The following is a 286,287-nucleotide window of genomic DNA, read 5'->3' on the forward strand; positions in this document are numbered from 1 at the left end:
TAACTGAATTATAAAACAATATCATAGGTAATTATTTAGAAACAAAAAGGACTCTGGGGATCATTTGGTGTACTTTTCTTAAGGTATGGTTCACAGACCTTATTCCATGAATGACTGTAGGAGATATAAGACATTTGAATGTCTGTGGGGATGTTTTCTACAGAACAGGCCAAAGCTTTCACTATATTCTTAAAGAGATAAATGTGCTAAAAACCTGTGAGAACCTGTGATCAAGTTCCATTCTCTCATTTGACACACAAGAAAATTGAGGCAAAAGTTAGGTAACTTTTAGAAAAATCATGATAATAGAGACTCTTCATAGACCTATTCCATAACATTACATTGCTGGGGTTTCATGCTTGCTTATTTGTTGATTTCTTAAATAATATACTGAATTACATTTGTTCTATTTTTAGTGTACTCGACTTTTTTTCCTTTTAATTATATCCATTGCTGGTGAGGATATGTTAAAATCAGCACACCCCTGGTACTGGTGGCAATGTAACTTGACATAGTTTTTTTTTTTTTTGGAAAATAATATGAAGATAATATATTCATATCCTTTTGGTTCAGTTATTTATTTGTTTGTTTGTTTATTTATGGTACTGGGGATTGAACTCAGGGACCCTCAACTACTGAGCCACATCCTTAGCCCTATTTTTTGTATTTTATTTAGAGACGGGGTCTCACCTTAGTTGCTTAGCACCTTGCTTTTGCTGAACTGGCTTTGAACTCGTGATTGTCTTGCCTCAGCCTCCGGAGCTGCTGGGTTGGTTTAGTAATTTTTATATTAAGAAAAATTCTGAAAATTGGAGAAAGCCACATACACAAAATATTCATCAAAGTATTCATTGCATTAATGGAATTTATTCATTAATAGGGAACTAGATACATCATGGTATTTCTACTCCATCAATTATTGTGTAGACAACTAAAATTGAACTTTTATAAGATGTTAATAGGAAGAAATACTTACAACATACCATTAGGTGAAAAAAAGGGATACAAAACCTAATTATTTTATGATTATAGCCTTGTAAAAAGTGTGCGAAGGAGAAAAACTAGAAATAAATACAAGAAATGATAATTGGCCATTTTATTTCCTTTCTTGATACCAAATCTCAGATAATACAATTAAGGTCATACTTAAGTAAGCAAAAACAATACTATCATTGCCTCCAAATACAATGAATTTTAATAAGCATATTTCCCACAGGTTGATCATCTTAAAAACAGTCACAGACTTTCCTTTTTTAAGTACAATTTTGTAAGTATTAAAATGCTATCTTCAGAATTTCATTTAAGAGTATCAGTTACAGTTTGGTTGATTGTACTCATAAGTCAGTTGGCCAAATAGCTACTCAAATCCATAGACAAAGTTGGAAGTTGGTCTTTTTAATTGTTGCTTTCAAGAGGCTAGAATTGGTTTCTACATTTACCTGATAAAAATCATCATTTTATAATCACATGTTACATATGAAATCAGGAAGATATTTGCCTAGCAGCAGGGTTTTCTTTTTAATTTTTCTAGGTCCCCCCCGCCTCCCCGCCCTTAGTGTGTGTGTGTATATGTGGTGTGGGGAGGGTTACTGGGAATTACCCAAGAGCAGTTTCCCACTGAGTTACATCCACAACCCTTTTTTATTTTTGAGACTGGGTCTTTCTAAGTTACCCAAACTGGCCTCAAACTTAAGATCCTCCTACCTTAGCTTCCCGAATAGCTGGGATTACAAGTGTGTGCCACTACATCAGGCAATTAACGTTCTGATACTTAAATTCATTAAACTTTTAAAATTCATTAAATTATTTAAAGTTCACTATTGAAACATTTCTTAGCAAATAGTCGCTGTAGGATCTTGTCTATCCAATGTATTTCTTATTCCAATGTATTTATTAGCGTCATCAAATGAAAACAAGTATGTGTTTGTCTAAAATAAGTTCATTTCCAGTTTCTACACACACACACACACACTTTTGTTTCTTTCCTTCCCGGTAGATAATCATTTATAAACTTTTTTTTTTCCCCCAAGCTTGCACACGAGCTAAACCAGCAGGGGGCGAAATACAATAGGAATAAATTTGACAAGCCATATAGATTTTTCTCACTTTGGTGACTGAGCAATAACAAAAAATCCAGCGTAACCACAAAGCAATTGGTACTCCAATTTAGAGTGATGCAGTCTCTGTATATCTTAGAGCAATGGAGTTGTAAAGAGACAAATGTGGGTCTGTTTCAGCGCGCCAAGTTAATTTGTCTATAACATTGCAGAGGCGGGATAAACCTTGATGAACTGCTATTGTCCTTATCTTTCCCCTGATTTGTATAATTCCTCTATTCAAAGGGGTGGACACTTCTCTGTGACTGAAGGGTGTTTCCCATCCTTGTTTCTCTGCGTAGCTGTGAGCTTTGCTGTTTTGGAACTATTTTAAATTATTCAAATTACTGATGCAGAGGTTTTGCAAATGTGGGCAGAACGAGGACCCGACAGGGCTTGTAATTTGTGGGGTAGAACCCTGTACAATAATAATCCGAGAGCCCTATAGTCTGATTTTACAGTGGCAGGTGTTCGAAGAGGTATCAGGCTAACGGAAGGGGAAAGGTTACAAGAACGCAAAGGATCAACTGCTCAGGATCGGTGATGGAAACAATCGGTTATGACCTCTGTTACAGAAATGCGTTTAAATGCATAAATTGATTTGAAGGATCTATGAAAAACGACCATCATCTATACCTGTTAGCAAAATTCCGGATTATTATTATTTTGTCGAAGACGATCTGTTAGTTCGGCGGCTGGTTTCTCATCTTAAATTTGATTTATAACAATCACTTCTTTATTATTTATTAAATAACAGCTTCCTCTTCTGTTGTCTAACATAAAAAAGAGGAAACAATTTAGACTGAACAAAAAAGTCGCTTTCGGAAGCGAAAGGGACAAGCGGATAAATGCTGTCTAGAGGTTTCTGGTAGAGAAGATCTGGTTCTGTATTTCCAAACCTTTGCAATTTTATTTGGAGAGCGAGAGACTTAACTCTCGTGAGCTGAACATTAACGTTAACCGGCTGAGAGGAACGCCAGTCCCCCGCCTGCAGCGCCGCCCCAGCGGGCGGCGGAGGGCTGAGGATGTCTATCCCCCACACTTCGATGACTCGCAAAGGAAGTAAAGGAAAGGGCAATTTGCCCGCACCCAAAATGGCGGCCGGCGGTCAGCGCATCGGCGCCTGCGCAAGGGTAAGCTTTCTGTGACACTAATTCCCCCAGAGTATCTTCCCCCACCCCCAGCACCCACTAGCGCCTGGCCCCGACCTAGCCACCTGCGCCCGGAAGTGACGTGTCAGCGGCAGCGGTTCCCCCGCTGCATGATGGGAGAGTGTGTGGAGTGGGCGGGGGGTCTCCGCGGAGGAGGAGGTGGAGGCGGCGGCGGCGGCGGCGGCGGCGGAAGAGGGCGGAGGGTAGTGGGATGGGGGTCCCGCGGCAGCGCTGAAACTCCGGGTGGGCGTCCATGGCGCTGCTGCACTGACAGGGCTGGGAGCAGCCTGCCTTCCGCTCTCACCAGCTCCGAATAGCCAGTCCTTCCCCGGGGAGCCAGTTCCTCCCCGGGCCCCTGAGCCATGCCCATCGCGGCCGCCCCGGACGAGCCAGGTAAGCGCTGCCGCGAGGATTCCCCGGCCGCACCGAGGGATAGGGTGAGGGGGCCCGGCCCGGCCCACCGGCCGGCCCCTCGCCCAGGACCGAAGCACCTGCTCGCCGCCGAGCCGGGGCTGTGGGGACGGAGCCGGCTCTGAGGGCCTGCGGGTTTCGGGCTCCGGCTCTGCTCCCTTCCGCGGCTGGTGCGGGGATGCCGCTGGCGGCGCCCGAAGCGCACCGCACCCTCCTTGCCACCCCGGGCACGAGCCGGGGGTGTGTGAGCCGTTCCCTCCCTGGCCGTCGCTGTCCCGCCCTGCCTCTTGGTTTCCACCTGCCTGCAGCTCCGCGCCGGCCGCTCCCTCCCGAGAGCTGTTTGAGAAGTTTGGGGCTTCGCTCGGGCTTCCTCCTTCTCCCTCCCCCTCCCTCGTGACAGGTGTAAACATGCCGGCTTCGCGGAGGCCTGTGGCCGGCAGCGACCGAAGTGTGCTGCTTCCGAGAGTCTCTAAAACACGCCGATTTCTAATCCTCCAGCAGGCAGAAAGAGACCCCTAAAGCTCAAGCTTTCTTTTCAGAGAGGACCTTTTCTGCTTTCTTCTTGCACTACTCAAGAAATAATCTGCGTCTTCTGTCCAGATTGCGTTCGAAAAGTTGGACCATTATTCTTCAAGCGCCCGGCTTTGCAGGCATTGCGTCTTGCTTGGGGCGGGGGACAGAGGGTGAACAGCGGTGGGGTGGTTCTTCCATTAGGAAAGTAGTGAGAATACTTTGTTGTTGTTGTGGGTGATGATGGTGGGGGTGGTTTATTCAAGTTATATAGCTTGATTTCCCACTGAGTTTTCTACTGGGGCTGATGGAAGAACTGACTCATACATGTAAAAATTTTTACTGGAGTTGGGGGTAGGGAGAGCGTGAAACAGAAGCAGTTCCGTTTCAAAGTTCTCACTTGAGGACAAGTAAAGTATAACTATACTTATAAACTTTTTCTAAGGCATAAATCTTCTCTTCCGCACAAATTCCCTCAGAGGGATTTTGTTGGGAGGGGTGGGGTAGAGTTTTTCCTTGACGTTACATTTGTTACTTTCAGTTTAACCTCTTGGAATTAGAAATATAGGCTGAACTATAGGGGAAACAAATGTTTCAGTTCTGTTCTGTTGGTGTCATTAGCATAGTTTACCTCCTTTTAATGTGGCTCGAGATTAAGTGTTGGTTTTTGTAGTCGTCATTTTTAGCACTTTGCAGAAGTGCATTTGTTTAGTAGCCTTCTAAATTTTGTCCATAGAGATATTTCACATGAATTAAAAGATGGATCGTGAATAAAAACTTCTAGCCCAGCAAATGGCATCTACTAGATGCTCATTAGGTCTAGTTGTTCCTCTGTGTATGTATCAAATTAGGTGTGTCAATTGGTCTACAAAGCACAGATGTATTTTTAAGTCATCAAAAAGCTCTTGAAAGAAATTCATTGGGAGTCAGATAATATATAGGGCCCTTGAGTTGTGATGTATTCTGATCTTTTGACTTAGAGACTATACTAAAAATAATTCCGTGTCAAAACAAAGATAATGTGTCCATAATTGCATTAATAAATTTTGTAGAATCTAATTGTCATTATGAAAAATCATATTATCTAGGTCAATCCTATTATAAAACATCATTTTAAATTTAAATTAGTTTTGCTTACAGTTAGTAAAGAGCTAAATGAGAAGAGCAGTGAAATTTGAGTGCCAGATAATGTTTTACTTTGTGTAGATTTTTTTTTTTTTTAACCTCAGCAGGCAAAAAAAATTCTTTGAATAGCATCTTGTTGAGGAGTTGCCCCTTCTTTCCCAACCCTCTACCCAAATCTCATAAAAAGAGGCTATTTAGATATTTTTAAATCATTATGAATTCAGATCAAATATTTATATTCTGATTTAATGTTATCTACCATTTATAATTTTTTAAAGTTATTTTGCTCTTTTTTCTTAGCACTTTCAATTCCTCCTTATGTAGGCTAGTGAACTTTTCCAGAATGAACTTAGTACTTTTGGTTTTAATCCACTTTTGAAACTATCTGACAGTATGGGTTTTATGTATGTCATTTGGTAGTTAATCTGTCCTCAAGCAGTAAATGTTTGTGTGTATAGTTACACACAATGACAGATTCTTTTGCAGCTTTGTGTGATAATTACTAACACTGATGTACACTGCTTCCTATGAGCAAGGTACTTTTCTTTCTTTCCATCTTTTTTTGTAATTGTTTTTCTTCATAGTCCAGGGGTGTGAACCCAGAGCATGATGGCAAGTGCTTAGCCACTGTGCTATACCCCCAGCCCAGAAAGATACTTTAAAAAACACTTGTGAGGATTAATTTGTTTAATCCTCACAACAATTATATAAGGTAGTAGATAGTGCTATCCCCATTTTTCAGAGAGGTTGCGAAGACACAGAGATAGTAAGGAACTTGCCTAATGTCAAATGATTGGTAAGTGACACAGGACCAGGATATGAACCATATATTTACTGTAAATTGAGGAGTATGTAACAAAAGTCTAAAATCTCATGGAAATGATAAACTTTGTCATGATAAAAGTTAAAAGGGTTAAAAGGTCTCGGAGGGGTTCAGGAATTTTCAAACATATCTTGACTATCTTCAGTCTGAAGCAGATTTGGTAAGAGATTAAGATTTAACACAGCTGCTTGGTGGGTACTTGATCATTTGTTTTCTCCCTGAGTTTCACTATAGGCTTGAAATCCTTTGTAATTAAAACATAAAATAGCAGTCTGTCAGCATTGTATATTTTAAAAAGGGAACAGGGAAGGAGTTGGTGTTATTTCTAACTTAACAAACATTTGAATTAAGAATTGTTAGCTTTTCTGGATTCCTCAGCATTGACTTCACTTGCCGGGGCTTTCCTCTAAGTGCTGCCAATTCTTACAGCTTTGTATCACACTCCAAGTTCTATTTCTGGCCTTACCCTAGGGTGGGGGCTCCTAGGTATATGAATTAGACCTCTTCCCTGGGAAATAGAAAAGTTCAGGAACTATTCAGTGGGGAGGAAAACTGGAGATGGGGAATCATTCATTGCTTATTGGTGCAGGAGAAAAGATGAAGAAAGCAAATTTAAGACTCCATCCTATCCTTGTCACCCCTGTTCCAAATAACTAAATTAAAAGAAAGGCTTTCAGAAATAAATTGCTAATAAATTAAGGTTGTTCACATGCTCAAAGCTTAATTTACAGCACTATATTAGTGAATAATTCCCAGAGGAATATTACATAGTAAATCAGATTTATAATACTGTAAATTTATTTATGTAAATACTTAAAGTAAGTCATAAAACATTTCAACTAAGTATCTGCTAACACCATTATATTTTCTTCCCTTCATTCTTACACAGATATTTATTGAGCACCTGTTATATGTCAGGCCCTATTCTAGGTGCTAGGGATACTGAAATGAAAAAAAAAAAAAGAATAAAAATCTGACCTCTTAAAGTTTTGTTTTCTTTGTGTGCATGTGCAAGTGCACACTCATACATGCATATTTGTGTTTGGGACAAATATAAGAGCAATAAGATGGCAGGTGATGTTAAATATCATGTAGAAAAAGAGTTAATTGAGGGGGATTAGGTGAGGATTGTTACGATTTTCTTTTTTATATAGAGTAGTATTAGAGAGGGCTTAAGACCTGAAGGAAGTGAAGAGAATAAGGGGAAGAGTGGTAGAGGCAGATGTATGCCTAGAATATTCAAAGACCTGTGACAGGAAAGTCCAGTGTGGCTAGAATAGAGCCAAGAAGAGTGGGGGCTCAGTGTGGGAGACTCTTTTTAGAAATTTTAGTGACTTTGTCTTTTTACTATGTGAGATGGGAAGTTATTGCAGGATTTTTGAGTAAAGACATGAGATAAATCATGCTTTAAAAGGATCTGCTGGGGCTAGAAGTGTAGCTCAGTGGGAGAGTATGTGTCTAGCTAGCATGGGTGAGGCCCTGGATTCCATGCCTAGAGGGCCCCCCTCCCAATAAAAGAATATCTCTGACAGCTGTATTGAAAATAAATCATAGAAATACAAAAAGAGAGGCAGAAAGATCCGTTAGGAGTTGGTTACAGTGGTAGAGCTTTAGGATTATAAGGACTTGAATCAAGGTAATAGTAGTAAAGATGATAAAGAAGTGATAGAACAAGCTGGGTGCAGCAGTACATGTTTATAATTCCAGCAGTTTGGGAGGCTGAGGCAACAAGATCACAAGTTTGAGGCTAGTCTGGGCAATTTAGCAAGACCCTGTCTCAAACTAAAGGATAAAAAGGGTATAACTCAGTGATAGAGCACAACTGGATTCAGTCCCTTGTCCTGCCAAAAAAAAAAAAAAAAAAAAAAAAGAAGAAGAAGAAGAAGAAAGAAATTAAAAATCTTTATCAGAAGCAGAATTGACATGACAAGATTTGACTTTTAGCGGGGCATGGTGGTGCAGGTCTGTAATCCCAGCAAAGTGGGAGGCTGACGGAGGTTGCAAGTTCAAGGCCAGTCTCAGCAGCTTAGCTGAAAAGAGCTACAAATATTCCAGAATTGGGGAATTTATGAGGTAAATTCCCCTTTAAATTTCTGGCTTGGTAACTGGGTGATGGTGGGATGGGGGGTATTGAGTCAGAGGATCCTGGAAGAGGCCAAAGATATAATAAGGAAGGAGAGTTTGAGCTCTGTTTCTTTTGCTCTTTTTTTTTGGGGGGGGGGGTTGCACAGCCAGGGTCTCTTGTATGGTTTTCTATCATAGAGCTACATCCCCAGACTCCTGAGCTTTGTTCTTATTAAATTCAGTTTGAGGTCTTTGAGGAATTCAAGTGGAGGGAAGTCTAGTAGCGAATGGCTTGGCTAGACTATAGAGATAAAATCTGGTAGTCCTAGAATGTGGTAATTATAAACTTTAGGTAGATGAAATTGTTTGAAGTTTTTGGGGTATGTTGTGTAAGAAGATAGACTAGATGAAACCTAGAAAAATTTATATACTTATCCTTCAGTATCCATAGAGAATTAATTCCAGGGTACACACCCATATGAAAATCTATGGATACTCAACATCCCTCATATAAAATGGTGTAGTATTTGTGTATAGACTATGCACTCCTCCCAAATGTTCTGAATCATCCCTAGATTACTTGTAATACGTATCAAAGTATAAATGCTATTCAAATAATTATATACTATATTGTTTAGGAAATAATAATAAGTCTGTACATGTTCAGTACAGACACATTTTATTACCAAGTATTTTCAATCTGCAGTTTCAATTTGTAGATATGGAAATTATGGATATGAAGAGCAGACTGTACTACTAATTTGAGTGTGTTTAATACTAATGAGAATTTTTAAGTTTATTTTGAAGACTATTTGTGTGAAAGTGAAAGTAAGGAGTAAGATTAAGTAAGTTAACTAACATGCTACTTGATTTGTATAATCAAGTAATCTTATATAATGCTTATTTGATAATTTGGAAACATTTACCTTTTTCTTGCAGCAGAAAATTAGATGGGCTTCCTAACTAACAGGCTGAGGGCAGTTACAAATAGGTACTGGTATTTTTGCTACATTAATAGACCTAAGGAAAAATTATGTAATTATCTCCATAAATACTGAAAAGGCATTTTAAAAACCAAGTCTAATTTTTTTCTTAGTACCTGATTTTTTTCTAACAAAGCAACTTAAATGAGAATTACAGGATAATTCTCAAATAGAACAAAATTTACATCAACCCAGAAGTCAGTATCTTCACAAAGACAGAACAGTAGATGTCTCTCATTACTATTAATATGAAACCTGGTATTAGTATAGCCAACACAAAGAGTAAGGAAAAGCAGAGACATGAGAATTGGAAAGGAAAAGGTTACTCTATTCCACTTTGCTTGTGATGTGATAGTATACTATATAACTTCCAGGATCTTTTATTTATGTAAACAGTATTTGTTAGTTATGATGGAAGTGCAGGCTCCCATTTGTATCAGCAGATAAAAAGATGAAATACTTAATAAGAAACTTAGCAATAAATGTGAAGACCCTGCATTGCTAACAGATTTTACTAATGAACTTAAGAGATAATTTAACTCATAACTTTTTATTTTACTTTTTTATTTTATTAATGACTTTATTTATTTTGTGGTTCTGGAGATTGAACCCAGGGATATTCTACCACTGAGCTACACCCCAGCCTGTTAATGTGTTTATTTTTTTTAATTTTGAGACGGGATCTTGCTAAGATGTCCGGGCTGGCCTCAAACCTGCTATTCTTCTGCCTCAGTTTCCCAAGTAGCCAGGATTACAGGCTTGTGCCACAGTGCCCAACATACTTTTTACTATTTTTAATAGTATCTTTGTTCCTTGGAAAAAATATATTACCAAGTTTTTCAGGTATCATACTCAACTCTTTAATGATTATTTGAATATTCATTACTTTTTACTTCTAGTTAAGTCACCATTCCTTGTACTTTTTTCCATATTCAGGTTCATTTTCCCATATCATAATGGAACAGCAGATGATAGCTGTCTCTTATTAGGTTTCAGAAGTTTACTTGAAGCACAGTGCAAGTGTTACATGGAAATAAAAAGCTCAGATTTCAATCAGATTACCAATGAGTTTGGTTTCTGGAAACAGAAAAGTATTTGTTGTTGCTACAGTTCGTGTATTCATATCTTAAGGTTCATTCGCAGAGGAAATATTAATTTTTTAAACGTGGTTTTATTTTTCTAAGAATCCTATGTATTTAAATTATATTCATAATTAGAAGTGGAGCTTCAAAAAGGAATATATTATGTCATAAGCATGGTTAGTAGAAGTAGTAATTAAACATTTCTGAAATGAAATGCCCCCAAACTATGGATGTCTGAAATATCGTATTCAAGGATTGTTACAATAATTAAATTTAATCCTGTAAGTAAATTTTCTAAGTTTCATTTTTAAGAAAAATATTGAAAATTTAATATTGGGAACTCCTTAGTTTTGAAATCTTGATAACGTTTAATTTTTTAATGATATTCTCACATAAATGTGTACAGCACAATGATTTCAGCATTTCAGTTTGAGAAATATTTTTATCATCCCTTAGAACTTACTACAATGACTCTCAACTTTGGCTAACCATTGGTACCACCTTTGAAACTTTGTAAAAATTCAGATGTTACAGTTCATCCATTATAATTAAAAAAAAAAAAAAAAAAAAAAAGCAAGCAAGCAAGCTAAGGTTGAGAACCATTAGTTTAGTAGCCTAAGAGGGGAGAAAAACATGGAAACAAACGTGACTCATTTAAAGTAATAAAAGAAGGATTAATTAAGACAGGCAACCTAATAACAGAATGAAAAGAACACTGGTTTTAATATTAGAACCCCACTTTGTATAAGAATAGATTATTCAGTCTCATTGACCCTGTTGCTTCATTATAAGTGATCTTACTTCTCAGACTTTACAGAAAACTTTATTCCTGGGTTCTGAAGGCTTAATAAATGGTTTTTGGTTGTTTTTTATTTTTGTTTTTGTTTTTGTTTTTTTGAGTAGAAGTTGATTTCAGTTTGCAAATGGAGACTATAAGATATCCCTAGGACATCCAGGTAAATATTTTTTAAAAATACATTTGGGTAGGCAGATCTGGAGGTCAGGTAGCTATCAGATAGAGGTGTGGGTATTATGAACACATAAAAACAAAGAGTATAGAAGATTTTGCTAGGATAAGAATTTTGCCAAGATAAGGCCTCCAACGTATTTAATAGTTATAGGGTGAACAGAAGAAATAGATCCATTGTACGAGAAAGGATTAGATAGTAGGAAAATCAAAAGAGAAATGTCTTTCAAAAAGGTGCTTTCTCTTAAAAGTACTTTTTAAGATTTTTTCCCATTAGTAGAATAGTTTTATCTTTTTTTTAAATTGCTGTACCTTTTTTTACTCTCTCACTTATTGATACATTGTTTTAGATGCTTTTTTAAAAAAATTAAACCACACTGAAATAAATACGTTTTTCATACTTGCATGAAATATCTTTGCACAACTTTTATGAATGGGACACATCATTGCAGATGAAATTGCTTAGTTTAAGAATGCACATTAAAAATTTTGATGTATTACTAAATTGCTGTAGGATGTATAAACCAATATATACTCCCACCAGTAGCATCTTTTACATTGTAGATATGACACACAAAAAAAATTTTTTAATATTAGCAGACCTAAACAACGAAATCATTAGAATTTGCCAAAATGTTCATATTTTGTGTAACATGTTTTTTAAAAAGCTCCATCCTTTAAGCATCTTGCTTTAGATTGAGGGTAGTATGAATTTGAAGGAAGAGAAATAGTGAATTACTACTTTTATGCAAAGAGAAAGAGCACTTAAATTTCATCAGATTGGTTTGTTCATTAAAATAGTGTAATTTAAGAATGCATTTTTTTCTTGTTAAGTACCAGAGGAAGGAGGACTTCTTTGTTTTAAAAAGAAACCCCAGTACCACCAAAAGAGAGAGAGACACGAAGCCATATTCTCCTCTATTTGTGTGCTAGACGAAATAGTAGCAATAATTAGATTTGGAATACTTGGATCAGAAGGAAAGAGATTACTTTTATAAACTTTGTACTAAGAACTATTTCTGGTTTATAATATCAATTTAGGGGGATCATGATCAGTGTTGAAGAAAAAATGAAATAGAACTAAAAAACAGTGAATACTGTTTGGTGAAACTTTTTTTTTTTTTTTAATGTACATTAGATCATAATGGAAGATGTGTTTCTCCTGTGTATCACAAAGAGGGTAATGTGTGAAAAATAATGCTTTCTATGACAATTGAATTCTAAAATTATTTCTAATCAAAGGTATTTGGTATGTTGCAAATAATGAATGTTATCTATTTTTTCCTTTAATTTCCTTTCAAGAAAAAGTAAAACTTTAAGCCAAGCAAAAAACACCATTAAAAGGTCAACCATGCATGTAATCCCAGCAACTCAGGAAGCTGAGGCAAGAGATTGCAAGTTTGAGGCCAGCCTCAGAAACTAAGTGATGCCCTAAGCAACTGAGTGAGACCCTTTCTCAAAATAAAAAATGAAAAGAGCTGGGGATGTGGCTCTGTGGTTAAGTGCCCTGGGCTCAGTTCCTTCTATAGTTTTCATGTGGTTATCAGTACAGGTTGACCCACTCATGACATTATCTACAGACAGTCATGAACATTGTTTTGGCAAAGTTTTGTTTTATGATAATCCCCTTCAAGAATGTTGTTATGAGGTTTTTTGTTTGTTTGTTTGTTTGTTTGTTTGTTTGTTTTGTGGATCATGTAAGATTCTATTTAAGCATGGTTTATTTTCTGGTTTCCTTCTGTCTCTTCGTATGCCTCTAGGTCACCTTTTTTTCTTAATTGATGGGTGGTCGGAGAACAAATTAAAGTAAAATTAACAGTATCTGGCAAAAACTTAATTTGTAACATAAATCTGCTGTTCCCTAGGTCATATTTTAAGGCCTTGTTTGTGAGTCATAGTATCTAGGATATTGCCTGTTAACTCAGGTAGTTGTAATTGCATTCGATTGCAGTTTTATAACCTTTTAGTAGTTGCTTCTGAGAAAGTTGCTCTCATGGTAGGTACTTATAATTGCATGAAGAGCAGCACTGTCAAATAAAGGGTACTGCCAAGAATTTGCCAAGATGTGCATCTTCTAGTTACAGACTAGACTGATGACTTTAGTTTTGAAAGTCCACAAAGTGGTTTGTGATTTGAATTTGGGAGTTGGTTTGTTTATTTTTATTTCTCAGAATATCCTGAGCTCTTGAAGTTTAACTCATCATGCTTATCTAGAATGCTAATTTAAACTGTACAGCAAGAAATATCTTTCAGATCATGTCAGCTATTCATGTCAGCTGACTGCAGAACCTTCTGTGGGAAATTTTTCATGAAGTGCTAAGGAAAGTTGCTGGGAAGACAGAAAAAGAAGGCATGGGAAAATCAGTTGGACTTCTAGAGTAGGACCACACTCTTGTGACACTAGCTGACACCTCTACTTATGCAGAGAAATTATCCCAAACCAAAGCAAATATTCATGTTAGCAGGTCTGTTAACACACCAACAAAATTTTGTCCTTTAAGCAATGTTTTTCATAGCTTATACGTAAAGTATTGCAGCACAAATGATTGCATTTTTTTTCTTTCACACTCATCACTTTTTACACCACTCCCCCTCAGAACACACTTATTTTTGATGAAATTACATATTTCCTAACTTAATTTTGGTCGAGCACTGAAAGACCAGAGGTAGGGTTATTGAAATCTAGTTAGGGTGGGGGCTTATTCAAGAGCAGTCAGTGGAATTAATGCCCCAGCAAGAACTATAATAATGTATTCAGTCCCTGCTGTGAGCCAGGCCCTGAGGATGCAGTGGAAACTCAACAGAGGCCTCTGCCCACTAACACTGTCTTTTGAGCTCAAGTAACTTGTGGGAGCAGTTTCAGTAGAGTGCTAGGATGAAAGCCAGAGTGTGCAATGTTGAGGATTGAGTGGGAGGTTAGGAAGTAGAGATAGTGAACAGATAGGTCCCTTTTAAGAAGGTCTGTAGTGAGAACTAGAAAGTACACAGAAAGGAGGGCTTTTGTTTTGAGAATAGAAGAGTCTTGAACATTTATGAGCTGAGAAGAAAGCATCAGTGGTGATAGAGAAATTCAGATAGCCCCTGAGCAGCAAGTGAGAAGAAAAGTAGGTGGTCCAGGGATTATCTGATCAAGATTGTGGATGTAAGCAAAATTTTAGTGAAGAGGCCTGAAATCTAAGTAGTTCTTGCATTCTAGATTTTATTTGCATTGTAAAGTTTCAGGGATATGAGTGTGGAAAATTTAGAGTGGTTAATTTATTCTGCTGCTATACAATTGGAGCAGAGCATACTAGGGAAAAAATTATTTTGCGAAGGCTGATGCATATACATTCTCAATGCTGCTAGTTTTGGTGTCCTTTTATCAATAGTTAGCCAATTTATCTAATCAATTTCAAGTAGCTTTCAGGGAAAAGAGCTAGTAAATTCTCAAATAAGGTCAGTGTATATGACAGGTTGAAGGTAAAACAGTTTCCAGTGTAAGCATTCTGGCTTTCTTTGGGTGATCAACTTAGGTGTAAAGATATTTTCCTGCTTATTTTTTTATTTGCTCATATTTGATACTATGTGCATTACACAAGATATTTGCTTCTTGACATTTTTGTTGATTATACTTCCTTCATCTTATAAAAATCTTCTTTCTCCTTCCAAATTACTGTGGAAGCTTCAAAAACCCTTTTCTGAACAATTCCAAAATATTTTGGGGGCAATTCTTACAATTTTAATATTTTATTTTAGTCATTTCTGCAGTATTTTAAGTCACTTATAAAATATTTGATTAGCTCATGATTAACAGACCACTTACTAGTTACACTACCTTTGAAAGATTACTTACCTTTAAGCTTTTATTTTTATGAGGCAGGAGGATGGTGAATTCAAAGCCAGCCTCAGCAATTTAGCAAGGCCCTAAAACTCAGTGAGACCCTGTCTCTAAATAAAATATAAAAAGGACTGAGGATGTAGCTCCATGGTTGAGTACCCCTGAGTTTAATCCTCTGGGTGTGCGCGCGCGCGCACACACACACACACACACACACACCAAAAAAAAAAAAAAAAGACGAGGAGGAGTACAAGGACTATGTTAGATAATTCATATTTGCTTTTCACATGATATTGGAACCTAACAAGCACTCAGTAAATAACTTGATATTGTGTATAAGCAGGGGATTGAAAATACATCAAAGATAACTTGTTTAACAAACACCTTAAATAATACTGTGTATTATGTAGTTGATGACACAGACATACAGACCATGTCTATGATATCTTTTTCTTTTAAGTTGGCAAGTTAATTATGACATTAAAAAAAATATACATTCAGCTATGAGCTGGGCATGGTGGCAGTCCATAATCCCAGCCACTCCAGAGGCAGAGGCAGAGGCAAGAATATTGCAAGTTCAAGGCCAACCTAAGCAACTTAGTGAGATCCTGCCTCAAAATTTAAAATAAGTGATATAAAAGCCTGGGGATATAACTCTTTGTTAGAGTACCTCTGAGTTCAATCCTCATTACCACCAAGAAAAAGAAAATCAGCTTTGAAATTGTGGAAGGTACATTAAGTAGCTTCAAAGTTTGCAGCCTGTATTGAAAAGAGAAGAGGATGGTAGTCCTAAAAACTAACAACAATAAAGACCTTTCTCAGTTCTTTAAGAGCATTTACTTTCAGGGGCTCTCTGTGTATTTGTTAGCCCCTATAGAGCTAATAGTCAAGAAGCCATGAAAATCTTCGTGACAGTGATATCATGGTCTTTTTAATATATGTTAAAAACTAAAAAGTGAATTAGATCCCTGTCTTCATGTGGCTCAGAGGGAAGGCTTTTATGTGGTGGTTTTGTTTTGTTTTAATGATTCTTAAGCAAAGCAGGAATGTAGGCTGGGTGGGAAGATTCATTGATAGTACATTTTGACATTATCTTCAAATTCCCATAAGGATGTTACAGAAAAGATTTTGAAGAATTTGAGCTATTGCAACATTTGTAATACAAATCAATGTTATTGCTTATATGACATTTTAATTAATTTTTCTAAAATACAGATTTTCTTTCATTGATGCTGGGGGTTGAACCCCAGGGACCTCTACCACCAAGCTTCATCCCCAACCCTCTTTTAGTTTTTGAGATAGGATTTTAGTAAGTTTCCCAGGATGGCCTCAAACTTTGGATCTTCCTGCCTCAGCCTCCTGAATCACTGGGATTACAGGAGTGAGCCACACTACACCCAGCTTCTTTCTCTTTCTTCTTCCTCTTTTTCTTTTTTAAACTTACTCAGATGATTTAACAAGTGACTAATTATAAATCTCAGGCATCCTCTGGCAAAAATGTAGTGATTTGTTTGTGTGTGTGATCCATTACCTAATAGTTTGTACTAACAGAGTCAGTCATATAACTTCAAATAAAGTTGTCTTTCTTTTCCCATTTCTTAATCACCATTCTTCTTAATTTTGATCCCCAGTCCCACCTCAGTCCCTATACAAATAAATTTGGAGTAAGCAGTACTGGTTGTAAGCTTTTAGCTTATCTCTGTGTTTGATTCTGGGAGATTTTTAGAGGGCCTCTTAGAGGCCATACCACCACCACCATATGAGACTCCAAAGACCTTTACAGTAGATAATACTGTATGTGGATAAGAGGGTAGAAAGGGCAAGGGCTAATTCTCTTTGAGGAATATGCAGATAATACCCTATTATTTCCTACATACAAAAATCATTTCCACTCCACCCTTCTTATAAGCCTTTATTCTTGTGGTCTTTCCTCTATCTGTATAGGAGTTATAGACAGTTTATTTCGAGACACTTATAAGAACTTTTAAGTTGGGTCTGGGGTTGTGGGTCAGCAGTAGAGCACTCATCTTGAATGTGCAAGGCCCTGGGTTCAATCCTCAGCACCACATAAAAATAAATAAATAAAATAAAGGTATTAAAAAAAAAAAAGAACTTCTAAGTTGAATATATCTATTCCTCTTCCCATATTAACAAACTCTTATTGGCCTTAGAGATTATGGTCTTGGTCATTCAATCTTGGGCTTCAGATTTGTTTTGTCTTTAGGCCCACTCAAGCCTATGAAATTGTAGTACGCATGTAAGTTGCTTATTTTCTAGAGATTGTTTATAAAAATTACTCTTTAGTGTATCTTCAGTTATAACTATTTTTCTTAAAGGGTTTTCTTCAATGATCTTTTAAAATCTAGAGAGCCAATTAAACAAGTATTGACTTAAATTTTTTTTTCTTAGTTGTAGATGGACAGCGTGTGTTTAAGTGGTGCTAAGGATCAAACCCAGTGCCTCACACATGCTAGGCAAGTGCCCTGCCACTGAGCTATAACCCCCAGCCCCTTGGCTTACATTTTTTAATGGCTTACATTTGTTTGAGGCATAGACTTAGAGTTAAAATGGGATGATTACTGAATTATTGAATGCACAAAATATGCCACATGTTCTTTTAGTAGATATTGTCAAATAGTTTCCAAAATGCATAGAACAGTTTATCAATAAAGTATGAGAATTCTAGTTGCACCTTGCCAAAGTGGCTATGGTTAGAATAACTTTGTTTTAATTTTAGCCATTCTAGTATGTGTGTAGTGGTGTCTTGTGATCTTAATGTGCATTCCCCTGTTGACTTTGCATATGCTTATCAGCCATTTTGGATATCCTCTTTTGTGAAATACCTGTTCAAATATTTTGGCCATTTTTCTATTGGATTGTTTTTCATTGTTTTATAGAAATTCTTTGTATATTCTGGATATGAGTTAGTTGACAATTACATGTATTGCAAATAGCCAGACAGTGGTTTTTTTTGCCATTTTAGTCTATTAATGATGTTCTTTTGATGAAATTTTAAATTTTAATATAGTCCAATTTATCAGTCTTTTTTTTTTTTTTTTCCAGTTAGCGCTTTCTATATCTTGTTTAAAGCATTTTTGCTTTCCCTAGGGTGGTGAAAATAATCTTATCTCCTGAAAGGTTGATTTCTTTACCTTTATTGTTTGGGTCTTTGATCTATCTAGGTTTATTTTTACGTAAGATAGAGTCAAAGGTATTTATTTTTATGTTAGGTGGAATCAAAGACTTTCCCCGTGTGTGGATAAGCAGCTAATCTAGGGTCACTTGTTGAAAAGTCCATTCTTTCCCTACCTCACAGCAGTGACATTTTTGTTATCATGTGACTATGGGGCTTTAAACCAAGACTTAATATCTGGCAGTTTGTGCTCCACTTTTGTTTTTGAGAAAACTATTTTTAAATCATCAAATAGTGTCAAATAATGGTTGACTCTTTCCTTCTTTCCTCTGCCTTCCTAAGCCCCTTTTACCTCTTGAATCCAGAGCTCTCAGCCAACAGACTCACTGTCTCTTCTTTTCCATGATCATTTCATTTTTGAAGCCAGCAGTCCTTATGTGCATCTTCTTTCTGATTGAAGATTAATACTGATCCCCTTCACCCACTGTGTGCTCTGCCACCCTGGCTACTAATCTGATTTAGGACTCAAGTCTGTTGCTGATTATTGCTGTTCTGACCTTATATTAGACCTTCTACACCAGAATTCTCAGATCCCAAACCCTTTGATAATCACAGTTTATCAACCTGAAGGTCTGCTTTGGCCTGCATTTTTAAATAGTTATTCACCTGTATTGTCTCCTAGTCATTTTATAAGGATATGATGTCCCATGGATAAATCTCCAAAGTACAGCAAGCCTCCCCGATTCTGTCTTCCTTCTCTAACTCCTTTTAGTTCACTATGTAATTATAAGACCCTTGTATGAACTATTTGTGTTTTCTGTGGCTTGAATGTTCCCTACTGCCAAGGCAATAGCCTTGTTTACTCCCCTCTAATAGGTCTTGCAATAAACAGACATAAAAATAGCAAGTTGAACCATAACCCTTACACATACATACATACACACCTACTTGTTCAGGTTATAAAGAAATTCAATGACTAATTGGGACATCTTGTGTGGATTAAGTAGTCCATTAGAAAGGATGAAGAAACAGTTATTGAGTTTGCTTTGTGCCAGACACAGTATTAAACTAACTCATCCATCCTTTTTTCCCCCTGTTAAATAGAAGTTGCTATTTAAAACCCATCTTTTCTGTGTTTAAAAAAGTAGATTATCTAAGTCAAACTTAATTTGTAAATTCATTATACAAGTAATACTTCAATTAACATAAAGCTTCTTTTAAGTAGAGTTGGCCTGGACACAGAGGAATTTTCTGGAAAGCCTCGAGCCTCCTCCACACTGTATAGTTGACTGAAGCTTATAAAGACTGGCATTCTCTTAGGTTTCTGAAGGTGAGTTGGGCCAGAGCCAAGACCTGCTCTGAGGAATACACAGCACCCCAAGTTCTTCTTATCAGTAGATGACTCAGTATTAAAAAATACAAATGTCTGTAGTCTGGAAGGCTGATAGAGCCTGTGTCACCTAGAAGGGGAAATAGAGTACCTTGCCAAGGTACATGGGGAGGAGAAACTACTTCCTGTGTTGTTGCCTTGGTTACAAGTTTTCTGATTCAGATTTCATATTTGCATTAGCAACTGATTTTGAAATAAGCCTTGAACCAATAAATTATTCCATTTTTCAAACGAAGCAGTGTTTTGGAAAAAGCTGTAGTTTTACCATGAACAGATTCTGCTAAAAAGAAACATCACACATGGTTCTTTAAAAATAAGGTATTGTAGGAATGTAAGATGGTACACACACACTGGAAAATAATTTGGCAGCTTTTTATAAAATTAAACATGCACTTACCATTAGTGCCCCGCAGTCACAATCATCATTTATCTCAGCAAAATGACAACTTATGTTTACACAAAAACCTGAACATGAATGTTATTAGCTTTTGTATTATATATAGTATTTTTAATAAAATACTGGTAACAACCCCAGTGTCCTTCAATGGGTAAATGGTTGGATGAACTAGTACATCTGGATAGCAAAACAATACTCAGCAGTAAAAAGGACTGACCAATTGATACATGCAACAACCAAGATAGACCTCAAGAATATTGTGCTACTTGGGCCTGGGGTTGTGGCTCAAGTGGTAGAGTACTTGTACCTGTGAGGCACTAGGTTTGATCCTCAGCACCACATAAAAATATTATATCCACTTAAAACTAAAAAATAAATATATTTTTTTTTTTTAAAAAAAAGAGCATTGTGCTGGGTGAAAAAAGTCAACCTCACAGATTACATAACTCTCTTGAAGTGACAAAACTGTGGAGCTAGAGAACAGATTGGTGGTTGCCAGTTGACAAGGACGGAGAACAGGTAGGGGCAGTTCTGTGTCTTGACAATGGTGATTAGTTTTGCAATCTGTAGGGAATGAAGTTGAACAGAACTAATCTAAACACAAATAAATGCAAGTTCTTTTGTAAAAAAGATAAAAATTAGATATATTAACAGTAATGTTAATATTAATATACCAACTCTGTTAGTTTCTGGTTTTGCTACTGTGCTTTTTTTTGTTAATTTTGTTAATTTTTTTCTTAATTGTCACCAAAAGACAAAAACTGCATAGAGGAGGAAAAGTTTATTTAGCGCTCACAGTTTCAGTGGTTTCAATCCACAAATAGCCAACTTCATTGCTGTTGGAACAAAGTGAGGCAGAACATTGTGGCAGAAGGGCATGCAGAGAAAGCGAAAGCACATGTTCCACTCACCAGGAACAAAATTTAAACCCCAAAGGTAATTCCCTGATGATCCTCCTGCAACTGCACCATACCTGCCTACAATTAATCCATATCAGTGGATTTAATCTACTGATTATGTTATAGTTCTCATAATCTAATTGTTTCACCTCTGAACATTCTTGCATTGTCTTACACATGTGTTTTTTGAGGGCACACCTCATATCTAAACCATAATAGTAAACCATAATAGTAGCTATATAATAGAACACCATTTCTGGGAACTGGTTTAAGGGTTACACAGGACTTTATGCTCTTTTTTGTAATGTTATTTCAAAATAAAAAGGTTTTAAAATAAGACATATTGTACACCGATGTTCATGATAGCATTATTCACAATACCATAAAGTATAAGCAACCTGAGTATCCTTTGATGAATAAACACGTTAGGGTAATACATATAATAGAGTATTATTCACCCATAAAAAGGAGTGCAGATCTGAGATATGCTACAAAACAGATGAACTTTGAAGATTTTATGTAAAGTGAAATAAGCCTGGGGAGTAATTGTTTAATGAGTATAGAAGACATTTTGATATTTTTGAAGATAAAATGATACATTTCTAGAGACAGATGGTGGTGATGGTTGTACAATATGAAAAGTACTTAATGTCACTGAAGTATACACTTAAAAGTGGCAGATATTATGTTATCTATCTGGCCACATTATTTTTTTAAATTAAGTATTATTTGCATAAGTAAATAATACATTTATCTCAAAGTACATTTATTTTAAAGTATACATACCTAAATGCAGGTACACAACTCTCCCTGAATGTTTTTAAATATATTTTTAATTTTCTTATTCTGAATCAGTCACAAACTTATAAAAAGTTGCAAGTTCAATACAAATAACATTTTTTTCTGGAACAGTTTGAGAGTAGATCTCCAGACTAAAGTCCCTATCACTCCCAAATATTTTAGTGTATGTTTCCTATGAACTAAGGTGTTCTCTTATATAACCACAAATTCATCAAAATCAAGAAATTAATATTGCTTCTATGTAATCCTTGGACTTCAAGTTTCACAATCATCGCAGTGACCTTTTATAGAAAGGGATCTAGTTGAGAATCAAATATTGCATTCACTGTTGTCTCTTTAATCTTCAGTCTGAAACAGTTCTTCAGTCTTTCTTTCCTTGACTTTCATAACCTTATACTTTTAAAGATTACAGGCCAACTTGTTTGTAAAGTGCCTCCCATTTTAGGTTTGTTTCTCATTAATTCAGTTTATATATTTTTGATAAGAATATTTCAGATATGGTCCTGTCTTATTCTCATCACATCTCATCAGGTGCTACATGAGTTCAGTATTCACCTTGCTCACTGGGAGTGTCAGGCTTCACTGCTGTAAAGTTATACTTTTTCCCTTTGTAATTAATTATATTGTAGGGGATTACTTTGAAACTATTCAACTATCTTGTTCTTCATCTAACATTTGATTTATTCATTGTTATGCTTATATTTGGGAGAACTCAGATTGTTATTTTATTCAGTATGTTATAATTTATTTGTCTTTATTTTAATACTAAATTGTCCCTGATTTTTACTAGTAGGACCTCCCCCCTCCCCCAGTTTGGCTTTTGTGTCCTTTTGACATGTCCTTATCATTATTAATTCTTTTAAATTTTAGAAAAAGGAATCATGCAGTTAATGGCTGCATAATAAGTTTTGTTTTTGATTTCGGAGTTTGCATAGTATAGTCATATTGCCTTCTGTAAGCCTTTAAGCTATTCACGGTCCCAACAGCAGTATGTATGTTGCAGGAGTCCCTTTTCCTATACTCCCAATGACATTGGCAGCATATGTTTAAATAATAGAAATTTCCTAATTAGGGAGAAATTGTTAAAGATCAAATTACCTTGGACACTGAGTATGAGAAAAGTTATCAAAATGTTAGACAAGAGAAGAAAATAGTACTTATCTGTACCTTTTATTGCTTTATCCTTTTCAAATCAGCAGCAGAACAGTATCTCAGAGCTAAAGCAGTTATTTATTTATGGTGCTAATTTCATAAGGAAGATAATTTAAAGTAGGAATATTACAATTTTGTCTTTTACTTTTTTCTGGCTTGCATATTTCATTCAGAATAACTCAGTGACTGGACCCATCACTGATCTCAAAGGTCCTCCTTTTCAAAATTCCAAAGCCATTCTCCACTAAGCAGATATATGAACTTTGGGAAAGTTACCACCAATAAGCCTTATTTTCCTCATCTCATGAATTACATTATGTGATTTTTAAGTACCATGGCTCTAAAACCGGGGAAATTTAAGAACTGGGAAAAAGTAATTTTCTCTAGCTTGCAAAATTGGTTATATTTTATAGCAGATATTTTCCTCATATATCTAACTTAGCGACTGTGAGTTTCAAGAAGTATCAGTTTATTATGTATGGGATAGTTTTATTCTAGGACTTTGGTTGGTTGTCCTTCCATTGCTTCTAATGTCGTCTGACTTGTATCCTTAGTATAGAGGAACAGAATAGCCCTGACAGATTGCATTTAAGAATTAAACATATGAAAAAGGAGACATCCTAAATTAATGAGTATGGGGAGTATTATTCAACAAATGGGGTTATGATTATTGCTTGATTATTTAGGGGAAAAAATCAGATCCCCTACACCAAAATAAGTTCTAATGTATTAAAAAATAAATTTTAAAACATACAGGCAAATAAGAGTGAATATTTATGAATTCTTGCACTTATATACTAGTAAAACAATGAAGAAAATCACAAATAAAAAGATCAGTTGACTTGACTTCATTAAATCAACTTGGGAAAACAGATTGGCAGTTTTGGAGAAATGAAAACTTATTTTCACATAATAATTGTATGTATGTTCATAGAAGCCTTATTTGCACTATACAAATATTGAAACAACTCAGATGTCCTCTATAAAGTGAATGGATAGACGACCTGTGGTACAATTATATAATGGATGACTACTTAGCAATAAAAAGAATGAACTATTAATACGTACAGCAACATGTGTGGCCCTCAAGAGCATTAGGCTGAATGAAAAAAGCCAGCTTCAAAGGTTTACATATTACATAATTTCATTTACCTAACACTCTTGATATAGCAAAATTATAATGAAAGAGAATAGATCAGTGATTGTCAAGGATTAAACTCTAAGCAAAGGTATAACTTTTTCCCATATTTTTTATTGACTCATTATAATTACAACCAGTAATGGTGGGATTCATTATTACATATTTGTACATGCACACAATATGACAGTGTTTTTGGCCAGTGTCATTTCCCAGTTATTGCTCCTTTCAATCCTTCCCTTCTTTCTTCCCTGGTTCCTTTCTTCTGCCTTACTGATTTCCCTTGGATGTTCACGAGATCACCACCCCCAAAGATAGATGTGACTATTAAGGGGCAACATGAGGGAGTTTCTTTGTGTTCATTGAACTTATCCCAGTTGTAGTGATAACTAATTGATACACATGATTAACATTTCATAAAACTACACATGGACCAAAAAAAGAAAAAAACAGGTGAAGTCCAAACAAGGCCTGTACCTAAGCTAATAGAATTGTACTGGTGTCTGTTTCCTGGTTTGACCAGGTTCAGACAATCCTCAGTTTATGATGGTTTGACTTACAATTTTCAACTTTATGATGATGGTGAAAGCAGTATGAATTTAGTAGAAGCTATAATTGGAATTTGGAATTTTGATCTTTTCCTGGTCTAGCAATATGCAATAGGATACTTTCTGAAGAGCAACAGCAAGCCATATGTGTTGCTCTACAGTGCACTGTGTTGCTAAGCTGTGATGTTCAGTAGGTTGGGTGTATTAAATGCATTTTTGCTTTATGATAATTTCAACTTATGATGGGTTTTTGGAGATGTATACCTATAATAAGTCAAGGAGCATCTGATGATGATAGTTTATTAACATTGAGAGAAGCTGGTAGAATATACAAGAGCTCGACTATTTTTGCAAGTTCTTGTGAGCCTTAAACTAACTTCAAAATTCAGGTATTAAAAAGTTAACCTGGGTTGAGAAATGAACATTGAAAAGCAAACTGAAGGAATTATTTGTAGCAATTTGAGGATTTTCGTGTCTTAATATATAGAGTGTTCATACAAATCCATAAGGCAAACACTGAGTCCCCAGTGAATTTGAAAGAGAATTTAACAGAATAAGCAAGTGCCTGAGAGAAAACTTTGTAGGTGTACTTTTAAAGATGTCTATTCAAATTTTTTTGGAGTCCCATATTTCTTTAATGTACTCCCAAAGACATTGGTAACATGCTAAAAGAGAAAAGAAATATATTTTGCCACTATGTTGTAACTGTGTAATCTCACTTAAGAGAAATATATTTTAAAAGATACAAAATAGAGGGCTAGGGTTGTAGCTCAGTGGTAGAGCACTTGCCTAGCACATATAAGGCACTGGGTTTGATCTTCAGCACTATGTAAAAATAAATAAATAAAATTAAAGGTATTGTGTCCATCTACAACTAAAAAATATTTTTTTTAAAAAAAAGATACAAAATAGAGCAGTGTAAATTTGCATTGCTTTAAGGTAGCTTTGAGAAAATTTTGAAAGACTTTATTATATATAATTCTTCCCTCAAAAACTTTTTTTTTTTAACAGGTATAAATTAATCCTTAGAAAGCAACTGAACAATGGAGCCAGACATCATTCGAATGTACTCTTCATCCCCACCACCACTAGACAATGGAGCAGAGGAGGAGGATGATGATGAATTTGGGGAATTTGGTGGATTTTCAGAAGTCAGCCCTTCTGGCATAGGGTTTGTCGATTTTGATACACCAGATTATACTCGTCCTAAGGAAGAGTTTGTATCTTCAAACCATTTTATGCCAATTCATGATTTCTCAGAAAATGTAGATAGCCTTACAAGCTTTAAGTCCATTAAAAATGGTAATGATAAGGACATCACTGCTGAACTTTGTACTCCCATGAAAGGTCAGTCTGATGTTTTACTTTGTACCACCAGCAAAGAAATTATTTCATCTAAAACTTTAGTAGATACTTCTACTGATGGCATGGAAAGTCCAGGAGACTTAAACAAAGTAATAGAGCAGAGACAGAATGTTGGAACACCTGAAAGTTTCACTCCAGGAGATTTTAGAACTGATATGAACATTGTTCATCAAAACAAGCAGTTAGAGAGCTGCAATGGTGAAAAGCCTCCTTGTCTGGAGATTCTAACAAATGGGTTTGCAGGGTTGGAAACTGTAAGTCCTCAGGGAACAGATGATCTAGACAATGTAGATGATTCAAAGGGACAAAAGCCTCTGAGCACTCATAGCACTGAGTATAATTTAGACTTTGCACCTAGTCCTGCTGAGGAATTTGCAGATTTTGCCACATTTTCCCAAAAGGAAAGGATACAACTAGAAGAAATAAGATGTGCAGTTTTAAATGAGAGAGATGCGCTAACCATTCAGGAAAACAACAAAATTAACAGAGTCAATGAACTGAATTCTGTAAAAGAAGTGTCTTTGGTTAAAAGTTTTGATGAAAAAGGAGACACTGATGGAGAGGATCAGGTTTGTGTTTCAGAAATAAGCATAGCATCTAACAGAAGTTTTGGTGTTGAAAAACAAGGCCTTCCAATGCTGCAACAGGATGAATTTTTAAATTCAAATAATCAATCAAAGGCTTGGAATTTGGTAGATTCGACTGATAATTCAGAAGCCACTAGGAAAGAACAATGTAAAACTGAGGAAAAACTACATTTAGTTACTTCAAAATGTGCTGACCTATGCATGGATTCTATTAAAACTTTTGATGCTGATGAAGAACTTGGTTCTTCCAAAGAAGAAAGTAGAAAGTTTACTAATTCCCAAATCCCAAACATTGGTCCGACAGAAGAAAATGTTTTGGATGATTCTGTAAGTGTAAAAAATGGTGATAGTAGTAATGATTTTGTGACTTGCAATGATCCCAATGAGGATGATTTTGGTGACTTTGGCACAGCCAGTGGCACCACTCCACCTTTTGTCACTGGTACTCAAGATTCAATGAGTGATGTCACTTTTGAAGAGTCCTCAGAGCACTTTCCACATTTTAGTGAACCAAATGATGACTTTGGAGAATTTGGGGATACAAATACTGCTTCTTACCCGGAGGAAATGATATTTACTGATTCAGACCTGAAACAGACTTCTGATAGTTTATCAGAGGAATGTCAATTGACAAGAAAGTCTAGTGGAACAGGCACTGAACCTGTTTCAGAACTGAAAAATGGGCAAGACAGTGAGTTTGGAGATTTTGATTCAGTGCCAAATATTCAAGATGACTGCAGTGCTTTTCAAGACTCTGATGACTTTGCGGACTTCAGTTCAGCTGGTCCTAGCCAAGTTGTAGATTGGAATGCTTTTGGGGATGAACAAAAAGATGGTTGTTCCTGGGCTGCTTTTGGAGATCAGCAAGCCACTGAAGCTCATCATCGAAAGGAAGTCTGGCAGTCACATAGGACAGATGAAAATGTTGATATTCCAGGAACCCCCAAGATGCACAGTATCCCTTTAGCAACTCCCAAAGGAGCAGTTGCTAGTGGCCATTTACAGGAATCAGCCACTTCCATTCAGGTATTTACTAATATTCTCTATTTTTTATGACATATTAATTTCTGTGAAGACTTCCAATTCAGCTTTTTAAAAAATATTATTTCAATTGAGTACCTGTTAAAGGAGTTTCTTTATGATATGTAATGCTTGCCTGCTTTGTAGATTAGTTACGTTTTTACAACCCTTTGAGAAATTATAAATAGTCCAGTTCTAAAACTTGATATTTATCCCAGTGAGTTTTCTTAAGAGTTATAGAAATTTGCCGATTTTTCCAGGTGTAGTGGCATACCCATAATCCTACGGACTCAGGGAGGCTGAAGCAAGAGGATCACCAGGTCAAGGGCAGCCTCAGCAACTTAGGGAGACCTGCCTCAAAATAAAAAATTAAAAGGCTTGGGGGATGTAGCTCAGTGGTAGAACCCCTCTGGGTTCTATCTCAAGTACTGCAAAAATAAAAAAAAATGTTAAGATGTGAATAATAGTTACAGAAATGTGCCCATTTGATTTTTTTAAAAGATACTATGGGTAAATTCGCAATCTACAAACTTTATTTCTCTGGTTATCTTTTGCTGAGAAACCAATTTTCAACTGGAAGTATTTCCAAAGTATGTAAATTGAAATGGTTATACATCATTGCTTTGATACCTTTGACACATTAAGTATAACTAAAAAGAACCAATTAACAAAAAGATATTAGGGAAATTATGGTATTACCAGTTGATGTACACAGCTAATCATTTTTCAGTTGGCTTTGGGTGCCTGAATTGTCTACTTTGCTAGTTCAGTTATTACATGGTTTGACTAATGTTTATTATTCCTGTTAGGTAATTTATTATTGAGGCAGAACCTTGGAATTGTAAACAGGAAGTGAACTAATTATAATGCAAAATGAAGACTGTTGGGTTTTGACCTAACCCTTTGCAAACTATTTAGTTTCATCTTACTAGCATATAGGATGACATTGGTATTGAATGATCTTTAATTTATAGCCCTAGAACTTTTAACATCATCAGATAGTGAATTTTTTAAACTATGATCCCTTCAAATAGGAAATTTTGGCATCACATAAGTTGATTGAAATTACTTATTTATAATTTGATAACTGGATATAAGAGATAATAAAGCATGAAATGGGCTTCATGGAATCTGATAGAGCTGAGTTTGAATCTTGATTCAGCTTCTTAAAAGCTTTATGGTTTTGGATAATAAGTGAAAACATAGAAAATAAAAATTTTGTAGCATGATTATATTTGGTAAAAATTAAACAAAAGCTACATATATTTGGCAAGATGCATTAAGACTTTCCAAGATTTGTTTGACTCAGGCCTTAGACTTTTTTTTTTCTTTTCTTTTCTTGTTTTTTTTTTTTTTTTAATTTTTAGTTGTAGGTGAACATAGTATCTTTATTTTATATATTTATTTAATATTTTTTAGTTATACATGGACACAGTATCTATTGTGTTTATTTTTATGTGGTGCTGAGGATCAAACCCAGTGCCTCACACATGCTAGGCAAGTACTCTACCACTGAGCTACAACCTCAGCCCTAGACTTTTGTTTTTTGCTGAATGGGTTATACAGAATGACAGAATTTGGAGATGGATGTTGGAGAGGAAAAACTCTGGAAGGAACTGGAGGAAGTTTGGGAAGAAAGTTGAGGTAGGGAAATAGGTATACCCTGCTAAGTTACTGAGTCAGTAGTGGATAAAGATTAAACAGTGACCTTGATTCTTATCCTGCTATTGTAAAGGAGAATCATAGCCTGTACTTTCTTCTTGGCTTTCAGATTCTGATGTTTAAATAACATTGTAATTATCTTAGTTTTTAAACCTTAGAACTGAAGACCAGAACATCAAATGCATACTCAAATGGTATGTCTTACCATTTGACAAGACCAGATATAATTATTGAAACTTTATTTATGGTACATTAATCTAGTCCTTGGAAGGGATTGGGTTTACTAACAGTTTTCTCTAAATGCTTCTTTTAGTTGCTGCAATGTCCAGGACAGAATAGAAATCCTCACATATTAATGACAGTAAACATTAGGTCTTTTAATGGCAAAATTGAAATGATTTATTCTCCTCTTAAATCTTACCTACATACAATTAGTGGCCCAAAGAGAATGCTGTCAAGTGATTTTGTCCAAATTGTGCTTAGCAGAAGGTTGTAAGGGTCTTTTAGAGTATTTTAGAATTCATAGCTCAATTAATTCAGTTAAAACAGGGGTGGAAGGCAGTTCTTTGTTTTGTAAAATCAGACAAATATAGGTGTCATTTCAGGTTTTTTCCCTCTTTTCACTATATTTGGTATGTAACATCCAGGTCCATATTTTTTAGCACCTTTTTTTTTTAAAGTCTACTATGAACTTAAACTACCATAAATAAAGTTTCAATAAATATATCTTTCTCAGACTTATTGCAATTATTTGTTACTTAGGTGGGGAAAATTCAATCAAGAAATTTTTCAAATTCAAAAAATGTTCTCAGTCAAATTAATTGTCAGCCGATGGTCCAGCATACCTCATTACTGAGAAAAAAGATATTATCCTTTTAGTGAATAATTTTTTTCTGAGAACTCAGAATCTGATATATTTCATTCTCTTTTAACATTCTTATGAATGACAAGTAGTAGACTGGGGGAACTGGAAAAAGACAAGTAGTAGACTAGAGGTGTAGCTCAGTGGCAGAGCACTTGCATAGCATGCTCGAGCCCCTGGATCCAATCCCCAGCACTGCAAAAAAAAAAAAAAAAAAAATCTCCATTTTACAAATCACAAAGAGGTCAAAACTTTTCTTTACTTTTTTTTTTTTAAACATCAATGGACTTTTATTTTATTCATATATTTGTATGTGGGGCTGAGAATCGAACCCAGTGCCTCTCACATGCTAGGCAAGTGCTCTATCATGAGCCACAACCCCAGCCCTATTGTTAATTTTTGGGCTAAGATTTAAAACAAAACAAAAATAACAAGCACAGCAAATCCTCCTTATCTTTTGTTTTCCCTCAAAAGAAAATTATAATGTTAAAACATTTTCTATTTTTTTGGTCTTTTAATGTTTTAGAAAGGAATTTTGATTAAAATAGCCAAGATGCCTTTTTCTTAGATGTATGGTGAAAGAGATAATGTCATAAGCATTACATTGCACTCTGAACTTTTATAAGTTTTTAAAATATCACTTTGAATGTTACTTGAGAATTTAGGTAATTGTTAAATAATCTTTATATTAAAAATTCCTCTAGAAAGAGAGGCTATAAATCATTTTTTGTTATTAGCCATCTAATTTGTAGTACTACTGGGAAAAGGAAGAAATGAAAGGTTTAAGAACTATGAATGTCACAAAAAAGGAAAAGAAGAAAATCGCTAATTCTTTGATTTGTGCTATTTTGAGGTTAAATTTCTGGGTTTTTTTTTTTCCACCAGAAAGTCCACATTCTCCAATGGAATGTAACCAATTCTACATTTTCAACTTGATTTGTTTAATCATTTACCCAAGATTGTGTGCCAGTTTTCTCTTCTGTGGGTGAACATTTGGACTTATGATTGAAATAGAAGCAAGCAACAAAGAAACTAAGACTTTAAGATTTTGGCCTTTAAGGATCTTTGCTTTCCTTATTTGGATAGCATTTCCTTTTGCTATTTTTCCCTCAGAAAATTTGACATTCTGGTCTTTAGTTCTAAAATAGATAGAAATACTCTTATTAGATTTATCCAGAAATTGTGCAAAAAGAGCAGATCATCTTTTTTGAACTTGGTAAATTGGTCCCTCTTTTTAGATAGCTTGAAATTAGGAATTGGTAAATATACAGGTGGATTGTACTTGATATCTTACTTAATTTTTAATAGTGGTAAGACATAAGATATCGTCTTAAATGGAAGATTAAATTACTCAGTGGATTTTATGTTTCTTCTAAAGGTCCACTTAAGTGCAAGACCTAATGCTATCAATATCGAAACTATTGGCATTAATCAACTTCTGTTCCTAAGCAAGAAAGGAAAACTAACTGGAAATACGAAGGAATTTTAACAGTTATCTTAAATATGTACTTTAAAGGAGATAGGCATTTGAGTTGCCTAAGAAGCAGAATCTAGATAGACTCCTAAGATGCTGGATTTTATGTACCCCTCTGGAAAGGTGAATTAGATTTGTAGTATAATTTATCATTTTATACCCCAATTTAGTCATTTATAAAATTGAGATGTATTTGGTTCTCCAGAGAAAGAGAACCAATAAATGGGATTGGCGGGGGGGGGGGGGGGTGTTAGTGGAAGGAAGGAGGAAGGAGAGGGAGGGAAGGAAGGAAGAAATAAATTGATTGATTGGAGAGTGAGAAGTCCCAAAAGAGAGTCAGGAAGCTGGAGACTTGAGAGCTGATACAGTTCCATTCTGATGTGAGGGCCTGAGAACTAGTAGAGCCAAAGGTGTGGAGATGCACACCTGTAATCTCAGTGACTCAGGAGGCTGAGTCAGGCGGCAGCTGGGCAACTTAGCTAGGCTTTAAGCAACTAAGCAAACTCTGCGTCAAAAATAAAAAGGCTAGGAATGTGGCTCAGTGGTTAAATCCCCAGTACCCACACCTATTCACCCCCAAAAAAGAGAAGAACCAATTTTTCACTTAAGTCCAAAGGCAGGAAAAGATTGATGTCTCTATTCAGAAAGTCAGGTAGGACTAGTTCCCTCTTACTCAGTGTTTTTGTTCTATTCAGGTCTTTGATAGGACAAGGGCCACTCATGTTAGAGAGGACAGTCTGCTTTATTCAGTCTTCCAGTCTAAATCCAAATGTTGATCACATCCAGAAACACACTCACATATTTGATCAAACGTCTGGACACCCCATGGGTGAGTCAAGTTGATGAATAAAATTATCATCCCAAGAGGGAATGCCATATATCCATATATTGCTTCAGGATTTTGGAAAACCTGTAACCTGTTTGTGACTAAAACATACCATTTGAGTATGCATTAGATAATACAGCTTATTTGCACCAATAGATGAAATGACTGCTTATATACCATAGGACTTTCTTCTCTATCCCCAGACATAGAAAGATGACAGAACTGGGAATGAGTAAAAGTGAATTTATGTATAATGTTTTGCACTCTTTGATTAATTATTCCATTGGGTGATTGGGTGCTATGGCACACATCTGTAATCCCAGCTAGTCGAGTGGCTGAGGTAGCGTGTGTACCTTTGGAGCTGTGGTATAGCCAAGGGTTGCATGACGACTTTCATAAACTTCTCCATAAAAGATTTTTCAAATTATATTTTATGACTTTAAGTAAATATGATTATTATTAATATTAAATACTAAAGCATTTTTGTGGGCCCCTAAAAGTGTCGTGGACCCTAGGTATATGGCATAGTGATTAAAAGAAGGTTCTGTAGTCATGCTGTTAGTTCCAGGGATTTGGAGTAACTTACATGAGCAACTTCCCTGAGCCTCAAGATTTACAGAATAATACTATCAGCAATGGGTGAGCTCCATAATAGAGTGCTTGCCTAGCATTTATGAGTTCTTGTGTTCAATGCCTAGCTTGAATGGGGGAGGGGGGCATACAAGAATATTATTGTACTGACTTTAAAACTTTTGTTATGAGGATAAATGAAATTATGCCTGTAAAGATGCTTAGCACAGCACTTTGTACATAGTGCTCAGTGTATGTTAACTGTTACTGAATAACTGTTACTGAATAACCTCAGAAACAAACTTCTTGAGAAATGGTTCTCAAAGGTACAGGAAATAGTGTTGCTAACTATATTGTTGGTTAACCATGGAAAGAGAGAGAGAGAGACAAATCAAAATTTGTGGAGCAGTACCTCTAGTTCTGGCTCCTGGCAACATACTCACCTTTCAAGCTATTTTGAGAGAAAAAGCTCCTGCTTTGGGCTAGTTCTCATTTTCAGAATGGTTTTGACAGATAAGAATGCATATGAATCTAAGTGCACTTTTGTGCAACAGCAGACTTCCTGGACTAATTGGTTTCATAGCATTGAATACTAAGGAAAAATAAAAGGGAAGTCTGGCACCTGCCTTGAAGAGCATTTGATTTTTCAACCCTACATTTAACAGAGTCCCATTTCTTAAAGTGTTTAATAGCCAGATGTGCTCCTGTTTGTCAGACTTAGAATTTGGTACATGTGTACGTGGAATGACATGATTTATATAAACTGGTATTCAGCTAACCCGTCACCAGTTTCCTTATTCCATGGAGTTAAGGGAGAATCAATGACGTTTTCTCTTTTTTATACTTTGGAGTTAAAGGTATTTAAAATGCAGGTAATTTGTGTGAATGTTTTTGTACTTAGTGTGCCATTTAGTTAATACTGTGGCCTCAGCTAAATATTTAGACTGCTAAGTGTGTGTGCACTTATTACCTTCATATTCATTTAGAATGCAACACTGACTCTTTAGTAAATGTTTACAACTGTTAGATGAAATTGTTTGCTTTTTTAAATACGATCATCATCACAGTACTTAACAAGGGATCCATTGTCTAATGGCTGGAAATGTTTGAAAGATCACAAAATTTAAGTAAAAGCATGATTTGGTGAAAGGAATGTAGGCCTTGGAGTCAGACTTTGGGTCAAATTCTTGCTATGCACAATACCAGTACTAAAACTCTGATTAATTAAAGTTCCCTGAGTTTCAGTTTTTTTATCTGTAACGTAGAGACAGTAATACTTATCTGAGGTGTTTCTTTTAGAAGATTCCTCAAGTGTTATATGTACAGCATTAAGCATAGTAAATCACATAGAAAGCATTAGACTATTGTTATCAATACATTATAATTATATAAATATATTCTACCTACCTACAAGAATGATTTAGAGCTGGGGACAGTGGTGCATGCCTGTAATCCCAGCAGCTCAGGAGGCTGAGGCAGGAGGATGGCAAATTCACAGAGACCTTTGTTTCTAAATAAAATACAAAATAGGGTTGGGGATGTGGCTCAATGGTGGAGTGCCCCTGAGTTCAATCCCCGGTACTCAATAAAATAAAATGATGATTTAGATGACTTATAATAAGATATACTTTCATAAATAGAACTATGATGCCCTTAACAATCCTAAACAAAAATGCTCCCCCCCCCAAAGCACTTTGATTTAGTTAGGATTCCTATATTAACAGTAGGCAGAAACCTCAATACTAGAAACTCAAGAATAAGACATAGTTCATTCCCTTAACCCTCCTGTAATTTTCAGAAATTAAACCTAGAACTGCTTTGATAACAACATATTATAGTGGTTTAAGAGCACCTACTCTGAGACTATGCCTCCTGATTTAGGATTCACCTTCCCCATTTAATATGCACGTGACCAGAAGCAAGTTAATTTAACTTCTCCCTGCTCCATTTTTCTCATCCAAAAAATGGGAATAATAATATTACTTTCCTCGTATGGTTCTTATGAAACTTCAATGAGCTGGTATTTTTAAGGAATTTAGAATAATGCCTGGCTCATGGGAAGCACTATGTAAACATTAAACCAAAACTATAGTGCACCAAATAAGGCTTTTACAGCTTGAGTATGTTCAAGAACATCTTTCGATCTTTTGTTGAATTTAGTTTCTCACTTTCCTGAAATGGGTTATACTGATTTTGTTTGCTTTATATTTGCTGCCTTATCTGCGTAAGGAAAGCAGAGATCAGCTAGTCAGACTTGATCACTAATTCTAAATAATAAGATATAATTTTTTGGAATTATACATCTAATACATTCTTTATATACTGGAATATATTAATAAATGACACTATTCGATGTAACCTTTTTCTGAGTAATTCAGCTACAAACTTAAAAAAAAAATGAGGGCTGAGTTATAACTATGGTTCAGTTGGTATAGTGCTTGCCTCACATGCACAAGGCCCCGAGTTTAACCCCCAGCACCACCACCAAAAAAAATGAACAGTGCTATCATTGAATCAAAACCAGGAGTAAACCTCTGTGTAGAGAAACAGAAGTAATATAAACAAAATTCCTTTTTATTCATAAATGTTAGAACAAATCCAAGTACAATATTTTACTTTATTGACTAGTTTGGTAAGAGATACTCAATATTTTGCTCAAACTAACAATTTTTTTGTTTGTTTTTTATTTTCTTAATTAGTGTCTATTTACAGTTTCTTGGAAAATCTGTCTTGAAAGACACAAATGACTCTTTTTTATGGTAGATTAGTTTCTCTTTTTCTGAGTATCATATGTGTTGTATTCTTATAACCTGTTCTACTTACCAAGTTATTGGGACTATGTTCCATTATATTTTTGAACTTTTAAATTTATTGTGCTTTGGGGGAAGCAAATTACTCTTAAATGCATCTACTGTATGCTTTGTACACTTTGTGTTTCATAATATAATTGAGACTTAACTCACAAATGCCAATCACCAATATCCAAAGTTTAAAATCTGCAAGAGAAGCAGTTACAGATTCTCTTTCAATAAGAGGCTCTTTGAAGAACAGATACTTGAAAACTAGGTGTTTTCTCCCCCATCCATATATACTCAACAGGAAGATCTTGGAAAGGAAACAAAGTATGTAGATTTAATTTTTTTATTACATCCTAATATGGTAGAAATTAATTGACTGAGTTTCATTAGAGAAACTTTCTTAGTGAGCTTTGAGTCTAGTGTGTGCTTGGTTGGTTGGTTTTCTGTGTATGTGTGTGTTGAGGACTGAACTCTGGGTAATCACACATACTAAGCAAACGCTGTACACAGAGCTACATTCCAGCACCTTGAGCCTAGTTTTAACTCTGTTTTATTCCCGAGTAGGCTGCCGTTAAAGTATCATCTGTATAAGGGGAGTAGAAATGATCAAAGTTGCCACCTCAACACACACTGGTAGACCTAGATATCTCCAGGTTATAAGTGAATCATAAGCCTCTGGGTCTGTAGCCTTCTGTCAAAGTGTTGTAATTATATCATGCATTTACTTACTGGAATTAACTAGTAATAAATTAAATTTGGCATCATTTGTTGCCATGAACAAGAGAGTAGTAAAAATTATTTTTATAGGATGCCCTTACCATCAAATTGGTCTCATGGAGAGCTGGAAGTTGATACACTTTAAAAAGTAAAAATGCCAGAACAAATTTAAATTTATCAAAACCTTTGTTAATTCTGTTAACTGCTTTCTTGGTGATGCTGTTAGTGGATTCTGGTTATTTGATATTTACTTATTGCTTTACTTCAGGGGTTGGCAAAGTATGACCCAGGGGACAAATCTGTCCTGCCTGTTTTTGCAAATAAAGTTTCACTGGAACATACCCACATTTGTTTATGAATGGACTGCAAAACCCAAAATGTTTATTCTTTGACTTTATATTGAAAAGATTGCCAGCTCTAACTCTATCTTATTCAACAAAAGATCTGAAGCAGTCAAATTTTAGATCTAACCCTAAAGATATATGAAACGATCTTTAAAAATGTTCATGTAATTTATATCTTTTGTGGGAAAAGGTTGTAGAAGAAGTAAATTAAGGTGATTAATGTGTTTCTTTTCCTCAAGTACTTTCCACTCCTTTGAGAATTTCTTCATAGTTACGCTTTATATGTAATAATGCCCAGCTGATTTAGTATGTTTTAGGGTCATTTCTTTCTCCAGGTGGTAAGCTTCCTACTCTGCCCTTTAAAAAGATAACAGAGAAGATACAAGAAAGATTTAATTTACAGAGAAATAAAATTTGGCCATATGTTAGTTTTTTATTTACCTTTCATGTCCAGGAGGAGCCAGTGCTTATCAGGTTTCCAATTAGGAAGTTATCTGATCCCTTTAAAAGTAATATCTGTCCATTCCCTCTGTTGAAGCAAGTAAGTGCTGGGTCCCCTTGACGCACTCAAGTTTCAGAAGCCTTGGGATCTTGAGTCTACCCTTTACTTTAGGGTTCATAATTGAGAGTGAGAACCTTTTCCCATCACACAATGAATATAATGAAGGTGTCAGAGTAACTTTTGTAGAGTTAGCAGGAGAGTGCCTTGAGACTAATTATTCAGTGTTAAATTTTTTTGTTCTGGTTCAGCTTCCTAAAGAGAAACTTCGGTTTGGAAAATGTGTTTATGAAATTTTTTCAGGCTTCTGACTATACTAGACAACAAAAATCAAGCATTATTATTATTTTTTTTTAATGATTTGGCAGGGGGGAACTACCATGATGTGGCATTTTAAAATATATATATATTTGGCATCAACTCAATAGTACATTTAATCTTCCAGCAGGTTTTAATTCATTAACATTTTGTATTCCGCTTTGATGTTTAAATAGTGAATTGGGCTGAGTTTGAAAATATCTTGCTTATATCTGTGGTATAGTTACGAAAATAGGAAAAAACGTTTATATAGGTTATACATGTGCAATAAACCTGGTGTTCTCCCCCACTCCCCCCCCAAAAAATAAAAAGTTAATGTAAATCCAGTAAGTCTGAACTAATAAGAATACTTCAAAGAACTTTTTCTGTTTTAGGTGAAAATAGGAATAGTCAAGCTTTACTTGCAAGATAGTTTTAAAATGTACATACACATGCAACAAAGGAGTAGAGAAATAGAATTTCTAGAAGATAGTGCAGGTCATCAAAATGATAAACTGTTTTTAAATTTCTAATCAGTTAAAATTGAGACTTTTTTCTACTTTGGTTTGTACTTATTAACAGCAGAAATATTTCAAAAAGGATTTTATAGTTCAAGTGTTTATTTTTAAAAAAAGGTCCTGATCAGCTATAATAGCATAATACTTTCACAAGCATACAATCTCATTGTCCCTAAGTCTGGAGTACATTAGTAGTGGTGGAAAGAATATGAATGCTATCTGGGTTTTCTTTGTTTGTTTTTGGTTTGGCTTTGGGTACATTATTCAAACTTTGATATTACTTTTCACTGAACAGTAGAGTAATAATACCTTCTTTATATAGACTCTTGTAATGAATTAAATAATATAACAAATGTAAAGAACCCAGTTATATGGTGTTTGGTGTGTAGGTACATTTGTCACCTACTGTATCATCATCATGATTACTTCAGGTAATCCTTTAGAATGATTGCTCTATGAGTAATTATGTGCTTTCCACTTAGTGTTTTTTGTACCTGAGTGGTGGATTTCCCTCACTCATTTACAGTAAGGGACAAGGTGTATGCATGTGTGTTTTAATGATAGTACTAAGACATTATTACAATTGGAGAAGTGTAAATAAACTTTCGGGGGTATTTTGATACAGACAGCTTTACTAAACCGCCTGGAACGAATTTTCGAAGCATGTTTTCCTTCCATATTTGTCCCTGATGCTGAAGAGGAAGTTACTTCCCTGAAGCACTTGCTGGAAACAAGTACCTTACCAATAAAAACAAGAGAGGCCTTAGCTGAAAGCGGGTAAGTAGCAGACAGTTTTTAGATACCATGTGGTTTTGTGGGTTCTAATTTATATAAAGTTTTCTGATAGCATTAAGTATCTAAAAGGTTACTGTGTTGAAATTTAGTCGTGTTCTGTTAAAAGACTGACAGTGAAGGGCTAGGGATGTAACTCAGCAATAGAGTACTTGCCTAGCATGTGTGAGGCCCTGGGTTCAATCCCTAGCAAACCGTGCCCCAGCTCTAAAAAAGACATAATGAAAAAATTCCCTACTTTTTTCTTTTCGTTTTGGTACCAGGGATTGAACCCAGGGGTGCTTAACCTCTGAGCCACATCCTTTTTATTTTTTATTTCAAGATAGGGCCTAAGTTGCTTAGGGTCTTGCTAAGTTCCTAGGGCTTACCTCAAACTTGTGTCCCTCCTGCCTCAGCCCCCCTAACCACTGGGGTTACAGGTGTGTGCCACTGAGCCTGGCTTCTCTATTTTGAACTATTTCTTTTGATGTTTCTAAGTCAGTACTTTAATCAGTCAATGGCATGTATTATATTTTGATTTCCTAATACAATAAATAAGCCTTTAGATCTTATCTCTGCTATTCTGCCTTCATCTTCCTGATATACTTACGTTCTTGGTTATTTTTCTAATTTGGTATTTTCAATATTATAATTATTATGATGGTCAAGTAAATTTTGTTCACTGCTAAGCCCCTGTTTTCTTTATCTAACTTTCTCTTGGACTTTGAGCATCCCTAATCTGAAAGTCCAAAATCTGAAATACTCTAAAATTCTGTCTGGACACAAAAGTGGCTCATGCTAGTCCCTGCTACTTAGGAAGCTAAAGCAGGAGGATCACTTGAGCCCTCCGCATTTGTAATATAGGATTTATACACATTCAGGGCCAGCTGGTCAATGCATAGTGTTCCCATCTCAAAAAAAGAAAAAGTTTCCAGTTTTGGAACATTTCAGATTAGGGATACACAATTGATACAGTCTAGGCAAATCTATAAAATCTGAAACATTTATGGTCCCAGCCATTTCTCATAAGGAATATTCCAGCTGTAATTGCCTGTCTTTCTCATTTACTGAGTTTTTCCCTATCCTCCAGCAGCCTGTTAGTATAATTTTAATTGTAAGCAAACCTATCAGGTTGTCCTTCCTTTCTTTTTTTTTTTTTTTTTTCCTGAAGCACAAAGAGCTCTTCCTCCTCCCTGTTATCTTTCTCATATCTAAAATGATTTCTGTCTAGGTCTCTTACCCATGTGTTCTCTTGAGACTTCCTTTTGCTTATATCCCATTTTGGTGGAGCACATTTTCTAATAACCTCCTGAGGGGAAAAACTACATGGGAGACAAAATTTTATTTTATTCTACTTTCACATTGAATTTATAGTTTAAAATCTTCTTTTTGCTGCTGACCTTCTGAAATTTCACAACAAAGTGTCTTAATAAGAATTGGTTTTCATTTATGAGGTAGGATCATTCAATCTAAAGGCTTCTGTTATTGAGTATTGAGCATTTCTTTTATATTATTACCTCAACAATTGCCTTCCTTCCATTACCTATTTTCTCTTCTGGGAATTCCTGTTAATTATTGGATCTTAAAGGGTCTAGATTGATTTTTCTCATTTTAATTTTAAAGTTATTTTTATTTCTGGGCTGTACTTTTGCATTTTATCATTCTCTGCCTCTTAAAAGGAGTGACCTGCAGGAAGGGAGGATACTTAAAGGATACTTGGCTAAGTCAGTTATTGCTTCTTCATCCCTCTGTGACCTCAGTATCTATAATATAGAATTTAGGTATCCCTCAATTTTATTGAAGATTGAGATTGTGTTTTGCTGCTTGGTTTTTTGTTTTGGGATAATTTCTGAGAAAAGAAGGGGGAAAAAAAGATTTATATTGAGCTGTTTTAAAAATATTTAGTTGTATATATTTTTAATGTGCTATTTATACAAATAATTCATATTCTTGGATTCAGTCTTTTCTCTCCAAGTGACTCATTCTAAGGAAGTAGTACAACTTACAATAACACATACACCATAAGATACAGGGAGAGAGTCATGACCTTACTAAGAGCTGAACAGTAAGAACATGAGCCTGGCATGGTGGTACACACTTTGATTACAGTAACTCAGGAGGCTGAGGCAGGAGGATTGCAAGTAGGACAGCCTTGGCAACTTAGCAAGACCCTGTCTCAAAGTAAAAAAATAAATGAAAGGGCTGGGGTATAGAGCGCCCCTGGATTCAATCCCTATAACCACCAAAAAAACTTAAGAACTGTAGGGTTGTAGCTGAATAAATGATGGTGCATCAATCTAATAGAACATTACACAACCATTGGGAAAGTCCATCCTTACCACAGGGGATATGTTCCAAAACTCCATGGATGCCTGAAACTTCAAATAGTACTACATTTTTCCTTACACATTCATACCATTTATAAAGGTTTATTTATAAGTTAGGTATTAAAAGAGATTTAAAATAATAATAAAATAGAACAACTATAACAATGTATTATAATAAAATCTATGCAGATTTATTTATCAAAATATTGTATCCAGTTCACCTTCTGTAATGATGTGAGATGATACAGTAACTATATGATGAAATGAAGTGACATAAATGCTCAGGACAGCACCTAATATAAAATTTATGAATTCTTTATTTCTAGAATTTCCCCTTTAATAATTTCAGACCATAGTTGACCATGGATAGCTGAAACCTCAAAGTGAAACCACAGTTAAGGAGGAACTATTTTACATTTGTAAACAAGGAAATGCTTAAAATGTAAAAAATACAAAAGTATAGACATGCTATAATTGCAACTCTGTAGATCAAGATTCAAGGAGAAAACACAAATATTAAATAGCTATATTAAGGTAGTGAAATGCTAAGTGATTTCCTTTAATTTTCTTTTATAATAAAAGGCTACATTTCTACTCATTACTGGCATTGTTTCATATGAATTAGTTACTTTTCTAATAAGTATGGCTCTTGATTTCATTCACATAACCATTGTACACCGATGTTAGACATAAGATAATTGGAATGTGTAACGTGTCATGGTCATATTAAAAGTGAAGTTCATAATGAAAACTGTTTCATTCATAATGAAACCTGTTGTTGGTGGCTTTATTATGGTCTTTGCAGAGAACTGCTGGATGTGTGGACCGAACTACAGGATATCCATGATGCACATGGCTTGAGATATCAGTGGGGCGGCTCCCATAGCAACAAGAAGCTTTTGTGCTCCTTAGGAATAGACACACGAAACATTGTGAGTTTGTTAGTACTTTGAAAAATTCTTTCAAATGCTTTTTGAATTTTATACTTCTGTTAAACCGTAACAAGCCTATTCCTCAGAAAAGTAAATGTTTGTTTTAAGTATGCCAACTTTTAAATATCAATCTACCTAAATGTTTCTCCAAGCAATATTTCCCATTTTTTAAAAAAGTCATTTTTAGTGTTTTCCCTTAACTATAAAAAGAGAGAATTGGAACTAGGAGAATTGGAAAAAAAAAAAAAAAAAACAACTCCATATGGGCAATTTAACAATTAATTCATCCATTCACAATGTATGTAATAAAGCATTGTAAGCATATTTTGGAGACTAAATATGTTCTTTATTTCTAACATATGTTTATAGCTCTTCACGGGCAATAAGAAGCAGCCTGTTATAGTGCCCATGTATGCAGCAGGATTGGTAAGTACAGAAGTGTCTGTGCATGTATTTGTCATTACTGCATTTATTCTGTAAAATCATCTTACATAGAATGACAAGTGTATGTTGACAATTAGGGTCGAAATCTTAGTGATACACACACAAAAATGCCCTTTTTGATATCGTAAGCCCCTTTAGTCTCTCTCAGGACATTTTTCAATATTTTATTAATTATATACTTTTTAAATTTTGTTTTGGTTTAGATATACATGACAGCAGGGTGTATTTTGACATATTATACATACATGGGGTATGTAATGGGTACAACCCATTACAGTTTTGATCCCATTCTTGTGGTTGAACATGATGTGGAATTATACTGGTCATGTTCATATGAGCATAGTATAGAAGTTGATTGGATTAGACAACGGGGAATGAAGGAAAGGGAGGCGGGATAGGAATAAAAAAGACAGTAGAATGAGTTGAATATAATTTCCTATACTGTTTTTAAATTGAAAATTATTTTTAGTAATATTAGTGCTTATAACTTTAAAATGCACCTGTGAAGAACTCTCTTCTAAACTTGATTTTGAAAGAAACTGAAGTATCTGAAAACTCAAAGGTGTTTTTTTTTTTAATCCAAATTGTTATTAATTTTAAATAATGCAAAATTGAGACAATGGATGTACATAAAAGCTTGGAAATACCAAATTATAGTAAACAATAATGAACTAGGACCCATAATTGTTCCTTAGTTTCTCCATTGTTTTAAATGTATTAATTTTTGTTTTTTCAGATATGCCAAGTAGTCTCAGAAAACTAAGGCATTTTCGTTTGGTTCCTTATATAACCTCAGTCACATTTTAAAGTTTGATGTTTGTGTTTTTGGTGAATAAAAATATCCTACCATACTAAAAATTTTCAAGTTATGGGAGCCAATAACTTGTAAAATAAGGAAAAAGATACTGTGTTTAAGAATAGAAAAAATACAATTGATAGGAATTTAAATTTTACCACCCACATGCACTTGTGAAAGTGAATTTGCTATGGAACTTGACCTTTTTAGAACCTATAACTTTTTCCATGAATAAACACTAATTGTTATTGAATTAAAACATTTCAGGTTTTTTCTGTTTTGTGAGATTTGTTTTTTTCTGTGCTTGAGCTTTCTTGCCAATTTCTGCCCCTTTGTAAATAGTTATCTTATACTTTAAAGTTACCTGCACTACATTCTTTTTTACTGTAGGTCATTTTTTACAGTATTTTTACTGTAAATACTGTAGAATATTTAACTTTTTGGTTATTTGGATTTCCCACCACTAAAAGAATCACACTCCAGAGGTGGTTGCTGTTAGATTGTCATATCTGAGCAGGAACTAGGAATTTCATTTGTAGGAGCTTCTATTCATTATGCTGAAGGCAGTAACCTCTTGCTTATGTGTAGCCTCACCACATTAGCCAGTTCTTTGAGGTTTGAGAGGAGTTGGAGCTAACATTTATGTTTTATTTTTTCTACCTTATCACCTTTATTATTGATAATTTTCTTAATCCCAAAGTTTGTTTAGTGCATATAAATGTATCTTCTCTCTATCTTTGTGATGGCATTCATTTTGAAACATATTCTAATATCAAATTTTAATTATGTGAATTTTTCCTCATGGTACATTTCACATGCATAGGTCAATAATCTTTGAATTGCATTTGGAGGAATAGTACCTGAAATCATTATTTTGGTGGTGGGGGATGCTGGGGATTGAACTCAAGGGCACTTGACCACTGAGCCACATCCCCAGCCCTATTTTATATTTTATTTAGAGACAAGGTCTCACTGAGTTGCTTAGTGCCTTGCTTTTTGCTGATCCTGGCTTTGAACTCGTGATCCTCCTGCCTCAGCCTCCCCAGCTGCAGAAATTGCAGGCGTGCACTGCCACGCCCAGCTGAAATCATCATTGAATTCACTGTTTCTCAAACTTTAATGTATATCAGAATCATTTGAGAGACTTGTTAAAACATAGATTGTTGGGTACCACTTCCTGTTTCTTTCTTAAGAGTTTTAAAGTATGGGACTTGAGATTTTACACATCTGACAATTTCCCATGTGACACACAAACTGCTGATTTTGGAGACTACAGTTTGAGAACCCATTGGCTTAAGTGATGGGTTTAAAATAGAAGCCTTGGGTGACACTAGTAATTGTTTGGCATATGTATATTCTTGCATCAGAGCACTTTAGAGAGCCTATATAATATATAGGGTATTGAGTTAGACCTTGAAATTATTTTCATTTTTCTAGCCACTAGATTAAGACCTTTCACGTATACTGTTATAAAGAATTGAATCTGTTATAAAGAATTGAATCTGTGAGTTGCTTTCGTTAGCTTAGTCCCTGTTTTACAGGGAGTGAGGTTTTTCTGAAAGCATGTTTTTAGAAATTTACAGATTCTAGCATTACTGACTTGTCAACTTTGATTTTTTTTTTTTCCCCCTCAGTTAAGGATGGCTTTTGTCTGGAATTTAACCTTTAATTGATAAATAGTCAGGAACTTATCAAATATTATTTCTAAATATGTAAAGCTTCACTCTTTTTAGGTCAGTAGCCTGGATTATCCATTTTTTGTTTTGTTGATACAAAATGTTGATCCCCCACCCCCCATTTCTATACCCATCCAGAATGTCTTTCTTCAGAAGCCATTGGAACATATAAGATGGTTTACCCTCTGAAATGGCAGTGTCTCTACCATGCCAGTCTAAGAAACTAAATACTAACTCAAGTGCCTTAGTGGAGGAGGTGAAGCTCAGTGGTAGAATGTTTGCTTCGCATACACAATGTCCACAGTTCTAACACCAACACCACATACACAAAATAAAACCAAATACCTCATTGGAGTCCAAGATCAAACACTAAGTTGATACTAAAGGATGTAGACATCACAAAATAGAATCAGCTCTCACTTCTCCAAGCATACAAAAGTGGCCCTTTCCTACAACTTCATTCTTAATCATCATTGCCAGGTGTGGTGGTGCACACCTGTAATTCCAGTGGCTCGGGAAGCTGAGGCAGGAGGATCACAAGTTCAAATCCAGTCTCAGCAACTTAGGCCCATAGCAACTCAGCAAGACCCTGACTCTAATAAAGTTTTAAAAAGGGCTCAGGATGTAGCTCAGTGGTTAAGCACCTCTAGGTTCAATCCCCAGTACCCCCCGAAAAAAAAGATGTGTTAGATTCTTTCCACATCCTCATCCCAAGTTGCATGTATGCTTTTGTGTGACAGTAATAAATATGCTCTTTAAAATGTCTGATTTAAAATATAAGATCTGGGGCTGGGGTTGTGGCTCAGTGGTAGAGTGCTTGCCTAGCATGTGTGAGGCGCTGGGTTCGATTCTCAGCACTACATAAAAATAAAAAAATAAAATAAATGACCATCAACAACTAAAAAAAAAAATTTTTAAATAAAATATAAGATCTGGCTTCAAAAACACTTGGTTATAAAGTTATGATTATAAAATAGTTTCTATTACAATGCTACAAGATTTTCTGTAATTAAAATATCTTTAGTAATTTCCAAGTAAGCTTCATTTGTTTTCAGCTTATTTCAGTGCACAATTTTATGCCAATTTTTTTTCTTCAAAAAAGGAGGATGTGACCATTATTATGTGAAGCTTTTTCTTAAAAAAAAAAAAAAGAAGAAGAAGAAGAATAGTACTGGTATTACTAAACTGTCTTTGGTGCAAGATTAGGATGCACAGCATACTCATGAATATATATTAAAATTGAGTGTCTAAATCAATACACATAATGGTGGGATTCATTGTTATATATTCATACATGCACATGATATAATGATATAATTTGATCAATATCATTCCCTGGTATTTCTCCTTATCTCCCCCACCCCCCGTCCCTTTCCTTTATTGATCGCCTTTCAGTTTTCATGAGATTCCTCTCACACACACACACACACACACACACACACATACCAACACACCAACCACACCTATACACCTTTTCCTCTTTAGCTTCTACATATGACTTTGAGTTTGGCTTATTGTGCTTAACATAATGTTCTCAAATTCTATCCATTTTCCTACAATGACAATTTAATTCCTCTTTATGGCTGAATAAAACCCCATTGTGCACATATACCATATTTTATTTTATCCATTCATCCACTGACCAGACACCTAAGCTGGTTTCATAGTTTGGCTGTTGTGAATTGGATGTACACCATTTCATCATAACAGTTTAGCAAACATTTTTCTGGTCTGGAAAATAAAAGATTAACACGTTGATTTATGTATTATAGTTGAAATATTACACTTGAGAAATTTATTACAGTGTTGCAAAGTATAAACTACAAAATGTAATCTTCTGTATTGAAAGATTCTGGCTTCTATCATTGGTTTCATTTTTATGCCCTCCTTGATGCCACTCTTATGTTTACCATTCGTACTGCAACTCTTAAAACAAACCACACGAGTGAGCTTTGGAAATATACAGACTGTGGTGCACTGAGAATTCTAGGCTCCCAGCTCACAGTGCAGGAGATGAATGTGCATTCATATGAATAAATTGCTGTTCTGTTTACTTTTTAAGCAGGAAGTCAAATTAATTATATCATATGGTAATTATACAGTGAAAGGTTATAAACCAATTTTTGGACTGAAAAAACAGGGTGGTGATGATAATTCAGTGAAATACAGTAATTTTTTTAAAAAGTTTATGGGTTGATTTCCCCCCACCCATCCATTAATGTCTAATATACCTTTTTCAGGGCATGTTAGAGCCCACCAAGGAACCATTGAAACCACTCTCTGCCGCAGAAAAAATTGCTTCCATTGGTCAGACAACCACCTTGACACCAGAGATGAACACATGTACATCTGATCAATTCCAGGTAAAAATATCCATATTTATACAGATGTGTTTTGCATATATTCACACATGTCCACATGTACTTTTTCCTTACTATATTACTTTGTTTTGATGATGGACATAGTATTGATTGTTAATAACATTCCTTGGAATACAATGAGCAAATTATCTCTACTTTTCAAAAACAGAAAGGCATAATATGAAAACAGGGTAATTGTGGGTAAGTTTTTAAACCAGCACATGCCTTAGTCTCTTGACTTATAAAATGAAGAGTTTGAAGAAGGGATCTCAAAAGTATATTGCAGTTTGAATATTATATGATCATAATTACCGACTCAAATCTGGTAAGTGCCAAAATTAAAAAAAAAATGGGAAAAAAATGCATTTATACCAACTCTTCAGTTCTATTATAGTATATTTTTCCTGAAATCCTTTAAAAATTTAGAAAGCAACAAAAGCTGTCTTACCTTTCTTACGCTTTACTTCTTTGGCACATTTAAGCACAAGTTCAGTATGCTTATATTAAAGTCTGCCCTCTCACTTTGTATCTGGAGAAAATAGGCCTTTTGGCTTGCTTACTCTTCTCACATCAAATTAGAAACTGACTCAGTGCTGGTTAAACATTGTTTTGTTAGTGAACACTAACATTTCTAAACCATGTTCTTGCCATGTGTGTCATTTCTTAAGCTTAAATACCATCTTCAATAGTATCTAATACAAAAATGTACATTTGAATAGCTTTGCCCAAAATGTGTATTCCATTGAACACAAATCCCCAGCAATGGTCTACTAAAATAAGGTTCCAGGGTAAAATAATTGGGAAATAATTCTTATACCTCCAAATCCACCCTTGAAGACTAGCAACACACACAGTAAAGATTCTGAGGAGTCATGTAGTAAATAATCCTATTTAATTCTAACTCATTTCTCAAATTTACTTGGCCCCAAGACCCTTTTGCAGGGGCAGGGGAGAAAAGCACTCCTGTAGAATCAGTATTTTTAAGAACATTAGAAAATGATGCATAGGTCCACGTCTCATTTGTGTTTCAAGAAACATCTAATGTTACTGCTGCATACCACGGTGGTTATTCTTGGGCATCAATTTGAAGCCATTGAATTACTGGCACAAAATTAGTGGACAAGGTAATCTGACGTCTACAGTGCTTGGCTTTACTGATGGTTGGGCAAGCAGACAAGGTGGCTTCAGCAAAATATCTCATTAGGTAGAATCTTAGTTAACTTTCCTTTCATTGCCTTCTGGCTATCAACTGCTATCACAACCCTGCCTATCTGTGAATATTCCAAAATTATCTCTCCCATAGTACATTTCCACTTCTACTCTGTCAACATTCTTATTTCTAGTATAAGGTATTAGGAAAGTAACTACTTGGGACATTTACTGAAAATAAAGCTTTCTTACTGAAACATTTATTGCTAAGTTTTGCTTGCCTTCTTCCTCTCTTCAGCCAACTACTTCCACATGTTCAGCCCCATAAGCTATTGCATATTTTATTGGAGTTAGCTGTTGCCTGTCATTTTTGCCCCTTGTTGATTTGATCTTACACATTCATTTTATGCATACCTCACAGCTTGTCATCTTTTATATAGTTTGATTTTGACTTGATTAAAAGCATATTCCACATGATATAATAGAGAACATGTGTTAATTTAGAATTCTGTAAGATGTCTGACCTCCACCACTGAATTTTATGACCCTTGCTTGGCTCCATCTCTGATTCAGGTTAAAATAGTTAACATCTGAAGTGCATTGTAAAGATTCTCCTTATATAAAATGATATTTCCACTAGTCTTTGGCATGCCATATAATTTAGTTTTTATTTTTGGTCATGCAGTAATACTGTTAACATCTTCCCAGTAGTCATATTTTCCAAATGAAATAGCTCTATCCCATAGTACTAGAAGCTTACTAAAATGTGTCAAGAAAAATCTGTGTTCAGTACCTAATTTTTTCTTTCCCACCCCTCCAACCAGCAATGTTGTATAATTCCCATTATGACAGTGCTTTTGGATCTTCGCGTTCTGTCCCAGTTTTGATACCCATTGAATTTGGTTGTGTTGGATTTTTTTATTTTCAGACTGGCTTAGATTTCTTGTAACCATTGTATCTCTTCTTAAGGAATTAAAATACTTATTAATAATTGTTAATGGTATTTTTCTGAGATACTTTTACCTGAAAAGACAGCTCATGTGTAATACTGATAGCTTTTGTTTTTATTCACTGTCTTTTTTTTCTTTTTTTGGTGGGCGGAGTGCAAGGGATTGAACCCAGGGGTGCTTAACACTGAGCTACCCTCCCAGCCCTTGTTCACATTTTACTGAGGCAGGGTCTCACTGAATTGCTAAGGCTGGCTTTGAATTCACGATCCTCCTGCCTCATCCTCCCCAAGCTACTGTGATTACAGGCAAATACCACCACACCCAGCTCTACACTGAATTTAAAGGTCACATTATTCGCAGTGCCATTACTGCTTGCCCCCTCAATAAATACTTAAACCACACATTATTCACCGCAATACAGCAATATTTCTGACAAGCAGTAATAAAATTAGTCCCCACTAGCAACTTCTCATGGGCTGCTTGATGTGACTTTTTTAGTTGTGAATCAGAATTTTAAAACTAGAAGAAGAAAATATCTAATACCATAATCCATTTTTTTCAGAAAGAGAATATTTGGAAAAACTGAATGACTTGCCCCAAATCATACATTAGTGGTACCACTAGGACTAAAATCCAAATCTGTTTCCATTCTGCATATTTGTTCTTTTTGTTATGACCTTGTTTTCAAAGTGCTTTTGTCTCTGCATTAATCATTTTAATCATAGAATCATTTATACCACATTATTTCAAGTTGTTTTAAAATGCTTCATCCCAGTGCTTTCTCTTTGAGTTTCCTTACCTGTAAATGTCAGTAGCCAATTTTTGCTTACCTATTGTTTTTCATCTTCATTCCTGCTAAATGTTGATTTATGTTCATACCCATTCTTATAATTTTGGTTGTGTCCTCAAAATGCCATATACCTGTATAGAGAGCTAATATTCCAACAAACCACTGAGATATTTCTTAGTACCCACCTCCTTGACATTATTTAGATAGAACATATTACAGAGTTTGCTTCATTCATCCAGAAAATTTGTTATTGCACAAATCTAGGTTTTGTCCATCCATTCATTGAATATAAGTAAAAGGTCTTATTGATCCAAAAGTGGAATAAGTTGAATCTGCTGGACTGCTTAGTTTTGTTTTCTGGGATGAGTTCAAAAAAGGTCTTTTCTAAATGTTTATTAATATTGCCAAGACAGATTTTAAACTAAACTTTTACCAGCATTTTAAAAACTTATTTGAAATAATTATAGATTCATAGAATGTTGCAAAGATAACACAGAGAAATCCCCTATTTCCCAAGATACATCTTACATAATTAAGGTACAGAATAAAAACCAGGAATATGATATTGGTATAATATGTGTATGTCATTCTGTATTACATGTAGAATTAGGTAACTACCACTGTGATAAACATATAGAACTCTTTCATTACCAAAAAGAACTCCCTTAATAGTCACATTCCACTCTCCCCAACTGTCTTTTATCCATAGAACCTCTAATATCAATGTTTTACTTGGTTTTTATTCTCTTAATGTCCAAGCTGGACCAAATTTTTGGAAATTAAACACTTAATTTTGCCTATCAATAGTATCCCAGTTATATCAACACAATTATAATATCATGGGATTAGACTTTCCAAAATTTCACATTTCCAGAATTCAGGCTTCTGTCCACAGTGTCTTTACCTACCCAGGAATATTTTTTTTTAAAGGAAAAGATGACATGTTGATATTAAAATTCTAAAAAAAAAAAAAAAACACAAAAACACAGGTTGTTCCTAAAAGTCGCCCACAGCATTCCAAAACTAGAAAAACCAAATTTTTTTTTTCCTTTTAAGAATATTCTTAAAATGAAATGAATATTCATTTTTAAAATGTTTTTAAACTACCTTCCATTTTATATAAACATTTGCTTATTTTACCTATATATTTGGCAGTTATGAAATTTTGAAACCTAGAATAGTCAAATAAGTTCTGAAAATTCTTTTTAGTGCTTTATTTTAAAAATTAAATTCTGTTATAATTGATAAGTCAGAGAAGTTTTTTTTTAAATGTAAGTCCCATCTATTGGCTCATAATTTCTTTTTGGAAAATCATAAACTTAGAGACCTTGGACTTTAAACCTTCTCATTTTATAGGGAGATCACTAAATTAACTGTATTATACAAAGGTCATACAACAGTTACTTTCTGGTTACTTAATGTTGAACAACCCAAATCTCATTTTCAGTATGGTACTTTCTCTAATATGCTATATTTTATCTGTTAAGAAAGTTTAAATGACCAGTCATTTAAAATAAATTTAATCACTTCTTAGTGAAAAAAGTCCATGAGTTTTTAAAATATTTTCTTATTGATCAAGCTAATAGTTTGACAGAATCAGTTCATAAATTTGTTTGAAAATGTAAAGATAATCCCATTTCTGAGGTGAAGTTTTTTTTTAATGTCAGTAAGCTGTACTGTTTATAAATTTTGCAATTTCAGTTTGTGTTATATTTGTAGGTAACCTTCTGAAATTGTAAATTATCCCAATTTTTGTCTTTAGGTACTTTGTTGCCTAGTAGTCTTATTGTAATAGTTTTTTATTTTGCTTTGTTTATTAAGGATTCTTTACGTTGCTACAACCTGTACTGATTAATTTTGATTTTTTGGTTTTCAACTCTAGGAGTCTCTACCACCCGTCCAGTTTGACTGGAGTAGCAGTGGCCTTACTAACCCTTTAGATGGTACGTCTCTCCGTAGAGCCTCTAGCACCAGAGCTAGAGTTAAGAAAGCTACAAAGTTCAGACAAACTTCTCTCTGCTGATTTCCCTTTTTGTTTGAACATAACTTATCTTTGGAAATTCAGGCTTTCTTTCTAAATAGTAATTGCTCAAGAAACCAGCTGTTACTATTATTAACAGTATTTATGGTAGTAGCAAGGTACAATTTTAGCTTCTTAGGTCAAAAATAAGCTTATTTTTTACAGATATCTAGATAGCTTAAATGATATTTTAGCTAGGACTGATTTATTTCAAATTTTTTTCTGTAGTTTTAATTTACGGAATTTTCTTGAATGCAAAGTCTTAACGGCTAGAGGCTGCTTCAAAGCACAATTATTTAACCAAAAACAATGTGCGAATCCATATTTATTGACTCAAAGTAGTTTTCAGATTTACTATTTTATAGAGCACTTATATGCAAATGTAAAATGAATGATTTTCATGATCCTTTTCTAAAATTTATCTCCAAATGCTAGTAAGTAGTTCCAGAAAACGTTGATTTTGCTTATAGCTTTAAAAGAAAAATCTGAAAATGGAGTAACTTATTCTAGTAATGTGGGGTCTTTAAAATAACACACAATACTAGTTTCTAGTGTTCACACCACAGGTTTTCAGTGGACCCTGAGATACAATTGTTCCTACTCCTTGTGCTGCTTAAGTTTGAGCCTTTGTCTAGAATATCTTTCATTATCATCTCAATGGCAGTTGTCATTGCCATTGTCTAAAACACCATCAGTTTTGCCTTATAGCGTAGGTCCTAGGATATCTGGAAAGCATCCAATTGAATAACAGTGCTGAAGGAAAGCCTGGATGCACCTTTTGCTGTTGTCTGGTGTCTTTAGTCAAATCATCATGCTTTTTATTAACAACTTCTTTAAAAATGTATACTATTTCTGATTACTGTTTCAGAGTTAAAGGGGAACAGTACAGCTTGAGGTTGCACATCAGGGTAGGGCAGTTATGACATTCCTTATGATTTTATTTTAAACTAAGTTAATGTATGGTGCGTGTCCTGAAACTGACAATTTTGTCATTTTTTTAAAACACCATTAATTAGAAACCAGTATTACTAACGTGAAAGATTGATTTGGGCATGTATAGTGAGTGATTTAATGTTGGGTTGAGATTAAAGTATTGTTTCCCTTTAACGGGTACGCTTTCCCCTCGATCTTTCTGGTATGGCTTCCAGTTTTGATTGAAAGAACTGAACTCCTAACTAAAACCTTACTAAGTGTTACGTTCTTTACATTGTACATGAGAAAATGTACATTGAATTAAATTGTTACTTTAGAAATGTCCTTAGTAATGAAAAACTAATACTGTACACGTTGTTTTAATGTTGATTTTTTAAAATGTGTAATGACTACTAATTATAACCTGCATGTTCAAGTGTGTGTCTTACCCCTTTTTACACATAACCCCTCCTCCCTTGGCTTACCTTCTGTGTGGCTGCCTACCAACACGGTCACTGAATTTCAAGCTAGTGGAGGTTCCACTCTTCTGAACCTTGATTTCTTTGGGCCCGTGGATGACAGTAGCTCTAGCAGCAGCACCACAATCCCAGGTCAGCAGAGTGTTAAAACCACAATTCTAGTTAATTTACTAAAAGCATGACCACAACACTTGACTTTCCTATAAACAAGGAAACAAGTAGACTGCATTCTCCATAATATCTTTTTAATACTTTTCTTTCATCTATCTGTTGTTATTTTCTGTTATCTGACTATAAGTGACTTCTATGAGATATTTTTAGGAAAAACTTTTTTAGAGTGTAATAGAGGTAGTTTCTAGCAATAATATAGTCCTAATGTCCTTAGACTGTTTGTTAAAGGCAAGATTTTTCCCCCCATAAGTAGATAATGTGAGGTTTTTATATGCTTATTTTTTAAAGCATATTCTATAAAGCCACTTGAAAAAATAGACTTGGGATATAAGAATATTTTAGTACACATAGAAACTTTACATTGTAGTACTTCTGATAACATAACTTTGAAATTCTAGCATTTTAGTTTATTAGTGCTGCTAAATATATATTTAGGTTCCAGAATGCTGGAGTTAGCACACAGTCCTACATAGAACTATTATTGTTTTTATGTAGCTCTTAAATCAAAAGTATACTGTTAGTTTTCCATGGAGAAAAAAAAAATGTTAACAAATTTAATAGTAGAAAAAATTGCTATGAGATACTAAAAGTAAGAAATTAAAACTTACTAGAGTGCCTGTTGATATTTAGTCCTGCAAAGTTCAGTTCATTGACCAAAGAACTAATGTACTTTGTCATTTATAACTGAATAAAGGATTAAAATTTTAATGGCATTTTTATGTTTATATTTGTTTAGTATGATTTTAGTGAATCCCTGTCATTCCTAATTGTGATCTGGTACTCATGCCACATTGATCAACAGGCAGCCGCTGGGGTGCTATATAGATGCCACTACTTAAAATGCATAGTGAGGATCCCTTTCTGTGACTACTAGTGAACAGTTTCACAGCCAGCCTGGTTCCTGAGATTTTGCTGGTTTTGTTTTGTTCCATCAGATAACCCACCCAACCCACTTCCAACAGTTTAGGAACATGATGGGATATGGAGGTTATGACAGTCAACTAAAGGTGAACCTGGAACACAGGATGCCCTTTTTTAAAAATCTGATAGGGTAATCTGATCCTGTTACTGGGAAGTTCCAAAGCCCTCTGGTTCAGAATGACAGGATTCCTCAAATCTAAGTTCCTGGATATCATTTTTGTTGTTAATTTTGCAAGCATACCAAAAAAACCAATCTGTGTCTGGTTTTGACTTAAAACTGATATTTTACTGTTTACTTAAATTAATACTAAATATATCTGATCTACGGAATGACCTGGGTTAGCTAAAGTTGCCTGACATTTTATAATACTTAAGGGGGGAGGGGGAGCAACCAAAAACTTGTATATCACTTTCCTTATTTCTATGTTCCCAAGAATTAATCATCAGGGTCCCATGTTAAATTTATTCTCAAGTTTGTTTTGTCACTAAGTATTACAGTTTAAATGAGGTCACTTTGCTTTTGGGGATGCCTAAAATCCTGATTTAGTTTTAATTTTTGCTTACATTTCAAACTCATTTAAAAAAATTCATAGAAGCACAAATAAACTGGCCATATAAAGAAGTATAGAAATGGCCTAATAATCAGCCTCAGTGTTCACAGCTGCAAGAAGAGTAAGCCATTTCAGAAGCTGAGTGCTATAGTAGAAGTGAAATCAAAGTGGTCAAATGCAATCCTCATTACTTGAGAACCTTTTAAATATTTCTGTTCACTATTTTCATTAATATGCTCTAGCTGCTGTTTAAATTGGTTATAATAAATTTGCTTTGGCTTCTTTTTATTGCTATTGGGTTTTGTACATCAAGCTACAGGTACCAACACTTTAGTATTCCATGTTACCACTTGCTTGCACTTTTTCTGACTTGTTTCTGGGAAAGTCATTTTGTCTTAGCTTGCAATTAATTATTTTGTGTGTGATTCTTAGGAGGTTGGCATAGAATTTGGTTGGCTAGCTTTAATTATGTAAATAAACTATGCCTCATTAAGGTTGTGTTTAAAAAAACTTGCATTAAAAAAATTACTCTCCAATTACTAGTGTACAATAGGAAGTTGTCTTGTTTCTTTTAAAAAACATTGGTGGTTGTGGATTTGGGGTGGGGGTTTTTTTTGCGGGGGGGGTTGGGGGGGGAAGGTGTTTGGGGCTGGAAAAAGGGATGATTTGTCATTTTTTTAAATTTTCATCTGCCACTTTATTATTTGACAGCCAAGTATCCAGTATTTTATAAAACCAACTAAGTTTTAGTGGCACTTTTCTGTTGCCAGTCAGAATGCACTTTTTTATTCTGTATTATACTTGGATATCAGCTTAAATTTTGTGGTTGATTGAAAAGTAACCTTTACCAGCAGAGGAGGGAAGTGCACTGAGTTCATTTTGTCCCTTTACAGATAATTTCCAGGTTTTACATTGTAACTGCAATCCATATACTTACTATAAAAAATAAATGTCCTTTTTAGACACACTTTGAAATGTACCTTAATGAAATATTGAGAACTTGGGAGAGTCAACCTACATTTTCTATAGCCTTCCTCCCTTGTTGGATTTGGTAACTGTGGAAGCTGCTTTTGCTTAATTTCTGTAAACATCTGAGATCTGTTTAAATTTGGTGGTCATCTACAGAACCGGTTAATAGAAGCCAATTCCTGATTCTTTTTCCTTAACCTTGAAATATCCTGAAAGGAGGGAACTTACAAATATATGCATTATAATTTTGTCTGATCTTGGAGGCCTGTTTAAAGAAATAAGTAAAAATTAGACACAATAGTATGTACCTGTAGCCCAGCTACTCACAAGACTGAGATAGGAGAATCACTTTAGCCCAGCAGTTCAAGGCAGCCTAAATAAAAAAATAAAGAAGGAAGGAAAAATGAAAATTTAAGCTATAAAACATTTCTTTTTACTATCTGTTTTTCTGTTATACCCTGAAACTCCTGAAGTTTCTGTTCACGTAATTTGCTGATAATAGGGAGAAAGTTTACCTTGGGTATAAAATAGTTAACTTTTCAGTAGTAATTATTTAATAATATAAATCTATTACATAGGAAATATAAAAAAAATCATAAACTTTAAATTTTAGTGAATGTAGATGGGGGAAGGTTTTAGGTAGATTTTTACAGTAAATCTAAACCTCTTTAATTCATATTCCTTTTGACTTACTATAGATTTTTGAACTATTGGCTACCAAAGATGAGAATACAGAAATACAATAAACCCTGGAGAACTTTTTCATTTTAAAAAGTTGTGTTTTTATTTGCTTTTTCTGAAAATTTTTTATTCTTCCCACCTTTTAACCTAAAGAAAGAATAATGTGGTATATATTTAGTAATTTGATGCTTTGAATAATAATAGTTCTTGTGTGTGTGTGTATGTATGTATGTATGTGTGTGTATATATGTGTGTGTGTGTGTGTGTGTGTGTATATACATACATATATATATACACTTTTTTTTTTTAAATCAGGGATTGAACCCAGGGGTGCTTAACCACTGAGTGACATCTCCAACCTTTTTTTTATTTTTCATTTTAAGACAGGGTCTTGCTATGTTGTTAAGGCTGGCTTTGAACTTGGTGATCTTCCTGCCTCAGCCTCCCAAGCACTGGGATCATTGTCATGCACCACCATGCCCAGCAGATAGTCTGAACTAACCAAATCAATTATCATGTTTGAAAGTTTATATTAACTTCCAAATCTTTTGCTGTGGAAGAAAATAATGAAAAAAAAAAAAAAAAACTTGTTAGGAGGTTGGGAGAAAAGAGGGTTTTAAAATTAAGTTAATAAGCCAATTTGAAAATTGGGAATGTCGCATTATATAATAAGTCATATGCATTCTGTTTATAAAAGAGACTTTTGCTGATGCAACGGTGCACATCTATAATCCCAGCTGAAGCAGGAGAATTGCACATTTAAGGCTAGTTTCTGAAACTTAATGAGACCCTCTCTTATAAAGGGCTGACGATGGCTCAGTGTTAGAGCATCCCTGGGTTCAAACCCCAGTACAAAGTAACAGGAGTGGGGGTTGTATTTTACAAATTCTCCAAAAAGTAAAATTTCTAATTTAAAAAATAAGCACAGTATTGCAGTGTTTTAAAGCTATATTGTGCTTGTAAAAGGCTCAGATGTTTACAGAATACTACTCTTGCATCTTGGATTGTGACTAATTAAGTAACCTCTGCAGCTTGCCATCACTGACTGTCATTTTATACTATAAGGTGTGGATCCAGAGTTGTATGAATTAACAACTTCTAAGCTGGAAATCTCCACCTCAAGCCTCAAAGTGACTGATGCATTTGCAAGACTCATGTCCACAGTAGAGAAGACAAGCACATCTACCAGGTAAAAAGTTAGGGTCAATTAAACCCTCATTGTGAATTCTGAGTTAAAATAGTCCAAAGGGAAAAGCACGTAAGTTGGCAGTCTTTCAATATATTGTCTTAAAATTCACTTTATAAAAGCCAATAGATGTCTAAATCCAGCATAGTATCAAATTATGCTTAATCATTAACTTTTTTAGAGAAGAGTTATTTCATAAGAAAGGACTAACAGATATGATTTTATTTATCTCCCCCCACCCCACTTTGTAGAGAATCTTTCTCACTGAAGCCATTGTAGAAACATTTATAATTCATAATTACTGAGAACACCATCTTAGGATCACCTAGATTGATCTTTTTTCTTCCAGGCTAAGACAGAGAATAGCCACTTGTATTTTCCAAAAGCTTGCTGATCTGCATCTATGATTTGGGACATGAAACCTTTCTTTACCAAGCTTCTTTGGACCCTCTTTAAGGGCATAGTCTTTAGAAAAGCTATATCCCAGAGTTGGAACCAAAACCAAGGATTATCACTTGGGCCTTATGTTGAGAATTTAGAAAACCCTTAGTTTTATATAATTAAATGTTGGAATAATGCATTGCTTTGACATATTAATCACAAGAACAAGCCAGTTCCTAATAGAAATGTAATTATGAGCCAGGAAATCACTAGCCTAAGAGCAATACTGGTTGGTTGGCAGGCCAGCTCTGCTTCCCAAATCCATAATTCATCCGCATTTTAAAAAGAAATAGTTACCTGCTATTTGCCTACTTTGAGAGACGTTTTAGTGTCATCATGTTAAATTCAGAGTTACCCATTAAAGTTAGTTCTTTTATAGAAAATTGATTATTTCCCTTTTTGATGTATGAAATACTGTCTTAAAATGTAAGCTTGAATGACCATTGCCTTTTAAACTTTATTGTGTGTTTATATCCATTCATTCAACAGGTATTACTAAATATAATTTTAAAAACTGTTATTTTATGAGTACCCTTAACTTTTCCCTAGAATAGGTTTGTAACATAAGTCCTTTTTTTAAAAATATTTTTAGTTGTAGATGGACACAATACCTTTATTTTGTTTAGTTTTTTTTAATGTGGTGCTGGGTATCGAATCCAGTTCCTCATGCATGCTAGGCAAGCCTTCTACCACTGAGCCACAACCCCGCCCATATAGGTTCTATTTTTAAAGTCCACAGAGTCTTTCCATTGTTCTTATTGCCCCTTGTCATTGTAGTATGCCCCCTGGCACTGCCAAAGCTGCCTTTTAAATGAAAATACTTGTAAATTGCAGTTCCTGTGGACTTTAGGCTTCTTTTTTTCTCTTTCTAAACAAACCATTTCTTCAAGTTGAAACTTGTCACACAGATTTCTGATTGATTTTGTTTTCTGTGTAATCTAAAAGGAAATGTACATTTGACTTTAAAAACAACAGAAGCCTACTGCCTTTGTTGTCTGGCCTTTTCCCTGCTATTTCTGGGACAACCCTACTGTTTGCTCAGTTTTTCCCCCTGCAGTCTCACTAACTAAACTGCAATAGTTTTGGAAATCCCAATGTTGAGAATTCATTTTTTGTACCATTAGGAGGAGCTCTAAACCACTTTGCTGGCTTGCTCTCCTAATTTTTAAAACTTATCCTGCAAACTACACTAGGGAACATTTCTGACACCTATCGTTTTTAAGAAGTTATTCTCCTTTTATGTAAGGGTATTCTGAACTAGAAGAAAGCACGAAAACTACAGTGTACATCCTGGAGGTAGTAGTACAGCTGGATTGCATTACTTTCTAGTTCTTGTCCAGCTTTGTATTTAAAACAAAATAATAAGTAGCCAACTTTGTATTTTGTTTCAAGGAATGTATATTGTTTAAAAATAAATAAGTACATGCCATTTGCACCTGAGAAATGCAAATATCAATTCTTAGTATTAGAATTTAAGGTCTTATACTATAACATATCTCCATGAGTGACTTTTAATTGTGCAAAAAAGAGGCAGGTGGCATATATAATTTCAGAAATTTTAATTTTCAATATTTTGGTTGTTTTTAGGTTTCATTTCATTTTTCTTTTTGTTTTGAACAAAATATAGAAAGTAAAGCTCACCAAGATTGTCTCACATATTGACAAAACAGAAGAGTGAATAAGCTTTGTGAGGGCCTGTCACATAAGAAAGGGTTAAACAAATAGTGGTTAAACCAGACATAGCATGCCCATAATCCCATCTACTTGGGAAACTGAGGCAGGAGGAAAGAAAGTTCAAGGCCAACTTAGGTAACTTAGCAAGACCCTGTCTCAAAAAAGTAGGAGGACTGGAGATATAGCTCCGTGGTAGAGTGCCCCTGGGTTCAGTATCCAATACCACAAAAGAGAGAGGAGAGAAGGAAAGAAACAATGATTGAGGTAAAGGAAATTTGACATGGAACAAACAGCATCCTACTCTTCTCTAACTTTTTTTTAAATTATTTTTAGATGTTGATGGACCTTTGTTTTATTCATTTATTTATATATGGTGCTGAGAATCAAACCCAGTGCCTCACATATGCTAGGCAAACACTGTACCACTGAGCCACAACCCCCGCCCTCTAAGTATCTTTGAATAACTAAACACACACACATGTTCCTCTCTTTTCAGTACATAGGTTGTGAATGTAACTTCTCACTAAGAATGCAAGTTCTTAGCTTTAAAATAGTTGCATCTTCTTTTCCTTCCTAAAATAGATAAAATCATTTAACTTACATCAATGGATGACCAGCTGGTTAGTCTAATTGATGTTTCTACAAACCGAAGGACTAGTTATAAAAGGGAGACTTTTTGTCTTTTTATTGATGTAATTCATATACCACAAAATCTACCTTTAAGATATATAATTCAGTAGGATTTCATATATTCACAATGTTGTACAACTATCTAATTCTAGAACATTTTTATCATATCCTCTCCCCAAAAAATGCCCTGTACCCATTAGCAGACACTTCCTATACCTTTCTCCCTCTATTCCTTAGCAATCTCTACTCTGCTTTCTATCTGTGGATTTGCCTACTCTGTTTCCTATAAATTGAATCCTATAACATGGCCTTATATGTCTGGCTTCTTTGCAGTTTTAAGTTCGTTCGTGTTGTGGCATATGTCCATATTTAATTCCTTTTTATGACTACATGGCTGTATAATATTCTCTGGTATGGAAAAACGTGTTTTGTTTATTAATAGGTTATTTTGCTATTTTTAGTATATGTGCTGCTAGAGCGAGCATCATTTTCACTTTTTGAATGTTAGGAGTAATGCTGCTATGAACATTTGTATACAAGGATGAATGTTTTAGATTCTCTTGCAAGTGGATTTGCTCCGTCATATGGTAATTTTATAATTAATCCTTTGAAGAACTGCCAAAGTTTTCCAAAGTTGATGGCACTGTTTTATATTCTCAACAATAGTATATGAGCATTTCAATTTCTCCATTCTCACCAGTACTTGTTATTTTGGATATAGCTACCCCAGACTGTGTGAAGTGGTATCCCATTGTTGTTTTATTTATGGTACTGGGGATTTAATCCAGGAACACTGTATCACTGAGCCACATCCTCAGCCATCCTTTTTCATTTTTTAAATTTTGAGACAGGGTCTCACGAAGTTGCTAAAGCAAGCTCAAGGCCACCTAGCCTCCTGCCTCATTCTTATAAATAGCTAGGTGGAATTTCAGACTTGAGCCACTTAGTCCTCCATTATCATTTCATTTGAATTTCCTGAGAAATATTTGCCTATTTTTTATAATTTATAACAGTTCTTTGTTGCAAGTGCTAGACTTTTATCAAATATATACATTGCAAATATTGTCTCCCATTCTGTAGGTTGTCTTCACTTTTTTATAGTATCCTCTGAAGCACAGATGTTTCTAAATTGTGATGAAATTGAATTTTTATGTATAGTATTTCTTTTATTTATGCTTTAGGTCTAAGAAACCATTGCCTAATTCAAGGTCAGGAAGATTTACATCTAGGTTTTTTTGGAGTTTTATAATTCCATCTCTTAAGTCCTTGATCAACTGAATTAATTTCTCTCTATGGCATGAGGTGGGGGGACCACAATTTTTTTTTGCATATGGCTATTCACTTGTCCTAACACATTTATTTTGAAAAGACTACTCTTTCCCCCATTGAAAGATCTTGGCATGCTTGTTTTAAAAAAAAAAAAAAATTATTGTTACAGGTGTTTATTTCTGGAATCTTAATTGTATTCTGTTGACAAAAAGGGCAGATCTTAGTTAGAAAAGACATAGATAAAAATTGAGTTATGGCATGTAACTTTTGTTTTTCAAGTCTTCCTAAAGCATTTCTTTTTTCTTATATCCTAAGAAGACTAGCTCATGTAAGTGTACAGTGATTAAAACGAACGCTCAAACTATAAATTATGTGAGCTTTTTAAAATTTTAAAATACAACTTCATATTGCCTCTGAAATAAAACAATTGATACAAACCTGAGAAGTAATCTTTACCAAAACTTTGTTAAAAAATTTCTGTGCTCTCCTTTCCCACACCCCAGCTGCACTCTACAAATGGAGAAGTTCAATTGGGTACAATTTGTTATGTTTTAAATAGCCTTTTTTACTACAGAAGCAGTAAAGGATATTCTAGGAAGTTATTCTTTCAAGTCTTTTCATGCAAATATGCATGCATGTCTTTTTTAAACCAAAAATTATATTTTGTATAGTGATATGGGGGTCAAACTCAGGGCTTTCTGCATGCTAGGTAAGAGTGAGCTATATTCCCAGCTCCCAAAAGAGATTTTATAATCCATCCTGAATGGAATCATGGAATCAATCTTTATAATCAATGATATATATTTGCCAATTTCAGTGAGTTTTTATTTCACGAAATACCCAGACTGTATTCATGTTTTTCCAAAAATATCCTGCTTTATACAAACCAATATTCAGTTCAGAATAATTATATCTAGACATTATGTCTCTTATGTCCCTTATAACCTAGCATATCTCCCCTTTTGTTTTGTTTTTTGTTAATATTAGCTTGTTAAAAAGACCAGTCCAGTGGACCTACAGAATGTTCTAAGCTTTGGAGTTGTCCATTTGCTTCCTTAAAGTAGTATTTATTAAATTCTGTATTCTCCCAATTTCCTATGAATTGGAAATTACGTCTAAAGGGCAGACATGATGTATGGAGTACATCATAGGTGTTATGTCACAAAAGATACCTGACATTTGACTGACTGCATTGTTGATGATGATAATGTTCATTAGTGAAAAGCTGGTCTTTTCCATTCTAGATTGTTTTTCACATTGAGACTGGAAAGTAATGTAAGCAGTTGAACATTGGAATGATGCAAATATTCACTTCTTCAAAAATCCATTGAATAGTTATGCCACCATTTAAGTGCAATGAAAAAATGTATATTTTAATCAGAAACAATGTTAGATTGCTATTCTGTTCTTCTAAAAAACCCTAGAAGTTAGTTCAGTGGTTGTTCTACTGATATGCCTCAAGCTATTGAACTAAAAGTCTGTTATTAGGGGCTGGGGTTATGGATCAACGGTAGAGCGCTCGCCTAGCAGGTGCGAGGCTCTGGGTTCGATTCTCAGCACCACATAAACAAAATAAAGGTTGTGTCCAACTACAACTAAAAAATAAATATTCTTTTAAAAAGTCTGTTAGATATTTCATTCATTCTATAAAGTCTTATTTCAGCCTTTTCAGAATTAGTAACAACAGAAAAGTCTAGGTATTAAGTGAAGTCCTGCATCTAATCTTTTTTTTAATTTCACCACTAACTTCCTGCTCACTGTCCAAATACAAAATATTTAGATGAAAGAAACAACTTGTGTCATATCTAATAGAGTACTAATTGTCCTTTTCCAGAAAAGAAAATTGGGCTTTCTAGAATCCATTTAAAATCATCTTTGGTCTAAAATTAATAATCTATATGACTATAACTATTCCTTCAATATATTGGACATCCTAGGAAAAAATGCAATTTGGATTCAATCATGTGCTCCATTTGGGCTACGTACACTAGGACAACCTGACTCTCCAGGAGTTCTTCACATCTGTTCTAGGTGCCAAAGTGGTCACTTCTCATGGGAGTTGGAGTGGTATCGTAAAATAGACTTCATCTACAAGACCCATAAGATTAGAAATGGCCTCCCCTGGGTTCCTTCCTGCAGCCAGTCTTCATGCTGCTTGCATCTCAGCTGGCTGAAGGCTCTCTTTCCTGGAATTTCCCACTGGGGATAAAGAAAGCCTGAGGTTAAAATGACAAGCTTTGTGCCACACACATTTTATGTGAAGGTAATTTTGGAAGTTTCACAGGGGGCAGTTTGGAATCCAGTCAGGCCAAATGTTTTTAGGGCTTTGTAACTAATATTTCAGTGGAGTAGCATGTTAAAATTTTGACTGGGTAGATGCTTTTAGCCTTAAGCTGTGAGCTGTACACATGTACATGTGAATATCCACAAGCACATGCATTGCTTTAATAAACATACAAAAACAGGCCATGTGTTTCTGTTCACGGAAGAGTTGGCATCTGGCACAGGAAGCATAGAATGCAGAAGTACAACCTTCAGGATCTAGCAGAAGAAAAGATGGTCAAATACCTGAAAGTTTAGTTAGAGCTCTCTGGGGGGTGTAGTGAGGGCTCTATGAGGTGTTACAAGGGCTGCTTACCTAGAAAGGAGATGTTTTAGTTAATTTTTTCACTGCTGCAACTGAAAGACCCCACCAGAACAATGATAGAGAAGGAAGGATTTATTTAGGGCCTCACGGGTTTCAGAAGTCTCAGTCCCTAAGTGGCTGGCCGAATTCCTAGGGGTTCAACATGAGGCAGGACATCATGGTAGAAAAGTGTGGCAAAGGGAAGCAGCTCACATGATAATCAGGCAACAGAGAGACTTCCACTCACCAGATACAAACATATACCCCAAAGCCATGCCCCCGATTCCCACCACCTCTGGCCACACCGTACCACTTCAGTTTATACTCAGTTAATCCCTATCAGGGGATTAAATCACTGATTGGGTTAAGACTCTTACAACCCAGTCATTTCTCCTCTAAACCTTCTTGCACTGTTTTTCACATGTGAGCTTTTGGGAGACACCTCATATCCAAACCATAAGAATGGATTTCCTCTCATTTGACCTATTGCAAAGTCCCATTAACGTACTTTCTTTCTCATTTGTTGATAGGAAACCGAAAAGAGAAGAGCACTTGAGTGAAGAAGCTATCAAGGTGATTGCCAGCCTTCCTGACTTGACATTCATGCATGCCAAGGTGTTGATGTTCCCAGCCACATTAACACCTTCCACCAGCTCCCAGGATCAAGCAGACTGATAACTGATGTGAACTGGACAGTTTCAAATGCTTTCTCTCCTCCTCCCTTCCCTACCATCAAAAGCATACCTGCTTTAATTAAAGAAAATTCAAGTTCAGCTGATTTGTTGGTAAGCCGCACTAGAAAGGTATACATAGTAATGTATATTTATTTACATACTGAAGTCCTAAATTTATATTAGAAAACATGTAAATAATCGGGGGTGAACATTTTTGAAGATTTATTCTTTTTGTGTTGCTGGGGTGTATACATTTATGTCTTTGTGAAATACACTGGTGGTGTCCTTCTTACAAAACTTTTGAAATAAAAAAATTAAAAACTTAAAGCTCCACTGTCTGAAATCCCCTTCAGTCTTTTCAGATTGCATTGAATGTCCTCTTCATTTTTCATATCATATGTTGAATCACTTTTGCTGTCATAAATAAGCTCCAAAGTCCCTATTTAATTTTTTTATTTGTGTGTGATGGGTTTGTTTCAGATCTGGCTTTTGTTATCAATTTTGGGCTCTTTTTTAATCTTTTCAATCTGGCATATTGCTGTTTGACCTTTTGCAAGTACTTCATCAAAAGCTCTTTTGTTATAGGGTATAGATCATTGTCAGAACTTGATTGGAGGGGTTTAAAAAGATTGTGTCTGTTTTAAATCAGTTTGATTTGGAGAAGGACCAAATTATATGAATGTCTTACAATGAAATTTACTTGTTACTGATTTTTTTTTTTTTTTTTTGGTTCTATCGTACCACTAGTTTTTGAGGATTTTTGCACAGTGTAAAATGACATAATCATAGATTGCTATGGTTTAGGCTGTATATACAGTAAAACTATGGGTTTTAAGTGTTTGGGGAAATTCCTATGGAAAAAAAAAAAGAGACATGTAGAAGAACCTCTAACAAGGTTAATGTGCATGCCCAAGGTCTTTTGAGATTTCAGTGTGTAAATTTCCTTTTAGCTTACACAAAAATAAAATAATTTAAAAGAAATTTTAGCCTGGTGTCTGTGTAACTTTTATATAAGGAAACATTTAATGTGTTTGAATATGAGATTTTATCCAATATTAATGTATTTCAATCCAAAGAAAATCATTTGATGGACTTCCGCTTTGTTGAAATAAGAATTAGAGTCTGGCTTATGAGAATTGGATCAGTACTTTTAGTAACTTAGCTATTTTTATATATACACCATGGAATTCTGGAAAAAAAAATCCTATCATTATAACATGTCATCACAATATTGGCAAAATTAAATAAGAATTTATAGGAAATTTTTTTTCTTCTCCAAGAATATGTACAATGAAATTAAGGTGAGCAGATTTTTAGAAATTAATTTTAGATTATTAGATGTTAAATCAGCAAAAAAGTCACATGACCTATCATAAGCTACAGGCAGCCAAGAGTAGCCCACCTTACTCACACTGAAAATGTTACAACAGAACTCTTGCATTTCAATCATCAGAGATTTCCTGGTTACCAGGTTATTGCCTGAAGTGACAAGATTCTACTTTCAGCCATTTCCCTTACTTCCTCCCACCAATCCTTTTCATAGAAGGCTTTTCTTCAGAAGTCATATTTCCAATGCCTGAAGAAACTTTCAAATGAAAGAAGATAAAATATTCCTCAGCAGAATTTTACATGTGTCAGTAATTGAAGCTTAAAGAACTGCTTTTATAGTCTCTGACAACTAAATTGTAATGAACCCACTTACTAGCTGCAATATTGTAAGAAAGTTAATCAACTTCTGAGCCTGAATTATATTAATTCTAAACATGAGAATGATACTACCTACCTCATGGAGTCGATATATTAAATAAAAGACATAAGACACTTATCACATGTATAGACATGGTAGCCACAGCATAACAGCAGCAAACCCTGTGAAGACTCCTAGAGCCTGATATATTTGAGTAGTCACAGGAGAAGGGATCAATTAAGTGATAATACAGTAACTTACTTTAAAACAATCAGAGACTGACAGGAGTGTTTATAAGATGAATATGCATACTAAATAAATCAGGCTTCCTTTTGTTTGTCATATTGATCATTGCTGCCTTTGTCACAACAGGTACATCAATACTGGATTGTCTTAGGTTAAAGGCAGTGCTTTAGTACTGAGGCCCAAAACTGTTCTCCCTGTTTGAAATTTTTCCAATAGCACTCAGCAGTTGGCTCTGGAAGGGTCTCAAGCACTTCTGGCATCTCTCAAAGGGAGAGCCTGTCATCTGCCCACTTACTTGGTCATCAGCTACTTCTGGCAGCAGCTACTCACTGCCTTATAGTCAACCAGAAAGACCCTGCAGAATTGGGGAAGGAAAGAAGTCTAGGAGTAGAAGCCCCAGTAGGCCAAATCACACATTAGTTTAGCAATCAACTTCATGTCCCAGGTGCATTAAAACCAACTCATACAGAGGGTCTCATTTCATTTACTGGCCAAATCCAAATAGCCATATATAATTTCCCAGATTAATCCAAAACAGATTGGGAAGCATAGGAGAAGACTTTCCTAAATTGAGCCACATCACTCCTGATTTATGAGTCATTTCTTACAGAGAAACTTCTTTCTTCTTCATGATTATGATGTTTCTTATTTAGAACTTGTCATGTTTTTGAATCAAGATTAGGCTTGGCTGAAACAAAAAGCCAAAATACTGCTTTGCATGTAATAAGTCTCATCCTTTTGTCACATTTTAATTTCTTTGAAATTGGAATGTGTCATACAGTTGGAAGGAGTGTCTATTTAAATGACAGTGGTTTCTTAGTGATGTATAAAATAATGCTGCCTTGTAATCAATGACAGAGCTGATGAAAATAGTAATGGTGGGCTGAAGTGGTAGAAGTTTCCATCCTGTAAAACACTGGAGGAAATCTGCCCTGGGGACTTCATAGGGTCAGAGACTGGAGCACTTAACATCTTGTGTATCCCATCCTCAACATATGGTTTCTACCTTGTGGTCGGACATGATTGTTCAGGATCTGGTCATCATGGAAGAAAGGGTGAAGAAGGGATTCTCTCTCCTGTTAAGGAAACTTTCCCTAAGGGAGACAGCATTTCCAATCAGAATCTATTGACCAGAACTTAGTAGCCACAAGAGCCTAATAAATACCTTTATTCTGGATCTTTTCTCTAGGTTTTGGCTCTCTTAAAGCAGATGGATTCTGGTAGTAAGGAAGAAGAGAACAGATAATATAGATCAAGCAGAAGTCTGGGCTGCACCTTTCACTTTTCAACCCATATAAATAGTATTTCATTGAAAATGATTTATAGAGAAGTGAATTCCAGGATCATTGCCTCAGAGTAGATCTTTTGCCTTCCTGGTGCTTTTTCCAAGGAGGAAAATAATCTATCAAAGGCAGTCCAGGATTTACTGGGACCTTAGAGTAAGGTAAATCATGGGTAGAAGTAGGCAGATAAGGTAGAAGGAGCACTGAATTAGATAGGAGTTATGTGTTAAATACGGTTCTCCCACTAACCAGGTAAAAGATCTTGGATAAATCCCTTTTCCAAGTTTCAAATACTCAAAAGCTAAGGCAGGGACTGAGGGTGTAGCTCAGTGGTAGGACACATGTTGAATGTGCACAGTGCCCAGAGTTCAATCTCCAGTACACACACAAACTAAGCTGGGAAGAAACTTCAGAGGGCTGGAGAATCAACTGGTCCAGGGCTTTTCAAACCACTCCAGGAGCTCTACAGCCTAGGCACCCTCAGCAAAGGGGTGTCCTATAGTAACACAACGAGCTAATATGGGTGGCTGGGGGTAGGGGAGAGGTAATAGAAAATTCCATTTGATTAAAGTGTTCCATTGCAACCAAAAGATCCAAAGATGATTCAGAACTCATACCTGAAGAAATTGAAGCCTAAATAAAGAAATCAACTTATACAACAATCTCACCTATAAAGAGGCAGGACCCAATCCCAGTTTTCTCACTCTTGGCCTTTTTGTTTACACCCTCCTATGCCTCCCCTCTGATGAGTTCAGCCTTTGCCTAAACATTTATCGGGACTCCTCCGGGCTCAGGACTTTGCAAGGCACTACCCATACCCATGCTTCGTTGGCAGCACTCATCACTAGGACTTTGCATGGAAACCTGGTTCCCAATAACCTCTTCTTAGTTCCAGTTATTGCCTCTCAAGCTGCTTGGGATAAGCCTATAAACCCTTTTCCATGAATATCTGAAGATCACTTTCCTGTTCTCCCTTCCACCAGGCCTTTCCCCATACACATCATTCTTCTCTGGACACTGTCCCTATTGCCAAATTGCTCTTAAAATGTGCTCCCCAGCCAGGCATGGTATTGCATGCCTATAATCCCAGCAACTTGAAGGCAGAAGAATTCCAAGTTCAAGGCCAGCCTCAACAACTTAGCAAAACTCTCAATAACTTAGCAAGACCCTGTCTCTCAAAAAAGCCTGGGGCCAGGCGCAGTGGCGTATACCTACGATCCCAGCTGCCCAGGAGGCCGAGGCAGGAGGATTGCGAATTCAAAGTTGGCCTCAGCAATGGTGAGGTGCTAAGCAACTCGTGAGGCCCTTTCTCTAAATAAAACACAAAACAGGTCTGGGGATGTGGTTTAGTGGTGAGTCCCCCTGAGTTCAATCCCTGGTAAAATCACCCCTCCTCCCATGTTCCCCAGCCAAAAAAAGAAAAAGATTGGGGATAGCTTAGTGGTAGAGCATCCCTGGGTTCAATCTGTAGTACCAAAAAAAAAAAAAAAAAAAAGATGCTTCCCATACTTGACCAGATATCACCTCTGGCATGGGATTCATATTTACTTTATCTCAGACACTTCTTTTATTGTGCCTAAAATTGCATTACTATTTATAGCAATAATGTTGGCTCTTTACCTCATATAGGCAGACTTTTCCCCCTAATTGCTGTCAAGCCACATTTTCTCTGCCATCTACTTGTCATTGAGCTTTGGTTTGGGGTATTTTGTTTTGTTTTGTTTTGTTGGCACTGAGGATTGAACCCAGGGGCACTTTACTACTGAGATACATTCCTGCCCTTTTATTTTGGAAAGAGACTCCCACTAAGTTTCAGAGGCTAGCCTCAAACTTGCAATTCTCCTGCATCAGCCTCCCAAGTTGCTGGGAGTTATAGTGATTAACCCTTCACTATACTATCTAGTGTACAGATTCCTGCTTAGCTTTGTAATTTGCAGATTGATAAATACCTTCCATGATCCAAATCACCAACAAATGTGGGCCATTAAAAATCTGCCTGCCCAGTGTGCCCAGAGTACTCTGAGCCCTATGGCTTCTCAACACGATGACACCTGCTAAGAGCCACAGCCAATTAATATGATGCATGGCATTTTTGATTGAAAGGTGATGCCAGCTAGCCATTGAGATGATATGATTATGTTAAAAATTACATTCATATGGATACTGGACTCCTGCTGTTTACCTCGGCCTGCTGCGGGACTCCTGGAGAGTTCCCGTTGGTTGGGAAAGTGCAGTAGGAGGGAATTCCGGGGGAAGAGCTTGCGCTGGGGTTCCGGGAGAGGACCGGTGGAACGCCGCGTGGGTGGATCGGGAATCTTCCCGGGCAGGAACGTGGTATTGGCGGTTATTTCAAAAATAAAGTTTGTTCCTGTTTGAGTGGCTCGTGATCTTGTGCCCAGCCAGACTGCGGCAGACACCTACATTTCTTCATCTTTCCAACAGATCACAAGAACAGGAAAATGCTTCCTGTCATACTTTATCTGTGACATCTCATGGGCTATCCTGAGCATTTCCGCAGATGATCTCAAAAAATACATGTAGCTTAAAATTTTCCATGACCTCATGATCAAAAAGATTATAAGGGTAATGAGACAAATAGAAGATAAAATGATGAAATGGATGAATGGAAATGAAAGGATGGGAGCAGGGATAGGAATAGGAAAGACAGTAGAATAAATCTAACATAATTTTCTTATGTACACATATGAAAATACCTAAGTGAATCCCACCATCATGCCCACCCACAAGAATGGGGTCCTAATTAGAATAAGATATGCTTGTATAATTTTATAAAAATGGATTTTACTGCCATGTATAACTAAGAAGAACCAATTTAAAAAATTGGCATGAAAACAGACACAGACTAACTGAAGACAGAGAAAAACTACACAACTGTAGTCATATGATCCTTGACAAAGGTGCCAAAAACATACAGTGGAGAAACAATAGCTTCTATAACAAATTGTGCTGGGAAAACTGGTTATCCATATGTAGAAGAGTGAAACTGACCCTTATCTTTCACATTGCACAAAAATCAACTCAAAGTGGATCAAAGGCCAGAAACTATGCAACTCTTAGAAGAAAACAGGATTAACACCCCAACATATAGGCAATGACTTTCTCAATAGTACTCCTAAAGCTCAGGAAATAATGCCAAGAGTTAATAAATAAGATGGTATCGAATTTAAAAACTTTTGCATAGCAAAGGAAACAAGAACGTGAAGAGAGAACCTATGGAATGGGAGAAAATCTTTGCAAGCTACTCTTCTGACAGTATTAATATCTAGAATATATAAAGAACTCATAACTTTAACACTGAAAAAACAAATAATTCAATAAATGGGAAATGAGTTAGATACTTCTCAAAAGAAATACAAATGACCAAAAAATATATGAAAAAATGTTCAACATCATTAGCAATTAAGGAAATACAAATCAAAACTGCACTGGGATTTCATCTCATAGCAGTGAGAATGGTAGCCATCAAGACTACAAACAATATGGCGCACGCCTGTACTTCCAGCAACTCAGGAGGCTGAGGTAGGAGGATTGTGAGTTCAAAGGCAGCCTCAGTAATAGTGAGGCACTAAGCAACTCAGACTCTGTCTAAAATACAAAACAGGTCTGGAGATGTAGCTTAGTGGTCGAGTGCCCCTGAGTTCAATCCCTGGTATCCAAAAAAAAAAAAAAGAAGAATACAAACAATAATAAATGCTGGAGAGGATGCAAAGAAAAAGTATCACTTTTATGCTATTTGTAACTTAGTACAACCACTATGGAAATCTGTATGTGGAGGTTCCTCAAAAGACAGGCATGGGCTGGGCGTGGTGGTGCATGCCTGTATCCCAGAAGCTCAGGAGGCTAAGGCAGGAGGATCTCAAGTCCAAAGCTGGTCTCAGCAACTTAGCAAGGCCCTAAGTAACTTAGCAAGACTGTCTCGAAATAAAACACAAAAATGGCCAGGAATGTGGCTCAGTGGTTAAGTGCCCCTGGTTCAATCCCTGGTACCAAAAATAAAAATAAAAAGACTAGGCATAGGGGCTGGGGTTGTGGCTCAGTGGTAGTGCGCTTGCCTAGCATGAGTGTCGTACTGGGTTCGATTCTCAGCACCACATACAAATAAATAAAATAAAGGTACGTCAACAACTAAAAAAATTAAAAAAAAAAAAAAAGACTAGGCATGAAACAACTACATGAACCAGTTCTATCACTCCTCTGCATTGATCCTAAAGAGGTAAAGTCATCATACTATGGTGACTTGTGCCTAAGCATGTCTATAGTAGCACAATTCATAATAGCCAAACTACAGAGCCAGCCTAGGTGTCCATCAACAGATGAATGGATAAAGAAAATGTGGAATATATACACAATGGAATTTTACTCAGCCATCAAGAAAAATGAAATTGTTTCATTTGCAGGAAAATGGATGGGACCTGGGACCATTATGTTAAAATAAGATACACTCAAAAGGTCAAGGGTCATTATGTTTTCTCTCACATGTGGAAACTAGAGAGGAAAAAGGAAAGCACAGGGATATCATGAAAAGCTAAGGATGATCAGAGGAATAGAGGAAGTGGATGGGGGTGGAGAGAGGCGAGAGGGGGGAACTGCCAGGGAGGGATATGAGCCAAATTATATTGTTATACTGTATATATGTACAAATATGCAACAACAAATCCAACCATATGAACATCTATAATGCATCAGGAAAAATGTGGAGAGAAAAAAAAATCCTACTCCTTTTATTCAGCTTTTAAAACCAGAATTTAGTGTATAAAATGGTGGTCACCCTACTTAACCTCTCTGAATGACATTGTCCACGGATGTCCTTTGGCCCTCAGTCTCTGGACTTGTCTCTTGATGGGAACTCATGATCCTCTCTCACCTCACTGTCTCTCTCCTGTCAGTGACATGGGTCATGAAAGATCAAAAGGGCCAAGGAGTGAGAAGGACGAGATCTCACATCTCCATCTTGTGTCCACCTGAGAAAGAGGGCTGCTCTCAGCTTTGACGCGGTGTTTCCTCTACAGAATCCTTGAACTAAACAGTTAACAAAGGTTCATGATGGAGACCCACATCCTCGCCTCTCCTGTGAGCGGCCGCTCTTCGCTGACTCCTGGTCACTCCTAGACATCCAGGAGAATCCCAAGGTTGAGCACATCCTCCATTCCCCATCTGCACCCTGGCATCGGTAGGCCCATTCTTCCTGGCCCACACCCCACATTCACACTTTTTCCATTCCCCTTCCTCACCCCTAATCCTGTCAATCCCTCCTAAATATTTTTTTCCTCTATTCAGGCCCATTCATCTCTTAACTACTGACCAGCCTCCCCATGACCTTCCTTACCCTTCTCCCCCCCAGTAGAATCATCCGCTACATCAACAGAATGTTCTTTTCTTGGTAAAAGTCCTCATGGCCCCCTTTATGCTCCAGACAAAGTCTTACTTCTTGGTCTGCTGCCAGGTATGGGGTCAGCCTCCTCCCTGCAGTGTGGACTCATTGCTGGTTACCAGAAACCCTGTGAGGACTGGCTCAATCTAGTCCCTCTCCCAGAAAAACCCATCCTCACCTTCTTGCCATTGTCATTTCCTCCAGGAGTCTTTATGATCTGAATCGCTCCCACTGGACAGAGGGGACCCTACAGCTCCCAGAGTGCTTTACAAGCTTCTCTGCCCAAATTAGCTTACAGGAAGAGAGTTACCGAATACCAGATACTAGACACCTCATATTCTCAGTCCTGATAATTATCCTAAAAGGCACCTGCACTGTACTTATCCCTGTCTTCCTGGTGAGGAAACGAAGACTAGGAATGTTCTAGAACTTTCCCAAGGTTACAGAACCAGAAAGTAGGAGAGCCTTGCCCCCAGGTCTAGATGACCACAGAGCCTGATGCTTGACCACAGGGTAGCAGCCTCTCTGCAGGTGCTGCTGTCATATCACCTTGTCACCTCGCTTCCTAATCTCCACTTTGCTTTCTCCCTCAGACTGTGAGCTTCTTGGGAACAGGAATGTGTCTGGCTCACATTGTCCCTGCACAGTGCCCGTCACACAGGCAGACTTTCACCTTGATGCTTCCTTAACCCGTTTATGCATGAAATCTTCAGGAATTCAGTTCTGTGCTTTGCCTTTGCCTGCAGATACTGTAAACCCCTCAAGTCCTGTCCAAATCCCACTCCCCACCAAAAAAAAAAAAAAACTATCAATCTCAGACTCAATTCCCTGAGCTCTGAAGCAGCCCCCCAACTCCAAGAATTTCCATTTTTCCAAATGCTTTATTTTTGCTTTATGCCCTACATTGTCCAGATATCAGGTAAGTACTAGATACAGGGTGATCTTATGATCTTAGTTAGCCACTCCTGGGGTTCTGGAGCCCACACCACCAGGTGGCCCTGGTGGAAAAGTACACAGGCCTATAGGAGAGACTCCCAAACCTGGAACACACCCTCACCGTCCCTCAGAGATGCCGGGTGGGTGGTTACAGGAAGTCAGTAAGGGTGCCTCTTGGTCCCAAGCAGGTCTCAGAGGGACTTGGGCGGCCACATTTTGGGGTCCTCAGACAAATCTTGAAACTGAAAGGAATGTGAGAAAGCAAGAGACGGGCGAGCAAGAAATGAAGGACAGAGACCAGGCAGAGATCCACACGAGGGTTTATTTGTCAAAGCCGATAAATAAAGGCCATCTCTCTGTAGGAAAGAGGCCCCAAGATGTTCAGGTGTCAAGCTTTTATGGGGCAGAGGTTTGGAGGTGTAGCTGTGGTGCTGTGGGATAGGCTGGCGTCAGATCGATGCGGGTGGGAATAGCATGGGTTGGTTTAGGTCGATGGTACCCTGGGGCTTTCCAGAGTAAAGGGGTCGAGTCCTTCTGGGATTGGCTTAGGGTTATGGTACCATGGGGTAGATCACTAATGAGGGTAGGGGGAGTTCAGGTAAGAGGAAGTATAGGAAAGCAAACCTTCTCTCATAAGGTGGCAGTTAACATTCAAGATGGCTGCTTCAATGTTAAATCAACACCCTATATTCCTCCCTTTGTTTGTTATTGGGCCCCTTAAGGGACAGGGGTATAGATCAATCTTCTGTAGCTTCTTCCTGCTGGGAAGGGGCAGCATCTGGACCCTTGTTAGGGGCACTGGAGGTCATTGAGGTAATGGTGAGGGTCAGGAGGTGGTGATGATGCTGGCTCCAGATGGTCCAATTTTGGTGAGGGATTGGCAGTCCTGTAACCAAAGCCGGTTCATGGTTTGGTTAGAGATTTTTTTGAATCTGGTCTTGAACCAGATTCAATCTAATGACGCAGAGGGCAAGCATTAGCAAAAGGCTATGACAAGGAGAGAGGTCAGGAAAGGAAGTGCCCACTGAAGAAGGGGGTTACTTAGCTGCCATCCTCCAACAGAGGAGAGCTGTTGTTTCCAATGTTCAAGGTCCTGTTCCAGTTGTTTTATCTTGTCTTTGGCTATACCAGATTGACTGACATAAAAATAGCATTCCTTCTGTAGGTGTAGACAAAGTCCGCCTTTTTTCAGCCATAAGAAAATCGAGGCCCCTTGGATTCTGCAAAACCACAACAGCTAAAGAATCAAGCTGGGATTGTGTGGTTAGTATGGCTTGAGCAAGTTGCTGTAAGTCCTCTAGAAATTGAAATGATAACTCCTAATATTATATAGAGGTGGCTATACCATCTGCACCCATGTCAATGCCAGCCGTGATCCATCTTCTGTTTATAGGTCCAGTCCACGGTGGTTTTGTAGGAGCACAGAAGCTGAGGAGTCCAGTTGATGCTGGAGGGTTAGTATAGACTCAGCTACTTGTTGGATATTCCCTATCCGCTGATTGGAGAGCTGATGAAAATAGGGAGGCCTGTGGCTACCTGTAGCTAGGCCTGCCATAACCCCAGGGGTGGCTAATGGGGAAATTTGTGTCAAGGGCTCATATGATCAGGGACTTACCGATGAGCTGTTTGGGCCTAAAAGACTTGCTATTAAATGAGAGAAGCCAATGATCTCTCACCAGGAGGTATAAGGGCTGAGACGTTGTCCCCTTAACAAGGTTGGAGAGGACAAGGCCTTTATTTGGGAATAGACATCTTTAACATAGCCAGACTTATCAAGAATGTAAACATAACATGAAATTTTTAATATTACAGGTGTCCATCCCCATAAGATCTAGTTAAGCTACTTAATGTCAATTGATCTTATAAAACCTTTCTACTGGTATGACCTCTGTGTCTAGAAGAGAACCCTTTATTTCTGTTAGTTAGGGCTGGATAATCATACTAGCGAACATCAAGCCTACCTATGTAGGTTAGGAGTATCTGCAGGCCTGAAACTGACTAAAAACTTCTGGCTTTGGCTGTTTCTCTTGATCCTTATCAGGCATTCTTGCCTAAGAATCTCTTTCATAGCCTCCAGTCTTACATATTTTGGGGGACAAACACAAATGTATATCCTAAGTTACATTTAACTATTATTATGTTTTTAAATGTCCAGGAATGGCTGTGTTTTGGTTCTGTTTTTGCTCGGTGTTTAAGATGAAGCAGGGGGTTACTTAGCTGGCAACCTCCAACAGAGGAGAGCTGTTGTCAGACTGACTTTTGTTTCTATCTGCTGTTAAAAGTCAACTGAGTTTCCATTTAGAAGTCACTCTTGGGGAACTTGAGAGGAGATGTTTAACTCTGCTAAGGTCATTTGCACTAGGGTGGGTCCAGGTCTTGCTGACCTTGTGGCTTCCCTTGGAAGCATCAGGGATGTCTCCCTTCTCCAATGACCCTCCTCTTTATGGCAAGTGCACCGATTGGCTTTCTGTTCTCCAGTGGCCTCATTGATCTCCCCATCAGCAGGTTATGTGGCCCAGAGTAGTAAAGCTCTTAGAGGAGTTCCCTGTTCCCTGGATTCAGACTGACTTGGAGGGCAAAGCCAAATATTGGTTTTCTTGGCCCTTTTAACTTTAATTTTTAAGTCTTGATCTTAAACAACTAGCAAATCAATCTCACCAGTCTTAAATTAAGAGTACTTGGCTTTAACTTTAATGTCTGTAACCTTACAGTCATTTACCCTTTTTATTAATTGGGGTCTATATTATACTATCTGTCCTGTAGGTGATGGCTTATTATCTTAAATTAACCCAGGTTGTGTGTTCTTGAAGTAATACCTCTGCAAAACATTAACAGGCAGCATTTAGACAGTTCATAAGGAAAATACAAAATAAAATTAACAAGAGTAAAAACATATTACAATATTCCAAAATAACAGATGTTTTTAAACCGCAGTTGTATAGTCCTTTAATTGCTTCAAGATTACTTGCTCAAAAAAACAAAACTTAATAAACACAGTGTTATAGGTAAATTAATGTTTTAAGAAATCCTTGTCCTTTTAACACAGATTAAACTTTGGTTTATGTCAGTACTTAACATTTGACCCTAGGGGAAAAAAAAAGTTTAAATAGCTTTGACTGATTGTTTCATATACATATATAACCAACTTACATGGACCTTCTTTATCACTTATTTAAGCCCTCTTATTTACTTCATCACATACTTTCTTATGCAGAAACACTTTCTTTTCCTATTAAATATTGTTTCCTTACCTAGAACCTTCTAATTTTTTTCCCATCTCTTAACCCCCTTTTCTGTTCATATTCTGAAACAATCTTTATAAATTTCTAAATTTAGATAAAGTATTTATTTTTATTAAAATGAAATACTTTATGTTATTTACAGTACTCTTAATTAGAACAGTTGAAACTTTGAGGCCTTTGTATATAGAAATCTTCTATAAACCTTTGTATATGGAATCACATCTGTATCATTTCATGAAAACAAAAAATGTTCAAGTATATAGAATTATACCTGTTGGGACTTTAAATTTTTAGTAACCTTTTTTTTAGTGATGACAAAGCAACTTTAAACCCTTTTTTCATTTACCAATTTATGAAAACATCAATCATGTTACACAATGGAATTCAAGGAGTTAAGAGTACTTGATGGTATATTTAACAGTTAGCATTTTAACCTTGTGAATTAATAAGATGTCTAACAAACACATTTATGAGTAATCCCAGGTCAAGTCTATTTTACTTATTTTTTCCAAGATATCAGACAAGTGTATTGAACAGTATTAGCCATTTCTTCCATGTTGAAGAAAAGTTCTAGAAACAATGGATATTAGATATTTTTATAGATATCAACATTTTACTAGTTCTTTGACCACATAAAGAGACTTGTAAGTTTAATTTTAAAGAAATCTTTACTTTCATCTGTTTGCCCAATTTAAATTGAACCATTTTAAATCACATGAATTAAAAGTTTTTGGATCCATTTTTTTAAATTTGAGTGCTCATTTTCAATCTGTCAATTTTGATATCATGTACATGACATATGGACACACATATGGATAGACAACACAACACACAGTGTGCATACATACAAAAGTAAAGGCCTTGTATCTTTCAGCAGGTGAATCTCCATTGCAATGTTACAGATGTTTAAAAACTCCGTAGTTGAATAAAAGAATAGGACTGATCAGAAAAACATTAACTTAGGTGCATAGGACCAAACATGAGCTCAAAAAATATAGAATTTAAGGGGGAAAAAAAGATAAGAGTCCTAGAAAAAAATGACCTGCTGGTAATTAGTAAAGTACTATACAATTTACTTTTTGGTTTAGTACAGTATGAGGCTTCTTCCTGATACAGCTGGGGAAGACTGCTGCTTCCTAACCCTGCTCCCAATTTTTCCTCAGGTAAGGGTTGTTGGATAGGATCATGGAAAGTTAAATCCTATTATTTGGTTAGGTACTGGAATTCCTTAATGTGCCCTGAAGGATTGGAGGTGAAGGACCCTAGCCTCCTTTTAATTTGGGAGAGGTCACTAGGGAGAAAGGGATGTGTATCTGGACAGCTTCCTCACAAACCCTGCTACTTCACAAAAGGGGAGCAGAGGTGCAGGCTGGGTAGAGGGGGCCATGGGAGAGTGAGAACAAGTCGCAGGTGGACTGAAAGTGGGTGAGGGAGGATCCAGAGTAGTCGGAGCAGAAGGTGGAGAACAGTAGGGAGGGGGTTCGTCAGCGGGGTCGAAGTCTGGGGTTTCAGGAGGGTCCTGAAGTTGAGAAGAGAGGGTTTAAAGCCAGCAGGACCTGGGCTGGAGAACAGGAAGAGCCGAGGGATGATTTGGAATGAAGGAAAGAAAAGGCATGAGGATGGGGATCGCTTTTCATTTTCCCAAATGTTCACAGTAGTTGAAAAGATCCCTGATAGTATTGGGATCTAGAGTGCTGTTAAGCGGCCATTTAGAGTCATTATCCCAAGGATATTGAGGCCAGATCTGATTGCACAAGCAGATGAGTCCGGGGTGAGAGAAAGAGACCCTAGGTTAGCCAGGAGGCAGCCTAGGGGACCATGGGAGGGAATGGACAAGGAGGTGAGTTTAGAGGTGGGGTGTCCCCCAGTCTCTAGGATCACCCAGTCAAGAGAATGGTTACATTCAGGGAGTCGTCACCACCGCTGGGTAAGTGTCAGGAGCAGGGACTGTAGAGGCACTTGGGTGCCCGGCTGGGACTACGTAGGGGCAGAAGCTGTAGAGATTAACCCAAGGCCGAGAGGTCTCACCAGGAACAACTCCCAATCATCCTCGGTGGTTTTTCCTCAAAACCCAGGACCCAAATAAAAGACCACCTATAGACCCTGTCGACAGTGGGGTTCAGCCTGAGCTGTGAAAGCTGTGGCTGGGGTGCCCCTGACCACACACAGTAGCCCTGAGAGTGCCAGAGGATCAACGGTCACTTCCTGGTCCAACCTGAAATGTCTGGTGGAGGGTGTTCTGCAGAATGGAGGGCCTGGTCCCATGATGGAATCCGGATCAGGGCCTGGGGACATTCAGTGACCCTCAAAGAAGGGAGCAGGCACACTGGGGACCCCGATGCCTGGTTTGATAATGGTTTGATAATAAGCACCGAAATGAACGGAAAATGAGGACGGAAAATGAGGAAGTGAGAGACGGCGAGCAAGAAATGAAGGACGGAGACCAGGCAGAGATCCACACAAGCGTTTGATGTCAAAGCTGATAAATAAAGTCCATCCCTCTCTAGGAGAGAGAGACCCCAAGATGTTTGGGTGTCAAGCTTTTGTGGGGCCAGGGTTTGGATGTGTAGCTGTGGTGCTGTGGGACAGGCTCCGGTGCTTGTGTCAGAGCGAGGCTGGTGGGAGTAGCATGGGTTGGCTTAGGTCGATGGCACCCTGGGGCTTTCCAGAGTTAAAGGGTCATGCCCTTCTGGGATTGGCTGAGGGTTATGGTACTCTGGGGTAGGTCATTAATGAGGGTGAGGGGAGTTCAGGTAAGAGGAAGTACAGAAAAGCGAACCTTATCTCCTAAGGTCATGTTAACATATAAGATGGCTGCTCCAATGTTAAATCAATACCCTTTGATGACATTAGACATTACCACAAAGTCATTAACCTAGTTGACACTAGTTTACCCTGGGCACCTCGAGGCCTGCTCTGTTGAAACCTGACCAGCCACCCATCAGCTTTCCACAGCCTCTTCATCTTGTGCTTCTTTTTCTGTTTTTCAAAGCAAGAGCTGTGTCTTGGGCTGGCAGAGGCACAGGCAGGGGAGGAAGGCTGCTCCCAACTGTGGCTCTGGGGCCAGGCCCCTGTACTGGCCACAGGACACCAAATCCAGCAGGATTACTGCCAAAGCAAGCTATATCGGGACTCTCCTTTCATTATCAATTCAAGCCTTGGCTAACAGGGGTCCCTCAGCTGAAAGGAGACATTTCCCTCAAGTCAGTATTTTTACCTGGTCAAGGAGAGAAGTGTTCCAAAGACTGTCCACCTCCTCACTTCATGCTTCGGTCACAGGAAGCATCAGTTGGAGTACTGAGCGGTGTTACAATTGGCTTCATTTTTGCTGAGTTGCCTTAACATCCTAAACTTTGACCTGGTGGAAATCATTAATTCATCGACTCAAGAGAATGGCCCAGACCAGCATTCAACACCCTGTCAGAATAAAATGCTCTTGCTGTGCATGGTAGCACATGCCTATAACCCCAGCTGCTTGGGAGTCTGAGGCAGGAGGATTGAGAGTTCAAAGCTAGCTTCAGAAAAAGCAAGGCACTAAGCAACTCAGTGAGACCCTGTCTCTAAGTAAAATACAAAATAGGGCAGGGAATGTGGTTCAGTGGTTAAGTGCCCCTGGGTTCAATCTCCAGTACGAAAAAAAAAATGTTCTCCCTTGGCCCAAAGAGGTCTGAACCTTTTCCCCATTAACCTAACATTCATCTTGGTGCCCCTATTTCAGGTGAGCCCCGTCTTCTCACCTCTCTGAGATACCAACACCCTGGCTGCACAGCCTCAGCTCCAGCCCAAAAAACAGGCACTGCTTCCTTCAGCTACTATCTTGTTCCGCCCTCTTAATTTACAATCTGTTTGCTGTTTCAGATGTTTGGAAAGAAAACCCCTTAGTCAGCAACCCTGGAAAGCTTCGTTTTCATTGAAATCTGGACCCTTCTTTCCCACCCCAGGTTTTTTTGGTTTTGTGGCTAGAACCTAACATCTGTGAAGCAGACAGACCCTCATGGGCCCTGTGTCACCAGACACCTGTTGAAAGGATGCATTCGGGGGTGGAAAATCTGGGCAGAGCCCACTGGTGACAGCTGGTATTTATCTAATACTAGCCTCCACTGACAGGGAAAGGGACAGGGTGCAACCCAGCACTGAGAGGAGCCAAGACAAGAAAAGGTGACAGGTTCTAAGGCAGATGTTGGGGGGACCGGTTACAGGTCCCTAATGACTGACGAGAAAGCCAAACCCTTTTCTCCACTGAAGGGTGTGACTACCACTATGGTATCACCTCCAAGGGTGACCTCTAGCCAGGCACAGTGGTGCGTGCCTGTGATCCCAGCAACTCAGGAGGTTGAGGCAGGAAGATTGCAAGTTTGAGGCCAATCTCAGCAACGGAGAGAGACCCTGTCAGGTGTTTCTCAATGGTTAGAGGCCCCCTGGGTTCAATCCCTAGTACCAAAGGGATCGAGAGGAAAGCATTCTCCAAGATACTTCCATAAAGATGACACTTGCCAGTCTGCCCGAGTTTTCATTGTCTAGTTGTGTGCTTCTGAAGGATTGTGAAAGAAAGGACACAAGCTATGATTTTAGAAAATCATTTCAACATGGGGCCTGGTAGAGAACCAAGAACCCAAATGGAGTCGGGTTTCCTGCCTGAGGCAGCACTCAGGCCCTGGTGGCTCAAGGCTCTTCTAGGCCCCTATCCTCAAGTGTGCACCAGCCCCAGGACCAAAAGGATCCTGAGTCTTTTCAGGGCCACAGAAGGTGTGGCTTGAGCGTTGCTCCCAGAAGAGGAGGCTTGAGGCAGCAGAGCTTGAACCCTGGTGCTGTCCCTTCCTAGTTGTGAGACGGCAGACCAGTACATAAAATGGGGATAGAAAGGGGAATAACAAATGCCAAAATAGGCACCTAATCCCAGCAGCTGGGGAGGCTGAGGCAGGAGGATCACAAGTTCAAAGCCAGCCTCAGCAATTTAGCGAGACTGTCTCAAAATAAAACAATAAAAAGGGCTGGGGAGGTGACTCAGTGCTAAAGCACCCCTGGGTTCAATCCCCAGTACCAAATAAATAAATAGATGCCAAAAATATTCTCCTTAGGAAAGTTAAAGGGATAACTCCTCGTCTTAGTCCATTTGAGCTGCTAAAACAAAATTCCTCAGACTGGGTAATTTTTAAACAACAGAAATGTGTGTTGCTCATGGTTCTGGGGATGAAGAAGCTCAAGGTCGAGGCGCCAGCCTCTTGAGAAGGCTCACTCTCTGCTGCACAGATGCTGGCTGCTTGCTGGGAACTCACATGCAGCGAGGGCAAAGCTCCCTCAGGCCTCTTTTATGAGGGTTCTACTCTCATGACCTCATCACCCCCCAGATGCCTCCACTTCTAACACCGCCACCTGGGGATTAGGTCTCCACGTGTGAATTTGAGGGGGAACACCAACATTCAGACCACAGCACTCCTGTTAAACATTTACCTGACTCTTGGAAACAGCAAGAACTTGACAAATATTAGGTATTATTATTATTATTCAGGATGTCAAGTTCTTATTGAGCAATTACAATGTATCTTGTTGACTTGGGAGAGTTTCAGGGCATAAGATTCAACACCTGATTGAATGAAATGAGGAGGAGGCACCAACCAACAGGCCAGCTGTCTGTGATCAAGCCATTATGAGCAATCCACCCTCAACCCGACCAATGAGGCTACTGAAGTCATTAAGCTACACGAGGTGGCCCTGCCAGGAGGTACTGCAGAGGTGCATGCTGGGGAGACAGCAGTGTTACCTGGAATCACCCAGGGAGACCTCAGAGGGCCATCCCCAGCACTTTCATTTATGTGAAGGTGACCCTTGACAATTTGCCTTCATTTTTAACTGTCCTGTGCATGATGGAGCTATGTTTTTAGAAGCCTTGTCGAAGACTTAAAGGCAGGTGGGATGCAAACATATAAGAAAGAGGATTGGGCTAGAAATCATCCTGGGAAGTGAACTCCAATAAAGACAACCCATCCATCCATTCATCGAACTTTTATTAGGCACCTACTATGTGCCAAGTGCTGGGGGCACATTCCCTTGGGACCACACAGAAAGTGCACACCCCCGGGGTTTGCCAAGCACTCAATGTCTTGCCAAGTCCAGGAAGGCTGCCGTGCCTCTTGGAGCGTCTCATTCTTCTCCCTGGAGTCATCCCTAGCCTCACGGATCCTAGATTTTATTTACTTATTTACTTTGCTGAAATTTTTCAGTATAAATCATGCACATCATCACATGTCACCGTCCACACCAACATCATATCCAAAACAAGGGGATATTCACTCACCTGACCTCAATCCCATCCTCACAATTAAGAAAGTTAATAATTTCTGAATGTCATTTGAAGTCTGGATATGTTGGAGTTCCCTGAAGTGTGCCAAAAATGTCTTTTATTGCTGCTTGTTCAAACCAGGGGCTACTCAAAGAGGACATATTCCAGTAGTTTCTCTTTCTTTCTTTCTTTCTCTCTCTCTCTCTCTCTCTCTCTCTCTCTCTCTCTCTCTCTCTTTCTTTCTTTCTTTCTTTCTTTCCTTCTCTTTCTTTCTTTCTTTCTTTCTTTCTACCAGGGATTGAACCCAGGGGTGCTTAACCACTGAGACACATCTTCAGCCTTTTTTTTTATGTATTATTTTAAGTTTTTTAGGGCCTCACTAAGTTCCTGAGGCCAGCCTTGAACTTGCAATCCTCCTGCCTCGGCCTCCACTATGCCTGGCTTGTATGTTTCTTTTAATCTAGAATGATCTCCCCTCCTTCTATTTTCTTCATTACATTGCTTTTTTTTTTTTTTTGTAATAGATAAGGCCAGTTGTCTTATAGAATGATAGAATATCCCACATTCTGGATTTATTTGATTGTCTATTCCTGGTGTCATTTAGCTTGTCCTTCTGTCCCCTATATTTCCTCCAACAGTATAGCCTGTAAGTAAGGGGACATTCTGAAGCTTTGTCATCCAAAGAGCCCCTGCAGTGGGAACTGGCTCAGCTGGTCATCATTCTTGCTGACTATCCCAACAACCAGGCTGGCCACCTTAGAGGGCTCTCCTTCTTGACTGGACCTTCCTCAGAACCTGGCATGGCTCCCTCCCTCCCCCTCTGGGCTCTCCTAAAGAAGCCTTTCCTGCCCACTAGCTGAGACAGTTCCCCAGGTCTCTCTGGAACCCTGGCTTGCTGTGTTTTTCTTCTGAGCACATATCACCCTCCAACATGAGATGTTTATTTTGTGTTTTTTGTCCTCTTGCCAGGACTGTGAACTTTATTAGGACAGAGACCTTTGTTGCCATGTTCCGTGCTGTACCTCCAGAGCCTGGAATAGCTTTTCATACACAGAAGGCACTAGATAAACCTGGAACAAATGAGTGAATGAATGAACGGATAGGCCCCAGAGCAATTAGTCCAATGGCAAACTCGTAACTGACCCCAAACAAACAGATATCATTCAAGGTTATCATCTTCCCAGAAACAGGGACAGAAACTATACTTTACATTTAGGGGCAGGAGGGGAATAAAACCCACATCTTGTGAACAACAAAGTCTTCCCTGCCAGCTGTCTGATCTGCCAACCCCGGGGCCACCCAGCCCTCTCCTCCCTTGGAGTTTGGGCAACTCCTGGATCCCTTGATTGAGGGTGAGTCCAAGGCCTCTCGGCCATAAATACCATTCAGTTCTGCTCAGCAAATAAGAGCCCTGTGAATTATGGCACTTGGCTTGGAGGATGTTTCCTTTTGTCTGTTTTTTTTTTTTGTTTGTTTGTTTGTTTTTTTAAGTTGGATCTGGTCCCCCACCCCTGTTTTTTTTTTTTTTTTGTCTCAAATGTTGAACAGGTGTTGCATTCAATGCCTTGCCAAGGGCTGTGGCTTGGAGTAGGCACTGAGCCAGAGGGCCTGGTGGGGGGAGGGCGAGGGCAACCTGGCACCACCAATCCATGAGGGAAGGAGGAGGGCTAGCTTTTGTTTTGTTGGGGTAAAACCCACAAATGAGACATGCAACAGACCTCATCTAGAAGTGGGGCTTCTCACCCTGGTTCTCGGAGTGGCAGATGGGGGCGCCAGGAACCCTCTGAAACTGCGAGCAATGTACTATGACTATTTACTTCTGAGTACCTTTATGGAAAGAAGGTCTATAGCTGTCATCCATTTTCCAAGGGAGTTTGGAAACCACCCTCACCCCCAAGGAAGGGTAAGGAAAGCACAGAGATAGCACCTGCCAGCTCTTGAGATACAGCAATCAACAAAGTTGTGTCAAACATCACTCTGCCCCACCTCACCCAGGAGCTCAGGAGGATTCAAGGCCCAGGGGAGGAGGCAGGTTGCATCTTCATTTCTTTTTATCATTTTGCGGGGGGGGGGGGGGGGGGGGAGTGGGGGGGGTGGGTTAGCGATTCAACTCAGAGGCACTTGACCACTGAGCCACATTTCCAGCCCTATTTTGTATTTTATTTAGAGTCAGGGTCCACTGAGTTAGTGCTTAGTGCCTCACTGTTGCTGAGGCTGGCTTTGAACTCGCAATCCTCCTGCCTCAGCCTTCCAAGCTACTGGGATTTCAGGCGTTTGCCACCACGCCCAGCTCTTTTTACCATTTCTTGAGGCTCCCTACATGCACAGCACAATGTTAGACTCTATAGCAACCACAGTAGCTAGCTCTCATCTAGCACGTGGTAAGTGCCAGGTATCATTTGTGATGCTTCCCATCTAATTCCCAGCAGTCCTATGAAGTAGGTACCATTATTCTCATCTCACTTTACAGATGGTAAAACTGTGGCACAAAGAGGTTCAGTAATTTACCCAAAAGCCCATGGCAGATGAATTCAAACCTAGCGAAGCCAGCTGCAGATGCCTGTGGCCTAGGAAGAGGACCTGTTATCTCATTTGAGCTGCAAGACACTCCTGGTATCTCCTGTTACTACTATTTTGTGCTACAGGTGATAACACTGATGTCTGGCAATTTGCCCAAGGTGACCCCCTGGTTATATATCTCCTGCTGTGAGAACCAAGAGCCAGAGAAGAATTGGGAATTCAGAGGGCAAGATGTCACTCTAAGCACAGTGATGAGGGAGGGGTCAAAAGAAGGTGGAAATGAAGGGCAGCTCCTGGGTACCAGGGAATAGCCAGGCTTCCAGAGCCTGCAACCCAGGAGAGGTAGCTTTTGGTCCCAGAGGTGGAGATGAAGCCCAGGTCTCAAAGTTAATACTTTCATTCTCTCTTCTGCACCAGTCTCAGGGGCCCCAATGAGAGCCTTGTATAGGTGGAGAGAAATTGACAAGGCAGCTCCCACACCCCCACTTAATGCCCTGCTTGGGCCTCTTGTCCACCGTCATTGGCCACGTGAGTGTTTACAGTTCTGCGGAGTGGCCTCTCAGGGGAAGAAGGATCCTCCAGGATTCAGGCCATGTGAGATTGAGCTCTGTAGGAGCCATACCAGTGGACAATTCTAAGAGGTCAGGTGTGAGCCAGTACCTCACCAAGTTGTTTCTAAAGATTGCCAAAAGGGAAGAAACTGTGCAAAAAAAATAAAAAATAAAAGTGTGTATATGTGTTTGGTCCTGGTTGTTTGAATAATGACATATCCTCCAAGACCACACACACTGAGCATGGCACAACTCCAAGGAGCTCCTTCACAGGCACCCCAGAAGCTACAGTGGTGCACAACCATTAGGAACATTAGGAACAATAGCTTTGAACACTTCTGCGGAAGAGGTCAAATTTTAGTCCTTCCAAGAAGCTGGGCTTCTTCCTCTGGTTCTGGCTCTCCAGCACGCCTGGCTGGTGGATCTCAGACTAATAATTGTATGCACTACATCAGTCCTGGGAGATAAGGGGCTTTGTATCTTAGAAGCAGGGCCTCAGGCCAGACTTTCTCAAAATATTCTGTGTCCATTGCACCTACCTGGTCTTTCTTCTCCAGGTCATCCTTGGGACTGTCTGCCCACCTCCACTTCCCAAAACCCTGCTGGTGTGGAAACTGCAGGGTGGGTGAAACATGCATGAGTCAGCCCCCAGGCCCTGCTGATTGGCCCACAAGTAAGTGCCTTTTTTGCTCAGCATCCCCCAATCACAGCACAGTGAAAGGCATCTGCCTTACTCCAGATTTTTGGAGGACAATTGCAGTTAGATTTCAAATTGTTGAACTTGGGAGCAGCTATCAAAGACTCCTATTGCATTCAGGACCCAATTGCATCCTGCTCTTCCTAGAGTTATTTAAACTTTACCTCCTGGATTCTGTGAATGGGTAAATAAACACATCCACAGACATGTATCTTTAAGTTACTTATAGGTTCAGAGAAGTATGTCATATTCAGAAAATGTTTTATATTCATACTTCCTTGAACCATTTGTATTTTTTTTTTTTTCTTTTTGCACTGGGGATTGGATCCAGGGGCACTTTACCACTGAGCTACATCCCCAGTTCTTTTCTTTTCTTCTTTTAAAATTTTGAGACAGGATCTCTCTAAGTTGCTGAGGCTGGCCTTGGACTTGGGATCCTCCTGCCTCAGCTTCCTGAGTCACTGGAATTTCAGATGTGTGTCACTACACCCAGCTCCATTTGGGTGTTTTTTGGAAGCTTCTCTTTCTGTGGAAGGGGGTTGGGATGGGCTGGGAAGGACATGAAAGCCTTTGGGTTAATGTGTTGAAAACTGCTGTCAATCTTGTAAATTAAAGAACCAGCATCTTTGAACATGTTGACTAAATTTATAGGAAAGTGAATTTAAGTGAAAAAAAAAAAAAATGTCATTTGCACATGGTCTTGGAAGCATGTGTGTACCCTAAACTAAAAGCTACTGAACTTTCTGCTCAGAACTTGAAGTCCTGTCTCCTGCCCAGCTGGATTTTCCAGTTGAGCCTGCACGTTCCTTCCTGTTCCCTCATCCTCTGGCAAACATATTTCTGCAATCTCACACACCCAGATAGTGAGGGGATTCCCTTGGAGGCCTTCCTTGGTATAGGCCCTTGGAACTCCCCTAGCATGCTCTTGGAGGCCAGGACTGGGGTGGGGAGTGGCTGGCAAAGGTCTCCTCAATGCCCCCTCTTCTGCCTCCAGCTTGCCTTCCTCTGCCCAACTTCACAGCCTGCAGCCCGTCTCTCCTCCCTGATCCAGGCCAGCTCTACCCTCTGACACTTACACGGAGGTGTTTAAGGTGGCCAATTAAAGTCCTTTGGAGCTGCAAGGAGCCTCAGAGACCATCACCATCTAACCTGGTTGCTTTATAGAAGGAGAAACTGAGGCCAGGAAAATTGAAGCGAGCTTTTGAAAGTACCAGCTGAGAGGACCTGCGCTGGGGGTAGAACCAGGCTCTAGAGGTGGCCAGCGCTCTGAATGTGCCTGGGGACGGGGTTGGGGGTGGGGAATACATTTGAAGCCTTTTATCCTCTGTGGACTGAGGGAGCCCAGTGCTCTGATGACAGGAAACTGGGGGAGAGGAGGTGTTTGAGAGGCAGGAACCTTATCAGCCTAGACAGAGCGAAGAAGGTGACAGGTTTCAGAGGGCTATCCCCTCCTCAAACCACTTTGCCCTTGCGCTACAGTCTCCTAACTCTCTCTCTGTCCCCAGGCCCAGACAAACTGAGAAGCCCGGGGGAGGGGGTGTCGCCAGGCGGGGCTGGCCGCCAGGGAAACTCCGGGGTGCCACTGGGCCCTGGGTGGCAAGAGGAAGCTCTGGTCCGCCCCGCCCGCGGCAGGGTCCACTCGGGCGCCCTCTTTGCGGGTCGCTCTCGGCGAATCCCCGCGGTGCAATCCGGACCTGCCGGGGAGGCTGGATCCGAGCTCCGGGGCCTGCAGGAGGCCTCACGTTCCGGACCCGTGCGGCGGAACCGTACGGAGTCGCAGTGTCGCCGGCCCACGCGGACGCTTGAGATCTGGGCCTGTGAGCCTTCCCTGTCCAGCTCCCAGGGCCTGGCAGCCGCGCCCCGACCGTCTCCTGCGCCCGGGGCTCCCTCGGCTCCCCACCTCCGATTCCAGCCCCGGCAGTCTCCCCTGGGTCGCGGTCCCCCGCTGTCACTTGCTCTGACCTCCCCGGCCAGCGCTGCTCAGAGTGCGGTCCCTATGCACCCTCACCCCGGCCCCGGGTGCAAACTCTCCAGCCCGCACCGAACTCTTGGATCAGAATCTCCTAGACCAGCCGAGTGCCCCAGGCCCTCCAGGCGCTTCCCAGGGGCACTGACGTTGGAGACCCTCTGCTCGGGAACTCCAAATTGTTCCGGGAGGGTAGACTGCACTCCCTGAAGACAGGGACCCTGTCTTGGTTCCCTCAAATAGCAGGGTGTCCTGCTGATTGCTGATTGGTGAAACAGGGAGAATTGTTGCTAAGGTAATCCTGGGGTTCCTTAATAAAAATGGTCTTTCTTGGAGGACGGCCGGGACTGGTGTTGAACTTGACCAAATTTCCTCAAAGGATTGATCCACTGAGCCTCTGTTTATATTAAGCCCAAAGTTGTTTGCAATGGAGCTGGAGAACTCCTCTGACTGCGTGTGCTGGCCTCTGGGGGGCTCACAGCACCTGATAAACTCACAGATCCTGCAGAGAGACTGGGCCATTGCCCTAGGGGTGTCCTTCATAGGCTGAATAAGAATCTGTCCCAGAAGGTGCTGGAAACATCTGAAGATATTGATCTGGAATTCGCTAAAGATTATTCTCATTTCATAGGAAAAGAACTACTTCTCTTACCTAGAAAATATGAAAAAAATTAAAAAGATGTGGCCATGACTTTGTATCTTTTTCCCCAGAATATTTAATATTTTTACATAATGTTTGCAATAAAACTTAACATATGTATACCTCTGTAATGTGCCTCATACCCTGAGCCAAGTCTCTACTGGTAACCTAGTGACAGAGGTTAATCTCCTGGCCATTGTTAGTTAAGAACTATTGTCTTAGAATGTTCCCTGGTGGAAGTCCACTTTGCAGCCAACAAACTTTAAACCATCCCACTCTTATTTATCTATTTATTTATTTAGGTACCAGGATTGAATCCAGGGGTGCTTAACCATTGAGCCACATCCCCAATGCTTTTTCTTTTTCTTTTTTATTTTATTTTATTATTAAGAGACAGGGTCTCACTGCATTGCTGAGGTTATCAATAAATTGCTGAAGCTGACTTTGAACTCAGGATCCTCCTGCCTCAGCCTCCTGAGTTGCTGGGATTACAGGCACGGGCCCTCTCATCCAACTAACCATCCTGCCCTCTCACCCAACTAACCATCCTGCTCTTAACTCAAGGGGATAATTCTGATAGTGGACTCCAGGTCACACATGGGCGGGGGGGAGTGACTTGAATCTTTAAAGGAGGAGTGGGAAGAGGGGGCCCTACGGATGGGGCTTTTCTGGTTGGTCTTGGGGACACCCACAGTGAGGATAGAAGAGGATTTGAGAGAGTAAGCGTTTGTCCAAGTCCAATTGTGCTGCATCAAAGCCTTGAAAAGACCCTTCCCTCTTCCGTCCCAAAGATTCCACTCCAGGAGTTTCTCCTATGGGAACAACCAGAGAGACCTTAAAAGAACAACAGTAATGAATGTTGCTTAGAGACTGACACAATCACAGGAGAGAACAATCTGCTGCCATCAAAAGTGCCATTTTGAGGCCAGGCACAGTAGCTCACACCAGCAACTCAAGAGGCTGAGGCAGGAAGATCACAAGTTCAAAGCCAGCCTTAGCAACTCAGGGAGACCCTAAGTAACTTTGCAAGACCTTGTCTCTAAATAAAAAATAAAAATAAAAAGGGCTGGGATGTGGCTGAGGGGTTAAGCACCCCTGGGTTCAATCCCCAGTACAAAAAAAAAAAAAAAAAAAAAAAGCCATTTTAGGGAGCTGGAGATAGCTCACTGATAGAGTGCTTGCCTGAGTTTCAGTCCCATATTTGATCCCCAACACCACACACAAAGATGAAAAATCCCTTTTTTTCAGGTTTGGGAGTACTGCTCAGTAGTAGAGTACTTGACTAACCTGCAAGGGCCCAGTTCATTCTCCAGTACCACAAAAGAATAAAGTAAAAATTCCATCTTCAAAGAATTTCCGATATGGGGGATTGTATATGACATAAAGCAAAAAGCAGAATAGAATACGGTACTATAGGAGCTCCATTGGCGCAACCAGTGAGCAGGCAGTACTTATAAGAAAGTAGTATTATGGCTGGGTGCGGTGGCAAAGGCCTGTAATCCCCACAGCCCAGGGGGTGAGGCAGAAGGATCACAAGTTCAAGGCCAGCCTGGTCAATTTAGCCAGACCCTGTCTCAAAATAAAATAAAAAGGGCTGGAGATGTGGCTCAATGGTAGACGCCCATTCATTCTTCAATACAAAAATTAAAATTAAAAAAATGTTGTAGGATGCCTGCTTTATGCGAAATATAGATTATTCATCTAAGAAAAATAACATAGTTTTTAAAAAAGATGAGCCAGGTGGGGTGGCCCCAGGAGGCTGGATCTGTAGGATCACTTGAGCAGAGGAGTTTGGGGCCTGCCTAGATCCAGCTGCCAGACCCAGTCTCAAAAAAACAAGCCATAGCCAGGTGTGGTGGCACGGTGGCGCACACCTTAATCCCAGCAACTTGAGAGGCTAAGGCAGGAGGATCTCAAGTTTAAAGCCAGCCTCAGAAACTTGGTGAGGCCTTAAACAACTCAGTAAGACCCTGTCTCTAAATAAAATCTGAAAGGGCTGGGAATGTGGCTCAGTGGCTAAGTACCCCTGGTTCAATCCCTGGTACCAAAAAAATAAAAAATTAAAATAAAAGATAGGAAGACAGATGTCTGCCCTGGAGGAAATCATAGAGAATTCCATTTTGAGGCAGGTTAGACTAAATACTGAATAGAGAGCAAAAGGTAGTGAGAGTGGAAGGGAGGGAGCCAGAACATCTGCTGGAATTTAAGCTCCCTGGGGTCACATGAGAAGGTCAGTGCCTGTGATATAAAACCTGAGCAGTAGAACACCTTGGGGTCAGAGCCCTGGTTCTGCCCTCTAGTGCCCTTGATTTGGGGCAAGTTCTACTGAGCTAGTCTTGCTTTCCTCATCTATGAAATGGGATAATAAAAGGGCTCTATGAGCAATTAATAAACTAATAAAGATAGGGTATGTTCCTTGTCACAAATGTCCAATAAAAATTAAATTTACAGACAGGCATGATGGCACATGCCTGTACCCCCAGTTACATAGAAGGCTGAGGCAGGAGAACAGCAGGTTGGAGGGGTCAGCCTGAGCAACTTAGTGTGACCTTGTCTTTAAAGTAAAATGAAATAAAATAGGGCTGGGGATCTAACTTGGAGGCAGAGCACTTCCCTGGCATATGCAAGCTCTGGATTCAATCTTCAGTACCGTAAACTAATTCAAGGAATATTCAAAGTTGAGTCTGGGCAGGAAAGCACAGGGGCTACAGGGAAGTGGTGCTGGAGCCTAGGGCTCACAGAGGCAGGTGGGAAATGAGGCTGGGAGGTTGGACACAGCCTGAGTGTGGGGAAGGTTGGGTACTGGTGAGGTCCCCTGCCCCCAGCACTGAGTCAGCCTGGGGTTTCCAGGGACCTTCCTTACTGAATTGCCTGAAAGACCTTTTACATCCCATCTTGTCTCCCAGGTGTGCATAAAGGTGGAGCCACGATGGAAAGGAAGGGAAACAGATTCTTTGGATTTTTTTCGGTGGGGGAGGCGTACCAGAGATTAAACTCAGGGGCACCCAACCACTGAGCCACATCCCCAGCCCTACTCTGTATTTGATTTAGAGACAGAGTCTCACTGAGTTGTTCAGCACCTCGCTTTTGCTGAGGCTGGCTTCGAACCCAGAAATGCTTGTGCCTCAGCCTTCCGTGAGCCACTGGGATTACAGGCATGCGCCACCAAGCCCAGCCATTCTTGGATTTTAATGGAAGTGAATGTCATCAGAAGACTAGAAGAAAGTTCCAGTCTCAGAGCCTGAGGGCAGATCTGTCCTGAAGGATTCCATTCCTTGGACCCAAACTCCTCTTCTCTCTTATGCTGGCATCTCAAAGAGATGAACTTCCCTTGGACAAGATGCTAATCCTCAATCTGGAAGCTGAGAGAGGGCAAGATTACTGTGCATCTGCAGAGGGTGCAAAAGAGAAGCTGAAGCTCCAGACAGTCCCAGCTTCCTTCTCCACCTACAGCCAACAGGTCTGCAGGGAAGTTTCAAGGCCTGAGCAAGCTCTTTTCAGGCTTTTCCCACCCCCCTGGTAGAAAGCCTGACCATCACAGGGCACCTCACCCTCTTTCCTGAAACTCCTCCTACCCTGTGGGATTTACAGTTTGAAAGAGGGGTTGCAAGAGAGAAAGGATGGGAGAGGAGGGGAGGAGTAGGAGGGATAGGAAGGGCAGCAGAATAGAATAGACAATATGATTGATGTATGTACATTCCATGTATGTATTATATGTCAAAATACATTCTGCTGTCATGTATGACTAAAAAAAAATAAAAATAAATCGTATGATTAAAAAAAAAAAAGAAAGAGGGGTTGCTGTGTTGCTTTGCAGTCCTGCCACCATTTTTCACCAGAGAAAACTGGGTATCAATGAAATGAGAATAGATTATGCAATGAAAGCATTTGGAGCCAGGCAGTGGGAGAAATCTAATTTATAACAGTGGCTCAAATTAGAAGCATAGAACACCAAAACTACTGATGTCTAGGCCCTCAAATAGTTACCTTGGATTGAAGCTCTCTTCTTTCCTCCCTTTCTCTCTCTCTCTCTCCTTCCTTCTATTCCCATTTTTAAAAGTCTTTCAGGTGACTAATGTGCTAGGGCTGAGAACCACTCACCTAAAATAAGACAGCTGTGTTAAAAAAAGATCCTCCCATAGAAAAATGGACAGAGGCATTCACCAAGCCAAAATAAAAAATGGCTAATAGACACATGAAAACCTGTTGACCCTGATTAATAATTAAAGAAATGCTAAATAAAACAATAATGAGATAGTATTTCATGTATCAAATTGTCAACCTTTTTTTTTTTTTTTCCCTAATGAAAGAATATTCCCAGGCATAACAAGGGTGTGTGTGTGTGTGTGTGTGTGTGTGTGTGTGTGTGTATGTGTGTGTGTTGGGGGCAGGGAGAAGGTTGGGTTTCAAACCCTTCTACAAATAAAGGGCTATAATCTTTTGTGAAGGCAATTGGGCACATACCACACACCTTTTGACCATCAGTTTTACATTAAGATTCTAGATGGGAATGTACTGAGATTTAACTAATGGTTAATCATAACAGGGAACCAAAAAAATGAAAATTCCTAAATATCTAACATTAATTTAACTTAATGCATTATGGTACAGTCATAGAATAGAATGCCACAGAGCCAGTGAATATGACCTAGAGGATAAATAAATCCTGACTTGGGAAGATGTTCAGATAAATTAATCAGTGAAATAAAGCAGTTTCCAAATAATAATAATAATAATAATAATAATGCCTTAAAAAACAAAAGAGTTTGAAACATATATGTGCCCATGTACTTAGGAAGGAGCTTGTAAAAATAAATGTCAAGATTTTAGCTGTCAGTATCCCTGAATAGTGCAAGGGTATTTTATATTTTTATTTTTGTTTCTCTGGATTTTCCAGTTTGTTTCTACAAAAATGCAAAAAGAAAAAAAAAATTTTAAAAATTTGCTTTGGGATAGGGATGCATCTCAGTAGTGGAATGCTTGCCTAGCAGGCACATGGCCCTGGGTTCAATCCCAGCACCACAATAAATAAATGAAATTTAAAAAGTAAAAATAAAATATTTACTCTCCAAAGATGGCTAATCTGTTTTCCTCTGGAAGTAGCTGGTTTACATCTTGAAGCAATGAAATCCCCAGATAATTTCCTGACCAGCCATCCCACATTGGACCAAGTTGCAATAACAGAAGCTCAAACTGGACTTTTTCTCCTCTTCCAGTTCTTTTCCACACTGTTGGGTGTTAAGGGTGGGGGAGTAAAAAAGGATTCTGGGGGTCTGAGGGATCCTCCATTTAAGGTCCTGACTCCAGCTCTATTTAGCAACGTGATGTTGGCTAAGTTTCTGCTTCTCTAATCTTCCGTGTAGCAGCTTTAAGTGAGCATAATAGTAGCAATGACCTCCTGGGTTGCTCTGAGCTTTTCTAAGATAATGCAATGTAAAAGGAAAAAAAAAAAAAAAAAATCTTAGCACATTGCCCCGCACAGGACACTCAAAAATTGCTACTCTGGTTGCTTTTTATTTGGGAAGCCAGACCCTCCCTGCACCCAGGGTGGGCAGATGCACACAGGCAGCCTCTGGATGGTGATGATTCTGATCCTCCTCAAGCCCACCTGCTCCCAGCAGAGCAGAGCCTTGGGGGATTCTGTGCCTGGACCAATTGCCTGGGAGGTCACTTGATTAGGGCTTCTGACCCTAGCCCCTTCCCCCACCTGCCCTGTCACACCTCCTGTAATGTCCCCTTGCCCTCTCTTGACCCTCCCTCCTCATAGTAATTCCATTTGCTGCAGTCCACTCCGGGATGGGTGGGAGCTGTCCCCAGCCTCAGAACGCATCTTTGAATCTTGCCACTGTTCATTTTCACCTGCCCTTCCTTACAGTGATGTGACCTGGCCTTGGGGAATACAAACCACCTCCACTCATAGATCACCAATCCCCACCCTGCCCCTGTCAGCACAGAGGAGAAGCTACACCCAGAGGTGGCCCAGCTCCTGAGTACAGAGCGAAGTCTCCACTAGGACAAAACTGCCCAGGCAGTGCAGGGCTGGCCTTCCACCCAGCCACTCAGGACTTCTCAGCAAATGTGCAGATGGCCAAGCTCCGTGCGCATGTCTGTAATCTCTGCTGCTGGGGAGGCTGAGGCAGGAGGATCGTGAGTTCAAAGCCAGCCTCAGAAACAGCAAGGCACTAAGCAACTCAGTGAGACCCTGCCTCTAAATAAAATACGAAATAAGGCTGTGGATGTGGATCAGTGGTTGAGTGGCCCTGAGTTCAATCCCAGGACCCCTCCAAAAAGTGCTGATGCACTCTGGCAAAACTAACCCAGAATTTGGTCTTACTATGTTATCGTTCAGCTAACTATTTAATCAGCAATTGAATGATATTTCCATACATCTCAGGTAAGATGGAAGAAGCTTTGAGTGTATATTTCCACACCCACCTAGAGTGAACAGAAGTGGCTTTATGTCTTCTAAAAAGCCCCATCTGGAAGTCAAAGGGGCTGGTCCCATTCACTCTCCCCCTACCTTCCAGAGTAGGCCTGCCAGGGCCTCAAAAAGAGTGCCTTGACATCAACAGGTTATGTCCCACCCACCCCCATCTTAATTCCCAAACTCCCTTTCCCAAAGTCCAAGAGGGAGTTGGGAGAGCATTGGGCCAGACTTGCCTTCACTGTTCCTGAATGAGCCAAGGGTGAGTGAATGAAAGACTCTTCATTTCTACAGTTAATAAGAGAATAACGTGTGCTGACACCAAGTAGAAAGTAGTTAAATAAGCCCAGAAGCTTTTTTATCACAGTGCAAGCAGGCATCAGGGACCACATTTTATATTTGCTACCCAGCAGCAAACTAACCCAGAATTTGGTTTTACAATGTTATCGTTCAGCTAACTATTTAATCAGTAATTGAATGATATCTCCTTGTGTCTCAGGTAAGGTGGGAGAAGCTTTGAGTGTGTATTTCCACATCCACCTAGAGTTAAAATCATGTGTGCTTCTTGGTGTGACCTGACAACTCCATGAGGTTGGAGTTACATCCCTGCAGATGGGAAATCTCCTGTTTTAAATGAAATTAACAAAGTAGGAGGGGCAGGGGCAGATTAGGGTGTTTCAGTTCCCACCCCAGGCTGCCCGCCCAGCAGTCTGGCAACAAGACCAGAGCTTCTGCTAAATAATCTAATCAAGTAACACTTTCCCAGGATGCAGGTCTTCCCCACACTTGCACACACGCTCACACTTGCACACATGCGCACACACACACGACACATACACACAGTGTAACCCCATCCTGGGTTACTCTGCGTGTTTGATGCTTGAGCCAGTTAGGACTTGCATAGATGGTATTCCCTGAATACTGAGCTTCCACCAGAGACCAGGGACCTGGACAACTCCATCCTGGTCCTCCGTTCTTGTTCAGGCCCTCACCTTAGTGCTGTTATCTCAGCTGGGGACTCCTGGTGGCTTTGACACCCCCTCCCTGATCTAGACATGGTCCCTGGGGTTTGGGGCTTCTTCTCTCTCTTTGTGACTACCACCCTTTGACTTGTCTGAGCAATGAGCTTCCAAGTCTGAAAGGAGCAGTGCCTAGGTCCTAGCAGGGCCTCTGTCCCCCTGAGCAGCAGCTGGAGTAGAAGGAAGGCCCCTGTCAGGCCAGTGGAACTGGTGATTTTTTATTTTCTGGGAAGTGGCCCCCTTTTTGTGACTCAGACCCTGGGAATCCGGGTGCCGCTCAGCTCTGGCTGAAGCTGGGCTCCCAGAAGGCCTGACCAGGCTGGGAGTGAATGCACTTGGGTTTCTTAGCTTCCCTGCTTCCCCGCCCCACCATTCCACTCAGTGGGTTCCTTTTGTCCTTGCTAAATCCCCTCCAATCTCCCCTTCCAAAAGCCGGCAGATCCAAGTGGAATTCAACACCCAAACACTCACACAAAGGCTAGGATTAATAGCTGGCTTTGTCTGGGCACAGATGTGCAGCAGCTTGGGGAGGGGGGGCATTTTTCCTGCCACTTGAGTCAAACCGGCTGGCTCCACACTTCGGAGAAGGGAGAGGAGGCAGGGGAGGAGGAACTGCTGCGTGGATCCCCCCTCGAGGGCATTACACCTGACCTCCCTGAGCTTGTGTACTCTGGGGGTTGTGGCCCCCATCATGGAGGAGATGTTGCCCCCAAGGGTCCTTTCCAGGTGGGAGGCCCCTCAGGCTCCTCTCCTTCCCCTTCCTACAAGTCATACACACCAGCCAAAGAGGCACTCAGTCTCTGTACTCCATCCCCTTCCTGCCTAAGCTCTGAAACAGGGTCCAGTAGTCCTCAAAGAAACCCTGTGAGTTGAGCAAATTAACCAGGGCACCAATAGGAAAAGCCCAGGAACTTGTATTGTAGGTGGACTGGGAATGTCCCTGGCTAAATCTGAGCTCCAGATGGGCAGGATTTGGTTAGGGAGAGAGGGAAGAAAGATATCCTTTGCAGGGGACTCCAGGAGCTGTCAATGGGGCAGGAGAGAGTTGGTGATGTAAGGAAAGCCATTCTGTTGCTGAGTGTGGGATAGGCTGAAGGAAGTGGTCGTTGGAGAAACAAACGGGTACTGCCAGAGCAGAGCTGCTTCTCACCCCGTTCCCTCTGCTTCCAACTACGTGATTGTGAAGATTATTAATTTGGTCCTCAACCCGTAGGGGCAGAAATGTCATGTTTCCCTGTTGTTCTATGTCAGGTGAATCAGGCTACATCCCCAACCAGAGATCTAGTTGATAATAAGGCATCAGATGATTTTGAGGTGGGAGTGCGTACTTCCCCTCCCTTAGGGTGGATCAGATAGGGTCCACAGCCTATCTGGTCTCTCGGGGGACTTGCTCACTAAGACAAGGTCTCTACTCTTCGGAAGTACTCCTGAATGCCAGAAGAGGGAAAGAAGGTAAGAGACCAGGAAACAAATGAATACATGAGATGACTTCTGATGGTGATAAAGGCTGGAGAATATAAAACAGTGATGTGCCTAGATGGGGATGAGGGAGCCAGAAAAGGTCACTCTGAGAAGTTGGCACATAAGCTGAGACTTGGAGGATTACAAGGAGTGAGACATATTGAGGGGAAGAACTTTATATTATCACTGATATTTAACTGTCTTTGGTTTATAAAAATAGTAGTAGGAGAGGGTTCATAATAACAGAAAACGAGGGGTAGCAGGTGCAAAGTTTCTGTGGCAGGATGGAGCTTGGAGGGGTGGTCTCAGGTCAGAAAGGCTTGTGCAATGATGGCTCTGTGGAAGGGAGAACATAGGAAAGCTGAGGTTGGAGGAGAGGTCTGGCAAGGAAGGAAGATGACACTTTAAGGTTAGTGGGGAAAATGAGGTAGGGGAACCAGGCGGTAACCTGATTCATGTTTAGAATGTTGAAGTTTTGAATGTTTTTGGAACTAGAAATTAAAGACCCAACTATTTACATTAGCACCCCAAAATAAGAAATAAATTTAACAAAGCACATGCAAAATCTAATTTGAGGAAAACTGCAAAATACGGATGAATGAAAGCAAAGATCTAAGTAAACAGAGATAGTCCATATTCATGGTTAGGAAGACTCAATATTGTTCTGACATCAGTTCTTTTAAACTCAATCTAGAGATTCAAGACAATCATCACAATCAAAATCCCAGCATGTTATTTTGTAAGATATTAGCAAACTGATTCTAAAGTTTATGTGGAGAAGCAAAGACCCAGGATAGCTAAATACATGTTGAAGTTGAGAAAAACAAAGTTGGCTGGACTTCCTCTCCCCAAAGTTACAGTGATCAAGGCAGCATGGTATTGAAAAACAGATACACGAATAGATAAGTAGACCAGAACACTGTTAAATAAAAATTTGAGGAGGCTGTTGGTTTGGACTAAGATCCTGCACTAGGCTCTAATAGACCAGACTAAAAGTCAAAATGGAATCACTCACATTAGAGTTCCACCAGAGCCAAGTTCCTTTAAAAACAAACAAACAAACAAAACAAAACAAAAAAACTCAGAATTTACTGCCTTATAACTTAAAAAAAAAAAATTTTTTTTTAGTTGCAGATGGACACAATACTTTTATTTTATTTATATATTTTTATGTGGTACTGAGGATCGAACCCTGTGCCTGTACATGGCAGGCAAGCACGCTACCACTGAGCTAAAATCCCAGCCCTCAAAACTAAGTTCTTATCTTCTGAGAAAAGCAGTGAGAGAGGTGATAGCCAAGTTTCCCAGGACAGTTTTAATCAGCATGATAATGAAGTTCATTTTGCTTTTTTTTTGTAACCTGAACTTAACTAATCAGCTATTTTTTATTGTTTTGTATCTCAGTCTCTAACTTACAAGGAAAAGTAAAAGTAACTTTGAAATGACCAGTCTTCTTTTTAAATTATTTATTTATCCTTTCTTCAACCCTTCTCTGTCTATAAAACCAATCTCTCTCTCTCTCTCTCTCTTTCTCTCTCTCTCTCTCTCTCTCTCTCTCTCTCTCTCTCTCTCTCTCTCTCTTTTTTTTTTCTTTTGGATACCAGGGATTGAACTCAGGGGCACTCGACCACTGAGCCACATCCCCAGCACTATTCTGTATTTTAGACACAGAGTCTCACTGAGTTGCTTAGTGCCTTGCTGTTGCTGAGGCTGGCTTTGAACTCGCTATCCTTCTGCCTCAGCCCCCACTGGCTGGGATTACAGACTTGCGCCACCGTGCCCAGCCTTATAAATCCAATCTCTTCTACTCATCTCATTGGAATGCTTATTTATTTCATGGAATAAAATGTTGCCTGATTTAAGATTTGCAAATAAAACCAATTAAGATCTTTAAACAAAATTTGCTGTATTTTTTTTTTTTCTTTTTGTAGTACTGAGGATTGAATCTAGGACCTCAGGTATGTCAGGCAAGTGCTCTACCATGGAACCACATCTCCAGCCCTGTAATTTTTGGTTTTGAGCAATAGATAGCCCAGAAATGGACACACACAAATACAGTTTAACAAGTGTTTGATAAAACAGCAAAAAGCAGTTCAATAAAGAAGGAATAGTCTTTTCATCAAATGCTGCTGAAACAAATTATATGATATGGATTCTTATAAAAATGAATTTAATAAAGCTGTATTTAATGAAAAAAAATTTTAAATGAATCTAGGCATTGGGAGTATAGCTCAGCATTATAGCATGTACTCAGCATGCAATCCCCAGTACCATAAAAGAAAACAAATACAAAAAAATGCCAAAAAGAAGAAGAAACAAAAAATTAACTTGAAATGTATCATAAACCTAAGTGTAAAACCCAGAACTACAAATTTACAAAATGTAAAATGCAGAATTTACAAATGTAAATGCAAACAACATCTTCTCATAGAAGTTGACATAGGAGAAAATTTAGGAAATCTTGGATGTGGGAATGACTTTTTTGATAGAACACCAAAAGTGAGAAACTAAGAAAAACTAAGATGGACATCAATAAAATTCAAAAAAAAATTCTGCTCTGAAAAATAAAATTGTTAAGAGAATGAAAATACAAGCCACAGAATGGGGAGGAATCTTTACAAAATACATACTTGCAAAAAGACTGGTTTTGAAAATACACAAAGAACACTTCAATAAGAAATTGATGGCGCTGCAGTTGTAGATCAGCGGCAGAGCGCTCGCCTAGCATGTGTGCAGTGCTGGGTTCGATCCTCAGCACCACATATAAATACAAAAATAAAATAAAGGTATTGTGTCCAACTACAACTAAAGAAATATTAAAAAGAAAGAAAATTGACAATCCAGTTTTTAAAATGGGCAAAGATTTGAAAAAACACCTCATCAAAGGCATATAGATGATCAGCAAATATATAAAATTATGCTCAACATAATCAACAAAATATTACATTGAGATATTGCAAATTAGTGGGGCACCATGGCACACATCATAGTAATCATAGTGACTGGGGAGGCTGAGGCAGGAGAATCACCAGGTTAAAGCCAGCCTCAGCAATTTATCAAGGCCCTAAGCAACTTAGCAAGACTGTCTCAAAATAAAAATAAATAAATAAAAAGGGCTGGGGATGTGTCTCAGTGGTTGAGTGCTGTGTTCAATGCCCAGTACCAAAAAAGAAAAAGGAAAAAAAAAAAAAAAAAAAAAATATATATATATATATATATATATATTTTTTTTTTTTTTTTTTTTTTTCAGGACTCAAAAGCTATCAAACTATGAAAAGACATAGAGGAACCTTAAATGAGTATTGCTAAGTCTGAAAAGGCCTCATGCTGTACGCTTTCAACTACTGTATGTGACATTCTGTAAAAGGCAAAACCATGGAGATAGTAAAAACGTCCATAGTTGCCAGGATTCTGGTGGAGAGGTGAGGAATGAACAGGTGGAACAGGGAATTTTCAGGGTAGTAAAACTATTCCATATGATATAATAATGGTGGACACATGTCATTAAATTTGTTAAAATGCACAGAATGTACCACACCAACAGTGAATTCTGGTACAAACAGTGAACCTTGGTTAATAATTACATATCACTATTGGCTCATCAACAGTCACAAATTGTAACACATGGATGCAAAATATTAGTAATAGGGGAACCCTGAGGGGGGAGGGAGAGGACACATACATGGGAACCCTTGTGTGCGTGTGTGTGTGTGTGTGTGTGTGTGTGTGTGAGAGAGAGAGAGTTAGAATGCACTCTACCACTGAGCTACATTACCAGCTCCACTCTGTATATATATATATATTTTTTTTTTGAGATTTTTTGTAAACCTAAGAATGCTCTGGATAAATAAAATCTATTATAAAAAAAATTAATAATTTTTAAAACATTGGTGTCCACTCCCCTTTCTTTCAGGTCAGGGCCTGGCAGCCCCTCTCCCTCCACACTAGTTGCCAACAGGCCACATCATGGAGACAGGGAGACATGGAGGAGTAGCTCTGGAGGCAGGGGGTGGACACCATGTTGGGTGGGGTGGTAAAGGGGACATCTTTCACAAGACCAGCCGGCCGTCGTTATGTCCATTAATTCTCTCACCTGGGATGGTGTCTTCAGGCTTTCTCCCTCCAGGTGAGCCCTCTCAATCTTCACAGTGTCCCTGGTTGCAGGGGCTGGATTATTCCATGACCCAGGGACAGGGCCTGCTCCTTTGGTCTGAAGGGATACAGGGTAAGAAGCTTCTCCTTCTTGTAGGTTGCCAAATGTTGGCTCTGGGACAAGATAGGATTGGATAAGGAAGTCAGGTCACTGGCCCAGGGAGAGAGGGAGACCCTCGTGAGCTACAGGGTAGCAAGCAGAGCAGGAGGCCAACCTCCAATGGGTGGCAATTACAGGGCCTGCCTTGCTGTAGTGAAGATTAAATGAGATAATCCATGGACAACACTTAGCCCAGCGCAGACATAAAAAGAGGTCAAAAAACATCTACCAGGGCTGGGGTTGTGGCTCAGCGGCAGAGAGCTTGCCTAGCATGTGGGAAGCTCTGGGTTCGATCCTCAGCACCACATAAAAAGAAATAAATAAAATAAAGGTATTGTGTCCAACCACAACTAAAAAATAAAACATTAAAAAAAAAAGAAGCATCTACCTTGACTGTCCTGCCCCTCAGCCCTGTCCTCTGTCCTGTGGGGGATTTGCTCTGGCCTGGAGTCCCAGCAGGCAGACACTGTACACTCCTCTACCCTCCCCCCCTCCCCCCCTCTACACTCCTCTCCCCCACCACCCCCAGTCCTCCCAGACTGTACAATTCCATGAGGGAGACGAAATGATCAAATCAGCCCTGAGATGTGCTATGAGAAAACAGCAAGTGCTATGAAGAAAAGGCAAGCAGGACAGGGGCCTGTGAGCCAGAGGCACTGGGTGGTGGGCAGAGCAGGCAGGAGGGAGGAGTGAGCCAGGCAGAGGGAGCAGGCTGCATGAAGCCTGGAGGAGGACGCTGCTAGGTTCGCTGGAGGAACTGGAGACAGTTGGAGCTGGAACCAAGTGAGTGGGACTGAGGGGAGGTGTGGGGTGCCTACAAAAGCCATCACAAGAACTGTGGGTTTTAGTTCAAGCAAGCCAGGCCAGGGCTGGGGAGTGGCTCAGTGGAGAATGGTAGGGCTTGTCCAGCATGTACCAGGCCCTGGGTTTGATCTCCAGCACTGGGAAAAAGAAAGAGAAGAAAAGAAAGAAGAAAGAAAGAGAGCGAAGGATAGAGGAAGACAGGCAGGCAGGCAGAAACCCAGAAGAATCCTTGGAGGATTTGTGTTAGCTTTTGGCTTCTCAGTGGTTTCCATGGATCAGTATGACTTGGGAACTTGCTAGAAATAAAGTCCCAGACCCACCCCAACTAAGTGAGTGAGAATTTGCATGTTCTCAGGATCCCCAGGTGCTCCTATAGAGAAGCACAGAACTCATTTATTTTTTTATTTATATCTCTTTATGTCTTTGTCCGTCCTCCCTCCCTCCCTCCCTCCCTTCCTCCCTTCCTTCCTTCCTTCCTTCTTTTTCTGGTACTGGGAATTGAACCCAGGGGTACTTGGGTTTACTGAGCTACAACCCCAGCCCTTTTTTATTTTTTGAGACAGGGTCTCTCTAAGTTGCTTAGGGCTTCACTAAATTGCTAAGGCTGGCCTTGAAATTGTGATCCTCCTGCCTCAGCCTCCTCCATGGCTGGGATTACAGGTGAGCACCACCACACCCAGCACCCTCGTTTAGTTCCAAAGGATCACTCTGGGTGCTCTGTTGAGTATGCAGTATCCAAACAAGGGTGGGGGCTAGTAGACCAGGTAGAGGCTGTTGTGATAATCCTGCGGGGGCGGGGGGGGGGGTCTGCTGGTAGCAGGGAGATTGGGGATCTGTTGAGAATGGATGTGAACAGAAAAGGGAAGAGTCAAGAGTGACTCTGAAGATTTTGGTGTGGGGTGGGCGCACTGGAGGATGAGCCTGTAAGCTTCATTCAATGGAAGAACCCATGCTGGGTTGGGGATATAGCTCAGTTGGTAGAGTGCTTGCCTTGCAAGCACAAGGCCCTGGGTTCAATCCCCAGCACCACAAGGAGCTCACACATCACAAGGGCTCCCTACTGTGTGGTGGCCCAGCCCATCTTCTTGCTGCCACCAGCAAGACCCATCACATGGGTCCTTTTCTATCCTCTGGCTTCTTATGACCAGCAATGACTGCTCTAGGTGGTGGTGAGCCCTTCTCTCTTCCAAAGATCTCTTGATTGGCCTGTTATTCCCCAGGGCCATTTTGAAGAGCCAGGTAGACCTGGGATGCAGATAATTAGGAACTGGGGACCAGAAAGTGTTCCTGGCCTCTCATTACTCTCTGAGCCAGCTGCAAACCAGTGAGGGATATGTCTAAGCTTTCTGCTTGGTGGCATCTCCACAATGACCCACAATGTAGCCTGGGCCCTGGGCAGCTGGGCAGCGTATCAGGGAGGTGCAAAGCAGAGCCACACAGTCCCACTCTCGCACCACACCTGCAAGCTAACTGCACATGCTCAGAGTGCTCAGGCCCACCTGGAAACAGAGAAACCACTACCTCAAAAGACCCCATAGCAGGGGGCTGGGCAGCTCTGGGGGGTGGGGAGCCAGATACTCAGGGGGCAGCCTCAGGTCCCCCTCAAACCCCGACCCCCCCCGGGGGGCCTGCAGGTAAGCCCCCACAGGGAGGCTTGGGGCCTTTCTTGATGGGTGACTCAGATCCCCTGACTTCAATGAACCAAGTCCTGGAGTTGCCCAGCACCCCCCAGGCCTGCCTGGAAGCCCAGGAGCTAGAGCTCAGCACACCAGACCCTAAAAACTCTGAGCTCAAGAGGGCTCAGAGGTCGCTGGCATCAGACATCCCTAGGCTGACCCAGCTGCCCAGTGACAGCAGAGCTCACTTTTCAGCAGTAATACAGGAGGGAGGCAGGGAGGGACTGACTGAGAGACCAAGGGAGGGGGTGGGGGTGTTCTGCACCGGCAAGGCTTAGGGACAGCAATGTGGTGAAGAGGGATCCGGATTTGTCTCAAAGCTGGGTTACCCAGCCAGTGCCAAACTTCCTCTGGGAGGGTTCCATGGGGAGGGCAGTGGTTGCCCCAGAGCTGAGACTCTCCTGCCCTCTGAGTTATGGCTGTGTGTGTTGGAGATTCAGGGAGAGGGGTTCCCAGGGACAGAAAGGGGAGATCAGTTCCCATGGAGTCCCTATGACAAAGCTCTGAGCGAATACCTGTCTGCTGGAGGCCGGCTGAGATCCTGCTCTCCGCAGCACTAAGCCCCCAATCAGCTTCTTTAAGCCACAAGGGTTAAATCACTGGAGTGTGACAAAGGACAGGGACCCAGGATCAAACTGCATGCATCCTTCTAGTCCCTTATCCAGTAGGGCCTGCGCCCCTCTGCACCCCAGCTCACCCAGGCTGCTCGGCCACCATCCAGTATCATCACAAGAACTGAAAACCAAAACCACACCCTGAGTGTTCAAGAAATGCTTCCTACATCATTAAACCGAATCCCCAAGTCAAGGGTTGTCACTGGGCCCTCTCCAGCCGCAGCAAGAGCATGGGCCCCGTGGACTTGGAAATCGGTTTCAAAGCACTCAGCCACCTGGCACTGCTTTCGGTCACTCCGCTGGGACACAAGTGACCATCAATCCTTCTCCACAGGCAGCCTGACTCCTCCACTAAGACACAAAAACAGCGCCACACACTTCCACCCACAAACTCGCCTAGTGCAGGAGACCCTAAGGAGGGAGGGGACAGACCGCTGGAGGGGTGTTTGTCTCCTGACTCCTCTCAGGCGCACAGGCCGGCCCCCAGGGGAGCCGGGGCTGGGAGCCTATTTCCAGCCCACCCACCCCTCCCCCTGCCTCCAGCCTTTCTCCGGCCTGTGCTCCCGCAGCCATTTCTTGTCACTGTTGAACAATAGGCCTTGCTAGCAGCTGGCAGCTTGGCCGCCCTGCGGGGTGGGGGGTGGGGGGACAGCCTTCTGCAGAGGGGGTTCCCAGCTCCAGGGACAAAGCCAGCCTGTGTGCTTCCCCTGTCATGCACAAGGCCACACCATCCCAGATGCCTCGAGGGCTGGCACCTTAGTCCAGCAGTTCTCCTCCCAAGAGCTTTTGCAAAATCTTTGAGGCTGGCACCCCATGCCCAGAGATGCTAGTGAGCCCCATTTTCTGTGATTCTAAAGGCCAGCCAGGGAGGATCACGTATGTCCTGCCTCCTTCTTTTTGCCCCTGAGACCCCAAGAGGGGAAGAGACTGGCCCAAGGTCACATAGAGCCAGGACAAGAGAACCTGGGGTACTCAGTCCTGAAAAAACCATCTCAATTCCTGTTTCACGGCTGGCCCCACCTGGACACCTTTCCTCTCTTGTTCCTCAGGACAATGCTGCTAGTGTGCTACCAGGGATCCACAGAGCCCCATGAAGAGGAGAGGTGGGATGCCTATGCAGGGTTCCTCACATCAGAACATAGTCTCCTGCCCTCTCACCCTGTTCAGCCTCAAGCGGAAGACAATGGTGTCCTGAAGGGGTTATAAGAGAGAGACCCAGGCCATGATACCAGCTCTTCCACTTGCTGGCTCTCCGATCTTTAGGAAGCTGCTTAACCTCTCTGTAAAGCAGGGGTGGTAAGAAAAACCTCGGGGGAGTTGGGGGTAGGAGGGTTCACAAAATCATGCACACCAGCACTTAGCAGTGTCAGGCACATGTGAGCACTCAGTAAATGGTGACCCTGGGGACTCTTATTTCTGATTCAGTCCAAGATTACCTTCTGAGAGGAACAAAAGAATCTTGAAAGATGGAGGAGGCAGTAGGGAGTGCAGACTCACAGATGGCCTGCAGCAGTGTTCTCTGAAAGAAAATAGCTGACCCCATGAACAAGCATGGTATCTGGGAGTCACAGTGTCCCCTATCAAACATGCTTTCAGCATTGAAGTCACCCCAGATTTTGCTTAGGGTCCACTCTATACAACCCTGAGAATGACATGGATTTTGGCCCCTGATGTTAGCTACAGCCAACATTTGTGGGTTTCTTATAATTTTATTTTTTTTTAATGTACTAGAACTACTCTAAGTGGTTTAAGTTCATCAACTCATTTAATCCTTAGCATTCCACAAGATAAGTTCAATTATTCAGTCCATTTTATAAATGCAAAAGCAAGGTACAGAGGTTCAGGAATGTGTCCGACATTACAGGTTGTCAATGAGGATTCAAACTCATGTGGTCTTTGTTGCAAAGCCAAAACTGGAACCCCAATGCTATAAACTGTTTTTCTTTAGACCATGATTGCTTCCGTCTCTGGGGCTCAGTTTTCACATGCATGAAATTGGCTCTTTGAGCAGGGCATCCATATCTAAGGCTTCTCTTCTCATTGGTCCTGACCTCTCTGAAGATGTCCACTTCTGTGTGGCTTTCCTGACTGCTCTGCCCTCGAACCCCCCACCTCCAGTACTCAGTGACCTTGGGCCCCTCCCCCCACCAGGTGCTGTATTCCTTTCTCCAGAGGTGTGTGACCCTGTCCCATCATTGGTCAGGCACTGTTCTGTGTGCTGCAAATATCAGGGTTTGGCAAATGCTTTCTGTAAAGGACCGGAATGCAAATCTTTTGGCTGTGAGGGCCACAGGGTGATCTCAACTGCAACTCTGCCATCCTGGTGTGACAATGGCCATAGGCTAGTTACAGATGTGACCATGTTCTAGAATCACTTTTTTTTTTTTGGAACCAGGGATTGAACTCGGGGGCACTTGAACACTGAACCACATCCCCAGCCCTATTTTGTGTTTTATTCAGAGACAGGATCTCACTGAATTGCTAAGCACCTTGCTTTTGCTGAGGCTGGCTTTGAACTTGCGATCCTCCTGCCTCAGCCTCCCAAGCCATTGGGATTTCAGGCGTGAGCCATGGGGCCAGGCCTAGGGTCACTTTTTTAACAATAAAAGGCAGTGGACAGGACCTGGACGACTGGCTGTAGTGTACTGACCCCTGGCAAAGATGAACACCATAGGGTCGCTGATCTTCAAGAATCTCGGAGGGCCAGCTGAGGAAACCCATGGTGCAATGCTGACCTTAAGGGACCACAGGAGTAGCAAGTGCATGTGCAGGGGCCCAGAGCCCTGGAGGAGCCCAGGAGAGAGGCAGGTTTTGACTGCAGGGTTGCAGAGGTGACTTCGTGGACAGGCATTTGAGCTTGACTTTTAAATGATGGGCATTCTACAGGCAGAAGGAGAAGACAAGGTCACAGGCACGGTGCAGCTGTGTGCTGGGAGTGGGGCCCACGCAAGGGAGAAGACCCTGCGACAAACAGTGATGCTGCTGAGCACTGTGCTTCTCTCATTCCATAAGGAAGAGCGAATCACAGGATTTCCCTCCCTCTTTTAATTCAACATACATTTGTACCAGCTATGTGCCAGGCACAGTTGTAGGCAAGAGAGGAGAGAGGAAACATTCATAACTTGCATTTTTATTGTACAGTCAACATTTTCAAAGCACTTTAGGAGATATGACTTTTTCTTGTCCCTGAAAGTACAGAGGTTGAATGACTTCCCATAGTTATATCATTAATGAATAGCAAGTGCTCTTAATTCCAGATACATACCACACAACTGAGCAATGAACCCTGGATTTCAATTGCCTCATGTCTCCATTGGGCATCTCAAAAGGACTCACTCTGCTCTTCTGCCTCTGTATTAGTTTGCAAGGGCTGCCCTAACAAAGGACCCGAGCCAGGCACAGTGGTGCATGCCTGTAATCCCCGTGAATTGGAAGGCTGAGGCAGGAGGATTGAAAGTTCTCAGTGAGACCCTGTCTCAAAATAAAAAAGGAATGGGGATCTACCTCAGTGGTAAAACACCCCTGGGTTCAATCCCTGGTACCATGAACAGAACCTCAAACTGGGTGATGTCCACAATAGAAACTCACTTTTCTGGGCTGGGGATGTGGCTCAAGCGGTAGCGCGCTCACCTGGCGTGCGCCGTAGCCTGGGTTCGATCCTCCGCACCACATACAAACAAAGATGTTGTGTCCGCCAAAAACTAAAAAATAAATACCAAAAATTCTCTCTTTCTTTAAAAAAAAAAAAAAAAAAGAAAGAAAGAAACTCACTTTTCTGGAAGCTATTAGTCCAAGAGCAAGGTGTTAGCAGGGTGGGCTCCTTGGGGGCTGTAGGGAGAATCTGTCCCATGCCTTTTTCCTAGTTCTCGGGTGTTTGCTGGTCATCTTTGTGTGCCTTGACTTGTAGACGCACTCTACAACCTCTGCCAGTATCCTCAGAAGGCCTTCTCCCTATGTGTTCGTTTCCCAAGGACACTAGTATTAGATTAGGGTCCACACTAACAACCTCATGCTAAATCATTTATTTCTGCAAAGATCCTATTGTCAAATTAAAGTCACATTTGGAGGTACTAGACCTATTTTCTTTGGAGGACACAATTCACCCATTACTCACCCCTACCCCACCCCTCCATTATTTTACATTTAATTTCCAGCTCTGTCCTATCCAGCTGATCTAGTAGCCCAGAATGGCCTGGACAAGGTAAGCTGGATCCCATGACTCCGTCCAAGGTGGCCCAGGTAGCCCCTGGAAGCTGGCGGGAGGGTTATCATTGGGAGGCTGTTATCATCGGGAGCTCCAGGAGAATGGGCAGCACGTCACCTTCAGCGTCAGAGATGCTAGAGAGGCAAGCCTGGAGGAGATCAGTTAGGAAGCAGGTGCAATGGTGGGGGGCAGAGGAGGACTGGCAAGAAGGCAGCAGAGGGACCAAGAGGCCAGGATTGGGCCCCACGCCTCACATGTGGAGCCTGGGAACAGGGTGAGGACTGCAGGCTTGGCCTCCGGGGAAAAGAGGCCGATTTTAAGACACATTGTGTGTGAGATGAAAAATTCTAGCATTTGACATGGATGTCCAGAGCTCAGGAGCCAGGCAGGAGCTGGCAACTAGTTTTGAGACTCCCAAGTGGGTGAGATAGCCTCGGGAAAGCCGGCAGTAGGCTGGGTACAGGCTTGGAGAGCTGGTCATGGGCTAAATAAACCCTGGCAAAAATGATGTCTGGAGAGAACCAGGAAAGAAGGTGGTTCTGGAGACCAAAGTGGCTCAGGAGGACAGAGAGCACCAATCCTGGCAGAATCTCTGTTGAGAAGACCCTGGGCTAAGGGGAACGAACGGTCCTGTGCTAGGCAAATGGGTAGAGGGCTTGCCTAGCACATGGGAAACCCATTCCCGGCAACCCCTCCACCCCCACAAAAAAGAAAAAAAATCATCAAAAGAACTGCAAACACGAATCTCCCATCTTTTAACTGTTTATTGTATAATATAAAACTACAAAAGTAAGACTGCTCATTTCCATGTACATTTAATCTGTCCAATTGTTTAGATTACAGCCCGAACCTACATTGAACACAGCCCTCTGGGTTCCGATGTGACGTCTGTAATATTGCATAGAAAAGGCACAGCTCTCAGGTCTGTGGGGAAAGGTCACACCTCCTTTTTGACAAAAAAAAAAAAAAAAAAAAAGCCTTCCTCAAAACCCATGCACCAAACATTCACTATGTACATCTTTTTCGAAATCTTGGTTGTTTGTACATGTGGACTGCACTTCTCTTCCAAACTTATTATCCCCAAAAGAAGTCCAAAATTTTTTTATTGGCTTTGTCTGCAATAGCATTTGATCCTGGCTAATTTTCAAGAACCATTTAGACTCATTCTTGGAAGCATTGAGAACAATTGTACAATTGTACATAAAGCAGGACAGGAACACCTTGCTGCCCCCCACCGCGTGTGGGGCAATTACAGGAGTTAACCATTTACAGTCAGGACAGGTTAAATATGCTCTTTTCAATCTTTTCAGAAAGCGGTATAAAGGTCCAATTTGTAACAGCAAAGTTTTGAAATTAAGACAATTCAGAGAGAGTAGAATAACAATCGCCGCACAGTCTTTTTTTTTTTTTTTTTTTTACATCTGTCACTTAAGAAGGCTTCCCCTGCGGTATTCATAATTCATTTGTTTACCGCAAAGGTGGTTAATAAATTTAAGCTTTAAAAATGATCCGTAAGTTGATACTTTGGCTCTTTGGAGCTTATTTAGTTAAGAAATTTTCCTTGATTGACCTCAGGGTGGTTGGGGGCACTCCAAGGGGCTATGGCGATAAAAAGTTCAATTGATAAAGACACTCAGGGGTGGTAGGAGGCTCTGGCCATTTCTCACCCTTTGGTATGAATGTGGGTGCCCGTGTGGTTGCCCCTTTCTGTCATCAAGAGAAAGTGCTACTAAGAAAACTTTAAAAAATATCAACCCTTTGATGCTTGATTTTCTTAAAAATTTGGAGGTATTAAAACATTCCTCATCCATACCTTTTGCATATTTCAAATAGACCCATATTAGCAGAGACAGTAAAAGTGGATGTGGACTGTGTATCTGATGAGAAGACCCATGGGGGTCTGGCTTGGACCCCCTTTTAATACAGATTTACATTCCTACAAGAGAATACATTCCTACCATACATTCTGCACATTACCATCCAGATGTTGTTAGAGCTCCACAGTAAAATAAATATATTTACACAGAAAAAAAAAAGGAATAAATAACTTATGGGAAAAAAAATCACTTCAAATTCAAAGCTCTTATGATTCTGCTCTCATCTTGTCACTTCATTGCACATCACTGTCAATAACTGTCCTCTCCCAGCCCCAGCCCCACCCAGCCCATCTTTCTCATAAAAGGTACCTCAAGTTGCCTGCCTGGCTCTGGATGCCACTCATAAAGGGGAAGGAACTGCTGCCAAGAGGCATTTGGAAGCACATCCTGCACTGGAATTGAGATGTGGAGATCCCACTCCGGCTCCTACTCCTCTCTGTTGGGACATGGCTTGGTAAAAATAGGACACAAAGACACTTCGAACTCTTGAAGGCTTCACTCTTTCTGAAAATGGGCCATTGGTTTCCCATGAACATCTCTGTTAGACCGTGAGCATCAAGAGTTTATGGCAAGGGTTTCAGAGTTAAAAAGCACTTGCCTGCTGTCGCTGGGGGTTTTTGTTTTGATTTTGAAGCCCAGCCTTACAAATACACCAGAGTCAGAGAACCAAGTTTGGGCAGCGCTTCTCTGTGCTTATTTGAACTGTTGCCCAACATATGGGATTTGTTTAAACACACGGTTTGGTAATCCAACGAAAGTACAGTTGTTCTAAGATACTGTAAATCAGTTTTTAACAATGGCAAATCAACTGCTTTACCCTGTTATTGTTCAGAATAATCAACACTATTGTGTGTGTGTATGTATGTAGATGTGTGCAGCACGTGGCCAGTTTGCAGGGTCCTCCAGTTGTACAATGCATGCAGCCTGGGCAGGCCCCTCTCCTTACAAGAAAGGGAAGCTCGGTGACACTGGAAGCATCGATAACAACTCTAATCTTAATTATATGGTCCCTGGTCCTATATCAAAGGAAATGACACATGTGCAGCAGTAAGAGGTGTTCGTGTGGAGGTTGCTTGTAGGAGAATGAGTTGCAATTTGATCAGTTTCTCATTGCTCTACTGAATTGATAATCAGCCTTTAAAGACACATTCGAGTGGGAGAAAAAAGCAAATTAGAATGCAGAAAAGATTTAATCGTATCATACCCGAATCTCTTGCTTAGATGAGCAGGTCCTTCATCACAAACGTATTTGCTTTGCCATGTGCATTATAAAAATAAAACTATCTATGGCTTGATTAAAGTGCCATTTTCTCAAGTTGACTTTTTTAATTGGCCAGAGAGACCCAATTTTATCCATGGCAAGAAGTGAGCAGAATTGGTGACTGAATATTGACAAATGACCAACAACAGACGACAACAACAATAACAACAAAACAAAATCCCATAATTTAAAAATTTTTAAATAAATATAAAAGTTATTCCTAAAGAAGCCACCTGCATGACAATATAGGTTGTAACCTGCACTCAACAGCTAAAGTACCATTGGAAGAAAGAGAAAACTGAAACAGAAAGGCCACAAACAATCTCGGCAACAAGCATGATACATTGCAAATGTTTTAAAATTAAATGTACACCACTAGGAATAAAAAGCTACTTCTTAAGGGTCTCCTGGGGGTGGGGGGCATAGGGGAGGAGGGGGAACCATGCATAGAAATTCCTGTCTGTGTATTTGGGTGAAACAGCCTTGTAAAGTGTGGTTAAATTAGCAGTTGATTTAAGAAAGCAACGAGACCAGATGCCGTGATGCGAGGTGAGGAACTCCAGCTTCAAGAGTCGCGGATGTTGGAGGAAGAGTCGCGGATGTTGGAGGAAGAGTGCATCCCGGCCAGCCGAGGCGAGGCGAGGCGAGGCAAGCGAGCCGAGCTCACTGTGGTGATCATGAGGATGCCATTTCCAGCTCTTAGCAACAGAGGGAACAAAAGCTCTAGGGAAGGGACGCTGGAAAAGACAATTTAGCAACATGATGGATGCCTTCTAGAAAGAATTTCTTCTTTATGAGCCCTGAGCATTGCAATAGGGCTCAGCTCCAGGAAGAGGTTGGTTGCTTTTCATAAAATTTTGTTTGTATGTAAAATTTCTGGTTCATCATAAAAATTACGCCAAAAAGGGAAAGATTTGGGTTTTCATTAAAAAAATAAAAATTAAAAACAATTAAAAGCGAAAACTTGGCATAAATACACTCTTAAGTAAGATGATAGCCGTCCCCCCACAGAGGAAGCTAAGGAGAACCATCACTCCAACCCCGAGTTCCATGGCCACCTCCCGCCAATTGCTTAATGCAAGTTTGATGAGCAGATGCGGCTCTGGCTTTGGAAGTCACAGTACTGGCGGGTGTTTGTGCCAGAGGGATGGTGCTTGTGAAATTTGGGTGTGATATCACCTGGCCCTTTCTTAAAGCGCTGTGTGTATGTGTACGTGTGTGTGTGTGTGTCTCTGTTTGCATTTGGGGACATCAACTGCAGATTGATTTGATCCAATTTTCTCTTGCACCATACACATATAAAACATTACAACTCTATAAAAGTACAAGTGCAACTTGTACATCTGAAGTTTGCAGGAACTATGTGAGCAAATCCTATCAAAATAGCTATCTCATATGTATAAACAGCATTTGTTTTTAGAAAAACAATATCATAAACTGCAGAATCTGTACAAAAATATAAAATAAATTTGGGCAGCAGTTTTCTAAACAGCCATGTAAATGCAACACTTACGAGGAGTACTTAATGCCTCTAAAAAGGCTGATTTGCCGGGTCAACCTATACAGGGCGAAAATGCCAGGAAAGGTACTGAGATTATCTAAATAATATATATATATATATTTTTTCTTTTTTACCTCTTGCATTAAAACTTATAGAAAAAATAGACAAATATGCACATGCAATTTACAGCTTTTCCAACTTAATCCTTGTGCTTCACTCGAACTGTTTGTTTGTCATTCAACATTAGCAACATTGTCTTCAAATGGACTCTTTCCTATACCAGGGTAGTAGGTCTCTGAGGAACCACTCAAAAAAAGCATATTAAAAGTGGTCATACTTGGATGAAGGCACTCCAACTCTGCTCAAAGCAAAAACTAGTGTGATCCTTTTGTAAAATTTTCTTTTTTTCTCTGAAAAAGGCAGGCAAGGGTGCATGCACAGTGCGGAGAATTGTCAGGGTTGTGGGGAGACGCTCGCAGTGTCTGGGCGGGCATGGCGGTGGGGTCAGGTCGCGCAGTCTCCGGGTCTTAGGACCCAACGAGCACCTCCATGATGTGGTCCAGTTCTGTGAGGTCCATTTTGAAAGGCTGACTCGGGGTGACGGGCTGACTGCTATAAGGAGCCAGAGTCTTGAGGAGGTCATCGGCCGACACAGGGGCCATTTTTGAGGCTGCCCCCGACGCAGATGTGCAGGGGTCAAAATCATACATGGACGTGTCAATGTCAGCAAACAGGATGTCGTCCAGGGTCAAGTCTGTCAGGAAACCCGTGGACGTTGTTATTTCAAAATTCCCAGGCAGAGAGTCCATCAGTTTTGAGTCATCCGTGCGGCCCTCCTGGGGCCCCTCGGGTTTCTGGATGCTGGACTCACTGGAGGTCCCTTTCAAGCTGTCAGTCGCTGCCACGGTGGCCTCTGTGGAGGTAGATGTGGGACAGAGCTCCTCGATCTCGTCCAAGGCAGAGGAGAAGCTGTCCTTCTCCGGCGGGAGGGCTGGAGGGGAGAGTCTGGTAGGAGCTGCGGGCTGCACAGCCTGCGAAGTGCAAAAAGTGTCATCGTCGTCCTCCAGCAGGGAGGCCGGGGTGAGGCAGGCCTCCAGGGGTGTAGTGCTTCCGAGGTCGCAGGGAAGGGCGGGAGGGGGTGCAAGGTGGCTGAAGGCAGGCGGGGCCTCTCGGTAGCTGTCGCTCAGGGAGTCGCTGGGCTGGGAGGAGGGGGTGAACCCGGGCCTCAGGCTGCCTTCCTGCTTGAGTTCCTCCTGGATCCGCCTCAACATGTTGTTAATTAAAACGGTCTTTTGCAAGCTGGGCTCTGTCAGGGGCCTGTGGTTATAGAGTTTCATAAGGGAAATGTTGAAGATAGTCTGGCGCTGTAAGGTGTAAGACACCTTGGATGGACCGTCGGAGGGAGACACGATTTTGCCTTCCAGCCCATCTTCATGCTCATCAAACTTCCGTTTTCCTCCTTTACCCAACATATATCTGCAAAGGAGAAAGGCAGGAAATGGCATGAATCACACAAAGGCTAATCTCCACCATTAAAAAAAAAAAAAAAGGTTCTGACTTAGACGTCAGAATTTGGACTTTAGTTTCTTGCCTGGGTGATTTAGAAGAGCAGATAGATTAATTGAGGGAAGACCTTTCAGAAAGAGAGAAAATTGGGAAATCTACCCTCATATGCCTGCAGAGCAGTTTTTAACACTAGGTAGTCTGGCGAATGTATTTCTTGAGAAATGTGTACGACACAGACAAGTTAGGAGTTACCATGGAAACTGTGATTTTTGACTTTCTCAGCTCATGTGCTTGCGTTCGCATGCCTAACATTATCATGCAGGTTCAATTTCCTTCCCCAAATGGATTTATTTTTAAAGCTCAAGAAAACACTTACAACACTATGACCTAAACAGATATAGGTGTCATAAATTATAGCTTCAACGCATCTTGAACGATTAAAAAAAAAAAAAAAGTTAGAGAAGGAGGAAGGTGTACAATTTTGGTAGAACTGTGTGTGCTTTCAAAATGCCTTTTCCTTCCTCATTATGCATCAGAGCCTTCCTGCCTGTTGGGTGACATGTGGTGAAACACTTGGCCTGTGTTAAATGACCACAGAGACGGAGCGGCCGCTGCTTTACACTCTAGAATCAAGTGGAGAATCCAAGTTTCTCCTTGGCTCAGTTTCACTGCACAAGGTCATGTCTGAATGCAACTGCATTAATTTTAAAGTAATCTGCTCTGATTATAGGTACTGCTGTTTGGATACTTGAGACATTTCATAAGGAAATACCTACTGTGATTCTACAGATACATATGTACTTCAAATGAACAAGGTCCCGTGTTAGGCCTTGCAATTTGATAATGGGTTGAATTTTAAAACTCCTTGCTGAGTCCTGGCCTTCAGTTGGTTGTTGCCTTCTACACAGTGACCCTTCCAACTCTGTGGTTACGCTGTCATTACCTCTTTTCACACCCTCCACCATCAGAGAACCATCTCAAATCCAGCAGCCTGTGCCTCAGATCTCACTTCCAACCATTCAATCAAGAAAGTCATCCCTCTGTTGTCCGGACCCAGATGCCTGGTCTAACTAAGCCAGACCCTGGCATGTTCCTTCTCTTGGTGCATGGCACTCACACCTGGACCCTATGAATCCTTTCTGAACATGACATCTGTGAGCGTCATATCCAGGCAACTATTTTGTAGGTACCTAGTTTTTCTTCTATTCGTTACTTACCTTTTACTGAATTACTTCAGCTGGCTGAAGTTGCCTAGTTCTAGCTCACTCCACCTCTACGCTGTCTCAGGCACTCTGCCAGGCCCTGCGTGGAGCCCCATGAGAGCAAAGGCTGGTCTCCAAGAGGCTTTCTCCTCCTACGACTCATCAGCATCTTGAATTCCAAGTCTCATCCTAAAGGAATAAGGCTAATGGGATACTGACACTTCACAAAACTTCTTTCCAATACTTGCTTAAAAGATGGCCATGCTGTCCCCTGAGGCACACATACAGGAGACGGTGCCTGGCACACAATCCCAAGTGTGGTGACTGACTTCCAATGCCCCAGTCACCAGGAGATAACGACAACTGCAACCTATCAACATCAGTATCGGCTTGAGATCTGTTAATGCTTACAAAGAATGTGAAGGTACTTGTACAAAAGATTTCCCCTCATTCTGTAAGCATTAACAAAATGGCTGTCAATCACTAGGACCAAAAAGACCAAAGATCCATCCTGTAATTAACTGTTCTCTGAGACAAGGAAGGTGCAATAGTAAGAACTGGCTTATCTAACACTTCATATGACAGAGTTCCTATCATTCAGTGTTAAAAGTCTCATTTGTGTATCTGCTTTGCATAGGCCATTTCCTATCTAAAGTATCTGTGCTCATTTAAATTTGAGGGTGAATCAGAGTGGAGGTGGTTTCATTTCACTTTGCACAACAGTTTCTACTTTATACATCAGAACTGTTACCAGGTTGGGGATATAGCTTAGTGGTAGAGTGCCTGCCTAGCATATATGGGGCCCTGGATTCGATCCCCCGGACTGCAAAAATTAAAAAAAAAAGAAAAGTGTTATCAGACATCTGAGTTTTGAAACACATAGTTGTATTCACAATTATACTATTTGTGTATTTGTATACCCTTACAATTTGAACATTTAAATACTTGCTTAAAAACAACAACAACAACAACAACACCTCACTTTTGCCAAATAGCTTCTGGGTGCATTTAATTCACACATAAAGTTACTATCGGATCCATGTTACATTATAATGTTATCAAGCCAGTACACTTAAATATATATGTAAGTACATAAATACACACATGCACCATCTAAAACAGTGTTTGTCAAAGTGTGGCCCACAGATGGGACCCATACGAACTGTCATCAGTTTGCAATGAGGTAAGTGGAGATATAGTTTTATTTATAAACTTTTACAGTAAACTTAACAAAGTAATTGTATGTTTGCACATCTAATTTTAAAACAGGAGCTTTTACCTTTTACATCTTTCTGTTTTTACTTCACTTTTCAAGTAGTTATTTTTATTATGTTTTACTAAAGTCCATGAAGGATTGAGAGGAAAAAGCAAGATGGTCCATCACCACAGAAAAGTCTGGAGAAGCACTGTCCTCAAATGTAAACCCAAATAAAACTAAAAACAAATTAGTAAACAGAATGCCACTTTAAATTTTTATCAGTTTTGGAGGAAAGGCGGGTATAAACTTTTCTTTACCCATCAATGTAGAACTATTTAAAGACTTTTTACCATAATAAACAACAGTACTTTTTCAATAATGCATTTTCCTAGAAATAATTACTGAACTTACTGCACTCGAATATTTAAGAAGCAAACAGGCCACTCAATACTTAAAGATCTGAGGTGGCACTCTCAGAGAGATTCCCGTTGGTTTCCAGTAGGGAAAATCCAGCTGATCAGAGCCCTGTGACAATCCTAATGATTTAGGAGAAGCCTGAAAAGACATCTGTGATACTGCCTGAACCAGGAGGGTGGAGGGCCCTGGTTAGCAACACTTGGTGAGCAGGAACAGATACACAAATTGAAGCCCGGGTGCTCTTGGAATGTGTAAATGAGGACCCCTGATAAGAGTGTGTCTCTGAGCAGGTCTGTCTTCATTTCTCTGCTGTGTGGAGAGGCAGGGCCGGCTTCACACACCCACTAAAATTGCAAAATGCACACCATCCTGATTTTTAATCCTAATTCTAAATCCTTAAGAAAGGAATACAAATGCAATACGATCAAAATCTATTCCACATTTTTATTTAAAAAGAAAGCTGTCCCTAGGTTTGCTTCAGACGCCACAGCAACATTCCAATTAGCTTGGTCAGGAGCGGCCTCCAACTCCTGAAGGGGAAGGGCAGTGAGAACTCCCCTTCTCAGGACTCTGTAACCACCACCTCCTTAAGCAGGGCACAGTTTAAAGAAGAAAAGACAAGACATGCCCTCAAGAACCAGAGGGCAGGAAGCCAGACGCGTGGGCCCCTCCAGGCCTCTCTGGGCCTGGCTCAGGCTGGCCATGGCCAGGGTCGCCAGTTCCTCAGAAGCCTCTTTCTCCTCAGGCTTTCTGAGAAAATAACAATAGTTCTTTAAGCGCAGTTGGAGAGGCACGTGACCTTTCAAAAGGCCTCACTAGGCAGCAGCTTGCAGATGCAGCAGTAGCAGGAGCTCATTAAGGGCTTCCAGGGAACACTGCGGAAGGGGGCTCCCCTCGGCTGGCTGTGCAGTTCATGGGCCTGGAGTTCACCGGGAGGACCGGCTGGTGACTTGCTTGCTTCCAGGCCACCCCAGGGATCTGTCACCCACTCTATCTCCTCTCCTTCTGCTTGTGAAGACCAAAGTCCAAACCCTGTGTCTTCTACCCAGTTTTTCAGACAAAGCCCCCAAAGACCCAGAGCTTTTGGGGTGGGGCAGAGATCCCTCCATATGGAGAAATCAGGCAAGTGCTCCCTCCCTCTTCTGCTACCCAAAGGGGACTCAAAACTAAGCCCAGCCACTTTTTTATTGAATTTTCACTGATTCTTACTACCAGGTTGGAGATGTGGAACACCCTCCCCTCCCCAGGGAACTTGTTAGAAACAAATTCTTAACTTTTCTGTATTTTTACAGATTTTTTGTGGTGCTGGGAAAGGAACCCCAGACCTGGCACATGCTACGCTTAAGTGCTCTCTCTACCACTGGGCTACACCCGCCGCTCCATCTGTATTTTTTAAAACAAACTTTAGCATATACTGCAGCAAACTAAATTTAAAAGATAAGGAACAAAACTCACTAGTAGCAAAATAAATGAAAACTCCCAGGAAGATTAGTTTTGAATAGAACTCTCTGTACACCAGGCCTGGCCTTCAATGGAGCAGCCTTTCATTAGGAAGGACCCTACCCTCAAAAGCTCCAGACTGCTGGGGCACAAGCTAAAAAGTAACAAATGTCACTAGGAGTTTCCCCGGGCAGACAAAGGGCCAGAGGACCAGGAGACGGTTTGACCTGGCTGTTCTTCCTTCTGCAATTCCAGATTCTGAGCGGCTCCCCCAGGAGGGAATTAGCAATTACCATGGACTGGAGCCAACAAGGGAGACCTCTGGAAACAGGCTTTGTGGCCCCCTGTTTGAAGTTTGTATTTAAGGTGAGCTTCTCTCTTCATGTTTGCCTCCCACCTCCACAGTGAGCCCCATGAAGGCACAGACAGTCCCTGAAACACAAAAGATGCCCCCTTGGTGGCTGAATAAATGAACGGTAAGTAGAAAGAATGAGAAAAAATACAAGGGAAGATGGTGTAGAACAGAGCCAGGTATGTGTCCCTAACTACATGGACTAGAGGGCGGGAGAAAGGGGAGAGCGGCTCAGCTTTACAGGGGACCTGGTCACAAGGAGGGGTCTGAGGTGCACAGGGTGGGCAGGAAAGCTGAAGCTGGGAAGCCTTCCTGTGAGAGCCCCTCATTGGAGCTTCCATTTTCAAACTTGGGCACGCATCAGCCTCCCCAGCCTCCCCCAGGGGCCCGTGAAACCCAGACTCTTGGCCCAGGGATCTGCCTTGCCAACAAGTGTCCAGGTGACGGGAGAATTCCGAGAACCACTGCTTCCTCTTTTCCCCATCAGGCCACTTACGTTTAAGTCTGAGAACATCTTTTCTCAGTTAATCTCGATTCCAGAGGTCTTCCCTATTTGTGACTAAGCAAGAGGGCAAAAAGGAATGAACAGTCTCTTTGTGATGGCAACGGACGGCTCACACATGCGTACACATTTTTTTTTTTTTTTTTTTTTTTAAGAGACAGGGCCTTGCTATGTTGCCCAGGCTGTTCTCAAACTCCTGGGCCCAAATGATCCTCTAGCCCCCTGAGTAGTTGGAACCACAGGAATGTACCACTGTGCCTGGCCTGACACCTGATATTTTAAAAAATACTACATGCACAATTAAGATGTTTTAAGTTTAATCTGAATGACAAAGTTCGGCTTCTCAGAGTGAAATATCAGATCCTGCTGGTTATGAGGTCTAGATGACACTGGCTATGATCTTAAAGTGAATGCAGTGAGGCCCAAGGTCCAAAAAAGGAGCTGGAACAGTACCTATGTTTATGCTTAATTGTTTAAATTATTTATTTTTGTGACAATGGGAATTGAATCTAGGGTGCTCTATCATGGAGCTACATCCCCAGCTTTTTTTTTTTTTTTAATATATTTAGTGGTAGATGAACATAATACTTTTTTTTTATGTGGTGCCGAGGATCAAACCCAGTGCCTCACAAGTGCTAGGCAAGCGCTCTACGACTGAGCTACAACCCCAGCCCCCCAGCTCTTTTTATTTTGAGACAGGATCTTGCTAAGTTGCCCAACTTGGCCTCCAACTGGCAATCCTTCTTACTCAGCCTCCTGAGTAGCTGGAATTACATTTGTGCATCACCCCATAAGGCTAGTACCTAAAAATAAAATTTGTGAAATATTACCTTTTAAGACATTCAGAAAAAATATGCAAACATAAAATGAATCAAAAAAGTTATATTTAAACCATTTTTTTCAATTATTTAAAATCTGTTTCTTAAAATTTTTATTTATTTTTTGGTAATAGGGATTGAACCCAGGGACACTTAACCACTGAGCCACATCCCCAGCCTTTTTTATTTTTTATTTTGAGACAGGGTCTTACTAGGTTGCCTACAGCCTCGATAAATTGCTGAGGCTAGATTTGAACCTGTGGCTCTTATGCCTCAGCTTCCTAGGCCGCTGGGATTACAAGTATGCACCACCACAACCGGCATCATCATCATCATTATACTTAATGGCACTGAGGGTTGAACCCAGGAATACTCTACAACTGAGCTAAGTCTTCAGCCCTTCTTTAAAATTTGAGACAGGGTCTCACCAGGTTGCTGAGGCTGATCTTAGAACTTGAGATCCTCCTCACTCAGCCTCCTGAGTAGCTGGGACTACAAGCATGCATTACCACAGATGACTTAAAACTTTTTTTTTTTTTTTTAAATCACTGTCCTTTAATAACCCTTTAGGGTTATTAAACTATAAAAATAAAATAAATGTTATGATTTTTAAGGAATGAATATGAAATCTACATTTTCAAATCACCACTCCTGTCATCCCAACCTCACCACCAAAACCTACTGCTTTCACGTGCAGGCTCACTGAGTCTGTGGCCCCAGGGCTTCCTAGTGGCCCAGGGAAAGGCTATACTGTGGAGGTCCTCCTCAGCCCCCAGGAGGATTTGTTTCTGACTGTGCCAGTCAAGAATGATGCAAAGGTCTGTATTATATGTTCACTCCGTTCATCCCCCAAAATCAGCGATCAGATAACTCAGTCACCGCTCCACACAGAAAGAAAAGCCTCCTTAGCTAATAGACTTTTTTTACTTTGTATCCAGAGAAGAGAATGAATGCTATCTAAGATCTTTAAGAGGGGGGTAAAAAACTGACAGCTGAGTCCCAATTTCTGAAGTGGAGCAATGACTGGAGGAGGTGTGACTGATGCCTGACCAAAATGGAGTCAGAGAGAGTGGAGGCCCCTGGTCCTTCATGGAGAGAAGGCTCTGAGCTCAACATCACCCTCACCTGGAAGAGGGGTGCTTACTAACACCCAGGTAGGGATGGTTTGTACCAGGCCTAGTAGGTTGGTCCCTTATGTGCATTTTCAAGAACTTGATTCAATTCCTTTTGGACTAGTAACTAAGAGCAGCTATAAATTCAGCATTTTCCCTTTTCAGGAGTGTAGGAAGCTGCACGTTATTTCAAAAGTCAGTTACAAGGCAAAACTGATCTACGGCATCTACGGTTTCTAGTGGTGCATGTGGCTTCTGGGGAGCTGGTCATATTTCATGTCATCCCCCTAACCTCCTTAGCACACGGTCCAATATGACTCCTGGGGTGACGATCAGTTGCGGGAGAGCCTGGCAGCCACCAATGCTGAAGATAAAAACCATAAAACCCATAAAAACGAGGCCTCGACCCCAACGTCCACGCGGATCTGCCTCTTCTGAGGAAAACAACCAAAGAGGAGTGACAAGCACCTGGCAAGGCCAGAGCAGCTGCTTCCTCGTGACATCCTGTGCCCCCAAAGCCCAGGCCCTGTAAGTGGAGACACGTCCTTTCAGTTTCTTTTGGGGTAGTGGAAGAAAGGAATGGCCCTGGCAAAACTGTGTCTGTGACAGACTTCTGGGCCAAAGCAAGGTCGGTGGTGGGTAGGCTGGGAATTGCCTGGGGACAACTTCTGACAACACAGAATAGCCTCTCCTTTCTCCTCACTTTCCTGCTTGCCTTCAGATGAGCTTGGGATCCTGCTTTGGAGGCGTCCCTGACAGAAGGCCACCTCCCACCAGCAACCCGGAGCCTCCCCATAGTCCACTGTCCTACTGTGTCTCGGGACAGGAGGGAGAAGCCGGAGCCTCCTTGACACTTGGACAGGGGCAGGGTCATTCGCTGAGGCAAGTTTCCCACTCAGAATACTCCACCTTGAAAAGCTAAGGGCTAAGGAACCTGAAGACGGCTAAGCTTTTAACACCCTCCCTGCTCCAAGTAACAGCAAAACCCGGCCAGCACCAAAAGACCACTTTGAAAAGGACACGGTGGTTGGGGATGCTGGCGGGATCAGAAGTGGAAGCCCAAGAGAAGAAACAGAAGGCCTCAGCAGGGCCTCCCAGTATCCTGGCACTGCAGCTGGGCAGTGGTGACTGTGACCCCCCCAATGAGGGGGGGAGGGGTGACAGGTGTGGGGGATGGTATTCCCCACCCTCAAGCTAGACTTCAGACCCCAAAGTGACAGCCACAGAGACAAAATTCCAGTGGGGAGAGCGCCTCGCCCCTTATACAGATGGGGCGGGGCTGGTGACAGAAACCCTAAGAGCTGCCTGGATCAGGAAACTTTTTTTCTTTTTCCTTAAACCAAAGCCCTTCCAGGATTTCGGAGGTCCCTGCAGTAACATCCATGCTAATTGGTAAGTAAGACAAAGCCTCCCCTAACAAATCAGCAATGTAATTATAAAGCCAGTGACTAGATCAAGCCAGTTACCCCAGCTCAGGGAGACTGTAACCTGACACGGCAGATGATGGCGCCTCCCACTGCAGCCGCGGCTCCCACCAGCCTGCCTGGAATCAGGGACACCAGCACAAGCCTCCTGGCCTTCCTGCAGTGGCCTGAAGTCCACAGAAAAGCTGAGTTCGGCCAGGAGGCCAATCTCAAGTAAACGTAAGAAACAGGTCTCATCATGTGGGGTTGTTTTCTAATGTCCACATTTTAACAAATTCTAGTGTTCCCTCTATTTATATGTCTCCATTAAATTGAGGACAATTTCTAATGCTCATACTTTGTCAAATATGATCTTTCCTCTTGGAAAAAAGAAGTCTTAAAATATTAACTAACTCTAATTGCGTTTAGTAAACTGTCAAATTCTGGAAGGGAATATTTCAAGAAACATTCTTTAGAATAAATTATGTCCTTGTTGGTAAACATTTGGAAAGAAAAATAGGCTTTTTAGAACCTAAATGTCAAGTAGTATAAAATGTTTCTGATATCCTGTCTTAATGCTTTTCATCTCGCTGGAATTTTAGATTTCAATCCCATTTCTAATGAGGCCAAGGACACCCGTCACCTTCCAAGGACAATGGAAGTGCTAAGAATTCCTTTATTTTACCTAAGGAGTGTGGCTAAAAGCAGGGAACACTTAATTCAAATGAAAAGTTGAGTGGAATTAGGCAGTGTCTGAATTTAGTTTAATAAAAACATATTCAACATGATCTGATGCCTGAAATTGGCTTTAAAGTACTCAAAAACAACTGGCCATGAAGATGAAACAAGATCAACAAAAAGTGGATAACTGTTGAAGCAGGTGACAAGTACGAGGTGGTGTATTGGACTCTTTTACTTTTGAGTATGTTTGGAATTTTCCATAATAAAAAGTTAAAAAGCACAACACATCAATACATACTTTTAAAATTCTACAAATAAAAAAATCAAATAAGTACAAAAAATTATTTACACCCTCAATGAGAACTATTATATTAACTTGCGAGGTGTTTTTGCACAGAAGAAAGCTGCTAACGCTCTATGTAAACAAGCCAGCCCAGTACAAGCAGGAACACCAGTAAACTCTGAAAGGCAGCGTCACATTCAGCCACACGGGGGCGCAGCAGAGCAACAAGGCACCCCTGAAGTCGGCTTCTCCACTGCAATTTCTGTCTACAGAGCTCTCAAAGTCTACACATTTCAAGAACCAGTCCCAAATTCAGGTATCCACAGGGCGATGTTAAGCAAGCTGGGAGCCTTGCCAAGCCCAACTAAATTATATTATGCTATGGTTCAAGCTCTGGAAACACTGTACAGGAAAGGTTGTTGCCTGAATATAAGTAACAACGATGTTTCTAAAGCCATGGTTAAGATCCCTGGAGGATTCCTGAAGTGAGAACAAACACACAAAAACAAACACACAAAAACAAACACAAATGCAAGCCACGGGGTGTGGACTTAGAGAAGCCAACAGTTCAACTGTCCAGTGGGGTTCTAATGTGGACTCTTAACCACACACGGAATCTCATAAGTTCAGCACCAAGAATTTTACTAGTATAGAAGTCTTCAATAATCCTATTGCTTCTTAATAACAGTAAATTACCTCCACACTGAGCAGATTCTGCTTCAGGCAGTTATTTGGGAAAACCTTTCATAAAGGACATTGGGGAGGAGCTATTTGACTGTAAAATGCAATGCAGTTAACTTAAAGGAGATAATGAAGCAATTGACTGTGTAACTACTTGATTTACTGTGTAACCACTTGATAGAATTCTTTCTATTCAAATTACAAGTTCAGGTTATATGATGTGTATGTATCACAACAGATGAACTAGTTATCAGTTTTTCCATTTGAAAATTGGTAACTATGAATTACAATTATTTACATTAATAAGCTACTTCATGGTAATTTGGTGTCAGGAGTACCTACATCTTTACAATTCTGAATCAGAGTCTCATTAAGGGAAGGAATCCTCAGATTTGACCCCCCCCCCCCATAGGACTGTCTGCCCATAAAGAGAGAGCCAGGATCACCCAGCAACCCCCACCCATTCCCATGCATAATGAAAATATTTTTTTCTCCTGTATTTATAATTGCATGGATGGGATTCTGGTTTCAACTCTCCTGTAGCATCTTTTCCCCAAAGATACCTTGTTTTTCTCTTCACACAAGAGACCCTTAATATAACAATGTCAGGGGAAAATAAAGAAGGCATAGGGTAGACACCAAAGGCTTTGCCAAAAGTGACATTTTTTGTTTCTTAAAGAGGGTCACCAAATATATAATACAGTCAATACTACAACAGGTAAATGTAAGTTTTAGAACAATTCTGTAGGGGAAAAAATTGTATCTTAGTTAAATCCAGGTTTTGCCACTGAAGAAAAACCATGCATGTAACCCCAGGAAGCACTTTTTGCTTAAAAGTTAAAGATTAAAAACTAATCATGCTTTCTGATTTGAATAGCGTATTACTATGAAAGATCTTTTAAAATATTCTTCACATATACAGCATAGATTTCACCTTTTAACTCCCACGTGTGGTCTACAGAAGAAAACCAGAGAAATGGTTTCTTCTTTACCTACTGAGTAAGGTGAACCACTGTATTGTATGGCTTAAATCTGGGTTCCTTAAAAGAAAGATATCACATTTCTACAACATGACATACGAGTACAAAAATTTAAAGTACAGGATCATAGAAATATGCTCCAGAGATATGTAAAAGGGAGAAAATAACTTCTATTATGCAAATACCTGTTCCATGTAGGTAACCTACATCTTTGGAATGTTTATTTTGGTTGCCTTTAAGAATTAGGTAGGCTGATGAGGTTTTATTAAAGACAATTTAAATTTTATATCATATACTTGAAAAATTCACATAGTAGAAAAAGGCAATGAGGAATAAAACTAAACTTCAGTGCAGTAAATGATACTTTGTATTTTTTTTTTTTTTTTTTTAATAACTACTTCTGGGCTCTTCTGAGATAAAATGTATTTCTTTCCAGGGACTTCTGTGTATTGATAATGAGTGACTCACTGAACTTTAAACAAAGTCATTTAGCTATATACAAGCAAAATAATCAGAGTAACACACTAAATGTAATAAATATTTATTTCTAAGGAAAATAGTTCTTAATACTTCAACTTTAATTTCTTCCAAGGACCTTTAAGGAAAGCCTTCCTCTAACCTCCCCAGCTAGTCTCCCCTAACATTCTATTTGTCCTTCCTCTTTGGAAGCTTTAGCAGAAGCAGGGGCTACCTGAAGAATCATGTTTTGATTTTGTAAACCAACTACTGTCAGACAGCTAAGAATCACTACCAGGTGAAATCAATCTTATTTTATATTTTTGATATGGTAAAACTATTTTTTAAAATCAGCGTTTTAAAGATCTAAATGGTCTATTCAGATAGAACATTACCAGATTCCTAACAACTAGAGAGGCTAAGCAAAAATCCTTAGGCTGCAGACCACAGTGCCTAAAGTCCTCTGGCAGGTGGCTCTTCCATGATACCATGCAAGATACAAAAAGACACAGACACAGAGGCGCCCCCCCTCAACAAAGGGAAGAAATCTGAAAAGCAAATCTGTATCATCTACCAGGGAATGGGACAAGTACTCACTGAAGATCAGTTTGAAACAGTTGCTGCCTCACTATCTCATTCCAGTGGCTAGAATTGTATGCAAACCTGTTCTGGTGCAGAGATGACCTTGGGACTTTCAGATTCCCTGGGTCTAACTTGGGCAATGCTTCTCAACACAAGGGTGGGGTACTCCAGCAGGCCTGCTCCAAGCCCCAGGAGCAGCGGCATGGCCTGAAATGATAAGCAGTCAGCCAGAGGAGAGGAGAGCAAAGGGCTAAAGGTTGATCTGCAGCAAGGGACTTTTGATTATTGAATTTGTCTGACCATAGCACAGTCAAGTGTGCTTTTTCCTTTTGTTCAGTGAGTTGACACAATCCACTATAACCATGAGTGTGCGTGTGTGTGTATTATCTATATATTGTTTTATATAAATATTATATGTATGGCTGGGGTTGTGGCTTAGTGGTAGAGCACTTGCTTAGCACATGTGAGGCACTGGGTTCGATTCTAAGCACCACATACAAATAAATAAAATAAAGGTCCATCAACAACTAAAAAATACTTTTTAAAAATTATATGTATACGTAATGTATGTGTATATATATGTGTGTGTATGTATGTGTGTGTATACACACACACACACATAGACACACTTATATAGTGCTAGAGCTAGAATCCCTTCATCTTCACTATTCTATGTGAAACTCCTTAGAAGAATAAAAATGCTTAGTCTAGATCTAGTCTAGTCTTCCTTTCAGTTAACCACCTATGAAAGTTTTTAAATCGAAAAAAAAAATCTTATAATTAACTAGTAATCCTCAAAGCTACAGGTTTTTGCAAAGTGACCAAAAGATAGTAATGCAGACGTGAGTTAGTTTTAAGAACTTAAGTTTGCTGCTACCCAGAGTTACTAGAGAAACAAAGCTGCCTTTGGGCACCTCAAACTAGTCAGACCTGCTGTAGCAGTTGCACAGCGCAGCTGATCTGTCCTCCGCCCCCTCCCTTCAGCCCCCCACCCCCACGCATCCACACAGCTCAGTCCACTCTCCATAGCCAGGCACACTCAACCCTAATTCTGCTGTCCCCCTGGGGAGGCAGGGCCAGGTCCACCAGACAGCAAGCAAGTGGAAGAGGAAGCCAGGAGACTTCATTCAGTTCTGAAAACTGCAATGGGGGCAGAATAGAGCTTAGGTGATCCTGGGTTTCTACCATAGATCAATCCAACTGCGGCACTTGCTTCAGTGAATCCTGGCAGGTATTTCCAATTAAGTTCAGATGAAAGAGGATCCTGAGAGGAGTGAGTCTTTCCAGTTTTAGGACCCCTCAGACCACAAAGACAGCCAAATTTTCAAAAGGGAGCTTGCATTGTCTGTATGTGGTACTTGTTGAAATTACAAGTTTGTATCTGTGCTGTCCTATTAGACATCATGCATTTTAAAAGACATTGTGCTGTCTTTATTTTGAAATTTTAATTTGTATGTATTGCCAAGAAAATTTTTAGACAGTCAAGTATGTTTTTGTTTGTCTCATGATCTTTGGGGGTGGGGGGGACAACCAAACAAAGCATCTATTTATTGCTCAGAATAGGAATGTCCTCTTATTGGGCTGACATATGCCATTCACAGATTCATACAAAGAATGAACTGCCACGCAGTGCTAATGGAGAAAGACACAGCTCCACACAATGAGTGATGGACGCTCCAGGGGACAGTTCTGTTCATAAGGGTTTCCCAGCATCTGCACACAGGGCAGAAGTTTGCCTTTAACACCAAATGCACTGGCCATTTAATACAACAATTAGAGAAGAGGGGAAAAAAAAAAAATAAGGCATGCCCACTTTGGTCACTCATTGTCTCCTTCAAAAATATTAACACTAAATTAAGGGGCCAGGGACATAGTTCTGTGGTATAGCATTTGCCTAACATTCTTGAGACCCTGGGTTCAATTCCCAGCACTGCAAAAACAAACAAACAACAACAACAACAACAAAAAAAACAAGTTATACTTAAACATACTTCTTAAACACAAGTCAGCCTGTAGGTTTCTATTAATTGTTTAGTGAGTAGGTAGAAAATATATTATTTGCACATACGCAGTGGCCAAAAGCATTTTTAGATTTTCATGTTCTGCTAGTCAGAATTAATTAATGGAAAGACCTATTAGGGCTGGTATTACCCTTACGGTGAGGCCATTTTTCACTTAAACTGGAGCTTGCCCTCTGGTGCCTTCAGCATACACCTGATCTTTGGACTCAGTAATCAGAGACACAGACACCTTTCTCTCTTTTTTTTTCTCTCTCTCTCTCACCAAGAAACTACTGCAGCTAGAGCTATTTTCTACTTAATATGACAGAGAGCAAATATGAAACTTCTGTAGCCATACAGTTTTAAAAATTCTGCAAGAGAATTAAAAGTTCACCCTCCTAAATACTGCATCCATTTTTATTTGCATGTAATACTAACAAAGTGGTCTGGATTCTGCTGATATAAATGGAATATAAAGTTCATACTTTTATCGGTGTTCTTTAACAAGAAACAAGCCACAGCAAAAGAAATATCTAAACATTTACTGCAACTTTTACCTTTCTTGGTTAACTAAAGGGTAAAATATTTTGAGGGATGGCTTGTAGGGTGTAACATTTACTGACTGTGGACTGTTTAAAATAATGGCTATCAGTCACCACATAAATTGGAGTGAATTTTTAAAAATTGAAATCTATGCTATTTTACTATGCTTATTATTAATAATTTAGTGTGTAACAACTGACAAATTTATATTTCAGCTCTTCAATTAAATTTAAAAAGTTTTAATGAGATACAATACAGCAGATAGGAGTGTAAAGATTTTCTAAATCTGAGTTAATATCCTTCTTAGTTCTTTAATGGAAACAACCCTGAGCAGCTGTCACCTAAAAGGCTGACACTGGCCTGACAATAAAACTGTTCCCTAGGACACCTCCTGTGGTATATTTGGTTGGCATTATAAAATGTGAGCCTCTCCCCTACCTGCTCAAGTGAAGGAATAGCAAGCACCCCGTATTAAGGGCAGGGGTAGGGAGCATCCAATCCGTTTTGTAAGTTTTCTCACTTCAGAGCAAAATGGTTATACATATTTTAATTAGGAGGAGGGGAAAGAAGTAAAATTATTTAAGAGGATTAGTAACTTGGTGAACAACACAATTTTACATTAACACATTAAAACCTCTAAGTCAGTGAAGCTAAAGGAAATCTAAACATTTGTCTCTATATCTCTTTTTAAATTGAAATTGATAAAATGAACAGGAAAGGAGGGACCCAGGGACAAGCTATTCTTACTTATGCCAGAAGCTAGGATCTGAGGATGGGTATTTTCATCCTCCCAGCACACTCAAATCAGAATAGACTGCTATAAAAAGGGGGAGGAATGGGAGCTGCTAGGGTGAGACAAGCCTTCTGGTGAGCTGAGCAACTATGCCCATCAGCAAAACAACTGAGGGCTCTCAGGTGGATGGCCCTCCCAGGCTGGAGTGGACCCAAAAGCCCTATTACAAAAAGCAACTTAAAACACTTAGGGCCTCAGTAATCCTACTGGTGACTACAACTTCTAGGCTCTTTACAAACATTACAAACATTTCTTAACACGTATTGGGAAATCAAAAAGCATATCTCCTGAATAAGGCTTGAAAACATTCACTCAGTTCCTTAAGGCTGACTGGGGCTGCCCAATTTGATTCAAATAAAAACCGCTGAAGTCGGAGGCTGGATGTCTCACCCTATTGACTGTCCTTCCCCATTCTGTGCCTTACTTTCTGCCTCCTGAAACCACCCAGCTTGCAAGCAAAAAGTTATTCTAAGAAAACTACATCGGATCTTTTCGTGAAACTTAAAAACTCAGCTCTCATCTGAATCGATTACCACCAGCTCTGCTGAAAGTAAGAGAATTTATGGCCAAGGAGAAAAATAAGAACAATTCAGGATTTTCTCTCGATGCAATAGCCCTCTGACGGCACCCCTCTCTTAATGGTACAAAGTCTAGGGCTTGGGACAGCTGGCTCCCCTCAGCCCCCCTCCCTCTCCGTCATAGGCGGTTACCACGAAGATGACTTGTAGATTTCTAATTTAAAAACCAACCAGACGATAAGTTTGCTATACATTCGGATCCAAAATCAATTCATTTGGACAAGGACGAAGAGAGGGTGGAAAGGATGTTTTAATATAAAAACACTGGGAAACTCACAAAAACACACTATATCAAGTTGGTTGCAAACCCGGCCACGGAACTCCAAAGTGAAGCAGCCTCCGCGCCAGCAATCTGAGCCTTAAAAAAAAGTCTCGCACGTTCACAACAACACAACCGTCACAACACGCACACACATCCCAGCTGTAAAAGGCGACAGCTCCAGGCTCCCTCCTCCCCACCGCTCGGCTCTCACCAGCTCCCGACCCCCTCCTGACCCCGGCCGGTGACTGCCCGGCCCCTGCCCTTCCCCCCGCAGATCTGCTCGCGGACGCGGGGGTCGCGGCCCTAGCCCCGGGGGTCCGAGGGTGCGAGGCCGGGCGGTAGAGGGAGGGAGCGCTCCAGCTCGTACCTGCTTCAGTCCCGGGTCCCTCTCGCCGAGGCGCCCGGCCCCCTCCTCCCCCCTCCCGGCCCTGGCGGACTCCCAACACCGCCCCCCACCCACCCGAGAGCCCAGCGCACCCGAGGATCCCCTCCAACCCGGCGCGGGGAGAACTTACCACATGCAGCTCCACCTGGGAACTAACGCATCAGGAGGGGTTTCCGCCCACTCCTCAAGCTATTCCCTCTCCATGCGGAGTACCCCGCCGCGGGGGCCCGAGGGTGGCGCGGGGGAAACGGGCAGGAGGCGAGACCGAAGCTAAGACTCCGGCGTCCTCTGCCTGAGCGCCCGGAGCATTATACAATGGTGGAGGCAGCGGCAGCAGGCAGCGAGGAGGAAGCGGGAGGCGGGCGGAGGGGGCGCCCGGCCGAGCGAGCGGCAGCTCGTGCTCCAGCACTCGCCGTGCAGGAGTGACGTGCGGCCAGCGAGCCTCCCGCGAGCTCCGGGCCCCGGGCTCCGCAGGCCCCGCCCCGCCGCCGCCCGGCCCCGCCCCCGGCCCTCGCCCCGCCCCACCCTCCCCTGGCGGTCCCGGGAGGCGCGATAAATGCGGAGCCCGGCCGCGGCAGCCGGAGCAGCAGGAAGGGGCAGGCGGAGCGCGAGGCCTCGGACGGCAGCGCCGCCCACAGCTCGCTCCCCTCCCGGCGCGCCCTTTTTCTCTTAGGGGAAGATTTAAAGAGGAGGAGAGAGAAAGGGCGACTCTCTGGCCGGAGGGCCGCGGCTACCACCAATAACCCTCCACACTCTGGAACACGGGCGAATGACGAAGCCGCTAGTGACAAAGGCGGCGGCGAGTGTAGCGCGCGCACAACCCGCTGAGTCGCGCGACCGCAAATATGACAAGCATCCGAGCTATTCGGCAACTTGGGGCCGGCCAGCAGGGCGGGCAGGGTCCCAGCAGGGGACTGGGGGCGAAGATCTGTCCCAAGGCACTACACCTACGCTCCCCGCGGGGTTCCCGAAGCAGGCGTCCACCGGACGGTCCGCCGGGACACTCACCCGACGCCCTAGTCTCAGGACGCACGAGTAGCCCGTAGAGATGGAGCTGGGGACAGAAAAAGCCCTTTGCGCGCGGCTGCTTCAGTCCGACACTCGAAAAGTGCCACCAACTCAACAGTACTGTAGAAGCTGAACAGAAGCGAGTTAACACTCTTCGTGGTAGGCAGAGCCACGGTGTAGATCCGACAGCTAGCCAAAGCCAAGCTTGGAGTGGGGACGGAGTTGCCTTCCTCTGCTCACAAGTTTCCTGTGGATTGTTTTTTCCCTCCTCTTAAGAAATCTTAGGCTCCGAACTACTAATATTTAGCAGGGAAATTTATACAGTAATAGTTTGGAGATGCATGTATATGCCTAAATGGTTCAAATTTAAGAGCACAAGGAAAAGAGGCCAGGGAAACAACTCAATTGGGAAATTAATGATTATTTTAAAAATAACATGCATATTCAGTGATAAAGTTGTTATAAAAGTAATTTAGACACTTTAAGATTTTGGCTGCTACCCCAATCAATATCTTCTGAGATCACTTTGCTGTTTAATGGTCCACTATACTAGTTGCATTTAAGGATAATAAAGCTTTAAGACCTAACATCAAGGTGATTATAAGCCGTTAACATTGACACAAATTTAGACCTATTCAAACTGTTCTGTAATGATTTGTTATCAATCAAATTGATAATCTTATTGAAATTGAACTTGGGTTGAAATGTAGGAGACAATGTGTCCAGTTTTATCTCTAAGAAGAATAGAAAAGGTTTTTCTGGACTCTCAGTATACTCAAAATCTTACACAGATGTTTCACTAAGTACAACCAGTGCCCCAAACTATTTGTGGATGTCTTTGAAAGTTTCATTTTAATGACATTCAAAATCAAATATCATAGAAGTAGAACTCTGGGCTCTCTGTAGGTCTTGCTTAGTTTGTGCCTGGGTGGCATAACATTCAAACATTTTTCTAGGGAGCCAAGATATTTTCACTTCCAGAGTTCTACATCTTAGAGATGACACTAACTACTAACAGTTTCCTAACCACCCACTCACTTATAGTTTCAATGCTCACTTTAAGGAAAAGCCATTGAAATAGAAGCTGCAATAATCTCTTCCTGTGATATCATTGTAGGAGGCCAGAGACATTAGCTCTGTTGAATTTAAAATGAACTTAAACTTTATTCATGAATTGAAGTTAGCAGAAAGTTATACCTGCAGAATTTATGTGATACTTGGATATTTTCTAGTAAATGACTTTCCAAATACAATGTTCCTAAACAAAAGGAAAAAAAAAATCAAGTGACAACTTTTGAGTCCCCAGAGTGGACACACAGTTTGCTAAAGTCTATATTGAATGTGTGCTCAATAAAGGTTTGAGTTCTTAGGAAAGCAACCTGAGTTTTGGAGTGAATTGGTTTCTGCCTCTTTGATGCTTTTGAATTTTGTAGTATCTTATCAATACATATGTTATATACAACTCCCACTTCCCCACTTTTAGAATCTGGCATCTTGGAACTAGTCAAAGCATAGTGGCAGCTTCAACAGCTGCCAGTGTGGTCCAATACCAGGTGGTTAACCTTGTCCCCTCCTCCTCTCCCCCAGGCTGAGTCACATACAGGCCAGCATAGCAATCCTGCCCAGCCCTGGAAATTCAAGTCTTTGAGGATAAAGAAGGTCCTCCCTACGCTTTCACAGTACTTAGTGGCATGATTTTTTTTTTTTTTAATATTTATTCCCAGGAAATGAACAAGAAAAGCTTAGTGACATGAAAGGTGTTTTTTTTTTTTTTTTCCCCACTCTTTATGATTTTGGGACATTTAAAATAATCCTACTCCCAGGACTTCATCCACAATTTAGAGCTTCTTTCAATCAATTTCTTCCTTTCTTTTGTCTTTTTTTTTTTTTTGTACTGGGGATTGAACCCAGAATACTTTACCACTGAGCTACATCCCCAGCCCTTTGATATATTTTTTTAATCTTGAGACAGAGTCTCACTAAATTACAGAGGCTGGCTTTGAACTTGAGATCCTCCTGCTTCAGCCTCCCCCAGTCACTGGGATTACAGGCATGAGCCACAATGCCTAGCTCTCCCTCTCAATTTCATATAACTTTAGAATAGTTATAAGAAATTAGAGCAGTCATTCACATTTAACTATCAGAAACATAATTAGAAAAGAAATATTCCTTTTATAAGCATATAATTGCAATGGTAAATTTTTTAAATGCCTATTTCAGAGAGATTATTTTTGGCATCACTTTATACTTCTGGGTTACTACTTTACACTTCACTGCTTCTCTTTTGAAAGTTTCTGTGCCCCTATATCTTGCAGACTAGCACACTACTGTACTAACTGAAGGCCACTTTTAGTGCTTAATTAGTATGCACCAAAGAAACAAGGGACAAACCAGATGTATAAACTGAGAAACAGTGCTGGGGATTGAAGCCAGGGTTTGGCCACATGCTAGGCAAGTGCTCTACCACCAAACTACACCTCTAGCCCAAGAAACAGGTTTCAAACTTTATTTTTTAAAAATATTTATTTTTTAGTTACAGGTGGACACAATATCTTTACTTTTTTTTTAATGTGGTGCTGAGGATCAAACCCAGTGCCCCACATGTGCTAGGCGAGCGCTCCATTGCTGAGCCACAACCCCAGCCCTTTCTTTTGCCTTTATTAAATGCTACGTTTCAGGCTCCACCTGAAATACTAGCTGTAATCATCCATTCATATACATTGTAAAAATTAGTCTTGTTTTTATGACAAAAAAAAGGATATATGTTTCAGTTATTAAACAAACCACACAGAACCAGCTGGCCTAAATAATCTTTTCATGGAAAATACAAAGATGCAAATTGTAGACTTCCCATTCACTAATAACTGAAATCTTGAAATAAATTTTATATTCTGGAAGTCAGATCACTTAAACAATACCAAGAAGATTTTATAGGATAGGATGATTGGAAAAACTAACACTCTCATAAAGACAGCAAAGACAGGTTTATGTACTAGAAATGTAAACTTTATTGCACCAAAGGAACAAGTTAAGTCTTTTTTAAATTTTATTTTTATTTTTTGGCATTGGGGATTGAACCCGGGGCGCTTTACCACAGAGCCACATCCCTGGCCCTTTAATTTTTATTTTTTTTAAAAATTTTTTAGGCAAGTGCTGTATCACTGAGCCACAACAAGACAGTGTCTTGTTAAGTTGCTTAGGGCCTGGCTAAGTGGCTGAGGCTGGCCTTGAACTTGTGATTCTCCTGCCTCAGCCTCCCCAGTAGCTGGGATTACAGTGTACAAATTTTTCTGTATCTTCTTCCATCTACTTTTGTCAGAATTTTTTCTTGCTTCTCCCTAAAATCACAGTTCACACCAGCAAAACTACAATCCCAACGAAGGGCTCCTTTTGCAAAGCTTTCCACATCGTCCTGATCTGCTGGGTAACAACCACTTCTTATGTTTTAAAGGAGTTTCTTTCTGTTAGAAATCTGCCTTTTCCTCTTTTAAAAAGTTGACAATATTTATATATTTTTAAATTTTTTTTAGTTGTAGATGGACACAATTTTTATTTATTTATTTTTATGTGGTGCTGAGGATTGAACCCAGTGCCTCATGTATGCGAGGCAAGTACTTAACCACTAAGTTACAACCCCAGTCCTGACAATATTAAAATATTAACTTTTTTTTTTTTTTTTTTAATTCTTGGTATTGGAAATTGAACCTAGGGCCCCACACATGCTAGGCAAATGCTATACCAATGATCTATACTCGGCCCTTTATTTTGCAACAGGGTCCACTAAGTTGAGATCCTCCTGCCTCAGGCTCCTGAGTAGCTGGGATTATAGGCATTCACCACTGCACCAGGCTTTTTCCTAGCATTTTTAATCAGTTTCTTCTAGCCATTTTTAGACATGATGACTTCTGAGGCATTAGCTCCTTCCTATTCCATTTGCAAAGGACATTCTTGTTGGCTCTATAACTCCACCATTCCCTTCCTGTTAGGATGCTGCTCCACTAAGACTTTCTCAGGAACATGTGCCCTGGTCCCCAGTCCTCAACAGCACTACCTGTTAGTCTCCACACCCTGGTATACATTGTAGACAAAGGCCTATGAACGATCTGCAGGTCTTGAGTGTTCATAGTCTTTTCAAGATGCTCAGCGTTTCTAGCTTCCACAGAAAATGCCAATGAACATTAGAACTGTGCAGCCTCCAGACTTTTCTTGTCTTTGAGAAACAGCCTGGTGAGATGAGAAATTCTGGACTAGGAGTGCAAAGATCATGTACAAATCAATTACCAAACTATGATTAATCTGTGACTTTTTAGTTTCTTCATCTACTATGCCATAGATTTCAGATTAGCATGATTCTGCTGAAACAAGCACAGGACTGGTGAACACAGGGCTGCTGAGCCAAGTCAGGTCTAATTCCTTATCCATAGCCTGTGGGGAGGCGGAATCAGACCCTCAGCACCACTGCACCTGCTCCTGCATCTAGAAAAAGGGGCATAGACTCAAATATTTCTAGAGCCCTTTCTAAGAGTAACTTCTGACTACAGAGGAGTATTCTGGCTCAAATGAAATAAAATGCTTTATAACATATTTAGATTCTTTGGAAGAATATAAAAACAAATTTACATTCACACATTTCTAAATGAAAGAAGGAGAAATATAAATAATGATAATATGCTTTCCTCAGTAGGCTATGTTGTTTGGATTTTTTTTTTTTTTTCATGTCCAGAAGATAGATTCAAGCCTTATTCTCCTTGATTTGTTACCCATTATGGTTCAAGTCACCTGGCTATGAAGTCTGAAATACTGCCCCCCGGCCTTTGTGCAGCAGGAGGACAACCTAGAGGGACCCTCACCTGGATGGCTTGTTTGCTTAGCACCTCCCTGGGCCATAGGCAGGGCAAGTCCTATTGCCCATGTCTCACCAGGAGAAGGACCTGCCAACGGAGCTCTTCACTTTATCAAGCTGACTCTCAGGGACAAAGAAGGTCCAGAGGCTGCATAATTTAACATCCACTGAGCTTTTCTGTGGAAGCCAGGAGTGCTGAGTGTCAGCAGAAGAGTAGGAATCCCTTAGGAAGAGTAAAATGGTTTACAGACAGTGCACAGGACCAACAGGAGAGCAGTGCGGGGCCAGCAAATGGACCCCACTTTGCTCCATTCTAGACGGGGGTCAGAGGATAACAACAATTCTATTTCTTACACAAAAACCCCCAACCCCACCTGTTCTTGGTCTTGTTTTAACCCATATTTTAACCCACAGAATGAACAACCCACAACCACCACAACAAAAAAGAAAGTAAGTTCATCATACTCTTTAGCTCTGCACTCATTTCCAACATGGTTCACAGAACTGTGGTTCTTGCTTGTCACTCTATCTCTAGCCTCTGGAACAGTACCTGGCACAGTAAGCAGTCCAAAATATTCACTCAGGAAGCACTGAATGATGAAGAAATTAAGGAATGCTGATGAGCTTATACCAGATTCATAACTCAAGGGGTTAATCTTTCCAGCTAAAATCTCCCTTTTACTACCTTTCCACCAAGTTTTGTGTGCATACACATATAAATAACTGCACACAAGCCTTTTAGAACTTGCTTAATTAGAGAGATCACTGGTAAGTAACATGGTATTGTAATTATAACTTCTTTTTAGCATTTCTAAAATATGTGATTTGAGTTTAACCTAGTTAAAATGACTAATGGGCACTCACAAAGGTAATCCAGGGCTAAAGGTGTAGTGCAGCAATAGAGAGCTTTCTGAGCACGCCTGAGGCTCTGGGTTCAAGCCCTAGCACCTTAAAACAAAAGTTAATCTAAAAAGTTGGAGAACAACCCTACAGATAAATACCAAATCATTGCCATAATCCCACCATTCTGAACTTCTTTATGAAGATATTTCTCTTCCTACTTATTCTAAGAGTTAAATCTCATAAAATATAGCATTTGAGATGAAACCTTAGAGTAGTTTTGATTTGCATTTCTCTAATTGCCAGCAATGATGAATATTTTTTCATATATTTGTTGTTTGATTGTATATTATCTTATGAGAAGTGTCTTGTTCAGGTCCTTGGTCCATTTATTGATTGGGTTATTTGTGGTTTTGGTGCTTAGCTTTTTCAGTTCTTTATATACTCTATAGATTAGTGCTCTCTCTGATGTGTGAGGGGTAAAGATTTGCTCCCAAGATGTAGGCTCTCTATTCACCCCACAGATTGTTTCTTTTGCTGAGAAGAAACTTTTTAGTTCGAGTCCATCCCATTTATTGATTCTATTGCTGGTGGGATAGAATCCCATATTGGTGCGATCACTGTGGAAAGCAGTATGGAGATTCCTCAGGAACCATGATTTGACCCAGCTATTCCATTCCTTGGTTTATACTCAAAGGACTTAAAATCAACATACTATAGTGATGCAGTCACATTAATGTTTATAGCAGCTCAATTCACAATAGCTAGACTATGGAACCAACCTAGGTGTCCCTCAATAGATGAATGGATAAAGAAAATGAGGTGTATATATATACTCAATGGAATATTACTCAGCTTTAAAGAAGAGTGAAATTATGGCATTTGCCAGTAAATGGTTGAAGTTGGAGAATATCATGCTAAGCGAAATAAGCCAATTCCACAAAACCAAAGGCCAAATGTTTTCTCTAATATGTGGATGCTAATTCACAATGGTGGGAGGATAGGGAGGCACTAGGGAAGAATAGCATTACTTTAGATTAGGTAGAGGGAAGTGATGGGAGGGGAGGGGAGGGAATGTGGGGATAGGAAAGAGAGTAGAATGAAAAAGATATTATTACTGTATGTATATACATGATTGCATGACCAATATGATTCTGCAACATATACACTCAGAAAAATGAAAAATTATATCCCATCTATGAATGATATATCAAAGTGCATTAATGCATTCTACTGTCATATAAAACTAATTAAAACAAATAAAAAATTAAAAAAAGAAGTGCTATCCATCATTCCAAAGTAAATAAATAAATAAAATATAGCATTTGATATTTACGGGTAAAAAAGCCAAGCAGAGGATGGAGAAAACCAAACTATAGGCTTAGGACATCAATCTTGAGATGAAACAAACAAACAGAAAAGAACTTGCTTATCTAAATTTTTAAATGATTATCTGAATGGTTCAGATGGTCATTTATCACTGTTACCTTCAAGCCTTCATACAAAAATATGTCAGTAATTAAATAAGTTATGAATATTATCAATCAATATTAATTTTGAGGAAAACTTGTTTAAATTATAGGAAAAATGTTTTTTCAAAAGCATTACTCTAATGTCAGATGTCTCTTTTGTTTCAAAATCAAGCAAACTTATATGACCAGCGAGGCTAAATTCTGTTTTTTGTAATACATATTCCTATGACCATTGTTATAATGATCTAGGGATCTAGGATTACCTGTCTTTAAGTAACCTACGAGTAAAGAGGAACTCTGAAAGAAGTATGATGATTTTTATGAATCAGCTCTTTGCCACTTTGAATTCTTTTTTTTTAGGTTTTTTTTTTTTTTTTTTAGTTTAAGTTTTTTTAATCACTTGCCAAAACAGTATAGACATTTTTTAATCACCTATGTAGAATTGTCTGTTGAGAATCTATTGCCAGAATAAATAAGACTTTCAAAATTACCAACTGTCCAATAATAGTAGTTCCTTGTTTAAAATTTTAAAAATATCTTTTTAAATTTAAAATTTATATATTTTTATATTTAGAATTTCAGTAATGTAAAGAGTGAGGTCAACTAGAAAAAAACTAAACAAGCAGTTAATAGATACCAGTAACATATTAGGGTCACTTGTGTAACCACTCAATTGTTTTTTTAAAACATGCTTTAAATAGTAACAACAACAACAAAAAAGATTTAACCTTGCTTAGTAATATTTGTTTCAAAACTGTTTTCTTAGAGAAATTTTGTTTGGGTGATATGAAACTCCTTAAATGGGCAATTACAAAAGAAACTGGCTTTAAGGAGAAAATAATAGTTTGAATGATCTATACGCAACTTCCCTTTTTAAAAACAGAAGTTGAATCTTTAAAACCAAATTTAGAAAGAAGAGTGGATGGTAGCAAATAACTCAAAAATATCATCTATAGCATTGACGCCCACTGCTGCTCTGTTCTGTTACAAACACACGTACACGCTGTGATCCTGAATTTGCTCAAATAATGCACATATTTAGTTGTGGGTAGAGATGGAACGTATGAAAGGAATCACACATCTGAAAGTCGAATCCAAGGCAAAGAAACCTCACCTAAAAAATGCCAGATTCTCTGACTCTAGCGATTCATTTGGCCTTATTACCCAGACTACTGCACAATCCAGATTTGAGGAGGCAGAAAAAAATAGCTTCTGTGGGACTATTGTTGGTGATTGCAATAGCATTTGCATTTCAGCTTAACTTCCTTAAGAAATCAAAGCCCAAAGTACAAAAGAGTGAAGAAAATTTTTAATTAATCAGGTATTCATTTCCAACCTGTTATAATTTGCTACCACTTTAAAATTGTTGGACATCATGCTTTTAGTTTTAATGACAAAAATTAACACCCATGAGGATAAATATTTCAGATTACTATTTTTACATCACATCCAGAAATGAAAAGTGAGAAAATAAACACCTTTCCAAAGTTCATCAAATGAAAAGAGCAGAATTAATGAAGAACCATAGCATTTCATGGACAAGAATACTTAATCCTCTATAAAATACCAGTCCTCCCCCAATAAATTAAATGTAATTCCAATTTAAATTCCAATTTTGGGGGCCAAGAATGTAGCTCAGTGGTAGAGTGCTTACCTAACCTTCATGCGGTCCTGAATTTGATCTCCAATATCATTAAAAAATGTGTGTGTGTGTGTGTGTGTGTGTGTGTTTAAACCAAATTCTTTTCATGGAAGTTGGTAAACTAATCCTAAAATTTATCTAGAATAGAAAAGTCCAAGATAGCTATAATCAGTTTAAAGAACATGATGGGGAATGTGTCCTATCAGACAGCAAAGCTTATTATAAAGCTCTAGTAATTAAAGCAGAGTGGTCTTGGCATAGGTATAGAAAATAGGTCAGTAGAACAGAATTCAGAGTACAGAAACAGACCCATATACATGTGGAACTATATAACAAGAGGTTGATGGGGAAATAATGAATGGACTATTCAATAAATAGCTCAGAGTTACCTGTAGGAAAAATAAAACTAAGTGCCTAATATTGACCTAAGAATATATTTCGGGTGGACTAGAATCTAAATACATAAAACAAAATTTCAAACATTTTAGGAGTAAATACAGGAAAATATGTTTGTGGCTTTGGGACAAATAACGTGTGCTAATTCTTTTTCATCTCCTGGGATTCATTCTCTACTTGGCTTCTGCTTTGCTTGGAGCCTTGACATACAGACCTCTAGGCACTATCTCATTCGAGCTCTTTGGCCAAATGGTTTGCAATCAGATTCTCCTAAAGAAGGCACCAGAAGGAGATCAAGGCAGCCTTTTCCTTCCTGCTTTGGACTTCTGACTGGTAGTACCTATGCCTCCTCAACCACATCCTCCTCCAGGATGCTAGCTCCCACTGGGCTTCTGTAGGGCTTACCCTAGCAACACCATTTCCTCCCCTGTCCCCTTCAGGAGGAAAGGCTGTAATCGCTTCCTAGGGTCACTGGTGTTCCAGCCTCAATTTTTGTCATATCTCTGTTAAAAGTCTCTATTTATTGTTGATTGGTTGGTTGGTTGGTTGGTTGGTACCAGGGATTGAACTCAAGGGCATTCAACCACTGAGTTCTAGTAATTAAAGCCCTATTTTCTGTTTTATTTAGAAACATGGTCTCACTGAGTTGCTTAGTGCCTCACCCTTGCTGAGGCTGGCTTTGAACTTTCAATCTTCCTGCCTCAGCCTCCTTAAAGGCATGTGCCACGGTGCCTGGCTAAAGTCTCTTTAGTTGAATCATTGAGTGAAATTCTGTTCTCTGTAGTAACTCTTTTAAGAAAAAAGACACCTAATGCACAAACTATAAAGAAAAAAAAATCAATGTTTACATTAAAAATTAAGCATCTATTAAACAAAATTTACTATTAACAAGTTAAAGACAACTTAAAGATTGTCAAATGATATGTGATTCACAGAATCAACAAAAGATAATAGAATTAATAAAGAACTCTTCTGAGTTTTTATGAGAAGACACATAAACCAAATAAAAAATTGGGGAAAAGAGGAAACTCAAATGCCTAATAAACAAGTGAAAAGATACTCAACCTCATCATTAATAAGAAAAAGGACAATTATAAAGAGATATTTTATAGCAATAAACTGACAAAAACTGAAGTCTGATAACTGAGACTGTAGATGGATCCTTGGCGGCTGTGTCATTTGGAGGACACTCTGGAGATTTAGTAAAGCGGGAGATGCACACACCCTGCCCACACTCCTGCAGTCATTCTTAACTGGGGTTCCATAGAAAATAAGCCCTATGGAAAATGATTTGGAGAACTATTTCCTCAGTTCTCCCAAGAATGCTATGAAGTTAAAAACAGTGGTGTGCTGGCAAATGTTTAACAACAGGTTAGGGGGATGGGGAAGGTGACTCTTGTTTGTGGCCTCTGCTGATGTCTCTGGTGTAAATACCCACATCATGGCTAATCTCAAGTCTCCCAAAAGAACCCAGGAACTAGAAAGAGATTCCACACAATCCCTCTATGGAGATACTATCCGTCTCCAGCTCCAGTCCAACATTTGAATCATTTTAGACTTATATGACAGAAAGTTGGTTCATTGCCTACAGTGAATCCCTTATGGCATTGAGGCTTGATTCTCTTGAGGAATTTGGGATGAGAAGGGCCAACTCCAGAGACCTAGAGTCCAAAGTCTAGAGAAACTCCCTGTTTTCATGCCCCTGGAGACAGAGAGGAAGAATGTCTGGCAGCACTGCTTGTAACAGCAAAGTCCCTGAAGCAACATTAAGGTTCATCTGAGATGAACAGTGAATTGATACGCTTGAAAACTACAGTGGTTAAAAAGAACTGAAGTTATCTCAAAATCAAGATGTTGAATAAAGTAAAGCAAGTTGTAAAATACATCTCTATATCTTAAAACATGCAAAACATTGCTATGGATTACTTAGATGTACATATGTGGGCAATAACGAAAATATATTAGAGATAACAAAGTTCTAGAAAGTGGCAATCTTGGGTAAAGAGAGGAAGGTAATGGAATCAGGGAGAGATACATAGCAATTTCTCTAGAGAGTTTAATTTTTTTTTTTAAGAAAGCATCAAAACTAAATACATTGTAACTAATAATTTCAATTTTTTTTTTCAGAATTTATTAGGACAAAGAAACGCATTTTCTTTGCTTTCTTCTTTATGGGTCCCATGAAACAACCTCAGAAAATTTTTTCACCTACAATTTCAGTGTATATTAATAAATACTGGACAATCCCTTTATCTCAAACATTCATTTATTCCCTGTGATCTCAGTAAAAATCAATCTACTCCTCTCATTCATTTTGATATATTGTCTTCTTCCCTCTCTCTCTTGAAAGACTATAAAATCCAATGTCAATGCTGGAGTAACCTAAAGTTCTTAATAGGAAGTCCTTTGGATAGGCCAAGAATAAAGGCATAATTAGCTTAAAGCCTGTGTTTGGGGCATATTTCTCACCTGCTAGGCTAACTTCTATCATGCTAGAAAGGATAAAAGCTTCCTTACAAAATATGGAAGACTTTTGGTTACCTCCTTAAAATGCCAAAGAACTCATTTAGCACTAAAACATAAAATCTTATTGCTATTGTCGTTTTTTTAAACAAATGGAAGCAAACTTTTTCCTTGAAGTTTCTTTCACTCTGGTGGGTTCTCGGTTGACCACCGACTGCTACACCAAGCACAATTTGGTTCTTTCTTACTGCATCTCTTGGTATCCGGGATCCTGACCTTTGGGAACATCATGTTGTCTCAGTGCATGAACAGTGTGATTTTTTTTTTTTTTTTCCAAAGAGATTGTCTTGAACTGAGCCTATGTTTTAAGTACACGCTTTTCTGCGAGCTAGCAGGCATTCTGAAGCTAGGTGGTTCTAAATAAAGAACTCTAGTCAACAACAGGAAATAACTCCCACAGAAAAAAGGGGCAGAATACAAACTCTCACCAACTCTTGTACACAGTTCACAACGGCCTTTTGTTCCATGCACATTGAGCCTGAAATCTTTACTTTTCAGAGCATGTTGGGGCCTCTGCTGAGCAATGAAACATTTCTTATCCTTCTGCTGTGTCCTTGCCTTCTTCCCTGTGAGGAGGTTAATCTTACAAACTAACTTCTTAGAGATAGCAGATCAGAAAATTGAAGTTTTTATTGTAACTTTTTAAAAAATTTAGCTTCTCAAGAACATTTTTTGGTTTAAAAACTCACTTTTCTGTCTGATATATATAGTGCTGTGTAAACACACACATACATTTTGAAGGCCATGTGTTCACCTGTAGAGATACTTCTAAATCTATCAACAAGGATGCATCATGTCAACCCATAAATCTAGACAAATGCACCCTCAGCATTTTGCCAGAGACATTTCAGCAAATCAATGCACTAGAAGACAAACTGATGATCTCTTCAAAGTCTCCCACCTTTAGTCTTTAGGAAAAAAAAAAAGGGAGAAAAGGGTTGATCCCAAATCAACCAAACAGAAAGACTTTTTGGAGGGTGATTTTCAAAGTCAAAGTGGCTTGGACTGGAACCAACTGGTTCAGCATAGCACAGGTGCTCCTGACAAGGGAGGGGCTCCCAGCAAAATAGCTTCAGAGTGACTGCAGACTGGTATTTCTTCCCTCCTCCCTGGGACACTCAGCCCTGCCCTCCCTACTGGCTCCTTCCTGCAGTCAATAAATTACAGACTTAACAGGCTCTGTCTTCCTTTAGAACAAGACCCATCCTCCCTGCTTCCACACTTGCCTTTACCTTCCCAGCTTTATATTTCCCCAGCTTCCTCTGCCTACTGCAGGACAATGGCACTGGGCACCCCAGGAAAGGGCAACAGTGACCTCTAAATATCATGGCCAGAAGACACATCTGTCACTCACACTGGACATTACTGTCCACCTCCAGTTTTTTCTTTCAGGTTGAACTACAGTCTCCCGACTCTTGTCTCTCTGGCCAGTTGGATTCTTTTTACCAGTTTTTCTTCCTCTGCCCTCCTTATAAATCTTTAGTTTAGATTTTTTCCATTCTTTTTTTACCGTACTGGGGACAGAACTCAGGGCCTCACACATGCTAGGCACGTGCTCTCCTACTCTACCAATTAGCCACACCCCCAACCCAGCATGTCAGAATCTTCAGGAAAATTTGGGGACAGTAGTGTTTTTAAAAAAAAATTTCCCAGTTGATATTCACTCTGTAAATGTTGGTACTCACTATGGTTTTGTCTCTGCTCCCTTTTATCTTCTCATCCTGTAAAACCCTCCTAGGCAACCTCACTCACTCTCAGGGCACCTATATGCTAATGACTCACAAATCATTAACTACATTCTAGACCTTTCTTCCTGAGTTTTCAATCTGACCTTTTCGTGTAGGAAGACCCCACATCCCAGTATGCACTGGGGTCATTCCTGGCTTATGCTTGCTGTTCTGCCATAATTATTGATGACATACTGTCTCAATCTCAAAAGAATCCTGGTTTGAACAATAAAATCATATGATTAGCCTAGTTCTATCTCATTGCCTACTAGACATTTTCCCTGGTTATCATAAAGGTATCTCCAACTCACAGATCATCCAAAATGGTCCTGGTTGTATCCTTCTTAAATCTGTCCCTCCTCTTGAATGCTTATATGAAGTTAGGGCACCAACATCCCTTGGTGTCTAAATTGGAAATCTAATTCTACTCTATACCCTCATGTTCATCCAGACACGAAGTTCTGTCCTTTTTCTTCAGTATTTTCCATGTCTGCTCCATTTCTCTACTATTGCCCTCATCAATTATCTTTCACTTCCGTTATTGCAATAATCTATTTCCCAATTTTCAGTCTTGAATATTCTCTAATACATCCACACCACCCATTGTGTGGCAGGGAATATGATAAGTACTAGAAATACAAAGTGAAGGGGGGCTGGGTGTGTGGCTCAGTGGTAGCATGTATGAGGCCCTGTATCCAATTCCCAGCACCACAAAACAAACAGCTGGATGCAATGATGCACCCTTGTAATCCCAGTGGCTCTGGAGGATCATGAGTTCAAAGCCAGCCTCAGCAAAAGTGAGGCATTAAGCAACTCAGTGAGACTCTATCTCTAAATAAAATATAAAATAGGGCTGGGGATGTGGCTTGGTGGTTGAATGCCCCTGAGTTCAATCTCTGGTACCCCCACAAACAAACAAACAAACAAACAAACAAAAACAGAACAGGAAATATTCCTACTGAGTCTCAGGGAAGACTAACCTATGGATGTGATGCCATGGGTTATAAGGTGATAGACATATGCACACCACACAGCCTGGCCAGTGTGGAAGGAGGCTGGCAGATGGTGACCATTTGATTGTAGGGCAAAACAGTCAGCCTACCTCATTAATCAAGGTCACTAAAGGCAGATAGAGCAATAGGAGCCAAGACAGGGGGTGGGAAGGGCATATGACATGGGTGCAGATCTGGAGTGTAAATTCCCGGCAAGGAGTAGCAGTAGGAAGACTAGAGAGTTTGGCTGGAGCAAGGCCTAGAAGGCTGTGGAGGCACATTAAGGAGAATGGCCTTTATATTTTGCAGGCTGTGAGGAGTTATTAAAAGATTTTCCATGGGAGGTTGGAATGACCAGATTTTTATTTTAGGAAGTTAATTCCACATCTCTTTCTAAACTTGACAGAACTATCCTAAGAATTATTAGAATAACCAACAGGTGAGGAAATATAAAATTCAAAAGAAAACAATAAGACATACTTAAAAACTGTAATATGAAAAGTTGGAGCTGGGCATAGAGGTACACATCTGTAATTCCAGCCAAGTCTGAGGCAGGAGGATCACAAGTTCAAGGCCAGCCTCAGAAACTTAGTGAGATTGTCTCAAAATAAAAAGGGCTGAGAGTGTAGCTCTGTGGTAGAGCACTTGCCTGGCATGAGTAAGGCCTGGGTTCAATCCCTATCACTGCAAAATAAATAAATAAGTTAATATATAAATTAATTAATTTTTAAAAATTAGGTTCTGGAACTAGAAAAATAAAAATTCTTTAAATAGACCTAGTACACAAGTTTTATATGCACTCAAGATGTGCTGCTGCTAACAGGAAAAGAAAGTGTGTGCAATGGTTACTATTTAGGGAGGAAAACTGGACATTTGATTCCTGCTTTGGGCACAATATGATGAAATACTAGAGATAAAGAATAACATTTAAAAATATAAACCTAAACCTAAGAGAACTAAAAGAAATCACAGATGAATAATTGATCTTAGAGGTAGACAAGACCTTTCCAGGTACACAGCAAAAGACCCATAAAGGATAAAACTGACTACATTAAGGGAAAAAAAAAAAAAAAAAAAAGAACATGTAGCAAAAACACCATAAGAAAAAAACTTAAATGCAAAACTAGGAAAATATTTGCAACACAGATAGCAAAGACTTAGTAATCTTACAACCTAAAGAGGGCCTATGAATCAATTAGAAAAACAATACTGAATTAGAAAACTCTGAAACCAAATTAGAAATATGGGCAATGGACACAGGTAATGGTCACCAAAAGAGGACATGCATGAACAAGCAAACACAAATTTACTTAATCAAAGCAGATTTAAAAGAAATAGACTTCCCATATACCACGCTGTCTAGAGTTGTTTTAAAAACTGATGCGGGTATAGTGGACAGGGTTGTCTCATAGCTACTGATGGAGTAGGAATTGATTCAACCTTGGGAAGGACAGGATTTTGGTCGTGTGTATCAAGAACCTTTTTAAATGTCCATATTTTGTAATGTGGTCATTTCATTTCTAAGAATTTGCCTTAGAGAACTGATTAGGGCTGCGTATAAAGAACATATTTGTTCAACAAATATTCATTGAATACTCACTGGGTCTAAGTTCTAGGAGGTGGGAATATGGCTGCAAATAAAACACAAAACTAAAATCCATGTTTGTACATTCAGCTGGGGGGAGGAGTTGAGAGGGCAGCAGAATAAATAAGTAAATTATATGGTATATTAGAAATTAAGTGCTGCAGGAAATATAAAGCAAGAAAAGAGAATGGGAATTTTGTGTGTTTATGTGTGGGGTGGGGGTGGTTAAAGCACCTGCACTAAGAAGATGACCTTTGAGTAAGGACCTGTAGGAGGGGAGGAGAGGAGCCAAGCTACCCGGCAGAAGAACTTTCAAGGCAGAGGGAAGAGGCCCACCTGTGGTCTAGTCAATGTCCACGTGGACAAGAGCTGGTGAGGGTGTGGAAGGAGAGGAAGCACAGGAGGCGAGGGGGCAGGCTGCCGGGGGCCTTACAAGCCCATGCAATGACTTTGGCTTTTATCTTCAGTCAGATACAAAGTGATAACTGAAATACCTTAATGCTTAACTGTGTATTCTCGGTTCAGCATCTGGTGATCTATGACACAAACTTATTCTCTTACAGTTCTGGAGGTCAGAAGTCTAAAATCAAGGTGCAGACAGGGCTGCATTCCTTCTGGAGCTTCAAAGGAGAATGTCCTTATCTTTTCCAGCTTCTAGCGGTGCCTGCATTCCTTGGCCCATGCCCTTTCCTGCATCTTCAAAGCACATTATTCCAACCACTGCTTCTGTTGTCCCATTTCCTCTGCTTTTGATTCTCTTGCCTCCCTCTTATGAGGACCCTTGTAATTACATGGAGCCTAGCAAGATAATCTAGGTAAACCATCTCCCTGTCTCAAGAACTCTAACTTAATCACATTTTAAAATCCCTTTACCAAGCAAAGTAATATGGTGGGGGTGGGGGAGCATTACTTTGATCACCAAATCAGTGGATCATGGAACTACTGAAAATGGTTAAAGCCATTTTTTTTTTTTTTTTTTTTTGGCTTTTCTGGAACCTGAAGGTAAAAGCATCTTAGGAAACCACTTGTAAAAACCTTAATCTAGTTGTTCCCAGTGGGAGCAGAAGTGGGTGAGGCAAGGATAGTCAATAAGATCTGGGAAAGCTACTTACATTAGAATTGTTTGGGAGTGTTTCCCAAAGTATACCCATATGGGTCCTGTCACACCCACGGAGTTAGGACACACAGGCACAGGCCAGGTCCTGGGTGAGCAAACCTCCCAAGGAGATTCAATTGCAAGCCCTGTTTAAGGTCTACTGAATAATCTCCGACTATGCCTAGGTTTTCTTATCTATAAGACATAAAAATGGCACATGTCCACCTACCTCTCATGATCATGTGAGGATAAAGGTGGGCAAGGTGTGGGGAAGCACTTCACAACTGGTAACGAGCTGTGTCAGTATCACCAGCGATTCTGAGAGGAAACTGAGGTAGACTATAAATGGTGGTGTGTACCAAAGAGTTGGTCCAGAGAGCCTCAGTTACTCAGAACTTACAAAGCTAGCAAGGATAAGCTTTTGAGAAGCAAAAGATATCACCAATTTCCTATACCCAACCTCACACATTGACATGTATTCCCTGAATGCCTATGTTCTTCCCCCAGGAATATTGAGGAGTGAACCCAGGTGTGCTCAACCACTGAGTCACATCATCAACCCTTTTTATTTTTAGAGACAGGGTCTTGCTAGCCCAGGCTGGTCTTGAACTTGCAATCCTCCTGCCTCAGCCTCCTGAGAAGCCACGATTACATGTGCACCACTGCACACAGCTCTATTTAGTCTCAATTTAAAGAAATTTCAATACAGTTGACTTTTTCACCAAACCAAAGACAGACAAGGGAGAATGAAAGAAGCAAGCATAGAATGACAGCACATAAAACAGCAATAAAACAAAAAACTCAAAAAACTAATAAATAAACAAACAACAATAAAACAAAACCCCAGTAACAACAGGAAGCCAAGTGTGGTGGTGCACACCTCTAATCCCAGTGACTCAGGAGGCTGAGGCAAGAGGGTCACAAGTTTGAGGCCAGCCTCAGCAAATTAGTGAGACCCTAGCTTAAAATAAAATATAAAAAGTACTGAGGGTGTAGCTCGGTGGTAAAGCATTACTCTAGATTCAATCCTTTGTACCAAAAAAAATAAGCAACCAAAAAAAACAATAACAACAACAAAATCCACAACTAGAAGGTGGTATTAAAAAATGTTGATATAAGAACTCGATGGGGCTGGGGATGTGGCTCAAGCGGTAGCGCGCTCGCCTGGCATGCGTGCAGCCCGGGTTCGATCCTCAGCACCACATACATACAAAAGATGTTGTGTCCACCAAAAAAAATATATATATATTAAAAAATAATAAATTAAAAAAAAAAAGAACTCGAAAAATAATTTACTGATTTGGAACTATTTAAAGCAGGAGCAAATACCACGCCCTTCTCTAGTTCCACCCTGAAGGACTCTATTTTAACAGAATACCTTAACAATCTAAATAATCCTGAATCATGAAGAAAAGGTAGCATTATACACAATGCTGTCCGTGAGAAAAAAAATGTACTAGTAACATTGACAACAACGATAGAAATCTGTTTTTTGTTGTTGTTTTGTGTTACTAGGGAGAACACCCAGAGTCTCCCACATGCTAGGCAAGTGCTCTACCACTTCGCTACCTTCTCAGCCCTTTTCATTTTACAGGGTCTCAGTAAGTTGTCCCAGTTGGCCTCAAACTCAAAATCCTCCTACTTCAGCCTCTTGAGTAGCTGGGACTATGGGTGGGCAGCACCAATGCCTGGTTAAGAAATTTATTTTTAAAATAAATTCATGTGTACAGAATGCTATACAAATAATCACTATGTAAATCCTGACTGTTGTAAATCTACACTTAAGTTCTGCTGGTGTGAAGGAAGCCCTCACACATCACAAGAGCTCAATAAATCTGAGTTGTTTGGGAGACCAAAATTAATATTGTCACCTTCATGGATGAAGGCTGGTGAAAGATCAGTTCCTCTGTGACTGCAGAGTATGGGAAAACAGTACAATACCTTTAGGATTCGATAATTACTTTTTAAAATTGTGTAGCATGTGCAGATTACAAAGCACAATGTATTTGCCCCCCACCCTGAGACCCCCAAGATCCAGCTACTATTCTTTTTTTATAATTGAGGATCTGAGGCTCAGAGAAACTTTCTCGATGCCACCATGCAGCAAATCCTAGACCAGAACCCAGAACTAAACTGGATTCAAGATCCAGTTTTCAGTTTTGAATTTACATTACTACAACTATTACTTCGAAAGAAGACTATTTGCCAAAGCACAGTTCCACAAACAACCTCAGACGGGAACTTCAAGTGTGATCGTCTGTCTGTCTTTCTGTCTATCAAGCATCATGAGTCAGAAAAGTATATATATATTTAACTGTAGTCCTTTTCTTTTTAATATGCCTACATACCAGTTATGTTTCTATAAACAGCTTTAGCTTGGAGTGAAATTTTATGACTGAATCTGAGATACTTAAATAGAAAATGCTAAGACAGGCTTAGCTAGAAGTATTAGCTTTAAAGACAAAAACCCCAAATGTGCAGATTTCACCAGCATTTGGTTGCTCTAGGAAAGCCTGTAGGTATTCCGGTGGTTCATTTTACTTTTATTTCTATTTCTACAGGACTATACTACTATGCTTCCGGGCTGCTTCAGCCCACGGATGCCGATGACACATTCTGAGCCTGAAGTGCCATGATTCACGGGAGGCCACCCTGGGCGGCTCTGGGAGGGGCCATGGGACATGAGATGGGCTCTGCCTAAACTGCCTGCATGCTCTCCTGCCCCCACTGTGCGCTGCTGCGTGAGCCTCCTCCAACCCACCCTGCCACCTGAGGGACAGTGCTCAATGTGCGACTGCAGTATAAAAGGATTACATAAAGGCACCCTTAGTCAGAGACTGTCATCTTGTCTACATTAACAGAAAAAGTCTTCACTGTGGGTCTGGCCACTTTTATGCCATTACCTTTTGGTTCTTTTGCAGAGAAACCAAAGGACAAAATACAGAGTATTTTGACTATTTAACATGTAACTTGCTGGGTGTGGTGCCCCATGCCTGTAATAAATTCCAGCTACTTGGGAAGCTGAGAGAGGAAGAGCACAAGTTCAAGGCCAGCCTGGGCGACTTAGCCAGACACGGTGTCAAAATAAAACTAAAAGGACTGAGGATGTAGCTCATTGGTAAAGCACCCCTGGGTTCAATCCCCAGTGCTGCAAAAACAAAAAAACAAACAAACAAAAAAAAAACATATCACTTAAAAAGCTAAGTTCTATATGCCTAGGAACACTGACACTGGAGTTAAGTATTTTCTGGAATGGACACGGTTTCAGGTTCTAGTTTGACCAAGTGTTGACTATTTATTTGGCTTTGGGCAGCTTGCTTAGGCCTGAGAGTCCTCACTTATGAAAAGGGGATAAAACCTGAACCTACAACCTGGTGCTACAGTGGGAATGAAATGAGATATGTACAGAAGTTAACACAGCCTCTGAAAACAATAAACAGGAGCTACTCTTGTTAATAATGACTTAGTGACATGGTGCTCACTAAGTTGCACACTGTGTTGGTGTCACTGGTATTGGAGGCAGAACTCTCTGACATCCCCAGCAGGTAGGCCTCATCAGGACTGTCAGCAGAGACGCATCTGAGGAAGGATCTGTGTGACCCACGTCCCACAACACTGGAGATTAGACAACGCCACTCACTTAAGGCATTAGGTCAAGCTGCAGTGCAGGAAAAAGACAGTTATTATTGAGTGAATCTCCTCCTCTGACTAGCATTCAAAATGTGCCTCTGTCGCTGCAATTCAGTATAAAACCAACCCTACTTTTTGTGTGAGGCCCTACGCAAAGCTGAAGAAAAGATGTTCTCACAAATAACTGAGAACATGCTAAACCTCTGGACTATTAATTATTATCTGTGATTCCCTCCTCTTTGTCCCCTTTCTTTAATTACATTCCTATGGGAAAACATAATAAGACTAGGAGAGATCAGCTACTTTCTTCAATGGCTTTAAAATCCAAGCAACAGGGACAACCTGCACACCTCCTCCTCCTTTCATTGCAATAATTGGGCCATAATACTTTCTTTTTCTAGCTTAAAAAAAAAATGCCAGTAATCTCAGCAAGTGAACTCAAAGAAACAGAGAACGTACACACACAAAATGTAGAGAGCTTTAAACCCCACTTGGAGTAGTTGCATGAGTCTTTCTTTATGTGGTATCTATTATACCAATGTGAAGTCAAACCACAGATCTCAAATCTCAGGTTTCTCTGAAAACTACTGGTGCTAATCACAGACACAGACACAAACACCTCCTTGGCCCAAGCTGATGGATTATAGGGCTTGAATGGTATTTCAGGATTTCCATTTGTGAGTAAAGAACTACTGACATTGGCTTAAATGACCAAAGTTGTTGTTGTTCTTTTTTTTTTTTTTTTTTAATGCAAAACTAAAGTCTAGGGTTAAGGAGTCTACAACCAGATAGCTCAAAGGTATCTGGCTCTACCATCCTCCTGGTCCTCAGAGTCACAAGAAGGCTGCTGCCCATCAGGTATTTCATCTACATTCTAGGCAAGAATAAAGTTAAATGTATTGTTTTTGTGAGATTTTGTCTTTTCATTCAAAAAAGGATATCATATTCCCAAACCTCTACCCACATCTCACAGACCAGAGCAGAACAAAAAACAGACACTTAGCCATAAGGGTGCCAAGACATCAATATTTCCATTAGATATTTTAGCTTAGCACAGAGCTACCCCAAATAAAATCAAGGTTCCCTTAAAACAGAATGGGAAGACTGGGGACGTAGTTTAGTGGTAGAGCACTTGCCTAGTATTCCTGAGACCCTGGGTTTTGATCTCCAGCTCCACAAAACAAAAACAAAAGCAAAAAACAAATAAAATAAAAAAAAAGAAATGGGAAAAAAATAGGCTGAAATGGAAGTGAAAAGGAAGTCAAATGGATGGAGGAGGTATGTAAATTCAGACCTAGAGAAAGGTTAGATATTGTGTAATATGTCAAAATACATCCTGCTGTCATGTATCACTAAAAAGAATAAAGAAAGAAAGAAAAAGAGAGAGAGAGAAAGAAAGAAAGGTAGGTTAGATAGAACTGTTCAAGAGAAACGCCCTCTGAGGCTGTGGTGTGGCTCCATGGTGGAGCACTTGCCTTTGAAGCACCAGGCCCTGGGTTTAATCCCCAGCATTGTGGGGCTGGGGGTGGGGCAGGGAGGGGGCAGAAAGGACATCTGAGTCCACTTAGCTACCACAACAGCATACTCAACCCTTCTCTTCTCCATAGACCCACATTCACTCCTATCCATAGGTCTACAAGCGCAGTCCTATGAATGTATGACAGGGAAAGGAAAACAAGTCTCAATATTCAGGTCCAAGTGGCATGACTGTTGGTGCAGGGGGAGACGAATGGAGGGAAAGCTTTGATCTCCATGAAACAACTCCCTAAGATTTAGAGGAAGTCAAACCACATCACCTAAGATATGATTCCCTTTAATTCAAATATAAATTCACTGGGGAGCTTTGCTCCAAAGAAATTAAACTTTCAGAGAACATTTTCAAGTCCGGAACATATTCAAACTCAGAAGGGTGTCATATAGCTATTAACCAACATTACAACTTGCTTTTGAACAGTCTCTAACTCAATCGGAGTTCATCTCCAAATCTTGAGCCATTCTGTGGATTAGGGGAAAAAAAAAAGAACAGTACAACATTACTAAACAAGATACTAAAAAATATTAAAACACAATGAAAGCTATTCTTCTCTGAGAGCAGATACAACTCCCGTTGTTAAGAAAGTTGAGCGCACACACTTTTGGAGGGAATGAAAATACTCTCTGATGCTTATAGAGCTGTGAGAGGTGCTCCATTAGCTTCCTAAGACTAAATAAGAAAACCAGAGATAGCGTAGACGTACAGTTCTCAAAATGTACATGTCCAACCAATTATTTATTTTGTGTTACTTTGAATGAAAAAATTATCCCACCTGAAATGATTGTGCCATGGATGGATTAGACCTTTGCACTCTTTTCAGAGAAGCAAAGATAAATCCAGCAAAGTTTAAATAATATGCTAAGTAAAATTTCCCTTTCTCAGTTGAGAAAACTTATGAGTTAAAATCCAGCAAGTTTAGAATCAGTTTCATAATTATTTATGACCCCACAAGTAGTTAGAACAAAAATCCTTTACTGGAACATTTTTTTTTTTTTGTAAGTTTAGAATTATGTGGTTGGGTACATATTTTTAACCACTAGCTATGTATGCAGATCATATGGTCCCCCCAAACAAATAAGTTTACTTTCTTTGTGGAGACTTCTGCCTTTCTTTGGGGAGTGGAGGTGACAGTGGTTGGGGAGAGGGGACTTTAAAGCTGGGAGAGGCTCAGGAAGCTCCTGTGAGACTTTCACCTAAGATAAACAAACATCGGTTTCATCTATTGAGAGGAATATTTTCCTGGTTGCAATAAGGAATACATTTGTTTTATGGCAGTGTGTGTGTTAGGGAGGTTGACATGATGTTTTAATTGGATGCTACCAAGATGGGGGTGAAAGCATTTTGTTGTTATTGTTGTTTTAAAACTAATGAACAAAAACAAGAAACAAAGAAAGTAAAACTTTTTTCTCCCAATGGACAAAGACTTGGGTTCTCTCATGGCTTCCTACAAGTTGGTTTTTTAAAACCTGGAAACTGATTGGGTGACATTCAATCTCTGAGATTAAAATCACTTAGTGAATATTGTATTGTTCCACTGTTCTCACTGTCATTTGGGGCCTGGCGCTGCTGCTTCTGCTGGCGCACTTACCAGCTAATGAAACCTAGCCCAGGAGCAGCTGCCTGAATCTATGTCAAACTGCATCTGGCACCCATCTATCTTCCAGCCATCTAAATTCACCTCTGAAATCATACAAAAGCAGCGCGGAGCTCCCTGCAGCCACGCCAACACACCAGTCTTTGTTTCACCAAGCCTGTAAAGCAATTTTAGACCGTTTTGGTTTTTTTGGTTTGGGTGTGTTTTTTTTCTTCTTTCTTTTTCTTAATTTGCTACATATTTTAGAGTGGCAGCTTTTAAAAAGAATGGGGGAAAGGTTTTTTGTTGTTTTTTTTTTTTTTAATTGTTGTTGTTGCTGTTGTGTTTAATGCTGAGACTATAGAGACTTTAAAAATATCCTGTAAATTTTTTGGTAGACCATCATTAGCACGGTTTTGGCTGAAACAGTGCGTTGAGGGGCTTGCCAGCCGAGACACAATGCTGCCGACAGATCCCAGACAAGGAGGCGAGTCTGCTTAAAATTCTTGAGTTGTCACGGTTATTAAATATGCTGCACCACAAAACCTTCCAGTGCTCAAGGTTTTCTCCATATCAGCTCTGTGCAATTGTCAGAAATGCTGGTTTTAGTAGGAAAATCATTTACATGTGCATTTAAAGAACATTATTTTTGAAAGGCGTTATATGAGAGAACAGTTTCTCCTGAGTAAGGGACATATCGATACATAATATTTTAAGTATATATAATTTTAAAAAGATGCTCTTTTCTAAAAAATTGTAATTAGCTCCATCACTCTGTAGCCATTGGCTTTTCTCCTGGCCTTCTGCTAATCAGGTCCTGTATAAGGGGATACTGTTTTCTTTAACTGCAATGGCTGAGGCTTGAGCCATTCAGAAAGGCATATTACAAACACGTACTAAAGGCTCCGTCAGTAAAGCCACATCACAGACGATGCCTAAAGCATAAAGCAAACTTAGGTCAGAAACAAGTGAAAGATGGCTTTTCTTTTGCTCACTCATTGATTTCAATTCTAAGATAGATAGATAGACACACACACATACACACATATATTTGTGCTATCAATTTCCCTTTAGACAGCCTTTCTGGCATCCTATGCTTCTCTCTCTCGCTCTCTCGCTCTCTCCCCTCTTTCTTGTACTGGGGATTGAACTGAGGGCCCTAATGCCCACTAAGCCTGTGCTCTACCACTGAGCTACATTCCCAGCCCTATGCTTTTTCAAAATTGTGGTATTTATATTTACTATTTAACCTTTTTTTCCCAGTGTGCAATTCAGTGGCATGAAGTTCCTTCAGAACGTTGCACAACTCATGTTGCATTACCCACTTCCAGAACTTTTTCATCACCCCAAACAGAAACTCTATATTGATTAAACAATAACTCTCTAGTCCCTCCTGCCCTATAACTTCTGTTCTTTCTGTCCCTGAGTTTGGCTATTCTAGGTACTCAAATGAGTGGAGTCTTAGGATATTTGCCCTTGTGTGTCTGGTTTATTTTATGTTGTATGGGTTCCAGGCTCACACACACTGTACCATAAATCAAAATTTCCTTTTTATAAAGGCCAACTAATATTTCATTGTAGGTATACAATACATTTTGTTTACTTAGTCATTTCTTGATGGACATTTGGGTTATTTCTACCTTTTGGCTACTGTGAATAAGCTGATCTGAACACTGGCACACAAGCATTTGTCTGAGTTCCTGCTTTCAATTCTTTGGGGTATATACCTAGAAGTGGAATTGCTGGATCATATTGTAATTCTATATTTAACTTTCTAAGGAATTGAAAAATGCCTTTTTAAAACAAATCTTTGCAACTGAATATTGTCCTTGTAATGACCATAAGTTGGCTTTATGGCTAAGATGTTTTGTTTTGTTTTTTAAATCTGATTAGTGGTATTTTTTTTAATTTATTTTTTAGTTGTTGGACACAATACCTTTATTTTATTTATTTATTTTTATGTGGTGCTGAGGATTGAATCCAGGGCCTTGCAAATGCGAGGCGAGCCCTCTACCGCTGAGCCACAACCTCAGCCCTATGGCTGAAATGCTTCATGGTGGTGAGAGTCACCAATTGCTTCTATCCAGCCAGTTATCAGACCTTACCTTACCTGACCCACATCAGGGATCACTCCCTCCTTCAGGAGACACTCTGTTCACCTGGCTCCCAGGAACTTGCCCTCCTGGTTTTCTTCTGTTCTCACTGGCCATGGCTCTCAGCCTCTCTCAGCGGGCTCTGCTCCCTGTACCTTGCCTCTAAAACTCTAAATGGCCCCTGAACTTCTTCACTACTCTCCTCCCTTGGAAATCTCATCTAGTTTCCAGGCTTTAAATATCATATAGATGTTGACAACTTCCAAACATGTATCTCCAGCCTGTGTTCCACCTCCTCTGAACGCCAGACTTGCATCTCCCCAACCAACTACCCCACATCCCCACATGGACGTCTTGAACTGGACGTGTGCCCCTCAACTTTGTCCCAAAGCTGCTTCCCTGCAGTTTATTCCAGCTCAGTTAATGACAACACCATTGTCCAAGTCCTCTGTTCCAAGCTCTCATGAATTCCTCACATCCAATCTGGCAGGAAATCCTGCTGGCTCTTTCTCAAAAACCTAAACACAAACGGGTCACTTGTCACAACTCTAGTGCTACCTACCCTGATCCAAGTCACTACCACCTCTTGCCCCAGGAGCTTGGGCACACAGTCTTCCTTGCTTTTACCTTGTTCCTCTAGCCTCCTCTTTTTATGTGGTGCTGAGGATCGAATCCAGGGCCTTGCAAGTGCGAGGCGAGTCCTCTACCTCAACTCAGCAGTCAGAGCGGCCCTTTATAACATGGAGGTCAGGTCATGCAACTCTTCTACTCCAAGGCCTTCAGTGACACCCCATTTCACTCAGAGTAAAAGCCAGAAGGCTCCACGTCTAGACACTTAATGTCCCTCAGTTCTCATCCCAGAACTACTCTCCCTCACCCATTCTCTTTCCATTAACCCTGCCTTCAACTCTGCCTCTGTGAACATGCTAGATATGTTTCTACCAGAAGCCCTCCGACTGCTCCTTCTGCCTCCTCGTAGCTGCATGGTCATCTCCCTTGATTCCTTCAAGATTTTGCTCAAATGGTAGTCTCTATGTCTTCAAACCCTGTCTTGTAGTCCTTTCCATATCCTCAACTCCTATGCACAACTTTGATTTTTTTACAAAGCAATTATCACCTAGTATACTGTATAATTTATGTGTTATTGTCCATTGTCTTTTGCCACAAACTAAGCTTTGTGAAAGCAGGAATGCTCTTGCCCTGAGTTTGTTCACTGCTACATTTCTAGCGGTTATGGAATGAATATTAATGTCCCCTGAAAATTCATACATTGAAGTTCTGACCCCCACTGTGATGGTATTGAGAGATGGGGCCTCTGGGAAGTGATTAGGTTAAGTTGAGGTCCTGAGGGTGGGGCCCTGTGGTGGCATTTGTGCTTTTACAAACAGAAAAGACTCAAGAGTTCTCTGTGTGTGCATAAACTAAAGAAGGCTATGAGAGGACACAACCTTGACCAAGAAACCAGCCATTTTGGCACTGATGTCAGACTTCATCCTACAGATCTGTGAGAAGTAAATGTTGTTTAAGCCACCCCGTCTACGGTATTTTGTTATAGCAGCCTGAACAAAGACACTGGAACTTAGAACCATGCCTACCATAAGTGGATGCTCAATGGACAATTTTTAAATGAATGGATCAGTCCAGAGACGCCTTTCATTCTGAGAGACACTATCAGCCATGGCCCTTAATACAGTTCCATTCAGGTCTTCAGCCTCTCTCCCCCAAAGCAGCTCACACACATTTTTCAAGCATTTTCCCCAATTCAAGCATGTACTAGCTGCTGAGGAAATACAGATAGCCCTTCCCTTATGGAGTTCCCAGTCCAATGGAGTTCTCAAGAGTTCATAAGCTTTTAATTTTAAGATCATTGTATTTTCACTTGCAGATTCTGAGACATCAAATCCCCTTTACCCAGTTTCCCCCAATGGTAACATCTCAAAAAACTGCGCAAGACATCAACATTGACACAGTCAAGATTAACAACTCTGCCCTTGGCCCACAAATCCCTCGTGTTGCTTTCCTCCAGCCGTGCCCCCTTCCCTGCCTCATGCTTGCGGTCCCACCTCAGCCCCTGGAAATCACTAATTTGTTCTCCATTTCTTCGATTCTGTCATTTCAAAACTGTTATGTACGTGGCATGATAGACCATGTGACCTTGTGGGCCTGGCTTGTTTCACTCAGCATTATCCATCCAGGAGGTGGCAGGTACCACTAGCCCGTCCTTTTCCCTGCAGAGTAATGCTGAATGGACACGGCTTGTTTAACCATTCACTCCCTGAAGATCTCTGGGTTGTTTCCAGTTTGGAGTTATTATGAATAAAGTTGCTGTTAATATTTGTATGCAGATTTTTCTATGACCTTAAGCTTTAATTTCTCTGGAATAAATGTCCAGGTGTGCAACTGCTGGGTCATGTGGCAGTGGCAGGTTTAGCTTTGAAAGAAACTGCCAGGTTGCTTTCCAGAATACCTGTGCTGTTTCACACTCCCCCAGCAAGGGTCTGTGACCCAGTTCCTCTTTTAGAGTGCCGTAATGTTTTCTAATCACTGAGGAAGGCTCCGGATCATTACTAAACCACATTCATGTCAGCATTTGGCATTTTCATTATTATTATCTTTTTATTTTTATTTTTTTTTGCAGTACTGAGGATTGAACCAGGGATGCTCTACCACTAAGCTAAAAGCCCCAGTCCTTTTTATTTTTGAGACAAGGTCTCACTAAGTTGACCAGGCTGATTTCGAATTTGTGATCTGCCCACCTCAGCCTCCCTGATCTCTGGGATTACAGGCCATTGTGCCTGGCACTTTTCATTATTTTTTAATTGAGCCATTCTGATAGGTGTGTGTGTATTTTGTGGTTTTAGTTTACATTTCCCTAGTGATGATGAATATCCTTTTGCATGTGTGTATCCTCTTTGGTGAAATGTCTTTTTATGCCTTTTACTTCCTCCTCCTTCTTCTTTTTCTTTCTTTCTTTTCTTTCTTTCTTTTTTTTTTTTTTTAAATAGGGTCTCCTAAGTTGCAAAGGCTGGCCTTAAACTTGTGATCCTCCTGCTTCAGCCTCCCAAGTAGCTGGGATTACAGTTATGTGCCAGTATACCTCATCTTTTATAATTTTTTAATTGGATTTTTGTTGTTGTTATTGTTTTGTTTTTGAGATTTCATTTTGGCAGTTCTGGGGATTGAACACAAGGACTAGCTCATGTTAGGCAAGTGTTCTATCACTGAGTTGCACTCCCAGCCCTATTGTTGGGTTTTTTGTTTTGTTTTGTTTTGTTTTTTTAATATTTATTTTTTAGTTTTTCTGGCGGACACAACATCTTTGTTTGTATGTGGTGCTGAGGATCGAACCCGGGCCGCACGCATGCCAGGCGAGCGCGCTACCGCTTGAGCCACATTCCCAGCCCCTATTGTTGGGTTTTGAGAGTTCTTTCGGTATCCTAGATATGAGTCCTTATGTATCTTAGATATCTGATTTGCAAACATTTTTCCTGAGTCTACAGCTTATCGTTCTATCCTCTTAACACTTTTTAACACTTTCACTTTTTAATTTTGATGGTCTAATTTATCAATTTTCCCTGCCATTAACAACATATAACACAATCTATTTCATTAATGAGTCTGGGTCTTAAATGAATGAAGTTTTGCCAGATGGAGAAATGGCAAAGAACACTCAAGGTTAACATTTGCAAGACTGGCAAGGATGCCAGTGAGCTTAAAAAACATGAGAATTAGAGAAATCTTTGACAATCATATGTCTTCAATAACATTTTCTGAACAGTCAGAAAGTTCTATGCTCTTTTTAGGATGGCGAGGTGCACATAGTGAGGAGGGTAATTGTTCTGTGTTTACAATTTGAAATATTTGGGGACTGATGAGTATAAACACTCCCTTTAAAAACAAAGAAATTACTAGTACCACATGCTCTGAGACAATACGTAGTCCTAGATTTCAGAAATGGAACTTGGAAAGCGTTTTCCTGTACAAATAACATGGTGCTAATTAGATAAAGGTGAAGAGCATTGTGAGTAGAGGGGCCTCTCCTTTATTTGACAGAAACATTTTTATAGAATGTTCTACATAGATAAGCATTTCAGATAATTGATGAAGCTTACCTCTTTTAGAGTGCTGTAATGTTTTCTAATCACTGAGGAAGGCTCCAGATCATTACTAAATCTAAGCATTTTTCTATGCAGTACTGTTTTTAAATGGGCAATGCCTTGGGGCTACTGGAGTTCACAGGACTGTATGCCCCTATATCAAATTCCTCTGCACTGCCAGCTTAGCTCTGCCCTCAGCCTTTCGTACTCCCTTATTTGTTACTGGACGTTCTGGTCTCAATTCTTGCAGCTGTCAAATTGCCTGCCTCTCACTATACTTCCTCTTAATCTGCAGTGGTTTGGGAAACTCCATAACCAAGTTAATAAGAGTTCTGTCTAAATTAAGAGTAAGAGGCTCTGAGTGAGGACATGATTTTGCTCCCCTCTGAGTAAAATGCATTAGTCTGTGCATGTGACATCCACTTTAATGCTGCTTGGCAAAGGCTTCTGGCTTTCCCCTTAATATTTATACTCCCTTTATTTCACAATATAATCATTTTTTGTTGAGTTCTTAACTGCTCAAAGACTATATTACCTAGCCTCTTGTATGGCTGTATGAATATGTTCATACAAATGAGATATGACAGCTGACACTTCCTGGTTGTTCATCCCTACCATCTCCAGCCCCCCTTTCCCCCCATTTTCTAATGGCTGCATTTTGTTGTGTTTTTTTTTTTTTTTTTTTTTTTTTTTGAGACAGGGTTTCACTATGTTGCACAGGCTGGCATTAAACTCCTGGACTCAAGAGATCCTCCTATCTCAGCCTCCCAAGTAGCTGGGTTTAAAGGTGTCACCGCTGTGCTCAGTTCAGATGGCTATCTTAATGGGTGCTGAGCCCCCCCCCCCACAAAGGAAATGCTCCAGGGGCACTGGAGTAATAAGACAGAGGGTAATATGGTAATAGTTCTAGGGTACTGTTCTCCAATCCTTTATCTATTGCATCTTTGAGCATCACTAATATTTTCAAGAAATGCTATAAAATTCTTAGTTAAAAAAAACAAAATCTAAGTTAAAATACATTGCTATGTAGAACTTCCTGAGAGAAATGTTGTGGTAGGCAGCCTCCAAGATGTACCCCATTTATTCTTGCTTGCTGGTATTCATGCCCTTGTGAAATGTGAAATTCCCTTCCCTTGAGTGGAGACTCACCTAGTGACTCACTTGTAACAAACAGACGTGACAAAGGTCATGGGATGTTGCTTTCAAGATTAGGTTTACAAAAAGACTGTGGCTTCCTTCTCGCTTGCCTTCTCTGGTGTGTCTAGTTTGCTCTGATGGTAACTGGCTACTCTAGGCAGAAGTCCACATGTCACCCCACCCAACAACATTTGAGCACCTGAGGACCTCATTCCGACAGCCCACGAGGAACTAAATCCTGATGCCAACCATGGCAGAAAGCTTACAAGTAGACCTCCCTTGTCCGAACCTTCAGGTGGGACTGCAGCCAGGCCTGATACTGGAATACCCTGTGACAGAGGCACCCAACTAGCTGTGCTTGGATTCCTGAGTTAACAGAAATCGAGATAATAAGTGCTTATTGTTTTGAGATGCTAAGTTTTAAGGTAATTCATATGTAGCACCAGATAACATGTAATAAAATATAAATATTAAAAGGCACAAATGTATTTTGTTTCATGATTTTGCAGTTTTTACACATATTAGAAATTTTTAGGTAATGTTTATGTGAAAGTAAAAAGAATACATTACCCAGAGTATGGAAATAGCTTTGTTTACAGCGATAATTTGGACACTAGCAGGTCAGTCTTTGAAAGTACCCAAATAATTAATTTTATTTCAATCATTTGGGACTAATGATTTCATATCAAAGTAATAATCTATATTATATATATCTTCATATTTATTATTCCTTTTCTATCAAAATAAAATAATATCTTGCTTATAACTTAGGATGCAATTCTGGGAGATTTATAAAATGTTATAAAATTCACAAGAAGTATCAATATCAAATTTCTAAATATTCAAGACTTGGAACTGTTTAAATAAGTAATTTATTCATAACTTGGTAACTCCAAACACCTTAGGTATACATTCTTCCTTGAACATAGAGGAAAACCGCTTTTGCTTTTGGTAAATTGGTGTTTTCTTCTTCTTTTTCTTCTTCATGATTCATTTACTTAAAACATAGGGGCTGGGGCTGGGACTGGGGCTCAGCGGTAGTGCACTTGCCTGGCATGTGTGAGGCACTGGCTTCGATTCTCAGCACCACATATAAATAAAGTAAAGGTCTACCAACAACTAAAAAAATACTTTTTTAAAAAAAACTTAAATACAGTGGGGACAAAGTTTTTAGCAGCATTATGGAGCAAGAATTCACAAATTGTGTTACCCATCCATTTAAGTATACAATTGAAGGACTTTTAATATATTCACAGAGTTGTAAAACCAACTGCTTTTTGCACTTGGTGCTTTCACAGGCCAGGATGGGAAGAAAATAAAAAGGAGGAACTTTTACAGAAACTACCACCCTTGTCAAAGGTGAAAGTCCCATCTTTCCAAAGCTCACGAGCAGTAATTTTTTAAAGCTGCTTCTCCTTCAGACAACTGGCTAAAATGCCTAGATTCTTTTTCAGTCTATATTCTCAAATGACTGCCCTTCAGCTCTCCAGCCCCGCCCTTGCTCACAGCTTCTGCTCTTTTCCTAGTTCCTCTAGTGACAATCTCCAGACCCCAAAACCTCCATAGAGCTTCTGTGGAATGTGCAAAGTGTCCCAAAGGGACAGGCGTGCTGGGATGCTGATCTTTCAGTCTGCAGGGCAGCCATGGAAAGCCCAAGACAATGGAACCCCTCAAGCCAGCGACTCTGCAAGAACTCACCTCTTCACCACTTTCTATGTCATCACATGGAAAGGGCTGTGAAGCTCTGTTATTTATTTATTTATTTATTTTTACTTATTCAGTGAAGCAATATATCTTGACAGCAACCACGTTCTGATCATTCTGTGAAGTATCAGGGCAACAGAAAATAGTCTCTATAATGTGGAAGACGAACATATTAGTAACTATAGTGTGGTATGAACTCCAAGGTAATGCTGTAACAGAATGTAACAAAGAAAGCTTCTGGATCTGGTTTGAGAATCCAAACAAGGGAAAGTGGGAGGCAGATGAGGAATGGCTGCCTCTGGGTAAGGAAAAGCTTTCTCTGGGAACCTGGAAGGCCAGTGTCAGGAAGACCTAGGCAACTTGTACCTGTTCATCCTGGAATCCCAGCACCAGCACAGGCTCTCTCTCCAGGTATTGGATACATTGTTAAATGAACAGAACTCACACTCCTCAAGCAATGTGATTTGGTATCTAAGAGCTCACTTTTGTCAGTCTTTGCATAATTACTAAACCTCTGGGTCCATGTTATCTTTGTCCTTCATCTGAGGGATCAACTGGTCCCTTTTTGAGGACTCCAATAATCTGATATTTCTCAATTCTGCGTTAAGTCTAAGCATGGGCATTCATTAAAGTCAACATATATTTATTTACAGCCCAGCTCTTTACTGGGAAATTTACAGATTTCACAATATTCATTTTTTAAAAATGCTATCTGCCAAATAAATCTTGGTAAGAAAAGTGAGGTTCTAGGAACCCCTCACCTCCTTTAAACATAGAGAAGATGCAGGGGTTTTTTTTGGTTTTTTTTTTCTGTTAGTTTTTGTTTTGGTATCGGGGACTAAACTCAGGGGCACTCAACCACTGTCCTATTTTGTATTTTATTTAGAGACAGGGTCTCACTGAGTTGCTTAGCACCTCACTTTTTGCTGAGGCTGGTTTTAAACACACGATCCTCCTGTCTCAGCGTCTCGAGCCACCGGGATTACAGGCATGTGCCACTGTGCCAGGTGGGAAGATACAGTTTTGAGAAGAAAGATTCAAGAACTTCCTTGGCCAGAAGGAGACCTCCAGGAATAGTAAAGAGGAAAAAGAAGCACATGGATTGAGAACTTGAACTGAGAAAAGGGAAACACTGATATTAACAAATCAAACAGAAAATCAAAGTGAGTGTGGAGGGTTACCATTTATTTTATATCTCTCTGATAATTTATGATGGTTTTAGATCCTGTCTTCTGCAACAATAAATCTTACAATTCAACTTTACCTGCTGTTTATTTCCCTCTACTTTGTCAATAAAGCCCCAAACAAAAACAAACCCTTATAGTAGATAGTAAAAAGGGAGAAAATTACAGAAAATAGAATTATAATACATTTTGACTTATTTTGAACTATAAAAATATCACCGATGTATAGTTGTCAAATACAAGGCACTCCTAAAATGTGTAGGGAGGAATGTCATTTGGAAAGGAAAGTGCAAACAATTCCTAGCAATGATGTGGTTAATGATCACCCTGCCACACTTAATCCTTGGGATTCACAGCACTTGGAGAATTCCTGGTTGCTGAAGCTGTAACAGGCAGAGAGAATGATACTCCTACCCTTGAAACTGGTTCTTGCCCAGGTCAATCAAAAGTCTCCTGTTTCTGAGCATTGAACCCTATGTAATCACCTTGTCAAGGTTCTCTCAGAAAATGAATTCTTATAAAGTTTCTCTTGAGTTTGTCCTATCCATGAACTAACTCTGAATCTTTTTGCCTGGGGTGAAAATTCAGATCAGACTTCAGAAAGAAGATAATAAAAAAAACAGATAGGAACTCCTTTTGACAAGCAAACTTCGAGGTGACTAGATTAAAATAAAAATTAGAACTGAAATTGAATTCCACCTATAGTCCAAAAATCCCAATCTGAGCTGCTTTATATTGAATGTCCTTCCTCCACCCCCATTCCCATCTCCTGTATGAAGAAATCTTTTAGTAAAAAAGCACTACATTGGGGCTGGGGCTGTAGCTCAGAGGCAGAGCACCTGCCTAGCACAGGTTCTATCCTTAGCATCACATAAAAATAAACAAATCATAAAGGCATGTTGTCCATCTACAACCACCCAAAACAACAAATAAGCAAACAAACAAATACATAAATAAATTTTAAAAAGCACTACTAGAATGTGGCTAAACTAACTGGTTTGCTTTGAAACATTTCTTCCTGCATCTGGAAAGCTCATAATCAGTGAAGTGTTTCAAAAGATGAAAGCTAAAGGAACGGGGGATGGGGGCCAGATTATATTGTTTGATTCTAAGATTTTATAAGCAAACAGAAAATCTGTGTAATCCATGAACTAAATAATCATAGTGAAAAGCTGAGAAAAGTGTATTTACTCAATATCCTAATAATTAAGATGAATTTAATTGATTTTAGTTTTTTCTCAAGATTGTATTCAGTATTTGCTGAACAGAACAATTAAGTAGTTTATTATCTTACAAGACAAATAAAGTTGAATATTTGAGGTTGCTTTCATTAAGAACAAAACAACTCCTTACACATACTTACCTCACTTCATCTTTATTGCACGTTCTGTCACTGTGAATAACACTACAACTAGTGGCACAGATTATTTATCAATGGGTTTGATAACTGAAGAGATCAGCTATTAAAATTGCATATCATCATGTGGCATATTGATGGTTTGATCTCTGAATAGTTTAATTTCTTTTCATGGGTATTTGTTTTATAGATTATGGTGTCTGAATATTATGAAAACACATTTCTTCTAAACAGAATATACAAATTAACAATACATGTTTTTCAATATCTTTAACTGTATTTTCCTAGGACATATATTACTGTTCTTGATCTTAAATTTTCATCACCTGCTTTACATAATGTTTTGCTCAAAACTGAAGACAAAGAAATTGTATGGGTTTTTCCAAATACAATTTCTCCATAAGTATAGCTAACTTCCAGGAGGAACTTTGTGAAATGTTTAGACAAAAATAAACACTATTTATCATAACTTAACTTGTAACACACTTGCTGAAGTAAGTGTGTTTTATGCCAGGTGAGGTAGCACTCACCTATAATTCCAGTTACTTGGGAGGCTAAGGCAGGAGTATCACAAGTTCAAGGCCAACCTGGGCAATTTAGTGAGACCCTGTCTCAAAAAACAACAGCAAAAAAAGTCTGGGGATTAGCTCAGTGGTAAAGCACTCCTGGGTTCAATCTCTAGTACCAAAGAAAAAGTTTTACTACAGCTCAATACCCAAATCTTAAAACAAGGTCATGGATCTCAGATTCTCAAAAATTCATTTTAACAGTATACTACATTGTGTTTCAAGAATATAAAAGGGAATCAGACTCATTTAATCGATTTTATGGTTCTTTGCAAGGAACCAATTTTTGGTTTCATAGTTGGTTTTTGTTTTTATTGTTTTGTATTGTTTGCCTCTTTTCTACTTTCTAGATCTCTATTTTCTTCACTTTGGATTTAATTTGTTGTGTTTTTTTGTTTGTTTGGGTTTTTGTTTTCTAGTTTCTCTAGGTAGGGCTTAAACCATTGGTTTCTTCTTTGGCATACACATTTAAAACTATAAATTTCCCTCAAGCATTGCTTTGACTGCACCCTACAAATTTTGATATGATGTGGTTTCATTTTCTTCCTTTGTTTGTTTGTTTTTTGTCCTTTTCCCCCAGCTCAGGACTCTAACCCAGAGCCTCAAAGCATGCTAGGCAGTGCTCTACCAGTGAGCGGTATCCCCCAGCCTTTTTTATTCAATTCAAAAAATGTTCTACTTTCCCTGATGATTTCTTCTTTATATCATGATCTGTTTCAAAATGTGAAGTTAATTTCCAAATAGTTGGTTGGAGAATTTCCCAGGTATTATTCAGATATTATTTGTTATTGATTCCTTTTTTTTTTTTTTTTTTTGGTGGGGATTGAAACCATGGTCACTTTACCACTGAGCCACATCCCAACCCTTTTTATTTTTTATTTTGAGACAGGGCCTCACTAAGTTGCTTAGGGATTCATTAAATTGCTGAAGTTGGCCTTGGACTTGTGATCCTCCTGCCTCAGCATCCCAATGTGGGATTTAGGAGTGTGCTACTGTGTCTGGCTTGCATTTTAAATTCAATCAATTGTACCTTCAAATGATATTAGACCACTTTGTAGATATTGTAAGAACCATTTTTGATATTAGTGTCAAAAATTTTATTTGTGCAAAAGTTATAAACTTCACAATGTAATGAATGCTATTATGTTGCTTTAAATAGTCATTTATTTATTTAACTTATTTAAAAGATATTTTTAAACAATTTTTTTTAAAGGACAACAAAAGTCTTTTGTATTTTCCTACATACTAACCATTATCTAGTGCTCTCTATTTATTTCTATACATGAAGTTTCCATCTGGGATCTTTCCCTTCAGCTTGAAAAGTTTGCCATTACATTTCTCAGTGTACAGGTCTGCTGGCTATGAATTTTCTCAGCTTTTGTTAGTTTGAAAAGGTCTTTGTTTTGTTTTTGAAATTATTTTCACCTTGTATATAATTTTATATTGGCTTTTTTTCCCTTCAGCATTTAAGATGCCACTCCATTGTCTGCTGCTTTATGGATTCTGACGGGGAGTACGTGATATTCTCATTTTTAATTCTTTACATGTAAGTGTTTTCTTTTCACTGGTTTAAGAATTCTGTCACTGTCACTGGGTTCTGGCAATTTGGTTATGCTGTGCTTTGCTGTGGTTTTCTTTGTTGGTTTCATTCAAATATCCTCATTAAATTTGGACATTTTGGGCCTTTGTTTTGTTCAAGTTTTTCCCCTCCACCCTTAGAACTTCAATTACATGCATACTAGACAACTTAGCAATGTCTCACAGGTCACTGAGCATCTAGAGATTCATTTCTTTTGCAGCTATTTTTCTCCATGTTTCACATGAGATGGCTTCTATGGTTATGTTTTCAAGATCACTGACCTTTTTTCTATGATTTCTAATCTGCTCTGAATCCCATCCAGTGGAGTTTTCATTTCAGACATTGTATTTTTCAGTTCTAGAACTACCAGTTTTGATGTATCTTCCATTTTTCACACTTATGTCCCCTTCCCCCCAGGTATTTAAGATGGAACCTGGGGGTACTCTACTGCTGAGCTACATCCTTGGACCTTTTTATTTTTATCTTCACAGCAGATATTAGAAATTAGATATTTCACAGAAGATTAGAAATCACAGAACAGAGCCAACCTAGCAAGCCTGTCTCTAATAAGGTTCCCTAGTAGACAACATTTCACATGTGTTGTCACAACTTGTTGCTAGGGAAATTAAGGGCATCCTGTGCAGCACTCAGGAGAGGACTCCTGGAAGCTTGCCCCTGGTTTCCTCCTGACTTTATCTCATTTACCTTCTATTTTTGCTGATTTTCTGCTTTGTATTCTTCCACTATAACAAACCTTAGTCACGAGTATGACTATATGTTGAGTCCTCTGAGTCCTCCCAGCAAATCACCCAACTGAGGGTGATCTGGGGCCGCCCACACACTGGCCATGTGGAGTTGGACTGTGGGCATGCAGAGCCTGGTGTCTGCCACAGACTCAAGGGACTTACCCACCTCCCCTCTCTGAGAGATCATAATCACACTGCCTGCTGTATATTGTTGGAAACAACTTTCACACATTTTGTCCAGTTTTCTAATTATTTACAGTAGGAAGGTAGAAACAATACCATTGACTCTATTGTGGTGGAAAAAGAAGTCCTCCTCATAATACATTTTAATTTGGGTTTGAATCAAACTAGTTAGAGGAATAAAGCCACTTTTTATAATCCAGAAGCATTCCAACACAAGAAACAGAGTTTTATACATCTGCAAAGGACCAGCCAGCCCCAGTCACTAATACTGATGGCCTCTGGTATCACTACTATTATCACGTTCTCTTACTCATTTAGTCTATCTCTTGATGATTTATTTTACTTCTTACCCATATCTCTTTCAATAGGTCACCTCCCAGAACTTGGCCCCACAAGCCTGTTTATCTGAATCTCATTTATTATTGTCCAGCAGACACTTATTAAGTACTCACTGTGAGGTAAAACTTGTGTGGTGGTTGACAGTATGGGCTCTTTGGCCAGAACACCCTGGAATCAAATTCTGGTTTCTCCTCTCACCTAAACAAGGCACTGAACCTCCTCTGTTCAGTGCCTTAGTTTCCTCCTTGGTTATTCCCTCCGAGGGTTGTTGTGAGGGTACTTGAGGGAGACACTATTATGACCATTCTTAGCACAGTGCCTGCTACACAGGAAGCTCTCCACAGTGCAAAAAGGAGGAAGATCGGCGAGCACAGAGCAGCAAAGGGCACAGCAACAAGTTAATCTTTCAAATATTCAGTAGTTCATCATTTTAAGATAACCCTGAACACTGGGTACTTTTTTCTGCCACTTAATCCTCATAACAACCTCATGAGGTAGAGGCTTGTGTTTATTTTACAAAAATATGGAAAATGGAAACTGAGAGCTTGGAGATTTTCACAACTACCCAAAGTCTTTCAGTGGGCATACAGCTGGGATCTCAACCCAGGTGTCTAATTCCAGAGCAGCAGAGATTTACTGGTTCACTACAGCAGAGCAGCTAGAAGCATAAGCTCTCAAGTCACAAAAAGAAACACCATTAATTCTGCAGAGCAAGGCCAAGGAAGATATAACATTTGGGTCGTGCTTAAAGGATGAATAAAACTTCATCATGTACAAACAAGGAAAGGCAACCACAAAAATGAGCTCATTAAGACAAGGGAATGAAATGGCAAAGTGTGTTGCGGACACCGAGACTTTTTTGATGAGGTTAGAACATAAAATGCACTTGGTGGTGGTGGAAGATGAAGCCAGGAGTTGGTTGGGGTCACCTGGCAGGGATGGTGGGACAGCCCACCACGGTGAATGGTGCACCTGCTTATTACTGCTGGGGGATCTGCTGGAGATGAGGGGACCCAGGGTCTACTGCCCCCCTCCCAGGGGCTGGGGGGGGGGGTTGGATATGGAGTGTGGAGAAGAGAGCGGGCTTCCAGGTTAGTTGATTAAAGGGTGGAGAGAGTTCCATGACAGAGAATTTGAAGGGGGAAGCCAGGGGCTGGAGAGAGACAACAAGTTTCACTCAGGATATGCTGAGTCATGGGCCTGCAAGACATTTAGAAGAGCACTTTGTAATACAATACTGTGCTGGAGATCCGGAGGAAGGTCCTACCAGTTATCTGACTCATCAACCCAAATCCTTGTTTTCTTACCTTAATTATTACCTTCAGTGTTGATTTAAAGCTGTGAGTCCAAGGTCTTCTAGGTGTATGAAAAAGACACACTATGAATATGTTTAGGGAAATGTGTCTATGAGTTGGGGAAGAAAGTAGAGGTTAGAAGGAGTTGGAGTGAAAATTATCAAATTTTTAGAAAAGGTACAAGAAGTTCTTCTGGGTCTACTCTTATAAGAGCACAGCCTTTAAAAAGAGCATTTAGCAGTTAAGGAGAATAGGAATCAGCCAAACAGCTGGGTTTACTAGGTATTAGGGAAGGCACAATGCAGTGGTGCAACCCTGGAGTTTGACCAGGCCACCAGGGTCAAGCAGTTAAACGCAAACGGTGTTTCTGACATCCCAGAACGCAGACGTGTTAGTTTTCCTGTGCAGTAAAGCAAACCTCCTAATCACACTGGCCTTCAGTCCTCTTGTTCCTTAATTCTGAATGTAATCAATGACACTCAAGTAAGTGGTACAAGAGAAGGAGAGAAGAGATAATACCCCAAATGGCATAGAAGAGAAAAATATTTTAATTAATGGCCTAAATAGTTTAATGTGGGTATTAACAAGTGTGGTTCTGTAAAAAGAAACCATGTGGAGAATATACCAACATTTAGTTTATGTTTTCACAAGTATATGCTGACTGTCTCATAATTAAGTACACAGAGCTCAAAACAGCCAACACTACAGAGAGCTTACACTGACTGTTAAACATTATAGAAGAGGTTGAGAGATATTTGCTAATGACTACCATAAAAGGAATAGATGACTAAGAACAGAGGATGTGTGACTAAAAAGTCCCTCCACGGTTCTTTGAAAATTCCCTGAATAACTAAGCATGCCAAATGTGGTCTGTCATAAAATTATTCAATGCTAAACTCTGTAGTTAGACAACAAATATATGCTTTGCCTGAAGGATAAAGTCTTTGTAAAAGTCATCCAATTGCAAAGGGCCAAAAAAAAATGAGACCATCAATAAGTGAAAGTGTTAATCAAATTATAGTGTGGCCCCAAGTTCAAAGCCTGCTGGGCTAGAATGGGCAACTATTCTAAAGAGGATTCATTTAGTTCCTGGGGGCCTAGACTTCTGGGCAGTGACCAGGCATTTGGGGTCATGGCTGTTCTGCCTGAAAATGCACACAAATACCACATCTCATAGATCCCTGAACAGTGTAGAAAGATCCAAGCTAGCACATCATAGCCTATCTTGGGTGTATCAGCCTTACAGGCTTACCATAGTTATCCCCAATCTACAGATATCAAAAAGAAAATCCCAGGGCTAAGGATGTAGCTCAGTAGTAGAGGGATTGCCTGGCATGTGTGACCCTGGGTTTCATCCCCAGAACCACAACAATAAATTAATAAATAAATTCCAGTTTGGAAATGTGCACTTTCAGACACACAATTGTCTCTGCATATGCTAATTGGCACAACTGATTTTCCAAAAGAATACTACTTTCTCCCAAATAATAATTTTAAATTGTAATAATAATAGATACTGTTATTATGCAAACATCATAATTTAATCCTTAAATTTGTGTAATTGTTATCACATCACTTTTCACATAGAGAGACTCACTTAAGGGGCTGGGGATATAGCTCAGTTGGTAGAGTGCTTGCCTTGCATGCAAAAGGCCCTGGGTTCAATCCCCAGAACCAAAAAAAAAAAAAGAGAGACACACACACACACACACACACACACACTTAAGGTAAAATTTTAAAGATCAGATTGAAACCCAGGTTTGTCTGACTCTAAAAAAACCCATGTTTGTTTCATATACTACATTGTTTTCTTGATATGTTTCTGTTTGTTAAAGGACATATTACTGACATTCATAGGAGAAAATATACTGAACAAGTTGTGACTCAAAAAGGGAAACTGTTTTGAATGACTGCAGGACTATAACACAGCAGTAACTTTTTATGGCATGTTATTGAGGGTGGTTTTTTTTTTTTTTCTCAGTTTTATATTTTTGGCTTTCTTAGTATATGCTACAGTCTAGACCTCCAAACATGCCTATAACACTACATTGGGCTTTTAGTAAAATAACCATCTTCACCCTGTATGAATCTTGCACGTTTAAGAATTCATGTTCCTTGTAGTCAACAAAAAAGGAAGTAACTCCTCCAAACAGCTTTCTCTCAGGCAGTATAACTAATTTAAAAATGAAGGACGAGACTTACTTTCTGTATAGGGATTTTACTATTTCATCTCCCTAGTGATTGATGTATATTGAGAAAGAATAATTTAATAAAAATTACATTTTAATTTTCTAAAACAATAAATTAGTAAGTGGCATTTTGCATTACTTATTATAGAATCCAGTCAAATATAAAACATGTCAGGTACTATAATCAAAGATGATAGCTAATGCTTTTGTTGCATCTATTTCCCTTCTTCTACAATAACACCCTGCTTTGCTTTGAGAAGTTCTTCTCCCTTTTTTTCTCAGTCTAGCTGATTGTACTCCCAGCACAATCACAGGGACAAACATATGACATTAGTCTGTCCAATCGAAGCATTCCACCCCCCTTGCCTCAGTGATTGGTTCACAGACACACAAGTCTCAAAACAGGCCAATGCGACCAAACACCAACCAAGGCTTTATACAATCATCTGCTAGGAAGTGTCCTTCTGCCTGGGAAGCTAAAGCAGACTATTAGTTCTGCCTGTCTTTACTAACCACAGGGGGATAATGCACCTAAAAATGAAGACACCCTGAAAACAATGAAGAACGGTGGAAAAACTGTCTTCTTGAAAATATTATTTGAGAAGTGCCAGGTTCAAGGGCAGAGGAGGCTCACATTACCAGCCTGTCCCTGCCCTGCCGTCTCCTCTGGTATAGGTCCCAGCCCCTTCGACTCCTTGTTTCCAGCCTTCCTAGCAATGCTGGGAGCACCCAATACCATTTTTGGCTTAAGTAGACCACAGTTTCTGTTTTTGCAACCAAGAACCTTGGCTAGTCCAATGGGCAAACAAATTTTATGATCTTTAGGGTGGAGGAGGCCTGCCTAGAAAGACAGAATCTGACTACATAATAATCTAAAAATAGTAATAAAATCAGGGAAAAAAACATACGGAAAAACAAGTATAAGAATATGTGATTCACAAAAGACGACTATTAGTCAATAGACACATAAAAATTAAAATTAATGAGAAGAAAATACATGTAGATTTAAAAAGAAACAAGCAAAAAAACTAAAGATCAAACAAACAGAAAGAAGTCTTGGGAGGTCAATGTAGGAGGATGCAAGTTCAAGGAGAGCCTCAGCAATTTAGTGAGACCCTCAGCAACTTTGCAAGGCTCTGTCTCAAAAAATAACATTTTTTAAAAAGGTTGGGGCAGGGGGCTGAGAATGTAGCTCAGTGGCAAAGCACCCCTTGATTCAATCCACCATACCAAAAACAAAACAAAACAAAACAAAAACCTAGAAAGATCCTAGCCTTTCAAAACATAAATCCTAAGAAGGCAAAAAACATTTTTGAATCATTGAAAAGATAGCACCTGGCATGTAGTAGGTATTTGATAATTATTAAAATAATGAGTAAATAATATCAGGAAAGAAGAAATTTAGGTATAATGAACTAGACCTTCTCATGCACTGATAGTAGGAGCTCATACCAGTATAGTCACCGAAGCACACTAGCAACTTATAAAAATGTTTTATTATATATTTTGCTAGAATCAGCAAGCCCATTCCTAACAGACTTATCCTATGGAGGAAAATGGAAAAGTGTGCAAAGATGTCAGTATATGTGATGTTCCCAACAGCACACTGCTTACAAGAGTCTAAATGAAAAGCAACACAGATGCCTGAAAATATGGTTTGTTGAATAAATTATAATATATCCTTTCACATTGGAATATTATACTGCTATTCAAAACATGGAAAGATTTCTATGACAGAAAATAGAAGAAAGCAAAACAGCATCTGTAATATGATTTTATTCACTGTTGTTTAAGACAGCGATTGAGTGGAGGGCTTGGTGGAGGTGGGATATACTTTTATGATTTGTATCTCTTGCACAAACATACATTATCTTTTTTTTTTTTTTTATTTTTTAGTTATTTTCAGCGGACACAACATCTTTGTTTTTTTTGTATGTGGTGCTGAGGATCGAACCCGGGCCGCACGCATGCCAGGCGAGCGTGCTACCGCTTGAGCCACATCCCCAGCTCGACATACATTATCTTTATGATTAGACAAAATAATAAGAAAAACCACACATGGAGGCACATACAAAGAATTAGGACAATTTCTAAAAGAGTAAAATATAATATGAATTCAGTTAAGACATAAGATAATTTAAATCTATTCTTTATGGCAGTATAAGCCTAAACTTTTACCAAGTTGAGCTAACAGGGAATAAAATCCTCCCGTCTCATTTAGAGGGGTAGGACCTAAGGAAAAACAACAGACTAGATCAGCTATGGAGGTGACGCATCCTAAGAAAATCACTTGTTTTATCTTATACATGATGCTCTTCTGAATTTCATACAAAAAGCAAAAGCATCTGAGGAACTATGAAAGAACTGTTCAAGGCCACCAGGAGTTGTTCAAATGATCATTGCATCAATTCTGCCCAGTCAGAAAGACACTTGAAAACACATCCAAAATGTAATGGAATTCTTTTGTCCTAAACTACCAAAAAATCTCTTTATTTTGCTGAAAATCCGAATATCTTCACTCACTACCTATTCCCAAATCCTCAGACATATAATCAATTTAAAAAGTAGGAAATAAATCAAGCACAGTAGCACACACCTATAATCCCAAACACTTGGGAGGCTGAGGCAGGAGGATCAAAAGTCCAAGGCCAGCCTGGGCAACTTAGTAAGACCCTGTCTCAAAACAAAAAAAAAAAAGAGAAAAAGAAAAAAAAATTAAAGGGCTGGAGTTGTAGTTTAGTGGTAGAGCACTCCTGGGTTCAGCCCCCAGTACTGCAAGCAAAAAAAAAAAAAAAAAAAGAAAGAAAGAAAATAGTAATTTAAAATGCTGGGCATGTAATGTGGAAATAGTATCCTTACCAGGAACAGTTAACGTCACCCATGTTATTGGCCTTCTTTAGTAAACAGTTCAACCAGAGCAGCTGGAAGTTTTGTTTCAGTGGCCCATAAGATTCTGAAGAACTTACAGTCTCAGGAATTTTACCTTTCAAACAGGCAACTCTCTGCAAGGGTACCATAATTAGTACAATAAATTCAAGTTAATTTTGTAAACTCTCCTCTCATCTTTAAAAATTAAGAAATCTGGAAATCCAAGCATATTAAACTCCATCTCAGAATGTGTGTTCAAGCCTAAACACTCTAGCCCAGTGATGAAGGCCTGGAGGCAGAGAAGAATATAGATTGGGGCTGGGGATGTGGCTCAAGCCGTAGCGCGCTCGCCTGGCATGCGTGCGGCCGGGGTTCGATCCTCAGCACCACATACAAACAAAGATGTTGTGTTCTCCGAAAACTAAAAAATAAATAATAAAATTCTCTCTGTCTCTCTCTTTTATAAAAAAAAAAGAATATAGGTTCTGCTCTGCCACATATTTGTGAAGGCCTACCCTCTCTGGGCCTTGGATTCTTCATCTAAAGAATAGGGGTAACAATAAACTCTACTTCACAGAGCTACAACAACTAAAGAAGTTAATAAATATAAAGCATTTAGGACAATTTACAGCCAAAAAATGCTCCAGAAATATTAGTTATTATATGATTATAGGACAAAAATGATTTCAGTACTGCAATGCTATGGAATAGCCATGGAACCAGCCAACTAAAATTTAAGTTTTATGACTTTTTTGTCATTCAACTCACTGTGGTTCTGACTTTTTAAACATGGAGAATAATGAATTTTAATTCTCTGAGGTACTTCTAAACATAGGTTATATAGTACAATTATTTCAAAGAGCTCGGAGGCTTGGTCTAATTATTTTCTGAGTCAAAATGTGATAATTTTTTCATATAGACAATTTCTAAATGTGGACATGTTTATCAGCTACAGGTTTTATTCTGAAAAAAAAATTGCAAACAGGGCAGATATACTTCAAAGGAGTGGTAATGAGAAGTTTATGCCAGTAATTACTACACATTTGAAAGGGACCACTGCAAAAGCCAGATATGAAAAGCCTAGTACTAAAAATGCTCTAATCTTAGATCTACTGGGTTTTTCCCCACTCTATCAAAATGAAGCTGCTTTCTTTTTACTATTTTATCACTTCATCTTTAGCCACCCTTTAATTTCATCAACACATCATTAGACTTCTCTTCATTGCCCCTTTTCGATAGAGATGCTCTTTTTAAATAAATTCCTCTCTCTCTCCCCTCCCCATCTTCTTGCTTTTGCTCTCATAACTCATGAAGCCTAAATCTGGCAAACTTATATCACTTCACCTAAAAGAGTCTGCCTTGAACACACAGGGCACCACTGGTTTTGGTAGGAACAATCCATCGATCTTATGTTTATTAGGAATCTTCTATATCCCAATGCATTTATTGTTTATCTTAGTCCAAAGACTACAATTTTGTGTCCGATAGGTGTATTTGTTTTGTTTTGAGTTTTGAGAGAGATCTCTTTTGGGCAGATTCAATTTTTTTAAGTCATAAATAAGCATCCCTCCCCGACCCCTTTAGTAGTAAAAATCCAAACTTATGCCAGCAGCTCTTTCATCTGGGCTCCATTGGAAAGGCAAGATTATCTTTTTGGGCAACAGCCCAAGCTCTAGTAAAAGTCTGATCTTGTGATGTAAGTTGTAGTCTAATGTCAAATCACACTTACAAATCAACACACACCACTACTATAACAGTCACTTCTAACATCAATGAGTGCTTTGCACTTACTTGGTCCTCATAACAAAGCTATGAGGTAGATACAGTTTTCAAATTGACTTTATAGATGGGAAACTGGAAGAAAAGAGAGATGAAGTAACACGAACAGTCACACATACTATGATTCAAGCCCACATGGTCTAAGCCAGGGCCCATGCTCTTAACAAATATATCATACTTTCTCAAAGATATTTTTGGTGTATACGGGGTAAAAATGGGAGTTCATAACCCACTTGAATCAAATGTGTGAAATATGATAGGTCAAGAACTATGTAATGTTTTGAACAACAACAATAAAAATTTTTAAAAATGTGGAAAAAAAGACAATTTTGGACAAGCAAGAAATAAAAATACAGTGGTATGAGCTACATCAGTATGCATTTAATTTAATCAAATCCAATGTGCCCAATTTAAAAAGGAAAGCTGAAAAATAATAATTTAGATAGTATAGGCAATTCCCATTTTTATTCATTGTATGCCTAGAAGTCAGAGACAAAAAACATTCTTTTCTACCCTCAGTGATTTCAGTTCTTAAGTGCACCTTCTTAAAGACACAAGTATTTCTCCTTAATGAGAGTATTTAATTAACTTGAGTGTGATTTGAATGCAGAGAGTCACATTTTTCATATAACATTAGTTGTATGCAAGTCAACTATTTCATTTTGTGCTCAATTGAAGAAGATGATTCCATTGCAGCTGGGGAAAATGGGCTCTCCGTGGAGATGGAATGTCGGTCCCCACTGTGCACCTTCCTATGAGATTTATAAGAGCAATTTTGACCAAATGCAATTTTTCCTTACATGCTAACTTCAAAACCTGTCCCCTGCCTTAGATATCACTGCACTACATGCATTAGCACTGTGTGCCTTATTCCAATAGCAGAGTTAACAGAGGCCAGATAATTACAGAATGCAATTCCTGCTCATCAAGGTCATTGCTGTGGCTTTGCAGTCCCTTGTATTCCTCATAGCATCTGTTTCATTTTCCTCCCTCTCCACAAAATCTCAAACAGATCCACACTCCACTCACAGTCTGTAGCAGATAATAACACGCAACTTTATAAGAAAGATGGGGGGCACGCAGCATCAGTTCTATCCACTTACTTTCACCACTAAACTCTGTATCCTCATTGAGCCCCCCACTCCCTCTCCCAGCCCCATTCGACAAATTGGAATAACCTAGTCTCACCACTTGACTGAAACTGTACTCCCTGAGGCCACTGATGATCTGCTTGCCATGTCTAATTACTTTTTCTCACTCCATCTCTGTCTCTCTTAGTCTACACACTACTTACAGATTTGAAGTTCATTGTACAAAGAAAAATACAGATGCCAGGGCCATACCCATAGGTTCCAACTTAATTGCTATTGGATTGGCAGAGGCACGGTCACCTGCTTCAAGCTCCCCAAGTGATTCAAATGGGCAGCCAGGGTCAAACCCACTACTCTTCCACATTGACTCCACTCATGAATTCACCCTTCTATTTGGACCTCTTGGTCACCGTGATGTAATACTTAATAAATATTTCTATTTTTTCTATATTCCTCTTCAAGATCCTTGCTTAGAAACTCTCTGATTCCATTTGCTCTGCCTACTGTTCATTTCCCACTGACTCATTAATTTAAGGAATCTAATAATTCCAAATCTCTCTATGCAAACCTGAGCTCCAGCCTCAGCTCCTGACTCTCAACCTTTCACAGATGTTGCATCCTGGAGTTCAAATTGCACATGTCCAAAAACATCATGCCAGGCCAGTGAATTGCTCTCTCCATTCTCCACAGATGGAACTATTTCAAACTCTGCACTTTCCTCAGTCCCCTCATTCTACCACATCTCCCTGAGAAGAGAAAACACAGAGAAAACAGAAGCCATCTCTCTTAACTTGACCCCTACCTGATAAAGTGACTTACACATGTATTCCTTCTCTGCACCTCAACCCCTTTGGGGCTCTTATTTTCAGCCTTTCTGGGAACCAGGATCTATCAATTATTTCCTTTTCCTCTTCTGGACTCTTCCCATCAATCTAAGAATACTGAAGCCTTTTCCACTAAAACAACACAAAACAAAACCTTCAAAAAACCATTCAACTCCATGCATTCCTTAAGTCTTTCTTCCCTTTGCAGCTAAATGTCTTAAATTGACTACACTCACCTTTCCCCCTTCTCAGTCTCTTGGAGGCTCTGCTCCCTCAGGTGGTCCTCAGGCTGCCATCCTTCCCTGTTCACTTACACACTCTCCTTGTATTCTTCCATTTACTCCATGATGTCAACTGTGGGCTCTATGCTGATGCTTCTCTACCCAGATCTTTAATGAGATTCAGGTCTACAAATTAAACTGCCTAAGTCTATTTCTGGGAAAACTTTCATAGGTAAATTTTAAGTTCATCATGTCCAAACCAGAACAAAGCCTCTTTTCCCTGACTGTCTTCAAATCTGGTCCACTTCCTCTCTCAGTGAAAAGTATCAACCATCATCCAACCAGTTTCCAAAGCCAGAAAGCTGGGGATCATCCTGATCTTCAGGCCTCTCCCTACATTCACCCTATCTCAGAAAGCATCAAGTTCTGCCCATCCCACCCCAGCTGCTTCAGTTCAGCTCAGAGACTATTCTTGCTTCAATTTTACTGGAACAAAATCCTACCTGGCCAGGACAATCTTTCTACATATACACCATGTCACTCAATTACTTATGACTAATGAAAGGTGTGCATTTAACCTAGGCACAGGACTAGACAGATTTATGGGACAGAAGATAGTCCATAAACAGGCTCAGAAACAGAATTGGACAAATGATGACATTTAAAACAGCATTTAAAATCTGTGGGAGAGGAGTTGAGACAACAGGCTATTTAGTTTGGAAAAATGAAAGTTGCATCCATACCGCATAAAATGAGCAGGTATAAATTCCAGATAAAGACCTCAATGTAATAAAAAAAAGTATAAAAGAACATGGAAGAAAATATGAGAGAATAGTTCTTACCAATCTGAGGATGAAAAAGGTACTTGAATAAAAGCCCAGACTTTTTAGGACACATGAATCTTACCCTTGCTCACCCCTTTATCTTGTCTCCCCACCACCCCTAGCTCCTGCTCTCCAGTCATAGGGATTTCGTGCTCCAAGAGATGCACCATGCATGCGGGCACCTGAAGGTCTTGCCAGTGTTTTCTGTGTCTCCCTTAATTTACAAAACAGTCCATCCACTTCCTCCTGATTTTAAATGCTATATTTATCATATATTAAATTTAGTTCTAAAGTCTTTTTCTGGATTCTATTCTGTTTTGTTCTAATGATCTGTTTGTCCCCCCACCTCCCTTTTTTTTGGTGGTGCTGTGGAGTGAAGGGTCTCCTGCATGTTAGGTAAGTGCTCTACAACTGAACTACAGCCCCAACCCACCATAATGTTTTAGATTTCAGTATACTTTCCTTCCTACTTGTCGGGACTATTCCAAACTTTGAGGGCTATTGGATTCAGCTTATTAAATCCTATTAAAAATTCCAATTTGGGCACATTGGCACGTGTCTGTAGTGCCAGCTACTCAGGTTCACTTGAGCTCACAAGTTCAAGACCAGCCTGGGCATAATGAGACCCCCTTCTCAAAAAAAAAAAAAAAAAAATGCCATTGGTACTTTTAGTTGAAATCGCATAAATGTACAGACCACTTTTGGGAATACTGACACCTTCCCATCTGGAAATATGTTCTTCTGTATGTATTTAGCTCTTCAGCAAAAGTGATTTTGTAATATACATCTTACAAAATTACTACTAAGTTTTTTCCAAGGTATTTTATAATTTTAATATTTGGGTGATTGGCTTTTTATTTCATTATATTTTCAAAGTGATTGGAAAGCTGTCAAGTTCTGCATACTCTCTTTGCATCTGGTCACTACTGTTTTCACTTACCAGTTCTGATAGTACTCCAGGAGACTCAGAGACTCCTCCATAGGAAAGTGGGGAGGGAGTGGTTAAGAAGCGGCAGCTGAAGCAGGTTTGTAAGCAAGATAATTAGGTCCATTTAAGACATGTTGAATTTAAAGCAGACAACATTATACTTAAATGAAGATGTCCTAAAAGTACCCAGAAGTACAGAACTGTAGCAGAGGGGAGAGGTCAGGGCTGGACAAGATGTAGCAGTCACATGCACATAGGTAAGAGTTGAAAACACTCCAGAGCAAAGTTCATGCCAAGATTAATGAGGGAAAAATGTTACTCTGTTCCAAAATCTGGTATGAAAAATAGAAAGAAAAAGTGTGGTGGTTTCATATTACATTGATTGAGTATAGAACTGTAAAATGTACTTTTCCAAAAAGGATTTCAGGGGACCAAGGGTGGGGTCTCCTGATTGCAGATCTGGCTACCACATTACTACCATGGGATTCATGTGAAAAAAAAAAAATTCTAATGATCAAAAGTGAAGGCAGGAAACGGGTGGAGGGAAGGGGAAATGCTGAACTACAAGGTCATGGTCAGGAAACCAATTTGGCAAGGCATGTGGAAAACCAAGGCATATAGAATCAAGTACCACATACAGTAGTGCACAGCCCAAAGCCAGCTTTGTTTTCATTAGCAGGACTCAAATGGCAGAGTGAAGGCCAGTGCCTGCCATCCACAGAGGAAACTACCTCAAAACATCTCAAAACTCCCTTTCAAGCGTGCAGGCTCTCTCTCTTTCTCTCTTCTTAATTACTCTTCTTTGAAAAACTGAGACAGACACCTAAGTGGAGTTTGGACAAAAGGCTACCTAGGTCCTAAGAAATGTATTAATAATAAATGCCTAATGTTGATTGTCAGCAATATATAAAGTCTCCTTTTCATTCATTTCCATTATTTCTAAGCAAGTCAAAGAATAATGTGTGTAAATCATATAATAAAAGCAAATTAAGATGTAGTATGCACAGTTAGATCCTAATTTTATGAAAGGTGTGTATGTTCACTGAAAAAACAAAAGAAGCACATTTATCAAAATGTTGGAAGTGAGTATCTAGCAAAATGCAACCTAGTTTTTATTTTTAACATATTATTTCTTCATTTTACATAGTTTTCTACAATGAATATATTGTGTAATAAGAAAAATACGAAATAACAAAAAAGTGTTTAAAAAAATAAATCAAAGTTTCAATGTCAAAGAAAAACTGGGGCTGGGGATGTGGCTCAAACAGTAGTGCGCTCGCCTGGCATGCGTGTGGCCCAGGTTCGATCCTCAGCACCACATACAAACAAAGATGTTGTGTCCGCCGAAAACTAAAAAATAAATATTAAAATTCTCTCTCTCTCTCTCTCTCTCTCTAAAAAAAAAAGAAAGACAGAAAGAAAGAAAAACAATCACAGTGGTAATACAGAATTTCAGATTACTCAGGAAGATAGGAATTGTGATTAAATCTCCAAATTTTCAGAATATAAGCAATAAAATAAAGAATGATGCACACCTAAATTTATCCTTTGGAAAAAGCTAGAATAAAAAGATTTGTTGTTGTTTTGTTTTAAGGGATAATCATGAAATCCACAGAAGCAAGTGTGGCAGCAGGAGGAGAATGCGATGGCACTTTCACGGTGCAGGTAGAATGCACAAGGACACACAAGACAATCAGCTCAGAAACGGCTCCTTGAAGACAGCAAGTGAAACAGGGCCATGTCTTTGGGAAAAGAATGCAGCACCTCTCTGGAATGACACAGTCCACAGGGTTAACTGTCGTAGAGTCCAGGGGTAAGGTTTCTTCCTAGCCCAGTCACAGAGGAAGCGGGGAGGCTAAACCTGCCTTCCCTGAGCCATCTCTTACCAGGCCTGGGCTCTTCCTCCCATCATAGCTGACCAGGCTGCTTCCAGATGCTTGGCACTTCAGAGTTCCTCCCAAGTCCTGTGCCTCCTCCTTCTCTAGCCCTCCTGGGGACACAGGCTTTCAAAGCTCGGAGGGAAGAGGCTCCTGAGAGTAGCTAAGTGGGCAAATCACAGCCCTCCAAATTAAGGGTGGAAAACTGTCTGCCAGAAGACACCTGCCTAGAAGGGAAAGTCAGCAATAGTTTACCTGTGACCAGGTGTCAGAAATGGGTATGCTTGTTATGCTCAACTGAGTGCTTATTTGTTAAATGTCTTCAACATATGAAGTACTTGCTAGGCGCTGTAGGAGACATAAAGAATAATTACCCACAGTCCTAAGGGAGCTAGTGTCGACAGGAGAGATGTGGGGAAATAAAGGAAGTCGATAATAATGCAATTCAATATAATAATGTGAAGTTACATCATAGCGCAGGTTAAGAGTGAGCTCTGGAGTCTGTAGGTTGAGTCTGAAATCTATGGCTTTTTAGCTGTGGGACCCTGAGAAAATCACTTAACTTCTCTGTGTCTTAGTTTCTTCCTCATAAAATGATGACATTAGTGGTACCACCTCTTGGGTTTGACAGGAAATGTAGTTAAAGAATAAAGAGCTTAGAACTCTGCCTGGCACATACTAAAATGTTGGCTGTGATTTTGTGTCTATTATGTAGCAATGTGCTAACGATTTTACATCTCATATGAAATAAGTTAACCCTATTATTAGCCCTGTTTGTAGATGAGGGTCAAAGAATTAGGCAATTTGGATAAGATCTAGAGAGAAGAAAAACAGTTGTGACCTGAGCCCACATCTGACTGAAAATGAAGCATGTGATTTTATTACTACCATTATTTCTACACAGGAGTAGCAGCTAACATGTGTTTAGGGCTTACCCTGGACCAATTATCATTGTTTGCATAACTGCAGTTGTTCTCACAAGATACTGTTTGATCCCATTTTACAGGCAGAAGAAGCCTGAGCAGAGAGAGGCCTGCGTTCATGCTGGAGAGCATGGCGCTGTCTGTCAGCACGTGAGGCTGGGTCCACCACTTCCAGGTCCAGAGCAAAGCACTTCAGGCTAGTGGGGAGCTTTAAAAGGGAGTGGGATTTCAGCAGGTCCTCCCCTCAAGGTGTCTGACTAGTAGGTACAGGTGAGAAGCCACTTGGTACACTGATGTCTTTGCCAGTGGTTCTCATAAGCCTGCAGAGGCATGTTCTGTTATAGTTTTTAAATGCTAAGGTGAAAGTTTATGTTCAATTCATCTAGAAACGGGGAGTCAATTAAGGTTTTCCAGTAGGCCGTGTTTTAGGAGAATTAATCTGGGAGTAATGAATAGGATGAACTGGAGGGGAAAGAGAAGTACGGCAGAGATTGACTGGCTAGAAGGCTATTGTAGGCCACAGAGCTTATTTTAGTCTTAACAAAGCTGTATATCAGATGCACAGAAAATAAATCCTCGGAAAAAGACTCACCTGAACACAAAGCGACTTGCAGTTTACAGAAAAATATGCTTTAATATTCTAGATCTATATTTACCAGCTCAAATAAAAATTAGGCAGTTCCTTTTAAAAATTAATAGAAGTCACAAACTTTCTGTATGTACAAACAATAAAATTTCAAAGTAAGCTATGGAACTAACCTAAATATCCATCAACAAACAAATGGCTAAAGGAAAATATATATACACAATGGAGTTTTACTCAGTCATAAAGAAGAATAAAATTATGACATTTGCTGAAATGGCTGGAACTGGAGAGCATCATGCTAAGTGAAATAAGCTAGACCCAGAAAGTCAAGGGTTGATTTTGTTTAGCAAAAGCTAGAACAAAGAAAAAAACAAATGTGTGCGTGCGTACACATGTGGTGGGGGGGGGGGGGCGCCAGGAAATCAGTGGAGTAGAGGAAGGGGATTGAGGAGGAGGGAGGAAGAACAGAAAAGGGAGGAACAATGAAATAAATCTGGCCAAACTTTCCTATGTACCTATATGAATATACCACAATGAATTTCACCTTTATATCCATGGTGCAGAATTTTTTTTAAAAAAAGCTATAAATGAAAAAAAGTAATTCTGAAACATACTAAATATATAAATATGATTTAATTGACTTAGCACCTTATGAAGAAAAGAAAACCTAGAATTTTATAGAGATTTATAGTTTTAACAAAATAGTGATATAAGCTTTTTGGAAATACTGAAGAAAAAAGAATATAATTTGTGGGGTTTTTAGAAAACATAATAAGGCTATTTCTTATTTAGAGAACTATAAATTAATGAATTGAGTTATTTAACTTAAATTGTAGATGAAGATGTATTTGTGAGATGCTAAATTTAAGAGAATTTGAAATAAAAAAACTAAAAAAACCCTGTAAAATAAGAAAGCTCCATAATTTCTGGGTTTATTATTATGAGAATGTAGAGCAGACAAAATACTTATTTTCAGAAGGAACTGTGACATTCACTATAAAGATATTATAGACTTGACTCAATAAATTCACTCCTAGGAATCTATTTTGGAGAAATAATTGAATAAAAGCTACAAGGCATATGTGGAAGATACAACATGCAGTGTTTGTCTAGGACCTAAAAAAAGAAACAATATAGGGGCTCGGGATGTGGTCTCAAGCGGTAGCGCGCTCGCTGGCATGGGTGCAGCCGGGGTTCGATCCTCAGCACCACATACAAACAAAGATGTTGTGTCCACCGAAAACTAAAAAATGTAAATAAAATATAAAAAAAAGAAAGAAACAATATAATAAACTGACATTAGAGAATGACTTGATAAACTGTAATTTATAAATATAATAGAATGTTTACAATAGTAAATAAATTTCTATTATAAAATGATATAAAAATATAAGAAAATTATTGTTATATTTTAAATGCATATTCTAGCATACAGTATTATATGGGTATTATTTATATCATGCATTATATATTATTTAAAAACATGCATACATGGAATAAGCAAATGACAAAAGTTTTTCAAAAGCAGTTCAATGGTCGCAATTGCGTTTTTTAAAATAAAATTTCAATGCTGTTCTGTTGTCTTTTTTATTGTCTTTATATCTATATTGACTTTTTACTTTCTTTAAGGCAGAGGAAACTTCCTAAGGGAAAGCCACCTCCCTCCCCTTAATCTCCCTGATTAACCATGTATGGTTCTGCCTAATTACTCTCATTTCTAAGGCAGAACTAACATTAGCCTTTCTTCTCATCCTTAACATTTATATTAAATGGAAATGGCATAAATCACTCTCCTCTCCCATGACTCTGAGTCCAGGTCTAATAGGGCAATTGCACACCCATACTCCTTCCTTTATTTCTGGATATCAGAGTTCTGCAGCTGCATGAATTGGTTTACAACAAAACTCTTCCTATTTCTAAATAAAGAATTACTCTGAACTCCTAAGTTGGTTTTATCTAGCCTGATAAAGAGAATGAGATTCAAGAAAGAACTCAGATGGTTTCCAGAGAAATGGTGATTGCCTAGATTATTCTAGAAATAATCTAGGAAGAATCATAGTTATGAGCAAGTGGCAATGGAAACACCTCATCTTGAACAATTTTTCCAATTTTCTAGACTCAATGGGTAGTTTTCAAAAAAAAATTGTCCAGCCTTTTCTCTGCACCTTTGCATCTTAGAAATAACCCAAACTCGTGGTTTGAATTGGGCTAACATAGATCTTGCAGAATAACTCGCAGACACTGGACAATGGTGGGTCAAATTGAAAAATGAGCTTGTCCTCTAACCAAGCACCTGCCTCCCATTCCCATTCTCTCCATGTGGGCCCAACTACCATGGTTTGTGGCTCACCACATGACCCTCATGACTTCTCACAGCCTCTTTTCTTCAGGGAAAGCATATGTCCATGGAAGCACACGCGCTTCCTCTCCTCTCTCAGTTACCACCAGAATTAACTTCCTAGACGATAGTTCTCACCACATCACTTTCCTCTTCAACTCCTCCTGCATCAACTTGCCAAATTCCTCAGCGTGAACCTCAGGTCTCTCCCCATCTGGTTCGTATACTCTTCGCCCTTTAAATTTAGAATGTATCCCCTTAGCATGCTCTGCTCCCATCACCTAGAACCACTCATTACTTTCCATATAAACCCTGGACGATGTCATCTCCAAGTTTTTCCTCACACATTCCCTCTCTCTGAAAAGCCCTTCCCCCCTTCATCCTCACTGTCCCTAGTCCTAACTGTTCTTGAAGATTTTGTTCAAATAATACCCTCCTTCAGAAACCTTCCCTGCCAGCACTAACAAAATACCATGTTGTTCCTCTTAACTGTCATCATAATTTACATCTCTACTTGGCATTCCTGCTACCTTGGAAATTTCTGTAGTTGTGCATAAATCTCCCTCCACCTCAAAAGCACTGACAATATCATCTCTTCTGTACTCCTCATGATTTTTGAATCAATGAATGAAAAAGTTTTGGTTAAGGTAAAACTATATACATTTGGGGTGGTGTGTGTGTGTGTGTGTGTGTGTGTGTGTGTGAGTGTGTAAAGTTCCCACTGGTGTAAAAGTCAAAATGAGTAGAGTTCCAGGCTGGCCTAAATAGTATATTTACTACACACATAACTCATGAGCTTCCCAACCCTGGGTTGTACACTTTTTACCTGAGGTGCTACAGGTATGGTGGCATCTCACGCTTGAAGATTCAGATTTGACTGGCTGGGCAGGACCCAAAGCCTGGGGTATTTTGTTATTTAAGCTCTTCCAGTAATTGAATGTGCAAGCCAGAAGGCAGATACAGTGTTAATAATCCGAGTCCAAAAAACAAGCATGTAGTTCAGTGCAGGCAGAATGCACCCACTCCCACCTAAGAATTCTCTCCCCATTTCCTAGGTCCACATGAAGCTTAAAATCTCTGGAGTTCCCCATCTTGGCCTGCCCTTTCCCTTAGCACTTCCATGAGGAAAGTTTCCTACTGTGCCCCTCACCCCCCCCCCAACCCTACCATCAGTTTCTCCAGGAAGTAGAGTTAGATATTTGGGGGGAAAAATTGTCATAAAAATAATTTATATCATTTGGGTCATCAGTGAACATTTTCTTGGTTTTCACAGACCATAAGAACTACTGTTTGGTGAGAGCTTACTATATTTTAGGCATGGGGTCATGGACACTACATGTACACAGGTCTTAATTTAATCTTTAGGGAAATCCTGGGAGGCAGGTATAATTATTCCTATCCACAGAAGACAAAACAGACTTGACAGGAAAGGTGAAGCAATCTGCCCAAAGGTCACACCGCTGGGAAGTGGTAACGCCCAATTTCAAGTTCAAAGATCAGGCTCCAAAGCTTATGCTTTACAATATAACCGCTTTGCCAACATTAAAGAAGACCCATGATACGCCCCCCCACACACACACCCAATGAGTTACTCTGGTTAGTGGCATATGACAAGGATTTTAAAAAAAGAACTATGGAAGTAGGCTAGAGGGCAAGAAAGTACCACAGTAGGACCAGATAGCTGTGTTCTTGGGATCTGCTTCCAGGGACTGTTTCAGTAATTTTCTCCCCTCCTTCCTCCACTCTGACCCTCCAATTCTCTGTGAGCCAGCATCTTCTGCGGCTGCAGCATCTGGGCCTGGTTAGAAGGGGAAACTGGGGCAAGAGCAGCAGCCATTTGTATGAAGGATTGCTTATAATTAGAGACTGCCCTATTTGAAATGCATCAGGAAAAGCACAATTAGCAGATTCATTTATTAGATTTCTGTTATATTTCATTTGTGAAACACTTGGATTAAGACCTTATGCTGGGACTGGGGTTGTGGCTCAGTGATACAGCACTTGCCTAGCATATGTGAGGCACTGGGTTCAATCCTCAGCACCATATATAAATAAATAAATAAAAATAAAGGTTCATCAACAACTAAAAAAAAAAATTATTTTTTAAAAAGAGATCTTATGCTTACAATAATACCCCAGGATTTAATGAGAAAAGTATTCACTGAATCTGGATTCTGATTATGAAATACAAGTCCCATAATATCCCAAAATGTTCTCATTTATTCAGGGATGGATGCTAACATTTAGCAAAGGTAAACCATACTTTAAAAAAGAGAAAAAGATAAACAATAAAAGCAGCCCTTATTTCTAATTTCCTCACTCTGTTGCCAGAGAGTCTGGGCTGCTTTGTGAAGATCACGTGTCCATTTAAGTCAATGAACTCTGAGGACACCACTCCACACACACTGCAGAGCCTCAGTGATCTTCGCCTGACCAATTGACCATGCTGAAGTGATTCTTTTCTCTTAGTGCCTATACTCCTGCATGCACAACCCTGGTGTGCGAACCAGTGCCAAGGAATGAGGAAATATGCCTATTGGGAGATCAGGTCCATCTGAAAGCTAGCCACCTTCATCTGCAGCCCTACTTTCCAGTCATCCTGATAACTGATAAATGGAGAATAAACACTCCCTCTGCTATGGCACCTGCGTGCATGTTGAAGCCTATACTCAGAACGTAGAATGCGCACCTTAATGGACTCAGTCTCTGAAGACAAAATTGAAATTGAATGCAATCTCTGTGGTCTTCTAAATGTTCTCATGCCAAGCCTCAGAATATAAGGAAGCACAAAGGATGAGCCTGATGCTAGTGTAAACCCAAGGAGGGGACACATGGCTTCCAGAAAGATAGCCAATGACTCAAGAATAAAAAGGTCCAGATTTTGATGGCTATCTTGAATTACTTACAATTAAACCAGGTTGGGGGATGGTGAATTCTAGAATGAAGTCTACACTAGTTCTGGCTTTGCTACTGAAATAGCTATACATAAGTCACTGATCTTTCCTGTGCCTCACTTCTTATCTATAAAATGGAAATACTGGTGCCTTTATGCTTAATTCACAGTGTGATAGAGATACAATGAGACAAAGTGTACAAAGATAATATGGTCATGCTGAAATCTTACTATAAAAGGAAAGTCATGAAAGGAAGTTAAGAATTTTACTCTCCACTTTGTGTCCTTGCTCAAGTCACTCTTTACTGTGTTCCCTTTCCAGAAAATGATGTTGTGGGTAAAGCTTCTATGGCAAGGTTCCTTAGTCTCAAATAACTAAATACCATATAAAGTTTTAGATTAAAAAAAAAAAAGTTTCATCATTAGTCATGTCAGTAACTACAAGGGGAAAAAAATGCACCCCAATTGTAATATGGCTGAAGGAACCACAGCCCCAAAGGAGAAAAGAGTCAACAAATAAACTCTATGTACACTACAAAGAGGGAAACACCAAAGGTTGGCTCTGCTCTTCTCAGTGTGGTTTTCATATCACCAAACCAAAGTTAATGATGTAGCTTAAAAACTTAGAGCACAGGTCTTACAGCGTGGGCAGGAGGGGGGGCGGATTTCAAAACAAAACTTAAAAGGATAATAGACTTTTAGAAAAGTGCAAAAATATAAATGAACAGATTTTCAAATTCTAGAACAAACATGTCCACCCAGGTCAAAACAGACGACAGTACCAGTATCCTACAACCCCCCTCCAGCCATGAGCAGTCCTTGCTCACACACCCTGTTCCCCACCCCCACCCCATGATCCACATGTATAAGAGCTGGGTATGCTCTAGGGCAGTTCTCAAAGTGGGGTCCTGAGGGCTGCACAGGATCCCTGGGGCTCTCCAGATCCTTTCAGAGGGCACACAAATATTATGAAAACTCTATTTTCATAATAATTGGGAGGTATTTTGCCTTTTTCACTGTCGACATGGGGGATGGGTAGAACTGCTGGTGCCTTTGCTAGAGTAAAGGCAAGAAGGAGCCCTACAGTGACACAGTGACAGTCATCACACCCCCTCCTCCATACCTACAGAACATACCAGTGTCCTACAAAATGTCCTGGGCAAGGCAAGAGAAACATTATTTTACTGATCCTCTCCCCTTGGGCACATGTCTGCAGCACTGTGTGAGGAGAGGGGCGCACACACAGAGCTCTGAGGAGTGAGGCTCACCGTGCCCTGAGGAAAAGCTGTGGGGCCTTTTTTGCCATTGAGCAGACACAACTCACACAGGGCCACTTCTGCTTGAAGGCAGGACTGTGGGACCAACCATGGGTATTCAGACTCCAGGATTTGGCAGGCAGTGAGCTTATCACAGTTCCCATCCCAGTGACAAAATTCAGGCTTTCAAGTGAAAATTAGAATTTTTGGAAAACTTGTATCTGCCACTATTAGCTTGACAACATCCCAATACTTATAATGCTTTTATGATGAAATCAGTGGTAAAATTAAAGAATGTGATATTTTAATATTGTACAATGATATATGTGAACCAGGTAAAGATCACATGGTTCAGTAAACCAAAATATGTTCCAAGTAATCACTGTATGATATTCCTTAATCTTTCATGAGTAAAAACCTATTCAATGTGTAAGGTAACAAATTAAAAGTTCATTGATGCCAGGTGTGGTGTCACATGCCCATAATCCCAGAGAGTTGAGAGGCTGAGGCAGGAGGATAGCAATTTCCAGGCCAGCCTCGACAATTTAGCTTGTCTCAATATGAAATAAAAAAGAGCCAGGAATGTAGCTCAGTGGAAGAGTGCCTTGGATTAAATCCCCAGTACCAAAAAAAGAAAAAAAAAAAAAAAAAGGTGCCTTGATGAGTTTGGGTTTCATTTTGCCACCAACCTCTCAGACTGCCATTTGTCAAGAGTAGAGTATAAAAGTAGAATATCCATAATTATTTGAAGAATTTATCAAAATATTCCTTTTTCCAACTACATACCTGTGAAGTCATATTTTCTTTATATTCTTCAACTAAAACAATACATCACAACTTCTAGAAAAGCAGATATGAGTACCCAGCTGTCTTCTACCAAAGGATGTTCTAGCAGTTGTGATGTATTGTTTTAGATGAAGAATAGGCAGTAAAGACATTTGCAAAATAGTAAAACAGTATAACTATTTCCACCATGGTTTTTATGTTTTGGTAAAGTTTAGTGATTTTTTTTCATTAAAAAAAATAATAAGTTATTTGTGCCAGAGGTGTAGCTCAGCGATAGATCACTTGCCTGGCATATTCAAGGCCCTGGGTTTGATCTCCAGCAATTCAAAACAAAATAAAATAAAAATTTTCAAAAATTTATGTTAACATGTAATAAACATATGATATTTAAAATTGTTTTTCTATTGTTAATGTGGTAGAAATCAATAGATATAATCCATATTAATGTAAGTTCTTTGAGGTCCTCAATAATATTTAAGAATGTACAGGGGCTGGGGATGTAGCTCAGTGGTACAGTGCCTGCCTGGCATGTGCAAGACCCTGGGTTCAATCCCCAGAACTACAAAACAATTAAAAATATAAGGAAAACAAGTGTAAAGTGAGATCAGAGGTCTACAGAACTGCTGCTTCTGGTGTAAACTGCTGAATGGTAGGGTTATCTTTTCCCAGTTTACTAGACACTGCCAGCCTTTTTGCTCACGTGTGGTACCAGTTTACGTTCCCACCAGTAGTTCTTTATATATTCGTAATATGAGCTGTCCGTGATGTAATAATACTTTTCTTTCTTTGGGTGAATTGAAGTTCATTAACAGTAGTCAAATGTATCAATCTTTTCCTCCTTGACCAGTACTTTTTGTGTTTTGTTTGTGAAGTCCTTCCCTTTCCTAAGTATTATCTTCTAAAAGTTGCATTGTGCTGCATTTCACAGTTAGATTTGATGCACTACATGGTCATTGGTCTTTTGGGATCCTGATGGGCTTCTGGCTGACAGCAGTAAGGAACGTACCTCTCTGCATTGTTATGTCTCATTAAGAAGTTATTCTGCACTATCCTTACCAATTTTCTATGTGAATCTTTCAATGTAACTCTAGAGATGGAAGACTACAGATTCAAATGTTTTGACAGAAGGAAAAAAAAAAAAAAAACGGGGACCTCAGTTTTCCCACAGTGTCTTGGAGAGGTGAAGATATCAGCCATCCTTTCACAGCATTACCATAATCAACAAAGTTGCACTTTGTGCTGCCATAAAAATGCTCTCAAGAATGTCATGTTGATGTTTTACTTTAAGAGAGAACTGAAAGCGCTTTGGGAAATTTTCTAGATCCATTAGATTTCAGTGTTTTTCAGCAAGAGGTAAATCCAAAACTGAGGGGAGTGGGGCTGATAACATATGGCACTTGTTTTACTTTGTAAGAGTCGAGGAATTGGCTCCAGAATACCCCTCAGTAGGAAGTGTTGGCATATCCACTATGGGAACGGGAAAGGGCACTCATATCACATATTTGTCACCCTCTGAGACCCTAGCATCTTACTAGAATGTAAGATAGTTCTTCAACAAGACTCAATAAATATCCATGCCCAAATATCTTTTGAACATGAGCTTAACTGCTACATTTAATGTCTCACACAGCATTTTTCAAACTGTACATATTATCTATCAATGAGTCATGAAATCAATGAGGTAGGTTACAATTAGCATTATTTAAAAATGAACTACAATGGGATACAAAAGAAAATATCAGAATGCCTGGAACATAGTATTACTTCACAATTTTTTTTCCAGTTAAATTTGTGTATATGTATACCCCAATGCAAAATGTATTTCTTACTATGGGTTTCCAGCCCAACTTTTTAAAGGCACAAGAGGCTAGCATGTTGCATTACATATACATGCTGGAGAGTTTACCCATGTCACCATGTTTCTACATGACTCCACCTCCCTCACCCCTGTTGAATGACACAGAGAGAGACAACCGACCCATACTGATCATGAGTTCCTTGCTCATGATTTGTTAACTTGGTGCCCAGGGAACATTTCAGTGACAGAAGTTGTATGATAAATAGCTGGTGGCCATGTTTCAAGCTACAGCATGCCTGTAATCCAGTGGTTTGGGAGGCTGAGGCAGGAGGATCATGGATTCAAAGCCAGCTTAGCAACTTAGCAAGGCCCTGAGCAACTCGTGAGACCCTGTTTCTAAATAAAATACAAAAAAAAGGGGTTGGGAATATGGCTCAGTAGTTAAGCGCTGCAGGGTTCAATGATCAAGCATGTAGAAGGAGGCAGAGATGAAAGATGAAGAGAGTTCTGGCCATGCTGGGGTCAGCTGCATTCTTGCCCTTCCCACAGTTTGGTGACAACTTGTTCTGAGATCCTTTATGTCTAAGTTCTCTCCCAAATTACTTTCAGAAGTTTCTGACACTTTCAATCAAAGAAATATACAATGCCTATTCTTCTCTTACAGTCTTGGGACAGAATTAATGAATTAAAAAATCTCAATTCCAAGGGACAACAAATAGGTTCTTGCCCTAAAACCTACAGACAAACCCTCCACTGATCATGTAAGAGACAAAATTAACTCATAAAAAAACTACAAATATAAAAAAAGATTGTTGTTGAAGATCAACTTTGATCTTCACAATTATAATGAAACAAAGGATATTTGGGGGTAAACATGGTAAGCAGAGAGAAGCAGGATCCTCAAAGTCTCTATAGCAAAGTTCATGTATGCACCATTTATAGTATTTTGTCCTTCTCTCTGGCCTAATTTGAAGCCAGTGAGATACACTTTGTTTGGCAAAAAGGTACTGCACAGACCTTTGTCAAGGGGTGTCTTTTTTTTTTTTTTTAAGTTAACCCCAAATCATCCCATCAAGTTCTTAGGCCCTGGAGAACTGCGCAAGGGCAGGACCACCTGATTATAATCAAGTTCTACTACTTCGTGTGGTTCAAGGACTTGGATGCAGAAATATAAGAGAATAAAAAGATGGGTTGGCTAAAAAGTAAAAACTGGAACTCACAGAGGTAGTACAATCCAAGCCAAGAGACTAGGAAATTGAATACAGTGTTTTAAGTTAAAGAGAAACTTCTCTTCCTCTAAGACTACAACACAGCTCCTCCCATACCTGCTTTACTGGAGGCTAGCTTGTCTTTGAAACTTACAACCCAGCTGCCTTTGTGTATCCTGAGCATGCCTTGCAGAATACTGCACTGATTGACCCATTTACACAATGCAGTTTGCTCAGCTTTGGAAGCAACTGTTGAGAAAGTCAAGTTTAATTTGGTGCAAGTTAGGTTTATATGGCATTCTGTGAGTGTGTGTGGGTAAGGTAATCTCTTACATACGACACTAATAATTACTGTGATCCATTCTGCATTCTCTCTCAATTCAACTTGATTTGGAGACTGCCCAGCTGATCATGGGTGCATCCAGAAAGGCCCTCCAGGTTCTCAGCTGATCATTGCTCATGGAAGACCATGATGCATGTGGTTTGCTCACCATTACCTCTTTGAAAATCTACTCCAAGGAGTTAAATGTTATTAGCAAAGCTTTGATAACAAGGCATGAGCAATAAATACTTTTCTCAGTTAAAACATCTAGGGATAATGCCTAAAAAGAAACCTGTGATAACAAGTTTCTCAGGGTTGTGTGGCATTATTCTAAAACTTCCAAAGTGGCCAAAATCATCACTTTTTTGTCCAAATGGGAGGCCACATAAGGACATATAAGAAAGGGTTTCTTCATTAATGTTTCCAGAGGACTGAGGCCAAATTTGTCAAATGGTAACATTCTGAGTCTTTTAAATGGCTGAACACAACCCTGGGTACATTCTCCCCTGGATTAAGTCTCCCACTGGATCCTAAATGCTTGCATAGCTGGCTGCACAGGGTTTTGCACAGCATAGATTCTCAGAAATGTCTGTTAAAAGCTCATGTCAAATTAGCTTGGGGAATGAAGCTGCGACCTCTTGAAGGAGGTGTCCTTTGAAAGAACACACTGGTCTAGTCTGAGGAAGTGGGCCCTAGTTTCTGTAACTAACAGAAGTTTCACTTTCTTTATGAAGGGCTTTAACTCCAGTTTTTAAAAAATGTATATTAAAACTCAATAATCTCTACTGTTCATTTTGCACTACCATTCTGATTCAAGGTAGGAAATAACAAGGCTCCTCTTCCTTTGTTTGATAATTAAAGTCAAAGTTAATCAAGAAGTGGCCCTTTGATGATGTGTATGTTCTTTTGGTAAACTACATGAAATGGTCACTACGGTGGTTTTTGGACTGTGGCTTTCTGTGAGAAGTAGTGAAGACCAGAAAGCTAGATGCTATCAAGGTGCTGCTGGTTCCTAGCACAGTGAAGGGAATACTGGAGCAGGACAGCTGCCCTGCACAGAAACTGTGTGCCCTTAGACAAGTCCTAAACTCTAGAATTCTGGCTTATCATTTTTAAGATGGGAAAGACAATAAATACTTCACAAGGTAGTTGTGGCTGTGGGTGCTGAACAGGATAATGCTCATTAGGGCAATTAGAAACCCAATGCTTCATACAAATCAAGGTGCTATGATTATTTGTAACCATCCTGCCCCAGAGGTATTTTTTCAACCAACTCTGAAATGTTAAAATAATAAGCTAGAGCTTTCATGAAGAATTAAAATTAAAATCCAACTTTGTTTTCTGCTCTTACTACATCCACTGTGGAATGGATAGCAAGATAGTTTACCAATCAAAGCCCAACCTGGCTCTCTCACTGCCCTCGCCCTGGCTTCAATAGCCAGCCTCTGACCTCCGCCCTTACTACTATTTGTTCACAATTACAAACAACCTCACAGGAGGCTGAGAAAGTCCACTGCTGTAAGATGATAAGGGGAGACTCTTAGGGGATCTTTTCTTTTTTCTTTTTAACTTTAACTGGTCGGAGAGAACCCCGGCTGCCATTCCTGTAAGCAGTGAGTGTGGGCTCCGAGGCCAGGGGTGGGGAAGAGCCGTGGCGCAGGGGCTGCTTTCTGCACTGCATTCCTCGGCAGGCGCTGGCTGCACGAGCTGCTCACTGCACGGCCACTCCCTTCAGAGGCAGCTCCCTGCGCAGCCTGCACGGCGCGCTGCACGGGCCACTCGGTTCTGCTCCCGCGGCAGCCCCAGAGTTGGAGACCTTCGCGGCAGAGCAGAAGTGAGAGGCTTTGGCTGGCAGCTGTTACGTGCTCCTTTTTCTTTGTCACAGAAAGAAGCGAAAGACGGTGACAAGGCAGTGACTTGTTTTCTTTGTTGCCGCAGGTTTCATGCACTTCACTTCTATTCCCTCAGCCTGCTATAATTTTTAAAAACTGGTAGTACAGTCTTTTGAAGGCAAAACTTTTCTTCCATTTAATGAACTAAAAAAGCAAAATAGGGCTGTGGCTGTGGCTCAGCGGTGGCGCACTTGCCTGACTGGCATATGTGAGGCACTGAGTTCGATTCTCAGCACTGCAACTAAAAAAAAAAAGTTTTTTTTAAAGCAAAACAAACATCCTTTTGTTTCAAGTTATTCAATAAAGTTTGTTTTTCCCCCACCCAAATGTACTTATTTCTCGGGAATAGTTTAGTCAAATATTATATAGATGCTAGTATATTGAGATTGCTAATATAGTTAACTTACGATCATCATATTTTTATTTTAAATTCCTTTTAGAGTGCCTACTATGTGCCAGAGTGCACTTCTTTAAAGCAGTTTATTTGGGGAGAGGGGTACACTCAGTAGTAGAGCTTGCCTGGCAGGTACAGGACCTAGGGCTCAAGGCCTAGGTTATAGACACTGCACAGAATAAAATAAAATAAAAAATTTTATTTTGGGGGCTGGGATTGTGGCTCACTGGTTGAGTGCTTGCCTCACATGTGTGAAGCACTGGGTTCAATTCTCAACACCGGATATAAATAAAAGGTCCCTCAACACTAAAAAATATTTTTAAAAAGTTTCATTTTTAAAAATTATATTTGCTGTTTTAATGTATAGAATTTTATTTTTAAAATATTTCATGTCCGGAGAAAACTAAAATAAATATTAATTTGCATACTCTAAACATATGCCTCAAAATTAGGTAAGCTTGTTGGCAATCTGGGCTTTCAGCAAAGAAGTTGTGTAATTTACTGTGGTAAATCCACACTTACCTAAACACCTTTGCTGCCTAATAGTTTTTTGTTTGTTTGTTTGTTTTGTTTTGTTTTGTTTTAGCAGCACTGGGGACCAACCCAGGACCTCAAACATGCTAAGCAAATACTCTCTATCACTGAGCTACATGCCCAGCTCCTTCTGCCTATTCTTAATGTCACCTTGAAAAATTAACTCACGAGTCACAAACAGAAAACCAAGCACTACCTACAACCTGAAGTATTCCCAAACCATACATGCAGCTATATAAAACCTAGAAGGTAATTATTCTTTTTTTCACTTTTTGTAACTGCCTGAAAATGAGCCAGAAGTGGGCATTTGAGAAAGACAACTATTTTATAAAACGAAAAAGTTATAGTTTAATTAGTAGCTCTTCAACTCTCTTCCCTCTCCCCAACAAAATTCTGATTTCTAACAAATGAAACAGTCCTTTCATGTTGGTTTTGTCTCCTCCAGTTAACAACAATAATTCAATCATTCATCCTCTCAATTTTATGTAGCTTTCACAAGCCAAATAAGCAGCAGGATCATCTTGTTAATAAATCTTCCCAATTAAGCTGGTAAGTGTAGATTTAATGCTAGATGTTTCCAAAGACTCTCAGAGGCAGGGAAGTGGAGTGTCTCATTGTCTAGGAGATCCCTATGCAGCAAAACTATCTGATTTTAAGGCACAGATGTCTTGAATGGAAAAAAAAAAAAAAAAACTCATAAATCATCATCCTACACAGTTTAGATGGAAGAGGGAGTAACAGAACAGAACAATTAATAATTACTATTCTAAAGAAGTTATTTAACAGTGAAGAGAGAGACAAGACAGGGATTGGAAGGCCTAAATTTCAGTCACTCCACTGCCACTACTGACTTTTTAATTCCCTGGACTTAGGTTGGCACATTTTTAAAATAGAAATAACTTCATTTCTCTTGCTTATCACACAGGTTTGTTGTTCGGATTACGTATGAAAATGCAGGGATAAGTACTGTACTCTAAAAACAGTTTTAAAGGGCCACCCTAGTATTTCCGACATTAACAAATTTCTCTGCACTGGGTTTACTCAAGTGTGACAGAAGATGATCAAAGCCAGGCCTTCCACAGTTCTGCCAATTGAGAATCTCTGAAGTGGGTCCACTATCACCACTGCCTGAGGTGATGTTAGGCTTTTGTTTGCAAGAGGAGAAAGGCTGCCAATTTCCACTGAGCCCAGGACCACAGGAGCCAGCCTCCTGTGGCTGCATGTGAGCAAGAATGAACTCTTTCTGTGCGGTGTGTGGGTACATGCACTCTCACATGTGGAGGGCAGTAGAACAACAAAACTGCTTGGAATAGAGGTAAAGTGCATTCACTCCGATTCTTACAGTTTCACTAAGAAGAATGTACAAAATTGACCAAAATGCAACTTTCACTTTTGTTAATTTGAAGTGGGGGAAAGGGACTGTCACTCTCAAAAATTTCATCCTCAGTCTGATTTTGAAAAAGGGTTTTGAAAGCAGAACAGTCAATTCTTCTAGTTTTTACACAGTGTTCCTTACATTCTCTATCAACATTCACATAAATTATATTCAGATGTAGTGATCACATTTTATAAGAACAACACATTTTAAGAGTGATTGGAGTTGTTTCTACCTATAAATTCAGAAAGTACTCACACAAGTATTAACATACTCTAACTAAATCCACCTTGGGGAGAGATTTTGTTACATTTATTATTATAAAATTTGGCTTATTAAAATCTGACCATTCATGAAATTTCCTGCCAGAAAGCAACTTGTTAAATCAAATTTAGAAGGGCAAAAAGAAAATAGGGGCTGCATTCATTATAATCTTCCTCCAACTATCCATCACCTTCTGGGACAGCAGTCAGATCAGGAATAATATGGGAGCAGATCATGTTTATAACTGGCAATGAAACTTTACTTCAGACAATAAATCTAGTGTAAATCCTAACATTGGAACACTGAAGAAGAGATGCGGGAAGTATTTTTGGCACCTGAAAATGTGTTTTCTTTGGTCCTGTAAGGGTAGCTGAAAAGGAGAGAAACTGACTCAGTAATAAAATGAAGCCAAGGAAGGATCCCCAGTCTGCTTTGGCTCTTGAACTGATTACAGCATAAACCCATGTCAAATACTTAGCTGAGACATGCCTTGTTCTCAGTATCTGAGAAATGGGGAAGATAACAACAAATATCATCTTCTAATTTTTTAGGAGAACATAAGAAAAAAGAAGCAGCTAACAAGTGAAAGTTTTATACAAGATTATAAGACAGGAATTAGAAAAGAACAGAAACAGAGGCTGGAGATCCAGCCTGCTATTGGCCAACTCCTCTGAGAGCTGGGGAGGAAAACGTGCTAAACAAGTAGGAAGTGTTATTAGCACTTCCTTCATTTTATAGTCAGACACAATAGTAGCACAAAAAATATGGCACCTGTTCAATTTTTCCAAGGTCGGTTCCAGCAAGTAGTATTAGCCACATATTCTTAAATACCTCAAGAAATCGGAAGGGCCATCCCTGGGCTCCTCCTTAATATGAATGCCAGGAAAGAATGCCAAAAACCTTTGTAGAAAAATATGGACGTGTTTTAGATTTGCAAGTGGCTGTTACCAGCTTCGTGTGGTAAAGGACAAAGCAACAATAACAATATGGTGACAAGAGCATTAAGAATCCATGGTCAGGGAGGTTTCAAATGCACTGAATTTTCATTGAATCAACAAAGCAATGATTATAGAGCAGAGCTTCCACACATCCTGAGCAGGTACAAAGTTCATGAACTTTGTCTTTAAAAGGAATAAAATTTGGCCTAAAGTAAAGCAGTCAACTTGCCAGAGGAGGCAATCAGCTGGAGGAATGGTAAGAGAAACCAAATTGATAGTAGTCCTCATTCTTAACATTTTAATAAAAATTTACTTAAAATTCTAAAATTGAAGGGCTGGAGATTGGGGATGCAGATTGGTGGTAGAGCACCTCTGGATTCAATCCCCAGTACAAGAGAAGGAAAAAAAAAACTGTAAGAAAAAAAAAAAAAAAACTGTAAGAAAAAAAAAAAAACTCTAGAATTGACCACTTGGATTTTATTTTTGTTGACTTTTCTGTTTGTCAAATTGACAGGATTACTACAAAGCAATTGCAAACTCACACAGAGAAAACAGGGCACGTGAAGAGTAGAAATTTATAACTGCACTGACCAAGTGCCTGAGTCTCCACTTGACACCTTCTGGCTAAGCTGCTGCACTCCAGTATACCAAAATATCATCTGCTCTACAGCATGCTATTTAGAAAAGTCATAATACGCTTGCTCACTGCACATTTGCTACATAAATGGCCTCTTCGGGAACACAAAGAGTTCCAGGGACTCACTGCACTAACACTCACAGGTGACTATGAGCATTAAATCATTCCAACTTCAAAGACCCACCTAATAAAAGAAGACTCAGTTCCATTTCAGTAGCTGACTGAATAGGACAGAACTTCTTTTTGCCAAAAACTTTTTCCTAGTCATAAAAATATCTTTTTTTTTTCTCATCACATAATGGTACATACTGGGTTTGCACTGATACCTGCTCAGAGTTAAAGGATAAGTATTTCAACGTGCATCTTATTTTGTATTCCTAAGTAAGAGGCAGGGATAGTGCTCGCTGGAAGGTACACAACTTAGGCTGAAAAACAACTCAAAAGCTTTCAAGAGAGAAATTCTCACACCGACAACGCCTGTAAGTATACAAATGACTAACGTATGATGAAGCAGAAGAATAATAAAAAAAAGACCTCTATTTTGAGAAATAGGAAATTTATTTATTTTATTTTCTGGGCACAGTAGCATGTACTATAGTTTTAGCTACTCAGGACTCTAAGGCAAGAGGATCACTTGAGCCCCAGAGGTCCAGGTCAGGCTAGGAAACATAGTAAGAGCCCCACCTTAAAAAATAGTTTTTTAAAATCTTATTTGTATAAGCATTCCATAATAAAATCTACAGTTTCTCAGAAGGATGTGAAGCCCAGGTCACCCGAACAGCCATCAAAGGTCATATGAAATGATGCAGATTACACAAAATGCAGTGGTAACAAACACTCTCCTAGAACACCCCAGTACAAATTCTTACCCATCCTTTATTCATCATCCTGTGTGAGCAAAACAGAAAAAAAGAGTGGTCAAATGCCTTCTTCTTTTATTGTCTGGGCTTCATGCACGCATGCTAAGTATACATTCTACCACGAGCTGTATTCTCAGCCCTGCAAGTGCCTTTACAACTGTTAGTAATCCTAAATTAGCCCATAGAAAAGGCTTCATTTTTTTTTATCATACCGTTCTTAGTATACATAAACACTACAAGATATAATAAATTATAAAAATTATAAAATATGAAAAATTCATGTCAATCTAGTGGCAACATGTGAAGTTAGTTGCAATGGAACACAACAGAGATAAGAAGACAGAATTGCCTTTATCTTCATGCTAAGGTAGGAGGCACAGATCTGTGACGTGGTCTCCAGTAAAGCTAAGTTTATATCTAGGCACTTCAACAAATTACAGACATATTTTCTGACAATCAAGTTTCTCAAACATACCACAATTCCAATAATATCCTCAAACTAGCCTTTGTTTTTGGCCAGCTGCAAATTAATTTAAAAACAAAAAAAGCATTCTCAAAACTCAAGTACCATTAACATAACACGCTCTGAGGATGCACATACTGAATGGCAAAATGCTTAATACGGCAAAATGGAACTGTAGCCCTAAAATTTCACCAGGCTATTTGGATCTTGCAGAAACAGTAACAAATAATATTCTCCAAATATAATCCTTTTTCCAAATACTATTTTTTTTTTTGTATGGGGGATTGAACTCAGGGGTGCTTAACCACAAAGTTACATCTCCATCACTTATTTTGTATTTTATTTAGAGACGGGTTCTCCCTGATTTGCTTAGGGCCTTGCTAAGTTGTTGAAGCTGGCTTTGAACTCATTGTTCTTCTGTCTCAGTCTCCTAAACTGATGGAATTATAGGCGTGTGCCACCATGCCCCACTCCTTTTCCAAATACTTTTTAAAGATAATGTAAAAAATATTTTTCTTAGCTAGTCAACAGTTTTTCATTAGTCACACTAAGATTTTCAACCAAAGTGAGAACTCCTTGAAGAAAACTGAAAACAATGAAGGACCTGGGACAAAAGCAGTTTTTCCTTAGAATCCACTTCACACAACTTATGGCAGTAGACCTTGCCCACAAGAAGCTCAAAGGTAGAATCAAGAAATGACAAAATTAAGAAAAAACCAATGCTGGATTGAGGGTGTGGCTCAGTCACAGAGTACTTGCCTAGCATGTGCAAGGTTCTGGGTTCCATCCCCAGCATGGCAGTCCATCAAACAAAAAGCCTGAGGTAGTGATTCAGACCTGTAATCCCAGCTGCTCAGGAGGCTGAGACAGGAGAATCATAAGTTCAAGGGAAATCTGGGCAACCCTGTCTCAAAATGAAATTCTAAAAAAGGATTGGGGGGGTGGTAGCTCAGTGGCAGAGTGCTTGCCTAGCATGTGCATGGCCCTGAATTCAATCCCTCTTTAAGAAAAAGGGAGGGGAAGGAGGAGGGGGGGAGGAAGAGGAGGAGGGGGGGGGGAAGAGGAGGAGGAGGAGGAGGAGGAGAAAAGCAAAGACAAAGCCCTGACAACTACTTATCATTGAAGTCCTCCATAATAAGAGTTAAATGCACTCTTTAACTCTTTGTTGCTGTCCAACCCAGTGTCATTTAGACCTGTGTTATGTTCTCTCAGGTGGATTAAGAAGTGGGGCAAGAAGCACACTCAAAATATTTCTTAAAAGGGAGGAAGAAAGAAGTTGAGTCACTTCAACTGCTTAGACTTGACTGGTTCTTACCTGCTTGACTGTCTAAAGACAGGAATACAACCTGATCCAAGTACTAAGCCCAGCAATCATACGGTCAACCGTGGGGCTATGAACAAATGTTTCCTACATATGCCTTTCACATCACAGCAAAGCTAGCCTCATTCTAGTTAGGAAATTAAATCTAACTTTGAGCTTTTGGATCTCAATCCTTGCTCCCCCCCCCCCATTTCTTTTTTTAACACTGGGGAGTGGAAATAAAAATAAAATCCGGTTATTAAATGGGGAAACAACAGCCATTTCACTTTTCATTTCAACCTCTGAGCCACTGGTAGCAAGCCTTAGCTAAACAGTGAAAGCATTTGTTACATAGCAAAGGGAATCTTGCCCACAAAACTTTTTTGCAAGGCACTAAAATTAAAAAGCTACCCAAATGAAACAAAGCTTTTCAAGTTAAAAATCATATTTCATCCTTCTTAAAAGTAACTAATAGCACTTCAAGGATACGCAATACAAATTTCAAACTTTTTTTCCTCTCAAAACTCCAGGACTTTTAAGTAAAATTATAGCCAAAATGTCCCTTCTTGGCTTCTTTCATTAAAATCACAATTTATTTCAGAGTTTTTCTTTCATTGTGCTGCTTTATAGTTTAACATATATAGAACCTTCATTTGAGACACATAAGAAACATCAACACACACTTAAAAACATTCCTCTGGTGAATCGATTCATGCCAGCAGAGCTTTGAATTATGGCTGGAATCATTCAAAATCTGAGTATTTTCGGTGTTCACAGACCTTAACAGATCCATAGACACTTCATCAATACTAAATCTAAAAATTAAAGACAAAGTGAAAATAACTGTAACTGAAGAGGGACAAGCCAGGGTTTGGCATCTTCCAAGCCAAGAGAGGCACCAGGCTTTTCACTCTTCTACTCCCTGGCCATGGAGGGCGGCAGGAACTAAACTTACGGTATCCAGAAGGATCCTCAAGAGGGATCTTATTGTTTTGGAAGAAAATTTGAAAAAAAAAAAAAAAAAAAGGCAGGGGAGATTGTCCCTTGTAATTGGGTTGTGACAATTTTGAAGGATATCACAGGTGTTCCAGGAGTAGTTAGAAATACCACGGGGGTCAAAATCTGACAATTCACTTTACCTATTTTGAAAAGGGCAAGCCTGAACAAAGACCCTCCCTTGTTCACACATTCTAGAAAACATGTCTTGGGAAGATGACTCTCTTTCAGTGAGTGTGAGGGGGTTCAAGACCGAACAATTAAAAAAAGACTCACAGAATATTAGATATAATTGTTTTTAGAAAGGAAGTTCTGGAGAAAGCAGTGCAGCTAAACTATATTAATAAGCCTGGACTTCCCTAAAATATCAAAGACCTGGTTGATCCTGACAGATAAGCTACTTACTTATATTTCAAATACCATTCTGTTTTGCTGATTTTATCATGGGTTGTGGTGCTTTATTTTTAAATAAAGAGGGGGAATCTATTAAGTCTGCTGTTTTTGTGGATAGTAAAATTGGAGAGATTTCTGCTTCCACTTGATCCGAAAAATATGTACACACTGTTGACAGTTCCCTTCCCTGCTTTGGAATAATATATTATCAAGCTGAAATACACCAGAAAAAATAAGATGGGCCAAGATAGGTTAATGGAAGGTATCGGACCAATCTCCAAAGTTCACATAAAATGCTGTGCCCTAGATGCTAAGGGGGGAAGACAAGTAAGAGACCTTTGAGGAAGAACCATTTACAGGTGGTTACAGTATAGAGTGTGGCAGATGTGTCAAAGGAAGATGGAATTTTCTATAAGATGGAAAGGAGATAAGAAAGAATAAGAACACTTATTAAACATCAGCTTTATTTGTTCATGTTACCTATTTTACCTATAGTCACAGAGGTAGATATCACTGTTCCCACTTTATAGCAAAGAAAACAGGATTTTTTTTGGGGGGGTGGGGGTGGTACCAGAGATTGAACTCAGGGGCACTCGGTTACCAAGCCACATCCCCAGCCCTATTTCGTATTTTATTTAGAGGCAGGGTCTCTCTGAGTTACTTAGCGCCTTGCTTTTGTGGAGGCTAACTTTGAACTCACAATCCTCCTGCCTCAGTCTCCTGAGTCACTGGGATTATAGGCATGCACCACCATGCCTGGCTTATAGCAAAGAAAATAGGCTGAGAGGAGGGACCAGCACTTGTTACTGGTGTACTCACATCCATTTTCCCCACTCCCCAAGAGAACCCAGCTCTAGGGAGGACCTAGGTTAGCCTATGCCAGGCCAGACAGAATGCTCCTCTGAGGAGATGGGCAGAGATGCACAGACAGAAAGACAGACGGTCCATCTCTGTGTAGAGGTTTCTGACTTCCTCACAATACTCACTGTATAAATATGAACCAGCTGTAGAAGGAACCAAAGCAGAATCTGGAGCCAACAAGGAGTCAGAATTGATAGAAAGACAGTAAGAACCTGAGCTACAGAACTGACCCAGCCTGGAGCCTGCCTTATCTCTGAATTTGTTGTGATATAATAAATTTCCTGAAGATTCCAATTAATGTGAAGGCGGTTTCTGAAAGCCTCTTAACTGATACAAGAATTTAAGTTTCTCAATGTGCCCTGCAGCAAGTGACCAAGCAAGTATTTGACCCAACATTGTCTGGCTTGAAACTCAGCTTTCCCATTAAACCACCCTGTAGTGTTGATCAATGCAGCTCCCTGTGACATGATCACATAACATTAGAACTAGAAGGCTCTTCCCTCACCATCCATAAGAAAACACACTGACTTCATCAGAATTCTTGAAGCAGTGGCCTTACTTGCAAACACAAACACATATCTTAGCAAAAATTCTCAGAATTACATATTCTGCAGAACTTCTTACTTTGTATGCATTTAATTTTTAGTGGAACATAGACTCTTCTGCTTTAATAAATGGAATCGAACTTCTCAAAGGCATTCCAAGTTATCTTTAATTTTCTTAGATATGAAAATGGTATTGTGATTATATAGAAGAATGCCCTTAGTCTCAGGAGATGCACACTGAAATATTCAATGGTAAAGAGTCATGATGCCTGAAACTTACTTTCACTTGGTACAGGAAAATTTTAAAAGTATACATATGGAGAAAGAGGGAAAGATCAAGTCATAAAGCAAATATGGCAAAATGTTAATAATTACTGAATCTAGGCAGAGGGCATATGGGTGTTTGTTGAATTATTCTTTCAGGTTTTCTTCACATTTTAAAAATGGGGGTGTTGAGGATATGGTGTGGGAGACAGCACTATATAGTATGGTTGTACATTAGAATAACCTGGGGACTTTTTAAAGGTGTCCTGCTGGTATGGTAGAAAGAGGGTGAGCTTCAGAGTCATAGCTCATTAACATTCTGATAGTTCCAACCCCAGAAACACAACCTAGATCATTTTTCGTGACTAACATTTATGAAAAATTAACATTGTCATTAATTCCAACAATAAAGAAATTTACCTGAAATGTACACTGGATAACACAAGAAATATTCAATTAATATTAAAGCATCACAAACTTAAATTAAGCCTTCTGTGCTGTGCTCAGTGATCATAGTGGCAGGAAGAATGAAACAGACTTAGTTCTTCCCTAAACAAATCTATTTGGAGAGTTTACTTGCTAAAACTGTTTATGAAAGGGGTTTGTTGGTTGGTTGGTTGGTTGGTTTTGAGACAGGATCCTGCTAAATTGCCCAGGCTGGCTTTGAACTCTCAATCTTCCTGCTTTGTCTCCCATGTAGCCAGGATTATAGGCATGTGACACTGTACCCAGCAGCCCAAAACTTAACTTATAAAAATGCCAAAAAAAAAAAAAAAAAAAGGAACAATATTTAAGGAGAAGCATTAAGCCATCTGTCCTCATTTAAAAAGAAAGTCTTACTAAAATCATGCTCTTTACTCCATGTTAGAAATGAGCCATAATCTGCTCAACTATGAGGAAAGGATTCCATGAAGAATAAATACACAACTCCAAGTCTCCAAATTCAAATTTGTGCAAATTACTTAAAGATACTCCAGTGAGTCTTACATATGGAAAAAAGCTCTCTAAGGTCCAATATCTAAATTTCAGCCAGCACATGGGCTGCCTCAGTTCTATTTATCTTTCTTACTTGAAATGTATAAATGTGTATGGGGTACAGAATGTAGGTTAATAAAGATTTGATAAAATTAAATAGCAAAATAAAAATAAACAATAAACCTTAAAAACATAATTCTTACAATAGAGTTTTTTTATCATGAAAATAGACCTTACAACATATGTGGATTTTATAAAAGTTTTATTGGTATAAAATGTGCATACATTTAAATTATACAATTTGGTAAGTTTTGACAATATGTATACACCCTTGAAACCATCATAACAATCAAGATAATTCACAGAAGTATCCTAGGTGACTTTGTGAATCAATGGACTGGAGTGATGGTCCTAGCAGAGAGAGTTTTCAGGAAAGGAAACTCTTCACAGAGGTTGTTATTTAAAAGAACAGAAAAACAGTCTCCATATAAAAGTCCAAATACTTTCATTAAAAAAAATAAAATAAACATGAGGATTTTGATTTTTCCTCCTGAATTTAAATCTAAGAGTCAAACATACATTGTATTATCCTATCTTAGATGTAGGTCTAAATATAAACATATGTACCCTTAACATTTCCAAATACTTAGAAAAATAAAAACTAAAGCCATAGTCATACAACACTATGTTTGAGATTTTAAACATGCCCACAGTAAGAATTTCAGCTAATTCCAAAGTAAAACAATTTAGAAAGAGTATATCTACATATAGCATATATACAGACTTCCTAAAGTTGTTGTATTAGGCCCAGAGTATATCCATCTTGCAGGCAGGGTTGCTCTAGGCAAAACCGAGGAAGGAAGTGACTTCAGCAACTGTTAAGTCTCCACCTCCAATTCTTTCCTCCCCTTCCAGTGTTTGTTCCATTTTTCAGGGAACTCCCTTTGTCCACAGTGCCCTCATTGATGAGGCTTCTCCAGACTATGAATTTTTTCCCTCAAGAACCTAAAATGTATCCATATGTTGTCTATATAATCTACTCAAAAGTGCAGTTTCTGCTTCCAGTGGGGGTAGTGAATGTAATAAATGGCCATGCTGTCTGCTCCACCCTCTTTCCATCACCTTCTCTGCTGAACCAGAGTAGCTAAAGACTATTCTATTCTTAGATGTCTTCTGCTACCAGCTTTGCTCAGATTTAAAAAGAAAGGATTTTAAAGTCCACCGAGAACTTCTAGAAGGCAGGTCCACTTGACCTAGGACTTGGCTTACCATAGTGGCTATGCTGGACTCCCCATTACGTTAAATCCCATATTGCTCAATATGAGAGATTTAATTTCCTTGTGGGGATCTTTTGTCTCCAACTGGACCTTGAGCAAAATTATGAGCAGATGTCATGTCTTATTATTAGTTTCTGATACTCTTAAGCACTTGGGACATGTATTAAATATTTATGAATAAAACAAAATAATGAAAATCATTTTATGAGAATGTATTGATGCTATTTGCACTGCATTTAAAAAAAATAAACTTAGGTCCATCCACTTTAGTATCTGAATTGGAAATGAACACTGCAGGTTGTACTTATGTAGGAAATTACACACGTATAATCCCTGAAACAAAAATTAGTTCTTTGGGTGCACTAGACAAAGCAAAGTTAAGGTTTCCTTGTTAATTGTGCAATATACGAGCGATGACTACATTTCCACTGTGAAACTTTCAGGGTGCACTCCCCCCACCTCCAGGCTCTGTCACAAAGAAAACAAAGCAACAGGAGAAAACAACTTTAAAAATATAAAGAAAACCTAAGAGAAACTTCAGACCTCATCCACTATATGGTTTTCCAAGGTTCATAAGTAAACAAGGTTAATGATTTCTGGTGGAAACTATAGACAACATCAGTTTAACATTTAACATTTCAACCCAAATTCAAATTTAAAAAATGTCCACTCAAGTGGAATTGTGTTTAAGGACTTAAGATTCCTTTTATAAAAAGCCAAAGAGGGCTGGGATTGTGCTCAGTGGTAGAGCGCTTGCCTAGCACAGGTGGGACCTGGGTTCGATCCTCAGCACCACATAAAAATAAAGGCATTGTGTTGTGTCCATCTACACCTAAAAATATAATAAATATTTTTTTAAAAAAAATCTCTGCTTCTCATTTGCTTTAAAAATAAATAAATAAATAGATAAATAAAAAGTCAAAGAGCATAAAATCCATATAAAGAATCCTTATTTTTTTCAGATCATTATTATATAATATTTAATTAAGACTATTTCAAATAGTAGACAACAAATTCTGTACACACAGAAATAGTTTGGAAATAATTTCCACAAGGGTAGGAATATTCATTTCTTTTCCTCACTGATATATTGTATGTGCCCAGGAAGACTTAGTTGTCACACAGTAGCAAGTGCTCGATAAATATCTGTTGAATTAACTGAATGAGTGAATAAACAGAAGCCAAAAATAGATTCAGGGGCACAAAAAGACCAACCTTTTCCCCTAAGGCATAGGATGTATAAAGTGCAATTTCTAGAAAATCTTTTAACCAACTCTAAAATGCAGTTTATCTAATTTCATATTTGAATTGTTAAAATAAAAATTAGCAATGGACTGTTAAATCAAAAGGAGGCTTCAGTTTTTCTGGAAAAAGAATTACTTATTTATTTTTTATTCAGTACTGGGGATGGAACCCACAACCTTAGGAATGCTGATAGCCACTCTATCACTGAGCTACATTCCCAACCCTTGTTTAGTGAAATTTAAGGTTTTTTACTACTAATATCTGAATAATGTCATGTATTTTTAAAACTACTAGGCACTCTCCACATCACAGGATTTTAGGCTGGATCTGTTGGGGCACGCCTGTAGTCCCAGTGACTCAGGAGGCTGAGTCAGGAGGACTGCAAGTTCAAAGCCAGCCTCAGCAATTTATCAAGGCCTTAAGGCAAGTTTAGCAAGACCCCTGTCTCAAAGTAAAAAGGGATGGAGATGTAGTTCAGTGGTCAAGTGCCCCTAGGTTCAATCCCTGGTATCAGGGGGAAAAAAAAGAGGATTTGGTCCTTAAAAAACTTGTAACTCACAGGATTTTTATGCAAATCTTTTTGATTTACAAAGTATATATTCAGGACTGAGTATGTAGCTCAGCAGTAATATACTTGCCTGGCATGATTCAATCCCCACATGGCAAAAAAAAAAAAAAAAACACTCCACTTTCACACTCTGATTATCTGTGTAAAAAAGAACCCTTAAAATCAACACAAAAGTTAACCCAAAGGAATACATTTCATTTGAGTTGAAGCCATGGAAGACAATAAAGCTGATGGTTACTTCACAAGGAACCATTAATCAAGCAACAATGGAGAGCCCTGGAAAACTTCACAGTGGACATGGTCTGAAGTTCTGTCTGGCTTAAGGAGTTAAAAACAAAACAAAACAAAAGGAGCTGCTCATCCTGTCTGTTGTGATGTTCTTAGCCAGTACCCCCCCACACACCTCCCCCACCCCCTGCTCCAGCCCTACCCCCACGAGGTCAGGTGGCCATAGCCATCACACAAACAGTCTCCAAAGCACACCAGGGCACCTGGCATAGAGCAAAAACAGCTTGGATGTCTGAGACATTTCATGATAACCTGGTCAGAAAAAATTCTGTAGGTTTCCCCTTGGATACAATAGATGAATAGAAAATCTGTCATTAATAAACATATTACAGTTTTCCCTTGACACCACCTTGCACAGACTAAAACTTGGTCTTAGGTTTATGAAGCGGATCCTTAAATTTTGTGCAGATAAAAGGAGAGAACTCTTCTTTTGACATAAGGCAAAGAAAATTTTTCTTTACAGAAGTCTCATAAAATGGACTGGAATAAAATGAAAGCCCCTCCTTCATACTTTATACAGAGGCAAACACAGCTTTAAAAAATTGCTAACATCAATGACAAAGAATCCAAATGACTCTTGAAAAGAAGCAATAATAAAATCAGAGAGATGTCACATAAAAAGAAAAGACAAACTCATAAGGAAATATTAAGAAAAATGAAAAACAATGTTAGAACAAAGTCAAGAGGGTGAACTATATTTTATTTAATGTGTTAAAGCCAATATTCAATGCAAAACATTAAAAACATCAATGTGGATGTTAGATTCAAAGGTGGGGAAGAAATCAGATAGTTCTGCCTCAGTTGGGTTGGCTGTTGAACAATAAGGACAAAAGAATGATACTTTTAAAAGTTACTTTTTTGGAGGCTGGGGGTATAGTTCAGTGATAATAGTGCATGCTTAGCATGCTACAGCACCCCCACCCCTCCCCCCAAAAAATTATTCTCTGCTTAGAAATCCCACATGTGAGGCTCACCATTTACTATCGTCAATATTAGAATAAATAATATTTTATGTGCTTTGTTTAATACATCTTACTCTGAGTACCCTAGAATTATATTTCCTCTTAGAAAAGTGATCATCTTCATAATCATAATTCTGCTAACAACTGTAGAGAGTAAAGCTTAATTCAAAGAAATTTATATAATATATTAACCCCAAGCCTTAGATTTTTAAAGACGACTCATCACTCATTTTTAGGGACAAAAGAAAAAAAAATTCTTAAAATGCAGCCTTTCTTCATGTGTCTTCACTCACCTTTCTAAATAAAAATTTAACTGGGATAGGGCTGGATTGTGGCTTAATAGTAGAGCAATTGCCTAGCACTGGGTTTGATTCTCAACAGCACCACACATAAATAAATAAAATAAAGGTCCATCAACAACTGGGATAAATTAAATCCTCAAAACTACTATTCTGAAATGTGCATATTTCACTGTATTCAAGTATTTAAGGTACAAAGTAAATTGAGTATAAAGGGGGGGGTCCTACAGTCAAGTAATCCTTTTGAAATTTAAAAGTAAACAAGGCAATTAATTTTTCTCTTTGAATATACTTCTAATAGAATCCAGTAAATCTGCACATTTTCCCCTGCAATGTAAATACAAATTTTACAAACTTTATTTTTTTACAAATTTTACAAACTTTAACTTAATAAAATGTATTATTTCCCAGATATCTAATGTATGTTTTTAAAATATCAACATCTGCTATAAATTGGGATACCCCAAGATTCAGTATTAACATTTAAAACCCCATTCAACTTAAGCAAATTTCCTTACTTCTTTAAATGGTACCTTAGGCATATCAATAAGAAATCTCTTCAAGTCTGAACTCAAAATGAATGCCCTGAAGTACATATTTGAGAGATCACAATTTTTACATTATGATAAACAAATATCTATTTCTAAATGCTAAAGTTTACTTTGTGTTTATGAGAATTTTGTCCTTCCCAAATGATTTTTAAAAACACAATTTACTCCTATAACTTCCTCTGTGAGTGACAGAGGATTAACTATCTTTTTTCTTCCCACTGACAGGGCAATACCATGGAGAATAGAGGAGGTGAAGTGTAATGCTCAAGGTCTCGTGCCAATCTGTACTTCCACTCAATGTAAAAGGCCATGAGCCCACGTCATTAGACAATGCATGTGTTATTTTTCTCTCCTTTTCATCACTATCTGGTATAACTATCCATTTTCCCACTATAAGCATAGAAATCACAAACCCTAAAGGTTATTTCTACTCCTTTTCTTTCCAAAGACTTCTTCACAACAAATACTGCATTTTTAAAAGTTGGGAACATTAGCCAGCTACTCAGGAGACCCAGGCAGGAGGATCACTTGAGCCCAGGAGCTCAGGCCTGCCTGGGCAACATAGTGAGATTCCATCCAACCCCAATAAAGTTGGAAACATTGTAAATGTCTATAAAATCCTAATAAATAGTCAAATGTCTTCACAAAAGCAGTTAAATGAAAGAGATTTGAGCTGTGGAAAAAATGTCATGCAAAAATACGTCAAGGAAAAACTTGAGATGAGCACTTTCCATTTTGCTGACCAGATCCTTAAGTTTTTTTTCTATATGCCTATAAATTATTTCAAATTTTGCTTTTTGATTAACTTTAAAAGCATTCATACAAAAAGAAAAGGGCAAGCTTTCTAAAAATCAACTGTTTTTAAAAATGAAAATGCAATATATTCAACTCAACTGGATAACAAGATTTGGAGAAACAAAGGTTTATGTACTCAAAGTTACACACATTGTAACAAATGTTTCGTATATTGGAAAAGTTTTAACAATGTTATGAGACACTATAACACTTCTGAGTAGATTAGTATTCAGATTTTGTTGCTGAGGATCCTTTCTCAATTCTTGTATTTTATAACTTTGGAGGACAAAGTAATTAAAATGAATTTTATTGACAAGTAAAACAGGATGACTCTATAAATGAAGCAGGTGGTAGGCCCCATCATTTTTGCTTATTTAAAAATGTATATATTCCACAATTATGTAATGCCTATTAAAGTATGTGGTAAAGTGCAAAGTTTAAGTGTTTTATTTACTAATTACATATACCTCCTTTATGATCTTATCACACTATTTATTACAGCTATTCCAATACCTAATTATCTATTAAGACTAGTCAAAATAAAGAGTTTGGGACTGGGGTTGTGGCTCAGTGGTAGAGCGCTCACCTAGCACATGTGAGGCCCGGGGTTTGATTCTCAGCACCACATATAAATAAATAAAATAAACGTATCGTGTCAACCTACAACTAAAAAATAAATACTTTTTAAAAAGAGAGAGTTTTATTCTTGAACGGCAAGAAAAATAAGGCTCTGGTCCTTAAGGAAATGATAAAATTTTATTTTACAGTGTTAGGTTGAAAAGTCTCTTTATTATTAATTCTGAGGCAGAGAAAATAACTACCATGTTTTCAGACATTCAAAGTCTAATTTGTGTAATTTACATTAACAATAACATTCAACTTAATGACAAAGTTTGGGAATAAGAGAGTCATGCTTAAAAAATTGACACATCAGGCAACAAAGGAAAATACCAGATGGGCTTTTCAGGTGACTTTTAATTTATTCTTCAAAATGAAAATTTGTCTCTATTTTTTTGTCTCACTGGGGATTATCCAGGGATGCTCTACCATGGAATTACATCCCCAGCTCTTTTTATTTTTTACTTTGAGACAGGATCTCACTAAATTGTGGAGGCTGGCCTCCAACTTGTCATCCTGCTGCCTCCAGAATCATTGGTATTTCAGGCGTGTACCACCATGCCCAGCCAAAAACTATTAGTAAAAGACAAATTATATTGTGAATCCCCTCACTTATTCTCTAGTTACAAAAATAATAATTGAGAAAGTGAAAATTCAATTTAACAATACAAATAACAGTATTCTTCACAGTATCATGTATACTATTCATTCAACTACTCATAAATGATTTGAGAATAACATTGTTTAATTCTACAAGTATTCATTAAGCTTCTTTTTGTGCTAGTAGCTTTGCTAGGCAACAGAGATTAACTCATGATTGAAACACTACTGTTACCCTCAAAAAGCTTTCTGTTTAGTAGGAGAGAAAACTAGATATCAGCAAGTGTGTGATCTATATTATAATTTTAATAGAGGCAGTAATTATATTATACAAGTTCAAATGAACAAGTGATCAACTCAACTCATTCAATAATCAAACTTCTTAAAGGCTCTGATAAACTCTAGTTCAAACATCAGACATATTGATTAAATTATATTTATTTTATTAACAGCGATGATTCTTTATCTTTGCAAAAAAAGACTTATAAACAAAATAGTCATTCATATTTCAAGAAATACCAAGCAACATGAAAGAGCTGAATGTGGGCCCACCATAATGGTACATGTTTATAATCCCAGCTACTTGGGAATCTGAGGCAGGGGTATCTAAATTTCAAGACCAGTCTCAGCAACTTAGCAAGACTCTGTTTCAAAAAAAAAGAAAGAAAAGAAAAAGTAGGGTTGGGGAGGTAGCTCATCAATAGAACCCCCTAGGTTCAATTTCCAGTGATGGGGGGGCGGGGAAGCTAAAAAGCTTAATTGGTCAAGATACATATCCCAAATGCTACTAAAATCTGTACATATTAACTCATTTTATCCATACCTCTCACCATAACCCTATGAAGCAGGTGCCACCATTATTCCCATTTTACAGATGAGGAATCTAAGGTTAATTTGACCAAGGTCAAAGCAGAAATGCTGGGACTTGAACCTACAGAATCTGGTTCCAGAGACCCTACTCTTAGCCATTACATTAGACACCCTCTCTGAGAATGGTGATAATTATGAGGCAGCTAACACAGTGCTTTGTGTTGCCAACTCTGATTAATCTTTATAGCAACCCTTTAAAAAGGAGTCTTCCTTCCCATGTATAGGAGAAAACTAGCACAGATCAGTTTAGAAATTTATCCAAGGTCACAGAGCCAGTGAGGGATGGCAAAATTCAAATTCAGGCAGTATACCTCCCCTGTACTATCTGGCCTTTCAAAGGTTCAGTCGTACCCTCATGAAAAAGGTCATATGCTGATTTGTATAAGTCTTTTTGAAACACATTGAAAGGTTTGGAGTTTATGTCAAGCATTTCTTTAAGACAGCATTTACATTTAAGTCACTTTTCAACTTTACTACTTGGGACTGATCATAAACACATTTCTGCTCTTTAAAAAGAATCTTTCTGAAGCAACTTGGCAGATTTCAGTACAGGAACAGTCTATTCTTTAAAATTAAATTTAGCAACAACTTATTCTGGTTAGTCTGAAAGAGAAGGAGAGAATTAACTACTAAGAGGCCTTTCCTGTACTTTAATATTTCAAAACATGTTTAGTTTGGCCTAATTTGACTCTTGTGGACAACTAGCCCAGAACTTGATTCAAAAAGAGTAATACCAATTTAAAATAGCAGAATTTAGTTCTAAACAGTGACCACAGAAGCCAATTCAGAATAACCATTCTCATAATTTTTACTTTTATCTCACACTAAATATTAAAGATGCATAAGACAAGGTTGTCATAAAGCACATAAGGGTAGATATTTGTACTTTTGAACTACTGATAACCAAGAAACCAAATTAAAATTTTACAAAAAAAAAAAAAAAAAACAAAAAAACTGTAGAATGACATTGTTTAAAGAGTAATACAAGTACCAAAAGATGAATATCAAAGGAAACATAACCATATTTCTCATATATCCTTAACACACTCCACTGTGTCCAGTAACTGGGAAACACAAAATTCTGTACTGTGATGCCTTCCTAGAATAGAAAGGAGCTAAAGACGAAGTGTTAAACGGAATTTCCATCTTACCTTGCTTTCCTCCAACAGGTTCAAAGACTTCATAACCTTTAATACTGAATTGATATTTTTTCCAAAGGGAACCATAAAATTATCTTTAAAAAAAAAATAACACTGAGTGATACCACTAGGCAACCTGTCTTTCCTTGCTCTAACACCACACATTCAAATGAATAATACCTTCTGCTTTGCCTTTACTGAACAAAAGTTAACTTTGATTTACAGGAAAATGTACCCATTAGCCATTTTACACTTTTTGCAGGTCACAGAGTCTATCGGATCACATCGCTATTACTGCTCACTAGGCATCCAAAAGACAGAAAGCATGCCATCACCAATTATTGTATAAGCGTTATAATGCCCCGATGGTGGAAGTCTGGCAATACCTAGAAATACAGCAAGGCTGGTGAATAAGGAGTCGAGGGGCGGGGGAAGAGGGAGCAAGGGAGGGAGGGAGTCGCCACCTCAAATCCACGCCGGACCAGGAATCTCCAGCCCACAACCTGATCCCTGCCCTCCCCAAGAGCGGACCGGCTACCACGTTTGGATCTCACATCCCCCACCCCCACCAAAGAAAACCTACAGGGTACTCACCCTTTTGCAAAGTCTGCACCCGGTCCAGCTCCGAGACGGGTCGGGGTGGCAGCGAGGGAGGGGACGTCTGGGCTGTGGGCTGGGGGGTGTCGGTGCGTCACTCGAGTGCAGGACGGTGAGTTCGACGGGTGGGAACGGAAAGGAGCAGGGAAATCAAGTCACGGTCGAAAAGGGAGGAGGAAAAACCGAGGGGGTGGGGTGAGGGAGCGCCCCTCCCTAACATAAACCCACCGGCCCCTACGACCCTTGCCCCCGCCGAGGAAAAAGAAAACCAGGGGAAATAATAGACTGACAAATAAATCTCTAAAACGATGAGGAGCGAGGAACGGACTTTAATTTAAAGGAGCAAAACTGAGCAAGGGCTGGTGGGGAGACAGAGAGAAGTGGCTTTGGGTCTATCCCATGCCTTTGCAGTCCCCAAGCAGAGGAGGAGGCTGGCTGAGGGGAAGTTGCAGCGGCTCCCAAGGAGGAGGAGGAGAAGGAGGAGAAGGAGGAGGAGGAAGATGTTACACCGTAACAAGTACAGACAGACAGCCATGGATCAGAGGGGCGCTGCGAGCAGGGGCGGCCGCGGCGGGGCGAGCGGCAGCGGGCGGCAGCACCGCCTGCTCAGCTCGCTCAAGACATTTAATTGGATTGATGGGTTGTGCAGTGACTCACAGACTTTACAGAGTCGTACAGCAGTCCCCGCCCAGCTGGACAGGGGAGATGCGGCGGGGACGGGCGGGGTAAGGGGGCCGAGGGAGAGCCGCGAGGGGAGGAGGCTACTGGGAGGGCGAGGCGTTGCGGGGCGGGGAGCGGAGCGGAGCCGCCCAATGGCGAGGCTCGCCGTCCCGACGGGCATGAGTATCGACCAATGATAGTGCGGCTCGATAGGCGGCTGGCTTCGCCCCTGGCCCAATGAGTCTTCTAAGGACACTGCCGCGAACCGGGCGGGGGAAGTGGAGTGGGGGGTGGGGAGAGGTGGGTGGACGTTGAAGTGGGGGGTGGAGGGAAAGGCGAGGCGCCGGAGACCAGCGGAGTCACTCTGCCCTCCTCGCTCCAGAAGTGCGCCTTCTGCCAATCCGAGCGCCGCGTGGGGGTGATGGACGTAAGCGTGTGGCCAATGAGGAGGAGAAGGTTGCCGCAGGGAGCCAGAGTGAAGGAGCGGGCGGGCCCACGCCCTCCCTCTCTGGGTCCTCCCTCCCACCCCGCTCGGGTCAGTCACGCAAATAACAGTGTGAGGGCTGGGGCCGCGCGGGGGGGCGAGGGCCGCGCTGCTGGCTGCGTGACAGCGATAGGGACTGGCTGTGCTGCCGACTCCGCGCCGGCAGGAGGAGGCGGCAGCGGAAGGTTGCTCCTCACTCAGCTTTCTGGCTGCTGCTGCTGCTGCTCAGCCTCTGCCTGGCGCTGCCCGGGAGCCCCAGCGGCCAAACCCCACTCCCGGGGGATAACCCGATTTGGAGTAAATCACATCCAAAGTTGGCCCATGTCTACACAGTGCCCACTTTTGGAGACAACTCTGTGTGAAGTCGATGGGGATGTGTTCTGGGATCTGAGGAGCCTGCAAGCCAGAGGAGACGGGAGGCTTAGCAATGGCATTTGTCCCTCGCATGTTTTCTGGGAAAGTCAGGGTAGGGTGTGGACAGGTTGAAACAGCTCCTGAAAACACACCGTTTCTTTATTGAGTTTCTGGAAAAGGCACTTAACCTGGCACGAGTGAAGCTGTATCGGCTTTGCTTTTTCAGTGCATGCGTGTACCTTAGTTTCCTCCCAACCCACCCGCCCTCACCGCTCTTTCTCCCACTTCCTCACCTTGAACCCTGATGGCAAGGCTCGGGCGCACCCACTCCTAGATCTCCTCACTGCTGATTCCCAGGATCTATGGCGTTTCTCAATATCTTGGCCACTCTCCAATAATTATTTCACATATCTTAACCCTTTCCATGCACTTGTGCTTGGAAGTAACTGCAATCACCAATAAACCCAAATAGAGATGCCCTCAAAAGCACTGGCTAGAGCTCACCTTCTTTGCTACAAGGTGCATTCCCGAGGCTTAAAATAATTACTTTCTGTCAAGAAACTAAGGAAAGGCAAATCAGATATTGCATTTGTATTCCCATCCACTCAGTATACCCAACATTCACTTTCTATATACAAGTCTACTAGAGATGGAGGATTAATTAGGGTCTTGAAGTGAGCGAGGTAATTTTTTTTTTCCCATATAACTGAAACCTACAGTGGTCTGGAATCAAAAGAGATGTATTAAGTAAAAACAAAGGTTTTACTCTAGTCATTTGGGGGCTTGCCTTGATTATGTCACTTTAGGATCAGATCCTTCCCCTGGGCTTGGCTGTGACACAAAACCTGATATCTCTTACCTCTCCCCCTTCTGATATATGCCTGCACCAGGATTTCTGTAATTTACACTTAGGAAAGTGAGCTGTATCACAAACTTCTTGTTATGTTGTCTCTTAATGTGTTAAAACTCCTTTGGAGTTCTGCAGGGCAAAGAGGCCAGTGTCCTCCCCCTAAAACATCCTGATTCACAGAAGGTACACAGTGTTCCCCTGGCCAGGGTTCTGTGATAAGTTCAACAAACTAGATCCCTCATGTGGGGAAAATCTGCTGCATTTTCTAATGTAGGTTACTGTATTACATTTAAGAATGTGCTCATGAAACATGTTAGAAAGCCCTTTTCTTATTTCTTCCTCTGTGAAGTCATTTTGTGGACAAGTGAAAGTATTATTTTACATACTGTGGTGGGTACTATAAAAACAGAAGAAGATTTTGAGTCTAGACATTCACTAGTATATTTCAGAGGATTCCCAAATACCCAGGATTAGCATCTTGTGGCAAAAATTGCCCCTTTGTCAATTGTTATATGCCTCCAATCCACCATGAGTCACTTTCTAATTCAGTGCTCTTCCTATTCCAATATTTCTTAAATTATGTGTAAGGCCCACCCAGGTTTCTGAGTTCACTCTCAGATTACTGAGTCATCCATTTCTTTAGCTTGTACCTGGACATCTTTCTAAACATATAACCCAGGGGACTTGAACTAGTATTGAAATTTTAAATATTTAAATACAATACATATTTTATTTGAGAATCCCTATTTATTCCTTCCTTTCTTCCTATTTTTTTCGTTCTCTCACATGCCTATCTCCTTGCTTCCATGTTTCTTCTGTTTTCATTTTTGTGATCACTTCCCTCTCTATGTTTCTTGTACACAGGCCTAGTACGTGGGTAATCCCTAAAAAAAAGAGGATGAAGCTGAAAAACTGCCCTTCAAGAATGACATGGGCATACTTTGGAACTATAACACTGAAAAGTACAGTGAAGTCAAATAAAAATGTTAGAAGCCTAAAAGAACCACTGTAGCTTATTTTATGTATGATTCAGTGTGTGTATATAAAGTTTAGCTAGTTGATGATCTCAAAGTTCACACAAGCAGAATTTTTCCTACATGTGATCTACATTTCAAAATGTAAATTTCTACATGCTAATGCCATATTTCTATTGTTACTATGTTTTTTTCTTTTGAACAGTGGAGTGAGACTAGTGATATGGTTAAATTGTGTGCCTAATTTTTTTAGAGCACTATGTAAGATCTATGTTGTCTCAGATAGCTTACAATCTGGTTGAGAGGCTCAAAAGTACACACATGAGACATTTAAATAGGAACCTGAGGAAAAGTCTAGGAACTTTAAGTGTGTTTGTCAGGAAAAAAAAAGATGGCTTTGGTGCATATTTATCTACTTTTCCTTTTGCTTATCTGTACTTTCTAATCTATTGTGATGTGAGTTACATGTACAAGTTTATAGAATCTAAAATAAAATACAAGTGACATGTGCTAAAAGATTTCCTCTTTACTATTATTTAGCTTATAGGGTTGTAGCTAATCTCCTCAATTAGATTATTTAAGTTCCATACAAACAGTTTTGAATATATACTACCCACATGAACCAGGAAGCAAAAGCAAATTCTTTATCATAGATAAAAGATTAATCTCAAACCTTACAGAATTCCCACATATAAATGCTGGGCAAACATGAGCTCACAATTTGAATTACAAAACAAATGAGGGGGAAAAAAGCCATTTGTGAAAAAGAGGAAGCACAGGAGAACACATACATACACACACACACACACACACACACACACACAGTAGAATTTAATTCTGAATCTGAAAAAAACGTTCAAGAAAGGGATAGGCCCAACCAGGCACAGTGGCACATGCCTCTAATCCCAGAACTTGAGAGGCTGAGACAGGAGGATCACAAGTTCAAAGCCAATCTCAGCAACTTAGCAGGGCCCTAAGCAACTTAGCAAGACCCTGTCTCAAAAACAAAACAAAACAACAACAACAAAACAGGCTAGGGATGTGGCTTAGTGATTAAGCACTCCTGAGTTCAACCCGTGGGACCCAAAAAAGAAAAAGTAAAGAAAAAATAGAATAGGCTTACTTTGCTTGTGAACATGGTTGCAAAAATTATAAATAAAATATTAGCCAACTAAATACAACATACTTGCTATGTTGAGCTTGGAGAAACTTTGAAATCCATTTCCCTGTCTTCAGATTAGAATACATCCATCTGTCTAGGATCTTGACTACCCCCAAAAGCCCATATATGGATGACTTGGTCCTCAGCCTGTAGCAATATTGGGAAGTGGTAGAACCCTTAGAAGGTAGGGTCCAGTGAAAGGAAATAAAGTCATTTGAGACATTCCCTAGAAGGGGATATTGGGATCCCCACCCCTACTCTTTCTCTCTTTTGCTTCCCAAAGTCCATGATGTACACTTCTTTGCTCTACCATGTACTCCGACCATGCTTACTGCCTCACTTGAGGCCCCCCAAAATGGATCAACTGAGCATGGATTTAAACTTCTGAAAATATGAGTAAAAATAAACTTTTCTTCCTTATAAGTTGATTGTCTCGGGTATTTTGTCACAGTTATGGAAAGGTGACCAATGTACCACCTATCTAGCCATCTCTCATAAAAACATAATAAATCAAGTAGAGGTTATTCTAGAAATACAAGTATTACTTAACACTAGAAAATCTATCCATGTAATTTATCTAGAAAATACGAAGAGAAAAAGCATTTGAGAAAGTATATCACCTATTAATGATAATTTTTTTTTCTGAAAAGTAGAAATAGAAGGAAATTTACTTAACTTTATAAAGGAACAAAATGTACAGCAAGAATGTTACTTAATGGATTAACTTTAGCACATTCCATTTAAGTGTGAGATCAAGATAGTGTTGTTACTATTGTTTAACATGAGACTACTGAAAGTCCTAGCTAAGTGAATAATATATTTTAAAGAAGGAAGAAAGTAAATAAAAGAAGTATAAAGAAGGAAACAAAACTGGAATTGTTTGCAGTAATATGATCAATCATAGAAAACACCCAATATATCCAAAATAAATGATCAGAAATAACAAGGGTTGGGCATAGTGGTGCACACCTATAATTCCATATATTTAGGAGACCGAGGCAGGGGGATCACTAGTTTGAGGCCAGCCTTGGCAACTTAGTGAGACCCTGTCTCAAAATTTAAAAGTTAAAAGTATTGGAGATATAGCTCAGATCCCTGGGTTCAACCCTCCTAAGTAGGAAAAAAAAAATCAATTAGTTCTTGATTTCATCATAAACTCAATGCAAATCGAACTTGTAGCAAGATATTAGGAATTTCTATTTATTCTCTTGGTGGGACAGGGTGTTGCTGGGGAGTGAACCCAGTGATGCTTTACCTTCAACTACTTCCCCAGCCCTTTTTATTCTTTATTTTGAGACAGGGTCTCAATAAGGTGCTTAAGTCCTTGCTAAGTTGCTGAGGCTGGCCTTGAATTTGCAATCCTCCTTCCTTAGACTTCCAAGTTGCAGGAATTACAGGTGTGTAACACGGTGCCCAACAAATTATAATTACTCTAAAATGTATATGGAAGAATAAATTCCATCATAACCAAGCCATTTTTGAAAAAAAAATCATAGAAGGGAGATTTGAGCTCCAGATATTAAGACATACTTTAGGTTTGAGTGACACATAGAACAGTAGAACAAAAAGAGAGGAAATTGGCAACAACCCATTTATCTATAAGAACCTGATATACGGTAACAGTGACACCACAAATCCATGTGGAAATCATTTGAGATAGACAGTTATTGCTTACTACAATAATAATATTATATAACAAACAATCCTCAAATGTCAGTGGCTTACTGCAGCCACTCATCTCTCCCCCCCCACCAACCTCCCATGGATTTGTATATGAACTGAGATCCAGCTGATCTCAGCTGGGCTCTTCAAGGCTTAGTTAGGCTCACAAAGTTTATTTGAGTTTGGCTCCAGGCTGCAGGTCAGGCTCAAGTCTTCACTACGTCTCATTCTGGCAATGACAGCAGCTCAAAAGGTGAAGCCAAGTCATTCAAACACATTTAATGTCTCTGCTCCTGTCATATAGACTAATGTTCCATTGTCCAGACAAGATATATGGCCAAGTCAAACATCAATAGTGGAAGTTCTGGTGAAATCCTACAGCGAAGGCACTCTATAGCACAGGAAGGATTGGGAATAATAATCTAATCTAACAAAGTAGCACAGGAAAGATTGGGAATAATAATCTAATCTAACAAAGATTTGGTTTCACAGATAATGTTGGGGAAATTGGTTCACTATAAAAAAAAGTTTTTTTTTTTGTTTTTTTTTTTTTTTGCATCCACATCTCATACCACATGCAAGGGTGAGCTCTAGCTGAATAAAAATAACAAAGGCTTGGTGGTATAGCTCTTTGGTACAGTGCTTGCCTAGCATGCACAAGGCCTTGGGTTTCATCTCCAGCACAACCAAAAGAAAGTAAAAAGTAAAACACTAAAGCTAATTGAAATAGAAAAATAGCATTATAATCTTAGGATACAGAAACTTCCTAAACAAGTCTCTAAAAGCAAAAACTATAAAACCAAAAGAATGATGAACTTGGACACCAAAATCAAGGTTTTCTGCTTAATAAAGAATATAATAGACAAATCGAGAGAAAGTTGAGTAAGATATTTCCAAAAGCTAAAACCAACAAAAGACTAGAATCTAGACTATATGATGAATTCCTACAAGTCCCTCAGAAAACAAAAACCAGGAAGTGCAATAGAAAACTAGCCAAAGCATATGAACAGGCAAATTTATGGAAGGGAACCTTGAGAGACTTACAAGTAGATGAAGATATATCCAACCTCACTTATAATCAGATGAATGCTTATGAAAACAAGACACCTCTTTACATCCATTAAATAGATAGAAATGTGAAAGTTGAAAAATACCAAGTGTTGCCAGGGATGGAAAGAGGCCTCATGCTTTTGCTATTGCGGGTTTAAGTTCTGGTAAAGTCATTTTGGAGCATCATCTGGCAATACTTAATGAAAGGTGGAAGGTGTTTTGCTGATGACCCTGCAGTTCCACTCCTGGAAATACACAACCCTGAGAAACTCTCGCACAGGTCTACAAGCAGACACAATCTATGGTGTTCTTTGCAGCTAGAACTTGAGGTAGCAGCACAGTCAGGGCAACCTTAATGTCACCAAGTCATTGGGTAAGTAAAATGTAGGGGTGCTATAGAATAATGTAGGTATGGAAGTAATGCACTAAGTGTACATTTTGCAACATGGATAAATTTTCAAAATGTTTCCAATGAAAAGAGAAACGGCCACATACACCCCAGGACTTGGGTTGCCTTTCATTGGCTGTGTCTCTATGTGTTATTTATTTCTGCTCTTAGCAGGGACACTGAGGGAAGGATAAGGTAGATGCTGTTACAACTCACCCTGACAAATATTTCCTTCTAGTTCTCACATGAAATTGTGGCAGGTTTTCATGCAGTCGCTGTGGCATCTGCCATCACCTCCTTGTGCCCCCTTCACAGGTTTAACAGAGAATAATAGATTTTAAGTTTCCTTCCCATGTTGAGTGGAAGATGAGTGATGTTCTTTTGTTTGTTTTGTTTTGGAACTGGGAATTGAACCCAGGAGCACTTAACCACTGAGCCACATCCCCAGCCCTTTTTAAAATATTTTATTTAGAGACAGAGTCTCACTAAGTTGCTTAGGGCATTGATAAGTCCTGAGGCTGGCTTTGAACTCGTGATCCTCCTGCCTCCGTCTTCCACACTGCTGGGATTACAGACGAGCGCCACCACATCCTGCTGTGAATGAGATTCTTGATGAGTGGGTCACAGCTCAAGATATGGAACACAATCTTGCCCACTTTGCCACTCCCATCTTCCCACTTCCCCATTTCCAAGTTAGAAATTCCTGGATTTTGGAAAGCTCTATGTTTGGGCTTGGGAGTGGGGTATAGCTCAGTGGTAGAGCACTTAACCTGGCATGCACTAGGTCCTGGCTTTGCTCCCTAGCACTGGCTGGGGTTGGGGATGCTGGGGAGAGGGATTTATTTCAAGACTGACCTAAAAATATGTTTGTTTGTATCTTTTTATACACCTCTTTGTGTCTGTCCTCAGGACTAATAATAACCATAAGGATGAAGCAGTACCAGTCATTGTAATATCAGCTTTGTATCAATAAGCAAGAGGTGGACACAAAGGCCTTTTAAAGTTGATTAAGAGGATGAAATGAAAAGAATTATCTGTAGAGATTCAGGTTGAATATCAGAAGCAGCTTTAGGATTGATAAACACAGGAAGGTGTTACTTAAAGGTTTGTGAATAGATGGGTAGTTTTCTGAAAAGATTCAGGGATTTTCCAGCTAAAGATGGGTAAATGAACCAGATGGTTCTCCAAGTTTCTCCCAGCCCTGTTAGGTTATGAGTTTGCCCTGCAGCCCACATGTTGAAAAAACAATCATTTCCCACAAAGGTATACTCAGAATAACCCCTGCTTGGGTTATACTGCTTTAAAAGCCTGTGTCTGCCCAGAGCTTTCTTTAATGGCTCATTACTAGCATACTAAATTCTGACCCTTAGTAATGGCTATGATTTCATGGTCCTCAAACTCCCATATGCAAGTACAGGACTGAACCCAGGTAGAGAGCTCTGCAGAAAGGTATATGGTGTGAGTGAGGCCTGGCTGCCTGCACCCCTTCCTGGAAGACTGAACAGTAGTTCCAGGCAACCCTCCTTCTAGCTTTTGGTCCCTAAATTCTGCAGAAACCTGGATGTGATCCTTCAGAGAAGGCTGTTCTCAGAATCACATTTCTTATGATTACCATTAAGGGTCTATACCATTCTTCACCAGCTTCCAGTCTGGGGCATTAACTGCATCATTTTAGCCAGACACAGTGGCACATGCCTGTAATCCCAGCAGCTCAGGAGGCTGAGGCAGGAGGGTCTTGAGTTCAAAGCCAGCCTCAGCAACTTACTGATGCCTTGTCTCTAAATAAAATATTTTAAAAAGGGCAGGGGATGTGGCTCAGTGGAGAAGCACACCTGGGTTCAATGCCCAATACCCAAAAAAAAAAAAAAAACCCAAACAAACAAGAAACATCAATTTCATAAAAACAACCCTAAAAGGACCAATGATTTATTCATCTCTAGTTTTCCAGGACTGGTGATATAGCTCAACAGCATGGCTGAAGCTCTGGATTACATTCCTAGCATCACTGGGGCATGAGACAAAGTATAATAATGTAGTTTCTGAAACTTCCAGGAGCTGTGTAACCAGTTGTTCCACAGTTGATCAATAATTACTTACTGAGGTCTAGAGAGACTTGGGAGATGTCTTTGGAAAAGCAAATTGAGTACAGATTACAGAACCTTAAATGTTTGGTACAAATTTCAATATAGAGAACAGGAGTTTTTGATGGCGTTTGAGAACTGAAATAGCATGATAAAAAGTGTTTAAAATTTGATTAAATATCCTGGTGCAGATATACATACCTGTAATCCCAGTCACTCAGAAGTTTGAGGCAAGAGGATCACAAGTTCAAGGTCAGCCTGGGCAACTCAACAAGATCCTGTCTCAAAATAACATAAAAATGGCTGGGCATATAGTCAGTGATAGTGTGCACTGGATTCCATTCCCTATATCTTAAAAAAAAAAAAAAAATTCTTTTTCAATTTTGAACAAACATTTGTTGAGGTAAAGGACAAGTCCTGATTTCAAGAAACAAGGAAAGCACTATAGTAAGAGAAGAGGGAAGAATGATAGCACTGGCCTTCATGGGATTTACAGTTGCTAGATTTTCAAAAAATGTTTTAATACAGGGCGTAATGTTTTGAGGTATTAACCAATGAGGTTTTCTCTGCATTTCCTATACCCCAGTCCATTTCCTTGGAGTAAAGATATTGCATAGCAAAGATTTTAAAAGAAAGAAAGAGTTGATTTTCAGTTTTCAAAATGAACTTTAAGAATTCTCTGCAGAGATGATTATTTTAGAGAAAAGAGATGTGTTTCCATAAGATACACTGCAATGAGAATAACAGATTTGGAGACATGGCCAGAGATATAATTTATGTATGTAACCCAGGCCAAAAAAAAAAAAAAAAAAAAAAAACTTTTTAGTACTAGAATGCATAGGTTTTCTTCCAGTCTGTTTCTCAACTTTCCATGGTGTGTTTTTTCATTTGTTCTTTAATATATTTTATTGTCATTCTAAGTAAAAAAAAATTGAAATTGTAAGTGATTAGCCTGAATTTTAGTCTTATATTGTGCTATACCACTAAATGCAAATATTAAAGAGCATTAACTTATATGTGGAATTACTGATATTATCCAGTTTATATTGCATAGTTTGTGTGTGCCTATGTATTTTATTCACGCCAGAATGCTGAGAGCCACGGCCGAGTCTGTAGTAAACAAGTCTGGATGGTGCCTGGCAAAATGCCAGGGGCCATACAGACTCGGCCGTGGCTCTCAGCACCAGAACAGTGGAAATACTATGTAACTCACTCTATGGTTTTTATTTCACTTGTTTATATATATGTGCATTCTCCCAACCCACTACCTTCAACTTATAGAAGAGAAAGGAAGGCCGGAAAGGAAAAAGAATTGAGGGTTGCCCTATATTTCCCTTTCTTTCTATGTCTTCATGTCCAGAATTTGTGTTTGGCTAAAACAGTAAAATATCAGTGTAAGGTATGTTATGGGGTTGGGAATGTGGCTCAGTGGTAGAGCACTTGCCTAATATGCATAAGGCCCTAAGTTTGATCCCTAGCACTGCGAGAGAGAGAGAGAGAGAGAGAGAGAGAGAGAGAGAGAGAGAGAGAGAGAGAGAGAGAATATGATAGGATTCCTCAGTCATTCACATTTTTTAGAACACCATTGCCTTTTTTTTTTTTTTTTCTGTGTCTAAAACAAGTTCTGGTTTGAATGGAGAGCGTGGCCACTCAAGGCTGTCAGCGCCCCACTTACTCCAAGATGAAGCACCCTTGGAACAACGAGGAGCTCTCTACTGGAATTCTGTGCTCACGGGGCAGCAAGAGACAGCAGGCGCACATCTGATGCATAACCCTTGGCCTGTTTTCCACTGGTTTAGTGAGCTCCACCGACAAACCATAGGTAAAAATGAAATTAAGAACTTTCAAGTCAGCACAGGCAGAGCATAAAATGAAATCTGTACCTTTCTGAGCACGGGGCCCCTTGTGCGACTGCAAAAGAGATGCTCCTAGGACACTGGTTCTGTTTGGAAAGAAGGGATGAAGGGCGAGGCTGGAGGTGAGTGAGAAAGCCAGGAGCTCTGGAAATGAATATGGCACTGAGAAAAGGGACTCTGAATCCAGTTCCTATGCCTGACACTTCCACCTCCCCACCAGGTCACATTCCAGAAACCTCTGGGAAGTAAAAAAATAAAATCAGGGAAGACCTGTACCTCACTGCCAAGTCTTCATGTAATCTGTTGTAAATCTGAAAAAATATAGAATCTATCACAAAGGAAAAAAAAAAAAGAAACTATCTATAATCCTACATTCCAGAGACCCCTACATTACATTTTTGGTGAGGCTGGGGATATAGCTCAGTGGTAGAGCACTTGTCTAGAATGCACAAGGCCATTCCCAGCACCTCACACAAGAAAGAAAGAGAGAGGTGGTGGTGACCTGTGTGTGTGTGTGTGTGTGTGTGTGTGTGGTGGGGGAAACGTGATCCATAAGTGAACTGAAATATATATAAACTTAAAAATAAATGGTAACCACTTCTCATACCACTGTATATGGTTCTAGAAAATAATTTTTAATTTAGTTTTGCTTTATACAGTGAATATTTGGTGGCAGTTTGAACAATGAGTTCTGTAGAAAAGATTCTGTCAATAAAGCAGGTCAGAAGATAAATGTGAGAATCTAAGAAGGACTTACATTTGAGGCTTGTAATGGGAAGAGAAAGGAACTGATTAGATGAGCTCAAAAAAAATACAGTTGAGTGAAAAAAGCAGGTCACCATCAGGCAGTGGCACACACCTTTAATCCCAGCTACTTGGGATGCTGATGCAGGAGAATCAGCCTGGGCAACTTGGCAAGACCTTGTCTCCAAATAAACAATAAAAAGGACAAAGGGTGTCGCTCAGTAGTAGAGCATCTCTGGGTTCAATCCTCAGTGCCCCCAAAATAAATAAACAAACAAACAAACAAGTAAATATTTTAAAAAGCAAGACACCAAAGTTTCAATCGATTTATAGTTCAAAAGTAGACAAAACTAAACACCATGTTATTTGACAATATATGCATTGGCCTTAAAACTATAAAGAAAAATTCAGGAAGATAGTTCTGGGGTGAAGCCTAGGAGACAAATTTGTGTTCAGAAATGAGCACACATGGCTTATTTAGGGCTAGTAGTGTTCTATTTCTTAAAGTGGGTAGTAGACATACGAATATAAATTTGTGATGTTATAAACTATTTTCATTGATTTTATATACTTTTTCATGTGCATGATATTATATAGGCCTATATATCTTTGGCCAATTTCAAGAGATAAAACTTGCCTAACCTCATTCTTCCACAGCCTGAGGTTTTGCAGACAGGTCATACACACAAGTTCTTTCTTGGGAAACACTGGATTTCTTCACTATCCACAGAATTTAATCTTCTTGCTCTTTAGTAGGTTGCTGGAGTACATTTATCTGAAAGGTTATTTCTGGACTGAGACCAGTAGCAATGTAGGATGCATTGAGATGCCGATATACAGACATATACAAACATAAAGCAATCTAACCATGCATAGCCAGCGGCTGGAGAAGCTTTCTGCTCTGAAAGTGTCCACCTGTAGCCTGAGCAGCACGTATATAGCAGGCTTTTCCAGCTTCCAGGACTACTTCCTCCAATCAAACCTGCAGTTAAAGGGGAGAAGTAGCTACTGAGTATATCACAGGGTCCTCTTCAAATTGCAGCAATAACACAAGGACAGTTACATTGTGATTGCTCCTTCCCTGTATCCCAACTGAGTACCATGCTACATGAGATCCATTCAGCAGGTTCAGACAGTTTTATTCTAATATTATGTGCATAATATATTTTTATTTACTATTATATGGACATCATATACTCAGAGTGTGTGTGTGTGTGTGTGTGTGTGTGTGTGTGTGTGTGTATGGTCTCACTGGCACCAAAAAACCATTATTTTGGCTTAAAGAGAAGCTGAGCTAAAATAGAAAGTAAAGCAGAAAGCAAAGTTATCCTGGCTTGATGTTTTAAAAAGCTCTCTATAAATGATAGTAGAGCTGTGCATTGAGGGGGTACAAACTATGAAAGTGGTTCACTCTGTTGTTATACAAAGATGGGACACATTACACAGGAACTTTATGGTTCTTAAGAAAGTGGGATACAGGCAGTGCACAGCCTTACACCACAACCCCAACGCAAGCTGGGACCCAAGAGTTTGTTGTAAGCCTCTTCTCATTCCAATAATACTTCTACTTTGAGCTCTGGAAAAGTTTTTTTGTATAAATTAGCTCATATATAAGAGAATCCAAAATATTATGACTGGTTAAAAGATCTCTCTGTTCCTCCTCTTCTTCCTCAATGCTATCAGAAGACATCCTTGCTGAGTCCTCTGAAGGAAGCCAAACCAGCCACATTAATCCTGTACTTATTCCTGTTGCTTTGCTGACTAGGTAACAGCAGAAATTTATACAAACTTAAGAAACCTACAATGGAACTGAAAACAAACCATTTGGCTCCTAATTAGCATAACCCCAACAGTGCCCACTCCTTTTCTGTCTATCTCAATGCCTGTGTTTTTTCCCTTTTATGATAGAAGCAAAAGCACTCTGTACACATCACCTCACTGGAATATTTTGAAATCTCACTGCTTGATTTATAGTCCAGAAAGCTGTTATAGGAAATATGAATTCTGTAAGCAGGACTTTAAGTTGCTGTCTGGTGCAATGTAAAAGGGATGAGTTATAAATTTCTTTAAATAACTACTTTATAATGGATATTCAGTAGACCTTTCTTTCAGTCTGCCATTATTCCCATTCAAAACATGCCACAAGAAGAGAGAAAAAAATATGAAAAACAGGGCCTTCTTTTAAAATGCTGATAGACAGTTCTAGCAACCTTTGGGCAAAGCATTTCTATGATGATTTGTAGATTTGGTCTGGCTAGTTAAAGGAGCACTGATTAAGAGAGCTTGGCTTGTTTGGGCTTTGTTTTTTCAATAAGCTTCATTGACATAACAGTAACCCCAACAGAATTTCTACATTGAGTGTCTACAATGTGCCCTCAGGCCCTGGTAGTCAACCAAAAGAAATCAAAGATTAATTCACCTATAAATTAAAGAGATCTACTGTCTGTGGGTAAATTTAGAAAGAAATGTAAAGGCATTTTTAGTTAAATTTTTCTTTAATAGATGATACATGATTATGAAACGTATTTCAAATACACAAAAAGGTAGATAACAGGATGTTTCTCTCCAACCCTACCAGGCTAGTTACTTCCTAGGAGGCAAATATTGTTGCCATTTTCATTCATACGTATACATGTATATACACACACACACCCATACACACACACATATATATATATGTACTTATTTTTCTAATGTAAATGATAGTATTGTTACTGCACTTTTTTCTTTTTTCTTTTTTTCAGCAGAGATTTGGCTCTATTGCCCAGGCTGGCCTGGAACTCAGGGACTCATGAGATCCTCCTGCCTCAGACTCCTTAGTAACTTGGACTATAGGCATACACTAGCTGTTTCTGCACTTTCCTTTTTCCATGTAAAAATGTAACTTGGAATTACTTCCCTGTTGGTACAAAAGAGTTGCTTTAATCTTCAAGGTTCCATAATAGTTCATTATAAAGATGTACCACAATTGTACGCCATTTATATTGTTTCCAACGTTTTGCTAGCACAGGCATTGCAACAATCAACAACTTTACATGTGTGTATTGCATCTGTAGCATAAACTTCTAAGGAGCAAAATTTCTGGGTTCAAGGGTATGTACATTTTAAAACATGATGGCAATTGCCAAATTGTCCTTAATGGAGTCCTAGCATCAAATGGATATTTATAATGTACTATAACAATTGTTATTGCGGTCTTCTTTAAGTACTGATATAATGTTAGGGCACACTGCTCTCCACAGCAAAACCATGTTATTACAGACACCTCCAACAACGTCCTCCCCACTCCCAGCCCCCAGCTCTTGGTGTTAGCAAGAAAGGCATGTTGTATATAATTCTGCTTGCATTTTGTGGTTATAGATTTACCCGCATGGGAACCAAGCCATGGTTAGCTAGACTTTTAAAAACAAGCTTGTAGCTAGGGATGTATATTAAATCCTTTTTCTTAAATCTAAAGGACAGTTGACTTGGGAGTTTCTGGCGTTTGGAAAGTGAAACTAATAGAAACCAAGATGAAAGATGATCACCAGTCTTACTCTTTAAGTCGAATGCAGCATAAACAACCAAATTTTGAGGAATAAATTACAGTTTTAAAATTTTCCTGTTGTAATTACCGCAAATGTTGTGACTAGGTAAAAATTATTTTTAACCACCTATAATTAAATCAATAGTGTGCATCTAAAAGCATAAAGTCAGTATCTAACAAACATAATTTATTTAAAAGAATCCTAAGGCAAACTTTGCTTTTGTTTGAAATGTGTGATCTTTCCCCTTATATGCTGCCTCTCCCGAATCAATTCTACATTTAGAATTGCTAAATTCTACCAGACAGAAAGCTAGATGGAAATATTCTGAATTCATTGGGTATACATCTTATCCAGCTTTAAGAAATTCTTGGAGAATTATTTCGTGAACTCAAAAGAGACGAATTTACTTGACATGTTTAGGAGGCATGTAAAGTCGTGTAGGTTTTAAAAGCTTTAGAAAACTGAGGGATTCCCTGTGCTAACGAGAGATCACTAGACATGCAAGTAATCTTTGGAAATTAACGGGGTGCACAAAATAGAATTCTTCCTTATCATTGTGCACGAGGATCTTCCATTCTAGGTAGGGTTTTTCGTTCACGATGAAGGGAAGGAACGCCAGGGCGAGCTAGGTCTGCGGTCTGAGGAGTGCCTATAAATAGAAGGTGAAGTGTTCTAATACCGAGAGGGTGCGTCATAGCGTCCCTCCCCCGAGCTGAAAGCGCCGGGGCGGCCCGCGGGAGCCTCAGCGCGGCACCGGGACGCGGGTCCCGCATTCCTGTTCCCGGCCGCGGCCCATTCCCTCCTCCAGAGAAAGGGATCGGCAGCCTGGGCAGGGGCACCGGCCCTGCGGATCCCGAGCCTCGGGTGACCTTAGAGCCACTCTGGGCGCACCGCCTTCAGCGGAGGGGCGGGGCGCCAAGGACGGAGGCGCCCGGCTCGGGTGGCAGCCGGTCGCCGCCTCCCGCATCCTCCGGCTGCTTCCGCCACCGCGTCCCACCCTCCTCCTTGCCGGCGAAGGGAGAACAATAACCCGAGCGCGCCTGGGAAGCCGCGGCACCCAGGCAGGCAGACAATGCGAGGGAGCGCAAGGGGAGGCCCGCGCGGCGCGTGCCCGCGCGTCTCTCCACCGCGCCCTAGGGCTCCGCCTAGGGCTGCCAGCCGCCCGGCACGACCCGGGCCACGTGGAAGATCACCGAGGTCCGTGGAAATCTAAACTCAAGGCGTCAGCTCGAGGCCGGGAGTATTTTCTCTAGTGGAGACAAAACATCAGTAGCAGTTGGCTAAAACACACACAGTCCGCCTGGGTATTCGGGTCCTTTTCTATTTCAGATCTGCATCTGTAAAGTCACTTTTGGAATTTCCAAGGGCCCGTCTTTTCATAAACTGGGATTTCCCCCACCCAGGCCCCTACCTTACTCTGCCTGATCTTCCAGCTTGACCCTGGCTAAGACTTTTTCTGCCATCCTCTCCATCCCCACCACATGGGCCATTGTGTTCCTCAATGCACTTTTTCTTTCTTTATTTTTGGTCCTGCAATTCTTTCTCCACTCTGATTGGTGCTTTCTTTGGGTTCGCCCTGCCCTTTCCTATGTACTAGTTTAATTTCCATCTTTAATAATTTTTTTCCCTCCGATTCCTTTTTTTCCTATTTTTTTTTTCTGTTACAGGTAACAGATAATAATATATCTGTTTTATATAAAATAAATAATATTTATTATTATTATTATTATCTCTAACTACTGCCCATATGTCCTGTCTCCTTAAGGACTCAAGGATTCCTGGGGGGGTGGGGGCAAGATGTTGTGGCATTATATCTCAGCAAAATGTGCCGTAGTTCCACTTGCAAAGTGCCAGCACTTGCTGGATTTTATACTGATATTTAGGTCAAGCCATCTTAGCTGAAGAAGTCACAAACCTCTGTACTGTCTTTGGTACTTAGGTACTTGCTTACAATAAAAACACTTGCAAGAAAAGCAGGGAGGGTTAAATATTTTCACATGAGGTCTCTGCACAGAGATTTGACAACCTCCTTTTATTTTAAAGCAACATTTTGATCATACAATGTTTGAAGTCAGGGTGCTGGCATCTTTCATTCAACCATGAAGTGCTGGATTCTCATCATCTGTTTGCATTGTTCCCATCTGTGGGATGACTGGCCACTTTGCTCTGAATGTGGTCTAAGGTATTAAGAAGCACAGCCCGTTATAAACACACCCATCAGAAAGAGTTCCTAGACTTGGGACCTGAAGAAAAGCAAGTAAATACGTGGTTGAAATTTTAACCCAAAGCGGGGCCTTTTGTAGCTTAACTATTTAGATGTGAGAATGGATGCTAATGGCTGAGATGAGCGGAGAGTGGGAGCTGTGCAACCAGCACACCTTTCCAGGAGCCACTTTGCTTTGCCAGGGCTGACCATCAGGCTGGGAAGGGCCTGCACAGCACAAGTCACATTTCTGTGCAGGTGGTAGCAGATAGACATGAAGCAGTGCAGCCATGACAGGAAGACAAGCAGCAGTAGCAACAGGCAGAGGAGAGGAAGAGTCACCTGCTTGAGGAGAAGGGAGGACAGGGTACTGGCTGGTATGTCTTTGTGGGCACCAACTGAGAAGGAGGGTCTCTCTCCTTCCTGCCACCAATTCCACCTGCCTTTGTGAGTCACCAGGGCTGCTCTTTTTTAGCCAGGGCCTAGATTAAAGGGGCATCAAGAGCAAGCTCTATGTCATAAGCAATCCTATTCCCATAAGCCACCCTCCAGCCCTTCAAATACTTGTAAAGATTTGGGAGCCCAGGGCTGGGGATGTGGCTCAAGTGGTAGCGCACTTGCCTGGCATGCTGTGACCCAGGTTTGATCCTCAGCACCACATACAAAGATGTTGTGTCCGCCGATAACTAAAAAATAAATACTAAAAAATTCTCTCTCTCTCTCTCTCTTTAAAAAAAAAAAAATAGATTTGGAAGCCCAAAGATGAGGAACCCAGGTGCCAGGGATAAGACTAAGATAATAATTATCATTTGTTGAAATTTATTTGATGCTAGGCACTGTTATGAAGCTTTTAAACATAGTATCCCATTAAAGTTCACAACAAGACTTTGAGGTAGATATTTCTACCCTTATCTCCACGTGAGAAAAACCAAAGCACAGAGAAGTAACTCAAACTTAGTTGCTCAAGGTCACAGGGCTAGTGAGCAATAGAACAGGACCCAAACCCTTGTCTGTCCCCAAAGCCTACACTACAGACCCCTCTGAACAGGAGATGAATGCTGTCCCCAAGCATGAGGGCCAGGGAACTCACCTGAGGTAGGGAGAGTTGAAGTGCCTTCCCTGGTATCAGAGGGCCCCAGGTCTACGTTTATGGGGTTCTACATACGTGTACAGGGAGTTTTATGACAATCATTTTTGTCTCTATGGAACTTGATTCAGGTTCTTTTAAGGAAAAACTGTCAACCAGAAAGAGCAAGGCTTCCTTGAGAGCACTCTCAACTGTGCCATTAAATTTGGGGAGCAAAGCTTCCATCCATGTAGAGCAGATTCACTACGAGGGGTACTACAGCAGCAGGTATGGTAAGGCAGACCCAGGGCAAGACACTGCAGCTCCAACAAGAGCTCAGGGTGCACGGGAGGGGGCTTGATCAGAGGCAGGTTTGCAATAGCATTAGAGATGAAGCAATGCATTCAGGTAGCCCCAAACCCTGCAGCCAAAGGCAGGAGGTGTTTGTCCAGGAGGAAGTAGTAGAACCACAGAATTTAATAGCAAGGACTGGTAGTGAGATTGCCTGGGTTCAAGTCCTGTCTCCCCAAGTCTATGACTTTAGACATAATCTGTCTGTCAACCTCAGTTTCTTATCTACAAAATGGGAACAATAATAATGCTAGTAGCCCCCTTTTACTGGTAAAATAAGCAAATGAACACAAAGCACTTTGACTAGTCAGGGGCACACCTACTGCTTCTTTCAGTCTAAGGTGTTGCTGTGATAATCATCCAACTTTATATTGGGTGAGCCTCCTGGGTCTGATAGGGAGGAGTGCAACAGGGGGATTCCCACTTCAGATGTACATTCCCCCCAAAAGCAAAACCAGACAACAGGAAGGCGGGTTGAGTCAGAACTCCAGCTAAAGACTGGGCAGTGGTTCAAGCACAGTACCCCCCTCCCCCCTCCCCTCTGCCTTTCCTATGGCTAAAGGACCTGAAATGAGGATTCCAGAATAGATAGAAGTGTAGGAGAAAGAGCCAGGCATTGGATTAGGTGCCAGAGCTGAGTTTAAATACAAGCAGTGGCCCTGAGAGTCTCTTAACTTCTTTAAGCCTAAATTTCCACATCCATAGAATAAGTTAGACAGCAATTTTTGTTTGAGGGAGGGGGCTTCTTATCATCTCTCTGCTTCTTCTGAGAAGAAGCAGCAACTCAAGTATTGGGACCCATTTTCTTACATGACTCTGCCTTCCTGCTCACAGGTCCATGACTGGGCATCTGACCTAAGTTGGGACAATCGGAGTCCTTCCTTATAAGTGGAATTAGAGAAAGAGACTCAGCACCTCTGGTTTGGTCTTTGAAGAGTGAGGCTCGGGACCATTTAGCATCTCTGTTTTTACTAAGTAAGTCTAAGATACTAACATGTAATGTAAAGCAGAGAAAAAGAAAGTTCATTCTGGTAGCATTTGGAGCAGGTCTTTCTGAGACCCACAGGTTTCTATCCCTTGACTGCAGTTAAATGAGACACTCTGAAGTCCTTCCAAATGATTTCCCCTTTTAGCCTAAACTGGTTCAAGTTTGTTTTAGGTCACTTGCAACCCCCAAAATCCTGATTGGTACTGACTATTTTATTTTTTAAATCCCTTTAATTCTAAATGTCTGTGCTTTTATACAATAACAACTAGCTAGCCAATTTTATTTAAAATATTTTTTTAAATAAAGAAAAATGAAAAACAATTGAATGATGTTCCAATAAGGATATGTCTCTGAACAGTGGATAGTGGATAGAATAATCAAAGATTTTTTTTTTAACCCTCATTTAAAAGACTACAATAAGTTCAAAAAATCCCTATAACTTTTTATTGTATCTAAATGAAAGACAAATAGGTCAAGAGCTGGTGTTTTGGTGAACTATGAAGAAATCAGCCATTAAATTATAAAAACTTATTTCAAAACTGTTGACGTGGTGACCTGGTTTTGAAATTGAATCCATTTGCCCAGCATAATATGAGAGAGAAATTAGTAACTTTGGTTTGATGAAGACCAATAGATTTAAAAGGCTGGGTTACAATGTGGTTATTCTGGCCTAAATTCCCTACTTTGACTGTCTACACTACCCAATTAGCAATGAGTAAGTGGAATATTTTCTTTCTTTTGGCTTAAATAGGTAGTATAAATAGCTATCTAAGTCCCCCACTTTAGTTTCCACTCTAATCCGTCCATCTGTTTGTCTATTATTTAAAATAACTTACGTTTTAGCTTTCAATAGATAAAATGATAATTTTTTTAAATTTAGGCTTCTTGAACATTTGTGGATTTCAATATATAAAATTTTGATTTTTTTACCCATAGGAATATGTGGCAATAATAAAGCTTTCTATTTCAAATGACCTCTGTATAACACTAAATTTGAAATGCATGCATGTGTCTATATTTACATGTGTAGTTGTATTTCAATCCTTTTATTCTATAATTGCTAATTCTTGATAATTAACCATATTAGGTATGATGCTTTTTTAGATAATATTAATTGAAACTTACAGAAAATTATGAGATCTTATTTCTTGCTATTATTGCCATTTTAATCTCCTGGGAGGAGATGTTTTAAACCACAGCTTACATGCGTAGTAGTAAAATAAGCTATTTTGAGTTTCACAGACTTTCCTAGCCCACTTTTCTCAGTGGATGAGCTCCTAAGTATAAAATTGTAGGTAGGTGAGAATAAGTGGGAAGAGGGGGAGGAAGCTGGAACTCTGATAAACCTCCACTGAGCTATTCATATATTTGAATAACAAAAAATTGGTGATGTGGGATAGACCTGGCTATCAGTGCCACCTGGCATCTGAATCCCTTGGTCCTCGCCTGGAGCTGCAGAGAAATCCAGCTGTCCACATCATCCTTGATAAAAGTTTGAAAGCATGTATCTGGAACCATTTAACCTCTGTCTAATCCTGCCTGTCAAGGAACTCCTACCCAGTGGTTGACAAAACTCTGCAATGTGGCATGCAGTCTAAACTTTCTAGGGTACAACCCTGTTCTTTACTTTTTTTTTCCCGCCCCCATGGTGCTGGGAGTTGAACCCAGGGCTTGGCCCATGCTAAACATATACTCAACCACTGAGCTACAACCCACCCTCTTGTTCTCAACTTTGTCCCCTGTCCTTCCTACTTTGAACTCCTGCTTGGGACTCTACTCACTCTGCCCTTCTGTTCATCATGTCTCAGCTCCAGAATATCTGGCCTTGGGAGATTATTTCTTTTCTTTGGTCTTGGTACCATCCTCTTTTAAGCAGAAGGGATCAGAGGATGGATTTCCTAGGAGATGGCTAGAGGAAGGTGGGTCTGTGCAGGGAGCTCTTCTGGACTCTTTTCTGATCATGGCTTCTAATCTTCTTTCACTTTGATTATTGTGTGCAGCCACCGGTGCCCATCAGTACTGTCTGTTCCTGGTACAGCTTCTGCTTTGGCCTGGGACAGTTCAGCCCACTCTCAGTTTCCTTTATCCTACTCCCTTAGTTACAAATACCCAGCTCTACCTTACACATAGAAATACAGCCATACGTTGCTTGACCGTGGGGGCACTTGTAAGAAACAAATCTAGGTTATGTTGTCATGTGCAAACATTACAATGTACAACCTAGATAGTGTAGGTCAATCTCTCTAAGTGCCCTCTTGAAGCAGCAAACACAAGACATACAGGCTGCTAAAAATATGTGTAAATAGAAGGAGTACACTCTAAACTAATGATAAAACTATAGCATAGTAAATATACAAGCCAGTAGCAGTCACTTAATATTATGTACTATATATAATTGCATATGCTATTCTTGTATATGACTGTTGGCTTGGTAGGCTTGTTTAAACCAGCATCACCATAAATGTGGATAATGTGTTGGACTGTGACATTATCATGACTGCAATATTACTAAATGATAAAAAAATTTTCAGCTTATTATAATCTTGTGTGTGTTTGTGTGTGTGTGTGTGTGTTACTAGAGATTAAGCCCAGAGCCCCACATATGCTAGGCAAGCGCTCTACCACAGAGATACACCCCCAGCTCCCATTAGATCATTTTAATTAATGTTTTAGTAAAGAAACAAATATGTTACTATATCACACTTTACATGGCAATGTCTATTTTTGTTTTCTTGGGTAATCTCATGAATTTATCTTTATACATAATACTGGAAATATTATTCTAAAAGGTGATCCAAAAAAAGGGGGTTCTACAAGTCTTCATCAGATTGCCAGAGAGGTTCATGGTACCAAAATGGCCAAGAATCTTTGCCTCAGAGAACAGGAATGGCCCCAGGTCAGATGGTACATTGTATAGAAAATATTGACCCATGGGAGAATTTATGAAGCAATGGGAATTTAGAATGGAGTAAAGTAATGTCATTTTTTTTTTTTTTTTAGCACCAAGCCTCAGTCAAATTTGGTGGACACAGACCACCAAGACCAACACCTGCCATTAAGAGTGTCCATGTAATGCCAGTTGCACTGGTACATGCCTATAATCCCAACCGCTTGGGAGCCTGAGGCAGAAGGAGTCCAGCTGGGGCAACTTAGCTAGACACTGTCTCAAAAAATAAAAAGGGCTTCAGATGTAGTTCAGTGGTAGAGCACTTGCACATGTGAGCCTCAGGTTCAATGCCCCAGTGTATAGGGGAAGAGCCGGGGAGAGTAACCATGTAATTCCTCTTGCTTAGCCACTCTGCTTGCAAGCAACCTGCTAGTTTTCATATGGCTTCCCAGGCAGGTTTGCACAAAGAGAGGTACAGTGACCAGCAAACATAAGACCATGGTCAGTTTGTGAGGGATGAACATTTCTTATTTTTTAAATATTAAAAATTTTTATCAAAAATTTTTATCACGTATTAAATTATAGTGGTATGTATTTGTGGATACAAACTGGTGTTTTTTGAAATACAATGTGGAATGATTAAATCAATATAACTAAGTTGGGGCTTAGCTGAGTGGTAGAGCAGGTTCTTAGTATGCATGAGGCCTCAGATTCAATTCCCAGAAGGGGCGGGGGGAATCAAGCTAATCAACATATCCATCACCCCAAATGTTTAACATTTTTGTGATAAGAACATTTGAAATTTACCTTGTTAGTGATATTGAAATGTACTCAATTATTAACTATATTTGCCACACTGTGCAATTGATCGTAAAACATAAGAATTATTTCTTATTTAAAATTCAAGTTCAGCCAGGCCCAGTGGTGTGAGCCTATAATCCAAGCTCTCCAGAAGGCTGAAAGCAGAAGGATGGCAAGTTCAAAGCCAGCCTCAGTAGTTAGTGTGACCCTGTCTCAGAATATAAAAGTAAAAAAAGGCTGGGAATGTAACTCAGTGGTAGAGCACTGCTGGGTTAAATCCCCAGTACCACCAACACACACACACACACACACACACACACACACACACACACACACACATCACATTGAACAACAGCAAATGCTGGTGAGGATGTAGAGCAGCGGGACCTCTCATTCATTGCTGGTGTGAATGCAAATAGCACAGCCATATTGGAAGACAGTTTAATATTTTCTTATAAAATTAAACACACTCTTATCATGGGTTCCAGCAATCACATTACTTGGTATTTACCCAAAGGAGTGAAAAATTTATGTCTATGCAAACACGTGCACATGGCATCTATATCAGCTTTATTCTCAACTGTCAAATCTTAGAAGCAAACTGCAGATCCTTTCATAGGTGAATGAATAAACTGTGGTACATCCAGACAATGGAATATTATTCAATACCAAAAAGAAATGAGCTGTCAAACCATGAAAAGACATGGCACAAGCTTAAATGAATATTTCTAAATAAAAGAAGCCAATCTGAAAAAAACTACATATTATATGATGCCAACTATAAGGCATTTGGAAAAGGAGACCAAAGGGTAGGCAGGAGGGAGAAAATGCACAGGTAGAGTAAAGAGGATTTTTTTTTTAGGCAGTGAAAATACTCAGTGTGATACTATAATGGTGGATGCATGTTATTATACATCTTTCTACATCCTCGGAGTGCATAACACCAAGGGTAAACCCTAATGTAAGCTACGGACTTTCATGGTAATGATGTATGAAAGTAGGCTATTTGTAACAAAAATACCACCATGGTACAGGATATTGATGGGGCCAGCGGAGGAGGAGAATGTGCATGCGTAAGGACAGGGATAGTTAGGAAATCTCTATACCCATTACTCTATTTTACCATGAACTTGAAATTTTCTTAAAAAACATATAGTTTGTTGTTTTGCTTTTTAATGTCAAGTAGAAAATTAAAATTATCAGTAACTGAGACTTGGGCTAATGTGAATCCACTGCTGAAAGATTAGCCCCCTCTAGTTTACTACAGGGGCAGGGGTCAACCCTCTTCCTGGACTTGGGTGAATGGACCCAGACTGTTGTTCTCACTTCAAATGTGTGTTTTTTTTTTTTTTTTTTTTTTTTTGGTACCAGGGATTGGACTCAGGGGCACTTGATCACTAAGCCACATTTTTTTGTATTTTATTTAGACAGGGTCTCGTTGAATTGCTTAGCACCTCACTTTTGCTGAAGCTAGCTTTGAACTCACGATCCTCCAGCCTTAGCCTCCTAAGCCACTGGGATTACAGTCTTGTACTACTGCACCTGGCCCTCAAATGTCCTTTTCCACCAAGAAATTGTTTTTCATCCATTAAAGTTCATACATCATATAACCACCCTTTCTGTCCTTGACCTTACTAAGGGCTTCCTCTGTCCTCAGGCAATAGCAGAGTAGCACAGGTCACCTGATTCTGCCTCATTGTTCCTGGGTGTTTCTCCCACTGGACTCTTGAGTGACTCAAGGGCAGGGATCCCCCTCATTACCATATTTTGATCTCCCCAGCATCTGGCCCAACCAAGTCACCCAGAAAAGGAATGATATTCCGCTTGTGTTATAAGGCAGTTGCACTAGCAGGGGTGATGGGGACCACTTGGTAGATGAGCAGCAGGGCTAAGGAGACTCTTTCCAGATGCCTGGCAATGTTCCCACTGAAAGATGAAGAGGTTCTGCAAATCAGTAGCAGAAAGAATGGCAAGGAGAGAATAAGGTAGAACAATCAACTCTTAATGATGGGTTAGATGGGAGGGGGAGGAGGCCCGAAATCTGGATTATTTCCTATGATGGTTAGTTTTTTTGCGACAACCTGCCTGGGACAAGAGATGCCCAGATATCTGGAAATTCATTTCTGGGTATGTCTATGAGGGTGTTTCCATAAGAGTTTAGCATCTGCCTTTGTGGACCGAGCAGAGAGATCACCTGCAGCAATATAGGCGGACATTATCCAATCCATTTCGAACATAAATAGAACAAAAAAGTGAAGGAAGGATGAATTACCTTCTGTTTGAACTGCGACATCCAACTCCTGCTGACCCTAGACACCAGTGCTCCCGGTTTACATCAGTGTTCTTGGGCCTTTGGCCTTGGACCAGAACTATACCGTTGGCTTTCCTGGGTCTCCAACTTGCAGATGCAGGTCACGGGACTTCTCATCCCCCAATAGCAAGCAAGCTAGCTATTATCTCCCAACAGTTCCATTTCTCTGGAGAACCCTGACCAATACACTTCTAGAATTTTCTAACTGGTCGTTCTGTACCAGTCTTCACTCTTTTATAAAAACTATATAAAGTCTGTTCCCAACACAGTGGCTGGAGTGAGTTGATTAAAAACTTTTAAGATCATTTTCCCCCTCGATTCAAAACCTTTCAATGGCTTCTCATTTCATTCTGGGAAAGCCACAGTCCTTACAATGACCTATAAGGCCCAACCTCCTGCCCCCTCCCTCTCTGAGCCCAGTCTCCGCTCTCCTGTCCCTGGCTCCCTTGCTCCAGCTGTCACAGCAGCCTAGCACTCCTGTCCCAGGTTCTCTGGACTGTCTGTTCCCAGGGTCTGGGTCTCCTCCGTAGATCACACCCTCGTACCTTCCCAGCCTCACGAAGTTCTTCCCAGGCCACCTTGTGTAAAGGTGCAAACACCTCCTCAATTCCCGTCCGCCTTCCCCTCTCTCCATTTCTCTTTACCCTGTCGCTGTCTGGCATGCTATATATTTTATTTATTTTCCCTCTGCCCCATTAGACTCTTAGCTCCCAAGGGTGAGAACTTTGGTCTGTTCTGGTTGCTCGCTGCTCTATACTGGGCTAGCATAGGTTTTATCCAGCATATCGCTGAACAAATTCTCAACATACAGTTGTTGATCAACTGACTGATGTTTCATGACTGTTTCCTGAATAAAACCATAAGTCCCTTGGACATAGGGATTCCCTCAGGCCCCATAAAGTACCTGGCAGTTCAGATGGCAGATGACCAGGTGCACCTCGGGAAAGGGACTGCCTTTTTAGGGTCCTCAACCTGACTGTTCTTTTGCTCTCCTATTTACCCACACCTTACTGACTTGCTGATCGCCTGAGAGGAATAGTGTCTGGATGGATGTTGAACTGGTGTCCTGCGAAGAATGAGCTCATAATTTAGTTCAGTAAAGATACCACTCTAAGGTAGCTCTGCAGTGGCACTAAAGAGTAAAGGCACTTATGGGACTAAGCTCAGGCTGAATTCCCTCTTTGTGAAATAATGCAGATAAAGCTTACCTTTCGATGTTTTTGGAAGAATCAGGAATGATAAGTGCAAAGCATCCATGGAAATGTTTTCATGTAGTATGTGCTCATTAAATGATAACTATTAGATGATGAAGTGAGGTCAGCCTCTGGCCCTCCAACGAATACAGCCAAACACTGCTGATAATAAATATGTGATCCACTATAAAGTCCAAGGCCACTTGGCAGCCTTACCTGATCAGGTTCTGAGGTCACAGTTATTTTTTTTTTTTTAAGACTGTAAGGCTGTGCCAAGACCCACTCAGGCATATCACACAGCTCATTTCCTTCCTTGTCCAGCAGCATCAATGACTTTAGACATTAAACATTGAAAGAATGTATCTGTGTCATACTTTAAAACTGATTAGGACTGTATCCAAAACTAACATCAAAAGAATTCCCCAGTTCCCAGATAATAGCCACTTCTGGAGCTGTTCTAATGCCACAATTAAACAAGGAGCATGAGCACCATCTTTTCTGGCAGAGTGAATTCTTCTCCTTTGTATATGGAGGAAAAAAAAATGGTCTGAAGTGAGCACATCTTTCTTTCTTTCTTTTTTTTTTTTTTTTTAACTAGGGATTGAACCCAGAGGTGCTTAACTGCTGAAGCACATCTTTAGCCCTTTTTATTTTTTTTATTTTGAGGCAAGTTCTCACTAAGTAGCTTCAGGCCTCTCACTAAGTAGCTGAGGCTGGCTTTGAACTTGTGATCCTCCTGCCTCAGCCTCCCAAATTGCTGGGATTACAGGTGTGCCCCACCATGCCTGACTGAAGTGAGCACATTTTTTTTTTTTAAACTGGGGATTGAACCCAGAAGTGCTTAACTACTGAGCCATATCTCCACCCAGGATCCCTACCTAGCCCAGGAATGCCCTTTTTAATTTTTATTTTGAGACACATTCTTGCTAAGTTGCTTCAGGCCTTGCTAATTGCTGAGGCTGGTCTTGAACTTGCAATTCTCCTGCCTCAGCTTCCAGAGTTGCTCAGTTGAAATGAGCACACCATTGATCAATCCCAGGAAAGCCCAGACTTTCATGCCTTGGCTTTTCCTCTAAAAGTTTTACTTTCCCTTTCCTCCCTTTTTCAAAAATTCCCCTCCAATTCTCACTTCCTCTTTGTTTCTCCCTATTATTCACCTTCCTGTTTACCCCTCTCTCTCCCTCTCTCTCTCTCTCTCTTTTCCCCCTTTTCGCTCCTTTTTTTAATCTTTGCCTGGTGTGATCTTTTTCAAATGACTTAAGTTCTTCACCTGCCCACCCTACAGGCTTCCAAGTGGGAGCATAAATTCCTAAGCACCTCTTTCTCCTGGGTAGTTCTTCTGGCCTTTAACTCATTCAGTGCTAAATTTTTAATCCTGTCACTATTCCAAAGAAATTGACATGGGTGCATTAAAATAGATTAGAGATCATAATCTAGAGCTTAAATATTCTTTGTATGTATTTTCATATACATATGGAAATACATATATATTCAAGTGTTCTAAACATTTACTTATTACTTTTCTCAGAAGAACAGAACTCTAAAAGCATGATCATTATTTCAAAGTTATTTTCTTGCTCAATTTAAGTTTTTATAGGTGTTCCACATCTGGGGTAATGGGACAAAATGGTTACATTGCAGTCATGGCTACCCTGGCTCAGAACGCTCCTAACCTCCCTTTCCCACCAAATCCACTCAGTTTAGAAGCAGTTTCAGTTCCTTCTATCTAATGACCAACGGCTTAGAGAGATGCTCAGGCTGGGGCAAAGGAATGTTTAGTGGATCCCTGTCCCCTCAGAGCTGCAAGAGTTAATATGCCAACAGCACTTTCTGAATACCAAGGAGAGGCTGAAATACCAGGGAAATAAAGGCTTTGTAAATTGCTACCTTCCTGAGAACAGTAGTGAAGTCAAGAGAGCTCAGAAGCCATGCAGGTGTCAGTGACCCACACAGGGACCCAAGGAACACCCACTAGTTTCCGGGCAATAGCCACACATCCTCTCTGAGGCTTGCAAGGGGATCCTGCCGCTCCTTTTTCTGGGGTACCCCCTTGAGTTCCCAACTCATGGCACCTCTGCTGCCCAACATACCAGAGAGCGCTGTGCCCTGGCCCTCTCTGTCTCTGCCAGCCAGCTGCCAGAACACCTGCTTTCCATTCTTTTCAGGGAAGTGTGAATTTTTCCCTGGGGGCTATAACCTGTGAGTGAGCTAAAACCCCTCTCCTTTTTTTCCTTTTTCTAATGTCTTCTAGCCTACCTTTGGAAGGTGTCCAAGTGAGCTCCAAAGCTTTCTCTTCCTGGTACCATCTGGAAAGGTAGGGAGGCACCGTGGTAGACAATTTACGTGGTGGACAATTTACCTCTCTGGTTCTGCTTCCCGTATCTACATTTGGTTGGCATAAACACTTTAGAAAAGTGGGTGGCAGCTGATGCCTTTTAGTTTAGTTCCCTTTAATGAGGGTTTATAAAATGGCTCTTTACTATGCAGAACATATGTTCTAAGCCTACAGTTATTTGATGGATGGGAACGGTGCTGAGGGATGGAGGACACATGTTTTAAAATATTCCTAAAATACATAATTACCCTGTGGACCAATCAGGTACATAATATACATTTTAATATACCATTTAATTGCTGTTTACCTAGGAGACAGGAGCCTTTCGGGTCTCTTGGGTTAAACTACAGATTTTTAGAAACTGTCTAAACACATATTTACTTGATTCATTCTGGTCTCTTGGGTGAAGAATCCTTTTTCAAAGAAGGGGTTTTACATGAAAAAAATAAGACAATTAAATATACCAAGTGGCACTCATGTAAAGACAAAAGCTTTATCTTTCTTGATGCAAGGATTAAAAAAAAAAAAAAATCCCTAAGCTGGGCTCAACCCTAAAGCCCTAAAAATCATCCACATCCACAGAACCCCCACCCTTCCAACACGTGAACATTTTATCATTATAGCCCTTTCTGGAAAAAAAAAAGTTTTAAGTTGCATCATACTGGGTTTTTAAAACAAGAACATTAAGGAGCGATGGATGGATGTCTTTACTTCTAGAACCCAACAAGTCCAGGGAGAACTCATTATCTCCCTTCCAGAAAAACCTGCTTCTCCTCCTACATTTCCATCGAAAGAAGAGGCACCAAAATCCACCCAGTGCTCATGGCCAGAAACCAAATTGTCATCCTTTTCTCCTCCCTCTCTCATACCTTCACTCACTTGGGAACTACTTAAGCGCATTATTAACTTCTCTGTGCCTTACTTTCCTCATTAGCAACATGAAGACTATAGTCAAGTATGGTGATACACACCTGTAATCCCAGTGACTCTGGGGACTGAGGCAGGAGGATTGCAAGTTTGAGACCAGCCTGGGCAACTTAGTGGGACCCTGTGCCAAAATAAAAAAATAAAGGAGTATAATAGTACAGACTTCAAAATGTTGCCATTTTGCTTTAAATGTCAAGTGCATAGGTCACAGCCAGCACACTGTGTTGCATGTGTATTCTTTTTCCTTCTCCTTATTAAATATCTCTAGAAATCCAACTCTTTTCCCTCTCACTACTGTCAATACCCCATTCAAGCTGCGGCTGAATTCCTCTCACCTGCTCTTCTACCTGGTGTCCCAGCATTTATTCTTTCTGACCCTGCCCAGCCCCATCCCAATCCCAATTCATGTTCTTCAAAGAGGCCAGACCTGTCTCCCATGTTAAAATCTGGAGATAAATCTTAGGATAAAGTCTAACTTTTAGAAATATTTTCAAGGACCTTTGTGATAACGTCAGCCTCCCTCCCACTCCAGCCCTGTCTGTGTTCTAAAAGGTTGTGGTGAGTGAAGTCTGAATTTAGCATGTGTGGATCAAAACTGGACACACGAGGCTTCAGGCAGTCTGGACCCCCTTTCTGGCAACAAGGGAACCCTCCCAACATGGTGGTTTCAAGTCAGCCAGGAGAACCATGCAGCCTCTCCAAAACCCCTTTCCTACCCAAAAAAGCCTGAGATGTCACATTTGGTTTTCTTCCTCTTAAAACAATAGTCCTACTGGGAGGGGCTTCTCTTGTCTACTGGGAGGGGCTGCTCATGACAATTTACAGAAAGTTTGGTTCACGGCTCAAGACAGAGCTGGGCATGAGCTAACATAGGTTGACCACAGCATTTTGTATAAAGTGACAAACCACAACACCCAGGAAAAACCTTGGTCCTGTGATGGGTAGAGAGTGGACCTGTTTCATCCTGGTAGAGAGACACTCACAGGGAATCCAAGGACAGCAGTTTTCAAATTTGATCACATGTTAGGCTCACTTAGAGGGATTTGTCCCTAAGACTGGGACAGAAAGTCTGGTGTGGATTTGAGAATTCTCCTCCCTTCCAGGTGCCCAGGTGACCCTGTGCTGCTGGTCTTTGGGCTCCGCCTAGAGAACGGGACTGTAACAGGGAGCTATAGCCCTGGGCAGAGGGAATAGGAGCTTCCTTGCTTTCCCCGCTCTGAAGCCCAGGGCTGGGTCATAGAATACCCACTCACCACTTTTGTTGGGGAGAATTTGGCATTTGTTTAGGACAAACCCTTTGACAAAACCTTGGGGTGGAGAGTGAGACCAGTAGTTTTGTCTACCAAAGGTGGAGAATAAATGGGTTTCCTACAAGGAGCAAGACTCATTTTGGTCTGAGAGGAAGCGGGCAAGGAAGATAAGCCAGGATAACGAGTCAGATAACAAAAGTGGCCTTTGACTCAGGGCCTTGCCCACAGCACTGAGATTCCCAGAAAAGATGACTGAGCTCCTCAAATGCTTGGTGTGAGAGGCCTCTTCGGAGGGCCCAAGTGAAAGTCTGAGCTTTGCATTCGGTTGGACCCAGTGTGGTTGAAACAGAGGCGGGCACCACAGGAACTGGAAGTGCAGGGAATCATGAAAATATCAGCCACAAGGACTCTTGGCAATCCTCGCCATGCTTTGAGTTTCCTGGGTTTGGAGAGAGAGAGTTTAAGCCAAGGGTACACATGCCTCTGAGGGGCAGGGAGACACCAGAAGACAGATTACTGCTGGCTTGTGGGAGTAGGAGTCCAGGCTGGGCCTTCAGCCAGATGCACAGCCCTGCAAGTCCCCAGAGGGGCAAGGAGAAGTAGAAAGGACAGCCTGAGTGGGCAGCTCCACTAATCGAGGAAGTGGGGACACGCCCCCTGCTGCCTGCTATTCACAGCATCTCCATCAAGTTAGGGAGACCACAGCGTGGGCAGAGCCCCAGGCAGAACAAGGGATGCGAGTGAATGTGGAGGCCAAGGCCACAGGGCCCAGGCTCACAGAGGGAACATGTAAAAAGACCCACAGGCCCATGAGGAGCCATTAGAAACCTCTGCCTAGACTCCATCCTGAGATGAAGTATCTGTGGCCACTGTTGTGAGAACCCCTTCACTTTCTTTCCATCTTCTGCCCTAAGGTTGTTGGGGCCTGAGGAAATTCTTGTTGCAACTAGGTCAGAGAGCAAGACTGCAACCAGACTGACCACGGAGGCCCGCTCCAGCAAGGGTGTGGCACACGAGCAGGGCTTCCCAGAAGCAGCTGCACCAAGGAGAGATGAGCCAGTGGAGGCCTTTCACCCTGGCACCTCCGAGCCATTCATTTGGGCCTACCCTGGTCAGAGCCTTGAGCTTCCAAAGGTCAGGCCCCACTAGCTTCAAGTTCTCAGCCAGCCTCTGTGTGTGACATTGGTCAGCAGGGCCATTTACTCTCACATCAGAGTTCTTGTGTCCCCTGAGGTGACTGAAGACTGGGCTTGGGGTCACATCATCTGCCATTTTTTACCTGCACAGGCACCACACATGGTAGGAAGGGAGACAAGAGGAACAGTGGTGGGGACAGAGCCCCTTAGAAGGCGAGCACTTGAGGAATGAGACAGGAAGGAGATGTAGCCCCTCGATGACATCAGTTTTCAGAAGGGGAGCAGAAGTCTCATGTGTAGCAGGCCCTGGCTACCTGCTCTAGGTCAGTTAGGATTGGGACGTGACCCAGGAGGAAAGATCGATGATGGCTGCTGCTGATCACATAAGACTTTCTATTTGCCATAGCAACGAAGGGGAATAGTGCCCCCCGAGAAGCCCAAGGAAGAGTCTAAAACCACTATCAGGAGTCCTGGGAATATAGCTCAGTGGGCGAGTGCTTGACTAGTTTGTGTCAGGCCCTGGGTTTTGATCCCTAACAACACCAAAAACAAAACAAAACAACAGCAACAAAAAAAAAAACCAAGCCCCTGAAACTACTCTCAGAACTGTAGCTTTTTAGGCAGAAGGTACCAGAAACAGCTGCACCAAGGAAAGTAATTGAGGCCTTTTTCCCAGTTTATCTAAGCAGGGGCCACACTCACTAGAACACAGATCTGGAAGCAGAAGAGTAGTCAAGTGTCCCAGACCAGAATGGGTGCTTCCACAGGAATGGAAGTGAGGGCTTCTTCTCAGCACAAGCCAGCTGGGGGGGGTGCACTGAGGCCCAGGGCTCCCCAAAACAGCCAGCAGCACAGAAGCTTCGAGACCATGTTGGTTTCCAAGGAAGTCTAAGAGGTGGCCACACAAAAATTGAACTTATTAGGTTCAGTGGCTCATGCCTGCAATCCCTGCAGCTTGGGAGGCTGAGGCAGGAAGATTGCAAGTCTGAAGCCAGCCTGGGTAACTTAGTGAGACCCTGTCTCAAACTTTTAAATAAATAAATAGGACTGAAGATGTAGCTCCATGGCAAAGCATCCCTGAGTTCAATCCGCAGTACTGAAACTTCATTAACTAATTAATTTAACAAGTTGAACTTACTTGGCTCAACAGGTCTCCAGTGGGAGAGCTGGGTGACAAGGACTTATAAGGATGTCTATGATGAACATGTAATCATAAAGGAATCTAGAAAAAAAATTGAGGTAGCAGTGGTCTGGGTTCCAGTCCTAGCTTTGGCACCCACCATTTGACCTTGGGCAAGTCTCCAAATTTCTGTGACTGTTTCATCATCTTTAAGTGGGGAAAACAATAGCCCCTACCAAATAAGGTGGTTGGAACAGTGACATGAACTCAAGGTATAAAGGGCTCAGCACTTTGCCTGGAGTGTTGTGAACACTGGATTTATTATTATCGACAAGCAACAGTGACTATGAAATTAAGTGAATAAATAAAACACACAGACAGCATAATCCTATTGAGGCAAAAATCCCCTTATTTCTCTCTCTCTCTCTCTCTCTCTCTCTCTCTCTCTGTATGTGTGTGTGTGTGTGTGTGTGTGTGTGTGTGTGTGTGTGATTATAAACAGAAGAAAAATCAGGAAGGATACAAGGTAAGAGATATTAATTCCAGGAAGTAGAACTGGGGAAGGATGTGAAAGGGGATTTATCATTTCACTAACAGGCATCAGGACTTCTTGGTATTTTGGGGGGGGGGTTAGGAGTGAGGAGGGTAAGTGACATGTGGGTGGGAGACAGCTTTTCTATCTCAAGGCCAAACTGGGTGTGGTGATGCACATCTGTAATCCCAGTGGCCTGGGAGGCTGAGACAGGAGGATTGCGAGTTCAAAGCCGGTGTCAGCAAAAAGTTGTCTCTAAATAAAATACAAAAAGGGCTGGGAATGTGGCTCAGTAGTGATGCATCCCTAGGTTCAGAAAAAAAACCATCTATCTCAAGACCAAGGCCTCGGTACTCCCATATTTGTCTAAGAACCTCATGCTCATCCTGGTCACAGTATACAGACTGCCTGACCGCCACTGCCTTTGCTTAGTGATGCTCCTTTCCCTATGCAGAGTCACCTGCCTGGTTCTGCCCCAGTCACGACATAGCCCTGGCAGGCCCCATACCAATCCAGAACCCAACAAGGCAAGTGCAGCACTGGAGACTGTTTTTGGACCCAGCATGGGGTGAGGCTGGCGTTGTTGAGCAGAGTTTTCTATCTTGGATGTTGCAGAGACCATTCTATCCTTCCTCTTGGGAACTCCTGAATACCCCTAGTAGACTGAAGAGTGACATCCCCAAATTTCAGATCCCAATCTCTAGAACCTGTAAATGTTACCTTAATTGGATAAAAAGATTTCTGATGAAGTTAAGGTTCCCTAGACAGGGAGATTATCCTGAATATTTGGATGAGCCCTAAAATGCAATCTTATCAGAAGGAGAGAGAGAGAGAGAGAGAGAGAGAGAGCACACAGACAGAAGAGGAGCAGGCAATATGACCACAGAGGCAAGAGCCTGGAGTCATGGGGCCCCAAACCAAGGAATACAGCAGCCACTAGAAGCTGAAAGAGGTAAGGAGGGACTCTTCTGGGCAGCTTAACACAGTTCTACTTTTATGTGTTTTTTATTTTTTTGTGCTTTGTGTTAATCCCAGGGCCCCATACATGTGCAGTATAGGACCTACCAGCAGCTACATCCTCACCAAAATAAAGTACCTTAATCCATTCAAGCTACTATAACAAAATACCACAAACTGGGTAGCTTATAAACAATACAGTTCTGGAAACTAAAAAGTGTCCACAGATTCTGTGTCTAGTGTGTCCTCACGCAGTGGCGAGGGCAAGGGTCTCGTGTGAGGACACTAGTGGCATTCACAAGGTTCCCATTCCCATTCCCCAATCGCCTCCTAAAGGATCCACCTCCTGGCACCATTATCTTGAGAGCTAAGATTTCAACATGTGAAGCGGGGAAGCGACACAAACATTGAGACCACAGTGTAAAATTCCTTGCTCTCTCTATGACCTCTGTCCCACGGGACTAAACTCCAGTGTGAGCTGGTAAGCCAACTGTGGCCAAGTGCTGGGGCCACCTGGAGCCATAATCCTGGATACAAAGATACAAGCTATATACAGAGGATGGGTTTGTGGGGTCCTAGAGAACCTCATAGAGCCACAAGAGTTCTTCCTGTTTTTGCAGTGGTACATGAGAAAAGATAATATAAAATACCTCATTATTAATTTATGTTATATTGGGCCTCTTTGTTACAGCAGCTTGTTTATGCCTCAGCTAAATCATTGGACTTCTGTCTTGTTCTGGTGGTCTGGGTCTCTATAAGCCTGTAAATCCTCTCTGTGGCTTGTGCATGAGCCCTTGATCCTGTTAACCCGCAACTATTTTCCTGAATTTCTGAATGGCACCAATTTCAGGATTTTGAATTGCTATCATTTTCCTGTCTGTTGTGTTCAGTGCAGAGCTGCCTATTGCTGACTGCTAGTACCACCAACATTTGCTTGTCACCATACCCTCCAGGGGCCACCTACCTTCATTACCCTTTCAGATGTCTTTGTCTTCCTGGAGTCTTTCCACTCTAGGCTGGAAGTCTGCTTGGAATCCCTAACTCCTCCTTGTCTACCTTGTTCAGTAGCAATTAACGAAACCACACCTGGGTATGTCCTGAGCTACGTGGGGAAGTGTTTTCTGGGTCCTCACAGAAGACAAACCATGTCAGTACAAAATTCACCCCTTCCCTTGCGAACCTGGAAGCTGACTTGAGTTTCTGCTGTCAGTGTCAAACCAGCCAATGGTGACACAGGACTCTGGTACTAGAGTTACATTTCATTGTTTGATGGCTTACACTTATGTTTGTTTTCCTTCCCACAACTTTATACCTGACCGTGTATCCTCGGATACCAATGTTTTCCAGAGGATCTGTACTGCTTTAGGAACACAGATTTCAAACTTGGAATGTGCACAGGTTGAACCTCAGGTAAAGAGTCACCTAGGCTCACAGTGAGAAGTGCCAAGCTGAGGCTTGGCAGGAAACTCATCCAGTATCCTGGATTGGGCAGCTACTATTTATTTATGCAATACAATAAGACATAATCATTAAAGTTCCTATTCCTGGTAATTGTCTTAGAAATTGCATTCCCTGGCCTCACAATTAGTTTTATACAAAGCAAGAAGATATTTGGGTTAATAACCTTGAGTTTTTATGACTCAATCAATATTTTGGTTGCTGCAGGCTGTTTTGCTATTGTAAATTTTGAGTACAGTGCTTGTGGGGTATATAAATATTTAGCTAGCCATTGAAGCATCAATTAATGAAATCATTTCTCCTATTCTTTAATTTAGAAGACTCTGTTGGTACTGTGCTGGTATGATGTGTTTATTTTAGTTGCTTCCATACACTGGGAAACCAAATAATTCTTGTGCTATGTGGTTTATTATTTTGCCACTATTTTTTTAATAGATCCATGCTGCAAGTATTTCTTCTAGATTAATCTCCTTCAAATAGATCAGGAATTACATAGTCACTTGCTTCAGATGGTTTTGATCTGATTTTAACTGTAGAACCATATTTTTCTGTTTTTAAGATTCGCAGTAGTGTGTGTGTGTGTGTGTGTGTGTGTGTGCGCGCGCGCCTGCGCGCGCATGAATTTTACAGATGTCCCAGGAATCACAACTAGGACTGATTACTCAGTACTTACTTTTAGACTGTGATGACTTTAAAAAAGAAAAACCCATATAATCAGAGTCGAGAGCTATAGACATCAAATACCAAAGCACCTATGTTAGTCAGGTTTTCATTACTGTGACCAAAATACCTAACAAGAACAACTTGTAGTAGGAAAAGTTTATTTGGGGCTGATAGTTTCAGAGGTTTCAGTCCATGGTCAGCAGACTCCATTGCTCGGGGCCAGAGGTGAGGCAGAACATTATGGTAGAAGAATGTGGCAGAGGAAAGTAGCTCAGCATGTGTTGGTAGGAAAAACAGAGAGGGGAAGATGTTTCATGAAAGATGAATCCTTTCAGGACACACTTCCAGTGACCCACCCCATCCAGCCACACCCAACCTGCCTATAGTTGCATAGTCCATTCAAACTAGGTCACAGCTCTGATAATCTAATCATCGCGCCTCTGAATGTTACCACATTAACCTGGAAGCTTTTGGGGTTGGGGTTGTGGCTCAGTGGTAGAGCTCTTGCCTAGCAGGTGTGAGGCACTGGGTTCAATCCTTAGCACCACATAAAAATAAATAATAAAATAAAAGTCCATCAATAATTAAGAGAAATATTTAAAAAGAAAAAAAAACATGGAAGCTTTTGCAGGATACTTCATAACATTCTATTCCTGGGTCCCAAAAGCTCATGTCCATCTCACAACACAAGATGCATTTAGTCTATCTCCAAGAGTTCCCACAGTCTTAACAGCTCCAGCATCATTCAAAAATCCAAGTGTAAGATTTCATTGGAGACTCAAGGCAAACTCCTGGTGATGAGCCCCTGGGGAAAAAAAAATTACATATATTCAATATATCATGATACATAGTAAATATTACCATCCAAAGGGAAGGAATGGGGCATACAAAGAAGGGATGGGACCAAAACAAGACTTGAAACCTACCTGGGCAAACAAGTCCTGTAGGTCTCTCTCTGGCATCTGGAGCACACGGCGACAAAATGTTCTCTGCAAAAGGTTTGGACAGGCCTGCCCCATTGACTTTGCCAGTTGCAGTGCCCATGGTCTCTCTCTGAGCTTGTCTCTGTTCACAATCAGCCACTTTCCTGGATAGACAGGCCACAATACTGCTACCTCAGTTCTGGGACCCTCCACTGTAGTTTCATTTTCCTCCTCACACCTTCACCTGTCACCCTTTCAGGGACTGCCCATGGGGATTCTGACCCTGCCACATTTTGCCTGGCCTCCCAGGCCTTCTTTTGAAATCTCAGCAGGAATCTCCAAGACCCCTTACTCCAACACCCTGCATTCCTGCTGGACCAGCACCATATAGACAATGCCAAGTTTTCCCACCAGCTTAAACTGTGTCAAGATGCTTTAACCAAGGCTGCGATGGCCTCTGAGTGCTTGGGTGACTGAACACAGTGAAATAAATCCTGGGGAAACAACTTTCTGGGCTGTCTGTGTGAGAAGGGTGTCCTCATTGTCTCTTAGAGGAGATTTCACTTCTATACCCTTGAGCCTGCAATGGGTCTTGTCTGGTAAATTCCTGAGATATCCTATAGGCATGTTTCCTATTGTCTCTGTGTGAAGTACTTAGCATCTCTTTATTGGATATAATCTCTTTAACTACCACACCTTCCTTGGCCCCGATTTTAAGTGCACTTTTCTGGCCAAACTGTGCATTTTTAACATCCTTCAGCTCTATTTTCTGCTCACAGTTCACCTGGCTAAAAACTGCCAGCAAAATCCATGCCCCTGTTTGAATGCTGTGCTGCCTTGAAATTGCCTCCATCTTGCTTCACTTTTAAATTCAGCCTCACACAAAGTCTCAGAACATGGCAAAATGTAGACAAGTTCTTTGCCAGAGTATAACACAAATGGCCTCTAGTTCAATTCCAAATAGAATCCTCATTTTCCTCTGAAACCTTAGGAGCAAGTCTTTGCTGTCTGCATTTCTATTGTCATTCTGGTCTTCTGATCACTCATTAAGCAGTGTTTAAAATGTTCAAGTCTTCTCCAGCCTGCATCTCCCAACTTTTCCAATGTCCTTATGCAAACCAGTTCCAAAGGCTTCTGAACCATATGGTCAGATTAGTCACAGCAATGTCCTCACTTCCTTTTACCAATTTCTGTGTTAGTCAGCTTTTTGTTGCTGTGACCAAAATACCTGACAAAAACTATTTAGAGGATGACAAATTTATTTTGGGCTCAGGGTTTCAGAGATTTCAGTCTTTGATCGTCTGACTCCATGGCTCTGAGCCTGAGATATCAGGCAGAGCATCACAATGGAAGCGTGTGGCAGAGAAAAGCAGCTCAGGATATGGCAGCCGTGAAGCAAAAAGAGAGGGGAAAGGGCTTCGGGGAAGAGGAACCCTTCCAGGGCCCACCCCCAGTGACCCATCTCCCCCAATCACACCCCACCCGCCTGTAGTTACTACCCAGTTAATCCATTCAGACGGTTATAGCTCTCATCATCTAATCACTGCTCCTATGACCATTCCTGGGGGACACCTCATATCCAAACCATAATAGCACCCATGTGCAGTGAAGCTTTCTTTCAACTAAATTGGTTTCCCAAACTGTGTTCCTCAGACTGTGTTCCTGGAATGCTGAAAAGATTTTACTTTGTTTTTGTTTGGAAAATCAAATGAAAAGGGGAAAAAATGGTTGTATGATTCAGTTATTCGTTTCTTTGCTAGTCAAAAAACATCTTGAGTTTGAAGGTATTCAAACTACGTCCTATATGTTTCAAATTGAATTATTAGAAGACTTTTAACTTTTCAACCGTGCCCTAGGAAAGAACCATCAACTATTGTGAGTTTTTCTAATACATGATTGCTTGTGAAATTGAATCAATAGAACAAGGACAGAGTTCCCATGGTATTTATTTTAAAAAGGGTCTCTGAACTGGTTGCAGTAGTGCACACCTATAATTCCAGTGACTTGGAAGGCTGAAGCAAAAGGATTGCAAGTTTGAGGCCAGCCTCAGCAATTTAGCAAAAACCTGTCTCAAAATAAAAAGGACTGGGGAGTATCTCAGTGATAAAGCACCCCTGGGTTAAATCTTCAGTACCAAAAAACAAACAAATAAATAAGGAACTCTGTCTTTTTATGCAATCATGGAGTTGCATGGGTATTAAATTATACTAAGGAAATATTTTAATTACAATAGCAGTGGTAATGACATAAGAAAATATCCTCCCCCTTTTGGAGGGGTACCAGGAATTGAACTCTGGGCACTCAACCACTGAGCCACATCTCCAGCCCTATGAGTTGCTTAGTGCCTGCCATTGCTGAGGCTGGCTTTGAACTTGCAATCCTCCTGTCTCAGCCTCCTGAGCCACTGGGACGACAATCATGCGCCACCATGTCCAGGAATATCCCTCTTTTTTGACAATGCACAGCAACATATGTAAGGGTTCAATAACATGCTGTTTGGAATTTCCTTTAAAACATTTCAGCAAGAAAAGAAAGGGAGAAAAACTGGGCAGTGATGAAAGAAATAAGCTGAAATACTGGTGGTTGCTGAAGCTAGAGATAAGTGCATCAATGTTCTTATATTCTCCACTTTTATCTATGTTCAATTCTTGTAACAGAAAGTAAAAAAAGAATAAATTCTGTGTCGGATAAGTTTAAGAAGTGCTGAATTCCATTAAGTTATATTAACCACGTTTCTTTACCAAATATCTTCTCAGGACCTTTATATATTAATGAAACTAGCTATGTAAATCCTTTAATTCTTTGCTTTGCTCAGTATTTTGAAAGGTTGATGTGCTATAAAATATGTGAACACCCTTCTGGAAATACGGACCTACATTCTGCCGGACAGCGGGTTTGGATTGAGTCGCGGCCCTGACCATTGCTGATGATGGCATGCTCACATTTGGTGCTTTCCATCTCTCTATCTCAGTCACAGCCCTCCCAGCCCTGAAGATTCAGGGAGGCCAGATTCTCCAAGGCTCAGACCTTTGCTCAGCCACTTCCTAGCTCTCTAATCTCAGGCAAGTCATTTAACCTCTGTGCCTCTCACTTTCTTCATCTGTAAAGTGGGATAGCAATAGTTATCTACCTCACAGGATTATCACACAGAATAGAAGAGATAGTGCCTGTAAAGCATTTCACATAGCCTGGAACACGGTAAGTCCCTGTTATGGTTTGGATATGAGGTATCCCCTAAAAGCTTCTGGGTTAATGCAGGAATATTCAGAGGTAAAATGATTAGAGTATGAGAGATGTAACTTGATCAGTATGTCCTAATTTTTCTGGATTTCTGTGGTGGCGGTAACTGTGGGCAGGTGGGGGTGTGGCTGAAGGAGATAGATCACTGGGGGCATGCCCCGGGAAATTGTGTCTTATCCCCTGGCTCCTCCCTCCCTCCCCCTGCTTCTGGGCTGTCATGAGGTGAGCAGAGCTCTTCTTCCGCTCACCTCCACCATGGTGATCTGCCTCACCTGGAGCTCAGAGCAATGGAGTCAGCTGACTGTGGACTGAACCTCTGAAACCATGACCCAAAATAAACTTTCCCTCCTCTGAGTTGCTCTTGTCAGGTGTTTTGATCCCAGCCATGAAAAGCTGACAAATGCTTCCCCCCAGTAAATCTGAATCTGTATTATTACAATTCCTTCTTTAAAGTCCAGCCTATGTGGACTTTGCAAAGACTTCTGAGTATCCTTCACTCAGGGCCCATTCCTTTCCCTTAGGCATTCTGGCAGTTCTATACCTCTAAAGTGTGACTGTACAGTAAATGTGTCTCAAGGATGGGGACCACATTGCTTGCTTGCTTTCCTTCCTTCTTTCTTTCTTTCGCTTACTATGTTGCCCTCTCTGACCTTGAACTCTTGGGTTCATGTCCTAGACTTACAGGCATGTACCACCACACCCAGCTAGGACCATATATTTTTCATCTCTGTATTACTCCAGCATACTAACACAGGCCCAAAGGATGAAAAGGAAGCTTTCCAGAAGATTCAGTTCCTTTAATACCTTGAAAGACCCCTTGACAGTACCACTTACAAACCATCACACAGCTAGCTGCAAGAGAGACTGAAAAATGTGGTCTTTATTCCATACCTCTGCTTAGCCGAGGCATTGCCCTTTCTATCTATCTTTTATCTATCCATACATCTCTCTCTCCTCTATCTATCTATCTACCTGAAATGAAGCCAAAAGGTCAAGACCAGTCCTGCAAAGAGCCCACAGCTGACTCTTTGGTGAGACTCTCACTACTTTTAATGTGGTGATTTCAGGATAAGGAAAAAACAGCTTCCTGATGTTACCCATATCAGGCCTTCAGTACACTAGAAAACATCCTTTGTATTGACACACTTGAATACTGTTGAGGAAAAAAAAAAAAAGAGCCTGCAAATCAAGAAAGGAATAGCATAAGTGCTTCTGTAGCAATAATGTCCTCACTGAGGCACAGCGAGCTCACACACGAAGCATTTTGACAGGAAAACATGCAGATATTTACTTTGGCAACTGGAGGATTTCACAGTTATTACTTCCCAGGTCTAAGCCATAGACTCATACATCTTCCAAAAGAACATGCAGGCAGTAATATGAAACCTGGGCTTATATCAAATTATACCTGTTTCTTGAGCATGAGCAAAGCTCTCTGCCAATACATAAGCATCTTTGCATTTGATTTTCCTGAAGTGGTTAATTCAGTAGTGAGGACATACAAATAACAGAGTCCTGAGCCAAGCAAGCTCCTGGCAGGCAGAGCTTTCTAGAGTATCTTTTCTTTTCGAGTTGAGGTAGAAAGGAGTTGATATAATCAAGAGCACACAGCTCTTCAGTTCCCATGGGGATGGCTAACTAAGTCATGAAGAATAACAAAAAGCCTACAGGTGACCTAAAACCATCACGTTGACTGTCAGATTGCATTTCCTCCTTGGGTGACATGTTACTCAACTGCCTAACAACTATAAACAATGATCACTTGTCTATTTTTCCTTTGTCTCCCTTTCCCTTATCACTTATATTTCTTTTTTAAAAAATATTTATTTTTTAGTTATAGGTGGACACAATATCTCTATTTTATTTTTATGTGGTGCTGAGGATCGAACCCAGGGCCTCATGCATGCTAGGCGAGCACTCTACCTCTGAGCCACAACCCCAGCCCAAGGATATTTCTTCTTATCAAAATTAATCAACAAATATGAATTGGAATGACTTTTAATTAACATTAATTAAAATATTTGCTGTGCAACATAAGAGAGACCAAGTCTCTGAGGGCATTGCCTTCATTGTGTTTAGTTTACAATCCAACTGGTTTTATTTGTAGTTCTTGTTCATTTTTAACCCAACTGGTGGCATATCACAACACTATTGTACAACTTGTATTTTTTGCTTTGTTTGTTTTGTTTTGTTTTCCTTATGGGAATGGAAGCCAGGGCCTAATGCGTCTTGAACAGCACTCTACAACTGAGTTACATCCCCAACTCATTTTTAAAATTTTATTTTGAGACAAGGTTGCCCCAGCTGTCCTCAAACTTATAATCCTTCTGCCTCAACCTCCTGAGTCACTAGAATTATTGGGATGCACCATTGTGCTTGGCTTGTTTCTTAGTTTATTTTTTCTTAACATTATATCTTGAAGAGGGTTCCATATCAATATAAGAGTATACAATGTATAGGAATATGGAATATTCCATATATAGGAGCATGGAAATTCCATATATACATATATAGAAATATAAATAGAAATTCCATATGTACATACATAGGACTATAACATTCAAAAGGATAGACTTGCCTTGTTCTTTTTTAAAAAAGCAACACAATATTATACTGTATGAAAATGTCATAATTTGCTTAACCAGTCTCTAAATGTGGCACATTATTAAATATTTTACAACTACAAATAATACTATTAGAAATAATAACTGACTGCAACTTAGCAAGGCCTGACCAGCAAGACTCTGTCTCCAAATAAAATATTAAAAAGGGCTAGGCATGTGGCTCCGTGATTAAGTGCCCCCTGGGTTTCATCCCTAGTACCCCCCCCCCCCCCAAATAAAGAAAGAATGATAACTAAGTATATGCACTATTTACCACCTGGATCAATGTGTAACTGGGTAAACACCTAAAAGTTGGACTGCTGGGTTGAATGCAGAGAGCATGTGCTTTTGTGATCTATTGCAATCAAATAGCCATTACCAAAGTTTCTCCATCAATGAAATAATAGACACACTCCACAAACCCTCATGCATTCACACTCTTAAATTTGGCACTTCCCTGTTAAGTGCCCTCCTCAGGGGAAGAAATTACCTAATTTTTTGAATTTTTCCAATTGGAAAGATTTTTTAAAAAAATACCACTTCATGTTTTTAATTTGCATTTCTTTTATTATGAATGAGGCTGAGCACTTTTCATGTGTTGAAGCAGGTATTTAGGTCTATTTCTGGAGCCTCTATCCTGTTTCATTGATCTGTCTGTTATCTGTCTTTTTTCAGAATTGAGAAGGATGATGCTTAATTTAAAATAAAGATAGAAGTCACCAGGCTCTACCATTCACTAGTTAGCTATCTGATCTTGAATGAATCTCTTCACCCCTTTGATCTTAGCTTCTCTGTCTATAACACAGTGACTTTGGATCCCCTGGGTTCATCTTCTCGGTGTATGTTTATTAAGTGTTAGGGTCCATGCTAGGTGCTGAGGATGCTGGGGACAGTGAACACACAGGCTGTCGTCTCTGCTCTCTGAAGTTTATGGTCAGTGTGGGAGGTGCCACTATTCCTATCATGAGTTTAGATCCTTGAAAGTCTCTAGCAAAGGTAACATAGGTGACTGGGAGAGGAGAGAGCAGGGGGAAGGCCAGAAAGATTTCTAAAGGCTATAACCTGGAAATTGACATCCCAGGAGAAAGCCAGGGTGGTAGAGGGGAAAGATTTTCCAAATAAACTTCCTAGCATGTGAGAACTTAGCATGAACAAAGAACTCTCTGTTGTAGTTGAAAATAGACAAGAAGGTGTCAAAAGATGAGAGAGACTGACAAAGTAGACGGAAATCAGTTTCTGCAGAGCGTTGGAGAGAGATTCTCCTATGCATTTGTCTTGCCTGGTATCTCTAGGAAGTAATTTGAGTTAAGACCAAGGTGGTGAGGCTTTCTTGGGAAGTGAAAGCCTGGGACAGTGAGGGTGGGAACAAAGGGAGAGGAGGCAAAGAAAGATGTGAAGCAATGTGTGAGTGTTATCGCTCTGGTGACTGCATGACAAGGAGGTGAGGCTGCAAAGAACGCAGCTGGTTGGTTACCAGGTATGTTTGTTCAGCACACGAGACTTCTCCAGAAAGTTTACAAGCAAAACCACATCTCAGAGCAATTCTAAGAAGGGAGAGAGGAAGAAGTAGATCCATCCGATTGGTCTTCTTCACCTTGTGTTACTTGTTCGTGTTTCACTCTGCAGAAGCTGCTTCCCGTGTGCTTCCAAGATGTGTCAGCCAGTCTCCTCCATGGTCATGTCTATGGAAGTTGACGTGCAGGTGGAACACCAACCAAGACAGGAAGAGGGGCACAGTCCAGGGAATCTGAAGAGGCACACAGGGTTCAGGCCTAGTATACTATTAAAGGATTCCACATAAGACAGTTTACCTGACCTGGTAACATGGTGGAGAACAACTTCTAGAGGATTGAGAACAGATATAGAGAGACCACTTGGGACACTGTTAGAATAGTCCAGAAGAAAGCAGAGTCCAGGGTTGGGTGGTAGGTAGGTATGGAGATGGAGAGAGTGAATGCATATGAGAAATTTTAGGAGGTAAAATTGCCAGGATGGAGGAATAGATTGAGTTTGAGAAAGAGGAAAAAGTATCAATGATGCCTAAGTTTCTGACCTAGCAATTCAGTGGGCAGTGGTATGATTTGCTCAGACAGGAATTTGAGGTAGAGAATGAGGGTTAGGGGGAAAGTTGGGTTTTAGACTGGTGCCTATGAGAAATCCAACTAGAGATTTCAAGTAGACAACTGAGTATAGGAGTTGGATATGGGTAGTGGGAATTGAAGATAGAGTGAGAAACAGAAGTTTAAATCTTACCAAACATTTCATGGCTCTGCAGGGGCAGATGGGCCTACAAAGGAGATAAAGAAGGAACGGGCACAGTTCGGGGAGAAACTAGAAGAGCTTTGGTTCCTCAAAGTCCAGGGAAGAAGGATCCAGGAGAAAATGATCCCAGAAAGACCAGGGGAGGGGAAGACTCCGTCTCAAGTGATGAGTCTGAGGTGTGAAAAGAGCTGATGGAAAGGTAGGAATATTGACAGCCATTCAAGAAGTTTCCCTGGTAAGAGAATAAGAAAGAGTAACATCGAGAAGGGACTGGGGGTTGAGAGAGGTGCTTTTGTCCTGTCTTAAGAGAGACTTAAGCAAGTTTAAATGGACCAGGAAGGGTTCCAGAGCCAGGGAAGTATTGCACATACAGGGAAGAAGAGACATTGTACAGCAGGAGGCTCCGGAAGGAGCAGGAGGGGCTGGAATCCAGATCACAGGTACAGGGCCTGACCTCAGGGCAGGAAGCGTCCGCCAGGGGGTTGGGAGGAAAGGAAGTGGGGATGGAGCCAGGAAGGTGGGGCTGGAGCAGGAAGTTGAGGGTCTGATTCAATGGCATCGATTTTTGAAAAGTAGGAGGCAGGTCATACACAAAAATGTGAGGTCGGGGAAGAAGAGTGGAGAGGGTTTGAAATAGAAGAAACTCTCAACTTGGTGATCTTGGGAGAACTCTAGTCCATGGACACCTTGAAGGAGAGGTAACTGGGTGAAGGGAAGACAGGAAATGCAGGAGGGAAAGCAGGAGGTAGAAGGAAGTGGGTCACAAGCCAACCCCCCAAGTCTTGCTCCCCCAGCTAACCCTCCAGCCAGTCTTACCCCTGCTCTTCCAGTTCAAAGACAAGGAAGCAAATGAGACGGGTCTGAAACAACCACCAGGGCATTTGGCTTCCAGATAACTAAGAGGCTGTCATTTTTATGACTCATAAATATTAGCTTAACACAAGAACCAACCCATTTTTGAAAACACTTTTATTGTGGCATCCTGGTGATACTTCCAAAGGTTGACGCTGGAAAACACAATCTTGTGAGCATCAACTAAAATTTGAACACAGAAGCATGTTAAAAAGTCTTTTGTTCTTTGGGCTTTTCTTTCGGCTAGAACAGGACCTAACTGTTTAACTTGTGGTTAAGGATTATTTGTGCGGGGCACCTCTGTAGGTGAAATGTAGTGGATTTGGCATTTTGCCTGTGGAACACTGGGCAGGATCTCCAGTTACAAATTGCAGCTGTATAAAATAACAGGAAATGTGGGGCTTTGAAAGATTCCACTGGAAAGATTAATTATTTGGAAAAAAGAGTTATGCATCAGCTTCATGTGTTTTTAGAGAAAAGGTGGCCCACGCCATTTTTAATAGCTCTGCTACCAGGCTGAAGAGGGGAAGAGAAGACCTCTGGTTTGTTCTTTTTCTAAAAGGGCTCACATTAAGTTTTAAAACCATCTTTATTCTCTGTTAGAAGACAAGGGGTAAGAAATGAAAGCCAGATGGAATCCCAGAAAGATTTGGAGCTTATAAAAGAAAAGATCTGGATTTCCTAATTCTCCAAAATGCCCTCCCTGGAATTGTTGGCTTTATTTTTTTCTGAAACCTTCTCCCTCCCATCCCCCAACCTGCAACTTAACATTGAAGGATTTCCTACACATCAACTCGCCATGCACATTCGTTTTCTTGTAGGGCATAAGAATATTACTCAAGTCAACTTGAAACTTCTGGGTGGACATTGGCTCTGGATTTAGCATCTCTCAATGTCCACGAGGATAAACCAATATTCACCACATGGTTGGGACAACCCCCAATGATCAGACATGCTGACACCAAGACTGACTTGAGCATTGTTTTCTGAGAAGCATGTGTTTCTACATATTTGCAGTAAAATAATTCAATCTCCCCAGTGTACTCTGGTTGTGAACTGCCAAGAAACTGTAGGGGAGCTGGTGTTTGGGGTTGCGGGGGAGGGAGGCAGCATCTTCTTGAGTTCCTGAGACATCCATCTGTGAGTGCAGATAGAGAAAGGCATCTGTTTTCAGGTAGGTCTGTCACTTTGTTTCAGGGTGAGCATCACTCATCTGAAGTCTGCCTTGGAGAGATTTACTTGGCGTAAAAGCTTACTTGAGCAATGGAGGGAGGAATCCTTCTCTCTACGTGTCTCCATCCCTCATAGTTGAGCCTGACCACCAAATATGAGAGAGATTTATGGTCTGACATGATGGGGGAATGGGATGTTCAGGCTAATCAATTTTTGGGGTTGATAGAGAGCAGCCATGTAAAGACTTTATGTGCAGTAGTATATCCTGGCTGTCGTGGGACTTTCTGAGATCACCAGGACTTCTGGATCTTCAGGGCCTCAGTCTCAGGCCATCACTAGGAACAACAGTTATGCTCAGGGAGAGTAGAAGAGTAGTAAACCAGCTCCTCCCCTTGACTAAAAAAGCCAGAAAATCATGGCTTTCACTGTCATTCTGTTAAGTTTCAAATTGAAATTTTCAAGATCAGAGAAGAGTGGTTTTGGAGATTATGGTGCAGGTGCACAGTTGCCTTCATTCCTGAAATCTGACGGCAGAATCCATGGCTGCCTCAGATGGGATGGGAGAGGACGGGCACGAACCTCCTCTATTACAGAACCTTATGTACCCCTCTCCCATTCATCCCCTACACACTATGATGCCTGAGTGGCACATCCTCTTCAAAAATAAATTTTTATTTAATTTTATTTGATTTGGTACTGGGGATTGAGCACAGGTCCTCATGCATGTTGAGTTCATGCTCTACCACTGAGCCACACCCCCGGCCAATGAACTTTTAATAGGTTTTGTGCTAAGAGTCCAAGATAAGAAGAAAAACAGTCCCTGACTTCAGCTGGAGACACAGGAAACCCATGCCAATGCAAGAGGCAGATGCTTAGAGCAGAGCATATGACCGTGGGCAAGTTGTCTTATCCTAGCTCATAAGGAAAGAACCCAGAGAAGCAGAATCTAGAAGACCCAGTTACAAAGGCCATTCCCTGGATTCAGGGAGCTGGGACCAGGGACCAAAATTTGGACATAACTTCATTTTTTCCTATGACTGCTCTGTTGGGTCCAACCTCTGCATGTTGATCAGAAGGGCAGATCCCACAACTTTTCCAGCCTCTCTTGGGAATTAATCAAGAGTTTCCCACTGGCTCCACCTCAGCCAAAACTTCCCTCTCTCATCCATTTTAAAGCTTATTCTCCCTTCCTTTGCCAGACTCAAAAATCCTATATGTCTCACTTCTTCTTTTTTTTTTTTTTTTTTCCGAGACAGGGTCTTGCTAAGTTGCTGAGGCTGAACTCTAACTTCTGATTCTCCCACTTTAGCCTCCTGAGTAGCTGTGGTTACAGAATCACCTCAGCTCTTTGTTTGCAGTGCTGGGGATCAACCCAGGGCTCACACATTCCCCTACTGAGTTACATCCCCAGCCTGTCCTGTTCTGCTGTTCCTCCAGACCCTGGTTCCTCCAGGAAGTGGTATGGAGCAAAGATAGGCAAAGGGCAGAAACGGCCTACTTGACTGACGCTATTATAAAGAACCATTGTAAAGTAGCACAGATGACACTTAATGCTTTGTTACATTCTTTTAAGACCTGGTGGCAGGTGGTGGGCATTAGGCATGCATGCATTGTTCCTTAGCATTGTTCCTTAGCAGGCCTCTGAAACCCACCACTCAGAACTCATTCTGGCTCTTGCTTTTGTGGATAGAGTTCCCTACATACTCTCAGATGCCCTGAGAGCCCTGCATGGGTCAAGGGTGCCTTCCTCTGTGTCATGCCCCCAACTAGCTGTCAGGAGCAGGAGTGGCTAACTCCTCTCCTCTGAACTTCCCCAGACTTCCCACCTGAAGGAAACCCATGCCAAGCACTCTGGGTCTATTTCTTGGGTCCTCTCTCATAGCTTGGGGATCAGAAAATGCACAGGACTCCAGGAAAACTTTCTCCCTAGTGTCTTTACTACTCACATTGAGATTGAATTGCTTGAAGGTAAGTGTGTTGGGTTCCGAAAAGCAGGACTCTTCAGATTTTGTTTTGTTTTACTTTTTTTTTTTCCTTTCTTTTTTTGAGACAGGTTCTCACAATGTTGCTTAGGCTGGCCTTGAACTCCTAAGCTCAAGTGTTCCTCAACCTCCCAAGTACCTGGAACTACAGGCATTGTTTCTGTTTTTTTTTTTTTTTTTCTTTAGCAAGTCCTGCCCAGAAGGACCAGCACCTTTCTTTACTGACCTTTCTAATGTATGTGTATGTGCATGTGTGTGTGCATGTGCACTTGTGTTTGTGGTACTGGGATTGGAACCTATGGCCTCACACATATTAGGGAAGCACCCTACCACAGAGCTATACCCTCAGCCCCAGAATCTTTCTTTTAAAAGAAGGTATTCTGGGTTGGTGATGTAGCTCAGTTGTAGGGCATGCACAAGGCCATGGGTTCAATCCCCAGCACCACATACAAAAAACAGGAGGTATTCTTGACACTTATTTTGTCAGTTTAGAGGCCTGACAAAGGACTTTCTAAGCAAGAAAAGTCCTTTCTTAACTCTATTATTCTTAATAAAAGTAATAACCAAAGCTTTTCTAGAGCTTTCCCAGGGCACCACTAGACATGGTCCGTGTGTGTGGCACCAGGGAGTTGTGCGATATATGGTTTGTACAACTGAGCTGATAGCTTTGGGCAGCTTTGTTGTAAGAGAAAGGACCTTTCACATAGATAATGCTAATTATCAAGACAGCCATTACTACCATTTGTTTAACATTCAGAAGGTACCAGTAGATATTACACAATATAGAGTAGACATTATATTTAATCTTCACAATATATTCCCTGCAATATAGGACTATTTTCTCCTGCTTTTGAGTGAGGAAATTAGGACTCAACTTCTTGCCCCGCAATAAGCAGCTAGGATTTAAATACGGTCCTGTCTCTCTAAGTTATACTCCTTTTCTTTTTTCTCTTTTGGATCCAGTTGCTTATTTTGTTCGTTTTATACTGGGGATTGAATCCAGGGGCACTTTACCACTGAACCACATCTCAAGCCCTTTTTAGTTTTTATTTTGAGACAGGGTATCACAGAGTTGCTTAGGGCTTCTCTTCATTTCTGAGATTTGCCATGAACTTCCAAATCCTCCTGCCTCAGCTTCCTCAGCTGGAATTACCAGCTTGTGCCACCATGCCCACCTAGCCATTTGTTTTATAGATGAACAAACCCCAGCTCAGAGAGATTACATGGCTTGCTCTGAGGTATGTTGGGTCTCCTACTTTATTTCATGGAACTTTTAGGCTCTTGATGTATCTGCAAGAATGTGGCCTTAAATAGGGAATCTCAGAAAGAGGCATAACAATTTTGAGTACATACACCCAAAAGGCAAGCCCAAGCTCTATCTGTATTGGGTTCTCCAAAGAAACCAATAGGATACACATAGAGGATACAATACCTATATGTTGGATATATGTATATGTGTGTGGGTTTATATACGTACCTCTGTGTGTATTATATAAAGAATTTATTATGAGGGATTGTCTCATGTAATTGTGTAGGCTAAGAAGTCTCACAATCTGCCATCTACAAGCTGGAGCCCCAAGAAAGCCAGTAGTGTAATTCAGGCTTAGTCTGAAGGTTTGAGAACCAGGGTAGCAGAACTGATGGTGTGAGTCTCAGTCTGAGCACAGGAGAAAATCGATGTCCCAGTTTGGTCAGGCAGAAATACAGGAGAGGATGGTCAATTCTCTCTTCTTGTACTTTTTGTTCTAGGTAGGCCCTCAACAGATAGGATGATGCCTATTCATATTAGGGAAGGCAATCTGCTTTACAGAATCCATTGAGTCAGAAGTTAATCTCACTTGGAAACAACTTCACAGATGAACCCAGAAATAATGTTTAGCCAAATATCTGGGCACCCCTGATCCAATCAAGCTAACATATAAAATTAAACATCACAGCATCTTTTTGTTCTTTTTCCTTCATGCATAATTGTTTGGGTATCTTGCAGGAAGATGGTATGAAGTAACATATCCTGAAAGAGAGGAGGTTTGTATGTATTACCTATAGATAGACACTTTTGTCCTCTTAGCCTGTTTTAGTTTGCATTGCTCTAACAAAATAACTGAGCCTGGGTATTCTTAATAAAGAGAAGAGGTTTAGTTAGAGATCCAAATCATGGCATCTACAGGCATCATGGTGGAAGCACAGGCAAAAGAGAGAAACCACATGGTGAAATAGGAAGCAAAAGGGTCAGGAGGGGCCAGCTTGCTCTCTTCATAACAATGCATTCTTGGGGGAATGAAACTTATTCCTACAATTCCCAACCCCCTCAGAAAAAGCATTAATCCATTCTTGAAGGTGGAGCCACCATGACCTAATTCCATTCCTCTAAACTCCACCTTTTGAAGATTCTGCCACTCAACACTACCACACTGGAAACCAAACCTCTAGCACATGACCCCTTGGGAGACAGACTCAAACCACATCCAACCCATAGCAGCTTGGATTAATAATAAGGAAAGAGGCTAAAAGTGAAGTAGGCTTAATGCAAATCTGGCAAGTGAAATTGAAATTCTGTTTCCTAATAGTTGTGTGTTTTCACAAATGAATATTTACTGAGATTTGTTAAAATTAATATACATGTAAAAAATTCATATGATACTGTTGAAAAGTATTTGGCCAATGGGCAAATCATCCTACAATATTTTAGTCTACTAGAACACAAAAAATGTATAGTGTCATAGACGAAGTTGTATGAACTTAGTTATTCATACATGCTTCCTAGCCTTTATATAATATAATTGATTCATTTATAAATACTGCTTTTTTTTCAGTCTCAAACTTCATAAAACAAATCTATTCCAACTCTTTATGCATCTCTTGGTCACCCGGGTCCTCATTATCATTAAAGCCATTCTGAAGGCATTCTCACTTGTCTAGATTGTTGGGGTTCCTCTTGGATGCTGAGAGGGATGCTGTCATTGGAAATTTGATCCCAAACCACGAAGTGCCCATTCGCAGAGCATTAGTCAGTTGGTTGTCACTGGTCTCACCAACATAACCACTTATTGTACTGCTTTTTCAAAGCAATCATAAAAGGCTTGTCTGTGGCAATTTTCACCATTTCAAATGTGAAGTTACCCCCAGGAATAACTTACAAACCTGTGTTATATTTCCTCACCTCCTTTTGTACTGAGTCAATGATCTCCCTAAGCATCCAAACTAGCATTAATGGAGGTGATTTTAGGCTAACATCTTCCTTAAACTGTACCACAGTTGTTAAATATGAAGTAATTTAGAAAGTATTGGTACCAAGACAGCAGTTGCAAAGACTCAAAGACAAAGTACTCCCCTCTTTTCTGAGCAGAATTTTTTGGGAAAAAGTCTTGCCTTATTGACAAAAATAATTAAATAGATAGATAGTAGTTAACATCTTTAGACTTTCCATACATATAAAATGTGGATAATAACTATTATAAAGTATGGCTTTTTAAATGTGTAATTTATTGTTGTTGTTTGGTTTTTTTTTTTTTTTATTTTGATTATGCATTATATAACACAGTGCATGCTACATAACACATTACATAACTTTCTAGCAGGAGTAGATGACGATAATTGAGTTTTGTTTTGCCTTTTTTTTTTTTTCATCAATCAGGAAAATACTTTCTTAATCAACATTCTCCAAACCCTTTGACACAGAACAACAATTAACTCCAGAGACGCACCTATCTCTTTCCATTGAACTCCACTGACAGGGAAGAAGGGCAGTTCTTTTTTTCCCTTTAAACTTGGAGATATATACAGCGGCCACACCAAGCATGCCCAGGATGCTGAGTCCTGGAAGAATCTTGAACTACATTTTGGCACAGTTACCTAAACCAAAGCTCTATCATTTAGTCTCCTCCTTAGAGGGTTTGGCTCCATTTATTTATTTATTGGAATAAGGTCTCGATTTATTGCCCACATTGGTCTCAAACTCCTGGACCCAAGCCTTCCTCCTGCCTCTGAAGTAGCTGGGCCTACAGGTGCACTACTGTGCCCAGCTTATTACTATGGGCTTTTTGTGGGCAGGGCCCATCTAATTTATTTATCTTTGTCCTTTGTGTGCAAAATGGCGACTGGCTCTTAACAAGTGCTTGATATATATTTGTTGGTCTAGTGGATCTTTCCAAAAGTATTACTTTGTAAGTCCCCCATATCCACTTCTGTCTGCAGGGCTGCCTTAATACCAACCTTTCTCAGTGTTTCCAGCATAGGAAGTACAGAACTCATCCCAAACCAAGAGACTCTTTTTAGGGTTAGTGTGCCACACCCATGACCATACTTGGGTGCTTGGAATAGTTCACACACAGATATTAAATGAATGGACAGAAGACTTACTTATATCTATTTTGAGAGCTGGGAGTATAGTTTAGATGTAGAGAACATGCTTAGCATGTACAAAGCCCGGGGTTCCATCCCCAGAGCCACATGAAAAAACAAAAACAAAACAAAAAAGCTATTTGATTTCACAGCTTCAAACGTATTTTGACAAGATGCTGATTTTCGAAAATTGTTTCGTTCCTTTCCTTTGGACACGACTCCCGAGAATAAGGATCAGCAGCCAGAAGTGGGATTGAGTCAAAAGTCAAGGGTATAACAGTTGGGTGGCAGTTTCCTTGAATGGCTCAGGAAACAGCTAGAGAGAAATCACAAGGAAAGACCAGAGAGGACATGGCTGGAAAACCAAAACTGAATTTTTATGAATTTAAATGGGTATCATTCCACTGCTCCGTTTGTTAGGGGGACTCTACCACAAGTCCTATGTGTATTTCTGTGTGAGTTTTGTGTGTGTGTGTGAGTGTGTGTGTGTGTGTGTGTGTGTGTGTAAAACCAGAGGTATGGAGACTGCCTCTCCTCAAGGGCCTGAAAGACAAGCATTTCCTGAGCACAAGGCATGCTAGATACAAGCATCTTGGCTGTCTGAGATTTGATACCCAGCTCTTGTGCTCACTACTGACTGACCTTGGCCACATTCTTAACACCTCTGCGCACTGCTTCCTCCTTTAAGAATGGAGAAACTGCTGGTACTGCCTCATGGGGTTGTCTGAGAGGTGGGCAAGTTAATGCATGCTGTGCTGGAGCATAGACAGCCCCAGGGCTTTGCTCCTCTTTCTATCAAATAGTGGAGTCTAGGGCTAGGGTTGTGGCTCAGTGGTAGTGCGCTTGCCTAGGATGTGTGACGCACTGGGTTCGATTCTCAGCACCACATACAAATAAATAAAGGTCCATCAACTACTAAAAAATATTTAAAAAAAAAAATAGTGGAGTCTATTTCCCCTCCCCTTGAGCCAGGGCTATCCCTGTCACTAGTTTTGACCATGTGGTAGACAGGACAATGTTCCTCCGCACATGCCTATGTTTTAATCCCCAGAACCTATGAACATAGGCATCATATAGAAAAGGGGAATCCTGGCTGCCCCTGGCAGGAAATTTGCTAATCTGCTGACCTTGAGGTGGGAGAGTAGCCTGGATGACTTGGTGAACTCTGTGTGATTGCAAGGGCCCCCCGGAAATGAAAGAGGGAGACAGGAGAGTCAGAGTCCAACGATGCAGAACAGGAAAGACTCAGCCGGCCATCACTGGTTTTGAGGATGAAGCAGGCACACAGTCAATCAATGCAAGCAATTACTAGGAAATAGAAAAGGCAAGGAAATAGTTTCTCTTGTAGAGCACCAGGAAGGGATGCAGCCTTGCCCAATCCTTGATTTTTGTCCACAGAAACCCATTTTAGACTTCTGACCTTCAAAGCTATAAGATAATAAATTCATATTGTTTGAAGCCACTAAATTTCTGATAATTTCTTGCAACTGCAATAGGAAACTAATACCAACCAATAGAATGAGGCAGAGTTGTGCTGTGTAATATCTACAGCTAGGCCTTAAGAGATCAGCAGTTTCCAATTTTATCCCTCTTGGGAGTTGGCTGTCATGTCAGAAGTCCAAATGTGGTGAGTCATTGTGCTGTGAAGAAGCCCAAGCTAGCCACTTGGAGGGGACCAAGCTGCCAGACATGTGAACAAAGCTCTCGTGGTCATTGCAGCTCAGCCCAGCAACCACTTGAATGCAGCTGAGCAAAAAAAGTGCCAGCTGACACACACACACAGCAGAACCACCCAAATGAGCTGCCTGGACTCCTGACTCACAGAACTGTGAGTGAACAAAATGGTGGTTGCTGCAAACTGGTGTGTCAAAGGATTTTGCTTATGCTGTGTAGACATCCTGAAAAGTGCCTGCAAGAACTTACGATATAATGAGCATTCAATAAATGTTGATTATTATTATGCTATATATGTATAAACTTCTTGATGATCCTGCTAAAGGAGTCTTACCCCATTGGTGATAGTTGGTATTATTGTCCTACACATATTCCCTCTTTTCCCTCTCTTACTATGAGCCAAAGGTATTTCCCATGCCATCGATGTGATGTTGGACTTGGCCTTAAAACTTGCTTCAGTTCATGGTATGGTAGCAGATGTGACACACAGAAAAGCTTTCAATGTGTTTCCATAATGGACCTCCCCTACTGGGGCCTTAAGAAAATGCCCTGGAAGGGAATCTGCAATCAGAGGCTGAGGGAGGAGGAGTACAAGTTCTAGGCCAGCCTCAGCAGTTTAGTGAGACCTTGTCTCAAAATGACAAATAAAAAGGGCTGGGGATGTGTGTGGTAGAACACCCCTAGGTTCAATTCCCAGGCCACTGGGGGGAAAAAAAAATTCTGTCATAATCCTGGAGGCTCATCCTCCAAAATTGAGGTATGGCAGGGCTATGCTCCCTCTGAAGGCTCTAGGGGAGAATCCTTCCTTGCCTCTTCCAGCTTAGAGTTCCTTGGCTTACAGAAGCATCACTCCCATCTCTGCTTCTGCTGCTTTCTTCCCTGTGTCATTTTCCTTTTCTTTTTCTTATACAATGTCACCAGTCATTGGACTTAGGGCCCACCCTAATCTAATAGGACTTCATCTTAGCCAATTTTAAATCCCCTGTCACCTGGCCGGGTGTGGTAATCCCAGGGGCTTGAGAAGCTGAGGCAGGAGAATTTCAAGTTCAAGGCCAGCCTCAGCCATTTAGCAAGGCCCTAAGCAACTCAATGAGACCCTGTCTATAAATAAAATATTAAAAAGTCTGGAGATGTGGCTCAGTGGTGAGGCATCCCTGGGTCCAATCTTAAATACAAAAAAAAAAAAAAAAAAAAAACCTTATTGCCTAATAAGATTACATTCTGACTTTCTATATAGCCTTGAATTTGGGCTGGGGAGAGACAGTATTCAACCCAGTGAAGTTCCTCCTTTTACTAATTACAACTAGAGCCATCATTAGGCAAACCATAACCAAATGATAGCTCAGGCGGAAACTCAGAAGCCCTGTGATTTAAAACTAAAGGAGAACAGGTTGGGAAGAATTCAAGGAGGTCAGATTTTACCTCCATTTAGACATTTAATATGGTTTAAATGTGTCCCCTCCAAAAGGCATAACTTAACCCCATGTGGTGCTATTAAGAGGTGGGACCTCTGGGGAAGTAATGGATTCATGTCCATCCTTATGAATGGATGAATATCCTTATAAAAGAGGCTTCATGAAACTGGGAAGCACTCAGTGGTAGAGCCCCTGCCTAGCATGCATAAGGTCCTGGGTTCCATTCCCAGCACCAAAACAAAACTAAACTAAATAAAAGAGGCTTCAGAGAAAATTTGCTCTCTTGCTTTTCAGCTCTTCCACCTGAGAGGATGCAACTAGAAGCCCTTACCAACCAATGCCTTGACCTTGAACTTCCCAGGCTCTAGAACTATAAGAAATAAATTTCTCTTCTTTTGAATTACCCATTCTCAGTCATTTAAGTTATAACAGCACACACACCAAAAAAAAAAAGAAAAAAAGAAAAAAAAACTAAGAGAGCATGTTCTAAATCTCTACAGTTCTGGGTTATCAAAGAATATCATTGAACGCTGTTGTTCTGGGTCAACCATGAGGGTGAGCTTTACTCACCTTGAATAAAGTGCCCAAGCCATTTTAGAAGTTCAGTGAGACATGTTTCCTGTTAATTGATCTTCCTGACAAGCTTCTCACCTGGAAGTGGGGGAGCCTCTGAACCCCACAAGACAAGGGCAAGGAGGGGTTCTATGAAGACTATGAATATGCCAGGAAGGAAGGGACTGGGTTGTCCATGCAGAGCAAGCCAGACAAGAAGGGACAGAGCAGGGACAGAGCTTCTTGGTGACACTATCCAGACCACCTTGTATAATAGTTAACAAGAACACTTACCATGGATCTATATCAATATTATTATTTATGGAATTGAACCCAGGAGCTCTTAACCACTAAGCCACATCTCCAGCCCTTTGTGTGTATATGTGCATGTGTGGATTTTTATTTAGAGAAAGGGTCTCTCAAGTTGCTTAGGGCCTTGCTAAGTTGCTGAGGCTGGCTTTGAACTTGAGATCCTCCTGCTTAAGCCTCCCAAGTCACTTCAATTACAGGTGTGCACCACGTTACCTGGCCAAGTCCTCTAACATTTATTACACTTTACATGGGGGCTATCATCTTCTTTGAGGCCAGAGGAGATGTGGTTTCACATTCCAAGGGGTAACCCCATCATGGTAGAATACCCTGTCTACTTCCCTCCTACACTGAGTTAGGGCTTCCCCTGGTTCCAGATACCTGTATATGACCCTGACTACGGAAGACACTTCTGAGCTCTGCCATGGCATCCTTTTGGTGGGACACCCTCTGCCGAAGGCAACACATTGATTTCTCCTCTCTTTCCAAGAGCTCCTGAACTAGCAGGGCCTGGCCCTGAGACCTGGGGGGGAGGATGGGCATGATTCTGCTAGTGAAGGAGGGAGGTGGGGAGACAGCCCCCCCCATGTCACTGTTTTGGCTGCCAGGGACTCAAAAGTCTTTAGGAGACAAAGCCTTTTGTTCTGTAATTACAGTGGATATGAAATTGAAAGGGCAAACAGCACTGGGAGGAAGAAATAGGAACAGACTTGAACTCACACTAAGTCTCAGGGATTCTGGAAGCTGAGTTCAGAGCCTGGAGAGACAAGAGACTGGAGCTAGGGAGGGGGGTGAGGGAAGAGAAGCGCCCACAAAAGGAGCAAAAGGCTGGCAGAAAGGGAAGCCTTGGTTCAGTCAAAGCCAACAATTTTCTCCCAACTGGTCCTGTTGGGAAGAGCTCTTGAGGTCCCTCCTTTGAAATCTCCAGATTTTAGCCAGGAAAATGCCAAATACATCGCTGACTAAAGGAAGCGGGTGGATGAAAGTCCTTGGATTCATTTACCGGATACTGATTTGCCCAAAAAGGAAGTGGGGGTGTCAGGAACATTATTTCCATTTCCTGGTTACAAACTCAAACATGGAACAACTGAGTCCTAACAGGACGACAGAATAAAATAGGCGAACACCCCAGGTGGCACCACACCCAATACATTTCGGAAATTAGTATTTTGAAGGGCCTCCAGAGAGCAGTGCCTAGCTGCCACCTTAAATACAAGTCAACAAAGGTACCCCAAGAATATATATAAATTCCAAAAAAAGGGTGGGCACAACCTCTCTGACTTTGAACAAGTAAGTTGTGATATAGTCTGACAAAGGAATACTAGTGGATAAACACTAACGCAAAGATCACCAAGATAAATGTGAAAAAAGCATGAAGTTAAACAGTCCGGGTTATGTGCTGTGTAGTGGTTAATTTTTTAGCACATTTGAATAAAGTTATAGCATATGCATATTATTGAACACACAAGAATATGCATAAACTATTAAAAATAATAACTAGCCAGGCTCAGTGGCATACTTATACTATGCTTACAATCCCAGCTATTCAGGAGGCTGAATCAGGAAGATCACAGTTTCAAAGTCAGCCACAGCAACTTAGCAAGGCCCTTCCTCAAAATAAAATAAAAAGAGCTGGGGGTGTAGCTCAGTGGTAGAGCACCCTGGGATGTTGGGGGGGTGGTGAGAGGGTTCAATCCCCAGCATTGCAAAATAATAATAATAATAAGTTATAAATTGGGGTATCAATTCTCTTTGTGGGGAAGGATGTATAATCTGGGTGCTGGTGACACACTGTGCTTATTAGGGAAAGCTCATTCATCTGTATTTATGATTGGTGCACTTTTCTGCTATACTAACACACACACATTTCCCAAATAAAATAATTTTGAATTGAAAAGCATAACTCCAGTATCAGGCCATCCAAGAGGTTCTCAATTTCTTTCTCCACAGGATTAGTCCTCACCACTACTCACACACACAATTCAGGACAGAGGATAAAAGAGGCTTATATTTCAAGTCCCTCAGCCTGGCCTCCTTTACTCTTCCTTGGTTTTGACCTCTCAGCCTCTTGTTTATCAATTGCTTCGGGACTTTTTTTTTTTCCTTCCCCTCAAACAGATTAAGCCACAGTTGTTCATCTGTTCAATGAAAGCCTGGCTGCTGTGCAATCTGAAGCTCTCCAGGACTCGGGTGTTGAAGGGAAACTGCTGGCTGCAAAGCACAGGTAAGAGATTGCATTTCAGGACTGTACTTCTCTTTGTGTGTGAGCAGATTCCCTGTTTAAAGGAAAATAAAAAAAAATGGTGAAGACTTAACTTTTTCACCCCTTTAATTTGAGGGGAAGGGGGGAAAATACAATTTTCCTTTAAAAAATTTTTTTAAAAAGAAGAAAAATACAATTTCCCTTACACAAGGCAGTGATATTCTTTCTAAGCGGGTCATAGATGGCCCTGGCAAGAAAAATTAAATGCTAGCCAGGCTACAGTGACACACATCTGTAATTCCAGCAGCACAGAAGCCTGAAGCAGGAAGATCTCAAGTTCGTTCAAGGCTAGCCTGAACAACTTAATGAGACCCTGTCTCAATAAAAAATAAAAATGGTAGCTCATTAGTAGAATGCCCCTGGATTCCATTCCCAATACTGTAAAAATAAATAAATGAATAAATAAATTAAAAAGGCTGGGATATGACTCAGTGGTAGAGTGTCCTTGACTTCAGTTTTAGAAAAGAAACCAAAAAGAAAGTATCATGAAAAAGAAAAAAATAAATTTTAAAAAAAGCACTCCAGCCCTATTTTCAAATTTGATTGGAGATATTCCCTTTGAGGAAGTTGGCTGTTTGCCCAGGGAGTTCAGAACCACAGCCAAGATCCATTCATATCTGGGAAATAGAACTTCTAGAGAAGGGGTAGAAAGGTATTGAAGGCCTACTGTGTGCTGGACCTGAGTTAGGTACTCCCATCATTATTATAGACATATCACAGTAACTCTATGAAGTTGGATCTGTCATTTTGCCCATCTTACAGATGAAAACTAAACCTCAGAGTGGTTAAGTATGTCACCTGAGGTCCTACGCTACACACACCCCAATACCTAGTGGCTTACAGTGTTCTGACTGCCTATGATCCTGCAGGTTGGTGGAGCTCAGTTGTGTGGTTCTCACCTGGGTCTCTCACACACCTGCTGTGAGGTGTCAGCTGAAGTCACCTGAGGGCTCTGCTGGATGTCCAAGCACAACCTTGTTGAACCAATGCTGAACAGGGATTGTCACCTAGAGTGCTTGCATGTATCCTCTCTGTGTGACAACTGGGTACTGAAGGGAAATGTCCCAGGAACAAGCATTTAAGAGCCAGGCTGATGCTGTTAAGGCTTTAGTCCTGGCATCACTTCTGCTGTATTCTATTACTGGTCAAATGGAGTCACATGCCCAGCCCAGATTAAAAAGGAGGAGAAATAGACTTCACCTCTCAATGGGAGGAAGTGTAGAAAAGACTGCAGCCATCTTTAATATATGACACCTAAAAAGAGGTGACACCAGGATTTGAATCCGGGTTGGCCAACTCCTGCCTTTACAGTCACCTCAAAGCTTAATTATGAGCCTGCTTAAACAGTGGAAAATGGCCATTATTGATCTTGGTGTTTGTAAAGGAAGTTAAGTGGCAATATCAACACCACTTAGATAACTTGATAAAGAGGCCAGGCAGCACAGGCTACACTGTGCTTTACCAGGAAGGGTCTATTATTCCCACTACCCACTAGAAGATGTTATCTTTTCTACAAAAGATAAGCAACTTGGGAAATATGGAGCCCAAGACCTGCAAGATTTATCAGGTGCAAGTCTCTTTCTTCTGAGGGAGCTGATTCTTCCACTATAAGATGATAGTTGAACCATCCCTGGATACCTTGGTTAGTTCTCCAAAGGTCCCCTGATCAGTGCTATCTGGAATCCTGAGTAAACTGTGAGCTGCCAGGTGCGCACACCTGCAATCCTACCTACTTGGAAGGCTGAGGCAGGAGAATCACAAGTTCAAGGCCAGCCTCAGCAATACAAGGAGACCCTAACTCAAAATAAAAATAAAAAGGGTTGGGGATATAGCTCAGTGGTGGAGTGTTTCCCTAGCATGTGTGATGCCCTGGGTTCACCCCAGTATAGCAAGAAAAAACTAAAAAAGGTCTGTGAGCTTCAAAAATAACATTTTACTACGGTTCCTTTTGGAATTGAAAGTCCCAACCATGTTTTCCTGCCACCCATCCCTGGCTACCACCCTTCTAGTGACCCACCTCTGTAAATACTCATCTGCCTGCTCATATTTGATTCGCCTTTGCTGCAGTTTCTTATGTCACTCCAAATCTTTCTGCTGTGCTGTCTGGTCCTATGAAACTAAGGGCTTCCCTGGGCAGAAAAGCCTGCTTGTCCCAGAGCACTGAGCTCAGTCAGGGAGCATTCTATGGAAAGTTGCTATTCTCCCAAGAGGGACTGAAGAAAACATGTTCCTTCCTTTAGCACC

The 286,287-nt window shown here is 40.1% G+C and overlaps 2 protein-coding genes and 1 non-coding gene across 8 annotated transcripts; 2 read left to right on the top strand and 1 right to left on the bottom strand.

Annotated features, from left to right (window-relative positions):
• Positions 1-3,449: 3,449 nt before the first annotated feature.
• Positions 3,450-66,380, top strand: Aftph (aftiphilin). 5 transcript variants are annotated; one of them, XM_076833097.2, is made up of 11 exons: positions 3,450-3,640; positions 19,388-19,492; positions 25,499-27,465; positions 38,652-38,803; positions 41,930-42,056; positions 42,426-42,482; positions 47,213-47,335; positions 52,104-52,164; positions 53,681-53,764; positions 57,991-58,114; positions 65,282-66,380. In XM_076833097.2, exons 3-11 carry the CDS (start codon positions 25,531-25,533, stop codon positions 65,424-65,426), a joined length of 2,808 nt encoding a protein of 935 aa, XP_076689212.2. In that variant the 5' UTR covers positions 3,450-3,640; positions 19,388-19,492; positions 25,499-25,530; the 3' UTR covers positions 65,427-66,380. The 5 variants fall into 5 exon arrangements, with proteins under 5 accessions (XP_076689212.2, XP_076689211.2, XP_076689213.2 ...); XM_076833096.2 differs by lacking the exon at positions 19,388-19,492; XM_076833098.2 differs by lacking the exons at positions 19,388-19,492; positions 53,681-53,764.
• A 39,403-nt stretch (positions 66,381-105,783) lies between these two features.
• Trnaa-ugc (transfer RNA alanine (anticodon UGC)) lies at positions 105,784-105,857 on the top strand. Its single transcript has one exon. It is a non-coding gene; the product is annotated as a tRNA-Ala (tRNA).
• Positions 105,858-112,067: 6,210 nt separating this feature from the next.
• Positions 112,068-223,093, bottom strand: Sertad2 (SERTA domain containing 2). Of its 2 annotated transcripts, none has more exons than XM_076833426.2 (2): positions 222,482-223,093; positions 112,068-117,434 (listed from the first exon to the last, which is right to left on the bottom strand). In XM_076833426.2, the coding sequence occupies exon 2, from the start codon at positions 117,428-117,430 to the stop codon at positions 116,486-116,488; it is 945 nt and encodes a 314-aa protein (XP_076689541.1). In that variant the 5' UTR covers positions 117,431-117,434; positions 222,482-223,093; the 3' UTR covers positions 112,068-116,485. The 2 variants fall into 2 exon arrangements, with proteins under 2 accessions (XP_076689541.1, XP_076689542.1); XM_076833427.2 differs by lacking the exon at positions 222,482-223,093 and adding an exon at positions 134,263-134,538.
• Between the last annotated feature and the right edge of the window lie 63,194 nt (positions 223,094-286,287).

The sequence above is a fragment of the Callospermophilus lateralis genome, chromosome 14 (genome assembly GCF_048772815.1).
Source record: "Callospermophilus lateralis isolate mCalLat2 chromosome 14, mCalLat2.hap1, whole genome shotgun sequence".
NCBI classification, from domain to species: domain Eukaryota; kingdom Metazoa; phylum Chordata; class Mammalia; order Rodentia; family Sciuridae; genus Callospermophilus; species Callospermophilus lateralis.

Bases quoted from the DNA above. Each gene is read 5' to 3' on its own strand.
- Aftph (XM_076833097.2), top strand. From the start codon at position 25,531: ATGGAGCCAGACATCATTCGAATGTACTCTTCATCCCCACCACCACTA. The intron at 42,483-47,212 runs GTAAGTACAGAA...TACCTTTTTCAG, and splicing joins CCATGTATGCAGCAGGATTG to GGCATGTTAGAGCCCACCAA. The intron at 58,115-65,281 runs GTAAAAAGTTAG...ATTTGTTGATAG, and splicing joins AAGACAAGCACATCTACCAG to GAAACCGAAAAGAGAAGAGC.
- Sertad2 (XM_076833426.2), bottom strand. From the start codon at position 117,430: ATGTTGGGTAAAGGAGGAAAACGGAAGTTTGATGAGCATGAAGATGGG.